Source organism: Pocillopora verrucosa, chromosome 3 (genome assembly GCF_036669915.1).
Source record: "Pocillopora verrucosa isolate sample1 chromosome 3, ASM3666991v2, whole genome shotgun sequence".
Lineage (NCBI taxonomy): Eukaryota > Metazoa > Cnidaria > Anthozoa > Scleractinia > Pocilloporidae > Pocillopora > Pocillopora verrucosa.
The window spans coordinates 23,908,607-24,185,626 of NC_089314.1; the positions used below are offsets into that span (position 1 = coordinate 23,908,607).

The window sequence follows — 277,020 nt, forward strand, 5'->3', positions numbered from 1 at the left end:
TCCAAAAAAAGTCTATCGAAACTGTTATTTCTTTTCAGAATTACTTATAAAAAGATTCAAGCGATCATGACAAACAAGATTGACACTAATGACATTTGCCGAATCAATGTCTTAAATCCTACCAGTTAAAACTTATCCTCTACTAAACGAAGAACCAAAGTTATCATGATAAATGTTATGACGTTTTTTTTACCCGTAGGGATAACCAGCTGGAAAACAGCAAGGAAAAACACAATTTAAAAGTTTAAGGATGCAAAAATGAATGTTATATAATCGCTTGTGATAATTAAAAGTTATAACGTTATGCATCATTATACCTGGCTTATATTTGAAAGCCAACAGTGACTTGTCTTGTTAAAAATTAGTGATTAAAATTATTTATCTTGCATCACATGACTTCGTTGTGTACCTGCCCCTTCTTCGTCATTGTGTATCTGTGTGTTTCAAAATGGCAAGCTCAAGTGCTGAAGAGTCCAAGCGCTATCAGTTATATCGAAAAAAGGTAGCCCTGACCCGCCTAAACGCTTATAGCCACATAATAATGGTGATTAAAAATCTAATTAGCCCAAATTAAAATGCTAAAAAAACGCTATCTAAAGAAATGAAAGAAGACCTTTACAAATAATAAGCTACTGAAACTTATCATTCCACTATTACGTCGCTTTACCATACTAGGGCATCGGAACACGCAAACTATGTCACGGAGCAACGAAAAGGCCGCACTGAACGATCCCCACTTCGGTTTTTTTTATGCTTGACCTTTTTTAATAGTAAAAAATCTGATCCACTTAAAAAGGTTTGTTGCTTTAAAAAGTTGCAAACTTTTTAAGTGGATCAGATTTTTTTGTTATGTAAAAACAGCTCAGTGTGTTAACCGTATAAGGTATATTTATCGCAAAAAATTGATATTAGGTCTAGCCAGTCATAGAAATCCGGCCGGAATAGTAGTATAAATGAAATCTTGGACAGCAATGGAATTTCAGTTACAGGTACATCTATGTGTCGTAAAACAGGTTACGTCTCTCTGCAGCACAGTCTATTTTTGATTCATTTTTTTTCGTTGATTTGCTGGTTTATATATATAATTTTTGATGGGAAAATGCTCCAAAAGTATAGTCTATTTTTTTAAATTCAGGTTTGGCGATGGAAACTCCTTCAGCGACCGTACTGATTTAAATCCACATTTTGGCATTTATACATGGCTTTATGTTAGAAAAACTGGTGTTTCTTACCTTATAAATCATCGTCAGACTGGTTATTGAATTCCCTTACGCTACCAGGGTTTTTACTCTTTTTCAGAAACAAATTTCAAGAAATTTTCTAGGACTTCAAATTTCACCTTTAACCCTGTCATTCCCAAGATTTCAAAATCAATTCAAAATCAATTCTCCTAATGGTCTACATACATTTCTTATAACCTAGGTTCTGAAAACTTTATCGCTTGGGTTAAGCAGATTTCCAGGACTTTTTAGGACTTGTAGTCTTATTTTTCCAGGACTTTCTAGTCCTGGAAATTGTCAAAATAAAATTTTTCCTAGGAGCTTCTAGGTTCTCCAGGACCCGTGCGAACCCTGCTCAAAGTAATTTTCCCTTTTGGCCTCTGTAATTTTTAATGCACATAACTTCAGGTAAGTTTAAATTCCAAAAAATATGAAGTCACCAAATTAAAATTAACCGCAGTTGACGTAAAAAAATGGCATTGTTGTTTGATTGAACGCATTGTACAGTTTTTACGTTATTGTTAAGTTGATGACGTCGTTTTAGGAGGCAGGCTTCTTAAAGGACTAGTTCTTTCAAAGAAATTAAATGGTGTACTTAAAGGAGAGGAGCTCTCCGATATGTCGAGATAGCCGATGGCTTCTATCAAAGCATGACTACTGATGGACGCGTTTCTTCCGTTCATCTTTTTTTTGGGGTAATGAGTATTAGACGAAGGCTACGACCAAGTCCAGCTACTTTAAAAAAATTTTCGTAGGACCAGGATCTCCAAAAGAGGTCGAAGTAGCAACAGGAAAGCAAAATCACTTGATGTTATATAGATTGTCTAGTATTATACTTATTATCTCTTTTATTGATTTACCTTTTTATGGCATACATTTTGGCTTTGAATTTGTGTAGTAGAACATCTTAACTTTTCTAAGTTATCTTGATCGTTTCTTTTTTTACTTTTTGTAGATAATGTCTTCTTTCCTTGCCAAGGTCTGGTCAGTTTTTCCTAGGAGGAATACAAAAGAAGAGTAATTCTGCGATATGTTATCATCATCAAACATTTTTCCAAGTGACTACTCAGATTGTTTGGCTAATGGAGGGCATCGGCTGCGCCTCGTGTGCCACTTTTTTGTTCTTACCACATTTTGACGTCATCTGTGATCTATTACGGAACAGACGTACGGCAACTTGGAATCTATTTGTAAAATAATCTTTATTGATCTGTTTTTGTTAATTGCGCTCTTTTTTACTGCTCATAATCGGTAGCGAGATGCGAATGTGAAATGTATCCATGCTAATCGCCAACTAAATTACATACTTATGAATAAAGAGAGTAATTTTCTAAAGAAACCGTGGTGCTGCGTCGGTGGGAGAGTGTAACAGGGTAAGTTAGTATTATCAACTGAGTTGATAACGTAAATTGGCCACCGTAAAGAGTTTAAAAGCTGACGTTTCAAGCGTTAACCCTTCGTCAATCGCTCTGACGAGGGGCTAACGCTCGAAACGTCAACTTTTGATAATACTAAATTACGCTGTACATACTTACTTACTAACTTACTTATTTACCCACTCGCTGACCTACTGACTTATTTACATGTTAACCCTACAACTCCAAAAATCTGATCGTCAATTGTCCCCTTTCATACATTTCCACGAGAATGTGATGTTAGATCAAGATGACAACTTCTCCTTGTTACTTATGTATGAGTATTCTCACCACCTGTTCGATGGATAATCCATGGATATTAGAGGGATGAATTAAATGTTAATCACTTGTGGGAGTTTAAGGATCAACTTGCTTGCTTACTCACCTACCAGCTTACTTACTTTCTTTTTTGCCTATTTAGGGACTGGCCACACAACGGAGGTTCCAGACCGTTGTGGGGGAAATCAGGTAAAATTTGGTGGTGATGGCACAATCAGACTCATCCGATTCCCCCCTTCTTCACCCCCCCAGGGTGATAATGAATGACCGGTCCCCCTTAATTGCTGACTTTCCTCCTAACGAACTTAGTAATCTCGTACCCAGATCCTACCGTGTAACTGTAACTGAAATCTACAACCATTTGGTCGTGAAAGGTCTGGGTAAGAGACTACAAACTTATATTCACTCGAATCCAACTCCTGACAACATGCTACGATTGCGAAAGATAACGAGAGACCAGATCGATATATACACACAACTTCGCGTGAATATATAAAAAAATAAAATATCTACTTTTCTACTACTATTTTATTTAACAAATAAGGTCAAGATAACGCACACAATATCCCATGATATTACATTGTAGAACAAGGCAAAATTACGGACAAACAAAATGGCCGCACTGAACGATCCAAACTTTGAGTTTTGGTTTTTCTTTCGTCTTTTAGGCTTGACTATTAATGAAACGAAGGATATTTATGGATATAGGATGTATTTCGCAAACAAATCAAAACACTAAAAAGTAAAATTGTAGTAGAATGATAAATCTCTTATTCTATGGTTTAAGATCCTATATTAGCGGACATTTCTCTCATTGATCGCACTACTCAAACCGCAAAATAACCCCGCGTATTACACGTTAAACCATTGAGAAGGTATATAGGCAAGTAAAATTTTGGATTAGACGTAATCGCACGAACATTCGCCATAACACTTTCTTATTAAAACTTACTTACCTTCTTTTGAACTGTGAATTAAATTCACGCTCACTTCAAACACATCCGCATGTCCAGCGACAATTTTTCAACATGAAATTGTTATTTGAACCTGAACCTACGCAGTGTGTTTTAAACCGTTTGCAGAACTTCTCACTTCTCACGTCAAAGCATCCTAGAAAAATATTATGTGGTCTTAACACAGGTTAACCCTTTAACTCTCATGAGTGACCAAGACAGAGTTTCTCCTTACTATTTCTCTATACAATATCATGCAGACAAGTTATGAGAATAAAGAAAAATATCAATTATGGGATTATTAATTGATCCGATACCAAATTCTCCAAACTAACATAATAAGAATAGTTTGGTAGACAGTAAGGAGGATTACTAATGAAATCTTGGGAGTTAAAGGGGTTAACTTAGGTAAGAAAACTTCTACCTAAAGGGACTAAGGATGGAGTTTCCAAAGGGCTAAAATTAAATGTTTTTTATTTGTGTCTTTTTTTGTTTTCTCAGAGGACTTTGAAGTAGATACCGTATTTCCTCGAATAAGCTCGAATGCTCTAACAAGCGCCCTCCCTCAAATACACACTCAACCCCTAGGCAATAATTTCAAATAAGCGCCCTCCCCCCCCCCCCCCTTGAATAAGGAAGAAGAATAAAGAAACAAGAAAAACCTGTTTCTATTGCCACTTTATCCATACATTTTTGAGCTTCAACTACAGCGAAATCGGTACAGGAGAATAATAAGCGCCCGAGTGCTTATTCAAGGAAAGTACAGTAAGCACGAAAATCATTGTGAATGAAGAAATCTAAAATATTCCTGTCGGTTGACCATTATGAGCCTTAGCAGCCGCCTGCAACGTTAAGCGAAGGATAAATGAGATTTTTGGAATACTTTTCATGCCGGCTGACCTTCTCCAAATTCAACATTACCAGCATACAGCTATAGGTGGGGATGAGAGAAAACGAGACGAAAATCAAATAATCTTAACGATAAATAAATGTTCAATCATTATTTGATGTTAAGTTTACTACCCATGAAATTGCGAGTTGTGATATCCTCAGAGGTATCCTCGTCCAATTCAGCACCTGAGGAAAATAAATTCGAAAAAAAAAAAGTGTATCGTGATTTCAAGTTGAAACCAGGTAAGAAATCAAGTAGTTTGAGTTTACTCTTTTTCAATTCTTAAAGCGATGCGAGTTAAGCAAGGGAAATGAGACCAAACTTGCTGGCTTTATGTGAAGCTTTTCGTCGTTGAGAAGATTCTAGGGCCCTGTCGGTAATTGTCATTTTGAAGTGCTGATATATCCCAATGTCAGAATTTTAGCATAAAGCTGCCAACGTTTCTGGTCGTCAAATGAGGCAAAAAAAATCAGTGAGATTGGATTATTCTCTTACTGAGTTATCTTTGAAGTGTATCTTCCACTTTTCTCCTATCGCAATCGATTACCTTCAGTGAGCTGTTTTAGTTTCATTGTGTTTGGAAGTTGAAGACTGGAAAACATTTGCTTTTCTCATTTCTGAAAATCTGGTTTGTGCAAGGGCATGTGAGAATTTAGTTCACTAAACGGAGAGTTTCGTAAGTCACTCATCCACAAATGGGTTCGATTGTTAGGGCTTAATTCCCTTGACTTGTGTAAGAGAAAAACTTTGGGAACGCTGCTTACCGCCTTAGCTGATGTTTCAGCTGAAATAAAATCGAGGTGTTCACTACTCGTTAAAGAAAATTACATCTGTATGACTCTCGAGGTGAAAAAAAAAATTTTTGGGACGCAAAACTTACTCAGCAGATCCATAAGGGACAACGAATCTTCAGTGGAAATCTTGCTGCACTGACACACCAAAGCGACTCCAAACAGCAGGATAAACAGGATGAAATTAGATGCCATTTTCAAGCTCAGATGACTTGATCAATTTAAAGTCAATACCTTGTATACCTTTCTGTTCAGTTGATACGCTTATCTGTCTGTGTTTGTCAGCGCTTTTTATAGTCAGTTATTTGTACTTAACCAACGTGGACACATCTGTTGCTCGCGATCAATCTTTTTCCAGGTTGTGGTCCGTCGTGTTTAAAGATAACTTGTTACCGCAGGGACGCTTGGGGCCTGTTTTTGTCAGTGGTTGGCCATGCTCCTCGCAGGGCACGCGTTTGAAAGAATTAGACTCATCTATTGTAAATAAATCGAAATTGAGAAAAAAAATAAACTTAAGTTGATTAAAGCTCCCCCCAGCTAGCATTGGTTTCGACAAATTTTTACACCTGATGGTATAAAGATAGATTATGGCAACTAATGAACGATTTAATCCTTTATTTATTTATGAGTAGTAAGGCCATCATCATTTTTAGAAAATTCATTAAAATGATAACCTTGGTAACCGTGATAGCCTTTCCACTTTTCCAAGAGCGGGGGATAAGTATTGTGAGAAAAAATTTTGTAGTCTTGAAATTTCCAGTGTAGATGATTAGTAACTCTTTAAATTAATATTTCACCGTCTTGGGCGATGACAAAGCTTTCCTTATATTTTGGCGCAAATTTTCAGCTTCAGTTTCATATTTACGTAAGGAAATAAAAAATGGATTGCCATGAAAAAGTATCGAACTTAGACGAGAACTCACCTGTACAAGAAATGCCTTCGGACAGATGGATGGTCAATCTTTTAATTTGGAAAACGTTCATTAAGGAGATAAAATCAAAGGCAGAACTGAGGTATTTTCTTGAAAAAACAGTATGATATTTTACTGGTATATATGTCTTCTGCTTTTTTAATGGAATGAAACGAGAGATTATAGGTTATTTGAAACTAATTATACATAAAGGCAATCAATTGGTATAATTAGGAGAGTTCCATTATTTCAACTGTCGTCAATTGATAACAACCACTGAGACAATGATTGATAAAGTACTGAGATAGTGCAAAATGGTAACAAACAATGAGGGTAAGGTGACTTTAAACAGGGTTGAAGGACAAACATCTAATTACCCCGAAATGATATTTCCCTTTCATGGATGAAACCAACGATTTATCGTACACGGAAGTATTTTGTCTTACACCTCAAATTTGACAATCCTCGAGATGAGCAAATAATCTAGCACGTTAAATTTTTGGCGCGAAGTATAAATCAACCATGGGTAAAATCAGACTTACGTTCATATCACGTTAAAATAAATCAAGCTTCATCAACAATTAATTTTATGTTAGACTGAATGACGAAGATACACAAATTAACAGCAGAATAAATTTTGTTCCTTGTTTTTCTCAGGGATATTCGCCCCGAGACAGATAATAAAACCTCTGTTACTAAAGACATTGTGTCTCTTGGCAGACGTGAAACGTAACAACGAGGGATTCAAGAAACAAGAAAGGATTTGATTGTTTTGGCTTATTTTGGAAGCTTGACCTCCTTTGGCATAGTTACAGAAATTCTAAAACAAACTTGATACTCTCTGGATGTGCTATCAAGAGTTTTACTGGATCATTCATTCTTGCAGATCAGTGACAATCAAACATTAAAAAAGCCTCAAGAGTTTTTACTGTTTTACCCTTTTGATTTAATTATTCATGGTTTTTTTTCGCCCTCAATTGAAGCTTCCTTGGGGACTCTTTTCACTGTGGGATGTCTATTACACATTTATGCTTTTAATCCATTGTTAAACTTTTTCAGTTTTGATCAAATGAGACTATTAGAAAGTATTTCGAAGACCAATCAGTTGTTGCAACTCTCATGCACAGTTCTTTTTTCCAATTTGTTCCATGAGGGAGCCCGTGAAAATGTGCAACTAAAACCAAGATTAACCGTTTCAACTTGCGATCTTCTGGGTGTCAGTGTGTTTTTTCTTCCTCTTAACTCGTAATAATTTTGTAGCGTTGTTCTGCATTATTAAAACGACCGGGATCAAATATGTGCGACACTGAATCTCCCACAGATAGAAAACGGGCCTAGGTCTGCCCACAGAGATAAGATTTCTGGATAAGATAAGTGAAAATCAGGGAATGCTGCCCTCCGACTGCCTGTGGTTACTCCCTCCTGCAAGTAGGATTTACTTGTCACTTCTTAGGAAAGTCTCCAAAATCGCTAATCTTCATCAAGCCTAGTTCCTCGCAAGTGTTCAAATATTAGGCAGGCACCTAAGTTGACAATTATCATAGTGTTGTTGAACATGCTATTCTTCACGTAATTTAAATCACAATCATTTATTTTGGGAATATAATCTTAATAATAATAATAATATTTTGGCCCTCCCTCACACAACTCGTTGTGGTGAATACGTAGGAAATTGGAATTCCACCGAAGGAAATTGCTTTTCAGCAATGGAAGTTAAGCTTAGTTTAAGTTCCAAAGTTGAACGCGTTTTCACACTCTTGTTTGGCAAAATGCTTTGAAGAAGTGTGTACATGTCATTTAGTAAGGGGTAAGTTTCTAAAGAAACTGTGGTGCTGCGTCGGTGGGAGAGTATAACAGGACAATTTAGTATTATGAACTGCATTGATAACGTAAATTGGCCACCGTAAAGAGTTTAAAAGCTGACGTTTCGAGCGTTAGCCCTTCGTCAATCGCTCTGACGAAGGGCTGATGCTCGCAACGACGAAACCCTTTACGGTGGCCAATTTAATCAACTCAGTTGATGATACTAAATTTCCCTGTTACATGTAATTTACCTATTTAGCCATCAGAGTGACATGACGGATAGAAACTCAAGGTTACTCCTTTGCAAAGGAAAAAAATCGAATGAAAAGGGGGAGCGCTGACGAGGTTCACAGTGTTCCACCAGGGGCCTGGACGAGAAAAACCTTTATCAGATAGCATAATTTATTTCACTGTTGCGTCACACCTTTTTACCTTTGAACCAAGAATCAGATATTCTTGAAATTCCACCAGCCAAGTTGTCAAGATAAACAAGTCTACCGCGGGCAATTTCATACAAGCGACAATGAGCTGCCCTGGCATACATGAACATTGTTGATAAAGAGATACTTCCACCAAGGTAGGGTTTTCATTTTAAGTTTCACAACACTCAAATCAGTACTCCGTCGATTCAAAGGCTCGAAGTTGAGAGAGATAAGACGAAAATGGTGGTGCAGAATGATTAATTAGACCAGTGACAACATGGGGAGAAATAGTAGCTTCAGGGTTTTTATTTTTCTTTCATTTTAGTTTGTTTTCTCTTCCATTCTTTGACGCTTATACTCTCTTTGATTTTAATCACTCCTAGATACTATTCACTCGTGTCAATATTATTGATGAGAGTAAAATACTAAGAGATATTAAACGAAAGTAGAAAACGACCGCAAAGAAATAAATGAATTTTAACTAACCAAATTTTGAAAAGAATAAAAACGAAAAAAATTTGCTTATAGGGCACATAATTGGCTTAAAATGGTCGCAAGAAAAATATTGTTCTATTTATACATGAAACAAAGTGTAGTTAAAAAAAGAACTGCTCTTCTATCAGTTTTAGTCAGATAAGCTGGTGGTTGATCTAAGAGCGCGATTTTGTTTGGACGTTTATTTAAGGTTGGAACTTATTACAAAGCTCCAATTCTAATAATAGCCCCCTTCGTGTTACCATGGAGGTCAATGATATCTGTTTTTACTTTTCTTATCTCTGGCCAGCAACTCTACCTCAACAAACTCGCCAGAGCCCAAATTATACCAAATTTCGAATTTCTTTTCTAAAGAAAAATGTCATAACATGTATACTTCCAACAACTTTTACACAGGACTGAACAAGAAGATCGAGACTTTGCTCGTGAAGTCAAAAAGGAGCTGACGACGGAGATGCGAGAGGATGTAAGATCTTTGAATGAAAACAACACAAATGTCAAAGGTTGGTTTCTTAGCTTAGCTTTCTTACGATACGTATAAAGTATTGTTAATGAAACAAAAATAATTACAAAAGGTGACGAATTAAGTTTATTCACCTACAGTTTCACGTACAAAGATTCTGTTACTTCTGGCGTATTCAATTTCGAACAGGATCAGTGATCATACTGACTGGGAAATTGGTAAACATCTTTTACCTTCTGTATTCATAATTAAAAAGCTTTCGAAGCTACAGAGTGTCACCAATAAGCGTTTTTTAGGTTGCTTTTTTTGTAATATCCTTGCCTTTCATCTTTAGTCTACAAGACTGAACTGTACTGCACTCTACAAAGCTGGAAAGCGAGTCAGCAGTGTTTATACAATCGATCCTGACAATGCCGGTGCATTCGATGTATTTTAGATCCAAAAAACAGGCAGTAGAGGGTGGACAGTGTTTCAAAAGAGACTGAACCGCTCTGTCGATTTCTACCGCGGATGGGACGACTACAAACGAGGCTAAGGAAATTTTGGCCCGGCCGGATTCGACAAGACACGTCGACTGGCAAAGGAACGAAGCAGACTTCACGTGGACCCTGAAGATAATGACGGAAAGAAAACATATGCCGAGTACAACTTCTTTGGTGTTGCCAGCGAAAGAAGTAAATACAGACTGAGTCTTGGAATATATACTGGTTTGTGATTTGTGCTTTTTCAGTTGGCATTAATGCTACACATGTAGTTTACATGTGGTCGAGGAAGATGAGAGAAAGAAACTCAATTCATTTTAAGCTACATACATTTTAAATCTCTTTGCTTTCTGAGCCTTAACTTTTTAATTCCTTATTTTTGCTTGACTCTGGAGGAACTGCTGGAGACTCATTTTCCTATCACAAAGGCTTCGCTTTTTCCATCAAAGATCGAGACAACGAGCAGGATGGTGGTAGCTCTTGTGCCCAACGAAGCCTGGTGGTACAGAAATGTCTTCTCTGTAATCTCGATGGTTTTTACCTACACGCACCACACTCTACTGCATGGGAGGCATGAACTGATACAAATGGAAAGGCCATAGTTACTCCGGCAAACGAGCTGAGATGAAAATCAAACCAGTCAATTTAACCCCATTGTTTACTTATTTGGTAACAGCACTGTCTCTGTTTTCTGGTTTCTAAAACGTAAGAAGGGTACGAAGTACATCACAGATTGAAGCTTAGTAATGGGTGATGGATGTATTTTATTTCAAAATTTTACGAGTGTCTGTAAATAATGATGATTTTTGCTTTTATCGGCTGTTCTGTCTGTCATTATTGTGAAACTGAACATAGAGATTGGCCTGAAGAACGTTGAAGAAAACCAAGGAAGCCAGAGACAAGAGAAGACAGAAAATTTTTAAATATTTCAAAGCCAAAAACTTTCTTGCCTCTTAAGACGTTCGTCATGAATGTTGAAAAATCATAGAAAATTGAAATATTTTATTTGTCATCATCGATCTTAATACTCGGAGAGGCCACTAATGATTTAGTTGGCTCAATTTGTTTTCTAGCAACTGTACTCAAATCTTAATTTGAACGAGGCCTAAGAGTATGATTGCCGAGCTCAGAAGTTGAATATAGTCAACAAAAACTCTCTTTCTCTTTCTCTCTCTCTCTCTCTCTCTCTCTCTCTCTCTCTCTCTCTCTCTCTCTCTCTCTCTCTCTCTCTCTCGGATTGAATGAGCCCCCAAAATTGCTTCCCAAAATTAATGGAACATCGAAAGACAGGCTGCCTTAAAAGTCCATTAAAGATTGCTAAAATCGGTTCCTATCTGAAATTATAGAAAGCATTATTGTTTCCCTTTACGTGCTTTCAGTTAAGCTTAAAATTTTGAATATTTCATTACTTCATACGATGTCTGAAACCTGTCTTTGGCAAAAATCTTCAGTCTGAAACATGCCGTCTGAATAAATTAGGTTTCTTCCAGCTTTGGTCATGTATTCCAACTTTTATTCATTGTGGTTGGGGGTTTTCTTTTTTTGGCATTTGATGGATTAAAACAGATGAAGGCCCTTTTCAGGTGGTTTTTGTTTCTTTCGTTCCTCAAGTTCTTATTTCCCTTTAATTTAGCTCGGGTTGATTTGTCATTATTTGAGGCTTTCAGTTCTGAAGGCTCTCATTCCGGTTTTTCGGTTTTGACGGAAATTTTGGTTTTCAGGTTTCCAATGGGGTTTCCGATAGGGTTTCCCGATAGGCTCCAGAGCCCTTCCTTCGTGCTTCAAGTTCTTATTTCCCTTTAATTCAGCTTGGGTTGATTTACCATTATTTGAGGCTTTCAGTTCTGAAGGCTCTCATTCCGGTTTTTCGCTTTTGACGGAAATTCTGGTTTTCGGGTTTCTGAGAGAGTTTCCCATAGGCTCCAGTGCCCTTAAGTATTTAAGAATGAAGGGTGTATCTAGTTGACAGTCAAAGTATCGCTAGAGGCTTTTGCCACGGCTAACTGAAGCTTCAACACCGGCTGATCATGGCTAGCACTGAATCTTCCTGGATTGTTCTGCTTTTTGCTTTCATTACAACCATCCCAGATGAAACAATGGCAAATGCTAACTTATCACAAGTTTCTCCTTTGAGGGAAAAATGTCAAAATGTATACAACTCCAACAATTTCTATGCAGGACCGAACAAGAAAGTCGAAACATTACTTCATGAGGTTAAGAAGGAGCTCAAAGAGATACAAAAGGATATCAGCCATCTGAAGGGAAATAGAACAAGTGTAGAAGGTAAATATCAAATTGCTGATCATGGTTGCATTTCAATATTTCAAAATTTGGGTTGATCTCTACAGTTTATTTTGGCAAAGATCTCCCATTACGAAGGTTTCACTGTTATTCTGGTATGAAAAACAGGTTTTCTCGATATGACTATATTCGGATAGCGAGGAAAAGGGGATGTAAGGTATAACGGAAATCAGTCATTTATTCCATATCTTAGTGATTATCTCTTTTTCTCTGGAATACATCAAATTTAGCTTGAGACTGGCGGTCAAATTTATCCTTTATTTCAGTCTTTAGGAACTGCGCTGAACTCTACAAAGCTGGAAAGCGAGTCAGCGGTGTTTATACAATCGATCCTGACAATTCCGGTGCCTTCGAGGTCTTTTGCGACCAATAGACAGCCGGTGGAGGATGGACAGTGTTCCAAAAGAGACTGGACGGCTCGGTTGATTTTTACCGCGCATGGAACGACTACAAACGAGGCTTTGGAAATTTAAACGGTGAGTTTTGGCTCGGACTGGACAAGATTCATAGGCTGACAAAAGAAAGATGTAGACTTCACGTAGACCTTGAAGATATCAACGGAAATACTGCGTATGCCGAGTACGACTTCTTTGGTGTTGCTAGCGAAAGAGGCAAATACAGACTGAGTCTTGGATCATACTCTGGTATGTGACCAGTACTTTCTAACATATCTCTCAGATGAGGATTCTCTCGCTACAATTTCCATCCCTCAGTACGACACCTGATTAGTGCTGCGTTTATTTGTCCAGCAGTAAAGGACGGTCGATAATTTGGCCAAATAAAACGAGATATTTGTCACTCCAAGGCACCATTACATTATTGCATAGTTACATCTGTACAATTTCATAAAAGCCGTTTGGGTATTAAGTTTTTCGCAACCAAGCTTTTTGGCGTTTACCTTTTTTGCAATTTCCCGACCAAATTGTTGTACTCCTCAATCTTACCTAACGGAGAATCAAACATCATTTTTCAAAAAAGTGCTGTTCGATGAGGTTAAGTTCCATTCCAGTAATATGTAACATTTTTTCTCTCTTATTCTGGTGAAAAAGCTTTATGTTCCATATTTTTGTGTTTCTTCAAAGGAACTGCTGGTGACTCATTTTCTTATCACAGAGGCTCAGCATTTTCCACCAAAGAGCGAGACAACGATCAGAGTGGTAGCTCCAACTGTGCCACACTTTGCCAAGGAGCCTGGTGGTACAATTCCTGTTTGCGTTCCAATCTCAATGGTCTTTACCTACACGGCCCACACTCTACTTCATGGGAAGGCGTAAACTGGTACGACTGGAAAGGCAATAGTTACTCCGCCAAACGAGCTGAGATGAAAATTAAACCAGTCAATTAAACTTGACTGTTTAATTATTTCGTAAGAGCATTGCTTCTATTTTCTGGTCCAAAACGTAAGAAAGGTACATAGTACAACACAGATTGAAGCTTTGGAATGGGTGATGAGTGTGTCTGAGAATAATCAATTTTTTTCTTTCATATTTGATTTTGTCTGTCATTACTGTGAAACTAAGCATAGATTGGCTTGGAGAACGTTGAAGATAACCGGAGACGAGAGAAGACAGAAAACGCCTAAGTTTGCCCGAAAATCAATATTTCCAAACCAGAAACTTTCTAAGTTTTTAAGACGATCGTCGATAATGTTGCGAAATCATAGAAAATTAAAAAATTATATTTGTCATCATCGGTCTTATTACTCAGAGAAGCCACTGAAGATTTGGTTGCATCCTTTTGTTTTCTAAAAACTGTACTCAAATCGTTCTTTAACCGAAGCCTAAGAGCATAGTTGCAGTGTTCAGAAGTTATGAACATATAGTCAACAAGCAGCTCTCTCTCTCGGATCTTATGAGCCCCTACCATTGTTTCCCAAAATTATCGGAATATCGAAATACAGGCTTCCCTAAACGTCCATCAAAAATCGATAAAATCTGTTCTAATCTGAAATTATGGACAAGGGTCATCCATAGGTGTCCGTTTTATTGTTTCCTTTTGTCTTTCCTTTCCTTTGCGGCTTCGCAACTTGTTGAAAAGCTCCCCATCAAAACCGCCAGTTACGCACACTAGTTAAAATATACGACCTCGCATGTAAAATCGGCTATTTATTACTCAACAAATCCCTAAGAAAGCTCGAGTTAATGCTTCAATAGCGTCTAGTTTAATTTGCGATTAAAACTTTGCTAAATGAAAAAAGCAAAATTATCGCGAAAACGGACGTCAAGTAATCAAAGAAAATGCCACGCGATCTCATTGCTTGAATTCCTTGGCAACGCGACCCATCTTGAGTGCTTCGATCGAAATATGTTCGCGAGATTAATCTCACAACCTCAAAGTTAAAAATAATTTTCTTAATTAATTACGGCAGAGCAACGTACGAAGTAAAAGAGAGAGGCTAACTAAAATTTCTGCCGTATCCAAGTAATGTTGGTGTTAAGTTTGAACAAGTGGCAACGGGGCGGGGAAAATTATCGTATAAAAAGAACTAAATTACGGACACAAGTTCAGCTGGCAATTTCCCTGAGAAGTAATTGACCAAATAGGTCGCTACCAGGAATATTTATTTTAACAATTAGAATGACCACAAAAGGACCGATGTACACGTGTACACAGCCCAAATTTCGCTCAATGAATTGCTAAATCTGGGCGCCAAATTTGAGGGAAATCGGAAGTAACTCGATTTTTTACGAGCTCTTCCTCTTTAGACCTCTGATTGGTACTTAAAACTGCTGCACTTTGTATTTTTGAATAAAAGACAGCTGTTTTTACAGGAACATGGAGGTGACAGCGTCAAAAAACGACTAAATCCAGGCCTGCTGCTGGAGTATATCGCCTGCAACTAGAACCCAGTACTCCTGTCGAATGAAGATCTTACAGAAGCCTGACAGATTTCGCTGTGTTCATTGCTTAATTTTTGCACTCGAATGCGACAGCTTTACTTGGCACGCCTATTCCAAGCACCTGTGAGGTTTTTGACGATGAATGTAGAGGGGAAGGGAATTCAAGCGAAAGTAACGTTGAATGATGGCTACCAATTGCCTTTGTTCGGCCTCGGTGTTTACAACGCGAAGGGCGACGATTGCCGTAATGCAGTGAAGTTTGCTCTGCAGAATGGATACCGCTTGATCGATACAGCAACAGAGTTAATGCTTCAATAGCGTCTAGTTTAATTTGCGATTAAAACTTTGCTAAATGAAAAAAGCAAAATTATCGCGAAAACGGACGTCAAGTAATCAAAGAAAATGCCACGCGATCTCATTGCTTGAATTCCTTGGCAACGCGACCCATCTTGAGTGCTTCGATCGAAATATGTTCGCGAGATTAATCTCACAACCTCAAAGTTAAAAATAATTTTCTTAATTAATTACGGCAGAGCAACGTACGAAGTAAAAGAGAGAGGCTAACTAAAATTTCTGCCGTATCCAAGTAATGTTGGTGTTAAGTTTGAACAAGTGGCAACGGGGCGGGGAAAATTATCGTATAAAAAGAACTAAATTACGGACACAAGTTCAGCTGGCAATTTCCCTGAGAAGTAATTGACCAAATAGGTCGCTACCAGGAATATTTATTTTAACAATTAGAATGACCACAAAAGGACCGATGTACACGTGTACACAGCCCAAATTTCGCTCAATGAATTGCTAAATCTGGGCGCCAAATTTGAGGGAAATCGGAAGTAACTCGATTTTTTACGAGCTCTTCCTCTTTAGACCTCTGATTGGTACTTAAAACTGCTGCACTTTGTATTTTTGAATAAAAGACAGCTGTTTTTACAGGAACATGGAGGTGACAGCGTCAAAAAACGACTAAATCCAGGCCTGCTGCTGGAGTATATCGCCTGCAACTAGAACCCAGTACTCCTGTCGAATGAAGATCTTACAGAAGCCTGACAGATTTCGCTGTGTTCATTGCTTAATTTTTGCACTCGAATGCGACAGCTTTACTTGGCACGCCTATTCCAAGCACCTGTGAGGTTTTTGACGATGAATGTAGAGGGGAAGGGAATTCAAGCGAAAGTAACGTTGAATGATGGCTACCAATTGCCTTTGTTCGGCCTCGGTGTTTACAACGCGAAGGGCGACGATTGCCGTAATGCAGTGAAGTTTGCTCTGCAGAATGGATACCGCTTGATCGATACAGCAACTTTTTACGAGTAAGTTTGCTTTGCTGGACCATGTAGTGATTTTTACTTATTTGCATCCTTGGTACATACGGTAAATGTATAGTGAGGTGATTTATACGAACGGGGAAGCTTCTCCACTGATCATGAAACAGACGCACAACTGGGAAAATACACTTTTCGCTTTTTACATACGGTAAATGTATGGTGAGGTGATTTATTCAGGCAGCTCTCTGTATCATGTTGCGTAAGACGCGGAGGGTATATATGTACTTCATACCCACTGCATTGTGGCTTTGGTACGCTGAAGCTTGCCATTTTTCTAATTCCGTTCCTTCCCCTGGCACTTGCGTCGATGACCTCAGCTGAGCGTAGAGCGCGTCTCACGTGTCACCGATGAATCGTTTCAACTCCAAAGTTTATTGGAACTTTCCTCATCGAACGCACACTTTCGTGATTGATGTGATTTGCGTGGTTTGACTTAAAACGATTAAATGGTAACAGCTTGTTATGTGCAAAATCGGACGATGGAAAGAATTAAAGTGACAGAAACGAATTTACATATGTTTCCAAGTGGTGATGATGGAAATTTCATGACTTGAAAAAATACTGAAAAACGTCTCTTCTTGCACAAGGTCTGTTGTGAAATTGTCATTGTGTAATGGTCTCGAAATATTACAAAGTTAGCCAGAAATCGTTAGGAAATAACTCATTTAAGCCTTTCAGTTGTATTTATATATGTACAGCCTGTTTTCATGCTTTTTAACGTATTTAATGAACAAATTATGACGTTTGAAAATATACCTCCTTTAAGGAGAGAAGTCATTGTCCATGGAAATGGAAATTATTTTTACCAAGCTGTTTCTCTCTGAAAGGATGAAATAAGTGATGAAAAACATGAGGAAATCCCCTGTTCAAGTGATAGTTTGTTTGAGAAAAATCCTAAGGTCTCTGCGCTGCAACTTTTCTTCTCGAACTCCTTGAAGGATCTTGTCAGGAAAAGCAAGATCACAGGAATTCCAGCAGAAACTGTGGACATATCATCAGTTGTGCATCACTCCTCAAGGGACCAATTTGTATCACTCATCATCACAAAAGGGAGGGTTCAGTTTTGAGCTGAGTATTAACACTGATTCATTTGCATTCATCACAACAAAGAAGCAGTGTAGGTGATTTGGCACTTTAATGTACATACTGCAATATTTAATGATCAAGCATGCCATTTCAATCTCCTGCTGCCTCAAGTTAGCTCTTCTAGCGCTCTTTTGTATTACCAAGCCATGAAAAATGCTAGAAGTAGACTTAGCACACGTTCAAAAAACTGGAATGGCTTAGTTGAGTTATTCCTTGGGGATTTGAAGTTATGTTTTCAAAATGTCAAGACCATTACATGATGTCAAATTCATAATAGACCTTGTGCAGGGAGACAAGTTAATTGGTAGATTTTACTACATATTACATGGTTTTTCAAACAAAAACTTATGCCTTCCTAGTATCAGATTTAGTCAAATCCATTTCTGATAAAAGAGCGCAGATAAAGTGAAAATCTCTCGCTAAAATCATTTTTTGGATGTTGGAACAACTGTTTGCCATACATTTCCTTCTAGTGAGTTGCATTGTTTGCCCCATGGTGATCCCAAAAATCTGTGCGTAAACACAAGGATCCGGTTACTGGCAACTCGTTCATTGCATGCACTGTGCTTCATGTGATTTTTCAGATGGGAGTGGTGCATCTTTCCAACTGCATCCCACAGAAGTTCTCAACCCAGCAGTCTTAATTCTTTTCCATGAGACTAATTCAGGGTTCATATTTTACTGGCAGTGTAGGTTAAGTGTTCTCAGTTTAAAAGAGTACTTGTAACAAAAAGAAATCTTGAAATATTCCATTAGTAATGAAGCTGAAGTTGGACAAGCAATCAAAGAGTCTGGAGTGAAGAGAGAAGATATCTTTGTGGTGACAAAACTCTGGAATGATGACCATGGATATGAAAAATGTTTAAAGGCTTTTAACACAAGCCTGAAAAAGTAAGTAAGGACAATTTATTTGGCAATGAAGAACTGCTTTAGCTGGTGACCATAATGTTTGATTCAAAGTTGATATTGTAAGGAGAAATTAGATGTTAGTCACTCGTAAGAGGAGGGTTCTTCCTCTTGTGGTAATTTTTTGTTAGTGGGAAAATTCTTTATATGAATAAAGAATAATGAAAATAGATGGAGGCTGGCAAGTTTGGTTTTGAAAAACTTTCCATGAGTCCTCCTGAGCTTTGTAAATAGTCAAGTGGTTTTACTTGCTTGAGTGGGAACTTTCACATGATTATCTGTTCATCCAGTACCAAATTCTCTGAACTGACATCATAAGAATTGTATAGCAGATGGTAAGGAGAATTACTAATAAGATCTTGGGAGTGAAAGAGTAAAAAATTGTCAGATTCAATATTGCCAAAGTGATTGTGGCTTCTGATTTATTGAACCTTTTTTTCAGGCTTGACACTGGGTACATTGATTTGTATCTTATTCATTCACCCAGTCCTGGGGGCAATGTTGACTCATATAAGGCCATGCTAAAGCTTCAGGAAGAAGGTGTTTTAAGGTGATCAGTTATATGCTATTATATGAAGAGTGAAAGGAATATTTCTATATGTAATACTTTTTTTTTTGTCTGTCAAACAAGAACTTTAGCAGGCTCTCTTATGTCACAAAGTCATGCATCAAGCTTCATCCCCCTCTCCCTTCCCCTCTCTGGGCTACCTGTGGGCATGTGAGTGTTTAAGTCCAGTGCCCTGGGGGTAGGGAATTTGAACCATGCCTGGGTGGGGTGAGAAATTTGAACCAGCAGAATGCAAATGTTTTAAATATAGAGGAGTTAAAAGGTAAAGAGTCTGTTTCTGTGCACACATGGCTAAGAAGAAATTTGAATGATGCTTACAAGCAAAAGACCCTATTCTGCACTGCTAATGCATCAATCTTCAAAAAATTAAATGCCCAGTTGGTTGCCCCAAAGGGGATGTGGAAGCTTCAATTGACAAATAACTTTGGAATTTTTGTATGAAGTCTTTTGTGTGAATTTGATAGTAAGTCATTTGTGTGTTGCAATCAAATATAATTGCAGTACATTACAGGTGACCTTTGGACACTGAGTCAGCAAGTAGTGCTGTCTCACTTACTGGACAAAAAGTAGAAAAAAACCAGAGGTTGTATAATAATGCTAGATGGTAGTGTTGCAGGATATTTGTCTTGCATGCAAAACAGAAAACCTGCCTCATCCCGCATATTTATGAGTACCCTGTTCCACAAGAGAAAGATGATTTTAGAATATATTGTATCACTGACATTCAACTAATAGTTAAATGGTAACAAATTATAATATTAACATTGATAATAATGATATCAATAGTAATATGTAGTAATTTATAGGAGCCCTACTCAAAAGCCTCATGGCTCCTCTATCTTCTGGATTCCAACAATGATTACGTATGCTTCTTTTAATTTCGCCTGTTAATTATAAAATAAGAAATTATTTATTCTATTCCAAGCATCTGTGATCCATTTCCATTTCTGAGAATTTTGTTTTATACATCAAATTCGGCGTTTAGGATATTCCGTCATTTCACGTCTTCTGATATTTCGCCATTCGCCGATCCACCATTCTGTTAAATAACTCAAGGTATCGTTTTTCGCTGCTTACTCGCTTCGCAAATTTGGCGGCTCTTTTCGGCATAAGTCGCTGATAAAATGTTCTCTCTTCATATAAAAAAGTTTCCCTGTAAGTTTCACCATGCGCCGATCACACCTATCAAGATATTTCTGCAAGGAAAAATTTTGTTGTTATAGCAAGCAATCCTGAAATGATTGCGAGATGTTTACGTCTCACTTGGTGTCACGGCAAGAACTAAAGCCATAATGCACTAGTGGCTAAAAGCCAGAAATCACAAAAGGAGAGAACTCAACTATGTGTTGAGTGCGAATGTCGAACTACTAAGATACTCCGAAACAAATGATAAGTAGCACCGGGAAACTCGGGTCAAAATTGGGTCAAGATCGGAATTCTATTGTTACACATCACTTGCTCCTCTCGACGACGTAAAAATGTTTGGTAGTTCTCTCTTCCCTTTGTTCTCTTATTGTTTCACTCGTTCTAATAATCATTTTCCTTCGCGTTGATTCATTACTTAACCTTGAATTCTTTGTCTTGTCGTTTCATTTAATTTGTCTTTTCGTTCTTTCTTTTACTTACGTATTGACTTATTCACTCGCCTTCTCATTTATCACATTATTATTTCTTCAATTTATTCCAAATAATGTTTCTTCCTTTCATCAAGGTCTGCTGGAGTGTCCAACTTTGGTGTGAATCATCTTAAAGAGATGGAAAAGGCAGGCCTTCCGATACCAGCTGTCAATCAAATCGAGCTTAATCCTTTTTGGCGATTAGATGACATTGTCAACCACTGTCTTGAAAAAGGCATTGCACCAATGGGTTACTGTCCATTGTTTCGTGGCAGGAAAAACAATGATCCAGTTTTAATCGAAATGGCAAGTAGGTGAGTATAATAGTACCTCTACATGCAGATCCATTGGATCTTTTCACTTTCCGTCACCTCCATTGCACTGGGTGCCCAATAAAAAACAGTTTTGCAAGCTGCAGTTGGTAAAAAATTAGGAATATGACCATTTGCAGAGTTTTTGTTATTTAGCATCCCTTAATCTTGTACACCCTTACATCAGTATGTGTATTCTCCAAACTGTTCTCCATACACTTCCTAGGGTGCTGACAAGGAGAATTTGTTTAACAATCGAGAGCTTCTTTAGTTGGTGATCATTTCCTTCACTCTTGTGACCTTAACGTGTGATTCAGGGGTGATATTATAAGGAGGAATTAGATGATACTTACTCTTGAGGGTCAAAGGGGTCAATAATTGGAAAAAAATATTGCTGACGTGTTAGGACGAAAGGAACTAACAACTTATCCTAAGACGCCAACAGCAGATAAAGCCAAATGTGTATAAAGGCTGGCATGGGTGTGCTCGCTACCGCTACAATCAATTCTTCAATTTTTTAAAATCTTTACCTAAAATAGGAATTTTTTGATAGGCTACTCGTGCTCAAATTTCAAGCTTTCAATATTCCTTGCGTGTCCCGCAATGCCTCCCCAGGAGTACAGCCCAAGTTAAGGCTCAAGATAGTACGATCAAATTGTTTACGACATAAATCGTGTACTGGTCTGGAAATGTATATCAGATTTCATTTTCAAATAATCTCTCTGCCTCTTTTAGGTACAATAAAACTATTCCACAAGTCCTCATCCGGTGGAGCGTGCAGAAAAATTACATCACAATTCCCAAGTCCAGTAAACAAGAGAGAATTTTAGAAAATGGAGACATATTTGACTTCACTATCAGCGAAGAAGATATGAAAACTTTGGTAAGAATAGATTGAAATGGGTTTAAAATTCTCCACTTTTGCAAGAAAGCTAAGACGGTAGACAGAAAGTTGTCACAAGTTTTGCACCCTTCGTCTACGCCAATACAAAGGAAACTTATAGTACTGAATAACAAAAGCAAATGACTTGCGTATTTTTTTTCGACCGTGCGCGCTAAAAAATCGAATATACCTGTCAGACTAGCCTGCGTCTTAGCATATGAAATTTTGGTTGCGCTGTTAACATATACGCGAGCGGTTCTGTATTTTGGCCACGTTTGCCCCACAATGTTTTTAAATGAGTGCTCTTATCTTTATATATATTATTCAGAAGGGTAGTGTTCTGAGCTCTGGGGAGATTTCCCAATTTTCTTGTTGTTAACCTCTTAGTGCTTGAATTTAACAGTTGTTTTATGTCTTTTGGATGCAAACGCATATAGCCTGCGCGACAGGCACATTATCAGGCTGAGGCAAACACAAGGTTAGCGCGTGGGGCGTGTCACGCTCCTCTCTTCGCCCTAGTCTCAATCCTTGCGCTCTTCATGCGCTCTCTTTGCGTTCGCCTGAAAACGCAAAAAAATGAGGCGCCGGTCGCGCAGGCTTAAACACATGAGGACAGTAAAGCATACAACAAGCGTTAAGTCCCAAACCTAACCCTTATTAGTCTGTAAATACAACTGAGTCTCATTGGTATTGCTGCAAACGGGACTAAGCACAAATGGCTGTATGGGGCTGTGTCTGAGGTCATACGAGGCGTATGTAACTTTGATTCTCTTTACATGAGGTACTTAATGATCATGTTACTTATACAATCGTATTTCAGGATAATATGCCCGCAGAACAGTGCACTACCATGAAGGATATCACAAACTCGCTATGGAGAGGTTAACGTCGAGTTTATCAAGCCATTCACGAACGGGGAAGCTTCTTCACTGATTATGAAACAGACGCACAATTTGGAAAATATTGTACACTTTTTTGCTGTGGTTTAATTACCCCTAGGCTTGTTTATGAGCCTTTCTAGGGACCGTGCATAATCATGCATGTTTTCTTCACGAAATTTTTTTTTTTTGATCTGCTAGCCAATGTTGATTCATTTATTTCAGAGCTTTGTGAAAATCTTGCATATCGATACTGGTAATTTTTTTAAGGCGGGTTACTAGGGCGCTCAACCCTCTTGATGCTACGCTCTTCCATTTCAATTAGGACGACATCCTCGAACTGATGAGTTTATTTTCTCTTGTTACCCGTTTGTTAAATAATGTCTTGATTTTGTCAGGAGGGTAGTAACAGCTTGATTGCTTCTCGGAATTAGAGGGGTTGATTAATTTTTTTTCCAAATCTTAGCATGATAACGTAGGTAATCTTTTGTAATAAAACGTTTACATGCTAACATTAACGATCTCATCTCGATTCATTCACACAGAATTTTTGTATATGAAATAGCTGTCCATGCAGTTCAAATTGTGGAACATTAGTTTTTCTTCCTTGGATACCCCTCAGTGTGTTGGTGGGATGTGCCGCCCGGTTCTTGCCCCTATATCAGACCGAAACATACCATTTCCATTATTCCGTTTTCAGACTCGGCGCCCTGTTTCTCAAAAGTTTCGTGAAATCAAATTTATTGCCAAAAACCTGAACTACATTTGTAAAACTTCTCTATAATACATCTTTAGTTGACAGATACCTCCATTCAAATAACGAAAACTTTGGGCCAAACTGAAAAAGTTCTTCTGCAACCTTTAATGAGAAAACATCTCTATTTAGGGGACACTTTATTTTGGACAAAGGGCTCCCCTGGTGGAGGTTCTGCTCAAGGGAAGTAAGGGAAGAAGAGGTGCGGGGGAGTTACTTAACATACTACAGTTACAAAGTTTATGGTCTTAAAATAACGATATTACGTATTATAAAATAAAGGGCAACGCTAAGATACCATAATGATCTCTTGGCAATACTGTAACTGAACGTTCAAGTTGTTGCTCAGTTTTAAGTTGAGCTCAGGTAACTATTTTTGGTAAACAAATCCTTTGTGGAGCTTCCAATATTTCCTCGGGGGCTGCAAGAAAATGAAAGTAAAATCAGCAAATATTAATATTATTTTCTTGACAATTTTAGCCTTGAGGGCGATAATTACGGTTCAAGGATATTTGTTGCAGAAAGGAAAAACCTGAAGAACAGCTTCTCCCCCCACCCTCTCCACGCCCCATCCCTACTGAAGGGATGCGGATCGGATGCATCGCACGTCTTCCCTTACAACTCGTCAAATTTCCGTGACTGTTTGTACCCATTCATACTGCTAGGAGGTTAGACGTGCTTAGAGTCTAATATCAGTATGCATATTCTCCATAATGTTCTCTATACATTTCCTATGGTATTGATACGGAGAATTTGTTTATCAATCAAGAGCTTCTGAAGTTGGCGAATATTATTGTCTTTATTCCTATGACCTTAATGTTTGAATCAGTGGTAATCATGTAAGGAGAAGTTAGATCCTAGTCACTTATGGACCCGATAACATTGTGCAATGAATAAACCAGCCTATCGATCCTGAGTCAAGCTCGGTGATCATTGTGCAATTGCGTCTCCAGTTGCACAAGCCAGGTGCTACTTACGAGGATGGACGTTTTCCTGGAACAATCCTTTGGTATTTCCAGCGGGAGAATAACGCGCTACCGCAATCAGCTTGCCGTGTCCCACAGCAGTTGCCATTCCCACCTCTCTGGTCGCTTTCCAAACGATCCGAGTGAAATGCGATATTGGAGCGGATGGTGTCTTTGTCTCCCCTGTTGCGTAATCATAATCAATTTCCTCGTCGTACCACCGCGTCACGATCTCACCGCAGCTCAGGCATTCTGGTCCGAACTCACCGTAATTGCACAGCCTCTTGGAAGGACTCTTGTAGTAGAGGTTCTCACCCTGACCCTTGGCCCTCAGAGTGGGATCGTGAACAAATTCATCACGGCTTGCAAGGTAGTCAGCCCATTCCTGTGCCGCACGCGTTAGCTCCGCTGACCACCGAAGGGGAGGGGCGTTATGAAAACCTCTATAGCAGTTGTGCACTTCTAAGCAATCTTTCTGAAAACCTGACCGTTTAATGAAAGTGGATTAGAAAGATGTGGCATACTGGTTGATATTTTAAGGCATAAAGTAATTTATCATTTCTTGGGCGACGCACTCGGCTTTTTAAGATTAAGTACAGGAAGTTCTAGAATAATTTCCCGGAAGTTATCGTTAAGATTATGGAAAAAACTGTTTAGTCATGGAATATTCTGTCCAGCAAAAAAGGGCCATTGTAGTATACCCCATGTGGAGTATCAGTCTTTGAAACAAGACTAAGGTGGAGAAAGACGTTTTTCGTTTTGTTACGAGCGTGGGACATAGAAAAAATTCTGAGTCCTCATGAGGAATCGAACCTCAGACCTTTATATTTCTGCGTTCCTATGCTCAACACTGAGCCACTTAGACTATGGTGAGTGAGGCCCATTACTAAGTTCATTTATGAGACGCCTCCTGCAAACTTCTAGGATCAGCGATGTTTATAGCGTCATTTTTTGTAAAAAAGAATAAGAAAGATGGTAAGTTTTGAGCTCAGTAAAGAAATAGAGAAATATATTTTGCGTCTTATCACGAGCGTGGGACAAAGAAAAAAGTCTGAGTCCCCATGAGAAATCGAACGTCAGACGTTCGGATTTCCGAAAGTTCATTTACTAAATACAGAGGTACACAACGAGGGGGAATTGCGAATTGAACATAATTTTATCTGGAGACTTTTTTACCTGATGGTTCAGCGGTCTCCGGTGTAGGCTGCTCTGTCTGAGGTGCCATGGTCTCTGGTTCGATGGGTGGAGAAGGGGGCTTGGAACCTAACAGGTATAAGAAAAAAGTCTGAGTCCCCATGAGAAATCGAACGTCCGACGTTCGGATTTCCGAAAGTTCATTTACAAAATACAGAGGTACACAACGAGGGGGAATTGCGAATTGAACATAATTTTATCTGGAGACTTTTTTACCTGATGGTTCAGCGGTCTCCGGTGTAGGCTGCTCTGTCTGAGGTGCCATGGTCTCTGGTTCGATGGGTGGAGAAGGGGGCTTGGAACCTAACAGGTATCAGAAACCATCAACTGACTCGAAACTAGTAGAATCCTTTTGAATGTAAAGAAACAGTCTAAAAGACCTGCCGTCTAATGTAACAAAAATGTAGTGCATACAATTGTTTTGTTATGTCTATTCTTTAAGGAGGCTATGACACGATGGTTTGGGTCGTTTTATAACACGCGGAAAATTACGTTCAACTTGAGGATGATCACAAAATATTAGTTCGGACAGGTATTTAAAACTAAAACGGAAGAAGCACCAAAAACCATCGAGAAAGGTTAGGGATGAAACTGCACACATCTTAGTGTATCTCCTTAATTTTCATTTCCGTCGTTTGTTGGCCCACCTGGTTTAAGGCTGATTAGACAAATAAATGGGGTTTAGCGGTGGACAGTTTACGAGGGGGTCTTCTTGTCCACTGTTTCCAGTTGGAATTGGAATTTAAAATGTTGGTTTTAATTGAGGGAGGAAAACCATAAGACCCGGAGAAAAACCCTCGGAGCAAGGTCGAGAACCACTGGGAATCGAACCAGGGCCACAGTGCTGGGAGGCAGGCGCTCTCACTAATGTTCTCCCTAAGAACACAACTGGTGCGGCTATCCTAAACCCAAACCGAATACTTACACAAGTTGCAGGTTCTACGACATTGCTGTATTGCATTCTCTGCCTTCCATTGATTGCAATAATTTTCAAGCGCCTGTCCGCCTCCCGTCTTGACTACAAGAGCATAACAGTCGGTGCGCTCGTCTTCGCAGACTATAGGAAACAAAAGTGAGAAAGTCTTTATCAAAAAGCCTACTCAGAATATAATTTCAACGATATCACTGATATCATATTGTATTTGTTTGTTTTTACTTAACTAACCGTTAAAGATCACTGTAATATCTCTATTGAGGGCAAAATGCCTCCAGTATATGCGAGTATTCTTTTGATCAGTAGAAGGATCAACAAAATCAAACATAGTCCAAGGTTACTAGTTGTCTATTTATCGCCAAGTCGTTTGCGATGTCTCTATCTGCCGTTTAGCTGCTCTTAAAAATTCTGCAAGTGGGGTGGAAATAAAACGGCTAGGAGGGCAAAATCCTCGCCCGTCATAAGTTAAACCTTTTTTGCAGTGAAAATCAATAAATTTAATGCTCCTTTAATTCTTACCAGCGGGTGATGGTGCTTTGCCTGTAAAGAGGAACAGAGAATCATTGATAAGTCTTTTCACACCCATTATCCAAAGGAAAAGTTTCATACCTAGTTCTACTTTTCCATGAGGGTAATTGCTCAAACTTTCATGACATATCTCAACATGTAGATATGCCGTTACTCAGTTGCTGATTTTAAGTATGTTACACGAGTACTAGATGACGGCTGTACGCTCCAAGAAGAGCCTGTATTTGTTTATATAAGAAGAGAGCGTCAATAATGGAAAACTAAGTTAACCATCGCAGTTAACCTAAAATAAACCATTTTCATGAAACGGGTTCCGTTTCTCTCGGATTGCTAGATAAAAGACAACCCTTTATTCCAGGTTTGTGGCAAACGACCTGATAAGCGGTAAAATCCTCAACGATATTATGCAGCAAGAAAAAGCTCCAGATGTTTGGGATTGAAGTGATCGCATTAATATACTTACAGAATTTACAGGTGTTACGGCACTGTTTAACTGCCGGCGTGTTCTTGTGCTTCGAGCAGTATTCGTCTAAAGTTTCTCCTGGCCGCTTTGCTAATTCGTTGGGAATCCAACTGCAATCTCTTTCGTCTTTACACTCTGGCGATGAAGAACCAATTCAGAAGTGTCAACTTACTACTGACATTATCTACACTAGCCGCTCACAAAGGTGAAATTAAGCCTAGGTGATGCAATTCTTTAGTTCAGTTTCCTAGTTCTTAAGCCTGTTAACTATGAATGAATTGTCTCCTTATTTTTGTCCGAGATTAATTTTCAATTGAATGTCGAAAGTGATCCTAGATTGCATTGGTTTGGCTTTAGATGGTAACGAGACAGATAATTGCTCTCCCGGCCAAGAAAAACTTATCGTGCTGGCTGCAATTTTATATTCTGAAGGAAAGGCGGGAATACGACGGCAGGGTGACAGAAAAGAGATGCTTTCCCACCCGAAAAATATCTAAATGCGGGCTAGAAAAAAACAAAAAAATCTTAATCAAGAAATCTCCTTTCAAATCATATTGTGCTTGTTTGTTTGTACTTTTAGAACTGTAGAGAACCTTTGTAATATCTCTATTGAGGGGACACATATCAAAGTCCCCAAATTGCCTCGATTGAAGGAGAATACCTTCAGTATGTAATTTTTTGATCGGTAGTAGGATCAACAGAATCAAACATAGTTCGTATTTTTCAATTTATCGCCAAGTCTTTTACGATTTCTCTAGCTGCTAATTAAAATTCTGCCGGTGGGTTGGAAATAGGACGAATAGGAGGGAAAAATCTACGCCCGCCCAAAATTATTGACACCTTTTCTGCAATGAAAATCAACAAATTCAATACTCCTTTGATTCTTACCAGCGGGGGATGGCTCTTCGCCTGTAGAGAGCAAAAAGAAGCATTGATAAGTATTTTCACTCCCACGTTCCAATAGAAAATTTTCATACCTGCTAATTCCAAATCTCTATGAAAGTAATTGCTAAGAATCTCGTGACACATCTTAACATGTTGGTTTTCCGTAACTCGATTGCTTATTTTACGTGTGTTACACGGGTGCAAGATGATCTATACGCTCCAATGAAGAGCCTATATCTGATTATAAATGAAGAGAGCGTCAATAAAGGAAAGCTGAGTTAACCGACACAGAGAGTGGCAGAGTAAATTAGCTAAAATAAACCAATTGAATGAAGCAGGTTCCATTTCTCTCACATTGCTAAAGAAAATTGAGAAGAACCTTCTTATACCAGGCTGGTGGTAAACACGGCTGAAGCTTATCAAAATTGCTGTGGCATTAAGCAACGCCGAGAATTGACTCCTCCAAAAGAAAGGAAGATCGGTAAACCAGAAGTCAAATTAAACGAAACATAGTCCAAGGTTAAGAGCTTTCTATTTAACTCCGAGTCTTTTGTGATGTCGTTAGCTGCTATTTAAAATTCTGCAAGTGGGGCGGAAATAGGACGGCTAGGAGGGAAAAATCCTTGCCCGCCCTGAATCACACCCTTGTGCAGTGGAAAGCGATAAATTCAATGCTCCTTTCACTCTTACCAGCGGGTGATGGTTCCTTGCCTGTGGAGAAGAAAAATAAGTATTGATAAGTATTTTCACCCTCGTCCAAAAGGAGGAGGATCCAAAGGAGAATATTTACACCTGTTAATTTCACATTTCTATGGGGGTAATTGCTCAGAATTTCGTGACACATCTTAACATGTCGGTATTGCGTGACTCAATTGCTGATTTTAAGCCTGTTACACGAGTACAAGATGATCTCTGAGCTTCAAAGAAGAGCCTATATCTGATTATACAACAAGAGAATGTCAATAATGGAAAACTGGTCAATCGGCACAGGGAATAGCAGAGTAAGTTGCCTAAAATAAACCGATTTCATCGAGTGGGTTCCGTTTCTCTCGATTGCTAAATAGAAGAACAACTTTTATCCTAGGTTTGTGGCAAACACGGCTGAAGCTTGTCACAATTACTGTATCTTTGAGGATTTTACTGCTTATCAGGCCGCTTGGGTATAAAAATGTCTATCAGCCTCACTAACTATGTTTTTTCCACGGAAATGGCGATCAAAATGAAAAATTCAGCGTAACGATTATAATAAATCTTGTATTCATTGCCTCAGAGAGAACAAAATCAAAATTTTCGGGACATATGAAGAAAATCATGCAAGAATCGACGGCATGAAATTGTTCATACCCCTGTTTGAAACACACGCCCGCTACCTAAAGCAAATACAAAGGCACCTTTTTGAAAAGAAAGGGTTATCAAATGTATTGTGCTTGTTTGCTTGTGATTTAAAGTTTCTGTGTGGAGTCCAATAATGGATTTTGATACTCAGCCATTAATTCAGAACAGTTTCTTGGGTCTACAGATTAAGAGTCATTGAAAATTACTTTTTCTTGTGGAACTAGTCTTGAACAAACACTCAGTTTGTAAGGACAAGCTAAAGAGCAGGACGGAAGTGAAGAGCAAAAACATCCCTACTTCGATTTCCCAGTGTACTCTGTCCCCCCATTCCCTGCCTTCTATTTTATTCGTCTCAATCGACCAAAGCATGCAGCAGCTAGATTGGTATGTTAAATAATGAAGAAACATTTCTTCCATAACACTCTATCCTTTCCAGTCTATCAAAATGCTGGATAATATTTATCTACAGTCTACACTGGTTTTTGAAAGGCCTTTCGTCGAACTTATATCTAAGGGAATTTTGTTTTATAAAATAGCCAGTAAATTTGTCTAATCAAATTCAATTGCGCGAGCGTGCTTTATATTCCTATTATGCACGCTCATGACCCGTCGATGAACGCACGCTGACGTATGAACCAATTGTTAATTATCAACTGTGTTAAAAATGTGAATTAGACACCGTAAAGAGTTAAAAAAGCTGACGTTTTGAGTGTTAGGTCTTTATCAGAGTGAAACATATTTATATCCAAGCGACCTGATAAGCGGTAAAATCCTCAACGATATTGTGCAGCAAGAAAAAGCCCCAGGTATTTGTGATTGAAGTGATCGCATTAGTATACTTACAGAATTTACAAGTGTCACGGCACTGTTTAATTGCCGGCGTGTTCTTGTGCATCGAGCAGTATTCGTCTAAAGTTTCTCCTGGCCGCTTTGCTAATTCTTTGGGGATCCAACTGCAATCTCTTTCGTCTTTACACTCTGGCGATGCAGAACCAATTTAGCAGTGTCAACTTATTACTGACATTATCTACACTATCCGCCCACAAAGGTGAAATTAAGCCTAGGTGATGCAATTCTTTAGTTCAGTTTCCTAGTTCTTAAGCCTGTTAACTGTGTATGAATTGTCTCCTTATTTTTGTCTCAGAGCAATTTTCAATTGAATGTCAAAAGTGATCCTAGATTGCATTGGTTTGGCTTTAGATGGTAACGAGACAGATAATTACTCTCCCCGGCTAAGAAAAACTTATCGTGCTGGCTGCAATTTTGTATTCTGAAGGAAAGGCGGGAATATGACGGCAGGGTGACAGAGAAAAATGCTTTGCCACCCACAAAATATCTAAAATGGAGGCTAGATTAATAAAATGGGGGAAAGGGGTAGGTTTTTAGAGAAACTGTGGTGCTGCGTTCGTGGTGGGTTGATACAAAATAATTTAGTTTTATCAACTGAATTGATAAAGTAAATTGACCTCCGTAAAGAGTTTTTAAGGCTGAAAGAACTAGAAACTCTATGGAACTCTATGGAACTCTTTATGTTGGCAGATTCACATAATTATAACCAACTCAGTTGATAAAACCACATTATCAGGATTAAAATAACGCTGCTACTTTATTCTTACCAACGGGGGCTGGTGCTTTACCTGTGGAGAGCGAAAAAACGAATGTAATTAGCATTTAAAATGTACACATTAATCCGAGCCTTCCTTAAAAAAACCACCTCTGGCGAAATTTTTGCACTCTTGGCGAAATTTTTGCACTCTTGGCGAAATTTTTGCACCGGGGTTAGTCCTTCCTTATATTTCATTACTCGCCAAGCTCCTGTCGCTTTATAATGACGAGAAAGGTTTTTTGAAAGACCTACCAAGGGCATAGAATTATGTCCAAGGAGCCTTATTGTTTCAAATGAGTGTCGAAAATAATCCGCGATAATATTGGTTTTGCTTCACTACGCTCTGTGATTGGTCCAGAAAACTTTTGCCACCTTCTTAACCAATGAGATGCAACAATAGAGCAATTCTAATGGAATGTCAAAAGTAAACCTTAACTTTGCTCTATGATTGGTCCATAAAACTCGCACCACTATCTGAACCGTTTTCTCGTGCTTCAAGCAGTTTACTTGTTTTTTTACTTATAATTCTCAATGACTGTTAAGGTTATCTTCCTTCCTCCCGATTGGCCGTTGTGATTAATTTGGTTTTGGTTTACAACACTTCATCTAAAAGCGCTCGAACACCAACCTCGACTTTGTCACCAGCGTTTTCCTGCGCTTTTGGTGGTTTGTTGGTTGCTGATTTGAGTATTGATGGGCCTCTTGTAATTTTCGTTGCTGTAATTTGCCTAATTACTTTGGTTATGATTAAACGAAATTTAATCGAAATGTGCCCCAGAAGATATCATAACAATACTTACAGAATTTACAAGTCTTGCGGCATTGTTTAACTGCCGGCGTGTTCTTGTGCCTCGAGCAGTATTCGTCTAAATTTTCTCCTGGCCGCTTTGCTAATTCATTGGGGATCCAACTGCAATCTCTTTCGTCTTTACACTCTGCCGATATACAGTCAAAATATAGTCAACTTATGACATCGCCTATAGTCTTCTGCAAAAATTAGTAGTTTAACTTAAAGAAATGATTTTTTTTAATGATTGTAGACCGATTTATTGCAGTAAAAAGAAAATCCTCATAGAAGTGGCATATATGCCCCACCAAATTTCCAAACCCCTGCCCACTCCCTCACCAAAATTGCGCGTCTGGCAGGGGGGAATATTTTTTTAAGTTCTATAGTAATGTCGAAACGAAAACTGTCAAGAACAATATATCAATGGGCATACAGTTGATAAAAGCGACGATCATAACTTTGTGGCATCATCTTCGCGATTTGATAGAGTGAGAGAGTCAAATTATCTTGTTTCCAGCAGAGTCCAGCAGACTGCAACGTCGAATTTTGTCTTAGAATGACCCAATTTCTCATTCCGTTCCACCTTTTTACACTCTGCGGTCCCTTTCTTCGTTAAATATGAATCAGAAAATTACCTTAATTATGCGACAGTTATATACCGTATCGTTGCCAATTATAAATAATTAATGAGGGTTAGGGAAACACCTCTAGTGCTGATAACGGTAGGATATGAGTTTTGAGTTTCAATAAAATATAGCACCGATGAAACAATAATCGGTCAGTAAATAGATACATTCGATGCCGAGGAACAAATGAAAACAGTGACTTGCCTGCACTATCAGCGAAGGAGTTGAAGTCCTCCGGGAAATCTGAGATACAGATAAAAAAACAAAAAAATCGGAACTGTTGCACAGAAATTTGATGAGCAGACTTTAATCACAATAAAAGTTGGAAACAAGCTGAATTCAACAATCATAAAATTTTACTCACTGAGATAAAAAATGAAGTTGCGACGGTTGCACAGAAGTTCAAAACACAGAAAATTATCGACACTATAAACCTGGAAACAAGCTGAATTAATTCAACTGTCAAAAAGTTTTACTAACCGTGAGCAAATTCTCCTTTGATATTGCTTAACGGCACTGCTCTATTCAATTGGAAACTCATTACCAAGATCATTGACAAAGTCATAAGCATTTTCAAGCTCGCCATTTTTCCGTTTTGAAATAAGCGCGCTTTTAGGCACAAAGGGTGTTTGATGTTGAGTACTCGACGTCACGTTCAAATTGAACACAAAAAAACCTTCCTACCTTAAAATAGCTGTTGAAATGATCGTTCATATTCTAATTGAGCTTTGAACAAAGAGTATTTACAAAATAGTTCAAATTGTTTCGAAACATGTTCTGACTCTTACTTTGACCTGTCAATCACGCTGTGTTTGTTTGAATAAACTGCACGTATCGGCAAAACAGTTCTTTATTCAATATTTTTCTTCCAATATTTTCTTTCTTAATTGTATCGCAGTGTTCGATGGTGAGAGCACAGTCCCGACACCAGTGCATATGAGCCTAACAGACCAATAACTAGCGATGGCGTCCTATTTATAAACTAACTGACTGAGCGTTCCTTTGAAAATAATTAGTAAGGCAACATCATAATTGTCCAATGGAGCTTGAAATCTCCTAGCCGTTGAAGCAAAGTTGGTCAAATGGAAAGTCATTAAGTTTCGTAGGCTATAATTAATCTTCTGTTAGTGGCCTACTATATCGATCAGCCATAGGCTATTACCGATGTAAAATTTCAAACGAATGATCGGAAGATTTGTAAAACTTCTATCTTGATTAAGAAGAGTAAATGTTGCTGGGAAGACTTTCGGAGAAAATTCAGCAGCGACATATTTTGGCGCCAAAAATTTGGTACGATTCACTTCAGAGCCGTGAGGGAATTTAATACATATTTTATAAGCGTCAGATTAACATCAACCTGACTATCGTATTGTACTTACCAAAGTTAATCTCGTCAATAGAATTATGCAGAGGTACTGCATCGCTAAGATGCACGAATTCGGAAGTCAAGAATATTAAGAAGAATGTTACAAATAGTTTGAAAATTTCCATCTCATGCTTGGACTCCAGCTTTCAAAATTATTTCTGAACAGCAACACCACAGTCAGGTCTGTTCAAATTTGAAATTTGTCGATAGCCTCTTCAACGGCAAAAAATTCTTAAGAGATGCCTATTCATATCATAATTAGCTTTAAGAACTTCTTTTGAAATCTTATTCAATTATTTTAAGGCAATGTTTATTTTCAAAAGAGACTCCATAATCTTTTCGGCCAATCACGAGCGTTTGCTATAATATTGTTTACAAAACAAGGCCGTTGGGAACGCTTTTTGAACAGACAATTTCAATTAATTTACATTATATTGCACGAACAAATAAATATTCGTTGTAGTTACGAACTCTAAATCCTAGGTTGATACGTGCAGACCGCCTCGAGTTAAAAGTTGCATGATTAAAAAACTTCGTAGGATGGGCCGAGAGGTAACCAGGCGGCAAAGCCTTTCACCTTTGAAAGCCTTAAAGGAATGAAAGAGTAAATTCTCACTACGACGTCAAAACGTCTGGTAAACTGGTGGAGAGAATTGAAAGACGTTTTAGTATTGATATAAAACCTAATTCTCTCAACTTTGTTGCGCGGAATAAATTGTCAGCTGGTATTGAGAATCTTTTATCAGATCATGGGTTAGATTTTAAAGGGTTACGTTTGCTGGATACTTACGTGGATCGTTTTTCTCCACGAAAACGCTCATGGGAACACCTGACCAACTTAATCCACGTTGAGGTGCGCCATTGAGGGCGGAAAATTGGACAGCGATGAGAAAAAAACTGATGCAATACAGGCTGTTCATCTTTGCTTTCTGCAGAAATAAGATACATTCAGGTTGGAGAGCTGAGAAATAAGCCCTTATATTCATGTATAGCGTAAATTTATTTAATTTATCATTGACAGAGGAGCTGAGCTCATTGCTAACGATCAAAGAAGTAGGTCGTACTTTTGGAGTTTGAACCATATTCTGTGTTGCCGATTTGAAAAGGTCTAAAACGTTTTGTGTCTCCTTAATAAAGATTAACAAGTCCTGGATGGCACTTTCCAATAGATTATCTCTATCGAAAATAGCAATTGAGGAACACAATTAAATAATTTGGGATTGGATTGGCTCGGATGCCCTCAACTACGCTATTTGACCTACCTAGAGATTTCAACCCACCACTTCAACAAATCAAATGCAAAACCAAACTCGATCAATCGTGACTCAACGATTCACGCTCCCCAGCGCTTGTTGTTGGCTATTTTTATATACTTAAGTCTCCGTTTGACTTCATCGATATTAGCCCTTGTTCTTTATTGTTTGGTTGGTGTTTCTGATATGTCTAATTATTACAATACTCAATCAAATAGTGCCCTGAGCAAGTTCTGTTTCACGGACACCAGCTTAATTTGTGCTCTCGAATAGTGCTGATAACTGAAAAGGAATCGTTTGCTGAAAGGTTTGAAAAACATTTTATGAAATATTTAATGACCACCCCAGACAACTTTTTTTTACGAAATATTTCAAAGGCATGGTACGAATCAATGTAAACAAAAACAACAGTTTTACAATTTCAAAATCATACAGAATATGATTTTATAGTTTGCATTTTCGAAAACGTATCATCGACTAAAATCAAACTTTATGTGATGTTGATCTTTAAAAAACAGTAAACTTACCCTCGCAAGCTCGTTACAAAGTCAGAAACATGGATGGAATGCGAAAAAAGAAAAAACACAAGTTATATATGCTGTATCGTATTAAAAAATTGGCAGCTTATATTTATCATAAATTTTTCTGACGCCTAGTCGACTCCGAAAAAGAAAATACTAACAATATAGAGCTTTCTGGCTAAATTGCGGTAACAGTATTGCGGTAACAGTATTGTCGTGGTATTACGCCTTCGGCATGTTAAAGTATGTAAACAAAATGCCGTAACGGATCTGTCAATGAATATAATGTTAAAAGAAAGAACCCGTTTTTGATACTCAGTCAGTGTCAGTCGTCTCGCCTATTAATCTTTTGTTGAAAAAACAAACACCTTGGAAAGAAAGCTGAGAGGCAAAGGTATCAATGAGAAGAAGAAGAAAAAAAAAACGGCTGAACCCCCATGGGGTTTCACAGTGTACAGAGAGAACCAGGGAGCGACAAAGTAAATAGGGGGGTTCTACGAATAAGGTTCTCGGGAAAAACTAGAAAAGATATTAATTGAATGATTGATTGTAGATAAAAATTGTGAGAAGGGAGAGGTGAATTTTCGAAGCCCTGTGTCATTAAACTTCTATTTAAAGCATCTTTGAAGCCATTTATGAAGTAGGAGTGAGGGAAGGGGAAGGGAGGGGAGGGAGGAGAAGGTTTTTTTTTTTTTGTTAGTTTTTTTTTTAGCGATAGGACAAAAAGTCAATTGGTATTTCTTTGCAGATTGTAAATTGTAGTTTTTTATAGTTCTAAATCTGCACCGATCTTGCAAAGGTTGTCACGGGTCTTAGCTTATCAAAAAAAGCATGACATGGCTTCAGTACGTTTTAACTTATTGATTTAAAAATGTTCATATATAGATTTTAGGAATATTAGCGGATACGTGACATGTTACAGTCTCGACCAGATGAACAAAAATCTACCATGAGATCATTCTCTCTTATCTTGATACTTTCTCTGATCTCAAGATGTCGGCTCGGGTAGATTCTACGATATAACGAAAAATTTTGTATTTCCATGGAATCAACGGAAATTCGATTAGAAATATTTATCAGTTTCAAACACTTCTTTCTAAAATTATAGGACTCTGGGTATTGCGGCGCAAATAGATCAAGTTACCCGCTGGGACATGAAATATGCGTGGGAACAGTTACAGGCAGAAACATCACAGAAACGGAATGACGAAGGAAAATGTCCTGGGATACAGAGCAAGATACTGAAGGAAACTTTCCACGTGGATACGAGATGCTGAAGATAAAAAAGCGAAAAATGCTATCGTAAAAACTTTAAAATTAATATATTTTAAACTGATTGATCTTAATTTACAACCTTTTATAGTTCATATCAGGGAGAGATTGAGAGCTCGATTACCATCCACTGTCTGGGAAATGAGCCCGCGCTCCTTGTCCAAACGGTGGAAATAAAGTTTTGGAGGGATGCAGGAGATTGATCATAACGAAAAAAGAAATTGGATACGTCATTCCGAGTTTGAAAGGAAGAAGGCACGGAGTTCCTCATGGGACAGAAAGGCAAATACAAAGCAAATTTTTTTAAGCTTATCATCTCTACTCTCATCTAATTGACAGACATCCATGCCCAGAGGGTGGAGAATCTGAACCTTACCTGGATGGGGTGGGGAATTTGAACCGGAATTTTCAAGTCTTTTCAGCGGAATACAAGTGGTATATCTTTAAATATGGAGGTGTTTTGTCGTTCACTTTCGTCAGCGAAGGGCTCTATCAGACGAAGTGATCTACCACGTCTATGTTTTTAAGTTTGGTCAACGTGTAGAAAATCACAGTCGCAGGCAGGATGGGAATTTGAACAAACTAATGTCCAAAAGTTCAATGTGCTGAATGTTGTTGGGATGTTGGAACTTCAAATTGATCGACGCGTATAAGTTGAAGTCTATATCGAGAAAAGTGTGATTTGATGGATTTAGTCCATGATGCACCGTAATTCATCAAGTAATCGCTATTCAATTAAGTTCGAATTTCTGCGCATGGACCAGCTGACTGACGATATCGTTGGTTACGTGACATAATTTCTGGCGGCGAAGCTTCGACAGCGAGCAACAAGCGTACCCCGACCTCACTCTCCTTACGCGGTTAGTACGTTCGAAGGCCAATTGTGCGACAGCGCACAAGCCTCTTTTGTAACTGCGCAGGGGGCAGATAAAAAAAGGAAAAAAAAAGGTAAAAGCGCAAAATAAAACTCTTCAAGCTAAGAGTAACGGTCGGTGTTTTCCCGCTTGATGAAACACAATGTTTCAGCGCAGTACCCTTATTGTAAGCCTTCAATTAAGCACGTGACCACAAGCTACGGTGCGTCATTAAATTTACACATAAGAGCTTTATTCTGCTCTAAATTTACAAATATGTAAATATATTACTTAACAAATTGTATCGATGACACAACATCTGTTTCATTTCTCTCCGTTAATACATAAATATTTTTAAAGCAATTACAAGAACAGAGTTGCCGCTAATTATTTAGGCTCTTCCGAGCTTACTCGAGTAATCTATCAATTGTTGAAGAAAGCCGTCGTTAGGTGAAATTTCTCGCTTGCTCCGCACGATTCTCACCGCCTCCTTAAGTTCCATTTCTTGATCTCTCACTAAGTAGGCCAAGACAAGGCTTGCGGATCGGCTAACGCCCTCCTTACAGTGGACATAAATCTTCCCGTTAAGCTTTTCAGAGTTCTTGGTTCCGACCGCTTTGGCGATGAAATCGCACGCTTCGTCAAAATAGCGGTCAAGTTTGAAAGTGAACATATCCATGGCAGGTATGCCATGGTAGATGATGCCAGATCCCCTATAATAATCAGGGCCTGTTTGGACGTGGTAATACTTGTTTCCATGCGCGGCATTCAGTATATGGGTGATGCCAAGGTCTTGTAGCTCCCCTTCATTCATGGCCGTTGATCTGGAAAGAAACAGGGTAGAGACACGTAATCTTACCGACCATAAAGACCGGATTCAGCCCAGCTCGAGCGAGCGAGAAGTCACGCGCGAGGTTCAGATGCCGCTCTTTTCCCGCAATTGTGATCTCACTCAGGCGCGTGATTCGCATTCTTGCCGACTTATGCACGCACACTTTTCGCGCACAAAACCACACAACAAAATTTTTCAGTTACAGCACGAATCGCGACCAGTGCGAAGCCTTTAATTTTTTCTCTCACTCGAAAATCGATGATATATTTCACAAAAAAAGAGGAGAATAGCTTTCTTTTGTTACCTCTAGATTTCTGGGAATGGTTTAAATGCAATATTTTTTTGGCAAAAAAGTATTTTTGAAGGAAAAGCAGACTCTTCACTGAGAGTGGCTTCGATACCACGAAATCTGCCTCATGAATGGAAAAAAGAAATAGAATGAAAGATATATAGCGAAAGATGAAACATACCGACATGTTACGTGTAAATGTCCTAAAACTTAGTATTCGCGACAAACAACACAGAAGCCTTCTGGAGAAAAGAGTTTTTATTTCAGGTTACCCCTGTCCTAATCCTCCGATGCAGTTTGTTTATATCTCGATTTTTAATCAAAAGAGAGTATGTGGGACCTCTAGATATATATTTAGCAAATATATTCCAAGTTGCCGAGCGTCTGTTCAGTAATAGATTACAGATGACGTCCAAACTACGGTAAGAACAAAAAAGTGACAAACGAGGCGCAGCCGTGTGTGTCACTGATGACGTCATCTATACGTCTGTCCTCCAATAGATCATAAGTGAGAACCAATCAGAATGCGTGCACAACTGAGCTTATTATATAAAAATGGATGATATTTCCCTGAAAACAGCTGCCCATCACTTGGTAGACTTTTCTGAAAACCAGCACTTTTCGCCCAAGTTGGGGCCTGAAACAACGTTTCCATGGAAAAAAAAGACACCCATCAAGACTGTAGCGACAGTCGGTGTCAGAGGATGTGATGTTGCAATGAATACTGCTAAAGCTAAAAATGGTTAAATTTTCTGGGATGACCACCTTCAACTCGGGAATTTGATGAGTGACCGAAATGGCCCACTTGGCAAGGCACAATAATTCCCTCTCATGAGTATGCAGGTGAAAGAATTATTGTGCCTTGCAACCTCGTCTAACAAATTTTCAGTGAAAACAAAAACGACAACGACAAACATAACAAAGGAAAATAAAGTGCGGAAACATGATATGGAAATTAAGCATGTTTTGCGTCTACTCGCTCAAAGATAACTTTTGCGCAGATGTTATACACCCACTCAATAATCCCCCAAAATTTGTTTTTGAGGATTACCTGAGAAGCGACAATTAAGTTTGTGAGGGAAATGCAAGCACTATGAAATATTAAATCTCTTTTTTGAAGTCAACAAGTGTGATGACTTTCCGTGAAAAAATTCCATTTTAAAATCGTTATCCAAATTTCTGTGCGTTACGGGCAGGCGTTACTTGCGTGACAAAAATGTCCCATACTACCGGACGTGGACGCCACGTTCGGTACATCTGCGGTGCTGCACATTTGTTCTCATTTTTTTTAAGAGCGAAAGAAGACTTTTTAATTTAAAAACGTCAATGCCAGGCAAACGACTTCCTTTGCTGCATGGCACCAAATATAAAGGGCAGGAACTCGGGATAGAGCGATTAGAATATTTTATCTTAAAATCTGAATTAAATTGCTATGATCTCCGAGGACAATTTCAATCCCTTCGTGAAATACAAAAAGGAATGAGAAACCACCTCTTCGCCTGAGAAAAATTACCCTGATGAGCAACGTGATGCTGTACTCGTTTAGGAAAGAATTCGCAGAAGAGCTCAGAGGAAAAGTACCCAAAATATCTAAATCCCAAGCTTTGACGAACAAAGCTATCTAAACCATGATCGATCTTTGATCTCACTTAAAATGGCTCAGAGAATCAACTCTTCGAAGAACAGCTGAAAACAACTAACAATGTTCATAGCTGACTATATAAAACAGCTGGAAAAATTAAACTGCACTTACGCTTCGCCAATGAAGATTCCGTTAAAAACTTCGTTGTAAGCATCATTAGGCATCATATAGAAACCACCAGCAGGCTCAGTTATAATAAATTGTAAGTCCTTGACGGTGGTTTTCGGAGAAAGTGAGGACGCAGCACTAGACACCTCCTGCTCTTCAGCCATTTTGTTTGTTTGGCAACGACTGGTTCCGGTTTGCAATATTGAATTGCATTATGGGCCGACTTAAGATGGCGGTCGTGGGACATGTCTTTTCCGCTTCAACAGGTGAAAGGGTTTAATTAAGTCAAACTCGTTGACATGGACACGAAAGTGCGGTTATAACGGATTATGCTACAGTCTCAACGAGAATACCATCGTATACGGTGGTCCTATAGATTTATTTTTGGTTGAAGAAAGATGGTTGAAGTCGACATCGTAGAATTAACAGTCACATGTGTAGCAGCAGCGATAATTATAGCAGCCCTCGGTGTTTTGTTATTCTACTTCTGCACAACTCGAACGCAAAGACAGAGATGCCGCAAAAGATGCATGAACTCACGTCAAAGTGTCGAACACGTGCAGAACCAAAGAGCACCAAATAGCTAAGAGCAGTGAAAAAGAGAAAAACTGTAATCCCGCCCCAACCAGCGACGTGAAGGAGACCTCGTTGAGAAATTGAAATATCGTGTCACGATACATCGACAAAATTCTGTCCTACAAAAGATTAAAGGAGAGACAAATGATAGAGTTTTACGGGATGGAAAATGATACTGAAACTGCTACTATTATTATTATCCAGTATTAACAACAGAAAGAGTAAAATAGCATTGGAGAACAACAAAGAGACTTTGAGTGAAGTGAACTATAAGATTGTCTGCAAGACTCTCGGACATATTTCAGAAATAATCTATTACAAGCTGAAAAATGTGTTTAATCCTTCAAGGAAAACTTATTTAAAATGATTCTTGAAATATTTCTAACCACAAACACGGTACACCTTATTAAAAACAAATCTTACATCATAAAGAAAAAGCTACAATTCTGTTAAGAAATTGATGACAATCCACAAATTATATCTGATGAGGTTGTACCCTTTAAGCCCTGTTTACAAATTGAATTTTAGTGTTAAAAGATTTGAGAGGACCATCCACTTTAGGCTTTGATAATATGGTATACATTTTGAAGCTTATTTCAATTGAGTGTCTGACAACGAAAACCAGATTATTCATAGTGGCCAATCAGAAGAAAGGAAAATATCACAAGGAGGCAATAATAACTTAACCCAGTAACTCCCAATGTCTGATTGTCAATTCTCTCCTCCAGCTGCTGTATATTTCCTCCTAAATTAGTTACGAGAATTCACTGTTAGATCAAGACAACAACTTCTACCTGATAAGTTTGAGTATTCTCGTCAGCCGTTTGCTGGAGAGAGTATGGATGTTAAAGGGAGAAGTTATATGTTAATCACCTCTGGGAGTTAAAGGGTTAAAGTAAAAACAAGCAAAATGTATAAGGCACAGTCAGGAAAATGTGGGGGATCAAGCAGTGATAAGATTTAGTTCTGCATCTCAATGAAAGCAAGTTCTTAAGACTGAACATAGAGTGCCATGAAGCAAAACCAAACCAATTCTGCTTTACCTTGGACACTCAATAGGAATTAAGGAGTTGAACATCATAACTGCTGATGCTTTAGCCAATTTGAGCCATAAATCAAGTGAGAATGTAGTAAGAGTCAGTTGTCCCTCTGTAACCACAGGACAGAAATAGTTTTCTCTATATTCTGTGATCAACATGCTTGTTCACTCCCAAATCATTTTCTTTTGCTCTAGTTCTTCTCTCTGCTTGTCTTGTATCTGCTCTAATTCTTCTTCAGTTGTTGCCTCAGTTAAATCCACATCCAGCTCTTCTGTTCTCTCCAGGGCTTCCTTCATGAGCGCTTTTGGACTTGGTAGTTTCATAAATGCATCAAATACAGTTGGCACACTGAGTATCTGTTGATCACCTAGGTAAAGGAATGAGCACAGCTGTCATTAAAATCTTGTCAACTTTTCATCTTGGATCCTTTATGACATTTTCATCAAAAAGTTAATTATTGACCTCTTGAAGGAACTGTTACTTCACATGGTCTATTTGAGAGTTTGTGCAGGACTTAGAAAGTAATGGACATTTCAGTCTGGGCTGGAGAAGTAGTCTGAAATGGCCAGAGATTGATTTTAAAGAACAAATTTGACATGGAAGCACAAAAAAGGACAAGAAAAGATGGAAATATAAATGATCACACAATTACATATATGAACTCTGTTGCAAACCATAATTCAAAATCCTGATGCAGGCCATGAATCAATGAAGTAATCATAGTCATGTACCTCTCTGTTTTGTGACAAGAAGTCCTAAGTTCTCCAGTTGTTTTAATGGTTCTAATGGATCATATTTCAGTGTCACTTGAAACTTGAGATTCATCCAATCCTCTACATGCTGCTTCAGCTCACCAACTGTCATTCCTTCAGAGTGCAACCCAGTTCTGTGACCACCACCTAGACAAAGTTATTTACAGTGAAGTATAAAGATAAATCAGTTCACCAGTTTCAGTCAGTGATCAATTCTGTTACTCTCATGACCTAGTAAATGATTAGGCAGTATTGATGTAAGGAGAATTAAATACTGGTCACTCTTAAGGCTTGAAAGGGTTAAAGAAAGACTGAGAGCAGGCAAGGAAAGTATACCAAAGCTTTCCCATGCCAAACGTTGAAATTAATGAAAGAGGGGCTGTCAGGAGGCAAAAGAAAGGGAACTGACTGAGCTAGCTGATTCAAAACATAAATCCAAAAGAAAAAAACTCAGTCCATAACTTGCAGTAAGGAGCTCACATTAAGACAGTAAGAGGTATTCATTATGCACAATTTGTGAATCAAATTTCAAGAACTGATATAATTAAGTTCAGAACAACCTAGCCAAGAACAATAACCATAAAACAGACATTTGAATAAAAATTAAATATTCCCTAAAGTACCTGATAAGTTTAAAGGAGCTTGAAGGAAGCTGTATGCCAAAAGGGTTCCCTTAAACACCTCATCTTCAGCTCTGTCAGCCAGCAAAGTAAATAAGGCACGATTGTTTGCAATGGCCTTAAAGTAGAGGGTCTGTGACAAGCGCACAAGATAAGAATTCCTTTTGTTTTTGTAAATCGTCCATGCTCTTGCAGCCACAACTCCTGCCACAGATATGGCAATATAAATCCATGATATCTTGTAATCAGCCAGGAAAGAAACAAGCTTTATCACTACACTTGCTGCACCAATTGTCAAAGTTGCTGCCAATACTTGTTGATCAAACTTTGTCATCCTTATTTTTCCTTCTGGAAGTAACTGCTCCAGATTGGCACATCGAATGTCCTTGAAGGACTTAAGCATTAGTTTACTCTGCTTTTTAGCACGAATGGCGATAACCACCCTCTTGTATCTCTCAGCCTTTATTGGTGGTTTAAACCTTTTAACAACTCTACTGGCAACTCTGGAGTACCATCGACCTGTGTTGTCAGGTTCAAACTCTTTTCCAACAACCCACACCCGCAGAACATCATATTTCTTTGGGTCAACACTGACAAGTACACCGTCTCCGGCATCATGTTCTTTTAAGGCACTGCGCACATCTTCAACAGGTAACTCATAAAAGTGAGCCTTTTCTAATAGTTGAGATAACTTTTCCAGTAGCCAGAATTCATTGTCAAGTCTTTCCTTCTTGGAAGTTTTATGGAGCGTTAAGGTCTCTTTGTCAGGGTTCAAAGGATCATACAAAGCCTTAAGAAGAAAAAAATTGTTTTTAGTTTGTTTTTCTTTAAACTTTCATTAGTTATGGTATGACTTAAAAAAAAAAAAAAAAAAAAAAAAACTCATGTGAAAGCATTGTTGCTTCCTCACCAACTTTAGTCTTTACACTTGTACCTTGACAATTAATTAAATTAATGGCAAAATTTTAATAGAAAAAAATAGGGTGGGTGTAATAAAGTGACAGGTGCAAATAATTATTTTAGAGGTAAAAACAGCATTAGATAACCTCCTTTTTGCTCCTACTCTTGATTCATTGTCCTGCTTCCTTGATAAGGAGCTTGCTCCAATAGTTTACCACTCTCTATCAAAAGAGGGTCAAACTATATGTGAATGTGATGTATCCTACGGGGTAATCCCACAGAGACTTTTTCCAATGTGCAGGGTTAGGTCATCATTTATTTTGGACAGGAAAAGGTTTTGGAAATCAAGGCATAAAGGTATTTTGAAGGGGTAGTTTGTAGGGTGCTAGTTGCTCAATGCAGGTCCCCAGCAGAAGGGGCTCGTCTCTGCCGATTACTCGACGTTGCTACCTTATGTGGCCTTGACGAATTGAAATTTGTCATGTTTCTTCTTCTAACTTCCTAAGTTCAACCAATCATTAATTACGACGTATCTTTGCTTCTGATTTTCTTGCGGATGGTAACAACAGCGGTGACTTACCTTCAACTCCCCAAGAACTCCGTGAAACGTCCCAGCAATGGCATTGTCCAAGTTAACTGCAAGATTTTGAAAGTAACTTCTGTCATTCGAGTTTATCAGGTTCTCGTCTTCTACTATTCGCCTTATAAGCGCTTTTCTTGTCATAGGAACGAATTTTCGAGGGACGTAGTATTCAGATGTACCAGGCGTTCCTTGTTTAAGTGCAGTCGTTTGTTCCAGTTGATCATCCTTTTTTAAGCCAAACGGGTTGGGCCATTTGAGAAAAGACGACGCAGAAGCTCGTTGAAATTTTTTAAATTTTCCAGTCCAATTAAGGATAGAAAAAATGCCTTTTCTGCCATATGGAAGCATTCTCGCCCTCGTGGTCGCGCAAAAGACGGGACGAAAGGTCTCGATGATGAACTTTGGCCTCAAAAGACTGGGCATGAGTTTATATCAGGCTCTTTGGGCTGGCACGCTCATCTGGATCACAAAATATTTACCTGCGACGAATTCAACCTCTGAATTTCCTTACAATTAGCGTAAACCTTCTTCAAACGTGCGCACCCCACTTTATTCGAGATTAAAAATAAGCACCTTAAGCTCAAAGAGTTAGATTATCGCGCTCAATTCTTGGCGGATAGATCACCTGCGTTATCCCGCACTTTTGGGAGTTTACTTTTTTCTGTCGTGATTTCTCAGTCACGGGCTTCTTGTGATAATTCCCTTACTTTTAATTGGTCTCTGTGAAGAATTTGGTTTTGATTTTACGTCAACGGATTGAAAATTTTGAAAAGAGCCCTTAACTGTAACATGGAAGCCCTAAGATAAGGAGATTTGCTCGTGAAACGGGAGACGAACAACAACAATGTAAGAGCCTTAAGACATCCGGCTTTTGGAATTAAGAGCAAACTCTTTTCCCCTTTGTGATTGAATCAATTTAGGATCTCCTAATGTCTCAGGTTAATTGAAAGAAGTATCCGGCGCATACGCTCATCCATCAAACTGAGTTACCAACCACTCTTAACCCTTTAATAAACGCGCAAGATCTCATTAGTAATTCTCCTTACTGTCTGCCGTACAATTCTTGTGATACTAGTTCTGAGAATTTGGTACTGGATCAATTAGAAAATCCTCAAACTTACATTTTTCTATATCCTCATCACCTGTCTGAGTGATATTGTACTGATTTTGTACGGAGAAATTCTGTTTAGGTCACTCATGGGAATTAGGGTTAGCTGAGTTTTTTTTCGGTAGGCATAGTAGAAGGTTGCCTTTGTGGGATGCAAACAGTCTAAAACAATGGGAAAAGGTTAAAAAATGTGAGACTTTAGCAAACTGGTCTGTAAATTAGGTTAAAAAAAGGTGAAAAAAAGTTTATGTAACAAGAGAAGTTAATTAAGAAGAACGCGCGTCACAGTTGGTGAAGCAAGAATGCCAAATAGAATAATGTAACATGGAACTTCTCACTGTCTGCAATTAATCGATTGTACGCTAAGGCCGGAAGATACTTACGATGGTTGCGAGCAAGATGATTTTTAATCTAATTTTCTCTAGTGTTAACTTAGTGATTATAGGAAAATGACCGTGAAAGCAGAGCTCATTTATACCGTTTTTTGTCGCCATAAGCCTCATTTTTCAAACTTACCGCAGTCTCACGGCACGCAAGCGAGTAAAGGGAAGATGAGAGAGTCTGGATTAATCAAATGAGAAATTTGACTTGTCCTCTTTTATACTTGGAAAATCAGGTTCCATGCAGTGACAACGGGATTTAATTTTGTTGCTAGTTGGTCGCTCCGGTGGAATTTGAATGGTACAGTGATACGTGGGCAAGGGCGGGGACGTCTACCTACTCCCACATCCCTGATGAACGATCCCTTGTAACTGAAGTAAATATTTTTACCGACCATTTGCTTAGCATGGCATCGTGACCTCATGAGACTTATACTATGGCTATAGCTTTTCCAAGTTTTATTCGAATCCTGCTCCGGGAGATTGTTGTTTTTTGTGTGGGATTTCCCACACTTAGTCAAGGCCCGCGAAATTTATTTCTTTATTTCTTTCTTTCTTTATTTATTTGTCCACGAGAGAGAAGTGCTTGTCACGTGGTTTCTATTTGCCTTCAGTGAGCCGTGAAGACTGGATTCCAGTCAGCGTTTTTTCATTGTGTATTGTACGGCGGCCATTTCTCTTCTCAGTCGTTGGGTTTTGGAGAACTTATTCGGAATTTCATATTTGTTTCTTGGGGATTTTCGTTTCCAAGGTAAGGATAAGTCATTTCATATTTTTACGGGTTCTTTGCGTGCTTTAACTTTTCAATTTTGTTGTGGGAGCTTCACGATTAAGCTCTCACGAAAGGCGATTACGTTTGTACACCTGGTTTGTGTTCTTTCTTTCATAATCTGAGGCGTTTGTTTCGTTATTTCTTCAGGTGTCTATAACAGAAGATTTTTTCACGTAAGCCAACACGCTGAAACGCGGCTTGTGTTCAGTGCAGGTTGCACAGGAGCTTTTACGTTTTCACAAGCCAACATTTATCGGCTTGGACCTTCGGTGCGGGTTGTGCCAGATTGAAAGGAGTCATTGTACTCTCGCAAGCCAACATTTGTCGGCTTGAATGTATTTGTGCGGGTTGCGCTTCAAAGAGTCTCAGGGTGTCTCAAAGTGTCTCACGAGTGTCTCAAAATGTCTCACGAGTGTCTCAAAGTGTCGCAAACTGAAAGAAACTATTGTTTGCCTTGAACTGTCAAGAGTGTTATCTATTTTAATAAACTGAGTTTCTAGTTAGTTGGATTGTTGTTGTTGCTCGCTCAAGCACACAAGTAAATATGGGGATCTCCATTGACCAATTCCGTTCAAGGATTGGATCTCATGAAGATTTACATCCTGATTTAAGTGAAAACTATGACCTCTCTGATGATCTCAACATTCCATCAACATCGTTGAATAATGAACCACTGATATTGAATGAATTACCTGATTTCGATTTTCGTCAAATGGTCCAGACACCCGATAAAGAGCAAAAAGAATTTTTTATCACATTTTACATCAGATTAAAACCTCAGAAACCCCTTTCTACTGCTTCCTCAGTGGAGGGGCTGGTGTTGGCAAATCACATTTAACAAAAGATTTGTATCAGGCAGTGCTTAAGTATTATAACACTAGAGCTGGTGATGATTTTCATCAGATCAAAGTTATACTATTAGCTCCAACTGGTAAAGCTTAAGGGTAACACTCTTCATAGCACTCTGGCCATTCCTGCCAATCAATCACTGAGACATTACAAACAGCTTGATTCAAGTAGACTAAACACTGAGAAGTCAATTGATTTTTGTTGATGAAATCTCAATGGTAGGAAATGGTAATGGTAATTTGCAATACAGCTAAACAATAGGCTTAAAGATATAAAAGGCTGTAGAGAGGATTTTGGAGGTGTGAGCATAATTGCTATTGGTGACTTATTCCAATTAGACTCTGTTATGGATGCTTATATTTTCAAAGACCTCAAAAATGTAGATTTGTACTGTTCTTTCTCCCAGTTTATGGCATAAACACTTTAAAATGTTTGAACTTAATGAAATCATGGGTCAAAAAGACAGCAAATTGTTTGTGGAATTACTTAATAGGTTACATAAAGGTAAACACACAGTAGCTGACATTGCAAAACTTAAAGAGAGCTATACAAGAAGACATCAACAACCCAATAGATGCACCTCACTTATTTATACAGAATGCTAAAGTAGATGAATTTAATCAAAGGGCCCATAATGCAGCCACAGGAAACAAATTCACAATAAATGCTCTAGATAGTGTTATTGGAGCTATCTCTCCAGAGCTAAGAAACAAAATACTAAGACAAATACCCAATGATCCAAGAAAAACAAAACAGTTAGCCTCAACCCTTTGTCTTGCTGAGGGTGAAAGAACACACCTTGTCATGAATGTATGAACTGAAGATGGCATGACAAATGGTGCTGGAAATGTTGTTAAACTAGTTCAGTTACATCAACAAACCAAACCATCTGGTATTGTATGGGTACAATTTGACCACTCAGATGTAGGTCAGAAAACAAGGCATGAAAAAAGACATTTGTATGTACAAGGAATTGAACACACATGGACCCCAGTAAACCCTGTGACTACACAGTTTGCGGTAGGTAGAAACAGAACAGCACAAGTTGTTAGAAAACAATTTCCACTGCGTCCCGCAGCAGCAAAAACAATTCACAGGTCACAAGGTGATACTGACAGTAGAATTGTCGTGGATTTTAGTACCAGAAATACTATTCCACACATACATTATGTGGGACTCAGTAGAGTGACTGCTATAGAAGGCCTATATATTTCTGATTTGTGTGAAAGCAAGATTGCTGTTAATCCAGATGGAGAGATTAAGAACAACTGCAAAACTTAAGCTTTGCATCTCCCCTCTCCATGACATAACATTTTCCCTTCTTAAACTGTGTTATCTTAATGTAAGGTCTCTTCACAAACACATAGAAGATATACGTAAAGAATTAATTTATCTAAGTGCTGATATCAATATTTTCACAGAAAAAAGATTTAATTCTCAAGATAATAATGACATGTATGACATTGCTGGTTATGTTCTCTTCCGTAATGATAACCCTAATTCCAGCAATGGATCAAGGTCTTATGGTGGTACAGCTGTGTACAGTAAAATCCCATACTTACCTGGATACCCCTATTGTCACAATATACATGGTGTTGAAATAACAGTAATTAAGTTAGCAAGTCTTTAGGATTGAATAATCATAGGGATATATCACTCCCCAAACGCGCCTGTAAGACAACTTTATGAAGCAATAACTGAGGTATTAAATAACATTTCACCAGACAACAATAACATTACTGGAGACTTTAATATAAATTGGCTTGTTGAAACAGACAGAAGACCTTTGTATAATTTACTACTGAGGGATAACCATTACAAACAGTTCATATCAACTTATACAACTGACAACAACACAGTAATTGATCATATATATACAAATATATCTAACATTGATATACAAGCAGATGTTTTAGCACAGATCATAAAGCTGTTTGGGCCTCATTTCACGGTGTCCTCTAACAAATTACTTTATCATGATATACATTGTTTTTAAGTTAAGAGAGTAACAAAAGAAAACAGTAAATAGTTATGAAAAGAGTTGTTTCCCTATTTTCAGAGGAATTTGTTATGAGAAACTCGCAAAACTATTAATAAGGAAATGCTGCTTATTCATTTGGTACCAGAACAGGCCTTTTAAAATTAAGTTTGAAGTCATCTTTCTAAGAGTTGTCCAGTTTAACAACCATTTACAAAAGACAAAAATAAACTACATAACACACAGTCTTGAAATTTCAAGGCAGCTCCTTTAGCATCTTGGCTAATTTCTAACTGCAACCTTTATTGACAACCCTGCATTAAACAATTATTCCACAGTTAAGTTTGCAACCCCTCCTGAAATACTCCAGGATACCAAAAAAAACAACAACAAGCAAACAAACATATTAGTGAAGTGAGCAAACAACCACATGCGTGACTTTCACGTAATCTAAAAATTCGTGATTGCAGCTAGCATTCCCACGTGCGTAAAGTGCTTGTAACTTATGGGAAACACACGTTTGTTACACCAAAAAAACCCGCGTGTAGCAGAAGAGGCCGATTACTCGCAATTTCTCGTAGTTTTGAATTTCCCTTTTGTTTTTCAGAACACCCATATACCTGTACTTTTTTACACCGATGCGATAGAAATTAATTGGAAAAGCATTCCTTGAAATAGGAAGTCGTCCTGTATTTTCAGCGAAAAAGATCGTCAAGTGATCAAAACAACACCGGCCAGATTATAGTCACGTGCTCGGCAACGACTTCTTGAAAGCGATCCTCTTTCATTCTTACCATCAAAACAGTTACGTTTGCATAGAAGAATAACAAAACGAAACGATTACAACGGAAAGACCCAAATTGGCGTAGAAAGAAATAATGCTGCAAATTACCATTTTTTTATGTCATGGGTACATGTTTCCGTGGGAATTTCTGTGTCAACAGCTTGCTGTCACTCACAAAGTCTTCGTGATTCTCGCTGGTCCTCCCCTTGCGAACTGAATTCCCAGTTTTCTGGGAATTCCTAGGAATTCCTAGGAATTCCTAGGAATTCTCAAAAATTCCCAATTATGCAAATGACCCTTGCAAACCAAATTCCCAGTTTTCTGGGAATTTCTGGGAATTCCTAGGAATTCCTAAAAATTCCTAGGAATTCCTAGGAATTCCTAGGAATTCTCAAAAATTCCCAACTATGCAAATTAACTCTGATTTAAAAAGCTTGGAATTACTGGGAATTTCTGGGAAAGGAAGACTCCAGTTTTGCGAGGACTTGGAATCCCTAGGAATTCTCAGCTTTACAAACTACCTATAATTTAAGAAGTATGGAACTCTTGGGAATTTCTGGGAATTGAATCTGAGGCAATTTTAATACCCTGAGGTCCACATAAATTCTAAGAAATTCTCAATACCTTGAATGTGAAGGTTTTAAGAAAAAGAGTAATTTCAGAGGCTTAAAACTTTGGCTCAATAAAAGGTATGCTATACAAAACTTACCAAGAGATATACATACATGTACATGTTTATAACTTAAAGATCATGAAATTTATTACTCAAACTAAGTTTTAGTAAATCTTTACATTAATATGGATTTTCTCATGAACCAGCTGTCAGTTATGTTAAATGGAAATTGCCAACTTCCACAATAATTAACAATAATTACATTGTCATCTTACTTCCCTAACCTACATTACTGGTTGCATTTGTTAGAAAACCTTGGAACAGTCAAGCTCAGTTGCCTCAAACGCTGTCAGAGACTTTTTGTTGACAATACTTTTAGTAGAAATTTCATGCCTTAGACAAACAAATTCAACACCTAATTAATCTTTCTTTTTTCATGATTGTTGTTGCTGCTTTTTTTTTTCAGTTTTTTGCTCTATTTTCATGACTAATTGCTGTAATTTGTTTTGCTGTTTTTATTCTTACAAAACATTTTTGTAAGAGTTCCAATACTTGTGGATCATCCACACACTTTGCAAACATTTGGCATGCAGACAAGACAGAGGTAGTCAATGTTCCCTTAGAGGAAAAACACCTTTTATATGACGTCTTCAATTTACTTTATTTGAAACTCTGATCTGAAAATATTTGTCAACAAGACTTGTTAGTAGTGAGAAGTACCAACCAAGTTTCCTTTCATAACTTAATTTCTTAAATGTCCCAATCACTGGATCTCCCAAAAAAATATTACATCTTTTTATTTTTGGTGCAAATTACAAGTCCTTCTTTATATAAAAATGAAAAGTGATAGTCACACTTCAATAATAACAGCTCTTAAGTTTACTTGTTGTTCTTCTCTGTCTGTCAGCTATCAACAAGATTGTTTTATACTTCGGGCAGTGCATAACTATTTGTGGACCAGAGTTCCAACGCACCTCTGTAATCGCATATAGCTACTCCTGTCTCTTGTACAAATGTTTCTCCTTTGTAAGACGCACTCTACTCTGTTGTCAATACTGCTTTAAGTTCAGTGGAAACGACTGACTGAGGAATCGAGATGGCGGTGTTGGAACGTGTTGCTGAACGCTTGCTACGGTCAAGCTTTGTAGATTTAGGTACTGGTACACTGGGATCATCTATGTATCTCTTATACTTCCGAATGTGGTATCCTTCTTTTATAAATATGAGGGTAAAAGACGATTTGTAGTCGCATTCAAAACTGTGATTGGCTTGTGTTATTTCTCACCTTGGCCATTAACACAACTCAAGTGAGTTTCGAGTCTTTGTTTCCTCGACAACTTTCGGCCACAAATCGTGCATTTGTAATACGATCGATTCTTTTCGATTCTTTCTACATAGAGTGAGCTCACATCTTTATTTATATCACCAAGCTATCCATCTTCTAGTAGCAGAGAACCGGTCGGAGAAGTCAGAATAAAGTTGGGCGCTTCTCTTAACACTGCAATCGGCAAGCCAGCGGATTCACTTTGCTAGCCAATTACAAGTCCTAAAAGATCCACGTGATCATGCCCGTGATCGGAAACAAAGAAGACTCCATTTGGCGCTCATCTTTGAATGTACTTTGTATCGGTTGATCGCTTTTCTCAACTGTTTTGCTTAATATAACATTTCTAAAGATAGCTTTTATTGTGGTTCAATGGGAAAACGAGAATAGCGTGAGTGTTGTGAAAGAAAAGAAAGTCGTTGGCGCCGTGGAGTGAAAAGAAGGGACAACGGTTGACATATTGACTGGTACAAACAAGGGTCGAGTGGCCATCTGTAAAGCTACGATTTTGAAAGTTTGTGGTGAGTAAAAACTGCGATATTCGTTACGTGATCAAAATCTTATAAAAGAATAGATGTAGCGGGTTGAATTAAGCTTACATAACGCTCGGCGCAACTGAAACTAGAATAATTCTGAGAATCGAATCGGTCACTTGCATGCCGCAGTTTCTTAAGCTTATGCTTTACAATGAAATAAACCTATCAGTAAGGTTTCAAGATTCCTCTAGTCACGTTTGGGAACATTCAAGATTCATAATAGGAACTGTTATTAAACAAACCTTAGTACATAAAGAAGCCCTCCTTGGTAAAAACAAAATAATGTATTCAGCCCTTTTTTAGTAAAATCCATGAGAGAGATGTACTAACTCCAATATAAAAGTCACTCAATATAACAGAGATTTCTCAATTTGAGAATCCAATGAATGCCCTTTTCCTCATAGCCATCTTAAAAGCCTGGTCTGAGCTTTAAATATACATATTTTGATATATTATTTTTTTTCAAATTCAGATGTCAAGGAATCCAGATACAAAATGGTCAAGGTTCTTGTTGACAACCTCATTCAAGGCCAACTCATTGTGAGCCCAGGAAAAAAAATACAAACAGTACAAACAGCAGCTAAGTTTGCAGTTTAGGATAACTTCATTCTAATTTATTGTTACAGTTACAACAAGATTTTAATCAAAAAATCAATTTTATTTGTCTGTAATTAGCCCCTTCACTCCCAAGAGTGCTTGGTTTTCAAATATAACTTAAGATATTGTATTTTATGGAAAAGAATCAACAGATTTTATTCACAATTTGTGTCAAACCAAATTTAATGATTGATTAGAACTATTTTATATGAATAGCTGTAATTGAGGATTAATCCATATGAAGTTTTCAAGAAAAGAAAAATAAATCAAATTCAATCCTAATATTACCACACATTGATGTTAATTAATCAAAAATATTTTACATGTAAGCCTTAATTAAGCTTCTAAATAAATTTCATTGAATACTTGAATTTTAGCTGGGTTTTTTTTAATTTAAAGTATTTATTTTATATCATTAGCCTCAAATTTTTCCTTAAAATTCCCAGTAATTCTTAAACATTCCTAAAAATTCCCAAAAATTCCCAGAAATTCCCAGAAATTCCCAGAAATTCCTAGGAATTTTTTAGATTTACAGCTTTTCAGGGAAAGTCATTGGTTCTCTGAGTTGGAATTCCTAGGAATTCCTAGGAATTCCAAGTCCTGTTGGCTATAAACTTGGAATTTCTGGGAATTTCTGGGAATTTCTGGAAATTTCTAGGAATTTCTAGGTTTTTAGAACCAGAGTTGTTATGGTTGGGAATTCCTAGGAATTCCTAGGAATTCCCAGTCCGAATTTACCGTGAAAATTCACACCTTTATTCCTAGGAATTCCTAGGAATTCCTAGGAATTCCAAAAGCCATTTCGCAAGGGTCGTTATGTTTATCGCATGGACGATTCGAAGACCCTTCAAATTTGGTTTATAAGTTGATCATAGCACTAATCTGAAACATTTGAAGTCCATTTCAATATAGTAAATGTCGAAACAGGCGTGTAAAGACAATAAATATCGCAACGATCAGTGCAATCATAAGAGCGCCAGGACTTTGGACTTACTTCTTCGGAAGGATAGATCTCGAGTTCGAAGCCGACTAATTACGACTAATTACGAAGAGTCCACGCTAATTTGCATATCGCAGAGCACCCACAAGAACTCGTTTCTACGCTATCGTGTATCCACGAGTTAAACAGTAGTAGCAGAAATTTTTTCAATTTTTTTTCAATGACTGTTACGAAAATATTTACTGCTCCAAGCATTTCCAGTATTGCCGTATAAACAAATAAATAGCCTAAGCCACCAAGAGGTAATTTATTTGTTGAAGACGATTACCAAACGTTCAAAAACACGCCAAAAAGCTTCCAGGGAGGGAGGGAAAGGCATATTGCTTGATAAAAGTATAAGTTAATACCCCAGATCTCTCCTGTGAATCTGTATTTGTTCAAATAATTCCCGCACAAAAATTACTATTCAGGCTGTTGATTCCAGGCCTAATGTCACCCCTGTAGTACAGTTGACTCACGGTGAGCGACAGGTTTGCTTCCGCTCAAAAACCCCTTGCAAACACTTTGTCAATGAAATCCCACACAAGTACGCATTGCGGACCTATTTTTTTAAGTTAGGTATTAATCTTATATGGATGCGATCAGTAACTTCTTAGTGTATTCGCCCGGTTGGAACTGGAAACCATGCAAATACTGTCGAACACCCAGGGTGCGGTATGGAGTTTTATCGATGAAATCCTCTGTTATGAAGTTTCTGAACAACAATAGGAGCCACACCTGACAACTAAATCTTTGAATGATTTATACAGTTTGTGGTAAGGCGGTATTCTACTCCTAAGGAAGACGCGGTTGTTTCCCTTTATGCCTGTTTTGTTCCTAATAGACTTCTCAAGTCTTATCTATGACGAGAATACTCCACAAAATTGTCTGGAATTGTGTTTGGTTACGAAAAAAAATGCTTTGTTCTCGGCCTCGAAGCCCTGAATAAATTTGATTTTTTGCCAGATGTGGAAACACCTGCACCTAGCCGCCTCAGAAGGGACGCGCAACAAGTGGGTGATATTTCTAGAAAAAAATTAAACTGTCTGCCTTTACCTAACAGAAGTTAAACGAGAAAACTCGACAATAATTTGCCAATATAGAAGGGATTGTTGACCATAGAATTAATCGTTGTACGTGACATTCGGAAGGAAATCCCCGGCGCAACTTTGAGCTCACTTCACTTCCGGTTCTCAACAAAGCCTGTAAGCATGCGCAAAGACGCGCGCGCGATAAATACTGAAGACGAACAGAAGAAGGCGTGTTGTGTTTTGTGTGGAGTCTGAGAGTTTATAGAGCGGAAAATTTGCCTTCCAGCGATGGGTTAGTAATATTTAGTCGTTTAAGAGGCGAATGCTTGCAATATTTTTTGCATTGTGGGCGTTCCTTTGAGTTTGGACGGGCAAACGATCGATGTTGCGGCGTATCGGTCGCAGTAGAGAGCTGGGGCTTATATTTTGCTTTGACCGCTGCTGTGGCTTGAAGCGCAGTCCTCAATAACTGGTTCACAATTTTATCATTTATTTATAACGTTCAGCTTCTTGTTATACTCATTCGTATCCGTCTTCTAACTTTTTCCCTCGGTGAACGGACTTTCTGCCAACACATGATGGCTTCGATCAAAAAATATTCATTCACGACGAAAGCGGTGAGTACAGCTTGTCAATTCCGATTTGTTTTCCGATAAATATCTTTCAGTTTGGCTCTTGCCTAAACAACAGATTTGTATGTTTTCTACTGCACAGAGCGCTAAAGGTATGGAGGGCTACGTTGGTTTTGCTAATCTTCCAAACCAAGTTTTTCGCAAGAGTGTCAAGAAAGGATTCGAATTCACCGTCATGGTGGTCGGTAGGTAACGTGCTTGGTGCTGAAATTACGGAAGAGAAATGTGTTGGAATAAATTAATTTGTGTTTGAACACATTTTACTGCTTCCTTCTGCTTTACTTTAGTAGGGATTAAGTCACACCAGAAGTGTAACTCTGTAAAATTTTGGGGAATCTCGCTTAGAGTATGAACCCGGCATGTTTGCGGCATGGCGTGAGAAGACACGAGACATTTATATTTCACTTGACGGAGAAAGTTCCAGTTTTTGAGCCATTGTTTCGGTACTATTCGATGAAGACTCGTATATTACGCTCTCAAAAGAAACTAATCACCCTTTGTCACCATCTGATTTGCTGTTAATCGTGAATCAGGAAATTTCGTGTCATTATGTTTAATATAACCCGCATGTGACTCCATCGTGGTTTCGTTGCGCCAGCTTTACTATTACCTGTCAATTTTTAAGTGAATATTATATCCAAATTCGGCGGCCGATCTCGATAGCGTTTGTATAGATACATCATAATATTTACATGCAGGTTATCTAGGAACGAAACCGAAAAAAAAACAAATAGAAATATTGCACGAACACATGCTAACCAAGTAGGTAGAAATTCAGGTAAATTTCATTTTCATGTGTTTCAACCCTTACACTTTATGTGCGTGATTCCTGAAGAAACATTCTCCATGCTCTTGAGGTTAAATTTGAGTAATTGATAAGAATCAAGAGGCGCCAATCACTCTTATCGTTGATTTCTGCATAGCGATGAAACATTCCCGATGCAATATGGAAGTTTCATTACTTTCGTGTCAGATGAATATGTTCGCTTTGATAAGACGGTACTTGAAGTTGAAAATTTAAGAGTTGTGTTAGATCGAACAATTGTTGAGCAATTAATCAATTTTTTTTTTTGATGACCATTTCTAGTATTTTCTTTTCTTCGGCGTCTGTGCTGTTTTGTTATTTTCAATTAAAGAATTTTGGCCGAATTTTTATTTCGTGAAATGTCACGTAATTCTAGATGCATTTTTAATCCTCTTTGCGGGACGTAGCTGTAGTCGAGCTGTCAAAACTTTTCCTTTCTGTCACCTATTCTCAATAAATTTTGCATATTTTGCCAATTTAATTTCCTTTGAAGACGATTGTCTGGTGAAATTCTGTTTGAATTTAACATCTGCCTGTAAATTGATTACTTTCTTCGAGTCCACATAGAATCAGGTGCGAAATCTCCACGTGTGATTCAAACTGAGACAGATGAATGAAACTTTACTGAAATGAGTGATTATTTTGTTTTTCTTTCGACCACCATGGCTATAAACATACTTTGCTAGGATATTTGTGGCAGGAAGAGATTACCACCAGTTGTCCAAATATTTTTCTTTGTGAAACATGTCATTTTCTCAAAGTACTAATTTAAATTCTTGTCAAGAAATGTTTATTGTGTAAGTAAGCAAGGTTATTCAAGGGGGCCTTTCATAAATCTCCATATTTTCCACAAACTTTTATTAAACTTAGATCCATCTTGAGAATTTTGTGAGAAGGACTTGTAACCATATGAGTTTGTTTTTATCTTTTTGTAAATTGCATCTCTGTGGGAATTCTTGGAGCTTGGATTCACCAGCAGGATTTCTCTCTATTGTTTTACCTTGAAATTACTTTGAAGTATTTCCTTTGGTACATCCACCCATCTTTAGTGGCCAGCCACTTTATTGTGACTTTGTTAATACAATCCGTTTACCACTGCCATTAATTGTAACTTTGCCAAAATTGTGAAATTGGTGTTTACTTGCTGTACTTCAAACATCTACTTAATGAAGTTCAAAATGTTTGTCAAAGTTTAGTTGTGTTCATTTTTCCACAGGTGACTGTTACTAAACTTGTATTTGTGATTGCAGAGACATTTCGTGCCCAATTATGTTTAGAGATTTGAATGTTATAATTCAAACACCACCAAAATCTTCAGATTTGGAAAATTGCATTTCCTTGTAAATTCTTTTAAACAGGGAATGTAAGTTTTACAGCAACAGATTATACACTTCTGAAAGGGTTTTGTTTTTTTATTCATTAACCGTACATGAAGGTGATGCTTATCAACAGCTGTTTTCTCTTCTTAACTTTTATATGAAAACTTCTCTAAGAAATTGTTCCCAATGATGCTATTTACAGAGTTTTTGTCTGACTTTTTTTTTCACTGGTTTTTTTTAATGTAGATACAGACTAAATTTTGTAAATTTAAAATGTCACCATGTTGTAAAATTCTGAGTTTTTTTTAATTTGTAGTGTGTTACTTCCATTGGGTTTGAGAGATAAACAAGATTGCAAAAAAAATTGGCTCAGTGATGTTATCAGTACATGTATTAATGAAGAGGCTTGGTGAAATGTGATATACATTGCATTGTATTTGAGAACCAACTTTGTTAATCTATCCTGAGCTTTTTTATTTCAATCACTGTTCTTGATCCAAAGTAAACTGAGGTTTAATTTCTATTTGTTACTTAGAATTTCTCATTCTCTCTGTAGATCCATAGGGACCTATAATTATTTGTTATTATACTACACTGAATATTACTTTAGTGGTAAGATTCATCTTTACCTGTCTGGTTGATAGCTTGCTAATAGTGTTAGCCTAAATAACAGTTGTAATTTTAATAGTAACCAACCAGATTTTTATCTTCCTTGTTCTTGGTATGAGTCAGGACATACTTGTTTGTATTTAAATGCAGTTGAAGAAACTTGTCCTGCTTTTCTTATGTGTAACTTACTGTCTGCATTTTAACCCAGCACAGTGGCAAGAATTCTTTATCACTTAATTTCTGGACCAAAAGTTCTGTACTCCTTTTCAGGTGCAACATTTTAAGTGATACTTTATAACTACACTATTAAGTTGTTTTTCACTTTTTTTAGCTTTTGAAAGATGAGTTCTGGTCAATACTGAATGTATAGATTCATTTTTTTTTTTAACGTAGTTGAAGATGCAGTTTGCCTAGTTGGTTCACAAACCAATCATTTTTTTTTCTTGTAATTGGGTGAATTAAGGATATTGAGAATACTTTTGGGGCTTTTTCCTCAGGTTACTGAATTGTTTAATCATAGAAGGGCTTTAAGCTGCTTATTAAATATTAATGCAAAGCTAGAAGCTATCATTTCCGCTCCCCAGTTAAAAGCTTTTACCATAATCTGGCTTAAGGAACAGATGTGTTTTAACTTCTTTGTCCGAATGACAACAATGTCAAGATGTTTTCATACTTAGACATTTAAAAGGGTCAAATTTCTCTCTCTCTCTATTTTTTTTTTTAAAGTTTAAGTTGCCTGGTGTAATAGAATGCGTGTCTTATGGTCTACATTTTTGTTGTAATGGCAAATTGCCATATCAATATAATCTGCATTTTTTTTAGCTTTTACCAGCCATTTTAGAGTAAGCACAGTTAAAGCTCTTACCTTGAAAGCACGTCATAAGTGTTTACGATATCTTCCTCCCTGATCCTGTGACTGAATTGGAATGTTAAGTGTTGGCATTATTGTGATTTTTAGGGAAGAACAATGTGGTTATTTTTATTTTGTACCAGATGATTGCCTTAGGGCACTTTCTGTGTTTGTTTTCTTGCTTGCTTATACTATTGTTGTGAAGTCATCCTTTTTATAGAGCCATCTTTTTTTTTTTCTCCAGGTGAAAGTGGACTGGGCAAATCAACACTTCTGAACTCACTGTTTTTAACTGATATCTACACACCTGCTGCATATCCAAGTGTAGAGGAACGACTCAACAAAACTGTTTCAGTAAGTCTTTTACTTGATGTGCTGTATAAATTTGAAGCCAGAGAAAAATAGCAAAATATTGAGCACAAAATACTCTCTACTCAGAAGATAAAATTTTGGTAATTGGATACTGCAAAGTGGTGTTAAAAATTTTTATTTAATGGCAATTTTAGTGGGTTCTTTTATATTTGCTCAGATTTTATTTATCTCTGCTTGTGAGCCACACGAGAAAATTGATTGGGAAACATGATTTTGATTTGTTTTCCCCTTGTTTCTCTCATTTTTTTGATGAATGTACAGTTTAAGCCAAAAAAAGAAAAGACAAAAATGTTTTGCTCTTTTAGACCCTTTTTGAAGCAGAAATAAAGAATCAGTTTTCTGCAGTTAAGAAATGAAAGATCAAGGAAATGGGAAGTTTTCCTTGAGCCTATTCAGAGAGAAATTTTTGTTATTTACTCTTAACCCTTAAACTCCCGTGAGGGACCAAGACATAATTTTCTCCTTACAATACCAATACTATATCAAGCAGACAAGTGATGAGAAAAGAGGAAATTCTCAATATGGGGATTAATCGTGAATCCAATACCAAATTCTTCAAACAAATTTCATAAGAATTGGATGGTGGACTGTGAGTATAGTTTGAATGAGATCGTGATAGTGCAAGGGTTGAGGAAAGAATTACTCAAATCAAATTAAACAGCCTGAAACACAATTAAAGTTAGAGAAAGATGTTTTTCATCTTGTCACAAGTGAGGGGCAAAGTAAAAAAAAAAAAATTCTGAGTCCCCATGAGGAATTGAACCTCAGACCTTCAGATTCTGTGCTCTGATGCTCTACCACTGAGCCACAGAGACTTTATGGTGAGTGAGGTCTATTATGAAGTTCATATGACATGTGTCAGTAAGCTGGTTTAGTTTTCCAATTAGCTACAGTTACTGTTAAAGGTGGGTCATGTATTTTTTTTGTTTCATGTAGATAAAACCTTCAACAATTGAGATGAAAGAGGGAGGTGTGCGACTGAGACTAACAGTTGTTGATACTCCAGGATTTGGAGATGCTGTTGACAACACTGACTGGTAAATTACAATTATAGATATTTCTACACACTTTTAAGCTTCATGGACAGCATATTTTTTATCATTATTATTAAAGGAAAAAAGGAAAAGAAAGGATTCTGAAGTTGCTAACAAGCTCATAATCTTTCTTTCTTTTTTTTTTAAGCTGGAAGCCCATTATTGAATACATAGACAACAAATTTGAAGAATATTTAAATGCAGAATCAAGAGTGGTTAGATCACCTTTCCCGGATGACAGAGTTCATTGTTGCTTGTACTTTATTGCACCTACAGGGCACTGGTTAGTTCATTTTGCAAATAGTATGTTTGTTGAACTTTGTTTTGACATTTCTTGATGTGATAGTGACTCGGTGGTGATGATAATTTGTGGTAAGATGTATTGCTACATGTATTTTCATTTTGCAGTCTAAAACCTTTGGATATAGAATTTATGAAAAGACTTCATAACAAGGTGGGCTTGTAACCTTTTGTTGTGCTGATATGCTTCTGCTTTATACTTTAACTCATGTAATCTTTAAACTATTATGATATGATTGTTAATTCTCTCCTTTAGCTGCTACACCTTTCCTTGTAATTAGACCTAATTACAATATATTCACCCCTGATGAAGGCACCAGACAGGAATGTCGAAATGTTGGGTCTATGAATTGTAACTTGTTTGGTTACATTAATTAAATCTGTAAACCAGAGTAGCATCAAACCATGTCTAGACCTAATAAGTTACAAAAATTTGGTATTAGATCAAGATGACAGCTTCTACCTGATAAGTTTGAGTATTCTCATTACCTGTTTGCTTTATCATGTATGGGTATTATATGGAGAAGTTACAAGATAATCATTCAACTATCTATTTATTTTAGGTTAATATTGTACCGGTGATTGCAAAACCTGACACTTTGACCCATGATGAGTGCACCAAGTTCAAAAAACAGGTTTGAAACTTACTTTTTTGCCTCTTTTGTATTACCTTGTATAGAAATTGCATTTTTTTTTTTTAAGAACTGCTTCTTTTCACTATCAGATACTTAAGGAAATAGAGGAAAATGACATTGGGATTTACAGATTTCCAGACCTTGGAGGAGATGATGATGATGATGTAGCAGCTGTTAGTATGAAGGTATCAATAAACTCGTAGAAAATAAAACCTTACATGATGCTGTTCATGTCTATAAAAGTGGAAATACAATGCTATGTGATCTGGGAGACATATACAGTACTTGCACCTAGATTTGCAAGTAACTTGTTTAAGTCCTAACATAGATAACTTTGATTTTGAGCCGGTTATTTACGCGAGTTCTAACCCAAACCACCGTTTTATGCAAACAATGGGCCTCAGGCTTTCCCCATAAGAGGGTTGATATAATTAGGTAAAAGTCCTTCCACTGTTGGCTTTCGGCTTTCTTGACACTGTGACATAAATAAATGCTCAGATTAAAGGTTCAGCTCAGTTGAGGAGTTTTTTGGACACGGTTTGGTTAAACAACTACTAAACTTTGTTTAAATAATCAGACCTTTGTGTTTGTACTCCCTTGTTGAGGAATAATATTATTTTGTTTCTAGGACAGAATACCTTTTGCAGTGGTTGGTAGCAACACAGTCTTAGAAGTTAATGGCAAGAGAGTAAGAGCCCGAGTGTATCCTTGGGGTGTGGCCGAAGGTATTGCCTGTGATGACATGTTTTTGAAACTTTCTTCGCAATATCTCCCGTTGAACTTTACCGCTCTGACGACGGGCTAACGCTCGAAACGTCAGCTTTTAAACTCTTTATGATGGCCAATTTATGATATCAACTCAGTTGATAATGCTAAATTACCCTGTTATACTCTGCCACCGTCGCAGCACCATAGTTCCTTGAGAAACTTACCCCTTTATTCATTTGAACTTTACAACCCTTTGGTTTCCACTCTGTTGCCTTTGTAAAGCTATTTTTAATATCTGCTGTCAAAAAGTTAAGCGTTGTACCAGTAAAGTTTGAGACTCTACCTGCAGTGTGAATGTACTGATGATAGTTTTAATTACATAATCGTGTGTTGAAAGTTCCGACCTGTCTTTGTTGATACAACTGCATGTTGGAACGTTATTGATAGTCGATGTCGCTGATATGTATATTTTGCGGGATTATGAATGATTACTTCCTCTTTCTCTCTTTTTTTTTCAGTTGAAAATGTAGACCACTGCGATTTTGTTGCTTTAAGAAACATGCTGATCAGGTAAGTATCATGGTACGTAACAAATAAATCCTAATGCCGTAGCAGTGAACGATATCTTAAGCCTGAGTTGTGCGAAACTTAGCAAGCTCAGTTTATTTTAGCTCAGGGTATAAATGTTAGATGTTAATGTTAGGTAGACCTTCTGATTATCTTTCGTTCTCTTCAGTGTATTTTAATCTGAGATGAAACCCTGCAATACGTTTATCCCAACAAACGCTTTTAAACAAAAGAAACCAAAGTCGAGATGATTATAATACCTGGATTAGCGCCGATCGCCCTTCAAACGAACAGATCACAGTGGTTGTATTACAGTTCGAATGCTGAAAAATTAGCTTAGAAGCGAACACCAGTAGTAGGCGATTTTCGTATTTACTTTATTTCGTTGAGCCTTAACCTGATGGGAACATTTTTGCATGTTCCTGTAGGCATCACGATCTTATTTACCAGAAAAATTTCAGTGGTTTTGTAAATGAGTTTTATTGCGTGAGTGCGCATTAGATAACAACCGATCGCTATGATGATCTCATAACTAACAAGCGTAAATAGAGTGATCGTCTTATCAACAACGTCCGCAAGATGTAAATAAATCTCTTAAACTTATTATTTTCTTTTTGAACGAGCCAACTATTTGATTATCTAAGATTTACTTCCGTTTTATTTCCTAAAGCTAAGCCAATCAAATCTACTGAATTGGATTATTCAATGATCCAGTTTGTTAATGATCCAGTTTTTGTTAATCTTGGATAATTCCATATCCAGGCGTAGATCCATTCTGAGACCATAACCATACGCTGTGACGAAGGGCTCATAACGCTCGAAACATCCTTAAAAACTCTTTACGGCGGCCAATTTACGTTATCAACTCATATATAAAACCATGTTATCTTGTAGTACCCACCACCGACTCAGCGCCTCAGTTTCTTTAGAAACTTTTGCCCTTTATTCACGACCAAATATACTTTCTTTTTCCTTCAGAACGCATATGCAGGATCTCAAGGATGTGACGAACGACACTCACTACGAAAATTATCGCTGCGAAAAGCTGGCGGCCATGACCGTTGGCTCACCTACTAATCAGCCAAGTTCTAAGTAAGTAACTCTGTATCACATCAGTTAAACAAGAGAATGATGCATCTCTGCCAGAGAAAGTCAGTGTCATGAATAATTCGGGATTGCTTTTGTTATTCCACCCTGTGATTGGTCTAGAAATCTCGCGCGTCATCCTCTTAACCAATCAGATGCAAAACTGCAACCAATGGGAAATTAGATACAAGCGATCCTCGCAGCTATGAACACCACCGAATGAGTAGTTGAAATAAGACATGAAGAAAATTCAGGCCCATATGGGATTTGAACCCATGACCTCTGCGATACCGGGGAATGGGGAATCAGTCATTCCCGCGCTAGAGGCTTGCTTCTGCCTCGTGTTCTCAATGTGGTTGGTTGCTTTGTTCTAAGTGGCCATTGTGATAACTTTCGTTTTGTTTTACCGTGGTACTAAATCAAGTAGTACTTTTTGACTAGCTTGGGGTTTTGTTCCCATGTCCTAGTGCTGTACAAACAACAAGTTTTCTGGCTAAAAATTAACAGTCTCTGGCTCATGCACTATGAGCTCTAACACTCGAATCGTCAGCTTAAGAAATTCTTAACGGTGGCCAATTTACATTATCAACTCAGTCGACATTAACCAGTATTACCCCCTAATGAGGCAGCACCACATTTTCTTAGAAACTTACCACCCTCATTTATGGGGGAGAAAATATTTTTGCAAAGCTTACACCGGCTTACGCCGAGATGATGGTCGATCGAAGAGGAATCTGAATCGTTTTAACGCAGGCTGTTGATACAACAATTAAACGTGAGGTGTCCGTCATGTATGTACGAAGTGTATGAAAAGTCAAAATGATCTTTACACCTGCGGTTACGACATGAAAGCGTAACAAGATTTTCAATGAGTTGTTTGTAAGGCTACCAGATTATCCTATAAACAAATCCAGAACAACAAAACAAAGAAACACCCTAACTAAACAAAAACAAAGAAACATTTTTACTTTGAACGAAAACTGTTTAATAAACCGACTCATTACTCACTGTTTGGTCGTCTTGAAGCATTTTATTTCTTTTTTTAGTAAAATTCATCATTCAACACAAAGTAGTTATTAACTTTAAACCACCATCCTTTGATCATTTTTTCTTAGCGTGTCTCTCAGTAGAAGTCCTCTGGAGCAACTGGAAGCTGAGAAAGAGGAACGAGAAATGAAACTGAAGAAAATGGAACAGGAAATGGAGCAAGTGTTCGAAATGAAAGTCAAGGAAAAGAAAAAGAAGCTCAAAGATTCTGAGGCGGAGGTGAGTTGGACAGTGAGTGAGCATTGAGGTGAACATGAACAGCTAAGGCTGACATTGATTCTTTAAATCCCAGGGGTGACTTGGACAGAATTTTTACGCGTAATGTCAATTAATTATGTAGAAGACAAGCGATAATGAACAAAATATCAACTGGGGATTATTATTTGATTCAACACCAATTTCTCAGAGTTATCTTCATGACAAGTGAACCATGGTTAGAGTTATCATTAGAGCAATTTTCAGTGGAGTGTTGAAAGCAATCAGGGATTGCTTTGGACTAGCGTCGCCATGAGCTGTGAATGGTATAGAAACGTGTGCTTTCCCCTCTATCATTATCGATCAAAGAGCGCTCTCTATTGGTTATTTTAAAACCCGGCTAAACCAAAATAATCACAACAGGCATTCAGTAGAAAGGAAAATACCTTGAAGAGCCAATGGCAACTCGAAGTTAAAATAGCAAACTGGCTAAAGCGCGGGAATACGCGGGCGACCAAGTCGTGATTAGTTTTAGTTTCGGTTCTGATTGGTTGAGAAAGTTGCGCGAATTTTTTGACCAATCACAAAGCGAAGCACAGTACCACCCCTGCTATGTTGGATTACTTTGGACACTGTTTTAAACTCTGAACTCTTTTTGGTCTCATGCGACACTTAGCTTCGTTGTAATCGCTCTTTTGTACTTAGAAAACAATTCAGTGCGAACATTTTTTTAACAGCTTGGCAAGAAAAACGAACAGATGTGGAAACAGCTCGACCAGCAGAACAAGGAGCTAGAGGAAAAACGAAAACAGTTCGAGAGGGAGAAGGGACACTACGAGGAAGAACTGAAAAGTAATGGCCTGAAGGGTCTGGAACGGTCTGACTCCTCCAGCAAATCACTCAAGTAGGTGTATTCCTTTACAAACACACGCGGCCTTGGTTTGTAATAGAACAAGAGGTGTCCTAAATACCCAGTTTACAATGGACATTGTAAAGAAAATTGCTGTCGGAAGTAGTTTGTTTGTTTGTTTTTTCGGAATTTTTTGGGAGTGATTTGTAGTAAAGTGACCCTTCTTCTAAAAGGCGGACTGAAAGTGAAATTTTTTCGGTATTAAACAACTGCACACAGGAAGTGTAGACTAGTTTCTAGAAAAACATTCTTGCAAGTTTCATTGCCTACGTGATTTTTCAGGCAGAAAATTTCCTTCTATTCTGGACCTTCAGTCCAACAATCGTCCATAAATATCGATATTATTGGAGTTTCAAACCAGTTGCATTGATTTGAAATATTTCCTCGTGCTATTTGAACCATGCGAGAGGGTGGATGGGAATTGTAGATAAAATATTTAGGTCAATTTGTCAACAATTCTTTCGCCAAATAACCTTTATGCGTGATTACGTTTTACCCTAAGCCTTTTTTGCTCCACATCCCTCTTTTGCCTGTCATCTTGTTCTTGGTTATACGTGGGTATTCTTTGGATATCATTGCTTTTGCAATACGTTCCGCACCAAGAAAGCGAGGCTTAGGTACACGTTACGTAACTTTGCATGAGGCTATGTGGGTCTTTCGCTCGTCCGTCTGTAAGGTTAGATGAGATTTTGTAGGATCTGATTAATAGTGCTGGAAGAAACTGTGGTTTGCTCATGTTTTTTTGTTTGGAGTATGTGTCGCTTGTTTTTTGTCTGTATATGCTTATTTAGCAGCTGCAAGTAATGAAGTTGGCATTAACGTTGGCGTTGGCTCACCCAATCCTCCCCTAACTTATCAATTGGTTCTTGTAAAAGCGATTTCGCTCCCGCTTAGTTATGCTTTGTTGGCCATTGTTAAAGTAAAAAGCCTTTCTTGAAGTCAGTTTTCATTTTTGTGTGTTCTCAGACATCTTATGTTAGCCTGGTGGAACTCTTGGAGCGCTTTTCGATGAAGTGCAAACTCGTAATCACATTTGCTTTGAATCCTAATTGGTCAAAGACGTTCGAGTTACCTTCTCAATTGACCAGATTGTATTGGTTCTTCTTTGAGATCGGTTTAGAAAACTCGTGCTAGTCTCTGAACCAATCACATGCAAAACTAGAACCAATCACAACTCGGAATTAGTTTCACGCGCTAGAAGTAGTTTTTGACTTTTAAGCCTGAGTTTCCATTGGCCCCTTTTGAAATTTCACTTTGTCGTCTTTAGCTCCGCTGCTATCGCCTAACAACACTTCGAAATGCGCTTTAAATCGGTACACCCTAAGGAATTTCCTATTTCTTTTTTTGTCTACAATGTTTGCTGTAAAGCAGTCTCAGATAATTTTTAGCGCTTTAGTCTGTGCAGTTCCGCCTTTTTGCCGGTAAGTGCTGTCGTGCTAACGCTTTGTAGTGTCTAAGTGTTCAACTTATTGCGCCCGAAACGTTTAATTACATAAATGGTCTCCTAAATTATGCTATGTTTAAAGCTGAGTTGCTTAATATAGTTAGCAGTAAAGGGGAAAAACGCCCAAAATAAATATGGGTTTAAAAGCTGTGCATTAAATGGTCATTTAAAGGTTGCTTAACATTCATAACGCGTGTGTTCATTAACACAGTGATTGACTGTCGCCATGTATGTAGCATACTGTCTTATATCCTAAACCATGAAATAAATAGCTATTTCACGGCTTCCAATCACAACCTCCCGTGAGCTTTCCGTCCGCGCTCACTCTGTAGCCATGAATCATGTATAGCAATAATGACGTGATCATTTGTTTACACAGAGAAAACCATCGCGCTCTTTTCCATGGAGCATTGTGTTTCCCAAAGGCATAAATCTAGAATCAACCAGGTACTGACCTTTTTTTTTATAGTCATGAGTCACAATAAAATGGTTGCTTTCTACTATAAACATACTTATTCTTGTTCAGCAATATAAAGTCCGCCGAGCTAACTACCCTTAAAGCAATAAATTTAACTTTGCCAAATAAAGCATTTAAAAACCGTAGTTAGGTGCATGAAGTAATACCTTAAAAAAAAAAAGTTGAGTTGTGAAGTGCACTAAATATCTCAAATCCAGATGGGTCGCCTCATGCTATTTTACGAATTAAATAAGCAGTTTCATGATTGACTAAACCTAAAGCAAATCTTAAACAATTCAGAGTTCATACCTCGCCAAGAACAAAAGCTAACTTAAGATGTCTGAGCAGCCCCGAAATGCATTTGGCAACTGTGCCTGTTATCACTTGATTTTCTCGTATTCGATCGGAGTTTTTAATTCTATGCAACAGAAAGTCAACGTTTTCCGTCGACACCAGAACTAAACAGTAATTTTGAAAATAAAAAGACCTAATTGTACATTGTTCTTAACCACGTGACTAGTGGCCAAATTTTTCATTTTAAGGCAAAGGTTTTTTCCCTTGAAGATTTTATCTTATGTAGGATCTTTGGTAGCTCTTGGAGATTTGCGTTTCGCCCCTCCCCTCCCAACCCTACCATTTATTATTTCACGTGCATGTTTGCTAGTCCCACCTCAACCAGCGGTCATTCTGCTAGGGAACATTTGTTATCGTGGGGGTGAAACTGCCTCCTATCCTGCAACACGATCTTGTTGAGTAAAATTGCTTCTCCGAACCCAGTTAGTCGGAGCACGTTCGAATCCTTACCGGAAGGCAACTGAAACACTTCGTATGAAGTTCTCGTCTAATTTCGAAGAAACCGGTTTTGAATTTTGTCTTGAACCCTGGCTAGGGGATTGAAAAAATTGTGTTCATCTTTTATTTCAGAGTATCGGGAATACCTCACCGTTTCTCTCGCATCTGTTAGTAACTAATATTCATGCTTTCTACGTTTATGGTGCACAAGCACGCTCGAGTTTTGCGCTAAACACTATCACCCATTTCGAAATAATATTGTCGCTAAAAAGCATTTCACTTTACTCTGGCACGCATTACACGCAATACTAAAAAAGAGAGAGGTAACTGCGTTTCTGAATCTTCTAGTTAGCGTCGAAAACAACTTATGAAAAAGTTCTCAAAGAGAAAAATTGTTAGTTGATATTCAAAGTCCATAGAAGTATAAACAAGTTAGTATGGAAATTTGATGTAATTTTTTACGATCGAGTACATAGTATCGAGATTGATAACATACGACTGATCAAATCAAGCCACGAGGTTGCAAATGTTTATATATGGTTTAAAAAAATTCGTTTTGCTCCGCAAATGAATAGCAGAACGATGGCGTGAACCTGTTGAAATAATTAGTTATGGAAGACAATGGATACAGCTAATGCTTATGTGCTTATTTTCACACTAACAGGTCAGTAGATGGTCTAGTGAAAGAAAAAGATGGCAAGAAAAAAGAGAAGAGAAAGGGTTTCTTTTAAATGAGTTTTTACCCCAGAGAAGACTGCAACACGATAGGATTAGATTGTTATGAACACTTCATCGACATATTTGGTGTGACCTTGGAATCGACGAACTACGCAGACAAAAAGAACACAGCGTGTGACACAAGATGTTCAGTTGTTTTGCGTGACAGCGCGAGCGCGCATCAGGACACTTTTAACATTGAATGAAGAAAGCGTGACTTGAAAACCATTACTCCTAAAAGATAGGAATTTTGGTATAACATCGTTTTAAATTGTTTTTCTGCCAAGCGTATATCGTTTAAAGATTATTTAATGTAAATTTGAAAATGTTTTGTGGTTATTTAGTGTACTAACTTCACTAAGGACAGATTTCCAACATTCATTATATGAGAGAAGTTAAGTTTGTAGGCGAAAGATACGTTTTCTTTTAAGCAGTTTTGAGAATCATTAGCTTGTAACTTTTAAAATATATATTACATGCAAAGTATCTTCCTGTAATCAGGGTTAACATTCCCCGTCTGATTTCATTACAACCTGCTTGCTTAACGGGGAGAATTAGATTTTGCCATCGTGTCTTTTCCTCTGAAGAGCTTTGGTTTTAAGTGTGTGAACCTTGCTTGAAGGGGAATAGTAAAGAAGGAAATTTTAAACTGGACACATCTAAGAATGGCTTCTTCAGTTAAGAATCTTGAAGTAATTGTCGAGTTATCTGCATCTCAAAAGAAAAAAAATTTATTCAGGTTATAAACATATTACCTACATCATGTTATGTTTTACAGAGACTATGGGTGAATCAACGAAACAGTTCTTACTGTTCAAACGCTAAGTTGCCATAGAAAAATCGTTAATTGAAGAAAATTTGTCATTGCCTCCATTAAAGATGGCGTATAAAACAACACTAAAAAGATAATGAAGACGATTCTTGTGTGTTAGCTCTTTTGACATATAAACGAATTTTACAAATATATAGGTTAGGGTTAAGGAGGCGTCATAGTTAAGAGGGCTCAGACTCCTACAAAAAAAAATATCCCTTAAGTTATTGATATCAAATGGTTGATTGTAGTTTGGGTATGACCTCAGGAACTGGCCGTGGCGACGAATTAGGATTTGGTCTCTAGTTAATGGTATTGACGTTGTCGTTCGACCTAACAGGGGGCAATGCCTTGTAAGACTAAGTGTACGTACGGTGTAATAAGAGATGACCAGAATGCCATTTACCGATAACAGTGATTAGCATGTAATATCTCCGTACAACATCGCCCTAGAGTCTAAAATTACATTCATGAGAATAAAAGAAATAATCACCTACTAAAGAAGCCCTTGATTGTTAAACAAATTCTCCCGTCGCCACCCTTGGAAATGTATAGAGAACAGTAGGAAGAATATGTATACTGTTGTTAAGGTGTAAAGGGTTAACTGAGGAAAAAGACGGAGGACCCACTGGATGGGTTCAGTCCTTGGTTCCAGTCCTTGGGTCCAATCCCTGGTTACATCATTCGATAAAATGTGAGTCAGTTTGCCTCAGCCGGCTATAAACAAAATTCTGTCTATTGTCGACGTAGTGATGTTAGTTGTTTGTTGTCCTCCACCATGACGCTGCAATTCGATATAAAAAGGCTGTTATGATGTACACATGAAATTTGCGCTTCAGTTGAACTTTGTTTGAGTCAGAGTGTAAATGATATTTTTAGAAGACAGGGCAGACGACGGACAAACGAAGCGCTCTGAAAAGTCAATCACATTTGTGGGGGTCTCTAAAGCCTAAGTTCTATATTATAGATATATTAAACTGGATTACAGTTGTACAATTTCGAAGAACAAAACAGGTTTTCTTTTTTTGTGTTCAAAGACTTCATAAAACAAAGAAAAAGCTGATATGAATAGTATCTATCCCCTACGCTTCACCCCGTTGATTTCCGCAGTCTTCTCCTTATCATGAAAAATTAGCAATAAGGAAAGGTAGCATTGATTGAGGTGTGTGTTTACGTGGTTGGGGAGGGGGGGAGCTTGCTTTTCCTCCGCGATTGCACACCTACGTTCCCATATTGCAGTTTTACTACCCATGATTTTTCGAGTGGTTCATTTCGCCTGTGCTGCAATCTAAGAATATCTGATAACATACCAGGCACTGCCATCTTCTGATATTCCTCGGGTTGTTCCATGCAGTCAATGTTTCCATGCATGAATGTCTTTGACGTATCAGACGAGAAGTGTCTGCATGAAGATAAGAATGATCATTAGAATCCTTAGCATCTTTGCATCCCAAGCAGGCCGAGAAGAGCACATGGAATTCCGACGCACGTGCATATGGAAAAAAAACCACTGACTACTAAAGAACGCTGATGCTCTTTACTGTTGACTCCGTTAAATTGCATTTAACTGCATTGAAAGAAGGAAACATATGGCGAGTAACTTTATGCCAAAAAAATCGGGAACACATTACAGAAGCTTTGCGACTTAGATGCGACTGCGATTTACACATTCTGAAGTCGCTGATTAGGAAAAGTGAACTAGGCAACGTCTGTTAACGCACCTATTCAAATCCTCGCTGCTCGCCCAAATCTCGTACACCACAAACGTGTTTGTTCCACTGATAGTGCGTATCCCAAGACTGCAAGAGAAATACATTGAGGAGGTTAGGATGAAGTTCACGGGGAACATCAAAAATCGAACTTCTTAAGTTTGCTCTCAGCCGTTTGCACTTGCATTTCTGTGTTCAGATATTTTTCTGCTCTTTTTGGAAGACCACGTCACCCTAACAAGTAACCAACGCTGAGTAAATCTATTGACTTACTGCAAACAGCCATCTGCTAAAGACGAGGACGCTACATAACTCTTCAAGTTTGAACGGAATTCTTTTTCAGCCTTTACTTGAAATTTTCTTGAAACTAAAACCACCTAATAAAGAAAAAAGAAAAAGTAAAAAAACTTGCTAATAAGTCTTAAGTGTCTCAATAAAGCGCGTTTCAACTGAACCAAACCCAAAGTAATCTGAATGGCTGTTAAGAAGAGGGGAAAATCCAACTCGCGTGAACCAATAAGGACTTCAGGCAAAACCGCCTAAAGCGGAGGAAAACAGGAGGTACCAGGGCGCGATCGGTCTTAGTCTTGGATGTGAAAGTTTGAGATGATAGTCCGAGTTTTCTTAGCCGATCATAGAGCGTGTTGAGGGAACATCAAAGAATACAGGATTACTTGGACCTTAAATTGTATTTTGTACTCAGAGACAGGTATACATCGACAGGAACACGCCTCCGACGTACTGAACTTTTTAAGAGATATACTATAACTCTTGATCTCAAATCCTTTTCTCTGTATTTACAAACAGGATTTTTACAATACCGATTGTTCTTTTCCAACTTCAACTTCCTCTTCATCAATGACATCAAATTTGACCTGTTAAGATTCCATGTAGTTGAAACCTTGTATTTCATTTTAAAAAAACTGTCTGAGATATTACAAGCGCCCTGATCTATCTATCTTTAACTATAGAAAACTGAAGCTTATTTTATAAAAGCAATCCACTGTACTTTCTATCGGTTTACCTGCGTAATGAACCCTGGGGGATGTTGGGAGAACACGAGAAAAGTTTGTAAATCACTCGTCTCCAACTCTTAAAAGTAAACTCAAAGAAACAGTAATGGAAAAGAGCACTGATAATATAATTCATACCGTGTAGCTGTCACTTTTCATAAAATAACTGAGACAGTGGGTGGGCTCTCAGCGATGGATAGCCATGTTTTTACAACAGTGTTGACCCTTAAGCCCTAAGAGTATCTAGCATCTAATTCCTCCGTACAATATCACCCCTGAATCAATCATTAAGGACATGTAGAATAAAAGAAATGATAACCAACTAAAGAAGCTCTTGATTGTTACACAAATTCTCCTTGCCAGCACCTTCTAAATGTGCAGAGAACAGTATGAAGAACATGTATACTGATGTCAGGGGGTAAAGGCTTAAAAAAAAAGTTGTACCATAAGACTCCCTTGTTTTTTTTGAGATTTTTTTTTAATAAAGGCATGCAGCAGAGGACATCTTTCATGTTTATGAAGCCTCATGTGAACACTAAGATGGTTTGGAAAATTCTCAAAATTTATACAAACTCTCACCCCTGTTTTTGTTTTGTTTAAATATCTCATATTCTCCCCATCCCCTTTGTGTTTAGATGTAGCCATACAATGATGGAAGAAGTCCTCTACTGCCTAAATATCATTTAAGAAAAAAAAGGAAGGCACACCTTATTTTCCAATTTGTCAATGAGCTCTGAAAGACGATCTACTTCCAAGGACAAACCATGTCTCATTGCTTGCTGGTTAGCTGTTCAGATATCAATGTTTTGTGAGAAACTTAAACTCTAACATTGTTGTATGTCAGCTCATGACTTTGTCCTGTCTGTCTTACAACACTACAATAACCATGATCAGATGTAAGACATTTAACCCTCTAACTCCCATGAGTGACCAAGAAGAATTTCTCTTTACAATATCAATACAATATTAACCACATAAGTGATGAGAATAGAGAAAAAAATCAATTTGGGGAAAATTAGTTAATCCAATACTAACTTCTCTGAACTAACATTATACGAAAGTAAGGAGAATTACAAATTTTATCTGGGAGTTAAAGGGTTAACCACCCCACTTAGGGTGGGGAAGTTTTCCCAAACTAAAAAAATAACAACATTGTGGATCAATGTCAATATCTGAGCAATGGTGTACCTACCCCTCCCCTGACCAAACAAGTAATCCTAAATTGTCATCATTTGACTGTTTTTGGGTTAGGGGAGGTTAGGGGAGGTTAGGTACTTCTGCAGAAACTGACATTGATTCAATTTTCCATTAGCCAGGTACAGAAAAACATAGTAGCCCCCAACAGTTAAAATATATTTGAGACTGACAAAGGTATCTTCCTTATTTATGTAATCTAATAAGTAGCAAGTGGGCAGTGAAGCCCAGAGCTACAATGAGGCTATTAATTGTGGGATGAATTCTGTTTCAGTTCAACTGATTTGGATAGAGCCTGGTCCAAAGTCTATTGTGCATTAGTGCTGGTAGTATTTACAGACCTCCTTCCTAATAGAGAAATTGTACAGGGAAGGGGATCAAACACTTCATAATGATGATGTATTGATATTTGTGTCTACTTATAAAAATACCTCTCCCAACTTTTACCTTTAATTGTAAATAGTCAGGAAGAAGTTGAAGAGGTGCAGGAAGGTTGAATATTTGACTTCTTGATGGCTAGTGCCACCTGAAATTATTCCTTCAGCAATCCCCCTAAGAGGGATCAAAGACTGGACCTTAGAAAGAAGACAGTAAAAAATAAAGTAGTTTATAAGTTACCATCAAGGCTTGTTTGTTGTTCAAATGAATGCATTTTTCTCTTCATCCTTCCTCCTCTTACATTTGTATTGGTGACCGCAGCTTGACAAACATCAGGTCTAGTGAAAGACAGACACACATCAACTTCATAAATGAAACTGAATTTTTTTTCCTTCCTCTCATATTTGAGACAAATACACTGATAATTTATGTTATTTTATTAAGCATTAATACTGAAGAAATTGATTGCTCATAAAATGAAAGACTTTGAACGTCAGCTCTTACATTTGTAATTCTAATGTTTCGGAAATTTATTTTAATCAAAGAAACTAACCAACCAGAGTTGCACCCTGACAGGCCCTCTGATGTCACTCATAACAAATTGATGTCTTTGGGCAACTTCCATGACTTTTCTTACATTAAAGCTTTTTAACACTAGGTTCCCCATATTTCTGAAACAAGAGCCTTCAGGGACTCTGTGATTTTTCTAAGTGCACAGCATTGCCAACAAGGTTGACCAAGAAATTTCACGAGGTGAAACTGAATGACAGATCAGGAAAGTTATTAAGAGCCTGTGATTTAATTATCAAAGAAATGTTACGAAGAAACAATCACCTTTGCTGTGTTTCTTCCTCATCAATCTTATCTACTGCAGCATTGATGTGATGTGCTAGACAACCCATCTGTCCCTGAATCTATACAGTTGTGAAGCAGAGACATGTGAACTTACATCAGTCACAATTCATTGTGAAGATAATAGTCATTGTCACTATGTCTTTCAGGGAGGTTTTCCATCCTAAAAATTATTACAGACTGATACATTTATGTACCTCAGTGTTGAAACCTAAAACTGGGGCAGTTTTAAATAAGGTTGAGAGAATGATCATGATATGTCCTAATTACTTACCTCTTTCAACAGGAAGCGAGTGGTAAACTTTCCAATAAAGGACTTGTCGGGATAAGCCTATAGCAAGAAATATCATTTACTTAACATATTATTTCTCTATGCAATCTCACCCCAGATTCACATATAAGGTCACGAGAATAAAGAAAATGATTGCAAACCAAGGAAGCTTTGATTGTTAAATGAATTCTCCTTGTCAGTATCAAAATGAATGTACAGAGATGATTGTAGGGAATATAGATACTGATATTAGGGTGTAAAGGGTTAAGAAAAGGCAAAGTTCAACTTCATGACCATCAATGACAACTGTATCCAATAAAAATTAGATATTTTTTCAAAATATATGAATGACTGATATGCTCTGAAAGGCTGCTAATATTTCTAAAGAGAGAGAAAAATAAAAGTTTATCAGGATATTGTATTTACTCTATTGCCTTGTTTTCCTTTATAAAATTACATATTGAAGTACTGTATTTTATTTTATATAGGCTCAGTTATGCATGCATTCTGATTGGTTCTCATTTATGATCTATTGGAGGACAGACGCATAGATGACATCATCATTAAAACTTTTTTTAATTCTTTATTATATAAAACAAATAGATTCCAAGTTGCCGTGCATCTGTTTAGTAATAGATCGCAGAGGATGTCAAAATGTGGTAAGAACATCATTGACACACTTGGCTGTGCCTTGTGTGCCACTTTTTTGTTCTTACCACATTTTGATGTCATCTGTGATCTATTACTGAACAGACGCATGGCAACTTGGAATCTATTTGTTAAATAGAGAACAGGTGAGTATTTGGGAAATATTTAATACCCTGTAGTGATGGTACAAACCTTTGCAGACTCCACCAATGCATTACTGACAGCTTTGTTCATGCTCTCTAGATTGGCAAAGATCTCAGTGAAAGGGCCCATTTCTTTCATGAAGTAATCTAGATAGAGTAAGCAGGGACATCTCTCATAAATAGCAGGTCTAATGGTTATTCTGTGCTATACATGTAAATAAGTGACTCTTGGCTCCCTTCTTGAGTAGAAAAAAAATTGAAATAAATGCAATGATCACCTAAACAGACAGTTACTCTTTACACACTAAGAATGATATGCATCTTTCCCACACTATTCTTTATATACTTCTGATGGCACTGAAAAGGAAAATTGTTCAACAATCAAGGAGTTCTTGAGTTTGTGATCATTTCCTTTGCTCTTGTGACCTTAGTATTTTATTCAGGGGTAATGTTGTTTTGAGAAGTTGGATGTTAGTCACTCATGAGGGTTAGGAGGCCTATTTTTATGTTACAGTACAAAGCTAATCTTTGAACGAGGGCAAGCATAACATCCATATCCATACAATGGAATAGCCAAATGTTTTTGGATTAAAAAAAATACAATTATCCAACAAAATTGCCACTTTAATCCTAATTTAGCTGTTATTATGCGACATTTGGTGGAATACTTACCACAAAGCTCAGAAGTATCCAAATTACTAAAATGATAACAAAAAATGCTTTATTTTAAAATAGAATTGTAACAGAATTGAGCAATTTGGACACTTCTCAGTTTACATTATGGGAAGAGTGGGGTTCAGTATAAAGGATTGAGTCGAATTTCTAAAGAAACTATGAAGCACAAGTAGAATTTCCAGAGAGCAGATGATGTTTACTTACAGAAGAGAACAACAAAAAGAAAAAGAAAATATAGCAGTTTACTTAGTACTTCTTATGTAAGCATTTGGGTTTCAGAGACCCTGCAATTTCTACAACTTTTATGCTTATATGTAATGATTGGCTTTGGTGTAATTCTTAAATGAACAGTGGTTTGCAATGAAAGAAGGTAATTGTTCCAGCCCTCATTTGCATATTTTTGGACATTGATATATTGCACAGGGCGTGATGTGTATTTATCATAGTGAATCCTTAATCAGATCGTGTCCTGAACTTAATCACGCGCTGCAAGGAGCCTTTAAAGTTCTATAAACACCTATTTAATTTCTCATCTACAATCATGTCCTTACGTACTTTGTGTTGTGTGTATCGATGTCGTGGAATAATTTTTCCAAATCTTCGTTCGACAAGATTCCATCGCTGAAGAATGCCTTGAATTCCTCCAGAGACAGAGCACCATCATCTGTTTTTTAAACGAATCGGTAACAGATTAATTGTCTGTAAATGTGTATAACTAGATCAGCTAGCTCCCGAAATTGTTAAATCGACCGGAAGTGACCTCCAACATCATATTTATCGACAATAATTTCGCAAATTTTCGCACAAATATTAGTATGAAAAATAGGACCCCTCACCAGTTTTATCTGCTCTTCGAAACACCTGCAGGAGAAAATACAAAGCTCTGATTTAATATCAATAGACATGTGGAACGAGAAAATTGTAAACTGAACACATACGTCCAAAAAGATCGACCTTCCCGGGGGCTGTTCCTCCAACATTCCCGCCATGATCAACGTTACTGGGCTTACCGATATCCACGATCTAGTCCGAAGATTTCCGGAAAAGTTTTCGGAACGAGTTCGAACAAAATGGCGGCCATATCATCATCTCCAGTTGTCCAAGCGATCGATCAGAAATCTATTCACCAAATTTGCTCTGGTCAGGTTGTTTTAAGTATTGCAACTGCAATGAAAGAGCTTGTTGAAAATAGCTTGGATGCTGGAGCCACCAACATCGAAATCAAACTACGAAATCATGGCGCTGACGTTTTAGAGGTTATCGATAATGGCTCTGGGGTAGAACCCCACAATTTCGAAGCGTTGACTTTAAAGCATCATACCTCGAAGCTAAAAGATTTCTCCGATCTCGCAAGCGTGGAAACATTTGGTTTCAGAGGGGAGGCACTAAGCTCCCTTTGTGCGCTGAGGTATTTGTGAAGGGGACGCTGTTTGGTGTTGGCGGGAAACTAAATTGGTTATTTAACGTCCCTTACGACTGAATGTTGTCGATAGCTTGCAATATATCTGTAAATTCGTCACTAGAACCATTTGACAGGTCAATAACCAAATCTTTAGCTAAGAGAGTGAGGGTGATTGTGCTAACAATGGAAGGTCGGGGTGTAGTCAAGAGGAATAGGGGAAGGGGTGGGGAATGGGGTGGGGGGGGGGAGTATGGATTGGTGGGATCTTTTGATCTCATAGTTTTATTTTGACTAGTGCCTCAACCAACTTGGTATGGGGCTTCTTGTATTGTAGTGCTCAATTAAAAGAACAGCAAAAAGGTCACAGAAACAAGTCATTTTACATGCCATTGGGGTTCAAGAACTGGGTAATGAGAAAACGATACCACATTTTTAAGGAACCACAAGCCATTCAATTTGCCTGATGTATTCTTCTCTCTCTCCACAGCAAACTTATAATAGTGACACATCACTCGTCCCAGACTGTGGCAACAAGACTAGAATATGATCACAATGGAAAACTGCTTTCCAAGAACCCTTGTGCCAGGGCTGTTGGCACCACAGTGTCATTAGAAAACCTTTTTTCAACTTTACCTGTGCGCCATAGAGAGTTTCTGAGAAACATCAAAAGGGAGTTCTCAAAACTAGCACATGTCCTTCAAGGATACTGTCTTGTAAGTACAGGTGTGAGGATAATGTGCAGTAATCAAGTGGAAAAGGGAAAGAAGACAACAATTGTGTCAACAAATGGAAGTGATCAGGTGAAGGATAACATAACCTGTGTCTTTGGACCAAAGCAGGTATGTGTAGTGTGTATTTCCCTGACTGGTATAGTACAAGGTTGTTAAAAAAGCTAGTAGGTACCCTGTGGTATCTCCTCAAATAAAACTCCTAACTTAGAGTTTGACACTGAGATACTATGGTACCATCACAAAATTTTTTCTGCCTTTGGGTACTGCACCCCTGACTTGACTTTGAACATCAATGCAGTAATTGGACTTCACATTCACTTTTCTCACATGCGATTGCAAACCAGGGTGAATTTCACTCTTGGAGCCCATTGTTTTAATTTTCTTATGACCATGATGCACCCTCCTGAAATACATCATGACAGTGTACTGCAGGAGGCCTTTGCCAACCTCTGACTGACTATTAACCAACTTGCTATCTTGTTATTACAGTGACATCATGAATGATAAACAGTTATTAGTGAGCCTATACACTAGCTGTTTCAGCATGAAATATCTGGTTGAGTACAGTTCAGTTTTACCCAGTTTAACTCTATGTGGTGTTTATTTGTGACACTCTTCTCTCTATGATAACATAAAATGACGTTTGAAAGATAACTCTGTATTGACAGACAATTATTGACTGTCTTGCTATCTGATACATTGACTAAGGCTTCCTTGAGTACTCTTGATGCCTCAAGAGGAGTTCCCTAAATGTACAGCCAGGTGCTCTTACATACTCTTAAGTGGCTAACTGTCCTGCTTTGATACCTTCACACCCAGGGGTGGTTTTATTTCACCTTGGTGCCACAAGATTTTGATTTATTAAAACCAGCAAGTTCCTGTAGGCTCCACTCTCAGAAGCCCTTAAACTACTTATTCAGGTGCTCTCACGCTCCCTCCAGTTGCCAACCCTTTTGCTCTGATACCTTCACACCCAGTCATGATTTTATTTTTCCTTGAAACCATGACATTTTGGTTTATTCAAACTAGCGAGTTCTTGTAGATCTGTAATTCTATAAGTTCTCACACCTACTCAGGCAGTTATCATGTAATTATATCTTATTTCTTTTTTGTGGATTGATAACACTCTGCGACCCCATGTTGTTGCCTTCTCAAAGTGCTTTTTGATTTAATTTTGTTAAACCGAAATCCCAAATACGAAATCACGGCAGCTGATCAGAACAGAGGAACACCTCGGGACTTAGTGCTAAATCAAATGACACAAAGAAAACCAGCCTCGCATTCCAGAAAAATTGAGTGTTCAAGTTCTGGTTGATTCCAGTTTTGCTTCCGATTGGTTGAGGAGAAGGTGCGAGGTTTTGTTTTGGGCACCAATCAAAAACTTTAGGGAAGCAAAAACACCACAGTCCTGTATTGCCGTCCTTCGCGTTAACTTGAAGATGTAATGTTTATTTCTTTAGGTACAAACTATAATGGCTTTTGAACAATCAGCGCCAAACGAAGAGGATTGCAATGAAATCGGCCTTGATGCAGCGAAAACTGACATACAGAACAATCCCTTCCATATCACGGGCTATATTTCAAAACCAGATCACGGCATGGGACGTAGTAGTGCTGATCGTCAGTTTTTGTACATTAACAAAAGACCTTGTGAACTATCCAAAGTGCTCAGAGTCATAAATGAAGTTTATCACACTTACAACAGACATCAATATCCTTTTGTGATGCTAGATATTACCTTAGCAAGAGGTGAGTTCTGATTACAAAGATTATTGTTATGTACCAAGCACATACAATACAGTGAAACTTATTTTTACCTGACACCCCAAGAGACCCTCGCTTCGCATCCGTTCAATACAGAACCTGTGCAGTGTTGAGGTCGTAAAAAATCAATGGTGGCAGTGCCCAACTAGAATATGGGAGGCACTGGTTCGAATCCCGTCGACACCTGATTTTTTTAGGCCTCTTTTCTGTAATTGCTGAAATGGTAGTTCGCCTGCGGGGATCATTTCATCCGCAGGTCAAATTAAAGCTATTTCTTTTCGAATTGTTACGTAATAAAATCTTAAAACTGACCTTTTTGTTTGTTTGTTTTGTTAGTCAATTAACCCTTTAACTTCCGTGGGTGACAAAGACAGAATTTTTCCTCACTATATTTCTACCATATCATGTAGACAAGTGATGAGAATTAAGAAAAATATCAATTATGGGATTACTAACTGATCCGATACCAAATTCTCCAAACTAACATAATGAGATCGTTTGGCAGACAATAAGGAGAATCATTGATGAGATCTTGGGAGCTAAAGGGTTGATCACATAATAACGTTCATTGAAATTATATTAACTGTGAGCAGGCTCACTTTGTTGCCACGGCACGAGCAGCGAAGCTCGCGTGTCATATTTCTCGTGCCGGGCTCTTCACAGACCTCTCGCGCGCTTGTTCCGTTCGTTGGCTCGAAATTCGTGGGCTTTGCCGCGCATGCCGCTGCGTTAATATATAATGAAAGCCTGCTCGCAAGCTGAAATATATGTTTTTATGGATTCTTCTGACAGATGGAGTGGACGTGAATGTGACTCCGGACAAACGACAGGTTTTTGTTCAGGAGGAGAAGGTGCTCCTGGCCACAATGAAATCATCCTTGAAGAGAATGTTTGACCCTTGTACAGCTTCATTTGATGTCAATCAAAAACCTCTGATGCAAATAACACTGGCCGAATCTTTCTCAGCAAAAGAGGCTAACAATGTGACTTTCCCCGAGAACGAGCAACTTCGTAATCAGAAAGGTACGGGCTCTACAGTCAATAAAGATGCTAAAGTATCACAGTCTGTGGAGCCTATGTTGATATCCAGACCTGGTGTGTCTGAAGAGAGAATGAGGTTCCCTTCCCTCAGTAGTTTTAAGAGGAAATTCTCAGCTGTTGATGGACATGTTAAGAACAAACCAAAAGAACCCTGCAGTAAGCAAGCAAGGCTTACTTCTATGTTTTCTCGGGTTGGTGGTTTGTCAAATCGAAGCCACAACGTGGGACTACGATCTGACAGGAAACATACAACCGTAATTAACGGCCACGGAGATGATGAAGAACTCAGGGAAGATGGCAGAAGTAACGAACTTGTTATTGAAGTTCAGGACGAATTAGACACGAAGAACTTTGTGAAAGAGAAGTATGTCCTTGATCATAATAATGAGGACTGCACAGTACAGCGTGAAAGCGACAGTATATTAAGAGTGAGTGAGGTAAGGGACACACCTTGCGGAGCGACTGTTTCAGATGATAATTCTGTTGAGGAGAGTAGTTCAGGATGTCCTGCTTCTTCCCAAAGTTTTAGTTTTATAAACGAATCCGGAGAAAACAGCCAAAATGATCCAGAGCCTGTGAATGAAAATCAATGCTCTTATAAAAATGTGGATGGCAGAGATGACGTCATGAAGTCGTTACTTGTAACTCCTAAACGTCCGAATGCTTCAAGTACAAAACAAGTTGCTTCCGGTTCATTTAGAGACCGGAAGGAAAGCACAGTTAACTTTAGTATGGATAATCTGATAACTGACGTCAAGAAACCGCAGCGAGAAAAAACAAGGGCTGTTGAAGCTCGCTTGTTCAGAGCCAAGATTGCTCCCGAGAGTAATTCTAGTGCAGAGTCAGAGCTGAGAAAGAATATTAGCAAAGACATGTTTAAACGGATGGAAATTCTAGGTCAGTTCAATTTGGGTTTCATCATCGCTAAACTGGACAATGATTTGTTTATAATCGATCAGCATGCATCGGATGAGAAGTATAACTTTGAAGATCAGCAGCGCAATACCACAATCAGGTCACAACGGCTCATTGTTCCACAGAAACTTGAACTAACTGCTGCTAACGAAGCCATCCTCATGGACAATGTGGATATATTTCGAAAGAATGGGTTCGAATTTGAAATTGACGCAAATGCTGAAGCGATGAGGAAGGTCAAACTAGTTTCGCTTCCAATGAGCAAGAACTGGACCTTCGGCGTGGAGGATATCGAAGAACTGATTTTCATGTTGAGTGATTCTCCCGGCATTATGTGCAGACCTTCCAGAGTTAGGAAGATGTTTGCGAGCCGTGCATGCCGTATGTCTATCATGGTTGGAACAGCATTGGATCAAGCCCAGATGAAGAAGATTGTCTGTCATATGGGTGAGATTCAACATCCGTGGAATTGTCCTCATGGCCGGCCCACCATGAGACATTTGGTGAACCTTGGCATGCTGCCATCATCAGATTGCCATTGAAAATTGACGAATTAAGGTCAAATTTTTCCTCATTTTAAAGGAAACGGAGGAAATTATTGTCCGCATTAGTGAGATAGAGAATCCACGCTTGTTCCCGATCAAGATGTCAAGATGGTAGCTTCTGTACGAGACGCTTTGTACTTTAGAAAGGTGCATCATCATTAGAATCTGTTAGAATATGTTATGTTAAATCACAGTTTGAATTCATGATTATTCTTCACGGAAGAAGGAGTATGATTTATGTTGGTGACATTAACCCTTTAACCCCTACGAGTGACTCGCAGCCTCTTTCTTTCTATAATGTCACCTTTGAGTTACACATTAAGGTCACGAGAGTGAAGGAAAATGATCACCAACCAAAGAAGCTGTTAATTTTAAACAAGTTCTCCTTGTCAGCAACTTAGGAAACGTCTGAGATTAGTATGGAGAATATGCTTATTGATGTTAGGGTATAAAGGGTTAAACATCCCTGCAAAGTTGCACATAGTCAGGGCACCGTGAAACTAGTGAAACCAAGCGGTGCTACCATTTTCATATCCAGATAGAAAATTTAGTTAAATTCAGTGTAGAGTTATTTCACGAGCTAGATTGTTAACTATGAGACGTTAAGTGAACCTCACAATGCTGCCATCATATATGTTAGGCTGGAAATGGTCTCCATAATTCGTTTATTTCCTCATCTCTAATGCGTTGAGTTTGCTCGACTTCCATCAAAGTAAGGTTTGTTTAGTTATTATCATAGAAAATGTAAAATAAAGTACACTAAATCATGCATCGATTTGTCGTATTCGTCTCGAAATACGTAGACTCTGTTAGGGAAATAAAAGCCGTTTACCTCTCGCTAAAATGTGCGTGGTTCTAAGTTTCTGTAATAAGATGAGAGTGACGGAAAAGATAAGATATCAGAGTGAAATCAACCTCCAATCAAAACAAGTTAAAAACCAAATTTATTTATCGCATCTCAAACAAGACTACACAAAGTTTAATTTCTATTTTACAAGGTTCAATAACAGTATTATCAGTGAGCAAACGGTTTAAAGGTCAGATCGCACACCAAAGCCTGGCCCTTTGGGAGGCTCTGTTAATGACGTCAGTCCTCCAGCGGGCTCACAACAAAATCGACCACTCCTGGAAGAGAAAGCAAGCCCACATGAGAGAAAATGAAAAGAAAATAGTGAAGAACATCACCTGCACAATCGCCTGCGGGGGCGCTCTCTTAGCGGTGAGGCCCACGCTTTTCCAACCGATGTGAGCGTGCGGAAGGTTCGTGAGGGTCCAAGCCCAGACCCCTCGTCAACCTTTCGCTCGTACCTCTCGCTCGCTCGTCTCGCTCATCGGTTCGAATCTCGCCGTTTCGCCGCTCGTACTGCACTGAAAATGAGGGCATGCTAGCCAGCTAATGAATAAAAGGTGTAAATGTAAGAGGCATACCTGGGTCCCGCTTTTGGTGTTTTTCCAGCAATCAGATCGTCAATGATTTCTTCTACGTCGTTGGCTGCGAGGTCCTCCTGGAAAGATTTGATACACAATAAGAAAAAGTGGGTTAAGTCACAGTCGTTAGGACTAGCCTTTTACTACATTAATGACAGAGTAACGTGCTTTCCTAAACAAATTGTCGGAATCGTACCTATGAATCAATAAGGCAGAATTCTTTTCCTACTTTATACTTAACGCCCGGGACGCTTCCGTTTTATGAAGGAATGATGTTATTAGTCGACGCATTTTCCCTTTGTTTCCAATAGCCTAGTACCCACCAAGTGTCCCGCAAATAATTACCACCAGTTAATTTATCGTTAACTACGACATTCTGCTCATTTTTGTCAAAAAGTAATTCCCTGTTTTAGTACTTTTGATGAGTACTAACATTTTAAACATCTTCCTTCCCGTTCCCCTGTGCGTAACCAGGTCAGTGTTCTTATGACTCTTGGTGAGCTTATCAGTGCAACAAATAAACGGTATGTTATTACTGCATGGTAAGGTGAAAAAAAGGAAACTGTTCTCACATAGTAGTTGTCGTTAATCTGCATCATTGGGGCATTCACACATGCTCCAAGGCATTCTACTGAACTCATGGTAAACAAGCCATCTTTTGTTGATTCGCCAATCTTGATACCTTAAAACATCAAATTATGGACATTTCACCTTTACAATTTATGAAGATTTATAAAAAAGCTAAGTTTTGACATGCAACCTGATTGGTCAAAAACCTTTTGATTAAATAACTCAAGAGCTCGTGAAAAGAAACAACCACTTTTGGAATATGTTGCAGTTTCAGGAGTGAAAATGTCATGTAAAAAGAAGGTTCCTTGGTATTAATTTAAACAAGGGGAACCAATAAAAGTTCTAGTTGTTTATACTACTTGGCATGTGGGGTGAGTTAACCAACCTAATTTCTTGGAAATAACTTCTACTACCATGTCTGAGTCTCTCAGTTGACAAGGTGTTGTGGTGCAGACTTGAATGTGATATTTTCCAACAGGTTCCCTTGGAGAGAAAAATTCATTTCTTATCAGGTTATCAGCTCCATAAAGAGATATGAGGATAAGAACCAGGTGTGAGAGTCTTTTAAAAAAGATTGTAAGCTTAAAATGGTAAGAGAGAGGACATTTTGTCACTTTTGCACCTTTATTTTTTCTTAAGATGGCAAGCTGCTAAACAAACCTGTTATACATGGTGTAGAATGTTGCCACTTCATAAACTCTCATTCTTGGCATTTCCAACAAATCAGCAACATAATTCATTGCAGAAATTGGTAGCCAACCTAAAAGAGAAATAAAAACTTTCATGCTATAATAGGCACGATACTATCAAGAATAACTTACCAGTAAGTTACTTGCCTATGACATAGCTCAAGGCTGTCACTACTTTAATTGTCATGGCCAATAGGGAACTTTTTAAAACTTGCTGCTTATGGCCATCAGTTGAAGTGAGATACACATTAGCTTGAAAGCTGGCATTTTATTTTGGGGACCACTTTGTGACTTTAAGTCACCATATGACAACTTTGAAAAGAGTTGAGCATGAAGCTTTGCACTGAGTAAGTCTTTTCATCCTTGATAAGTGGATGGAGAGGTTTCTTTCAATTAAGATCTGACTTCTACCAAACCTGTATGCAAATTTTTTTTTTCTGTGAAAACAGCATGTTATAATTCCACTGCATACCATGTTGTCTTTGTGCCAGATCCAGTACAGGTATGACAGCAGCTGCTTTGTGTCCATCAGGGTAGTTGTTTATGATTGTTTTCGCTCTCTAAGAAAACAACAAATTGTCAACTCTTAGAACAATTATGATGAGTGTGTAGCTTAAATGCTCATCACTGCTTTCAGTATGGCATACTTAATCTCTTTAACTCCCACAAGGATTAACAAGTAACTTCTCCCTTAATATCTGTACATTATCCAGCAAACAGGTAATGAGAATACTCAATCTTAACAAATTCTCCTAACTAGTCTACAGAGAAAAGCAAGAGAGGAGAATTAACAAACAGATCAGGGGAGTTAAGAGTTAATTAAATCATAAAAAATTGAATTTTAGCCCATTTTGAGCATGTATTGGATAGTTAAAGAGTGAGAATCTTAAATTACACATTAAGTTTCATGAACACCCAACTGAACTAGAGGCTTTAAATGTTTGAATAGACTTTTTAGCAATAGATATGTTTCACAAGTTTTGTTAAAGTTTTAATAAATTTGAAACAGGACTTGGTCAATTTGTGTCTTCTGTTTCCATCTGTAACTATACTCCTCATTTTTTTTTTTGTAAATTACCCTTATGTCTACAGACTGAATTGGACTTCACTCATCCCCATTACCATGATGAATTGAGAAATGAAAAAGGCTGCGATAAATAAGTGGGATTGTACCAAATTCTCATGTTAGAGCTTCACAGAGTCAGTAATTAAAACACTAATGTCATGAAGGAAAACCCCATGAAGCCAGCATTGATGTTAGTATCATATCCTCATTTTAAAAAACAAGATCATTTTTCCTTCATGGCTTAAGCTGTCAGGCCATAAAAAAATCATTAAATTTTTTTAAACCCTTAAACTCCCAAGATCTGACTGTTCATTCTCCCCTCCAGCTGCTACACATTTCCTTATAAATTAATTATGAGAATTTGGTGTAAGATCTATACAACAAATTCCACCTGATAAGCTTGAACATTCTTGTAATGTGTTTGCTGAAAAAATGTACATATATTTTAGGGAGAAGTTGCATGTTAATCACTATTGGGAGTTAAAGGGTGAAGAGAGTGATATTGGCTTGATTCCCTATTTTGTTGCTCACCTCCAGGTTTTTAGCAGTCAGTTCAAATGGAATGTCTGGATTATTTTCTGGAGTATCCCTGTGCTGTGAACAAATTCAAAGTCATGTATCAGTTTGGTTCAGTTTCCCTTCAAATTAAATACAGCCTGATCACAATTTTGGTATTCAAGATCATCTACTTGTAAATAATATTGGAAGTGAGGTATATGTATCATCATCTCACAGCCAAATTATACAGGTAGGAGACTACTTTTGTAAGTAGATTGCATACTTTTCAAGAGCTGTTCAACGTATCTTCTTCTTTTTTAAGAAATGAATCCAATGCAACTCTAAAGTTTAAGTTGGGTCGTTATGTAACAGCAAAGCAAAGTAAGCAAACGCACCACATAGCTTCGCTGGGTATTGGAAACGTGGAAAATCTTTCTTCTGATGATTTCTCTTATGAGTCACGGCTGCAAATTGAAGTTGATGTTAATCTTATTGTGCACACTTACCACGAAAAGCTTATCTGACAAGACGGGTATTGCCCGATGAAAACATCTTGAGGGATGGATGGATACTGCTTGTTGACTGGCCTACGATTAGAATCATTTCTTTGCATGAATTTATGAACTTCTCTCCAAAAAAGTGGAAGAAAGATAGTTGAGTGGTTATTCTACACCTTGATTATCTCCTCACCTTGCCAACAGCACGAATAAGCGAGAATGATCTTGACAAAGTTCTCAGACTCGACAACATGGCGGTCGAAAACAGAAAACTTTAATTGGTCAGCGGTAATTACCCAAAACCAAATATTTTTAGGGGAGGTCTGGGAAAAAGTGACGATCCAGCCCTTCAAGTTTAGCGGACTTATCCTGCGAAGAAATTTGTTTTAGGACTCGTATTGTCATCATATTTCATGGATTATTTTCGATCTACTGAATAAGGTTGTGAAGAAGAAGAAAAAAATAAGCAGAACAACAACAACGACGAAATAGGCGCCGTCACAATGTGTAAAAAGTGCAGTCTTATTACAAAGTAAACTCTTTATTTTCTTTTCTTTTCCGCAATGGTCTGCTCTGATTACTGCTGACCGTCTCCAAAAATGCTCGACGTATTGATTATACTGCATACCATTTCTTACATGTAATATCCAGTCTTGATTGAAATTTACAACGTTGTTTGATTGTAACCAGGACTGTTGTATTCCATTTCAACTGACGACACGAATTCACTGATGTAAAACCTGAGTTTTTGTGTGAGAAATGTCTTTGGAGAATCAAAAGCTGGGATGTTAGCTGAGAAACGGACTAGCCGCGGAGAATTAGTCAGACACAAGAGAATACAAACTGTTTATAGCCTATTGTCAGTCATCCGTCGTAATTACGGTGTTATTTTGTTACTGTAACGATTGCTCCATCTGAGGCACTCAAAAAAGACGAGGCGTCAAGAAAACGGAAATAATTATAATAAAAAAAAAAAGGAAAACAAAAAACTCACGCCAATGACAGGGAAAATTGATTCTGTTTTTATTTCAATTGATTTTACCTTTCACACTCAACGTCCTTCTCTGACAAGGAAAATCATCAAGTACCACATGTGCAGAGGAAAAATAAAATTTAATTTTTGACGGCATGAGTGTTCAAACGGTATGAGTTGTATTCAGTAGATTGGAGAAGGGTAAATTAAAAGGGAGAACTTTGGAATGTGCATCAGAATCTCTACGTGGTCAAAATTCAAAACCGTAAGTCTAAGTTCAAATTTCAGTCAAAACATTTCTTCCCTATTCAAGTCTTCAAGTCTTCCCTATTCAATCAGCCATTTTGTTCGGCCCGACGACACCATAATCATCTTCAATAGCCAAACCCAGAGTCCTTTGCCGGCAGTTCTGGTGCGATACTCTGAAGGAGTTTCGACGAGGACGCTTTTCCAAATAAGGTGACCAAGAGAGCCACTCCGTAACCTGTTGCCCTTTCACCCTGCAATAGCAAAGACGCACGTCAATTCTGCAGAGACCTTGAGAGTCTGGGACGAGCTGCTCTACAAGCTCGAGATTTGAATTCAAGTTTTACGCGAAATATTAGAGTAGTTTAGCATGGCTAGAGGCAAAATTTGACTAGTTTTTGTTACACGCTCATGAGTTTGCTCACCATATGAGCTGGAGCAGCCATATCAATATGTAACCAGCTTCCAGGGAAATCAAATCCTAAGTGGGAACCTATAAATAGAAATAATTCAAGTTCAAGTGTAAGGTCAAGTTATCTTCTGCAAAAAGTTCGCTTAATAAACGAAAAAAAAGGAAAAAAAGCATCCCATATCACAAAGGTGAGGCTTTCTTTATAAGTCAAACTATACAGGCTGCAAAAGTGCAATATGAAAAAAATCTTCTTAGAAACAGAGTGACATAAACAATTCTTTTTACGTTATACGTGATTGAATCTGCTGAGCGATGTTTCGCCTATTGTCGTCGGTTAATGCACAAAGTTTCTACAGTAATCCCAAAAATCCTCCATAAATTACATACCAATGAAAAGGCCAGCACAGGACACTTGAGCATTATCACGATTCTGCGTAAAACAAAAGGTTTAATGATGTATCCCTTAAACTGACATGTATTTACGTCATATGGAAGTGAGTTTCGTAGCTATTAGTCCCTCATAGCTAAGTTTGTATTCTCTTGCTTTCCACTCAAACGCTAGACGTTTGAAAGTAAAATATAATAAGGAGTGAACTAAAACAAGAAGCTACGGTAGCTCACTTCAAGCGAGGGCAAACTTGGGTGACGTAATCACGACTGGCTTTAATTTTTGCCTCTGATTGGTTGAGAACGTTGCGTAAGTTTTCTCGACCAATCGCTAGGCGTAGTTATGCAAACTTGAGCAGTCACGGATTAATTTCGACTCTCAGTAAGCAACGTGCCTAAAAATAAAAGGAATTATTTTCCATGCTTTGCTCTGCTTATTCCTATGATAAATTGTGATTACTAAATGCTATGGCAAGACAAATTATACATCAAATAACTTACTTGTACTGAATTTTTCATATCTGCTAATGCACTTGAAAATTCTGAGAAATGAAGTTCTGGGCAATATGGAATGGGAAACTGAAAGAATAGAAAAAAGTGCAACGAACAATTAAGAGAGTGGAAATAGGTTTAAAACTGAGCAGATTTTTAAGTCGATATCGTAGAAGAGAAACAGATGAACAATGTGGAAAAATGTTAAACAATATCATAAGAATAAAATGAGAAATTTCACGCCAAAGATGAGCCTGAAAGGAGAGAGAAAAAATGTGCGACCTCCACAAAGATTGGAACCTTGGACCTGCCAATATCATGATCGATTGTAAACGGTTGTAAACATCGGTTATTTCACCTATTGCGCTACAGAAATGTGCTAGGCGAGCTTTTTTTACGAAATTACATGCAATTCAAAAGTGGCCAGCGATCTGGTTACTGCCAAGATAAGAGCTGTAGAAAGCGTAGTGTGTGTAAACAGACTAAAAAAGAAGATAAATTTCAAAATCTTTAGCGCGGTCGTCGATTGAAAAAGTCCTTTTAACCTTCATCACAAGCGGAGACTTTTTGTTTAACAGTGTTCTCTATAATGAAGTCAGGGATGTCAAAACTGATTCACTGAAAGTTGACATATCACAATTAACTACTCACAACCAAGTCCCCACTTGCTCTTCCCGCCGCAGCACAAGCTGGTTCCCACACCTCTTTGTTGGTCAAAAGTGACGCGTGGTAGCGTCCCGTTGCAATACCCTGGGCACCAGTCAAGGTGGCCATGTCAAGGACAACGTCGGCATGGAGATCCTTCTTGGCATACGCCACCTGAGAATAAAAGAGAAAGGTAAACTCCATCATACAAGTAGCAGTTTGGTTACTGAAAAGTGAACAGATCCACGGCATACCACAATGACCCTGCAATCATGGAACGCTATTAACAATATACATAACAAAATTACGCGCGTCTGATTGGCTGAAAACGGGAACATTTCTCCTGTAACATGGGTGCAGAGTTGTAACGAGTGCAAATTACAAATAGCGCGCGCGCTGCAATAAATTTCGTCCGTCTTGACTTTCTGTGATGCGTTTTTGATGTAAGGTATTCACAAGTAACATCATGATTTCTCATGCACATCCCCCATCGTCTCTGAACGGCGGTTGGTCATAGAGCCATGGTCAACCACTAAAATGAAAATGTTCTGCATGTAAACAGGTCTTACCCCATCTCCAAGAACTAGGCGGCCTTCAGCATCTGTATTGTTCACCTCGACAGTTCTACACCAGATTGAATAAAAAGACAAATTTAACATTGTAAGGTGACCCGAAAGTTTTCCTTTCTTTCTGACTCCTTTTTGTGTTTCACAATGTTGCTTTGGGTTTCAAAGGACAGAGAAAAACCTCAAAGAACAGCGTCACGATTGTCATGCTTTAACTTAATTATCTATTTGTGACGGCAAGCACATGTATGTGATACACAGATGGTGATGTTACAGTCTCCCTTTTTTCAAGCCTACACGTACACGTACACGTTGATTACAGCCAGTAATCAAATCCGGAAAGGTCGATTGCGAAATCAATTATTAAGTGAAATCTGTAAATCCAATTCAAAAAAGAACAAACTGGTGACTGCATCTAGTAAACGGCTTTTTACTCCCATTTGCCTCGGCCGTCGGTACTTTTGACTGAAAAAACTGTATAAAGAAGTCTAAATGCTCGTTGAACAGGTGTAGTTTTTATCATTCTCAGTGAAAAGCTACCAAACTACGTTGGGGTCTGATGCAAGGTTCTTTACGCTTAAAGCGCATTTCGATTGAGTATTGTAAAACTAAACCGACATAGTAAAAACAGCCAATCACAGGAAAAATATCACAGTGAGCCGATGAGAAGTAAAAAAAGATACAAGAAAAATGCTTGGAGCACGGAAAAAAGCAAGTAGCCTGGTCAGAAATGAGTTAAGTTTGGCATCTTGACATCTTATTGGTTGAGAGGATGGCGAGAAATTTCTCGACCAATCACGGAGTGAAGAAAGGTGAGACCCACATTACTTTCGACCTTACAGTGGAATTGCTCTACAGTCGACACGACGTGACTCTATACACAACTTACTACCTTACTGCAATGTAATCAGTTTACGATAATCAGATGAAACTTACTTTCCTGAGTATAACGTCAAAATGTCATCAGGTCTAGTAGCGTCAGGACCAACAGCATTTTCTGCCATGCAGAACACAGCATGAAGATTCTCAGTAAAGCCCTGTGTAAGGATCATAAACTGAATCATTATTTTCATGAATTTTCAAACTTTATACATAGCCGTTGGTAAATTGTGGCATTTGGGCATTTGATATAGCACAGGAGCATCGAGAAGGAAGTTGACCGATGGCTAGAGCCACAGAGCGGGACAACGGAGGAGGGAGGGGGGTGGTGGACCAAGGTGTGCACCTCCTGTACCTCTTCCCTAGATCCGCCCATGCGAAGGGGATGTTAGAGAAGCCATGGTGGTACGACTCTCCGTTAAAGGCAGTGAGGGGTGATTCGAAAACCTGAGCGGCAACCATCAAGAGAGTCATTACTATGAAGGGCAAATGTGAAGGGAAGAAGTTTGAAGTATATAAGTTTTGGACAAAAGTTGTGGGAGACAGGAAAGTTTTTAATTACAGCAACTTACTGACCTGTTTTACTGCTGCTCTAAAAGCCCCTAGAATACCAGCTGCCCCTCCACAGTCTCTTTTCATCCCAAGCATAGAGGTCTGCAAAATGAATTAGTTTTAACTCTTTACCTCCACATATTTGATTGAATAATTCTCTTTGTGGCTACTATAAGAGGGCGATTGCACAATAGTGGTTTCCCCGCATCACTAAATGCACTCTGTGTTGGTGAAAAAGTGAAATGAACAGTCAGGTCACAAAATTAACCTTCGTAGGTTTTTTTTTTGGCGCAGAACGCGAGAAACGTGCGAAGGTTTTACGTGTGCGTTGGCCATCTACCTGGTGTCTTTGATGTTTCTTTTTTTTTTTTTTTCGTACCTTAGCCTTGATACACAGTCCTCCGGTGTCATACACTATGCCTTTTCCACACCAGGCTATGGTCCGTGTAGCTGACATAGGTGTATGACTCAATACTACTAAGGCTGGAGGGTTCACTGCTGCTTTTCCTACTCCATACAACCCTAAAGGGAACATTAATCAGGAAAAACGAGTCTGAATCAATTGCCAACAGGAGCTTATTACAATCAGTTATTGTAGCATGAAGTGAGTAGGTGTTTTGCTGCTTCAGTTGAAATGCTCATGGGATGGGATGCTAGTGTTTGCTCTTGTACCCAGCCCTCCAATATTTTCTGAGGTTCCCTGACAATTTATGAGCACCCAATTATACTCCTGGTCAGGCAAGAAGAATTGCCCTCTAGGTAATAGGAAAACACCCAGGGTCAGGCTTAAACCTAGACTTTTCAATCCAGAATGCAGTGCACTGATTCTTAGGCTACCTAAAATCCTATGGTTACAAGTAATGTAAGGATAAATATTTGATATCTAATTTAGTGTGATCCCTTGGCTCGCTGGTGGACCATAGGCCATTGATGATTTCTGTTCCCCATCTGCTTCTGTCAGAGGTTACCATTTCTAGCTTGTGCCATTTGTAGTTTGATCTTTTCTGACTCCATGTGTCTTCTCTATGTATTCTTGGGGGGAACTCTTTTCCTCTTTCTTTGCAGGCTCCATTTTAGTGCTTGCCCTGTGATGATTTTTTGCTGGCTTCCCCCGATATCTACCATTTACATAATTGTAACATGGAGATGGCTGTTAAAAGATCCTTTGACCCCCAGCTCCATGTCCACTATTATTACGGCCTATGATATGATGGCATTCCTTAAAAGGACATCAGGCTCAATACAGTACTACTTGCATTCATAGTAAAGGATTATCCCTTTACAAATATTGCAGCTCATCTTACCTCCAAAACCTTTTTGATCAAGTTCTTCTCCTTTGATCACAACAGGAACAATACCTAATTCTTCACCAACTTTAGTAATTTCCTGGACAAAAAAGGACACGAAGAAACAAAGAAGGCAGAAAAACACATTTAGAACAAGACCTCTACAGGGTGCAGAGATGCTGGGCCATGTAACCTGATCAAATTATATTATCCTGTACAGTTCAAAAATTCAAGAAAAACTACAATTATTTCTAAAATAAATGGTAGAAACTTTCCTGGGCTTTTCTTTTCTGAAAATAACCTATTTTTCCTCCTACATTAAACACCCTAGTTGTGATAAAGAATGATAACAAGACTCTATATCTGTAACTTTGTGAGGTACTAGCACTAAAACCAGTACAGAGCATTCTAGTCATTTTCCAATGGATCATTGGTTTTTAGATGTGGTGAAGATACACATATTAAGTATCAGCTCACACCTGAACAAATGCAGTGGTGTGCAAATCTCCACATGGCATATCTACCAGGCGAGCACTCAGACGGATGCTGTCTGCAACTACATTCATACAAGCTGCATCTTCACTTGAGATTGGAGAATCATTGTTGCCAACAAGAATGAACTCTACAGTTACAGTTCTTGATAACAATTTTGCAGCTTTAGAGGTCTTTCTTGAATAAGTTGGGAAAGCCCTTGAAATAGCACAAGCTGAAGCAAAAGCATCATGTCTTTCACAGACAACCTGGGAGGCAAAAAAAAAAACAAAACAAAAACAGAGGGAATATAATTAATAAAGTCTTTTACTTGTTATGCTAGTCATCAGAATAGTCTGAAATTTCCATGATAAATTATGGAGAAGTCTTCCTTAAAATGACTGTTAGTTTGGAATTTCATGACTGATCACCAGATCAGCTGCATTGTGTTTCATTTTAGGGCCCAGGTTATGAACTCTGTCAAATCTCTAAAGCCCTGAAAGGTGAGAAAAGCTATATCATGATGAAAAGAAAGTAGCAAAGTTAGGTTTACAATTAAAAGAAGTCTAAAATGTTGTAAAATGCAATCGTTATGACTCAATTTTAACCTTGGTTTAAATTTTATTTTCCTTTGTTTCAAACTCATTATTATACATTACAATACTCAGGAGTAAAAGAAAAGAAAATTTGAACTAAGGATAAAATTAAACGACAATATAACCATCTGCATACCACAATACAAGCATCCCCTCCAGGAAGATGGCTGCAGACAAGCTTGTTAAGGAAGTGAGGACTGGCTGAGGAGTTATGACGACTTGCTGTATTAGGAAGAGCACCAATAACCACTTGATTTAACCAAACTGGACAAGCATCTGAACCAGCCATGGTGTGAAGCACAAGGTTAAATGTCTAAAAGATAGTCCAAAAACCATGTCTTTAACCTTTAAACTACCATAACCTGATTAGCAAGTCTCTCTTAAAGCTCATTTCAGTCTTTTTATATCAATTAAGTGAGCAGGAAGTTAAAAAATGAAACAAGAGTTTCATTGACCAAGAAATGAAAGAGCAAGAAAATTTTGCAAAGTTACAGAAGATTAACCTGAAAGAGTGATCATAAAAAATTGCTCAGTTCCACATTGTTTTGAGTTAAGCCAGTGTTAGCAAACAATTTCTGACCTAGCTTTGTTGCTTTATAAAAAGTTTCAATAAATAAAAATATTTTTTCCTGCAGTTTTATCTTATGCTAAGGTAACCCCCCCAAAAAAATCTAAGCCCTAATGTACACTTTATTTCAAGAGAAATAAAGGAAAAGCTCATTTTTAATCTGAGATTATCATTAAACATACAAATTTTGCCTAGCTGGTAAATTCTGTACACTCAAATGACTTGTGAACTCTGCCAAAACACCCTTTGGGCTGATAGGTTTTTGACTTCTCGTTACTTGCTGCATGATAATTTATATATGAAGGGATATTTGAGGGGAAGGAACAGAGTATTCTCTTTAAACAGAGAGAATGACATTTGCAAGGACACAATTACTACAATCATCTTGGATAGATGTAATGGTTGAGAAAGTCCATGAAATCAAAGGGATGTATGTGAGATGGATGATTTAACAGTTATAAATCTGTTCAGCACAAGTGAAGGTTCCAAGTCATCTCTTTAGACATTTGATAGCATCTTTTCTCTGCTCAGTGTTTTTTGAACAGAATTGGTCAGTAATGCTAATGTATCAGATTTTCAGATTTGATTCATGTCTCAATTCAAAACCAAAAAGTTTGAACCTCTGAAACTGAAAATATTAGCTGTGTGAACCTCTTAGTCAAATGTTCATGGTCCAAGGAATTATTAATAATGAAAAAAAATATATATATATACATATACCATTGCAAAATCGCAACATACAATAACTAAATGAAGTCCTCATAAGTCACCCTGAACCTCTATAAATTTAACCAGCTGGAGATCAACAGACGACCTAAAGAGTTAACTGAAAATGAAATTTCTGAATACTTGGAAGACAAGTTAATCGAGTACTGCAATCGGTTTGGTATGAAACTAAAAGATTCTTCTAAAAGAGCATGTGAATCACCAAATTTTAGTATCATATGTATATCATCAATAAATCCAACTGAAGGATAAATCAAAATAATATGAAAACTATCTTAGCATGTTTTTTTTAACCATTTGGTGCTCTTCGTCATTTTCCTTCGCTCTTTTTTTTAATGGTTTTAGGTTCTAGTAACAAAAGTTGTGTGATAGCGCTGCCTCAAAATTTCGCTTCCTGAATGTGGCGTTGACGACAGTTAATAAAATAATTGTATTGGATAAATGTAACCATAGAATAAACGGAGGATATTGCTCCAAGGGCATTTATTTTCCGCAATCCAGTCCAGTCGAATATTACACGAGTTATCATATTTTGTTCCGTGAAACGTTTATTTTTCGATCATCAGGAATGACCATTTGCTACATCACGATGTAACACTGATATAAACCATACGACACAATTTGAGATAAGCTGTTTGAATAAAAGCTATTCAAATTGAAAATAGAATCAATTATTGTAAACATAAATTTTAATTGAATAAAATAAAAAAAAGTGCCGTACCGCAGCGTCAACTCGTGGCGAAAGTTTTTCCGCTAAATTGTCATATGTAACAGTCTGAAGGTTTCGCGGTTTCCCGATGATCAAACATCCTTGCACTTGAGGATCAAATGAAGTTTTAGCAGCGGAGAAGATAAGTGTTGTTTCCACCATCTTTACGGTAAAATGACAAAATATTTGTAGGCCACACGAAAGGGACGCAAATCGTACCCAGCTCACACTCGGTCATTTCGCTCGGAAATTCTGGGTATATCTGGTCAAGGGCGTTTTGGAATTCTGAGTAGAATGTTTTAATACATGTACGCAATTCAAAAGCAGAAGGGAGAAGCAGTGAAAAAGACTTCCTCAAAATATCAGAATTTCATTTCGATGCAGAAAGCTACTTTTGGAAAAAGACACTCGATCTAAGAATCTTTTCTTTGTAATGCTTACCTTTGATCGTCATGCATGTTTGGCCGTTGCGTTATTTACCGGTCAGTGGTTTGTGTAAAGCCCGCGAACTCTTGGATCGATACATCCTCTTCGCTACGCAAGATTCTGGAATGATTACCGATGTAAACATGGATAGATTTTTGGTATTTCTTATAGTGCATGATGATTCCTCAGCAGATCATGAGGGTGAGATATATTTAGATTTCATTCACTGGCAACGAGCTAATATGCCAAATTTTATGCCCCAATATATCGGAAATCGTGCACATGTAATAATATGCGATCTTCTGAGCTTTTGCCAGAGCTAATTATCTACCCATCTACATATAAGCTTTTGTTGTTCACAGCTGTGCATTTATCTCTAGTTATAACAGACTAGTAATATCGAAGGTAAGGTCAGATTCCTTTAAGAAGAACGAAAAACCCATTGAAATTGGCCTCACTCCTAAAATGTGGTATCATATGGTTCCGTCAGTAGAGGTGTCTAATTAGTGTCTGGGAAACATACCTTTAATCTTAGAGGCCACAATGTTTTCAGCCTTCCTTTCTGGAATGAAATCAACCACAATTAACTTATGAAGATGAATTGATCGCTTGTAATTGTTCTTCATCAACCTGTCTGTCATCAGTTGTTAGTGGACTAGATGATGTGATAATCTGCAGCTATCTTTCATGAGATATCAGTAAAATACATAATCATATCTTTCACAATACATGGGCTGACTATTGGTTACCTTCTGGTTGACTGTCACCAGATCTGTCTTCCATCTTCCAGCTACTAATTGTTTTATAGGTTATTTGATGGGCAAAACATCAGTCCATAAATTGACCAGGGTAATTTAGCAATATCAACTGAGTTGTTAACGTAAATTTCTCTACTGTAGAGAGTTTTAAAGGTGAAATTTCAAGTGTTAGCCCTTCATCAGAGAAAACTCTTGTTAGTGGCCAATTTACATTATCAACTCAGTTGATAGTACTAAGTTACCTTGTTATACACTTCTAAAGATGCAGCACCACAGTTTCTTTGGAAACTTACCCCTTTCATTCATTGACAAGTCATGCCTGAAGGCTACCTATGATGTACGTAATACCCTCATTGTCCTATTTCTGCATGAATGCAAAAGAACTCCATAAAAGGTTTCCCAAGGTTTCCCCAGTTCATACACAACCTTGAAGAAATAATGTTGTACCTCTCATTCTTTTGTATTAGCATGTGCCCATTGTAATGAGGATGTGGCCCCCGCTGTTCAGGGTGTGGTCGAAGATCTTATTGTGATTTGTGATAAGAATAAAAAATCTCTGAAAGATATTGAAAGTAACCAATGGACATTGATTGGTGAGTGTTATTAATGATATGGAAAAAGATTATATGATAATATGATGATTGTGTGTTGTAAAACTAAAATAGAAACAATCACAGCAACTAATGAGAGGAGAGAAAAATGTTGTAGGGTGCTGATGAGAATGTGAAATAAAAAAAAGCAATCCACCTGAAGCCTGAAAAAGGCTGAAGGCTGAGTCAGGATTGGTTAAGAGTTTTACTTTTGATTGTTTGAGAGACTAGCAAGAATTTTGTATGTGGATCAGATGCATAGAGTATACTGAAGCAAAACTAATGCAATTCTTCATTTTTTTTTCTTACTCTAATTTAAAAATTTCTCAAGGCATGACAATTACTTGTGAGTTAATTTTAGGAATTTTAATGAATGAGGCCATGATGACAGCTGGAGTCTCTCTCTTTACTTTAGATCCTCTTTTAGCTCTCAAGAACTTCAACCCCACAGTTCATTTCAGCATCATTGAGGACAGGCCATTCATAGACCAAATGGAGGTTAAGTTGATGAAAAAACAGCTTACAGACTAAAATTGCAATTGTGATCTTAAGGGTTTGGGGAAACCTTTGACATAAGGCCCAGCATTCATTTTTAAAGTGACCAGCATGGTTGGTTTGTTCTGATTAAAGGCAAGCACCCTTAGTTTAATCCAGTAACTCATTGCATCCATCGTATCCTACATACTGTTCTCTATACATTTCTTAAGTTGCTGACAGGTAGAATTTTTTCAACACTGAAGAATTTCTTTGGTTGGTTTGTTTGAAATTGTAAGATGATTTGCTTAATCAGATCTATTTCTAATCTGATGTATGTGATCTTATTGTATGGTTTTCTATGGTAGATCTGATTTATGGCTGATCTGATATGACTTACCTTATTGTCTCTTTATTTTAGGCTTATTCAAAGTGGCATGGAGAGGAAAATCTTAGGGAAGTTTTGCTGTGGCTTGGAAAGTCTGATATGCTCAAAATTTCAGCCATAATTAGGTATCTGCCGGAGATTTTAACTTTAATTGTGCTGTATTTTCTTTGACCTTGTGACCTTGTGACCTTTATATATGGTCTAGTCTAAGAAAGGACTTACCCTATGTCTGTGGTTTGTATATTTTGTTAAACCTAACTTTCTCTGCCCTCATTCATTATCATTGTTGGATTTAGCTTTGTTACAATTGTAGTTACTGTTGCTTTTTTTTGTAAAGGAGTTCTCTAGATAAGGATGTTGAAATTTCAGAACGACTTCACAGTCTTGCTGATGGCTTACCACAAGGTACATTGACTGTTTTGGCTAGGAATAGATATGAGTTACACAAAGGCAACAAAGGAATGATAGAGTCAGTCATTCAGACAGAGAGACAGACAGAGAGGCAGACAGACAGACAGACAGACTGATATACAGGCACTGATAGACAGGTAGATAGACAGATAGATAGACAGTGAGCAAAATTAAAGAATGAATGGGACAAGAACAAGGAGAACATTGGTTGTGTTGTGAATAAAAAGCTAAATTATGTGGAAAAGTGGTGCTAATTTTTTAGTTAACATGATTGATGTGTACTCAGTAGACACAAAAGGACTCGTGGAGTTTTACACTATACAACGGTTTTGTTTTTAAAATGGTTTCTTTTGTGGTATTTTAGCTGGGGTCCCTGTTGATGTCTTCTGGTTTATTTGTGGGAGAGATGCCCTCCCTGTCAGGTAATGTATATTGTCTACTATAACTACATTTGTGTACTACTGCAACTCTTATTAATGATGTGAATTGCATCATTCCCAGTGCTAGCTAAAAAGTTGTGAAGCAGCTTTGTTATTGTAGTGGGTCACTGACTTTGCAGCAAGCCAAATAATTCTTAGCTGCCTGAGATCATAAGGTAAATGGTTACTTTACAGATAGATAGCAACATTTACTTCTCACAACTCTCCTTAGTAATTATTTAATGATAAGATTAACTTGTAATCAGATACTGGATTTCATAGTAAAACTTAGTGCTGTATGCTGAATGTGTTCTTTTTGTCAAAATCTCAGAAATGTATATTAAACTTATTATTTTATGCTTCAGATCCCATATGCATCTGTTTGGAGCTTTAAAGCGACTTCAACTGTGGCACAATGCCAACATTACTGTTCTTCATAGCAACAAGTTTGACATGTAAGTTTCTCTTTCTGTTTTGCTCATATCTGTGGATATGATTCAGTTTCATTTTGGCATCTAATTAATTAAGAGGGTGACACTAGTTTTATAGACCAATGAATGGAAAAAAAGCAATCTAAGGAAAACCAATGTATTCTGGAATTACACTTGCCATTCAATTGAAAACTGTTTGCAGGAACTGAGACTGTGCAGGGTTCTCTTTTTAAAGGAACTCAGCAAAGGTTGTTACTTCATACTCTATGTGTAGTAATGAAATTAATGTAAAATGATGAATTTGTTTATTTTTGAAGGAGTTCATTTTTGACGTCGTGGCAAAAGGGTCTGAAGTTGTCCGTCACACCTTTCAACAAAATTGATGCATTGTCCAAAATATTTAGTGGTTCTGTTGTTTGGCAAGGTTCTTTGGTCTTCAATGAGGTACATTGTTTTGTAATTAGTTTTCTGCGTGGACTGGTTTTTTTTTAACATGCCATACTCTTTTCATCTCAGTTTTTATTTAACAGTTTTCTTTTCCATGTTCATGTTTTTAGTTCTTATCTTTCATGATTACGCTAGAATCAATCAAGAACCATCATACCAGGATTCAGTTTGCGTTGTGATAGGAGCGAGACCGAAATTAGTTTTGGTTCTTCCCGAATTCAGCCAAAAAGGTTTGAGTACTCTCCTTTTATTGCCTAGTGATTAAATTTCAAGGCCAGTTGTTTGGATTTCTTTGTGCTAGTCATTTTTAGACCCATAAATTTGCCTGTCAGCCGGTACTCCGTGATTAGTAGTATTTTTCGGTTTGTGCGTCCATGCTCTTATGCGTTCGTGCGTTCTTGTGGTCGTACGTGCTTTCGTTTGTTAGTACGTGTGTTCGTTCGCTCGTACGTTTGTGCGGGCGTTCTTGCGTTCGTGCGTTTGTGCATCCTGAAGTTCGTACACTCGTAGGTTCGTGCGTTCGTTTTTCTTACGTTCATGTTTTCGTTCGCTCGCTCGTTCTTTCGTTTAATTATTTCTGTTATATTTTGTCTCCTTGTTCATAGGAAGAAGAAAAATCCCATGAATATTGGGAAACGTCTCTGCATTGCACCAGATATAACTATTCTCTGTAGAGTTCAGAAGCATACAGTTCCATTTCACATGTTTCTGCCAGTAAGACTGGGATTGTATCCTTTATTTCATCAAATTGCAGTCAAATGTAGTGCAAATTTTAACTTTGCCATTTTTCTCCCTTCACATCCAAGCCTTAGATAGGGAGTAACTTTTGATTTGTCACTGCTTAAATAACCTGTATTTGATCTCCATCTCCAAAGGCCGTGGAAATACTAAAACTAAAAACTGACTTAAAATTCCCTTATTGTTCGGTGATCATGATCTCATTCGGAAAATGGAATGAGTTCTGATGAAAATTTGACAAAAATGTTGACTTCACCTCATGTTATGTGATTTTGAGAACTTCCAGGCTTTTCCTTTACTGGTTTGTTTTGTTGGTTGCGCATGCAGAAGCGTCAACCAATCTTCTACTAAGCTATCAGTAAGACTTGTGGAATGGCTATCATTTGAAGAAAATAAGGTTTGTATCATTGTTTGGCAATAATCGTACCGATATAACGTCGTCACGATGCGCTCACTGTGCGCTATGTACTGATGAAAAGAGCAAAGAGTTGTCGTTGACTTCCTTTCTGCAATCACAGGCCATCTTGCCAACCTGATTAGCTCTCAGCAATGCGATTTATTGACGAATCGCACTATTTTTTGCTCTTACGGCCAAAAATCTGTATTAAAACGACAAATTGTGCGATTTCAAATTAGATATAATTAAGTGGCAATTTATCTTTGCGTCGTACAATTTTGGTCCAAAGTTATAGCTGTAATTTCAAATCGGACTCGCACTTACTTGCATTCTTTTTAGAAACACGACTCCAAGCAATACATACAGATAAAAACTTTCCTTTTTTTCAGAATATTGCCTTAGTTGGATCATTACAGCTTGTTACGTCGTACAAACACTGCACACAAAGAAAGAATAGAGAAGCTTGGTTTAACTATGTCAAATCTCAGAACCCTACAGGTATGTCTTTAAGCATAGAAAACGTACCACCAAAAGTAGACACACCGGTTGATTTTCACCTGGAAGTTTATCTCAGCCAGCCAATGGGAGTTCAGTATGTATCAATTTAATATACCTTAAGCGTGGGAAAACGCGTTTGACCGAGCAAAACACATGCAGCATTTTAAGGCAACATCTTGCAACATTGTTAGATCGTGTTGTCAAGAGCTAGCCACACGTGCGCAACATCATGCAACTCCCAAAACTATTGCAACAAAAAATTGACCATTTTCAAACTAGATTCCACACCATCTGATATCTGGTAACATGTGTGCCATTTACATATACGCCAAACGCGTATAAAACGTTGTGCGCAATATGTAAGATGTTGGGTTGAAATAATGCGTGTGTTTGACCAGGCCTTCCGTCTTCTATTTGACTGGTCTCAAGTTTGGCCCATGTTTTATCGACCTGTAACTGAGCACAGTGAAGCAAACTAATGCAATCCTCGATTACTTTCGACTCTTTATCTCAAATACCCTTGAAGGAACTGTGCGCCACTCAGAAAGACACCAACCACCAGTCTGAATCCACTGCTTTTTCTGTATTAGCTTCAGTTACCAACAGACTTGATGGTAATACTGGAGATGAAGATCTGACAGAGTCTTGCAGGCGGTTGTGTCTCGTATGCGGTTCTGCTGAAAAAGAATTGAGCTTATATGTTCTGAGAAGACCAGAAGATCTAAATGGCTGGATCCATAAGGAGCTGTCCTCAATCCAATCTTCATTCCTCATCTCTAATGATCAAAAGGGTAAGATATGTGGAAACATGTCCTTCAAGTACCTAAGAATAATTTGAAGTAACAGTTGTTCTTTGTTTGTTGGTTTTTGTGGCTTAACTTTTGTTGGAAACATCGCAAAACAGAATCAACGTGTTTTGCCTCTCTTTCATTTTGTGTAGCTTAGGAACCATATTGTGTTCTTTTTTTGTGCCGTGCAGAACGAAATTCAGAATATTATTTTTGAAACAGAGGAAATAAACCGAGAAGGATCTAGGATGGTTCACCTGAGTGTTGATGGACCCTGAGTGTTGGTCTGGTCTGGTAGTCCTGTGCTCTTAGAACGAGCTAACGTACTAACTTGCTCTACTCGCGTTTTCTTTTACTTCCAATTAATTAGAAGAGAGACTCTTTCCCAGAGTGAATACTAATTTAAGTGGCTTTTGTTGTATCAATTTCATCTTTTTTGTAGTTGGCGGGCCCTTAAAATTTCCAGAACTGTCAGAGAGTTTCATTGAAACGGAACAAAACTTGACTGAAGTTCTCTTGCAAGAGCTGCAAAAGGAGTTGCGTAAGTGTCTGAAGGGTCAGGCCTCGCAAAGCAGAATAGAGCGAAGAATGTGCTGCCTCAAATCTTCTTCATGAGAGCGCCTAAAAGTTAGAGCTTACTCTCACTTTAGCCTTTATAAAAAGGGTCACGTAGGACTGTGATAAATTGAAGTCCTTTATCTCCGACGGTCTTTTTAGGGAGCTATCATCAAGTAATCCGCTGATAAGATCATCCCTCGACCAGTGAGTGGAAGTTTATGTTTCAGGTTTAAAGTGATCGCAAACTTCCTTGATTTGTAATTTTCGTTATGTCGGTACCCCTGTTATTTTCTTGGAACAACGGAATAACCAAATCAAACTGGTGTGAAATAATTTTGACGTGAAATTCATTTTAAACGAAAACATATAATAACATTTATTCTTTTTTTTGGCAGAAAATTCAGATGATCTGTTTTCGACTCACTCAGGGTGTAACATCGTTGATAAAACAACTTCGACTAAGCGGCAGTTCTTAAAGGAGAAAAGGTAACCGATGTATTAGTGTAGATAACATTATGTTTAAAAGGTGACTATACCATGCGATACTCTCACCTGCGCAGCTGAGATATTCGAGTCTCGTCTTGTCTTCCTACACTGGCTACACATGCAGCTGTAATTTGAAGCTGTCATGCCACATTCCTTCATCAAGGGCTTCGTGTAGTCCTTTTCCAAACAAGTTGCCTTAAAACTCTAGTTCTGTCTTATCTCTGTTTGACAGTTTTCCTTAATTGGATTCCAATTCGAAATGCTAATTTGAGCCCAAAGTCTATCTAAAGTATTTGGATTTGCATCCTTTGCCCCTCAATTTATGTGATACATGATCACTGCAAAGCAAGAAGAAGTAAGCCATAATTTATTTCGACCAGTTATCTAGTTAGGTCAACAAGGTTATTATGTTGTGGTATTGCAGACTGGGTTGGAAAGAACATGAACTGGAACCTGTCGATAGAAATGTTTTGCCTCTAGACGTCTCAGGTGAAAAGTGACTTCATTTGTTTCCGTCGCTCAAAATGTGGTGTTTAGTTCTGACAAGAGAGGATGAAGCTATGAGACTGAACTCCTCGCGTAAGCGTTATTCGCAGGGTTACCCTCTCAAGTTATTTTAGACCAATGTTTTTTTTGCGAGTTTCGTGAAGGTTTCTGACGCAAAAACGCCACATGTGATATCCGCGTAAGCGGGATTTATAACAAGGGATTGGGGACTAAAAGGACTAAATTCTTATTGGGTCTCCTAAAAAAGAGGTAATCTGTACTGAATTAAACAATATTCCTTGAGGAGTAAGGCCTTTTATGGAGGATTTAGTCTTAGCTTGATCGTTTCTCGGTTATTGCTTGAGCGTGCACTTTCCAAGGGCATAGCTAACATTTTTCAAACGACGGGAGGGACCACACTATGAAACACTCAGACTACTCATACCTTACTGTCATGTCAACATCCACCCTGTGTTTCACTAAACCAGCTTAAAGCTTTGTTTGCTGATTTGTATGAATCTGAATGTTTTGTTTTATTCTTGTCGTGGGAAATTGGCTTGCTCTCAATAGTTGTCATCATATTTTTGTGTCACTTTCATAGAATTATCGTTGTCTCCAAGCAAATGGCCTGAGAGAGCTTGGCTTGTCAAAAATGATCCGAATGCAAGGTAACTTTAATGAAAATTATATCATACAATGTACATCTTACTGGCAACTCATCCTTGCCGTTCTTACCGTTCTTACCGATTTTGGACTTTTTTTTTAAATTTAAAGATGTATATGGTGTCTGGAGCGTATTTCTCTTTCAACAGCTTTTCACAATAATTTTGATGTACCCTCGTCAAGAGACTTTATCCTATGTTTGTGTCATTGTATAGGGGAAACGATTCCGTCGCGGACGAGTCAACTAAAAATTATCCGTTGTTAGCATCAGGTAGGTCATTATTGTGGCCTTGTCTCTCTTACCCTTAACTAAAATTGTGTGAGTGCGATCACCGTAGAGTCTCTGTGGCTCAGTGGTAGAGCATCGGAGCGCGGAAACCGAAGGTCTGAGGTTCGATTCCTCATAGAGATTGTTTTCTTTGTCCCACGCTCGTGAAAAGACGAAGACGAAAAACATCTTTCTCTATCTATAAGAGCTTTTAAGAATATCAGGGAACAATAATAACTTTAATTTGAACGTAATGCTAAGAAAAGTTGCAAGATTAATCAAAAATCATTTCAATCGTTAGACTGTTTAAAGCTGCTTTCACCCGATTGCATGAAGAAGTGCGTGCAAACGATATATTTCATTTTTTTGTGTTTTTAACTTATTTTTACCAGTTGAATTTTCCTAACACGCTCGTCCACCTTGACACTTCTTTTACACATTTTTCTATTACATTTCTCATGTGGTTTTTAGTGTCATCGCTGAGCATTTCAGACATTTTGGAGAAGTTTCGTAGGGATGGAACCCCCGCGAGAAGTGATCTTGTTCGTCTTGAGCCCAGGGTAAGATTATAAGATAACATAGGGAGTGTTAAAAATACCTCGACGCGAATGGAAAATAGAAATATATGTGCTGTCTGCCCCTTAGCCGTTTGTGCAGTGATATGGAAAAATGAGCATTTTTTGTAAATTAGAGATATTTGTGACTTTTTTTCGTGTGTGCGATGCTAAAGAATTAAAGCAAAAACAATGGCAACCTAATACCTCTAGCGCTTCATCCTTCAACTGCAGAGGGAAAAGCCCTGAAATCAAGGTTAACGTGCTAAGTTAATGAAATGGCATCTCAACGTAAATTGGAAAGGCAACGTTCAGGCATGCGGCATAACTTACCGTCATGGAAGGGCTGTGTTGCCCCATTGTTAACAATTCTCTCTTCTGCACGCAATTAATCTAATTAATGTAAACTTTAATAACAATTATTACAACTCTGTGTATTAGGAGCAGAGCTCAAGTGGTAGGCACGTCCAAATAGAAAGAGGAAGTAAGTCTTTGCAACGTGTTTAGTTCGATTGTTATTTTGTTTTTTCGTGTATTCGTTTTGCCTTATTGGGCTGTCTTTGACTAAGAAGTATCTATTTAATGCATATTTCGATTGAGTGACGTTAAAACTAAAACCAAAGTGATCACAACAGCCAATCAGAACGAAGGAAATTATTACAAGTAGCCAATGAAACTCAAAGTTTGAACATGCAAATTTCCTAAAGCACGGGATTAAGACGCGATTAGTGTTAGTTTTGAATCTGATTGGTGGAAAATGTGACAGGAGTTTCGATGACCAATCACAAAGCAAAGTAAAGCCAAAGCAAAACCAAAACAATCCCGGATTACGTTCGACGCTTAATCGAAACCACCGCTCCACAGTTGAAGTAGTAATTCCGCTTTATGGATTATCAAGTCCATCGCTCATGATCGTCAGTTCTTTGAAGGGATAAACGCCTTAATGGTGTTGTGCGCGAACAGAACAGGATACAGTCGTATTGTGTCACCCGCAGTTCCCGCATATGTGATGGGAAACTGATTACATGTGAACAGCGGTAGAGTTTCTTTCCCTTTGTAAGAAAGCGTCAAATGAAAAGGGTCCGCCTGAAGAGGGAAAGATGGATTTCTACACAATGAACGAGAAGGTAGCATGGTGGTAATTGATTAAATTTTCACATGTGTTCCACAGGTATTGAAGAAGTAAGGGGAAAATGTTACCCAGAAGCCCTTGAGGCATCATACCACGGCATTGAGTAGGTTTCCTTAACCTTATTTACCTCTAAGAGTGACAAGCATCTAATTTCTCCTTACAATATCACCTCTGAATCAAACATTAAGGTCATGAGAATAAAGAGAATGATCACCAACTAGAGGAGTTCTTGATCGTTGGACGAATTCTCCTTATCAGCACCATGAGAAATGTATGGAGAACAGTATGGAGAATATGTAAACTGATGGTTAAACAAATTCTCCTTGTCAGTGACTTAGGAAATGTATGGAGAACAGTAGGGAGAATATGTAAACTGATGGTTAAACAAATTCTCCTCGTCAGCACCATGAGAAATGTATAGAGAACAGTATGGAGAATATGTATACTGATGTTAGGGGGTAAAAAGGTTAGACACAGCATTGAAGGAAAAATTCAATTGAACGGAGAAGGCCATTGCAACGACCAGGTTGCAGTTTTTGTAAATGTCTTGAGCATTTGTCCGTTTCAACATATTTTGAAGCTTAGAGATAAAATAACTTTCTTTGTTATTGTAATTGTTGTTAACGTTTGATTTCCGGATGCAGTATTTCGATCGATCTTCTCTCGAAGGCATCCCTGTTTTTTTTATATGAAATTATTCCAGTGAAGAGAATCCAGCTGATCTTGCTTTTATTTTTGTAACATGTTCATGCCAGATATTGCCTGGATGTCCGTGAAGCCATTTCTAAAGACCTGCAGCTTTCACGTCTTCAGTCCTCGCTCGTGAAAAACGAGACTTTATCATCGTGTGTGCTAACAGAACACAAGACACGGGAAACCCGCTGCACTCGTGCTGTTACCAATGCAGCGAAGAAGGGCAGCAAAGCTAGTTTGGCGAAGCTCGCTGTACCTCTGAGTCGAACAGCGACTATAAGAAATGGAAAGAAACCTGCTGCTTTGATTGGAAGGTTAGATCATGGTCTTTAAGAGGTGCTATGATCTATTGGGTGACAGACGCGTAGATGACGTAACCACTAACACTTTTTATGCTTTTTTGTCATATGAAACGAATAGATTCCGTGTTGCCGTGGGTTTGTTCAGTGACATCACAGAATACGTCAAAATGTGGTAATAACATTCAGTGACACACTCGCCTGTTCTTCGTGTGCCTCTTGTTTTTACTACATTTTTGACGTCATCTGTGATCTACTACTGGATAGACGTGCGAGAACATGGAATATATTTGATAAATAAAGTGCGTGCTGAACTAATCGTTGTGGTTTTGAATCAGCTTTGTTTGTTCCCGCTTCATTCTAGTTCCTCGAGGTCACTGAAGAAGAAGTCACCAGTCATTGTAAAAGCGCCAACAGTTGCAAAGAAAAGAAAAAGGGAGGATGCAAATGTGGAGGGTATTTTGTTAAGTCTTCAATTCATCCAGCCATAAGTCTCTCTACTATCTTATTGTCTGGTCATCAAAGGTTCAATGAATCTCCCTCCAACGGCTCCGTTTAGGTATCAAAGCTGCAATAATTTCAACATTACGTTGGAGGAAAGGAGAGACAATAAAAAATTTCCGAAGAATCATGAATTTTAAATATAGATGTTTCTTTCCGTCCAAGGACTTTTGGTCATGATTGGGGTTAACATGATTTTTTTTGTCACTTGAGGCGCAAAGGGTTAATAAAAATGTGAAAAAACAGCGGAAACAACAGCCGGGGGGAGGGGGAAGGGGAGGGGAGGGGGGCAAGTAGTATTATTGTTTCTCACATTGCGTTGCTTCGTATGTATTTTATTGTTAATTTCTTCCTCTCCGTTTTTGTTCTGTAGAGGGTAAAGCCAGTGATGAAAATGATGTCAAGAAGAAAGAAACTCGTTCAGAGAGACATAAGAGAGTAAGTAAAAAAATAGAATAAGGTTCACGTGGGGAATTTGAAGTCAGCATTGATAAACTGAATAATATTCCTGTCTCCGTTGTGACGCATCATCCTCTGGTATACTGAGAGACTCGGAACGGACGCCAGTTTTGAATAAGGAGCGGTTCAAATTTCATCTAAATTTCCCTCCTAGTTTTATTTTTTCTCTTCTCTTTTTTCTTTATCTCGCGATTTTTTTGCGTCTAGCCTTAGGAACTACTGAGTCGAAATCCGCTACATACTCAAAAAATTGTCATCCTCAGTAGAACCCCGCTCCCAAGAAAAATGAAATGTTATAAAAGTAACCATAGAAAAAAAAAAAAAAGATGTTTTGACCTTTTGGTTTTGCTTCTTTTGTAGCGCCTCCGGCAAGTGGTCCAAAATACGCTTGAAGGCAACGGAATCGATTCTAGTCACCCATTCTACGAATCATGTACAGGAAGATTATATTCCCTGTGTAAAAGTTTCCTCAAGGTAAGGCATACCGATGGTAAGGAAAAAAGGTTTGCTAAAGGTACACACCGATTTATCCTTTATTACACATGTGGACAGTAATAAGGCTTCAACTTGCTGTTAACAACAGAATTGTAACCTGCCAATAAAGCCATGCAAGTCAATTGTTAGAGAAGTTACTTTGGTTTTGGTTGTACGACACTACTTCGAATAGTGCTCTAAGCGAAGATTGGAACGGGGAAGGGGGGTGTTTCTCATAGGCTGTTGTGTTGCTATGATAACCTTCATGCACCCCCTCTCCAAAAAAAAAAAGCAAAACAAAACAAAAAAAAACTCAATACTAGTTGAGTCATAATTGAACATTTGCACGTTACAATTTATAGATAAGGAGCGAAGAAGTATAGAGGGTCGACTTTTCAAATGATTAATTTTCAAAGAAAAGAAACTGCGTTGATCCTCATCAAAGGATTTTTTATTCGTACAGGATCTCCGTTCGTCTCATGGTCTAAACGACGAAATGAAAAGACTAGCCAAGAGTAACGTCCAACAGGTATTAACATAGAAGGGAACATTCATTTATTTAAATGCCCGCAATGTGAGCTTAGTCTTCACAGTCGGGCGCAGACAGTTACCAGTTTTGTATGAGCTTCAGTGTAGCTTTACTTAAGTTCTAGCGCAATCCTTAAAACATTGATTTCTTTCGAGCAAGCAATTCTGAATCACTTGTTAGGAACGCCCTGATGAGGAAATTGAGCACCTTTGGGAAATAAATTTCTGGAGGTAATTTTATATCGCATTGGCGAAACCAGTTTGGACGCGCAATCTGGGACACACCTTAGATTCCTTGTTCGGAATTTATTCTAAGATGGCACCTCGTGTTCCTCTTTGGGATCGTCTTTCGGGAGGACGCTCTGAGAACGACATTCGAAACACTTCAGTAAAGTATTTCGGGCAGAAATTGGGGAGTCTCTTTCGGAAAGGATATGAGGATAATCTTCATTCAAGCATTCTCTTTGTTAAAATTTAATTTTTTTTCTGTTGTCAGGTAATAGAGTTTGAAACGAAAAGGAAATCAGCAGCGCAAACGACTTGATAAAGAAACAGCTGTTAAATTATTGCTTTATTTTGCTACTGTTCAGTTTATACCATTGATCAGAAAAAAATTAATATAAAATGTTTGTTCCTATGTATTAATTCTGTGTCAATAAAATAAGCCTATTGTTTCGTAACTTTTTTTAAAGTTAATGATGAGATGTCTTGATCTTCTATAAATACAAAACAGTGGCACTTCCTACCAAATCCTTATATTTGCTGATGTATGTAACGAAGACAACAAAAACATTTTCCTTCTTAAGTTTCCATTCGTAAGTTCCTTTTCGTATAAAGGGAACTTACATTAAAACACGAAGTAATTTCCATCCCAATTGGTCACTTCCTTTCTGAAAAACGTATACATAGTAACAAGAGGGAGTTATATTAAAAATACAACTCTCCAGCTCCCAACTCACACCTGCAGACCCAAAGGCCGCACCCTAACAGGAATCACTTTGAAGCTATTTTCGATCTCTTCCGTATTGGGAGATCCAAAAAAAGAGTTAGACTGATCTAACTTACAGTGAATTCCAATTTTCCCATGCGGCGTTCCATGCGAAAACTCTTATTTTTCACCTTTTATTAGGCAAAACACGACGAGACCCTTGACATTTGGAAAAAAGTTGACATAAAGGAATCAGTATTTCGATGTGCCCCTTTGTTTATTCCCCAACACGAAGTTGATTTTTCGTCAGCAATTATCAACACCTTGAGAATGATACACTTTCGCTCTGTTGGTATATTAGAAAGAATTCGACCTTCCGCGTGTCGGAAGGTTACCATGTCATGTAAGGCGAAAGTTGCCTTATCTGCCTTGGGCCCCAATTGGTCCAACCAAACCTTTGTTACAGGACACTTGTGGGGCCTTCATCCATTAGCTCACATAGCAGTTCGATGATACACACGCGTTCCCTTTCAGGAGTTTGTTGACGACGGCCCTTGTCAGGTAAGTCGTGGTGCCTCCTTGTCCGTCACGTGGTGTGTTGTAAAATTGGTCTCTGGTTTTCTTCGCATTTCGCAGTAAGAGGGCGAATAAAATTGTGTGAAATACAATTCAAATTCTAAAATTTCATTGAATTCGAAGGATACAGTAAGAAGTAGTTCAAAAACAGATTAATTTGTATTAAATCCAACTTACCTGATCATTTTCTGAACCCAATTCACTCGCAAAAAGTTCAAGAGCTTCGTTCACAAGCTGTGTGATAGAATAAGATAGGTCACATGGGAATATGTAAATATATCCAAACAAGAGATTGTAGGGGATTCTTAAACTTACATATATATCGTCAAGTCCGGACTGGAATATTCAATACATCAAACAAGAGAGACTGAATTATTTGATTTCAAGACACTTTCAAGCTCGTGAAAATAATCTACTACTGTTGGTATTTACTAGTATTAAGCAATTGGATCGCTAAATGTATTTTTTCGTTCGTTTGAATGGTTCTTTCATCTCATTTCTCTTTCATTTATGTTCGTTCTCTTCGGTTCAAATCGCGACTCTAACTAAGACAGGTTACCTCGTCTAAATTGATGCACTGACTCAGCTCCACCTCAGGGTTTCGTTCAAGAATTGTAGCAAGCACGACAAGTAGCTGAAGAGAGAAATGGCTGCAAATGAGCTCAATACAAAAACGTGTCACTTTTAATTTCATTTACCATTAACAACTCCCGATGTAATAGGGCTTAGTCTTACGGACCTCGTGGCCTATTGCTGCCTGAGTTTATCCCGGTTTTTTAGCAGAATGCGGCTGAAAGAATTATTCCCCTTCTCGAACAAGTTGTTGAGACCACCGCACAGTACCACCCCACCCTAACAGTTCATTAAGTTTCCCTGGCAGGGTTCTGGTGCCCATCTATACTTCTTGGTGGGAAGGGTTACTCTGTGAGTTACGAGAGATACAAAGAGCATGCACGAAATAATTATCCGGCTAGGACTCGAACCCAGACCTATCAACCTGGAGTCCAACTTATTCACTAATAGAAGTTACCGTATATCCCTCAATTGAAGTATGAATATAAAAAATGATACCTCCACGACTGTCTGTCTGTATTCCGGGTTTGATATGTCGCTCAAAAGTTCTTCCACCTTCAGCTGAAAATTCCTTTCACGTTTAGTCATATCTGATATTGTGGGAAGCTGCAAGACAAATTTATACAGGAAAAGGTCAGCGGTATCCTGTACTTTCCTTAATGAACCAATGGGTAAACACCCTCAACCTCATTTGATTTGAAAAAAAAACGTTGTCACCTTGAATATTTGACCCGAAAACAGTTTCGCACATCAACCATGACTGCGATTTACTTTTCTCACTTTTACTGCCAAAAGGATAATTTTTCTAATTGACATTATTTTCTTAAAGGGATCGAAAGCTTGCCAGGAAAGTTTCCATCATTCACCGTAAGAAACAAGCTGTTGCCAACGTCCATCGCAAGAGAGCAGAACATTTTGAAGAGAAAGTTAGTACACTAACATCAATACCAATAAAGCCCCTGGTTTACGGCCGTTTTGTTAAGATTGTTTCGCAATAGAATGAATACATGGTAAATGTCAAATTCCTTTAGGACGCGTGCCAATACTTTCATTTTTGGTTTTCGGTGAGTTTCTGTATGTTTCTTGTGCCAAACTCTCCTTAGGTGGAAAAACGAAAGAAGAGAGTCACTCACTTGTAATAAGGTATGGTTAGACACTTTGATTCCCTCGGGAGCCTTGAACAGTATACTCCATACTAGATAGCGAAAAATATCTTCATTAGTCATTTTATATTTTTCCAGATACAATAATAAACATATATAATTTTTTTATCAACCTTACTAAAAGATGTCGAAAAGCGGAAGTCGAAGCGAACAAAAATTTACACTTCTATTGAGTTCTTACCTTTGTCATAAAACCCAGGTGGTACTCGATGCACGGCACCATCCAGCTGACGATTCTGTAAGGGAGTCCTATAACAAATAAGAGAAGTAAAGTCACCACATTCACCTGATGGCTCGCGCCGGATCTTAACTCAAATTACATGGCACACTGAGAAAAGCTCCGTTCTCGGGAACACAACACAATGACATCGGCGAAAGCTCAAATCCGAATCTTTAGTTCCGAAGCGAAAACCGCTCGATCGGTTTCTTTTTCATTAATAAAAGATAGAGAAGCGGCCCAGATTATATAATAATTGAGAGATGTTGAAAGTTATGAGGAGACATACCTCGGTGCAATGTCTTGTCCGTGGAGTTTTCCTTTAGAAGTAAGGACAATCTTGAGCAGTTCCTTCACATCGCTTGGAGATTTAGCGTACAGAGACTGAAAACCAAAGAGAACATATTTGAACCATTACAACTGGAAAAAAGCTTTTCTGAACAATAAGTGTAACAAGTTTAAGGTGAAGGAAGCTATTAAGCCAAGAGACATCCTGCAACGGATACATCGCTATCCAACAGATGCGTTGATAAAACCTACGGCAATATCCATCCATCGGATAGATATTCATCCAGCGAATGTCCACCCTTTGAAAAGGAAGTTACCCTGGTATCAGTAGCAAGAAGCGACTGAGAGAAGTACTTTTCCCCTTCCCCCGCCCTCTCACAACCCCCAGGACGATGCCAGTCCATACAAGGTTTCGGTAACCATGAGTACCTCAGGCTGAAAAGAAGTACTGTGAGAGTAAAGACTTTGTCCACAAAGAAAACACAATAATTTGGGAAGGGCTTGAATCAAAACCCTTTCGAGCAGGAGTCCAAAGTAATAACCTCCAAGCAAAGGAAAAACGTTTCTTCACAATGGACCCAAAGCTAATTCAATCAACAGTAATCATTCTTACCCCAAGTCCTCTGCTGGCTAACCTTTGTTTCATTGCTTCGATAATCCAACTGAGGATGACAAGGAAAGTTATTTAAAAAACAGGTTGATGTTGCTAAATTTGTACTCTATTAACTCACCAAATAGTTGAAAGAATCGCTGAAGACTTATGTGTAGACAAAGGAAAGTCGAGTCGAAAGATTAGGTATCTTTTACATCAAAACAGAGATGACACAAGAACACGCCGTGAATACACAGGTCACAGATACGGCAAGGACACAACCACAACGTGATATACTAAGTTTACACGATGTCTCAAACCCTATGTTTACAGAAGTGAATTCCACAAAACCAACACCTTGAAATGCTGATATCTTATCCACTAAAAGGTATAACAGATGAAAAGGAGAATTTTGATATAGATCCTAGGCGTTATGGAGTTAACAAAGTTACTGGCAAATCAGGTTGTCTTCTGTAATACATGCTACTTAGCGTTTGAATTACTTTTTCTGCAGCACAGGGAAAATAAAGTTACCTACCCTATTCTTATCTTTAACATGCCTTCAAAAACATTCGGCATAGTGGCTACAAATGCAGCCAAATAGAGAACCATCTGAAGGAAGAACAAACTATATGAATAAAGAAAAAATTTCACATCCCCCAGGTACAAAAGTCGAACCGACATCATTCCCATCCCCTTTCGTTAGCTCAACGAACCAAAGAAAGACATTGCTCTGTTCTGAAAACGTAATTCGTAGGTGGTGAAAGGAAGGGATCTAAACACAACCATGACGAGGTTGTTTCAATAATTTATCAATGATTGTAGTTCCATGGCACACTCTCAACTTTGCAAGAGATGTGAACCCTGGAAACGAAACAACTTGCTTCCCGCTGACCTCTTGCTGTAGTACTGCCTCTCTGACATCATGAGGAGAACAGAAGGAATACAAGATTTTCTGTTGAAAAGAGAAGAGAGAGAACTCCTTACATCAACTAATAAGGCATTTTGTTGTAAGAAGTGGAAATTTAACCTCTACTGTTGAGAATCCCCACAAACTATCTTAGTGTTGTTACGCAGGCACCCCCAAGGTAGTTGCTTCTCTAGGCCGGAATTACGCTGAATTAGCAATTTTTTCTCGCTATCGATAGCCTACTTTCAGTAAAAATGGAGGATGGAGGATGGTCTACTAAATTCTGAGCCAATTGTTTACCTGAATAGCTGCAGGTGTGAGTGGTTCGTATATGACTTTCTCCTCGTGTCCGAACACACCGATGGTCACCTGGCGTGAACGAGATAAAAAGAAAATTAGCACAAAATGAAGACAACCATATCATTTTCCTTCGGGAGCAAGCAACCTTATTTTACATGCACTCCACACGAGTCAAATGAGACCATACATTTCTGGTTCGAGCGAGCATTCCTTTCAAACTCAGTATATGTGCCTAGTGGCGTATTTCCTGATAGATAGATATTTAAATTCTCACAATCGTTTTGGCCGCAAAGCTCGATTCCAAGACGTCGAGAAATGCGAAAACAACCCACAGCAAACTTCAAAAGGAGGTTATCCTTTGGACCTCGTTGTGCTCGATTGTATCATCTGACCCTTCTCATTCTCTACCAGCATGATGATGTAATCTTACCACTTTACCGCTGACAAGTATTGTGGTGATCCCGGGCGCAAGACTGTCCACTAATTTCTTGAGCACTCCAGCTCCCCGTCTCACTGCTGACCATTTACGATCGTAAGCAGCCTTCTGATAGAGAAGGTCGACCATGTCTTTGAGTGAACCATCAGGGGTTTGGAAATCCTCCCCTTCTCGTTTCACCAGCTCTTGTAATATCATCATCTGCCTGTCGACGCTTGGCTTGTCTTGCAGCTCGGCCAGCAGCGATTCCCGTGATTTCGTCACCAGATCTCTGGAGCTACAAAAAGGGCGGAACTAATTAGAGGGCGAAGTGCAATTCTTTCTTCTCTTTCGACCCCCCACATGAAAACACTTCCTCATAATGTTCCAGATGAGAGCATGAGCAGGAGAGACTTACTTTCCGTCCGCCTCATCAACTTGATGATCTTCATCCTCGACACTCACTGTCATGGAGCGACTCATCCGCACGGTATGACTTAGTCTATGCCCCTCGGACGAACCGGGTGTAGGGGGATTGGAATCTACGCTTTCCTTCTCCTTGACACGCGCTTGGTCCAAACCTCCATCGGTATCGTCCAGTTCACTGAAAATAAGCGAAAAAATAATTGTAGAAAGAATAAAAAAACAAGAGCTAAATATTTGTGTAGAGCCATATAAAAGGCACATTTTTCAGTTGAAAAACCTAAATGGTCTGAAAGGCTCTGAACTAACCCAAAAAAAACCCGCCCATACAATTTTACTTTTCCAGAATATAGACACATAAACGACTTCTCCATTGTAATCTAAACCATTTAACCGCATTTCAAAAGCATTCACTATAGCCGAGTGAAAAATAGAAAGAGCAGGGTTTCAGTGACGTGAAAGACTGTTTGCAAACTTCTTTGAGCCCGATAAAGCTGTAGAGGATAGGCCGAGGTGATTTTACTGGATGACTCGCAGTACAATCACGTGATAAATGGCGTGATTCTTTTTTTTCCCCTCTGTTTCAACCGAACTAATTGTCTATAGAAAATAACATAAATACCTGTTGACATCGCTTTCAGCTTGAAGAAAGTCCAGATGATCAATAGCAGCTGTAGACACCATAGTCTGTATAAAGCACAAGACCACATTTGAATCAACCGTTTTTGAAAATAACTTTGAAACAATTGAACTTAAACAAAATGCCGCACCTGAAGTCTGCCAAGTTTGATTTTCACTCCTCCACAATATCCTCTTTTAAATGAAGCTAACAGCTCAAGAGTCTCCTGAAATTGCTTGCCCCTGAATAAAATTACAAAAGAAAAACAATGACTCACAAATCAAACATTTTTCGGACAGTTTTAGGCCGGAGAAGTTTTTCTCTAGTGTAAACTTCCTCCAAGCAGTGTATAAATTATTCGTGAGATTTAAACTTTTTTGCCTTTTATGTTGAACATCTACTGACTATGTTAATATGAAGAGAAAGAGAAAAGATGAAGCACCCCAAGCGCGCTCGATTAGGGACAAGAAAGTTCCTCCCTTTCATTCTCTTTTGCCTTTCATTGGGAGTTACAACTCATTGTTGTTGTTGTTGATGTTCCTTTCCTTACCGTAAGTTTTTTTCTCGCAGTAAAAGGCACAGCGTTGGTCTTCCTTTCATGTTCCAATTGTTCCGCACTAAGGCTAAATTCGTCTGAAAGATAGGGCGACGGAAACCGTCATGTCCGTGAAAACAATAAAAAAGACTCTAACATGAACATAGAAATGAGTTAGAGCGCGGAATCAGCATGTCTGAGTTGCATTCCTTATGGAGGCACAGGCGCTTTTAACTATGTCCCACGCTCGAGATAAGAGGAAGTCATCTTCCTCAATCAAACTATTCGATAAATCTACCATAAAAAAGATCACCATTTCTCTAAGAGTAGTTTTGCCGCGATACCGACTACAAAGCATACTAGTATGGTAAGAAGTACTTTTAATAAGCTCTATGCACTTGAAGTTCTTTCCTCTGGTTACCTTTATTTCGTCGATGAGAAGAGACATGTCCAGAGCCATGTAGAAATCAGTTTCGTCCAGAAGCTTAGGATATGTTACCACTGTTTTACCCATGATACGGTAGATCTGTGGCAATAAGATACAGTGTTACATCATCAATTCCTTCTTGGTGTATCATCGTCCCAGTTGTTATTTTAAGACGTTTCGAAAAGTCACTTCTTTTTTCCGGCCATTTCAAGGCATTTTTATGGAGACATACTCACGGGCCTTTAACGTGACACTTGGTTTAAGGTATAAATTCAAAGGATGCAAGTTGAGGTGTACTCATACCTTACTAGTTCCCAGACTTCCTATGGGTCTCGTCGGTCGACCAGTCAACCCAAGTTTACGATTGACACCAAGGCGTTTGTACGCCTACAGGAGAAAAAACAAATTCACAACTGACACGAGACATCACTTGTTTTCACTGGCTGCTACACGTTACATACACAGCTACAAGTTCGCTGCGGTCAGCTGTCTTCTAAATTTCTCCATAAATTGTGCTTTACCTGGGTATTATTTCGCCCTGAATTTCTTTAAAAAAAGAGGAGCCAATGTAACCTAGGCTAGTATTGATTGAACACGTCTTTTTACCTTCACCAGTTCTGATGGCGGCCAGATCTGTATTGGCTCAATCAGCCAATGTAACCTAGGGCTAGTATTAATTAAACACGTCTTTTTACCTTCACTAGTTCTGATGGCGGCCATATCTGTATTGGCTCAATCAGCCAATGTAACCTAGGGCTAGTATTAATTAAACACGTCTTTTTACCTTCACTAGTTCTGATGGCGGCCATATCTGTATTGGCTCAATCTGTTGTGGTGTCTGCGTCTCAATACCAAATGTTGCCAAAGAAGCTTGTAAGCTGAAATGTCAGGAAAAAGAAATATTAAACATCACCGAATTTTACGCAAACTCTCTTTTCTTGCTTAGACCGTTTAGATGCTCGATTTTGCAACAGAAACACAAACCCCTAGCAACGATTTGAAACCAGAGCTTATTAACTTTGCATCGCACCGTAAGGAAGTTGATACAAAGATTAGACTGAGTATTACTGAACTACACGGTGTCCATTTAACAAACCCCAAAGCCAGTCGGCTGTTTCTGATCTGATGCCAGGTAAAATTTATCAAGGTTAAAAACCATCAAGAAAGTGAACGATAATGTTTTTCAGTGATTTCCGAAGGCATACTCGGAAAAAAGAATTCCAAGTGCTCCCAACAGAAGTCGTACCAACGACCTTCCAATGAGTACTTCGGATGCTTTACCACTGAGCTGAACGCTACCCGTGGTAGGCTAGATCGTTTAACTAGGTCAGTGATGGCAAACTTCCTTCATACTACCATGATAAGAATGTCGATATGTGATGCTGTTGCGCGCTGATGATGTAGAAGGAGATGGTAAATCTTAGAGAATCAAGAAAGTTTGAAAAATTCTTACTTTCTGCTTTCCGCAATCAGGGAGACTTGAACAACCAGATCTGAGTCAGCAACCTTGAAAAGACACATAAGAGTTAGAAGAAGGAAAGTAGCCAAAAAAAAATACGCGAAACTTTTTTTTTTTCTGAATGCACCAGAAAAAATACACTATTTTCCTAATGTTCAGTTTGTCATGCTTGCCAAAATTGGAAAATTGTTTAAGCAAAAGTTTAACTCATACACGTAGTTGCACGCACATTTTCATAGCTATAACCATTGATATTTTCCTCAGCATTGTACGATTAGATAGGTCAGGTTTAACGACATTTTTAATATCAAACATTGTACGAAAACATACCTTAAATGATGAATACCTATAACTGCTGTGACCGTAGCGATTTTTAGCCGAGTGAGACAAATGCCTCCCTATGGGATCGATCTCGTTCACATCCAGGAGGCCATCATCTACAGGAAAAACACAAATGATAATGATAATAATAATGATGATGATGATGATAATAATGATGATGATGATAATAAAAATAATAATAACAATAACGAAACAAATAACATCAATAGTAAGGATAATAATCGCATAATAACGAAAAGCACATCAAGAGTGTTCTCTTCATGCTTGCTCCATTTTTCCTTTCTTTGAACGACATTCATTCTCTTTGCTTAAAAAAAAAAATGAATCATATCTAGAGGGTCATCTTATGATTCACCGATACTGTTTCGCTTGGCTTGGCCTGGCCTTTATGTGAGTAATATGAGTCATACACCACGTATAAACCGGGAATCAGTTGTATTGATGTGCTTCATCTCAAATAAAGCCTCCTAAAGTCATTATTCCGAACTGAAAATTATCATTTTTGAACGCTTTGAGGTTCTAGGTGTGTCTCGTACCTCCCCTTTTTTATCTATTATTGCGATGGTTTCGTTTCTTTTTTTAACCTCACGATCTTGTTGACGCATAGCAATTATGACGGCGAGGAACTAAAAATTGAATCACATTTAGCAAATTTTTCTGATATTTTCTGACCGATCGTTTGATTCCTTCCCGTTAGATGATTGAATTTCTTGTCAGAAATTTCATGGCAAAAGCACACTCGTGGAATAACCTTTAGTTATTTGATTTTGATACAACACTTCCAGTCTTACTTAACAGATTCAATATGATCAGAAGCGACTGTCCCCAGAGAAAGAGATCTCCATCGTTGTGACTTGGCAGTCGAACTTTAGAATGTGGTTTTTTCCGTTCCTCTTCAAGGTACATTTTCGGCACATAGTAACAATGTGGGATAAATTCGTCTACGGAGACAAAAAATATAAAAGAAAGAGAAAAGTTTACAACCTCGTAGGTCAATTGTGGAATTTATAAGTCAATTCTTGCATTTCCACCACACTAGACGAATAAACAGGCCGGTGAACAAGCAGATTTGATTAAAAACGACTGGGTGAGTTATTTGCATATCGGTGTCCCTATAAAAACTTGTTTGTACCCTTCGCGTACCACAAGCTAAAAACGACTGAAAAAGGAGCGTAGGTAAGCTAGTTTACAAAATACGCAGAAGTAAATGCAAGCGCTTGAACGGTCTAAAACTGTTACAAGGTGTAACCGTGAACAGTTTTGGTGGTTTATTTGCTGCGTGTTTGTCGCTCTAGTAGAAAAACCTTGAAATAAAAAGAAAGTTCATACCAGTGTACTATGGAGTTCATTTTGGGATAAATAGCCACACAAAAAGCTGGAAAAATATTGCTTACCAGTGTCGGTGGTTATCAGTAACTCATCTTGCAGTTTCCTGATATACTTCTCTGCAGTTTCCTTCTCATTCTTAAACAGGGCTGTGACATGGGAGATATGGAGCATTAGAAACGGGACAACATGGAGAGAAGGTCAACGGATAGGGCTGGAAATCAATGTTACAATGTACAAAAAGTATAAACACAATCGGAATTACTCGTTTAAAAGCAGGCTCAAGATAAATTTAACTCTGTACTTTAGATCAAGGTCTTGAGCAAAATATCTAAAATAGTATTTAACGTAACCCATACAACAAAAATTTTAGGAATACAGTACCGTCCAGAGCGAGGTAGATGAAGAAGATTGGCCATTCACTTTCAATACCATCAAATATCTGTCAAATATCAGAAGAGAGGAAAACGTTTCAGTTTAATACACAGGCGTTGGATTCAATATAATGTAATAGAATATGATAACTGGGCAGAGTTGAACCTCCATTACACGAGCTCAAAACTCTATCTAACAAAATAAGTATAAAGGGCAGCCACCTCATAAATTTATACCAAAATGCATCAAATTAATATGTGACACATAAGAATCGGTAAATCACTATCTTGAGGGCAGGAAACTTTATTCCTCGTGCTGTAAATATTTCAATAACCTGACTAAAATTGTTACAATGACATAATACGGCTAACATTGGCAAAATAAATAGATAAATCAATTAATTCATAACACTGTTCCAAACAGATCATTCGTTTTCACTTAAAGCACGCATGTTGTACCTGTAATTCTCTCTGCTCGTAATATCTGCGATTCTTGTCTTCCATAACAGTTTTGTAACCATCACGCAAGAACCGCTTTAATCCATAGTTTCCCTGCAAAAGAAGAAAAAAAAAGTGGAGAATTGCGTGAACTAGTTTTTCTTCGATGCCTGCAAAACGTTAACAGAGCAAGAAGTTGCTCAGAACGTGAATAACAAAGAAAGCAGTATCTTCAGTTATTTTCAATTTTTCAGTTACAAGGTAGAAAAAGGAAAGTTATGAGCAGAAATAGTATCATATTTACGTTCTTTTCCCCAACTTCATTGCATCCACAGGGACCACGCAGAGGGAGGGGCTGGAGGGGCTTTAGCCCCCCCCTACTTTTTTTGCAGAAATAAAAATAAACTAAACAAAAAATAATTTTACAAAAATAACGGAGCCAAAAATAACCCCCCTAATCCAACTGAGGCTGACAGGCTATCTTCCTCCATCACGAAAATAAAAACTTCATCTTATTTCAATAACATGAAATGTCATTTTCAGTTGACCCTTAAATGAAGTCTGGTGTTGCTAAACGATAAAGAAACAAGACTGGAAAAGTATTTGATGATTACCTCCAAAGATTCCAAAACCATTTCTTTTGTTAGATTGCGCAAGGAATCATCGCCGACAGCAAATGCAGGAAAACCAGTGATTGTTAACATGGATGCATCTGTCACCTGATCACACAGAAACATTTCACGAAAACAATTCGAACACTGTCTACGTACACGAATTTAATAATATTATCAGTAAGATATATGATTGTCCAGAGGTTGTTACTCTAGATTCCAGGACAGACAGTTGCAGGTCGAAGTATTAAGACGTCTAACTGTCGACGTGACTAAAAGTTTTCAGCTGCAAGCAACAACGGTTTCGGTCGACTCGACGTTAAGAGTACTAGTGAGTTAATTTTTATGTTCTAAAGTAACACTGGATTTTTATAAGTTATATATTGTCAAGTCATTTTTTGGTCATAAAAATTTGCCTATTTATTCTTGTTTAGAAGTCCCTTGAACATCCAAAAACGATTGACAGCATCATTTTTCTTTCTTTTATTTATTTTTGTTGGAAACAAGGAGGGGGGGAGATAACTGGCAACCCCTTCATAAATTTAAGTATTTGGCCAAAATTTTCATGGAAACTGGCCTATGAGGAGATTGGTTAAAGTTGGTGGGCTCACCTCCATAATAGTTAATCTCATAGAATTTTAGAATTTAATACAGACTCAAGCAACCACAATCCATACACCTTTAATGTGGAAAAAAGAAAAAACTGTGTCTCTAACCTTAGATGAGGATGCTACTGGCAGCATAGAATTCATGATGGTATAGTTTCTGTTATGAGCATCTGGATCAACATAGATCACTGATGATGAGGTTCCCTAAGATTGTAAATAATCTGGTGTTACTGTTTCACAACCTGATTTGTATTGAGGTACGTACTGATTGAGTGTTGAAAATGATCTGCATTTACAACTGGCGTTGCCTTATCATGCCTGCAATTGGTCCAGAAATCCCATGCCACTCTCACAACCAATCAGATGAAAATGTAAAACCCATTACTGGTACTCCCTCACATTACCTAAGTTTTGACTTCTTTCTTATTTGCTCTTATTGGCCAATATGATTAATTGAAGGGCTGCTTTTCATGGAGGAAAGAGAACAAAAAAGCCTTGGAATGGGAAGGAGAAGCACCAATAAACTAAAAATTATTTCATCCATAGCATACAATTCATTAATCAATCAACTAATCATCAATTAATCATCAATCAACGAGCCATCCAAGCATTATAATTTCCAAAAGAAAGCGTTTTGCCAATGAAATTAACCTCAATTATTGAAAAGTCATTGACTGATAAGTCACCATTGAAAAGTCATGAAAGTTTTACCATTGGTCAGCATCAACTAATACCTATTGTCATCTATAAATTAATCTAATGGTCATTACAAAGTCTGTGTTATTGCACAGCATTATCTCCAAGATTATTCGAACCTGCATTCCATAAATATTAAATCCATTTATAGCCTCTAGGGCTGCCTTTGCCATCCCAATAGAACTGTAAAAACAAACAGAGGAAAATCCAATAATCAATGTCATATTAGCCTCAGACTTATTAACAAAAATTAAAATCATACTCTTAAACAAATTCATTAAAAATAAGAAGCCATATTTGCCAACACACTAGATTATTTCTTTAAAAATGTAGCTACATTGCACCACTGGTTTCTCATTTCAAAGTTGAATCAATAAGCTGTTTATTGATGCAAATAAGGATTTCCAATTGATTAGTTTAATTACGAAAAGCTTTTTTGAAGAAGAATTGCACATTCTACAAATCAGAGAATTCTTTCCTAGAAAACATTGCAAGAAATTAAAAAACTTTATTCCATGGCACCCATCTTTAGTTGATTATCTACCAGCAGAAAACATCACCAAAGATAGTAAGACAAACTACCTTCCTGCACTCTTACTAATAGAGGGCTTATTCTTCAAACATGACCTTTTTATGTCATGTACCTAGTTGTATTTATTTGCACCCTAGTTTAATTGAGCTTTAACACCTTAACATCAGTATCCATATTCTCTACACTCTTCTCTATACATTTCCTTTAGCACTGAGAAGGAGAATTTGTTTAACAATCAAAGCTTCTTAGGTTAGGGATCATATCCTTTATACTCATTATCTTGATGAATGATTCAGCAGTACTGCTGCGAGGAGACATTACATGCTCGTCGCTCTAAAGGCTTAAAGGGTTAATGAGGGTAGGCCACTGTTATTGCATTAGACATCACTGTTCTCTAGGTTTTCTGACACTTCCCCCTGAACAGTTATTGATTTACAATGATTACAGGAGAATGTCGTCAAAGGGTGATCACTCACCTGGCATTTAGCTCCTTGTGCCCTATGTTTTCTTTACTCCCTCTCTCCCACATACCATAATCTGGAGTTCTGTAAGCTCGCTCAATGTAATACACAAGATTCTGAACAAAGTTAACCTCATCACTTGTGTAAATAATCTAAAATAATCATAAAGCATTTGATTAATCATATTTACCAGCTAGGTGAGGTTAGAGTTTCACTTTGAACAATATACTTTTTCTCTTGACCTCAAACCATTGCATGAATGACACTTAAGTTCCACTATTTACCTGTAGTCCTGATGCAGTCATTTGGACCAGGGTTAAAAGGTACAGAGATACAGCATCCATCTGAAACATGGCAAAAAAAAAGAGATGGAGAACTTATCAAAACACAAAATTGTAATAACAGCATTATCTCGATATAATAAAACCACCACGCTTAAATTGCCTTCCTACAGATTTCATGACCTGTATTTACTCTTAGATTTTAGGCCCCTTGTAAATAAAGAGAGATAAAGCAAACTTAATTAAGCTAGAATATAAAATGGAAGAAAAAGACTGAATGCAGATACAATCAAAGTTAGCTTCAAACCTGCAAATGAGCCCATTCAGAATCTGATGCAATTGTGTCCCCAGTGTTCACGTTAAATTTGACATGAAGGGAATTCTGTGCTGACTGGTTCTTTTTGAATTGTTCCACCTAGCAGCAAAACACAAATATAAATGCATTTATTCAGTTAATGAAACATTCTCAAAATAGAGAAGACACATTCTAAGGTTGAAATGCTTTAACGCTCCCATGAGGGACCAAGATATAATAATTTTTCCTTATAGTATCTATACAATATCAAGAAGACAAGTGTTAAAGAACAAAGAAAAATATTGATTAGGGATTATTAGTAAATCCAATATCCAATTTTCTGCACTAACATCATAAGCATTGTATTACAAACAATAAGGAGAATAGCTAAATGAGATCTTGAAAGTGAAAGGGCCAACTATGCCACTGATTTAGAGAGTGAGTGAAGAACAGAATGATAATGGTTAAACAACTGACTGACTGACTGACTACTTGTTTGGTTGAAAATGCAAGAGTGATATGTAATTGTACAATAAATCATTTTTTTCATCATTTTCAGAATTCCTAATGATCCAATGTTTCACACCACAGTCATTGACTATAGACCGATAATACTTTGAAAAAATTCATATTGAACCAAGTCAGGATACTTAAAACAAATTCCAAGTGCGTTTCAGTAACCTTGTCAGCCTGCCTCATGTAACAGAAAAGGATTCCTCTCATGCATTTCACAGCAGCCTGCTGAAGTTCATATGCACGTCCTTTGCTGTCATCCATATGTCTGAGAGAGAAATTTTACAGCAAAAATCATGGCTTTCATTTGTAATCCATACCTGCTTGATGGAATTCAATAGCTCAATCAGAGTTACAGAGTAGTCTTAAGACTATGAAAAAAATATGGCAAATAGTTCAATGCTTTAACCCTTTAACTCCCATGAGTGACCAAGACAGAATTTCTCCTCACAAAATCAATACAATATCAACCAGATAAGTGATGAGAGTAAAGAAAAATATCAATTTGGGGATAATTAGTTGATCCAATACTAAATTCTCTGAAGGAAAATTATGAGAATTGTGTGGTTGACAGTAAAGAGAATTACAAATTTGATCTAGGATTTAAAGGGTTAACTTTGTTCCAAACACATTGCAAGTAGTCAGTTGTACAGACTGAATTGCAGGCTTTGTATTCAACATTACACACCTGTAGGCAAGTGCCAGAGCCCACACACCCATGGCACAGTAAATATTATCTCGCACATGACTCTCTTCATTATGAACATTAGCTGTATGCATAGGAAGCAGTCCAATGCTTGGACTTTGATACTGAAGGATTTGTCTTGTTACTGAAAGAAATTGACACAACTAATGAGTGGAAGTAACACAGACATGTATGTGTACATCTACAATGTATAATTTTGAAATAACATCTGTGTTCCTTGTTATTATAAAACTTTGAATTAGATGGCATGTCAGGAGCTACATATATATGTAAGTTGATGCAAGTACACTTTAGAATTTTAGCCTAAGCTCATCTATTATTAACTACTTAGTATGGTAAAAAAACCACAAACAAACAAAAAAAAATAGGAATGAGTTACGAGTAAGGCTGACTATAAACGGATATTTGAAATATCATTACGCAACCGATAGTCATAATTTTTTCAAAGGAGAACAATTTACCTCGCTGATAATAAATATCAAGTTTTTCCCTCCTTTCTTCTTCATCCATCACTGCATCACTGGTGGAATCTCACATTTCAACTATTATAAATTTAGATTGTGGTCTCGATCCTCTTGATCGCGCTTTAGTATATCCGCCATATTTATTTTCTGAACCTCGCGCGGTAGTCTGGGTAGCTTATTCTTATGGAAAATTAAAATCTGGATAGGACTTTCCTTCGATACCACATGGGATGTGATCACTCGCGTTTTCCCGCGTTTCAAGCAGTTTGCCTGTTTTCCTGAGGAATTTCCGTTGGTTTTTCTTATTTTATTCATGAAATAAGCCATAAATAAGTATAAACAAAGATTCCAGATATATACCTCTTACTAAACGAGTTCGAAATCCGAGCGGGAAAAGCGTGGTTCTGTAACTTACAGCGCGGAACGTGAAAAAGAAGATTAATGAAATAATATGCTAGCAACATAATATGCAACTTTTGCTGGCACAATCTATGAGGGCTTACAAGGGAGGGATTCTATGGCTATGTGGTGGATAACCTTGCAATAGCTTACTTAAAAGGAGTCCTTCTACTCAGTAGGCGTACCAGTTATGTTCAACCTGCTTTGAGTAAAAGGTTTTGGTAAACTTCTTAACCCAGTTCAGTCTTGCTGGTCAGATTTAACTTGACCTCTTTAGCCTGACAATATTGTGTATGAAATTTGAACGGTTAAGATACCTTTGCAGAGAGAGAAACTCTCGATTCGTGTGGCTCCACAACGCTATTCTCCTTTTTGTCGGAGCATTGGCTTTGGGTTACCTTCCTTTGATATGATTAAAAGCATACGACTGTGCTATTCTTTTTCAACAAATTTTATTTGCTTCTCCAAAACTTCTTCTCTTTACTTATTCTTTTAAATTCTGCCATCAATTTCAGTGTAAACACTCATGATACCAAACCTCCAACAGGTAGTCAAAGAAATGTTTGATAATTTTACGCTGCGTTGCCTGCAGATCTTTTAAATGTCTAACAGTTCGTGCAATGCACAAACGCCTGCAGAAGTGAGCACTACGCATAATAAGCACAAATGATTTATCTTATAGACAGGCTTTAGAAGTTTTTAACATACCTACCTTGTATGACAGGAGAGAGGCGATTGGTAACTCAACGTTTCAAGAGATAAGTAATAACAACAATCACAAGCTTTATTCACTACTTCCGCCACCTTACCTTGGCACGTTGCGAACACGGAAAAACCGCAAGTTCCGAGTCCCGCGTTTTAAAACCAATCGTCTTAGAGACAGTTTTATTGTAAGCCATTGCCGATAGCACGTCCTTGTACAACTCATATATATTAATTGATCTGATTTCGAATAATTTTTAATTGTATCTTAATTAATTTATTGTTTACATAATGATAAGCTTTATTATTGTTGAATTCTTATGAATTAACTTTCTTAATTTATCATTATATAATTTATGGTTATAATTAATTTACGTTTTATATTTGTAAAAATATCGTAATTCAGCCCTCGGGCTGCAAGGGTAATTTTAATAAAACCATCTATCTATCTATCGAATGCCACCTTATGCCATCCTATGTTCAGCCCTGAGGTTTTGTGCTCACTAGTAAAGAAATCAATATTTAATGTCTCCTGACGAGTACTACTTTATTTTTTCTTTTAATTTAATCTTCCTTGGTGAAAGAAACATACCTATCCCCTTCGTCTCAGCCTCCTTTCATAAAAACCCAGGTTGGGTTCTCCACAAAGCACCCTCCGCCGCCTCCCGCCTATCGACCTACGCTAAAATCGACTCTACCACCGGAATATCCACCCCCTCCTGCAGGAGGTCAGTCTTCTCGTCATAATTACTGGTGAGACAATGGTTTTAATTGTGTTCTAAAAGAAATATCAGTAAGATTAACAATAATAAAACTTTTAAATTATTTCAGTCTTCTCTGTTGCGTCGGTAGCAGCTGTAAGGAGATGCGGAAGTGATCTGGTTGCCGAGAGAGTGAATAAACTAAAGCCAATATCAGAAAAAAGTAGCTTAAAATTGCTAAATTCTTTGAGAAGTGCTATTTCAGTCTAAGAAACACTGGTATGGATAAAAATACATCTGAAATTTTTAACTGAATGACTGGATTTTGCATGAACTTTATTTACGTGTCAAAATATCCCAACACAGAAACATCTACTGGTGACATATCTAAACGCTATATTCAAATTCTTTGATGCTTGTGAATGCGAGTAAGAAGCTTGTCAGTTTAAACAACGACTGCTGCTCAAATTTTAAAAAAATATATTTTCGTTTTTAACTAGTTATTTACAAAGCTCCCGTGAAGTCGTTATCTAATCATATTTCTGAGCTCCAGATAAAGATAGTGCGGCTGAATGAATTGTCTCTTAGCCCACATATTCATTAAAATGTAATTTCAGGTAACTGACCTTTGTTAATCTGTGCTCTAGAAATGACAACCCTTGTTTGGCGGAAAAACGAAAAGTATTTCAAATAACTGTGTCGAAGAACACTTGCTTCGCTTTAAAACAAACCAGTTACAACAGCTAATACTTTTGCAGTTTGACAAAATGCAAAATGCATGCATATTGTTCAGTGAAGTTGACACAAATTAATGTTCTCTAAGGTAAATTCTTCAAACGACGACGCTTTCATTTCCCTCCATGACCCTAAATATTCTCTTACGGAAAACTAAAACCCTCAGTACTGTCAACAACATCTAACTCAAGAAAAGCAATAATCCTCGCAGGTGAACAGAAATTAGGAAATCGCAGAAAAGAAGCCGGGAAAAAATTCAGGCTTAGACCGGATTCGAACCCAGGCCTTCCAGATAACAGCTGGGCGCCTCTAGCAACTGAGCGACGATGCCACGCGTTGATGTTTGGAAGTAGAGTACTTTTCAGAAGGTTCACTGTGTCACTGTGGGTAACTTCTCAGCTGGCATACTTTAGATCTAAATACAAAAATTAATGGAAATTCTAAGATCAAATTCTTAATTTTTGAAAACTGGAAATAAATTTTTACTTTTTTCAATTTCTTTTACAGGTTTACCCCTTTAAGGGAAGTTGATTTACCACGTTTTTTTGGCCTGCATGGGAATAAGCTCTCTGAGAAAAAGCAATGCGCAAGTGCGGCAAAGAGCAGACTCACAATACCCCCAAAACTGACTCTAACTACCGACTCGTGCGTAGTCGTCTAGCTCGCGCGTATTGATTTAAGACTCTCGCGCCTTGTTTAGTTGCCACGCAGATCGATCTGTATTAAATATATACCTCCATTGTTATAGGACGTTTGCAATCACGTGCTGAGTAGCTACGTAAATTAAATGGAACAGAAAAGCTCTAACCTTACATCTAAAAAAAGAGAGTCGATCCAACAGGAATGACCCACACCCCAACACGGCCGCCGTGACGTCATGTAAAAACTATCTATGGAGTTAGAGAAAGATGTTTATCGTCTTTTCACGAGCGTGGGACAGGAAAAGTTCTGAGTTCCCATGAGTACTCGAACCTCAGACCTTCGGTCCACAGGGGGGAGGTTCGATTCCTCACGGGGGATCAGAATTTCTTCTTTGTCTCACGCTCGTGACAAGACGAAAAACATCTTTGTCTGTTTCTTTAATGAACTTAAAACTTACCACCTTTCTTACTCTCTCTAGAGGGTTGTTTGACCAACCCATCAAGATTGGAAAGAATGATTTTTATCTTTAGGCTGACTGAGTAAACCTACTCAATGTTAAATTTACAACAATAAACCGTTAAATGTTACTAAAATGCAGTGTACAAGATATACAAAATGTGACTAAGATACGAGTTGACCACTAAACCAACCTTATCCACAAATTTTTTGTATTTTGTTCCATCTGTAACACATATGACTAAGACCTCGCCAATTTTTGAGTCATCTTCAATCAATTCTACAACCCCCCTTGCCACATCCACAACTCTGTTGGAAAATAGGAAATATTGGTATGAGTCAGTCCAAGACAGTGTGTCTGGATGTCTGTCTGTCTGTCTGTCTGCCTGTCTATCTGTTTATCTTTCTGACTGTCCAACTGTATCTCTATCTGTTTTGGTGTCTGTCAGACTCTTAGTCCGTATCTGTCTATCGGCATTTCTGTCCATTCCACCGTCTGTGACTATCTCTCTGCACTTGTCTGCTTAACTGTCTGTCTGTTTGTATGACTGACTGCCATAGGTCAAGGGAATATACTACAAAATGAGGTAAAAAGAAATAAACCACAGCCAGTAGGACTGCATAATGACAGGGAAGGTGTTTACTTATTACATGTAGGTGGATGTGGGTCACTAGAAGGCCATGTAAACAGCACATGATCACCATCCCATGTAAGTTAATTTCTTACGGTTGCTTGGGCAGGCTATCCTGAGCTTCAATTTCCTGCTTTGTCAATCTGTGTCTAGGAAAGTCCATTTCTGTGTCTGTTCTTCCAGGACATATACAGTTAACACGGATTCCTGTATCTCTGATGGCTGCCTTCAGTTCAAAAGTAGCAACAAAGAAAGAAATATTTGAGGGTTGAACAGCACAAATGGATAATGGTTTCTCAAAACAGATGACAGCTTGAAACAAAATGATAATATGTTAACTTGAAATTGTTGCAAGACAAGCTGGTATCAATCAGGATTATTTATTCGCTGAAATATATACTTATTGCAGTTTTTGTTTGTGCAATTTCATTTCTATTTCTTTCACCAACTCTTGGTTTGTGAATATATCCCAATCACATTTTTGTTCTCATTCGGTCACTTACACGTTAAGTACCAATAAAATATAAATATTTGAAAGCCTGAGAGGAAAAATCTTAAACCTCATGCAAAGTGTAATACCATGTTTCAAAGCTGTCAGATAATATGTGACCCAGTCCATGAGAAAATGGACGATAATGCTTTTCCGTTTAAATTGTGAAACCTTTCACTATCCGTTTAAATCTGTTTAAATGGTTCATGAAAGTGTTTAAATGGTTTGCTCATCTGTTTAAAAAAATTTTAGCTAAAATGTTTAAGAAGTTCACTTATCTGTTTAAAAAAATTTGCATCTGTTTAACGCTTTTGGTAAAATGTTTAAGCAGTTCCCTTATCTGTTTAAAAAAATTTGCATCTGTTTAACGCTTTTGGTAAAATGTTTAAGCAGTTTGCTCATCTGTTTAAAAAAATTTGTATCTGTTTAAAGAAATTTGCATTCCTTTAATGCTGTAGCAAAAACATTTAAATGGTTTGCTTATCCATTTTAAAAAAAATTATGTTTCATTACATTTCATAAAATTTGAAGAAGTCAGACAAAAATTCCTATCATTATAATTGTAATGGCTGCCCCCCTTTCTAAATTGAACAATGATCTACCCCGTATCCCCAAACTGTATTGTTTATTTGGGCTCCCACATTACTCACATTTGCAATACTTCGAGTGAAAGCTATGACTCCATGTTTTGTGGCACAATAGATAGGAGCAAGTTTCCATGGCACCAAGCCTTAGACATGAGGGAAAAACAAACAAATAAAAATTAACTAAAGACAACAAAATCTACCAAATTCCAGTAAACTTTTAAACTATAGTATAAGTGACCCTATTCAAGAGGCAATTGATATGATAATCATAGCAGCAACAACAGTATGGGGTCAGTTGCAGCTTCTGAATAATCAACTTTTAACTCCCATGCGAGATCAAGACAGAATTTCTCCTTACAATATTGAAACAATATCAAGCAGACGAGTGACAGAGTAAGACAAAATATAAATTAGGGAATTATTAGTTGATCCAACACCAAATTCTCCAAACCAACATTATAGCAGACAATATAGAAAATCACCTAAAAAGAGATCTAGGGAGTTGAAGTGTCAATCACCTACCAGCAGTGGATGATGTGTTTATAATAACTGAACCACTTTTCATATTATCAAGAGCAAGAAGAGTTCCATGGATGACTCCTCCCTGAAAAATATTATGTTTCATAAAATTTGATATTCAATCAAAATGAATTTCTCAAATCCCCTGATAAAATTTTCAATTGGTATGCTCAGGAACTGAGACCAGTATGTCAAAAGGGTGCATTGAGCTGCTCTAGTCCATTACCAAATGCAGAAATAATTATATAAATGTCCAACTGGACTGACAGAAAAGGATTTACACGTATGTGTTTGTGGGAGAGGGGCTAATAAGAGGGATATCCAACTCCTAGAAATAAGATGTTTTGTTTGTTTATAGACTCATCAATTTTTTAATGTTTATTTATTCGTTGTTTCAATTTTCTATGATAATCATATTAACCCTTTTATTCTCAAGATCTCAATAGCATTTCTCCTTACTGTCTATGCCATACAGTTCTTGTGATGTTGGTTCTGAGACTTCTGTATTGCATTAACTAATAATCCCCTAATTAAGATTTTTCTTTATTCTCTTCCCTTGTCTGCTTGATATTGGATCGTAAGGAGAAATTCTGTCTTGGGCACTCATGGGAGTTAGGGGTTAACCAAAGACAAGTAAAACATTGATAAGATTTTTATCTCAGTAATTCCAAAAGCCTACCAGGTTAGTATTGAGAGTTTTGTTCCAATTGTCTTCATCCAGAACAGCAGCATTGTTGCAAACAATGTCAATGCAACCCCACAAAGAAAGAACACTTGAAAATGCCTCTAAAACAAAAACAATAATGTAATTGCCTCTATTCAAGACATTTTTGTTTTACAATTGGTGTGAAGCCAAAGTGTAATACCAGAGAGGACCCTCTAAACTGTAGTACTGAAAACTACAGGTACTGTAGCAAACATTTTGAGAATATCACATTATCATAAACAGAAATATCAACCTTTCAAACTGCTCTCAACAGAAACATCACATCTGATGAAAGTTATTGATCCAGTTCCATACTTCTCTCCCAATGTTTTCTCCACCTCTCTCCCTCTTTTGTCATTTATGTCAATTACAGCAACCTGACATGGTGTTCAACAAAATCAATGAATGTTGTTTAATTCTCTCATGAAACTTTATTACCCCACTTATCAGTTAAAGGAATGATAGATAAATGAGTGAGAGAAAAAACAAATGAATGAAAAAATATTATGATTAAAATTATTATAAGCTGAATTACACAGGCAGTTTGATTGGTTCTTACTTATGATCTACTGAAGGACAGATGCATAGATGGTGTCACCACTTGAAATTTTTTCCTTCTTTATTATGTATTACAAATAGATTCCAAGTTGCTGTGGGTCAGTTCAGTAATAGATCACAGAAGATATCAATATGTAGTAAGAACATCAGTGACTCACTCGGCTGCCCCTGACGTGCCACTTTTTGTCCTTGAACAGATGCACAGCAACGTGGAATCTAATTGTTAAATTAAATAGAAAGAAAGAAAGAGTAAATGAATAAATGAATGAATCCAGGAATGAAGAAAAGACGACAGGAAGGAAGGAAAGGAGAAAGGAAGGAAGAAAGGGAGGACAGAAGGAATATTATAGATGAATAACAACCAGTCAATGTATGAATGAAGAGTGATTTTATGGTTGGATGGAGGCAGGCAGAAGAGTGGATGGAAAGATACATAGACTGGAGATTTGGAGGAATATGAAGGTTCAATGCATCAGAGTGGACTATCTTAGTATTTCTAAAATATTGGAAGTCTAATAGGGGTGAAGTTAGTGCATTTGGTATGAATAAAACTTGTCAAGTCTATTTAATCTTGATGGCTGAGCTAGTACTTAGGGATGAATGGAGATAGCCTAAAGCGGAAAAGACTATGCAAAATCTTATCGAGGAATTTCTCCGTAAACTTCGGGTGAGATTTATGTAAAAAAAACAACAACAACAAACTTAAACATAACTATCCTCTCGCCGAATAATTAAATTTATATTACAATTAATCAACCTATATGGCCTCAAAGGTCACCAAAGCGGGAAGCATTTAGAAACAATATGCAGGAAGGACTAACCTTGGCATCGAATTGCAGCAAAGTCTCGCAAATTCCTCGCCCTATTCCGGAAGCTCCACCAGTAACAAAAGCAACACGGCCCGAAATCTTCATTGTTTTAAAATTGTTTCGCCTTAGTAGTTACAACTGTTGCTCTTTTGAACTGCCATATTTGTTTTTCTCTCTCCTACCTCACAGTAGACTGGGCTCTAACTTAGGGCCCAGCCGAGCAAGTCACGAACAGATAGTCAAGAAAGAGTACTTCAGGGAGGGGAGCCTGAAGTCCTCTACTGCACTGTCCATCCTATGTGCACAACGTTATTCGTGTGATCAGGGGGCCGCGCTCGCGAGAAAGGTACTTTTTTCAAAAAACTTAAACGGTCATGGCAGCAAAATTCTTGTTGGGAAGCCAACTTGTAGCGATTTCCGATTCGGAAAAGAAGAAAATGATGATAAAACGATATTTGGAAACGTGAACCATGTTTAATACTCACCAGAGGACAAGTGGAGACATTAGGCATTAATGATAAAAAGGTTGGATTTATCTCTCGATAATAGATAATTTATTTCGCTAATCTGACCTTTCAAACCATTGTACTCTATCAATAAACTTATGATGACATTTTTTCCTCAGTCCTCCATGGGGTGTTGAATCTACTGACTCTCATCTATATCTATTATCTATATCAACAGCAGCCCATTATAGATAATGGGCTCCTGATATCAATTAATTGTTTAAAGATGATAGATGCATATCTTCTGATGAGGTGCAGAATGCTCCAGGCTCGCTGGTTGGTTTGTCAGATGATGTCATATAACGATCTAAGAGAAACAAAGAAACAATGTTTCCATCAAATCATTCATTATTTTTCCTTTTATACATCCATCTATCCACACATTGATTGATTGATCCATTCATATATCCAACCATATAATCATTCATTCATCTATTCCCTTATCAATTAATTTCATCTATTTAGTCTTTCATTCTATCACTTAATTACTTTTTCACTCTTTCATTCTTTCATTTATTCCCCCATTTATTCATTCATTCTTCCATTCTGTCATTCTTTCATTCCTTCATTCTCTCATTTATTCAGTCAGTAAGTCAGTCATTTATCCATAAATACATTAATCTGTTCATGTATTCATTCATGTATTCATTCATTCATTCCTTTCCTCATCCATCCATCCATTCATCCATCTTTGCATTCATTCATTATCACTCCTTTATTTTCGAGAGCCAATAAAGGCTGATGTCTGGCGACATTATACGTACGTCATTAAAGTTAAGATATTCCACACCATCTTCGTAAGTTACTTTCACCACTTGCCCAGCTTCCGTCGATTCGTCTTTGATCAAATCAACTACGCATTCCGCTACGGCCTCTGGTCTGCGACAATAAAAGGTTAACACAGATATCAGTGACCTGTGAGTTGAAGAAACTGCTGTAAATAACCACGCATGAAGGAGATGACCAAGATCGGTTGGTGACTCGATGTTCAAAGTTGTAACCACTGATTCATATAAAAGTAAAAAGCTCACTTCTGTTTATGCGTGCTAACTAAGAGTTCTTGTTGCTCCTTAGTAAGCTCCAAGTTTCCCACTGTCTTGTAGATATCCGTGTCTGTACTTCCTGGACATACACAGTTCACGCGTATGCCTTTTTTTCTAAAGGCTGCCTGTCATTGAAAGGAAAAAGCATTAGAGGGGTGGGCAATTGGACGAACCTGACGTAATTGCACGACATCCTGAGAGGAACATTATCTAGGCGACCGAGAGTGGTCATAAATAAGCAACAGAATCTACCAAGGAAAGTTAAATTGAAACATTCCCAACCTACTTTCATTCCCCGACGCTTCAAGTTATGGAAAATCAATTTATGGACTGCTGTACAGTAACTAGTTTATCTGTATGGTATTTTGCTATAAATTATGAGTCGCGCACGTACCGGAGCGACACTTCTTGAGAATCCTACGATACCAAACTTTGAAGCACAGTAAGCAGGTAAAAACGAAACTGGATGGATACCTGTAAAAGATAAAGATCGCAAGCAGATAAATGGTTAAGCGATAAGGAAAATTTTTATTCTCCAGTATTTAATATCTTCCGCAATATCATATACATCTTAAACGAATCAGCTCGTATTTTTTGCCTTGTCATTTGTATTCCATTTTGTTCTTCTTAATTAACCCAGACAACGAGCAGTCTCTGCTTTTGACGGAGTCCATCGCTCAAGTTTTCAAAAATCAGCGAAAAAAAACGATGCAAGCGCGCCAGGCGGAACTCTAATTTCCGTATGCCTTACTTCCAGATATTACCGCAGTGCGCTAATATTATTATTTTTTTTGCTTATTCTTTTATAATAGTTTAAAGCTTACCTCCAGTAGACGACATATTTATGATAACGCCATTCTTCATGAGCTCAATTCCAAGAAAAGTACTGCGAATGACAGCATGCTGTGGGAAGAGGTCGCATGGATCCAAAAAAGTAAATCATTTCATTCATTGCTGATCACAGCCAAAAAAGGTTTTCTCACAAAAAAAAGAAATGTGTTTTACCAGATTCACGTTGAGGGTTTTCTCCCAATCCTGTTCGTCCATTATTGCTGCATTATTGACTAATATGTCAAGTCTGCCATGTTCTTTCACTGTGGCTCTAAATGCAGCTGAGGAAAAAAAAAGGGGGAAGATTTCCAATCCCAGAAATCCGTGACAGTTAGGGTAGCGCAATTCAGGTTCGCAAGTCGTCTCTTTTTTCGTTCGGAGTTTTTAAGAGAGCCAGAAAGACTGTTTCCATTCTTCTGTTGGTCTGTCTGTTTGCTTTTTGATTTTTTTGTCTGACTCTTTAACATACATCACTCTGACATTCGACTATGTATTTATATGAAATTTCTGAGGAGGCGTCTAAAGTGCCAATTGCATAGCAAAGGAGAGCTTTGTTTACAACTGTTTGTTTTACCCAGTCAGGCGTTATTTCCTTGTTCAGTTTGCATTAATTAACGTCGCATAAACTGACATACACTAACCGTCTAATTGATCATGAGAAGTGACGTCACAGCATATAAATTTGGCATGCCTGTTAGCGTGTTGGCTGGTGTAACTCTTCAGTGTTGCTTCACCGGTTTTTTTGTTGATGTCAAGGAACTGAACCTTTGTGGAAATCATACATTAAATACAGAAAACAAAGCATTTGTAAATAATTATTTTTCATCGGCTTTATTAATAAATTAGCATTTAATGGAGGAATACAATTAAATATAATTATTTGTTCGCTGACTGAAACAGAAATGAGAATATTACGACGAGCTCATGTGAAAATCCTCGTTGTCATTGTGAGAGATTATTCAGCGTTAATTGATTTCCGGTTGATTTTTTGCGATAAGTGACAGATGATTTAACAATAGGATCATATTATATATTTAAAATGAGAGAGACCAGAGCGTGAGACAAAGAACAGTGTGAGAGAGAGGGAGATCAAGTTGATTTTATAAAATAAAACGTGAAGTTTCGGAACATAGCAGACTCATTAGTCTTATTTCCGACATAACGACTATACTTTGCAAAAAAAGTCATGTCAATAAATTGAAAGACTGAAAGACTGGGTAAGACCGTTCGAGAAATAAAGAAAGTGGAAAAGGCTTTCGATCTGGCCGAAAACAAAGATATTAAAGGAAACGTAAGGCTCTTCTGCCATGGCGTGCCAGTTAAGTGAAAACATAAGTGAGATTGTTGAGATTTTTTAATAACGACCTCAGTCGTATTCGGCGACGCGATACGGCAAAAATGTATTATGATTTTACCTCCTTTTCGTGTTATCCTTATACCGCAACGCTTTCAAAATATTGAAAAAAGGCAAACGAAAAAAGACAAAAACATAACAAAGCAGAATGAAATACTTCAAATTTGGCCGAAAGTAGACAGGAAGAAGTCCAATTCATGCTGTTTGCCATCAATTTCAGGTTAGTCGTCACTACTAACAAACTTCCCCGTGGAATATTGATTAAAAAAAAACAACAACAACGAATAAAAGCCTCTCTGGCTGTAAGTCTTTCACACACTGCCAGAGTTTTCTATGCTGAGTTATGAATTTTAAAATAAACAAATCCAGTGGATTTAAATGATCGCGAGACAATAAATTCCTTGGTAACTACGGTAAACTGCATCTGGGACCTGATGCGAAATAATATTTAGAGAAATATTTTTAGGGAATTTTTTTTGCTACTAAATCGGGTCAAGTAGCGACTATAAATCTCTTCAGAGTGTAGCTTTAAAATCGGAATATGTAAAAGCTATAGATCTTATTAAAAGGTGGCATCTTTCAAAACTTGAGGTTTTTCTATTGCATTGTACTCTAAACAATAGTGTTGAACTGATAAATCTGTTGCAAACGACCACAAAAAACGTGAAATCTGATAGCTTTTTGATTTGTAGTTTTCGCGAGTCAAGGCTTCTTCAACTTCTACAAAATCGATTCGTTTTTTACTTTTCACTTCTTTACTGGCAAGTATATGATAAACAATTTTTACCGAGCCAATATATTATGTTTGCAGTCATTGTCACACCTTGTCAGTGTACAATAAACCTTCGATGGTAAACAAACAATTCTCAAGAATTTCCTTCTCTGAAAAGATTTATAATAATAGTTTCAAGGGGATGAAAACCCATCTAAGCTCTCCTGAAAATGGCTCAAATACATATGTAGTCTTACTCTTTACAAAAAAAATTGTCTTCCTAATATCGTCAATAAGGCTTTGTGCTTAGGCTGTATGTGAAATCGAGGGAACCGCTGTTTGGCAAGCAGCTCTCGAATTAACTAACCTTCGCTCCATCTTGTAAAAGTTTCTCGCAGATTGCTTTGCCGATTCCTGAAGCCCCACCGGTAATTAAGGCCACAGCACCTTCTATCTTCATGATCAATTCACCTCTAAAAGCGCAGAAAGAACCAAACCGGAATATTAAATGTCAGTAATTCTAATTACAAGTAAAACGCTCTTGTTGACATTCATTTGCATGTTAGGTGCAAACCATTGTCTACTATTGAGCGCTTAATTTCCTTCACGTCACGAATTATGACAACAATTTGATCTACTCCTGTCAATCACAGAATTTCGAAAGGAATACAGTTCTAGAGAACCTTTAGAGGCTGACATTTCGGTCCAAACGTTAAATCATCTTCGAGCTAATTTTGCTATCCAACATATCATTTACACAAAAGTACAAAATTAAATTCTTAGGCAATCGAAATTTGTGAAAATTTATTGTCACCAGACTCTGATGGCTTAAATGTGCTTATCATTTTAACCAAAATGGACAAATTGGGATTAACATAATTTTTTGAGATTAACTTTTCGGAAAAGCTCGCAAATGAAGTTGATTTTGACTTACACGATGTAAATTTGCAGTCTTATTTTTTCTTTGAAGGCGGTTAATTAAACACGACCAGACACAACAGAGCTTTGGTAATTGGTCTGTTCTCTTTGCCTGGAGAACGCCAGTCCGTTTGAGCTAACTGGGATACCTTGCGAAACCTTTCAGTCTTTGCCCTTTACACCCTAACATCAATATGCGTATTCTCCATACTGTTCTCTATATATTTTCCACGGTGCTGACAAGGAGAACTTGTTTTAAAATAATCAAGAACTTCTATATTTGGTGCAGGTCGTTTCATTCGTTCTCGTGACCTCAATGTTTGATTCGGGGGTGATATTGTTAGGAGAAACTAGATGTTAGTCACTCTTAAAGATAAATGGGTCAGCAAGGCTAGAAATTCTAATGCTGCGTTGCGCAGTTGATTAGCTATAGGCGAGTGAGAAAATTTGTTTTCCAACTCCTCTGGATCTCTTCCTAAATAATAATTAAAAAAATAATATATATATATATATATATATATATTTAACACCTTGGGTTTTCACCATTTCGTTTGATGCATTTTTCTAGTCTATAAATTCAGGATTTGATTGACGCGTTTTTTTGTTGTTGTTGTTATTGAATTACTAGACGGAGTCTGGCTGAGAAGCCAATATATATAGAACCTACTAGTGCCAGGCTTACTGTTGAGCCATATTCCCTGCTGCGTGAAAGATGCTACTCTATACTCTACCGTATTTATATTAATAGATTTGTGCAAGCAGAGTACTGGAAATGAGGCACAATGAGTATAAGTCTTGAGTAACAGAAATACTGTAAATAATTACGCCGTTATATATATTTCCTTGTAAATACTTCTGCATTCGCTGTCTCCTACTTTCTGTATGAACTATTTTACAACACATTTCTTCGCCTCTTAATTCGATATTTGTAAGGGTATATGATTTGAGAGATAAGTCTGCGCGACTAATCAAATTAGCTAAGAATATACAATCTTTGACCAAAACAGGGAAAATCATGAAACGAACTTGTCCGTCTCGTGACGAAGGCGTGAACTGAAGGAGGAACACTATGTCGTAATGAAAGCATAGTGATAACACAGACAGGCACGTAACCTTCAATCACCTCTCGCAGTTTTGAGACACTGAAAACTGAAGCGAGGCAAAGTGAGAGGTCTTCCGACGAATGACTGATGATAGATCTGAGAACAAAGAAGAGCCACTGTAATTTGTAATTTAGGAGCCACGCGTCGTGCAAGCTAGTGACCCCAACAAATCAATACGACCCCCTCTTGATTCAATTTCAATTCTTCCGTGAAGATATTGCGCAACGGTGATGCGAAAAACGCAGATGACTCAAATACGTGTGCTTTGATATTTGTTTAAAGTGAGGACAAAATGATTCGGTAGACCATAAAAGGACAATTTACAGACACGGAAATAAACAGAATAAAATAGACTAGTCGAGGGTTATTCATGCAAGCATACTCAGCTGTAAAGTTCTTTTGTGTCGACAGGGAGGATCAAATTTAGTTAATGCGTTATTTCCGTCAGACATTAGGGCGCATTTCCTATATGTAATGTTATCTGGTCTTCATATGCGTCAAACGTGGGACGTTACGAGCTATCCATGTAAATAAATTCGAGTTTTCAGAGCAGTTTCTTCTTAACACAGGACTGAGAAGAAGAAGAGGGGATAATCAAATAACGTTAGCTGCAGTCTACGATGCTCAACAAGCTCCTTCTCAGTGCATATTTCATCCTTTTGGCTGGAAAATGGTCCCACGGGAAAGGTGAGTCAGCTACGCAACACTGGCCAAATTTAGGAACAGTTCTAATTCGTTAGTGCTTTCGATTTATTAGAGTCAATTAAGAACATTTCGAGTACCAGCTATTTGTTTATTCATAAAAGTCGGCGCTGAAAGATCGGGAATGATCGAACGTTTTCAGTATTACGAAACCAAGACAGCATTCAGGTTTAAAAATTTCTCCTGCTCATATCTTATGATCAGATCGTGAAATATTTATCCAGTATCGTACATTTTTTGCATTAGTTTATTTTAAAATCATAAATGGGGCAAATAACCAGGGCGTTCCCTCTAAACATCCTTGCAAGCCTTGTTTGCCAGTCAAGATGCAGACCGTGGGATATTATTGCTAGTAAGGATTTCTTCAAACCGAAGTAATTAGTGTCAACTTTTGAGCGCTGACAATTTGAGATTAACCATTTACAAAGTTTTGATGATCTATAAATATTTTTCTAAAGCGTCATTCGCCACGCCTTTTGTGATTTTCACAAACTTATTCGTTTCTCAATTCCTTCGATTTTACCCACATGACCTCAATGTCTCACCTTTAAGAGTTACGATATTTGCTTTCGGCATGGGATGGGAAATTGATTTTCCCTTTTCAACACTTGATAGATTACACTCCAGCAAACTTTACCGCGTACATGAAGTTGTCTGCTGAAATCGATGAAGATAATTCTAGACTAGGTATGTATAGAAGTTTATTCTATAACTTTATGTCGATCTTTGAATTAAAAAAAAAAAAACAGCACTACTATAGGTTTGAAATTCTGCTTTTCGCGAAGGGTTTTACTCCTGCGTCATACCAGGTTCATTTAAAATGATCCTGCGGTCCCGCGAGGTGACGTGCCGCCTCGCCGTTATTTTGGCGAGGGAGTGCTCAGTATTTTCTTAAGGAAAATTATGGCCGCCACTTTTTATTTTAGTGGCAGCAGAAGGCTGGGGAGAGAAACAAATTTATACCAAGGGGGCGGTCGACAGTCAAAATTAAGGAGAGGGGTGGGGGTGGGGGAGTGAAGATTAGTCATGGGGTGTTTTGCTTTTCAACAGCTTCTTCGAGCTGGCGTCTTCTCGCCTTCCCCCTCCCCCTACCTCCACCGTTCATTCTAACTCCAAAGCGAGCTTATAACATTAGCTTGCTCTAATAAGACGCTCGCACTGTAGGCTACCTCGCCGTGGCTTTATGCGCATTTAATAGCGCTTGCCCGTTCCCCTCAATGGCAAGAGGTCTGAATCGACCTTTGAAACGGTGAAAAGGGAAGATTGTTGACAAGAACGTTGCGTGACGTGACCATTTCATCAAAGAAGACCTGTCTGATGGTTAGGTTCAGTGTTAGAGTGGACATCTTGCGTGAGGTAACTTATTTTTTACGAGGGGAAACATGAAAAAACCTGACTTATTCAAGGAACATGAAATTCTCTAACTTTCCTGAATTGTGTAGGTGACGCTGTGGATCAAACATGTTTGATAAACATTTCATTTTACTATCTAGGCTCCCGAGCAAGGCTAGGGCGGCCATCGGTCACTTGGGAATGTGAACGAGTAACGCGAGTCCCTTCGCATGTTCAACGTGGATATCGTTTAAGCACCTTCTATCAGAAGTACTTGCACGCATTCGGTATACCTGTCATAAGTTCCAATAGAGTTCAGAATGATGCACTAAAGAGAGCATGCTACGTTGTTGTATTTCTATTCGCCGACCGCCAAGATATTCGCTCGTGGTTTTACAAGCGTTATGGACGTGCAGGTGTGATTGCCTACAGTGAAGGTGTCACGAGTATTCCTGAGCACTCGTGGCTTGGAAGCTGGTGGAACCAACGTGCAAGGGGATTGGGGGCGACCATTAGACATCCAATATCTACAGGTAAGAACATGCTCTCTTAAGAAACTTGTTAAGAATTTGTGACATAAAATTTAGTCTAGATTGTCAGAAAGGCACTCTATAGCCCTGTTCTATCGTATTATGTACAATCGAGCAAAGAGACCATTTTTCAACCCATGCTATGTAGAGAAAGCGCAGTTACCTTTCGGCAGCTGGTGGGAAATATTCCTTTAACCCTTTAAATCCTATGAGTGACTAAGACAGAATTTCTCCTTACAGTATCAAGACAATATAAGGCAGGAAAGTGATGAGAAAAAAGAAAAATATCATTTAGGGGATTATAAGTTGATCCAATACCAGGGGTTAAATTTCTGATCGTAGCTACTCCATGTAATTATATATCACAGAATCGTCTTTGTTTTTTTCTTTTGGTTTTATACGGGAATACTGCCCTAAGGCTTAAGCTGATTAGCTCCGCGTGAAAATTTTATTACTTCTTTGCTGGATGATGTATTGAAAATGTGAAGCCAACGAACTCTGCAATGAGGTTGGAGGGTTTTTCTTTTAATCGAAAGAAATATCCTGTTAGAATCATTCCGACATTGTAGTATTAATGTGAGGCTTTGGTTTCATTTTAGGTGGAGAAGAAAACCTTCTTTGCGACAGAAGGAGAGACCGCTATCCCAGAGAGGACATTTTCCTTCACGAGTTTATTCACGGACTACATAACTTAGGAATAGCCTCAAACGGTGCAATTCCAAACTTCGATGGCAGGCTGAGCCAGCGATATAACTACCTGAGACAGACAGGCGCGAGATGGAGAAATACCTACGCTATGTCTACTGACCGGGAGTATCTCGCCGAAGGTGCCCAGAGTTTTTTTGATTGCAACGATGAACAGATTCCAACAAACGGAATCCACAACCACGTCAACACCAGGATAGAGTTGGCGAGTTACGACCCAGTACTTTATGGATTTCTCCTGGAGATTTTCCCTTGTCGGAACAAATATGTAAAGCGATGCGATTGGCGAAGGGGTGAGTTACAATTTCTCATAAATTATAAATTGTAACAGCTTTCTTTTAAATATACCTTTTGTGAAATAACGAGAATGGGCCTCGAATAAGCCACAAGACCGTGCAAAAAACAGAAAACTGTGCTGCTGAACTGTTCATAGAACTTTCAAACCTGATAATCCTTAGGCAACTGATCACTGATTTTAGTGTTCAATTTTGTTTCTTTGCGAATGAAATTTTCCTCTATAGACCGAGGTGTTAGTCTAGTCTAGCAGACAGACTAGTATTCCGTCATAACCATACTCTATTCGCCGCATGTAGATGAAATTGCGATGAGCTTCTGCAGAAAAGCGGTAGTAGGTGTGTAAGACCTACGTGCTTCTTGCTTCCAGTATTGCGTTTTATCTGTTGGTTTATGCTGTAAATTGCGTTAAATAGGATTGAGTTTCATACGTTGCTTGGTGTTGATTGACAACACTGATGTACGTTTCTATGGGCCACGTCGATACCAGGGATGAGGTGTGTTTGTGTATGTTTAGTGCATGTGTTGCCAAAGAGTCTTCCATGAAGGTAACTGTAGTTTGCCAACGGAAAAGTGTTTCAGGGTGGTCAATCGACACCTTGATTTTTCTTTCTTGCCTGGGTGGCTTTGTATCATTTTCGATAATGACAGAGAGGCATCAGAAATTTACTTGCATCTAAGTGGCTTATTGTGTTAAAACTACCTCTGAAAAGAAACTTGCGATACCTGTGATATATATACTTTCTCCAAACGTGTCCGTTTTCTAACATAGACTTTGATGGATTTGTTCTTAGGAAATAGGCAAGTTCGCTTCAAAATGAACTGTGACAGAAGTAAGTTTCTTTAACTTATTCATTTATGGAGCTAGGAATTAGGTATCTCTTCATTTGCTTGTTTGTTTGTTTTTTAAATTTTTTTTTTTAAATTTATTTAATTATTTATTTGCAGTGAGGCACAGCATCTGTCCATTAAAGATCGCTTGCGCTAAAGAAATCTGCTTCGAATATTTTACAGCCCTTATTTTGTATATTCTCGATACCTTCCCCTTTTGAATCTTCCTGCCACATCCTACATCAGTCCCCTTTAATTTTCAAACATGTGTCAAATATTGTTTTTTTGCTTTTGTCAAATATCACGATCATCATCCCCACATCAATTCATTATATATCATCTTCATTTCTTAGGTGGCAGAGGAACCCTGATGGATTTTCATACGAAGCGACCTGTAGGATCGAAACCGCCAACGGCATCCCCGCCCAACACCACTCCTCCTCCGGCTCCCAATACTCCCCCAGCTCCTAACACCCCTCCACCCCCTAAAACATCTCCCCACCCGAACACCCCACCTGCCCCAAATACCCCTCCCCCACCAAAACCTCAAACTCCTCGACCACCAGGTGAGCAAGGTCATGTGTTTTTTTGTCGCTCCGTGTGCAAATTATGATTTGAGATATAGATGCTTCATTTGCGAACAAATACTACTAAAAGGACCTGACCGCCAAATTGCACCGTCATGTGGTGTCAATCGGTGTTAGGGCTGAAATCAATTGAAAACCCACAAGGGTGCATTGTGTGTGAGAGCAGTTTCGTCTGTTCGTTCTATATTTTTGGCCTTTGATCGTGTTGGCATCACTATACCGAGCTGTAAAACATCTTTAAGAGATAAATAAAGACTTAAATGTTTCGTTTTTACAGTGAATTGCAAAGATCTCCATTTTAGCTGCCCTTCTTGGGCAAGGAGAGGCGAATGCACACGCAACCCAGGATACATGTTAAAGAACTGTATGAAAAGTTGCAACAAGTGCAGTGGAGGTGGAGGAGGTAAGTATTGTCTTTTACCAACCATAAACCATAATGATAATCGTCTTGGTCTCGGGATCGATTGTGCTACTCATGCGTGTGAAATGTGTATCGAGCGCGTAGTCTGATCGAGAGAGTAGTCCTGGGAAGGACTGTCGTCGGTATTGGTGACTGACCTTTCGACAACCTGAGAGTCAATTGCTACTACCTACAACAGTCCTTTTCAGGGCTACCCTCACCCGGACGATCGGACTTCACGACCACATGTTACCCCTGAGTTCAAACCATTTACAGTTAATGAGTATCGACAGACTTTAAGGAAAAGCTGGCGAAATCAAATGAGGAAACATAGGATAGACTTGCATCACATCTTGACAAAGTAACAGTTTTCCTTAGTAATAACTTGACTTTTTTGTAAGACGTACCTGGTGCTCTAAGAATTCCAAGACAGGCCCAATTAAAAGCTGAGGTTGTATGGGACCGGGTGAATTAGCTCTAAACTTTTAAGGTAAGGTCAATTAAGTACTCGAGTCACCTGGCCCTCCCAGCCACAGCTTATCCCTATTTCCACAGCATGAAGAGACTAGGAGTATGGCTACTATCCCTTAATTGGGATGCTGGTCCATTGCAGGGTTACCCCTCAGCATTTATACTCCTGAGTTGAGAGAAACACTGGGAGAGTAAAGTGTTTTGTCCTTGAACACGACACATGGACCCGGCAAGGTCTCGAACCCAGACCTCTTTAGCCGAAGTCCAGTGCACTGACCGTTAGGCAACCCTCGAGGGAATATATCTACATGTATATTTTTAAAAACATCAAGACTTAGACATTGCATGCGAAACGATCTCCCTGAGTTGAAATGAAAGAGATTATACAATATCCCTTTCTCGAACGAAAAGAAAAACAAACTTCTTTTTTGGTTTTTGCAGGAAACTGCGTTGATAAAAACCGAAACTGCAGATGGTGGGCCCGATATGGTGAATGTCGGAAGAATCCAGGCTTTATGTTGGCTTCGTGCAAGAAAAGCTGCCGTCAGTGTTGAAGGAGGAAAAAAAATATCCATGTACGTGATGTGGGAAACAGACTTAGAATTCTGGATCGAGTCTTTTTTGTACACGGATTCTCTAAGAGATCGATGTTGACATGAAGAAAGATACTGAAAAATCATTATTTGAAATCGGGTCCGAAAGGGTGTCTTAATAAAATGCACAATGTCTCTGTCATAATAGATTTCATGAATAATCCTACGGAAAGCTTTAATTTACAGAAATGACAGGTGCATAGGGTTCCTTTACGATAATATTTAATATATTGTAATTAATGCTACGAGGAAGAATTAAATTAGGGAAAAAAAACCAACAAAAGAAAACGCAATACCATTCTCCCGCTCACTTTACGTTATTGTCATGGTATGGTGTTCTCTATACATTTGCTGTGCTACTGTCAAGGAGAAGTTGTTTAAAAATCAATAGCTATTATAGTAAGCGATGATCCATTTTCCTCTCATGACCTTAACGTTTGAATCCGTGGTGATGCTGTAAGCAAATATTAGATGCTGTAAGCAAAAATTAGATGCTAGTCACTCCACGAGGTTGAGGGATCAACCCTTTAAACTCCCACAGGTGATTAACATGTAACTTCCCCCTACACTATTCGTACATTATCCAGTAAACAGGTAATGAGAATACTCAAACTTATCAGGGAGTAGTTGTTATCTTGATCTAACACCAAATTCTTGTTACTTATTTACTGGGAATGTTTAGCAGCTAGAGAGGAGAGTTAACGACCAGATCTTGGAGTTAAAGGGTTTAACAACTCTCCATCGAAAACTCGGATGAAAAGCGTTATGCGTTTATAAAATTAAAATTTAATTTTTTTCTCCTGATGATTTCCAAACACAGATAATGAAACACACTTGCCAGTAGAATAAAGTGTGTAGAAAATTCTGCAAGGTCAGAGGAAATTTGTTTTTCAGAGAGTTTTTAAGAACTAAATTTCCATAGTCTCGAACTGTGTTTATGAACAATAATGTTTATTATTTATTCATGTGACTTCGCAAAAATTTTTTTCCATATTTCTCAGCGTTAATAACTTTTGGTAGAAGATCAAATTTCCGCTTTTCAATTTGGATCAAACACAAGGCATATTATAATCTGCAAACGCCAAATGTCACCTTTGAAAACTCTTACGACTTTTCAATTTCTTATAACCGCGGAGATTGTTTTCGCGCATAAGTGAATGACACATAAAAAAGAAAATTGTTTGTTTTTAGGAAAGCCACCTGTATTTTTCAAGGTTTCGTTTTGTAAGTTAAGATTTCAATTGCAAATGGCTGAGGAAGATTTCCCGACATCTGTAAACAGAACATGAATTTGCATTTTGAGACGATATTTTTTTAACTGAATCGGATCTCGGTTTCGATAACACTGCTTGTGACTGTGTTTCAATCTTTTCTCATTTTTCTAATTCATCTACAACGGAAAAAAAATATTAAAGTTTGAGTTTTGCTTCAGTTACATTTATTGTTGAATGCGCATATTCTGCAAGGACGGCGAAAGACAAATATATCTACGAGTTAATCCTTATGTTTATGATTGTGACTCCACAAGAAGTTTCAGGGATGTTGTATTTATAATTAGGATATCTTCATTATAAGATATTTGAATTCGTCGTTAATGTTTATCTATGTAGCTGTATACGAGCATGACATATATATCATTCGCAGAAGCTTTTGCTATTTTTAGTCGCGCTAATAAGCTATATACACATATTCATAACCGGACGAGGCAAGACGTTATATCGGTAATGTACTGAATGCTCGTGTCTAACAAACCTTCCAGATGACTTTTTACTACGAAGTACACCTCTAGAATCGCTTGTTTAAGACCCGCAAAAACTGCCTTTGATAATGTGAATTATCTGTAGTATCGCAGACACCTTTTTTTCTGAGCTTGTGACTCATGATGGAAGTGTTTGTTGTTTCGCCGAGCCCTATTTTACGCGCGTGAGTTTCGCGTGAGAGCACCCGAGAATCGTTCTTTATCGTTTCGGGATTTTCCGTGATCGTTGCCTCCAAAACGCGTGATGAGGAATCCTCTTCGCCAACGCCTGGCGTCGCTCCATCGCTAGGGAATCGTTCCTTAACTTTATATCGTTCTGAAACTTTCTCTGCCTCGATGCCATAAGTGCGTCGACCCGTTATTGGGTTACTGATACTGCGGAAGACTTTCTTCTTCTCTGGGAGTTTCTTTCCTTCGTTGCTTGGCGAGTTTGGTATCGTTCGTTCTGATCGAAACATCGAACTATTTCTTTTCAATTTCCCGCAACTGTAATCGTCGAACGACCTCGAAAATTCACCTTTTTCCGTGTCGCTCACCAGATTGTAGCTGTACTGCAGAATGCGTTTGTCGTCTCCACTAACCTGATTAGTTAAAACCAATGCATTGTAGGCGCTTTCTCCGAGTTTCGACACAGTGGAATTACTTTTTATTTTCTTCATCGTTCTTAGAGCTGCAGCTATATGTTAATCCTCTCCGTCACGGAAGGTTTTTGTACAACGACGAAAGGATCAATAATGATCGAGTATTTGTGCGGATTATGAACTTGATGGAGTCTTTACAACTTACAAATACAACTCGCTGTCGGTGAATTCATCTTTTACCCAGCAAGGGTCGTGTTATTGAAAAACAAATAGAAAGTGTTGTTTTAATAAGTCATTTCCTATGCACGCCTATGACTTACACCTGGTTTATTCATTCTATTCTAATTACCCGTTTGCTTTGACGCGATGATGCCGTAGATCAAATTTAAAATTCTGTCCAATTCAAGAGGACAGCTTGATTACAGTCATGCTGTTTGCATTCACTGATAACCTGGTACAAACATTCGAATTCGCTAGCAAAGCGAATAAGCTTACAAAGGAGAAATGAATAAGGAAAAAATAATTCATGAGAAAGGAGAAAGAGGGAAGAAAGAAAAAAGGGAGAAAAGAAAAACGTAAACAAAAACACGTTGCGATCAGAATGCGCAACTGAAAGTGAACTTCATCAACACTGAACTTAGTAAAAAGTTTAAAATTCTAAGGATTCTTCACAGGAACACTTACAAAAGAAAAGGGATCGGCAAGTTAAGTTTTTTGTTTGGTTTAGTTTCATTTTGAATTTTTCGCGGAAATATTCGATGTTTTTTTTTTGCGCCAACACTCTAATAAAAATCTTTTTTTTTTATGAATCAGTTGACGTGTTTGACTTTTACACTTCAGTTTTTTTCTTTCTTCACCAAAGTTCCTTTTCGTTTACTTTATTCTGATGGTCTGCTCGTAATTCCATTTACAAACAAAGTCCTGCTTGATTACAGATATATAGAAATACAAAAAAAAAAAAAAAAAAAGATAAATGATCTCAGAATTAAACGAAATAAATAGTGAACAAACTTGATCAGAAAGTACCTAAGAAATAATAGTCTCGCAGATTTTTAGCAAAGGGCTTAATTTCAGGATCTTTATGTAATGAGGCCAAAATTTTAAGATTTTAATCCTGCCATTTTCGAAATTCAGCTTTATATCTTTATGTTTTTGTTGTAATCGAATAACACATCCGCTCTCTCTGTTCCGCTCAGCTGCAATCAGTCAGTTCTAGGCTTGCTTATTTACTTTAACTAAAAGCATTTTACTTACCTTCCTCAACATTCTGACTGTATGCTGCTTGAAAAAATGTATTTCTCCGGAATGGAAAAAAGCCAGCTCATGAGCAACAAAGCCCATTTTGAGAAAGTTTTTCCAAGAAAGCATCTTGGCTACCTTCCGATGTGGAATCCTCGCACGTTGTACTGCAAGATTACCGCGTGTCTTACACTTCTAGTATGTTCCGATGGAAATGACGTAAAAATGTGGAATAGTTGCCTTTCACGATAATCTATTGGCTGGCGGTTTTGTTTTTGCGAACGGTGAGTCGCGAGAGGCTTGGGAGAAAAAATGGTTGACCCCTCCCGACTGGACCACTCGACTGCTCATCGCACAAAACCGCCAGCTACGCAGACGAGGGCGTAAACCCTGTTTACAACGCTTTTTTAAAACCCCGGCTTACATTCTGCTATCGGAGTGCATATTCTCCATACTGTACTTGTAATTAAGAGCTTTCTTCGTTGGTAATTATTTGTGATCTGTGATTCAGAGGTGATATTGTAAGGAGAAATTAGATGCTGGTCACTCTTAGAGGGTCAAAGGGTTTACTGAAGTGCGCCAAATGCGAAGATGAACGGAAACATTCCTATGTTTTCAAACGAAATGTTGGTTTCATAGCTTGAGATAAATTGTACTAGGAAATTTTTTTGCTCAATCAATAAAAAAGAATATGAGGTCGTCAACAACCTAAAGGCAACTTTGGGACTTTCTGCTATGTGAGTGAATGCGATTGAATCCTTCGAAATGATAGCCTGAATAAATTCTCTCAAAAACCTAACAGCCTCTTCCTTCAATGGGTTTATTTCTGTTTAAATTAAATTTACGTATAAGTGACAGGAGTGTATCATAAGCTCCTGACAGTGATGAGTTTAGGGAATTATGTTAATCACAAATCTCGTTGTTGTTTCGGTCTATATATGTAAAATTTGAACAGCCTCCAGCTAAGTCGGAAGAATTTTAACCTATATATTACGAAAATGTAGCCGTTAAGTCATTGTGTCACTGGCTATCTTAGAATTTCCTATTATACTGACGCAAATGTTGTAGCCAGTACGTAATTACGTTACCGACTCTTTTATGGTCGATAATGATATAAACCATCCGAGAAACTTAGAGGCTTCATGAAATGGTGGTATGTGTAGACGAACGAAATTACGAATTTCACCGTTATCTTAACGCCGAACGTCTTATAACAGGAATAAGAGTGATGACAAAGCAAGCAATACAACCCTGGTTTTTCAATGCCATAAAAAATTGCGCTATATCAGTAGCCATTTGCAGTCTTTACTGCCTATTTTCTAGAGACGTGAGCTTGGGATGCCTGTGGATACACAGTGTAATTGCTAAGTGTCACGCGTGAGTCAGGATTATCTACATTTGCGTGACTATCGAAATTCAAAGTGAACACATCACGTAAATGACTCAATAAATGCCCAACTTTGCATAAGGAGAATAGGAACGTTGTCGTAAGATCGCGATGAAGTCCGCATAATTTTAAATAACGAATTATCAGAGAGCTGATGCTCATTTCGGCTTTCGATTTTTTTATTCATACGCGTGAAGCAGAAATTCATGATCGAGGCAGGACCCTGCTCTCTCAGGCAACCTAATTAGTGATTAAGATTAATAACAATGCCCAACACTGAGTCGTGCATAGACTTGCAGTCTCTCATCTCATGTTACGCCCCAAGGAATCCATGTCACAAAGCGCTGACTGAAAACTTATGCAAGTGAACGGATTGAAATAGGCCTAATTTGGCAGTGGGTTCCTTTCCGAATAACAAACAAATGAAAACATAGCAATACACGGACAAAAGACTGAGAAAGACAGAAAGTTAGCTGAATGTTCCTTGAACTGACCCAGCGAAACAAAAGCTATTGTAGTGAGCCTAATATCATCGTAAAGACGTTTGCTTCCTGTTCCGTTTTTTCCCAGAAGCGATTACAGTGAAGATCACGTGATGATCAGGGGGCTAGGAAAGTTGCAGAGTTCAAACCTCAATCGTCGACATTTCGGTGTGCATTTGTAGGAAAAGTTGGACCGAAGATCTTTCATTTGGCAATGGAAAATTCAGGTAAGATCGTTAGGGTCTATTTACCTTTGTTCAGCTTCGTTGAGTTTCGTCGTCGACGTGTCAAAGCAGGGTAAGAAATCGAGGGATCAGTTGGCGCCATCATGGAAACCTGATTCGTTCAGGTTCATCTAAAATGAAGTGAAGCTTGGCTGTTTTTCCGGCATAGTAAGATCTCAGTCCAGGTGGAAACAGTGTCTATTAATTCCGAATTTAGTCACTGTAAAGTGCTGCTCTTTCTCTTCTCGAAGCTATGCGTGCTTCAGCGGGTTAAATCGATTTAAGGATATCGTGAGGCCTGTCGAGAGGCAGTGTTGATGTACACGCCACTGATGTGCAGTAAATAAGCTCTTCCAGGGTGAGCAATATCAGTGCTTCTGGGCTTTCATTTGGATCAATCCGTTTGGCTTTGAGCCTCAAAGTAGGAGCTCAGCTCCTGGCTGTTAAAAGATTATTATAGGGGTTGCGTAAATGATATGTTCGATACTGTTCTTTAAGCAGATCGATTGATTAACCACCCTTGTTACCAGCTTTGATTACATGCTTTTCATCGTAACATTTTCTTTTGCGTAGCAATTAAAACTTCGAATTTCATTTGCAATCTCTCTTTCTCGATTCATTGAAGTAATCCATTTTAGAAAACCGCCGGGCTTTTCATGAAACACTGGATAGTTTCACATTGTAATATACAGTGAAGGAATGTGGATCGTAACCGGCTTGGCACGTTTGTTTTAGATATTTGGTAAATGATTCAGCCACGCTCGACTGTCTTTCTTTTAGCAACAAAGATCAAAACCAGACAAATTAACATACAAGCCTTAAAGGAAACCTAACTAATTCATTTTTAAGCTGTCTTTTGTTTCAACTTCAAGGTCAAAATGCAGAAGCGTGACAGCTTATTAAGAGCCATAGTTTGCATAACAAATTTTACCTTATGGCTTGTAACACAACCCTTCCCTGATAACTTGCGGGTGGGGTGGGGGGGGGGTGGGAGGTTGCGTGACAATTTCAAGGAACGGTGAAGTAGAAGAAAAAGGAAAAGGAAAAAACACCAAGAAACAAAAACAAAACAAAAGTTTACTGGTTTTCTTTAGTGAATCCTAAGTATCGACACATTTTAGTAGCCCTCGTGTACAATTATGCACCCTCAAGCCTCACTTACACGGGATATTCTGACACTTTCTTGTTCTTTTCGAACGCGTACTCTTTTGATATTAGTGCTTTGTAAATTTTCTTTCATGAAAAATTCACTGGTTCGGACATTTAAAACAAGCTGATGATTATTTTGGCTATTCTAACTAAGATGAAAATTATACATTTGAACTAATGTAATGAAATACGCTTGTCTCGTTTGTTCATATAAACAAGGGAAACTAAAATAAGTAGACTGAGGTTTTAGAGACAGTTTTCATTACACGAAGAAACATTTGGGAATTTATTCCTGTTTTTTCTCTTTTTTTCCAGGCTTCTGGGAAGACGAAATGAGTAATTGCCCCAACTTAACCAATAGCTCTACTGCTTCCGACATGAGTCTTCATGAGGCCTATACAGCCTTTACAATGTCCTTCTTAACCGTACTGGGAAACGGTTTAGTGGTTGTCGCAATAGCAAAGGATCCATTCAGAGAATTGAGAACCATCCCAAACTACTTAATCCTGAATCTAGCGGTATGTGACCTTATCGTGGGCATTCCGTGTGAGTTGTTGCTAGGCCTTCTTCATTACTTTGCTTTGCAGGAATACAAACACTTCCATCTGGCTGTGTATACTCTGGTGTATTTCTCCATGGTGGCGTCTGCCCTGACTATTTTGACCCTGGCGTTTGAACGTTACATAGTGGTAGCAGCGCCACTTCATAGCAAAGATTACCTCATATACTCTCATCTAAAACTGGCTATAGCCTATATTTGGCTCATTGCTGCGACTGTCGCGCTGCTTTCACTGCTTAACAAAAGAAACACGACAGAATTTCGATTAATCGTTACAGATGCAATTGGTATTCCAACCATGATTTTCATGATTCTTTTATACCAGCGAATATTTTACTTGGTCCGAAGATGCATTCGTCAAGATTTCGAAGAAAGTACCGGTAGTCGCGTGAGCCTAGTGCGAAATGTGCCGCAATTGTTTGTGGGCATTGACAGGCGAGAAAGAGAGGTGGCTGTATCCGTGTTCCTCTTTGTCGGTGTCTTTTTCTTGTGCTGGGCTCCCTGTTTTGTCATGGAAAATATTCTTTTCTTCGGTTACGTCAACAAAGGCAATGGCATAGGAGATGAGCTCAAAAGAGTCATAGACTGGGCCAGGTTTTTAGGACTACTGAATTCCATGCTGAACCCCGTAATTTATGCATTGAGATACGATAAGTTTCGGAACGCAGTGAAAGCTATACTCTGTTCATCATGTCATCCCACATACGTGAGCCCACGGTGGTAATGCATAGGTCAGTTAGAACAGGAGTACGTCTCCTTTGGGACACCTGCGTTTAAAAAACAAGGACACAAATATTGGCTTCAAATGAGAAAAAAAAATGTTCCTGTAACTTTTTCGCTGAAGGAACCTCTGCTTTGGAGCACCTTTGTTCAAAACAACGGGATGCAAATTTTGACTCCGAATGAAAAAAAAATATGTTCCTGTAACTTTGATATTGTTGTCCTTTCGCTGAAGAAACCTCTGTTTTGGAGCACCTTTCTTCAAAACAACAGGATGCAAATTTTGACTCCAAGTGAAAAAAAAAAAAAAAAAAAAAAAAATTTCCCGTAACCGTTGTATTGGTGTCCTTCACTAAGGTGAAGCCTTCATTCAGGGAAACACATTTCCATATCTTGAAAGTGTCCAATGGATAAAGGCTCCACCATTACTCGATTTTCTTTGTCCAGGACCTTCATTTTAGGTCTTGATATACAAACCGAACGTTTACGACTTAATGACCTTCGTAAGTCTTCGTTGGGTTTGATAATAATTAATTTTCGAACATTCGGTGCGAATTTAAAACTCAGATAAATTGGTAAATGAATTAAATGGATAAGATTGAAAGGATAGTGATTAAGAACACACTTGTGAAAAATATTTAGTGTCCTTTGAATCTTTTGCTTTAATTTGGACTAATAAATAATAGTGTTTTATGTCACTTAAGAGTCATACCACAGGAGTGAAACTTACTTTTTTGTCTATTGGCAGTTTTTCTCCAGAATATTGAGATGCAAGAATCGAACTTATGTTTTTTTAGCAGGTTGCAGAAAATGCAATTTGGAAAAAAATTTCAGAGTTGATATGTTGAGGGGGAGGGGGATGGGACTAGAGTACCTGACTCGCTCCAGACTCACTCCACTCACCTCTTCGCGTGTTTTTAGCCCTTTGACCCCTTAAGAGTGACCAGCATCTAATTTCTCCTTACATTAACACCCTTGGATCAAATATTCAGGTCACAAGAAAAGAGAAAATGATCACCAACTAAAGAAGCTCTTGATTGTTAAACAAATTCTCCTCATTAGCACCTAAGGAAATGTATAGAGAACAGTATGGAGAATATGCATTCTGATATTGGGGTATAAAGGGTTGAAGCATGAAGATACTTAAGGAGCCGGCCATTTTTAACACCTCCGGGGGAGGGGGGGATTGGGTTGCAGGATTCTTATTGTGTCACAATAAAATTTAACTGATCCCATCTGAGGCTGTGCCATTCTTTGATTCCTTTCCCCCCCTCCCCCTCATCGGCAGCCAATTTTCTATAGACCCCCTCTCCCCCCCCCTTTGTCGGCAACGACTGATACTCTTTCCGTTCCACCCCTGAAAACCATGTTATATAGTAAGAGTAGTCAGCGATAAAATGCTTAAGGTGCAAAAGGATAGACGTGGCTAATAATATGTGGGCCCTGCCGTTTGTTAATTTTTTAATTGTTCAATGTTAGCCTTAGATTTATCCGAGTTTATGCCGACAACACATCTGAGACTTGTTAACTCTTATACGTTTTTATAGTTTCAATATGCTTTGGCGGTAGTTTTTGACATTCTTTGTAGAGGACGATCTTTTAATGAGCCTAACTTTATCCTTACGATAACCTTAACAGAGAAATATCTTAGTAAAGTCTAGAACATATTACAAGTAAAAAAAAATTGATAGAAACTTCGCCAGAATAAATGTGATCGACTAAGTGGCTTAATTATCTCATATTTTCATGTGAATTCGATACTACAACTTACGGCACTTTAACCAGCCGTCAGTCTTCATGAATTTTTTATAAGCATTTATTCGTCGAGGGCGAAGTTAATATCGTTGAATAATCCCCGAGATGAAGTCGAGGGCATCATTAAACAATATTTACTGAACCTGTGGCGAATGATTGTTTTAGTATAAGTATAACTTCCATGCTGTAATCACCTCGCGCGAGATGATTATCAGAGCGCGTGCAACTTTAAAGTCACCAGAGCCATGACTGTATTGAGTGGCTTAGTGAGTATCATGAACTCAGTCTACATTGTGAAATGAAACATAACCATCCCCCTCATTGCAACCTCCCTTTGTGATACTCCAAGTTGCGTTTTCGACATAGGACCCTCCCCCTCCTCCCCTCTTCACAACACAATCTACTTCACCTCCTGAGTATCCCCCCCCTCCCCCCCCGTAGAAATTACAGGCACCACCACCAACAAAGCCACCATCACAATCTGCCTTCTCACCCCCTTACCTCCTGTAAAAAGGATTTTTCCTCCTTCGTTACAGTCTTTTCCTTGAGCACACCTCTCCAGCAGGCGCATCTGGTCTTTTAAAACATCCTCCACTTCCGTTAATCCCAGCTCCCGATCCAGAGTCGGGTGTATCTCCCTTGCTACTATCTGCACAAATTAGGCCACCTTCTCCGTTACTGCCGGAAGCGTTGCCACTCCCATTGACTTGATTATTACCAGGAAGACCATCTTGAGAATGACCACCCCCTCCCCCACCAGCTACGAGAAGAGGCCTCATCTGAGGAGAATAAACAACAAAAGGATCCCCCACCACCACTCCCTGGGTATTCTCATTTAAAGACAAGCCTTTTTGTCCAACAAGTATGACAAGTTTGACTCCTTTTTCTAACAGACAGTACCATTAATTTTAGCCCCTCTACCTCCATTTACAACCGTTGAGTGAGCATACCCTTCCCCACCGGACGCCCCACATGCCTCCACTTGAAATCTGCCAGTAAATGGTACAATCCATTCTTGTTTTCCATTGTTCACGTTGCACGTCCCTGAGTCCAGTTCCTTTATAACCGGCGTTGCTGTCAGGGCCATTTCTTCCGTTCGCACCCAGCGATGTAAAATTGTACCAGACTAACAGAAATATAATCAATTTATTTGATAACAATCTACCATATAAGTGCTTCATACACTAAGAAAATTTTATTTATTCTGACGATTAGAAATAAAATCATCAAAAGCCTGTTCAGTTGTCAAAGGTTAGAAAAGGAGAGGCCCCCCGTAAGAACAAGTCACCGTGGATGAAGCGCTAACGTATAGTTTCTCTTTGAATTGGTATGTGAAGCGTTTTCAGGTCTCGTACCCTTTCACTTCCAAGCAGCTACAGTTAAAACAGTAGGATCTGGGCACGAGATGAGAGCGTTGTCACATGACATCGCAGCGACCAAATTGGTGTAATTAAACAATAAACTGAACCCATTTTTCAATCAAGCAACTTGTGAGATTTTTCACATATATAGTTATTTCTTTTGCTTCCACAAATTTGCACGGCTGAAGGTGAGTGGAAAACTATTCAGATCTTTGGAAGAAACAAAACATTGAAAAAACTTACCAATCTTTGTTTCACAAAAGCTCCCCGTCCATGGTACATCACAAGAGCATGCATAATGTTGCTTAATGAATACACAGACGCCATTATTTTGACAACTTCGCCATTGACAATCATCCTGAAAGGCAAGTAGGAAATAACGATGACGTACAAGGCCGTTAGGCGTAGAAACACAAATATCAATCATTAGTTGTAACTAAGGTGAACAGTAAAAATTTTTCTTTTAATCACAAAAGAGTGAATTTAATCGTTAGCCGTAAAACCCATCTCCCCATCAAGACCCTCTTGTAAGTGACTTTGCTGAGGATAATGTTAAGATGAGCAAAAATAATTTCTACGAATTCATGCGAGCTCTTGATATTTCGATAGGGTTACAAATTGCTTTAATTTCGCTGTTGGTTCGTGCAGTGACGAAAACTTTCAAAACATCACCCATATCTATAAATCATTGGATGCTCTCGCGTTCATGTGAATATCCTACACTCATACATATAGAGTAACCCTAGGGTATGCTGATCCAATCAGCACACCCCAGGAGGCTTATGTCAATACAGTTATCAAGTTGATTGACTCGGCTTCTAACTGATAGTTTAGTAGGACATGGCAACCGGAAAAGAAAAAATAATCCTCTGTCAATCGAACACATACGGCCATTAAGATGACTGAAGCAATTCAAAAGAACCATTTCAAGGTTTTTACCGGTGGCTCAGAATTTTCTTACATGTACAGAATGTAATTGATGTTGGCGTCAACCATGTAAAATGCAGAATTTTTCTGAAATTTAAATGTGTAGACACAGGACCAGGCTGATGTGATTGGTCTGAAGAATAGTTATACAGACTGTTGGAGATACTTCCGCTTAGTGTGACTTTTCAACCCACACGGTGCCAGCAGTGGTACAATAATCAGCGAGGTTTTCTCTTCCTTAATTTATCGTTTTATCTATTTTTTCGCTCGTATCATGAATGAGAGGAAAACAAAGAGACGAGGAAAGGTTTCACTTTTAATTTTTATTGGCTGAAAAGGTGGTGTGAGTTTTGTAGATAAATTTTAAGAGCGTAGAGAAATAAAACCATGTCAATTTCCACAGCGACTATTTTTTAGATTCGTTTTGAAATTGTCTTATTGTATCACAAAATATTTACTTTCCCAAGAAAAGCAAAGGCTCACGTTTACCATACGTGGGAATCTCTATTGTCAATCATTTCCTCGATAGGGTAGCGTAATTATTTGAGTCAACTTTGGTAGTGTTGTCCAAATATTATGAGACTCCAGCATTCATTTTAAAATAACTTGTACTCAGCTCCACTAGTTTATTAGAAATGACGAGAGTTATCAAACAAAGCTCTTGTTATTCAATCATTTCCTTTTTTTCTCTTTTTTAATTCGAACTTTTTGACAGCCACATATTTTTTCATTATTTTATTACAACAGCTTACCCGCTTAGTTCAAACGGCGATTGGACTTAAATTCATTGAAAGCCGGCAACTTATTGACCATTATAAAAACTGTGTGAGCCGCTTTTTCAAGAAACTCATCAATCTGATGCCTTATCGTCAAGTGATTCAGACAATTATACTTCAATTAAGGCCCCGTGAAAAGACGGTGGTAACTAATTTGCGTCTGAGAGGGTAGGGTGCCGGATATTCAAATATGGAGGTTTTTAAAGGTAATTTTAGCTTGTCAGGCAGACAAGCTATTGCAATTTTGTTTTCATCCTTGGACTATATTAAATTGCGGAGTACAAAAGACATTTCCGTAAAAAATTTAGGCCCCTTGTCAGCCAAATGAAACATATATGCAAATGTCTTGTCCACCCTAAATTAAAAATAAAGAAAGATAGAAAAAAGAAATGCAAATTACTGTGCGAGGTGCTGCTCGCGCTAAAAACAACGGAGTACAATTTTTAATAAACTGAATAACTAAATGTAGTGTTCATCGGAAAGCTCCAAATTTTTTTTTTTAGCTGGATTGCATTCATTCTTGAAGTTTAAACCACTGATGTTACAACTTCAGTGTTCTGTATCACGTTCTTTTTCCACCGCATTGTTCTCTTCAGGAAGCTCTAATGCGGAGTTTCTTGTGTTATCAGTTTTAGTTATTAAATCCTGCAGTATTCTCCACTCAGGGGTTTCTATTAAATACAATGAGGCCTAGGTTCTGTTATTCCGAAACATATACTTATGAAATACTTTCATTCGGAGAAGTGAATTTCCAACCTTATTTGAAAAACATGGTAACTGTGAGTCTTTCGCTATTGCTATAAAACGAAAAAACGGCTAAAAAAATCGAAACATATCTTGTAAGAGCTCTTGGTTCAGTAAATAAGCCCAAAATTTGTTACTCAACAATTCTGGATTTTCCATCTAAAATCAGTATACTAGACTGAATTTGGAACAAATCTCAGCGCGATTTTCATCTTCATTCGTTCACCTTACCGGTAGCCATTTTCATCTTCATTTTCATGTGTGTCGGGTTTTCTTCAAATTACTATTAGTGCTAAATAGGTACAGAGGGGAATTGGCTTTCCATTCGATATCAAACCTGGCAATAAGGGAGAAACGAAGAGAAACTTGGCTGTTATATTCTGTTATGGCGTTTAGTTGGTGTTGCTTACCTTATTATCTTTGGGAAAACGGGAAAAGACAAATCCCTCCTCGTGTATAAGATTGTTCTCTATAACCACAGAATCCATCAAATGCTCATCGTTCAGCTCGCATAAGCCACGGCGTTGAAGTGATGATATTTCTTTAAAGTTTATCGAATGACATCTTGAACTTGAGAGGCAAGATTGACTGCAGAAAATCTGACTGGGAGTTTCCCAGGACTTAAAGGTAAATCCTTTTAATCTAGAGTTAAACTTTGTCAAAATTGCCCCTGGAAAGGTCCGATTTTCCTCTGCAGACAATACAGGCACAGTTAGCAAATATAATGCAAGTGAAAGAGAGAATAACTCCTTCTTCGAAACTATAGACATCTTTAGGTTCACTTATACATTTGCATTTTTTCCTTTGAGAATTATTCAGCTGCAACTATAATATTTAATCAAAATAATAAAAACAACTTTGCAACGATGATAAAGTCTGAAGAATCCATCAATGTCAAAACTTAGAAGATTAATTATATATTTTTTTCAAGTGAACCTGTCATAATCAAATAAAAGGATTCTTCCCCATTGACAAAATGAATTTCGATATTAAATTAATTTCATAGTTTATAATAACATATTTGAAGAAGGTTTCTACGCCCGATAATATTCGTAACTTTGTAATCAATTTAGTTTCATAGCATTAAATGTCATTAAGGTATTGAGTAGAATGTTGCTACAACTGAAATATATATTTTCTTTCATTTGAAAAATAATTGCAGAATCTCGTAGTTGTTGATGGAAGACATTTTTCCTTTGTCTGTTGGGCAGATCATTTCGGGGTATCGCCATTGATTTATGATGGTAATTAAACTGATTGGAGTGCAATTTGGGCTGAAATCATGCGCGTGATTTCAAAATCGAACTCACGCTGCGTGCTCGTTCGATTTGAAATCACAAGTATGATTTCAGACCAAAATTGCACGACACGAGGTTCAATTACAACTTTATTACATCCCTTTTGAAATACAGGACTTGGTCAGTTCAAATATTTTACTGATGCAGCACTGAGCCGGTTTAAAACTCGCACCAATTACAGCCAATCAGATTACAGGGACCAGTAGTGATTTCAAAATGGGTGAAATAAATTATTCAATGTACAAACAAACGAGATAATGATAATAATCTTAGTTGAACGTTAGCTTAGAGCATTCGCTCTGAATTTTCGATCGTTAACTTTGTTTCACTCTGCTCTGGAGTATAGTTATTTAGTAAATGAACTCCTTTAGGCGGTTGGCTGATAGTGTCCGCTGCTGAAAAATTGATATTTGCCCAAGAAGCGATACTTTGAGGGCAAATGTGAAATTTTGCGGGCAATCTATCAGCCAAGGACATCATCAGCCAACATACCAGATAGCCAGAAGTGGGTTTATTTACTTCATAACCCTCCCATTAATTATCATATCGCGTGTTGACAGCAAACTTTTGGTACCATTTCTTGTACTTTCTGGAGAAGCATTTGAGATAATTTTTTTAATGTTACTACCAGTGAACCCTAAAAATAACGAGTTTGTTTTACGTCCATGTAAAAATAATAAACATGAAAAAGCGAGACCATTAAGTTGGCTTTGTTTCTTTTCGACGAAAATAATCAGAGGACAAATATCGAAGTGGGGTATCTTGCGAGATAACTGTTCGGTTGTTTTGTACCACGTGACGTAAAGTAGCCAATAGAGTTGTGCGAAAAGCAATGTGTGGGTTATAATCACATTTAATTGCACGACGTAAAGCAAGACAACGAGCGTATCTGAGTTGTTGCTTTTAATTCGGCTGTCTCTGACTTTAGTATTTTTTTTAGCAAAGTGACGATTTTATATAGGCGAGGCCCTTCAAAAGTGGCAAGCCCGAATATACAGAGCAATCGAGACAGTTGAGGATCCAGAAAGCTACTTCACGGGCTCAAGCAGTCAGATGCAAAAACGGAAATCGCGCTCACAGTTTCTTCAAGCTCTAATTCGGCTTCTTTCGGTATTCATATTCATGTGTTCTGATTGACCATCGCGACTTTGACAGTAAACAAAGATAACACCTTGTTAGGTAAGTACAGTGTCCAATTTTTAAATGATCATTTGCAATTATACAATATATTCTTTATTTAACAATATAACCACCGCTGTAGTGAGTCAATGCAATCGTATACTACGTCATAGTGGAACTAATTCGTTTACTGGACGTTTACCGCGCCATTGCTGGTAAATAGTATCTCTGCAAACGCCTTGGTAACTTTATAAAATAACCTCTTAACTTGCCATCGATAACTACGAATAATGAATGTGTATAATACGGGATCTATGGCACATTTTGATACGTAAATGATTTTTAAGAGTTCTGCAGTGTTGAATGTAATTTTCACCCTTTCACTAGCGAAACATTCAACAGAACGAGTGATGGATAAAGGCAGGAAACACAGTACATAGGCTCCAACTAGAAAAAACATATCTTTGGCGAGTGAACACTCCCGTTTTCGAGCTAATCTATAGGCATGTCCAGTTTGAATAAGTGGTTCTCGAACTCTATTGGCGAGTTGAGCCTCGTTGAATTTTCGGATGATTATAAACATGCGCATATACAAAACGAAGATGACAACCAGTTCAAACTGAGCAAGGGGATACAATACCAGTCGAAATGCCTCTATGTCATGAAAGGAAGTAAGCAGGGTCGTAACTAATGCATATAGCCAAATGAGCAAAATATAGAACTTTAAAGCTATCCCACTAAACAGCTTCTCTCTTCGCAGAGGCATCTCTAAGGCCACGTATCTTTCCAATGTAATAAAGAGCAGAGTACATCTTGAGGCGGTAACTGCTATGACCAACACTGATCTAGATGTAATATTAAACGCACTTGGTGGGTTACTCATGACAAGGCTTACTCCATCATCATCGTCTACCCAATAAAGGCTTATCCAAAGAGGTTCACCTACAAGGCCAACCATCAGGTCAGCGGTAGCAAGGTTCAGAACAAGGTAGTTGTAAACAATCCGTAGTTCACTGCGCGGTTTCTTACACAAAGTCACAATCACCAGAAGGTTTCCTATTATAGTTATGATGGAGATTATAGCTATCACAGGTGGAAAAGGTCCTTCCTTAGGTGCGGAGGGAAGGGTTTCATTGTTCTCTGCCATCCTGTTCAGTTAAAAGTAGAATTCCTTGAGCAAATAAACTAGTAGAACTGCATGTTATAACAACACAAAAATGTCATAAACGTCAAGCAACCAATGGTTCAATCTTACGTAATCATTGTTCCTCGGGATCGGGCGTGAAAAGCACGAGAATTTTAGAACCTTTTTGATGCAACACGAGAAATCAAAAATGTAGATCGCGTTCTCGGGTGCTTAAGAATCCAAACTCAAAAATGGTAACTTGCCTTCTCAGCAGACGTCAAACTTTTTTCAGTTTCGTTTGCACGTGCCTGATTCAGCAAACGTTCGCTTTTTCACGGCAGATCGATCAGAAAAAATATATTTATTACGTTATCCGTCAGAGTGCAAGATGCCTCCAGCTTGTCACGAGACACATCAACTGTCTAGAGTTATATAATAATCTGGATTATACAATATTTATTTTGGTTCTTTCTCAGGATCTATCAAAGTAAAGGTGTATCGAAGGACTTTTTCACTTTTATCGTACGTTTGATCTATTACTGAACAGAACCACGGCAACATGATATCCATTGGTTAAATATAACTTTTAGATAATGTTAGACATGTTAACAATTGAAACTGATAAGTAAAATCGGTTCCAGTTACTGTGTAAAGGAATTCGAAGTTTCAATTCGAAAATTTTGTTTTGGCCAAAAAAGGACTCCACTTCACGCATACTTCACTTAGTTCTCCTTGGGACACTGTTCAAGCCCAAATTCAACTGAGTGTCATGGCGCAACAATATTTTGACAACACATGTAGGCAAAGAATCTGATCCCTTAACAGAGATTGAGCTATAATATTTTAAATTGTTTATTGGCTAAATGTTCAATGTGAGACATTTCGTTCGGCAGACAACCGCTCAGTGATATCGTAGTGTTTGGGTTATTGCAACCATGTAGGTTTGCAAAACTAAATGAATTAACTAAGTTGTGATATTTTTTTCGTTAAATTATTGATTAGAACCAATTTCCGCACTGGTCTTTAGTGGCAGATGGCAGACACCACAAATTATTACACGAGCATTAATTCAAAATTCACATCACACTTACTTGAGCTGTAAAATATAGGAGACTCCTGGTGACACAAGAAATTGAAGTCGAATTTGTGATCGATGAGCACAGTACTAGAACATGACTGGTATATGGGACAGATAAACATGAGACTCAAATTGGTTTTGACGCTCACGAGGAATGTCTTGTCAGTGTGTTGAACTCAACAAACATATTCTTATCGATTTATTGTATTGTAATCATTCTGAGACACGAATTTTAAATGTTGGCTCTCGAAGAAACAAACAAACAAACAATGACGGTATCAAAATTGTTAACAGAACAAATTATTGAGGAAATTTTCATAAAAGTATATAACTATGGCTGCAGTTAAATTTTGTAGGGCCTTTCTTTTTGCATCTGTTTATAGGGACAGAGGTGTCGTCTGCGTGTCAAAATGTATGACTTCGAATAAATTAGAAAAATGGAGAATGAGATCGAGAAAGAGAGAGAAACAGAAGATGCAAACTTAAGAAAGGAGCAGGCAGAAATATTGTCCTGTCATGATAAAATTTCATGTTCCTTTTACTAGCTAAAAGTTCTGCTTTCATTACCAAGCCAGTGTTTAAATTATAATCCGTAACTCCAAAAAATAATTTTGAAACTGCGAAGCAAAGCAGTGGAAAGAAGGGGATAATTTGTTCTTGAATCGGTGATAAGAATACCTTCTTGAGACGAAAAAAAAAAAGGGGGGGGGGAGGAGAAGAGGCCGATAGACATTTTTTTTCCGAGCCGTTTTACATCACTGAGTCGCACTGAGAATTTGCGCACAAGGTTAATTCATTTTACACTTACTGTTATGCATAGCATCTTATATCAATCAATCAAATACAAGCTTTCTTGTCACGTTTGGTTGTGTACGATTTAAGGTGGAATTTAGTATGAAGACGGTTAGTTGCCAAATATTCATTACCGGAGAGCTTAACATCAAAATCGAACTAAGAAATTAAAAAAATTATCTCGTGACAATATCGAATCGTTCCATTATTCAAGAGTTGTCGACTCTTGACAAGAGAACTCTGTCTCGTGACAACCCTCAGTCTTCTTGGACTCTGATCTTCAAGTTGAACTATTCAGTTCGACTCGTCAAAGCACGTGAAATGACCAGTTATTCTAAGCGTGGCTTCGTGTTATGTAAGGTTTTACTCCCAGGCCAGTTGAAAAATCAGGATTGCATAGTGGACTGGACTGGCGATTAGACTGAACCGGATCTGATTGTTTTGGGCTTGGAAAAAATATCTAAACCACGTGGTTTAAATGAATGTTGCTCCGGTTTTTAACATTATTTCTTAGAAAAGATCAAACGTACTGTGACTTTGCATTGAAATTTAATAGATAAATCAAACAAATATGGGACACAGACGTAACAAACTGAGAAATTAAGGCCAGTTTAAAAATGTGGACTGACTGTGAACTGGACTGAACTTGACTGTTTTATAATTAAATTTTAAATTTTTGTTTTTTCTTTGTAGGGGTTTTGAGGAGGAGGGGGGGGGGGTGGAGTCTTGAGAAAGTATTGACGACAACGAAGGGGGTGGGTGGGTAATGTTTGGGAAGTTGCCGTTTGGTCGCTCAAACCCAGACCTTTGACTCTCAGTCGTCAAGGGTCCCTTGAAAGTTTTCGGAAAATAGCAGGCTTATTAACAATTATAATTTTATCGATCGGCGTGGCAGAAGGTTCGTTTTTTTTCTTCGCAATTTCTTTGACCCAAATTAGATCGGCCAAATATAGTTTTGTCATTAACACCCTATAAGATAATTATCAGGGCTTACTCTCTTAAATTAATCAATGTTTCAAAATATGTGAATTCTAATTTTGGGATCGTCGCACCCCTTTTCACAAAATATAGGTCAGAGCAAAGGTTTCGGTATCGAGTAAAGTCTCTGCACCAGAAAAAAAAGACTTCTCTAAAAAGCAGAGTTTTTGGCTAGCTAGGTATCAACCAAATGCACTAACAGCCCCACGTGGCTTTTCTGGTCACTTGCCAGGATTCGAAACATTCGAGTTTCTTGGTAGAACGGCGTGAAAACTGAAAGATAAGATAAGGCGTGTTCATTGTTTGAAGAGAGATCCACTCAACGATTACTGACCAGAGGCAGTTGGTTCAATCGAAGCCGCTAGAGCCGAATTATAATTTCCCAAGACAGTGATCCAGATGAAGTGTGAAGCAACCTGATATCTCCTATCGATCGAACAATGGGATATTTTTGATCAGCTGTCGATACGATTCATGACACCCAATGGAAAGAGAGCTCAGTGACAGATCAACTTTCATTATTCCATGATGCAATTAAAGCTGCCATTCTAGAGACCAACAAAATAGCAACTTTTAAGAGCTTCAAAGTTCTCGCAAAACATCGTCTATCCACTGGAAAACTCGGAGATGGCACACATCAGTGTAATTATACAAAACAGTAGATAGCGTTGAAGGTGCTCTCTGATTGGTTCCTCAAACTCCGAATACCTTTGCTTCCTTTGCTTCCTTTGCTTTTTCATCTCCAATTTGAAACGCACTCCACTTTTCTTTTGGTTTGTTTTTAACGTTCCTTTCCGGTGAGCTTCTGGTTTTCCATAACTGGTTATCTGAAAAGTCGGTCTGGATTTGCATTAATTCAATTGTAATGCGTTGTGCAACTGATCCAGAAAACCCGCACCACCTTTCAACCAATCAGATGCAACTGAAACTAGAGCCAATTGAAATTTTGCTCACTCGTGTTGTCTGGGTTACGGCTGCATTGTTGTTTTTTCTTGGAGCTCTTACTGACTTCTTTAGATATTTCTGTTTATTCTTATCAGCTGTTGGGAATCTGACTTTTATTTTGGCTTTACGACATTCGATCGGATTGTATCTTGCTTCTACATTGAAGACATTAGTAGTATAGGAAATCGCATCGCTTCTGCTGGGTATTTGGGATGAAACCCCATCGTAAAACACTGAGGAGTTTTTTATTTTTTTGCTGTATAGAATTTGATCGACTTCAGGGTCCATAAATTAAAATTACCCGAAAATAGAAGTTCGTTTGTTCAAGATATAGTGAGAGGGAACTTGGTCGATCACTAAACAGGGTTGTTCTAGTCAGTTTTGATTTGCATGAAGTTCGCAATCTAAGATGGCAGACGATTCAAATAATTCTTAAATTTGATTTGTTTCTATACACATGCCCAAACGTGACACCGGTCCTTTAATAATTAGTCTTACAAAAACTTAGAAACGACGGAAAAATAGAACATTTAATATATCGATAAAAAAAATAGCATGCTTGTTGAGTGCAACACAAGACATTCCTCGTGAGCCGCGGCGTCAATTAACCAATTGGGCTCATGTTTACTTTTAAGTCATAAGTACCAGTCACGTTCTTAAAGTGTGCCTATGGACGAGACATGGCAACTTCAATTTCTTTAAATTAGTTAAAAAGGAAGTTGAAATTACCGTTTATGCGTTGCCCTTTTCTATTACGTGTAGTTTCTGATGTTTTACAGCTCAAGTAAGTGTGGTGTGAATTTTGAATTGATGCTTGTGAGATAATCTGTGATGTCTGCCATAAGGAGCCTTGGGTAGAATCTCTTTCAAACCAACTCTTCGGCGGAAAAACGTTTATTTCATTATTCATTCATTTGTTTTTTATTCATACTAGTGTTATAATCAAAACATCGTAGTATCTGTAAGCGTTTGTCTGCTAAACAAAGGTCTGCTCTCTAAACGTTTTCGCCGATATAAGCAAGTCAAAATGTTATGCCCGAATCTTAGATACTTTGTTTACATGTGTCGTCAAAAATTTTTGGAATGCGAAATACTGTTGAAATCAGTGTTATAAGCTTTTGGCTCATACAGCGTCCTAAGGAGGAGTGAGTTGATTTTTAAAGAGAATTATGCGTGGAGTGGAGACTAATCACAAAGAGTCCTTTTTTTTTAAACCAAAACGGCTCAGAGCTACAAATCGTAACTTCCGTTGCGCGGTAACGGGAACCAGTCTGACTTAACAGTTTCAAATGATTACTAATAGTATCAAATCGATATTCGATGCTGCCGTGATTCTGTTCAGTAATGAATCAAAATACGGTAAAGTAAAAAAGTTCTTTGTTTTATCTGTCCTCCTAGAAATCGTGAGTAAAAACAAAAAAAATGTTGTACAATTCCGCTCGTTACATAACTGTCGACAGTTGACGTGTCTCGTGACAATCAGAAGGCGTCTTAAAATCTGATGGATAACATTGTTTGTTTGTTTCTAATCTCCCGTAACAAACCGAACGTTGTGTCAATCAGGCACGTGCAAACATAGGCCTTCAGTGGAGAAAGTCGTTTAAGGGTCTGAATGCTTAAATAACCGGGAAAGCGATCGACATTTCAATGTTTATTCAAAACTTATAACAAAATTCTCGAAAGTGATTGGTTATCACCAGCTCGATTTGAGCATTAGTAGGACATGCGTCATGCTTGCAATTGGACAGTGTTATAGGACAGTTAAAGGGACAGTTCACACGTCATGCCTGTGTAAGTGAACAGAACGCGTCATGTGCGTGCGCTGTTGTCTCGCATTTAGCCGAGTTAACTGTTGTTTTTGTTTTTATGAAAACGTATAACCGACGTTCAGTTTCTTATTTAAATTTTGTCATAGTTTTGATTAATTGGTGACAGGACTTCGTGTCTTCCAATTCTGTCTGTAATCATACTATTGATTATCAAATCGGACTCACGCTTCGCGGTCATCCGATTTTGTTAATCACTCATATGATTACAGACCGAATTGGATTTCACTCGGTCCTATATCCATTACAAATAAAAAAAAGTTAATTCCCTTGCTTTCCTCGCCTGATACCGGAATTACGATTGCATTAGATTGAACCGTCAGTTGCTTGACGATATTCCTAGAATATTCTTCTAGAGGGTGTGAGGATTTTTGCGGGATCCCATGGTAATTAACTCTTTACACCCTAACATCCAAATACATATTCTCCAAACTGTTCTGTATACATTTCCTAAGGAACTGATAAGAGAATTTGTTTAACAATCAAGAACTTCTTTGATCGTTGATCATTTTCTTTATTCTCATGACCTTAATGTTTGATCCAGAAGTGACAATGTGAGGAGAAATTAGATGTGAGGTCACTCTCAGGGGTTAAAGGGTCGAAGGGGGGCTTTGAGGGAGAGACCAAAGAAAATTGCGCTTTTCTTTTATCCCAATTATTCCCTTTCCCTTCCCCTCTTCCTTATTTTTGGAATCTGGGAACGCAGGCTCTGATAAGGTAAAGTATTCATATTGCATTGATAAGATGTAGAACATATGTATTTTAAGCTTAAGTTTCATCTAAAAAGGCTCAGTTTTCGTATACCTTTTCGTTCTGCTCAATTTAAACTCTCTAAATTCGTGTTGGAGCGAGGTTAAGATTGATTTTTTTTCCATGATCACCTAAAATGGGGGGGGGGGGAGGGGGGTTAGACGAAATTATCGGAATACTGCAGAGCCTTGTGGGTTGGATCGGGCAAATTTCTTTGTGACACGACCAAATCCTCCCCCCACCGGCGATAAATGATGACTGCCTATTCATTAAGTTTTTTTTAATTATCTTCATCGATGACAGTTCTACTTGGTTGATTTTTCTCATCAAGCAAATCCAACATCAACAAAGTAGGATGGCAGAGGACAATGAAACCCTTCCCCCGACGAATCAGGAAGAAAAATTCAATGGACTTTTTCCACTTGTGATAACTATAATTTCCATTATAACTATAGTGGGGAACCTTCTGGTGATTGTGACTTTGTATAAGAAACCGCGCACTGAATTACGGATCGTTTCCAACAGCCTTGTGTTGAACCTTGCTATCGCTGACCTGATGATGGGCCTTGTAGGTGAACCTCTTTGGATAAGCCTTCATTGGGTAGATGGTGGAGTAAGCATGATGTTAATGAGCGACTCACCAAGTACGTTGTATGTCACAACTAGATCAGTGTTGGTCATAACAGCTACCGCTTCAAGATGCACTTTGTTCTTTCTTACAGTGGAGAGATATGTGGCCTTAGAGATGCCTCTACGAAGAGAAAAGCTGTTTGGTGGAATGGCTTTGAAATTATACATTTTTCTTATTTGGCTTGATGGATCAGTTACCGCCCTACTCATTTCCTTTCATGACACAAATGCAATACGGCTAATTTTCTATATCCTTCCTCAGTTTGAACTGGTTGTCATCTTCGTTTTGTATATGCGCATGTTCATAATCATCCGAAAATTCAACAAGATTCTACTCGCCAATGAAGTCCGACAACCGCTTGTTCAATCAGGAGATGCGTTTAAATTGGCTCGAAAACGGGAGTTTTCCTTTGCAAAGAACATTTTTCTTCTAGTTGGAACATTTTTATTGTGCTATCTACCATTTTCTGTCACTCGCGTCGTTGAATACTTCAGCGACGGAGTGCGAACTTCACTTTTTTTTCAAGAATTGTTACTAATCCTATACGTATCAAAATGCGCTCTAGATCCCATATTATACACATTTATTATTCCAGGTTATCGATGGCGAGTTAAAGAGATGGTCTATAACTTTGCGAAGACCTGCGCCGACCGATTACCATCAGCTAGTAATGGCGCAGGAAACCCCTAAAAAACGCTTTATCATCACTAAACGTCTGGTTTTAAGTTATTAACGTTCTGACATACCATAGCCTTAGTTGTTGAATGAAATATGTTATGGATAACGACTGTAAAAATAAGTTTCTGGAAATTTCTAGAAAGCCTATGCATGTTGACATGTTACACGACTGCCCATTGTCATACTGTGGAAACATATTGTATTCGGTTATATGTAGTTATGATGCAACACCACAAAAATAGTTGAGTTGTATGCTTCCGGATTGTTCGAGAACACTTTGTAAATGTATATAATTTATGAACTCAGTCGTGTAGTAGTTGTTGCTGTTTTAATCGAAAGTGACGTACCGACTATCTGTGAAGCTATGCTGAGAGAGAGCTACTGTGGAAGATTGCTCATTTCAAGGCGATTGGATACAACTGGGATATATTGTCAGTGGTGAGCTAAGTTAAAATCTCTTGGGGGCTTTAGAGTGTATTTCTGAGGATATCGAGAGTCAATGGGCACTCACAAAAAATCGATTTTTTTTGTATTTTGCCATAAAATTCCCTTGTACTTAAGGAAATATAGTGAAAGGTTCCATCGACCTATTTTACGGGAGAAATTTTCAAGAGTTTGAAAATTCAGTTTTAATGCAATTAAATACGTAAATGTTTGTGTTTCTTACGGTGGTCTCCGGAAACATAAAACTATCTTACGAAACCGTGGAAGCATCAGTGTGAAAAGTTTTGGTAAGCTGAATATCGATATTGACGTCGGCAAACCTTCAGCAGTTGGAAGACACACAACAGAATTTTCCGCGTTGAAGGCTTTGGAAATATAGTGAGTCCGACAAAAGACAAACGATGAAGGTAACCCGATAATAATTAGTCGTTCAGGCTAAACGATTAATTGTTACCACTACGTCTGAAAATTCTTTTGAGTGCGCGTCGAAACTTCGCCGTACGCAGAGCGTAAGCGATAGGATTGGCCAGCGGATGCACAAATATCAAGCTTTGGAATATTAAGTCAAGTTTTTTAGGAATACAATCGTCGTGATCACAACACTGTCTGATGTTTTCCACAATGAAAAGCGGACTCCAACATACGGTAACCAAGCCAGTAAGGATGAATACAGAGAGAGCTACGCCTCTTTCCCTCCTTTTAAGTCTTTCCATTCTTTGACTTTTTGGTGTTAAGGGTTGGAGCTCTCTTCTTTGATCGCCTGTTGCAAAATATCGATGCAGCTGTTTTCTGATCAGCAGAAAGATCCGTGTGTAGCAAGCAAATAACAGGATCAATACAGGAACTCCGATAGCATCAGCGATAAAAAGCCTATAACTGTCAAATGAGTCCCATCCGAGCATAGGAAGAGAGGCTGTTAGCGCAGCAAAAAGCCAGATGGACATAATGCCTACAGTGCAATAACTCGTCGTTGTCGAGTTATCGTCACTCTTAGCGGATGATATGACAATAAGTCTTTCAACAGCGAGGCCCAGGATTGTAAGAAATGAGGCACAAATAGCAAAATACATCGTGATGTACCCTGCTTTGATGACACTCTTATTACCAGGAAACCAGTGAAGAATAGCAAAGAGTAACTCGGTTGGAAAACCCATAAGTAGATCACAAACAGCCAGATTTAATATGAGATAGTTTGCTGTTCCTTTAAGCTGCTTGAATGGATCTTTCCAGATTGTCATTATCACTAGAGAATTCAAAGCCACGGTCAACACCGAGACGGAAACGAGGAATGCTGTCTGAGCCAGAGTCACTGGGTCTATTGAGGAAAAATATATTATTCATTAGCTTGAAAACAGAGTAGAAAAAACAGTCAGCGCTGTCGACTGTGGTCAGAGACGTTCCTGTCTTACCAACCCTTCTCGTTCCGTTATTGTGCAGTTTGACACATGACTGCCCCAGTGCATCTTTACACTTTGAAAGTGGGCACGGATTAACTATCAGTGAGATCAAGGGGAGAGACTTAGGGGTTACACAGCAGCATCTTTTTTTTTTTTATGGAAACTGGGATGAGTTGTAAATGATGCCCTCCCTCCCCCCCCGAATGTGATGGGCCACTTAGACTCGTGCGAAAGATTATTTCTAATTACGTTTGAAAATGAAGACTAGTCAGCCGTAAGATTAGTGCTTCCATGTATATTTAACAGTTGTTCGGCAAGGTCTTGCATAAAAACAGAAACAATCAAACAAAACAAAGATGCATTGTACTGGTTGATTATTCAGGAAGCAATATTTAGTGCACTAGGGAATTGGTCACTTGTCTCTACTCGGAACTCTCGTCGGCTCGGTGATATTTTTGATCGGTTGTCGATGCTATTTACAATACCCAAGGAAACAGAGTTCAGTAACAGAGTATTGCATAGAAAAATGACTGCCAATTAGCGGCCAATGAAGGTGGGGGGAGGGGATCTGGTAAATTTTGTAATGACAAAATTAAAATCCTCCGACCTCGCCCCCCCCTCCCCAGGCAATAAATAATGAACGGTACCTGGCTAACGAATTTATAAACTGGTAAGTGATACCAGTCTGTTGAAGCCAAATAATTTAAGCTTTAAAAACCAAGAAGAACTAAATATATAAATGAGAGAATTAAGCGGGAACAAATATAGTGATCTGCGTTGTAAACGCTCAACGACATCGCCTGTTCAAAACGAGAAAGGAGACTTAAATTAGCCTATCTGAGTCTCCCATGCGTGATTCCTCCTTTGCGTGCGACGGCCCCCATCGCTCTCACTTCCTTAAATCACTAAACGCGCGAGTCTTAATCGCGCACGTTCGGTCATATTAAGCTGTGTAGCTTCGAAAAAAAGATAGATTTAAGAACAGAAATTCATGAAGCAGATTTTTGTTTGCTCTACACAGACGGATAGTGTTTTGATGGTAGTCTAAATTTATTTGCGAACATGGTCTTTTAAGACTAAAGGAAATACTCAAGTTGGATTTGTTCCTTGTGTGACATTGCGCACGTGTTTAGCTGACCAGAAGTGATGATATTAAGCAAAAAAACAAGTTTCGGTTTCATCAGAAGCGCCATCGCTTTGACATGTCGGTGTGTCTCGCGACGATAAGCATCCTTCTTAGATTGCACTCTAAATAAATCATTTTTATTGAGAGAAAAAATTAAGGGAGAAAATTGATTGTTTGGTTAAATTTTGTATCACTGAGGTCAACTTGAGAATCTGGCTTCCGCTCTTTATATCAGCACTCTTTGCTTCTAAATTCATGATTTCGACACTTCCTAAGCTTAGGCTATGATTTCTTTGTTATCTAAGGGATTGGCTCTAAGTTTGGATCGATTCACAAGAACAACAACATTAACCATTGCCAAAACGAAATCAGCTACACAGCATACACTTCAATTACAAAAGTATTATAGAAGAATTTCTAAATTTAACGTCCAGCCATAGAAAGATATTACCGTAAAGACCGTGGCCTGGAGCCCGTTTCTCGAAGGTCCAAGTAAATTAACGGACCCGTAAAGCTCTCCTGTTTCTACTTAAGAAGGGGATTTAGAACGTTTTGACAATTATAACATAAATATAAGCAAATATGCAATTTCCGAGGTAGATTTCTCATATTCTACAGGAATACGGCATTCAAGTTAACCGAATATGAATGATTCATTCAATATTTACCTCCAAAATCCATCACGACCTTAGGTGTCTTATCTCCTGAAACTCTTTCGTGTCAAGAAATGATTTTCATAATTTGGAAGAAGGTGACGATGCTGAATACTTTGTCTTTTCCATTGGCTGTCAGGTTAAGCCTTCATCTATCGTTCGAGTTGCTCTGTTTAACTGGAACCTGCGCGTTCGAATCACCTCACGCCTCTTAGAATGTCACGCGCTCCGCATGCGAGCGGAAGTGCCTTGGTTTGAATTCGGTAACGCAGAAAAATCAAAATATTTTTGTTTGGTTAACGAAGCTATTTAACAAATTGTCCACTCTGGAACAGGGAAAAAGCAGAAGAGAAACAAATCAGCCGATAGAAAATACGAAACAATAGTAGACAAGTATAGATATTGATGACACTTAAACCATATTCCGCATAGAATTTGTGACTGCACCTATAATCTCTTGCAAGTCACATGAATGCTAACCTAAGCGGAAAGCGATTTAATTTTAGAAACAAAAATTATAGGAACTGTTTTCATCTTTATATTGCACCAGCTTCGATGTCATCATACGGCTTGAATGAATCCTCGTGGAAACTGAAGGTAAATTTCGTCAATGACTGATACTTATTAATTTCGATTGAATCATTTTATGTTATTTCGATACCAAAATTATAAGAATCTTCTATTCCAGAATGAATTTTGACCGATATTGTCTATGAGCTGATTTACCGGATTGACTGGGTACAATATCATCATCTGGTCGAATCGGTATTGCCGGTCTCTTCCATATTTTCTTGTTTACAGACTGGTATGAGCTAGTAATGACAAGAGTAGCAAGGTTGCACCGGTCATACAAGACCCCAGAATCTTGAGAAAACGTTACTAGGTCTTTGATTCAAAGGCCACGTTCATTTAATCATAAGGTATATCTCGAAAATGTTGGGGTTTATAAAAGTAAAATGCCTATTTGCATAAAGGGAAACAGCTTAATCTAAAGGTCATCAAAGTTTGAAAAAAGCTGGGCCAGTTCGAGGCGTCGTAGCCTGCAGTGCAGGCGTCCTATAGGGGTGAATTAACTTTAACCGGGTGGGGGAAGGGGGGATAAGGGAAAAGGGAATCTACTCCCCAACCCCAACCCCTCTCCTTATTTTTGACCATCGCTCACCCCCTTGGAACAAATTTCTTTCTCTCTCCAGCCTGCATCTGCCATTAAAATCAGAGATGGCGGCCGTTATTGTCGCTGAGAAAATACTGAGCACTCGCTCGCCAAAGTTTCACCTGCTCTACGGGCTAGAAGCATCGCAATTGAAATAAATCAAGTTAGATGGTTAAGTAACGTATATGGTCCACAAAGCGAAGTGCGGTTCCCTTTTGAACAAAAAAAATTTACATGGGCTCTGGATACATTCCTTTGAGTAGCTCGTGTAGTAACAATTTTGACAGCAGGGACGTCAGATCGAGGGTACTCACCAGATAGTCATGTCGACCTCGACGCACTGTTTTACGTACTATGACCAAAAGAGGCTTACAAAGGATCCCTAGGATCCCCCCCTCCCCAGCTACGCCCTTGAGTAGTAATAGTATTTCAGTGGCAGCAGTAGTAGCAGTATTAGCACCAGGCTGGCAGGGGGGAGTAGTAATACTCCTAGTCGCTTCATGCTACAAAAATAGGGAAAAGCTTCGGCTGCGCGAGCCACTTGGCTCCAGTGCAGCCACTTAAACTGCTTTTTAACATCACTGGAAACTGAAATTAAAAGTATATGTTGTAAAATAGATAAACATTTTTTTTTATTAAGCCCCTAACAGTTTTTCCTTACGTATTTAAGGATTGAGTAGTCATAATGAAAATAATAAAAATGTTAAGGAACATTTAAAAACAGGCACACAAGTGGTTTATAGTGGGGCCTTGCGATTGAAAATTTTTTTGAGAGCCCGTCGAAATTTCGGTGTACGCAATGAGTAAGCAATAGGATTGGCCAGCGGATGTGCCAATATGAAAAGATGGAATATCAAATGAAATTTATCTGGAATGCAGTCTCTACAGATTTCAATGATATTTGCCAGCACTAATTCTGGAAGCCAACAGAAGCAAAATATTCCAACAATGATGAATACAGAACAAGCCACCTGTCTTTCTCTCCTTTTAAGTCTTTCTCTCCATTGGCCATTTATTGTGAGGGGTTGTAGTTCTCCTCTCTGGTCGATTGTCCTCAAATCTCGATTAATCTCTTTTCTGACCAGTAAGAAGATTCGTGTGTAACAGGCAAATAACAGGATCAATACAGGAAGTCCGACTGCATCAGTAATAAACATTCTGTATTTGTGACACGAATCTGCACCGAACACAGGAAGGAAGGCTAGCAGTCCAGCAAATATCCAAATAGAAAGGAATCCAACGGTGCGATAAGTGGTGGTTTGATAATCCGCACTCCACGATGGTGATGATATGACGAGGAGTCTCTCGACTGCCAAGCACAGTATTGTAAGAAACGAAGCATAAAAATCAAGATATACTGCAACGTATGCGGAAAAGACAATAATAACACGGTCGGGAAACCAGAGCAGAAGAGCGAAAAGCAACTCGGCTGGAAAGCCCACAAGAAGATCACAAACAGCCAGGTTTAATATGAGATAGTTAGCTGTTCCTTTGAGTTCCTTGAATGGATCCTTCCAGATTGTTATTATTACCAAGGAGTTTAACACCACTGTTACCACCGAGAGAGACACGAGGCCTACTGCCTTAAGTGGGGTGATTTCGTCCGGTAAATAACATACACTTCTATTCAGAGCTGTGAATGACATAGATGACATAGGTTAGTAAGCAGCATGAGCTCAGTTCAAAGTGGAACAAGGGAATGTATACAGGTCAGCGGTGAATCGAAAACAGTGTAAGAAATTGACGCCTGTAACGGACAGATGTTGAAGTGAAGTTATTATTTTTTCAGTTAATAGGGTATCATAGCCACATAATGTGCTGACCTTCGCAGACCAAGGTAAAAAATAACCATCCTCTCATATATTTCCATTTTTTTTGCTTCAAGGAATGGTGAGTATATTAGTTTTCGGTTTGTTCCACTATGATCACCCAGTCCATTCTTGTTTATGATTTAAATGCAGATACGCATTTTAGTCTCACAGTGGCTAGCTAGGTGACATATATAATTATCTCAGTAAAGACAATCATGTGGAAAGACGGATTGAACAAAGTGACCACTATCTTTGTAATCTATGCTTTTATCAATCTAGCAATTGAAGTTCAAAAGAAGTCCATCAAGGTTGAAATCTGGAAATATATATAATGTTTAAGAGAAGCATGGTTCATCCTTCCTCCTCTTCCTAAAGTACTGTCCATTCTACTTCTGTTCGACAAATTCCTAATTAAAAAGCTAAGTTCAGAAATAAGATTTCCTTCGATTGCAAATCAGAACGGTTTCTTTGATAATTGGCCTAAAAATGACAAGCGAAATAATTTTTATTAGGAAGAAAAATTAAGGGAGAGAGTTGATTGTTTGGTTAAATTTTTTATCACTGAGGTCAACTTGAGAATCTAGCTTCTGCTCTTTATATCAGCACTCTTAGCTTCTAATTCATGATTCCGACACTTCCTAAGCCTAGGCTATGATTTCTTTGTTATTTAAGGGATTGGCTCTACGTTTGGATCGATTCACAAGAACAACAATATTAACGAAAGCGAAATGAGCAACACAGCATACACCTCAATTACAAAAGTATTATAGAAGAATTTCTAAATTTAACGTCCAGCCATAGAAAGATATTATCGTAATGACCGTGGCCTGGAGCCCGTTTCTCGAAGGTCCAAGTAACTTAACGGACTCATAAAGCTCACCTGTTTCTACTTAAGAAGGGGATTTAAAACGTTTTGACAATTATAACATAAATATAAGCAAATATGCAGTTTCTGAGGTAGATTTCTCATATTCTACAGGAATAAGGCATTCAAGTTAACCGAATATGAATGATTAATTCAATATTTACCTCCGAAATACATCACGACTTCACGTGCCTTGTCTCCTGAAACTTTTTTATATCAAATTAGCGTTTAGAAATGATTTTCATAATTTGGAAGAAGGTGACGATGCTGAATGCTTTGCCTTTTCCAATAGCTGTCAGGTCAAGCTTTTATCCATCGTTCGAGTTTCCCTGTCTAACTGGAATCACTTCTTAGCTCCTATAATTAGGATGTCACGCGCTCTGCAGGCGAACGGAAGTACCTTGGTTTTAATTCAGTAGCGCAGAAAAATCAAGATATTTTTGTTTGGTTAACGAAGCTATTTAACAAATTGTCCACTCTGGAACAGGGAAAAGCAAAAGATAAACAAATCAGCTGATAGAAAATAAGAAACAATGGTAGACAAGTATAGACAATGATGACACTTAAACCATGTTCCTCATAGAATTTGTGACTGCACCTATAACCTCTTGCAAGTCACATGAATGCTAACCTAAGCGGAAAGTGATTTAATTTTAGAAACAAAAATTATAGGAATTGTTTTCATCTTAATATTGCACCAGCTTCGATGTCGTCAGCTTGAATGAATCCTCGTGATACAGTATGGAAACTGAAGGTAAATTTCGTCAATATACTATCTGATACTTATTAATTTCGATTGAATCATTTTATGTTATTTCGATACCAAAATTATTAGAATCTTCTATTCCAGAATGAATTTTGACCGATATTGTCAATGAGCTGATTTACCGGATTGACTGGGTATAATATCATCATCTGGTCGAATCGGTATTGCCGGTCTCTTCCATATTTTCTTGTTTACAGACTGGCATGAGCTAGTAATGACAAGAGTAGCAAGGTTGCACCGGTCATACAAGACCCCAGAATCTTGAGAAAACGTTACTAGGTCTTTGATTCAAAGGCCACGTTCATTTAATCATAAGGTATATCTCGGAAATGTTGGGGTTTATCAAAGTAAAATGCCTATTTGGATAAAGGCAATCAGCTTATCTAAACGTCATCAAAGTGTGATGATCACCCAGTCCACTCTTGTTTATGATTTGAATGCAGATACGCATTTTAGCCTCACAGCGGTTAGTTACTGGGGGACATAAATAACTATCTCAGGAAAGAAAATTATGTGGAAAGACGGATTGAACAAAGTGACCACTATCTTTGTAATCGATGCTTTTGTCAATTAATCTAGCAATTGAAGTTCAAAAGAAGTCCATTAAGGTTGAAATCATGAAATATATATTATGTTTCACCCTTTAACTCCCAAGATCTCATTAGTAGTTCTCTTAACTGTCTGATATACAATTGTTATGATGTCAATTCGGAGAATTTGGTATTGGATCAACTAATAATCTCCGAATTGATATTTTACTTTATTCTCGTCACTTCTATGCTTGGTATTGTATTGATATTGTAAGGAGAAATTCTCTCTTGATCACTCATGGGAGGTAAAGGGTTAAGAGAAGAATGGTTCATCCCTCCTCCTCTTCCTAAAGTACTTTCGATTCCACTTCTGTTCGACAAATTCCTTATTGAAAAGCTAAGTTCAGAAACAAGATTTCCTTCGATTGCAAATCAGAAAGGTTTCTTTGATAACTGGTCTAAAAATGAAAAGCGATTTAGCCTCGTTGGCTCAGAATCTTCCGTCAGCTTGTTCATTAAATCCGAACCGTGTTATGGAGTATTTTTACTTTCATTTGCTTCGCCTTTAAAAATGTTGGGAGTCTTGTGGAGTTCTTGCCAATATTGCCGAGAGATTAATGCCTGAATTTACACAACTTATATACAATGAGAGCAATTCAAGCCGCTCCACAAATACGTTAATAGATAGCGTTCTGAGCACGCGAGAACGGTAAAAAAATCTCAGTATTTGCCAAATTGAATTACCTTCAGACATCGCAAATGCCAGGAGCTGTTCAGCAGATCAACACAACACTGCTATTCACCTTCAAACGGATGGTTCTAGTGATCAGCGATTCACGTTATCCTTGGCCCCGATAATCCGTCGCAAAGCTGATAGATCTCACTGTGGTAAATATTTTTTTTACTTACCCCGTTCTGTTTGAGCCGACAGAATCGTCTCGAAGTTCTTGAGATGTCACGCGCACTGAGAACGAATGGGAAATATGGAAATAGCCCTAGTTTCTTCCTAGTTTGGCAAAAGCAAACATTTATAGTCAACTGAGAAATCCACCGGAACATGTCAATTCTTGATAGCTCAATTTCCTGTAAATTTAAATTGATCACGTTGTATCCGGGTCTTTCCCTTTCCATCACATGAGTGGTGACGCTTGCGGAAGTCCCGTATAATCATAGCCAAACATCCTTGGGATTTAGAGCCACTGAATTTCATTGAATTTTATTACGAAACAATAAAGCTTTTTTGCTTGAGATTTTTACTACTTCAAAGTTATTTTCTAAATACGTCCCAATCAATGTAAGTGTAGAAACCTTAGACTATGATAGGCAACTTGGACTTTGCTTGCTTATAAGAGTCAGTTGACCTTGAATGTTTGTTTTACTTTTCCGCCTTTCCTCGGAATGCGGTAATAGTTGATCAACAGATTTGTAATGTCACGCAACTCTGATGAGAAATTCAACTTTTTCAGCCGATCTCGGGGTCTCATCAGATTGTTCAATGTGTCTCGAAGTCTCCCTATTCTATATAAGTAGTGCCACACATAATCTCTTGGTGCCAAATGATTTCTTGATGGTACACTTCATATCGGCATTTCTCACAAAGATGTGAAAGTCTGGGATTTTTCCCCATTGCCAAGCTTCTCGGTCAGATGAGAGCTAGAGGGGTTCGGAGTAATCGCTGGCGACGATGAAAGTCTGCGTGTAATTGCTCCCGTTTGAAGATATTCTAATGCCAGGGTTGATGCATCACTAAAAGAAAACGCTTGATTAAGGGTGTATCTCCACTCGGACGTGGGATGTTCTTGTTAATAATAACCTTTCAATAATATGAGTAAAGTACTATTAGAGAGATGGAGCTGTACAGATGAAAATGATTGTCTAGCCTCGGTCTCGGATTTTCAAACAAGGATCTCAACGTCTTGCGAGGATAAGAATATACCACTCTCCGCCTGTTGTACGAAACATTCTGCATTGTCTGTCGATCCATCACGGTCTCCAACAACGCATTGATGTGCGCGCAATATCTCGATATCAAGGCTTAAGATGACAAGGGTTGTTGATAGCGCCTGACAATATGAGTCATAAGCTGAAAATACCTTGAAATTAAACAGCTCGTGTTTTCCTTTCTGATTGCGAACGGGAGAGAGGGGGAGAGAGGGGAAGAGAGAGAGATTGCGCTAAGTGGCCAAGTACTAACTAGTTTGAGTTAAGACCCACTGGTTTTAAAAATAATTTGGAAACTGTCCTTCAAACGGCACGATTCCTTTCCTGAACCGCTACGTTTAGGGACAATTTTATGATAATTGTTTGTACTGCGGACTCGGTCTACACTTGGTGGTGATACCATTCTAATAGGAATGAGTGAAAGTTTTATTTGTAGCTCTCCCAGCTAAGGAGCCGTGCATTACAACTACGATGAAAAAATAGCACTGGAACTTTCATTAGTTAAAGAGTTCATTTGCCTATTTTAGTAACAACTTTACAATAAAATTTCTTATGATAAATCCTATTTGATTCATAATTGCATTAAAATTGTTTCAACTAGTGACCTGCTCAACCTCGTTTGACAGAATGTTCTAAAAATGGGCCTCTTGTTGCAGCGATTAGATCACCCCTTATGAAAGTACCAGACAAGAGTGTTAAAACGTTGGGTCTATGAACTGTAACTTCTTGGTTACATTCATTAAATCTTTAAGCCAGAGTAGCATTAAACTTTGTTTGATTTCTTCAAAAGCTTATTCAGTAGATATGGCAAAATGTTGAGGCTATCAACTGTTAGATATATATCAAAAGGCAACTATGTTTAATTTAATCAAGTTTTCATTCAGGGCTATTAAAATAGTAGAACATCATAACGGTGTACTTTTAAGGGCAAAAAATAGGCTTTCGTGTGAGAGATGAAAACTGACTCAAAAAATCGTCATCTTGATTAAAAGACTTTAGCGGTGAATGTCAACTATTATTTTCAGTTGTTTGTAGACTAGACCAACGTAATTGGTTAATAGCAAAAACAGTTGTTTAAAAGCATATTTTCATCAATAGATAGCCTATTTGAACAAGAGCCGGCTATCATGCCGTTGGGTTAAGCTCCATAAAGCTCACTTTTCTACCTACAAAAAGACAAACGGAGCGCTCTAATTAAACCATCAAGAATCTTCTTTACTTTGCGTCGGTGACGTGGCATTGTAAATGTGTAGAGAACTGGATTGAGAGCGGAGTTCAAGAACGCAAGTAAGATCAAACCAGTTTTTTCTGCTACTATTGATATAGAAGAATAACTATTAAAACTAGCGATGCAAAAAGGAAGGTAACACACTAAGTATACTCCAACAAAGAGAAACATGTCTTTGACATATGAATGCTCTCGTCTTTTCGCTGCAGTATACGCATGCCCAGGTTGAACAAGTGGCTGATTAATTCTTTGTGTGAGAGGCGTCTTGTTGAATTTTCGGATGATTATGAACATGCGCATGTACAAACCGATTACAACAATTGCAACAAAGACAAAAAAGCCGGAATGAAACAGTTTAATCATATCCACTTTTCCAATAAGAGTTGGAAGAAAGGCTATAAGTAATGCAAAACTCCAAATACAACAAATGCTGAGCTTCCCAGGCAAACCAGTAAACAGCTTCTCTCGCCACGGAGGCATCTCCAAAGAAAGGTACCTCTCTAATGTAAGGTTGTAAATTGTACAACTTGAAGCGGCCATCGTTAAGATGAGCACCACTCCAGCTGCGGTCGTAAAATTATTCGCTAACTCATTATGACTGTTTTTCAGCACTAAATGACTGATTATCAAAAGTGGTTCACCCAAGAGGCCAACCATCAAATCTGCCACAGCGAGGTTCACTACAAGCAATTTGGAAATGGTCCGTTGTTCCCAGCGCGGATTCCTATAGAAAGTCCAGATTACTAGGAGGTTTCCTGTCGTGGTTACTACGGAAATAATGGCGAGGACAACTGTAAGTAGTATGCTGTTGATGCGTATCCTTTCTATCAGTATCTTGGGAGGGCTTTCATCGCTTTGTGCCATCTTGGAAGTTGATACTTGACCGGCTTCCTGCAAGAGAGATCCAAAAAGTTAACGATTTTCCAGGCAGTTAAAGGACATTTGAAGATGATATCAAGTAAAGAGTTAAAAATCAAAGATGGCAGCCATTACTGTCGCTAAGAAAATTCTGAGCACTCGCTCGCCAAAGTTACATCTGCTCTACAGGCCAGAGGCATCGCAATTGAAATAAATCAATTTAGATGGTTGAGTAATGGTCCACAAAGCGAAGTGCGGTTCCTTTTTTAACTAAAAACTTTTTACGTGGGCACTGGATACATGAATAACTTCACTGCGTCAGACACAATCCCTTGACCTGTCTTTAATTCTTTCGCTTCCTTCCAACTCAGAAAGTTCGTGTTTCAAAGTCATTATTGAACATACCTAGCGTAAAATTTGCTCTCCTTTTTTATAACTGAGTGAGCTTCTGAATGAATCAGAAAGAACTGCTTGAATGAAACAGCATATGCCCAATTTGAGTTCTCCTTTTTTATAACTGAGTGAGCTTCTGAATGAATCAGAAAGAACTGCTTGAATGAAACAGCATATGCCCAATTTGAGTTCTCCTTTTTTATAACTGAGTGAGCTTCTGAATGAATCAGAAAGAACTGCTTGAATGAAACAGCATATGCCCAATTTGAGTTCTCCTTTTTTATAACTGAGTGAGCTTCTGAATGAATCAGAAAGAACTGCTTGAATGAAACAGCATATGCCCAATTTGAGCTCTCCTTTTTTATAACTGAGTGAGCTTCTGAATGAATCAGAAAGAACTGCTTGAATGAAACAGCATATGCCCAATTTGAGCTCTCCTTTTTTATAACTGAGTGAGCTTCTGAATGAATCAGAAAGAACTGCTTGAATGAAACAGCATATGCCCAATTTGAGTTATTTCATTCTCTACACAGATAATGGCTTTGTTATTTCAATAGTTGACAATAATGCGACAAAACTGAGCAGAATTTTATACAATTTATTAATCAACTCACCTTAAAAAACATCTAAGAATGCCAGGACTGATTACACTGTAGGTATTTAATTTGATTGTGACGTTTGATGATGTCTACTTCTTCTATCTGCCGGCTGCTAAGTCACGAGCACATTACATATCCGCTAGTTTGTTCCTTTTTATATGAATCCCATGAATCCCTTGGCACGTGATGTTCATAAATACATGTGACTGAGGTATCGAATGGTTTCCACCCTGTAAAGATTGAACCGAAGACGACGCGAAGGTTACCAGTAGATGTCAGTGTGCGTTAGAGGTGGATTTCCCCTATGACACATCTTTTGAATAGTTCCGGTTGCTAATATTCCCTTTCGACAAGTTTACTCCTTGCAGCATGATGTAAAGAATGTAGTTTAGATTCCTTATTTTATGTTTTTTTTGTTCAAATGGCAAGAATCCGATAAATACTTTGAGAAAGACTTGTAACGGCAGAGGTTTAGTCGTTTACTTTCTGAATTCGAGGATAACGCCACTTCACACGGGTTTATCTTGCAACAAAACATGCAGCGATGCACTTGCGACGTATTTGTAAACCATCTTGGATTTTGAAATTAGGTGAAGGTTAAGATGAGAAAAACTCTCTACTGCAGTGTTACTCTAATTTTCAGGAAATTATTTTTATCGACCTCTGACCCGTGATATTTCCTAAGTCAACATCGTCAAACGCCGCACAGGCAGTAACGATGCACATCTGTCATGAAGATTACAATTTTAGATCGATCGGTATTACGGCAATTATGATAAAAAACAAAAAAACATGTAAAGACAGGTTTCCCTCTTAATACGGGTTCACAGGTTCCTCGGTAAAGAGGAACCTGTATATAGAAAACGATAAAAAAAACGCTATTTTATCTCATAATTGATCACTACATGTACTCAACTTGAAAAAATTACTACTAGTATTGATTGCGGGAGATAAACATAGATTAAATATACAAATTTTTGCTTAGTTTTATTTAATAAGCAGTTTCGCTTTAAGTGACCTTTCTAACTGGTAGAAGATATTGCAAACATGTCTTTGGGGCTAAATAAATAAAGTGTGACCACAGACGCTTGATAGAAGTGAAAATTGTAGTGTTTAAGTGGAAAAGAATTTCGAGACTTTGAAAACTGGTCGCTTAATTAAAATACAGGATGACCGCTTAATACAGGTTTGATTGTAGATAAATATAACACCGCTGTTTGCCAAAAGATTTGAGCTAACCAACGAAATACAGGCGTTTATAGATTTATGAATTTTTCCCTTCTAAGATTACGTATGTCAACTTAGATTTCACTCTCCATGTGACGTTCAGGTGCGCTGAACTCTACACGAACTTACCCATTAATTATCATAACTATTATATGTAGCACTATTTTTAATACCATCATATGACAATCATCAGTGTAATCTTTAGTATCAGAAAAAGCATGGTTTCTGCGGGTTATTTATGATAAACACCACGAATCATATTTCAAAATCCACCAAAATATCACGAGCCGCGAATTAGCGAGTGTACATTTGTGCTCAAGAAGGATGCAAGCTATTCATCCGGGGACTTTGCGGCTGTTAGTAACCTTTCTTTGCTTGGCAATAGCAACACTGCTGCCTGCTTCCTTACAGGGACGCTGATATTACCCGCAAACTGTCGGGTTCATAATCCGAACCGTCCTTCTTTCTCACCTGGACCAAAAACTTCTCACTTCATTTAGTTGTCCGACCTATAAGCCAGCAGGCTTTCAAAATGGCGACCACAGTGTCTTCGGTCAAAGTAACGTCATGAATAGGTAAATAAATCACGGTCCGAGGAAGCAATGCAGTTGAACCTCAACAATACAAAAACGCCTGAGGAGAAAACAGACGTCAAAACCAACGGTAATTTTTTTTCCTACTCCTACAGGTCTAACCATACTCCTGAGCTTAGATTCTTCTCTACCTTGATGCAGTTTTCGCATGTGGCAAGTTTCTTCATTCTACAAAGCTGTGTTTCGTCAAACGCAAATTTAAAAATAAAGCACACGAGAATCGGTGACACAACTGTGGGTGCTATGTTGTCTAAATAATGCTCATGTTCGTTTATACATAATCATCCTTTCCTATAAAAAACACCCTTGCTTAGCAGATATCTGGCAAGCCGGTTAAAAAAGCTCGCCGTAAACTATCCTTGCTTGGCCATAACCAAAAATTACCTTTGATGATATCAATTATCGCTTAAACGTATTTTCTGTTGTGCTTGAATGGGATTTGAGTTGTCTATTCCTGTTATACTCGTTTTTTTTCCGTGTAACCGATAATTGTGCTCAGCTCAGGTCCGTTAGTTGTGAGAAAACAGTTCGAGACGAATTTGTTTATTTGCATCAGTGCGCAAATCAGGGCAATATTCGTGTTCAGACACATCGTACAACTCACTTTCTCTGACATCTGATTTGTTGTGATGCATTTTGTTGCCAAGCAAAACTTCACCCTCCATTAGATTTACTGGCTATACATTTTAAGCCCCGCAGATCGACGAGTCAGTTCGAGGCGGTGTCTGAGTGCTTCAAAACTGACTGTTTAAACAAAAATGGCGAATATTCGATTCGTTTGTTTGCTTTTGCTCACTATCCATTACGCATTTTCAGGTAAGCAAGCTTTTTTTCGATGTGTCTTGTCTGAAATCTACGCCGTTGCATCAGTGCTGTTTTGATAAAGGTTGAAAACGTTCTGATTCAACCTTCAACATTTGCAGCTGCTTCAATTTGTGGGGGATAGTTTCTGTGGCGGAAGTGAATTTCTTTTTAAGTTGTATCACTTTTAAACAGGTGATTATTTTCGCGCAATTTTATGCAACTTTTGTCCAAATTTTAGTTTAAACTTTGAAAGCACACATGCAGCCAAACGCGCTGCTTCTTCAAACCGATGTTGGTGCGATGCATTCCTGCAAATCAGCGTAATTTAAATAAAATTGATACGCAATTTCAGAGAGACAGAAAATTTCGTGTTTATTTCACCAGTTTAGAGGAAAGCCTTCAAAAAAGAAGGGGGGCATAGGTTTTATTTTTGAGATGGATGTGCATATAGCCGTTTAAAAGAACGTTTTCTAATATTTAACTCTCTTTCGTCGCAGTCGAACCTCGAGCAATCGACCTTCTGCCATCCAGATTCTGTTTATTGTGAAGCATGACAATGAACCCTGAGATTTTGACTCGTGGAAATTTTATAGATTGTCTTTGGTACACAAAAGCGAGTTTCCTGATAGAAAAGATTTAGAATTTTATATATACCTCAAAATTATAAATTAATGTGGGGGTAGAGTCTACCTTGGCATAAAGTTCTCAATGCTGTGTTAGCAGAGCTAAGTATACATAAGTTAAAGAATTAAAGAGGACGCATCGATTCTCTGTGACTCTGAGTTTCGCGCCTAAGCGCTTGAAACTCGAAACTCTAGTAAATATCGAAACTGTAAGGTTTAGGTATTTTCTCTAGAAGCTGCTGATAGGGCCTTCCTTTAGAGTAGAAATCAAGTGATACTCTCTGCGATCTCATTCATTTCAGAAAGATTTATAGAATGTGCTGTCACTCAATATTGATAGAATTTGAAATTATGTGCTTTCTTCCATGTTAATGTTCTACCGCTTAAAACGAAACTAGCGAGATATTTTAAACATCACGAACCACAAACGAAAAAAAAGTATTCGCATTATAGACAAGATTAATGAATGAACCTTTGGAATGATCCAGATAAGGATTTTTGATTCGAGGTCACTCAGATCGTGGTGCACCTCACGCATATTTTTTGACGAAACTTTACTCTCTCAACAACCATCAAAGACTACGTCTAGTTACGAAACATAAATCAAAACGCGTTTCGTGCCCATACTCGTCTAACCTAAATATAGTGCACTTTGCTTGTACTGATTTCTGATTGGCTCAAGTGTAATTAGTCAGTAAGAGAGTTTTCACGCTCATTCCACACCATAAGGTCATTATGCAAAACATGAGCTACTCTCATAAAATCCCACACCATAAAGAATGTATTTTCAAGTTCATCACGACGAAGAAGGGTATTCGGTGATTCCGGTCTTCTCTTTAGATGCAAGATAGACTGCTTGTACCGGCCCCAGTTCAGTTTGTGCTCCTCTTCTTCGGGTGCAACTTGACTTGCAGAGAAACTCAAAAGCGTTCAAAACTTATACACATTGAAGAAACTGCTTAACCGCAGGGCGAATCTATAGCATCATGTTTGAAAAAGAACAATAGAAGAGTCGTTTAACGACAGAACTTTCGCTTCGGAAGTGAAAAACTGCGTCTAACTTTTGGAGAAAAGATTGTTACAGGAAAACAAAACTTACGCTAGTTGAGATTGAGATCTTCGCGAAGGCAGAATGTAAACACGAATGTGCTATACTCTATTTGAAATAGTCGACGAAACGCCTCGATAAACTTTGAGACTCTTGCCCAAGGGCTCTTAAAGTGTTTTGCCACACTCGTGTAAAGGTGTTGTTCGCCTAAAGCTCACTGTGTTACTAAACCACAATTGTACTTTACTTTCCGAGGATCTTTAGAACCGTAATGGCCTATTATCTGTGTATGATTTTCCATTCCGGCAGAACTTCGTTACTGAATTGAACTTATGTATTCAGACGACCAGTTAGCAGCAATGAACCATTACAAGAGCAAACTCCCTCAAAAATCGTTAGACTGCAATAAGTGCTAAGTCGGAGAATACCGTATTTACCCGTGTATAAGTCGAACCCGTGTATAAGTCGACCCCCCATTTTGGAGTCCAAAAATAAGTTTTTCTTATTTCTGGGCAAGAATTTCCTTGAAAAACTAATCTCATATTTCCTAGAATTTTCTTTCAGGTACTATGGTTATATGAAAAAAATCACAGCAAGTTTGGACGAGAAGTTTATTATTGCGTGTACGCGAGCGTTTTAGCGTGTTTTAGCGACACGTGTAAGCAGCATTTTCTTCACAATTTTTGAAATTAGCTTACAAAATCAAACATACTACTTTCTAACGAACCTTTATCGTTGTGTAAAGGCGCGTAACAACCAAAACAAAAACCCTGCCAACCAGCATTTTATTGGAAGACGTGCTAAACAACGTCCTCGCGCTCGCACGATACAAAGCCAGGTTACTAAGCAGCAAAACTTCGAAGCGAGAAATGTGGCTTTCGTCGAGCGGACTTACCACTTTATTGGCTGCAACTATCAGTTCTTTATTTAATCTTAAGCTTTTAAACTTAGACTGCTCGAGTTGTGCGGGGAAAAGACATCGGAACTTGTACCGTGTAAAAGTGGATTGTTTGTTTACATATCAGACAATTATTATGCTAATTTGTCCTGAAAGTTTTTTTATCTCAGATTTTGACCCATGTATAAGTCGAGGGCGATTTTTTGGACCGATTTTTAGGCAGTAAAAGGTCGACTTATACACGGGTAAATACGGTATGTTAAATAGCAGTAAAATACAGTTTGATATGTGTCCCCAAAATGTCATTGAAGTCGATTTTCTAATCAGTTTCTCGCGTTCCTGGCCTCTACGTTTTTATCGTTTTGACTACTTTTTAAACCTATTCCGATTCTCTGAATCCTGTTAAACGATTCGCCACATTTTCTAATTTTACGATTCTTACACAATTCCACAAATTCTACTCTTTTTTTTATTCAAGCGTTTGCGAGATATTTTGGACGCTAAATGGTAAAATTGTAAGTTATGGTCGATAAACCAACGCAAGGCCACCGCCATGGAGATCGAAAAGTGATCTTTACGAAACTGTCCGTGAAAGATGCGCAGTCGAAAAGAGGGAAGCAACGATTCGATACTCATATCGTTTAAGAAATTACTATTTGTTTTCTGATGCTATGGAACGCTGAAAAGATTCTGAACGAAATCAGAAAAACGTCTTCATTACTTGAAATCAGGATGGAAACAGTGAACTGAGGCAAGAAGTTCGGCCCATTTAGGATTAAAATGATAATAGCCTTTTAGACCTTAGAGTTTGCAGTATGTTCCTAAGAAATCGATAATTCTCTCAGTGATGATTAAATAAAGAAAAAGGCAAAGGCTAATCATCAGACACGGCCATTGGTTACAGGAGTGGCACAAGTTGTCCAAACCAATCAAATATTAGCATGTAATTTTCTCTCAATAATATTGATACATTGTCCAGCAAACAGGTAATTGCTAGAGAGGATAATTAACAATGAGATCTTGGTAGTTAAAGGGTGAAGAATAGGTTTTCCTAGTGCTGAATTCACCTGATTGAAGAATGAACGATAACTTTGGAGGATTAAGATTTTAAAGAATATATTTTTTAGTTTTCTCTGCAGAAATTTATTTTCGATGGTGCGCATTGCCTGGGGAAAAAACCAAGTGTGATGACTTTATGAAACACGTAAACATGACTGCTCAAAACATGAGCTTAGCTGTTAAAACAAGTTGTGTCGATGGAACTGACCCTGACGATTGCATGGAAAAGATAAAAAACAGCGAGGCTGATCTGGTGACATTGAGTGGTGGAGACACTTACTCAGCGGGTAAGTTGAAGCTGGATTTACCCGGCTGGTAAATATCTTTCATCTTCCGTGGATTTTCAGTAAGAAAAATGGACTGAAGATTTTCAATAAATCGTCATTTGACCTTAGATGTATAGATTTCCATAAAAACAAATGAGTAAAAAGCTAATTTGTTTCAGTGAAAATTTTTCTGTTTCGTTTTTTGTTTGTATTTTTATTTCATTTTAATCCCTTTTTTCCATTTTTGAATACCAAGTTCAAAAATGACGACCACGCGCGAAACGGCCTGATTTCGAACGCATGAATCCCTGGCCTGAAACTTGTTTTAGTATAAACTAAAATGATGAGTTAATATGGCACCAAAAGATAATTTTAACACATTTATTCTTGTAACGATTACATTATTTTCGGGTGCAAATCCCGCGCACATTGCTGGGAGAAGAATAGCTAGGATATTCGGAGTTTGAGAAGCCAATCAGAGCGCGCCTTCAACGCTATCCACTGTTGTAGTATATACTAATATTCAATATTTGATAGGGCAATTAAGAAATTTGCAGCTTATGCGTGAGTTGTTTCACATTCTTCCGACATCTTACGATACAGGTGAAAGATATAACTTCAAAGTCATTGTTTCTGAGCAATATGGCGAGTATGACGTGAAATACTACAGTGTTGCCATTGTGAAAAAGAGTAACACAGGCTTCGACTTAAAGAGTCTTAAAGGGAAGAAGTCTTGCCACACTCAGGCTGAAAAGAATGCAGGTTGGAAAATTTCCGTGGGATATCTTCTGCGCTCAAAGATCATGGATCCCGTGGATTGTAAGAGCCCATACAAGGCCTACTTTTCAGCTTCAAAGTTCTTCAGTGAGAGCTGTGTCCCAGGTTCGTTCGTGAACATGCGTAATCGAATTCGCTCTGTTCTATTGCTATAGTAATAATTCAGAAGAAGGAAAGTGGATAGTTTATAAATTTCCTGCCTCACGATGTCTGCTTAGTATTTTTGTACTGCCTCAAGCCGCCGCTATACGTCAATTTTAAATTTTCTTCACAAAGCAAGACCTCAAAATCGAGAACTCCGCAAACTTCCTTTCGCGTATAGTGAGTGGGTCCCTTAAGACAATATTAAGGAGGTAGATGGCAGCTATTCGTTTTTTTTCCTTAATCAAAAAATATAACAATGTCTAAGCATATATCAGTATGATCAATAAGGCAACACAGCTTTTTCAGTCTTTGAAATGTCTTCGATTACAGTTCAACCGTAAGATTCCATTTTTTTATATGTCCCTTCAATTTTGTTTGGTTTGCTAGGTACCAAAGATAAAGTTAGTGCAGCTGCATACGAGAAGGTCAAAAACCTGTGCAGTCTGTGCGCCGGTACTGGAAATGACAAGTGCTCTACAAACTCTTCAGTTAATGAATACGTCAGCCATAAAGGTGCCTTCAAATGTATGAAGGATGGGAAGGGCGACGTGGCTTTTGTAAAGCTCCAGGTGGACTCACCAGCCGATTTTTATGATAAGGATAATCAAAACGACTACCAGTTCTTGTGCCAGAATGGAGGGAGAAAGGGTAATGTATACATTAATGAAGATTAAGGTTATACACAACTGGCTTGTATCACTGCTGCTTGAGCGTGCCACGAAGTACGTGAAAAATTGCTATTGACCCTGGACGGGATGCTGTCTTTCACACTTTATCCACTGCATTTCTGCTAATTGTCCTGATAATTTGTTAGTACCCATTTGTATTCCTTTCATATACAAACAATGATAGCGTAAAATAAATATAAAAAATTAAAAAGATAAAAAAAATTCAAGCCCTTTAGCTTTCTCAGTGTAAGTTCAAACAGCGGCTGTCTGTTCTAATTATATCTCCCCTGATACGCGTGCAAATAACTTCGTCCTGAATTGTTACACATCAATGAAGTTGTCTCATCATGGGGCAATTCCGCTACACGGACAACCAGTTGTGAATGATTTTAATGCATGATTACTCCAAAATTCAGTGTAATTCGTTCAGTTGCTAAGGTATGATACACTGCAACCCCGAAGTAACGATTACCATGGAAACGACGAACCTCGGGCATTTGTACTCCATTCTCTCTCCTCCTTCTATCGCCGCACTCATTTTCTAGTCTTCTAAAATTTGGTTCAAAGCTTGTTTTTACGTTGGTCGACAGATCTCTATGAGATTCAATTTTTCCTTGGGTCAAATTCTCGCCCCTTACAACAGCAATGAATCCGCGTATCTGGTAGGAAAGAAATGTGGGAAATCCCCCATCTTCTGTGACTATTTAGGGTCTAAGCCTTGAGTAAGGGGTACGGATTTTGCTTGGCAGAGTTTTTGGCAGTATATATCATACAAGATCTTTTCAATCATTTTCAGGGATTGAAGGATACAAGGAATGCAATCTCGGCGCAAGTCCTGCGCATGCAGTGGTTACAAGGAAGGACAACTCTGACATCGAAGACATCATTAAAATCTTAAAGGCCATGAGTTACAAGTACGGCAAGACTCAGACTGACTGGAGTAAGTTCCAGCTCTTCAACTCCTCCAAATATAACAACGGGGAAGATTTGATCTTTAAAGATGCAACTACAGCACTCAAAGGTATAGCGGTGGATAAACAGAACTATATGGGTTACCTTGGAGACATTTATGGCAAAAATGTGAAGGCGCTGACATCTTGCGATACAATCGTTTCTACTTCTTCCGCGACTTCGCCCGTCACTACACTCATGCTGTTTACAGCTGCGCTGAACGCTCTGCTCATGTAGGAGCTGAAGAGGAAACAAACTTAGTAACCGCCATAGTTAGCCTCGAGGTTAGATTTGGAAAGCACGTTTCACGTGAGCCATTAGAAGTGAGAATGTCTGTACACATGTTGTTAACTGCTGACTACGTAATGCTCTACATTATGGATACTTAAGAATGGTCAATGTGAAGATGAAACCCCTTCGATCTCATTTAACTTGACTGTTTATTAGCCATTGAGGAGTTGCAGATTGCAATTCTTTGTCTAGTTCGAATTCCTAGTCTACAAATAAAAATTTCATGAAACGACTTAATTTCGTAACGGAAGATGTTGAGACTTCCTTGCAAGCTTAGCCGAACCTTCATGGATTCGAGCCTCCGACCTTCAAATCTCACGATCGAACGCTCCGGCTATCGCTGAACCTCTGACAGAGCCTTCGATCAGCAAAGTCGGAAGATCAAAAGATCTAAGCTTCAAATCCTCACGGAGTAGTCGGATTTTCTTCTGTGTCGTAAACTTGTGGAAAAAGTTTTTCTTTCTTGGTCATGAGACGACTTAGCTAAAATTTACAGGTTTCATTTCATCCAACTTCGATCCAAACGCAGAAAGGGAAAACACGAGGGGCTGATGTTGTTGATATGATAGTACCAGCAGTGGGAGTATTGAACCTTCCCCCTCCCCCTCCCCCTCCCCCTCCCCCTCCCTCCTCTTCGGCCCGGGCTCTCTTGTGACTGATCTCTTTAAGGCAGTTTCATAAAGACTCTTGTTTCTCAACGTCTTGCGAAATGTTGCAGAAAATCCCTTTTGTTGCCCAGTGCCAGACGCGATGTAAGCAAGATATGCAAATTGAGATACCGGACGAAAGCCCTAGGAAAACGTCAACACTCTGTTGGAAGCCTCTCTGATTTCCGTATCTCGCGTTCTGTTTAAGATTTTGTAATGTTTTTGGCGCAGAATTAAACTTAATTGCTTTCTCTAACTAAACACAGGTCGTACCAGAGCTTTTTTTGTTTTTTTGATCGAAAAATCTGTCAACAAGAAGTGAGAAATAATTGCGACCCCCAATTTGAAAAACTTGCCAAGTTTTTGTGAGTCGCTTATCTTCAAAAGAGCAGATGTCCCGTCCTGCAGGCTTCCAAATTTTGGCAAAACAAACATTAATTTTCCTTTTTTTTTTAACCATTTAGCTGTCATGATATGCAAGATATGTCTGGATAAGACTTCATCGGGGAAAAAGAAAATACAAGTCCGCTTGTTTAGGAAAACGAATTTGAGCGCCGTTTTTATTTAAATGTCTGTGACTCGCACCCTGGGTACGGTTATACTGGCAGCAACATGGAGTAAATATGGCTTTAACTAGAAATTATCCTTCCGTTGCAAGTATTGAAGTCAGCATATGTAGCGCAAGTGTCAACCAAAACCCAAAAAATCAGCAGGAAAAAAGGATCACTTCGCGCAAAATTTTTTTCTCTCTCTTCTTAGAGAGAGATCAGTTTATGTTTGACGCATTAATTAGTCGGTGAAATTTTGGTCAAAGGATAGTAGTTTAATGCGACAGTAACAAAAGTGGGTCGAGTTCAAGATGACCTATCGAGTTTCAGCAATCAATATGTGAGATTGAGGAATGAAAATCTGTCAGCTCTAACAAACACTTCCGTGACGCTTCAGTGCATTACTGATTAGCATCGTTTTCACTTCGAGAAAATTCAAGGCGTTGTCTTGGTGTTTCAACGGTTTCATCAAACATGGAGAGGATTCTGATCGTTCTGATGCTCTTTATCACCGTTCACTATGCATATTCAGGTGTGCCAACCTTTCATTGTTACGATTATCACAAAGATTCTTATAGCTGGGTATCATCATTGAGTTTTCTTCCTAATTGCCTTCTTTCCTTTTCGGTAATCTTCCGTTTTTCATTTCTTTCGTAAGTGTTTCACTTGCAGGATTTAGTAACACAAAATAAGACTGAATGTCGAAGGAGATTTCGCTTTCTCAGTGTTGTTGCTCGTTTCATCGGCTCAGCTTATTTGTTGGAAGCATGTACTAAAGCTAAGGTGCTTCTCCTCCTTTCAATTATAATTAAGTCCAAGCTCGGTTTCGATTGTTCGTTGGTTTTGTGCGTGTTATCATATCCTCGCGACAGACATCGCTTGGAATGGCTGCAAGCCCTAACTTGGTTCGAAAACTTTGCAATATCGCAGCGACATACTGTAGTAATATCGTGCTGAAAACGTTGTTCGTGTACACACGCAATAACGAAGTTGCAACGGCAACTTTCAAGCTTGAAAATTGTCTGCTCTAGCTGAGGAGCTTAAGGAGTTACAAGAAATTTATTTTAAGATCCTTTGATGTGAAGTAAATGTCACCTTCTTGATGAGCATGGTCAGTTTTTTTTTTAGATACTTTGGCATTATTCGTAGTTTGTGGAAACGATAATTCAAACTCGTTCTTGTTTGAGGGTCGTGCCAAATGATTTGCCTTTTCTTAAAAGATATAACTTAAACACATATAAAATTCTGGCAGCTTTTCCTGTCTACTAGTCTACGCCGATTGAATTATTAAGAACAACAACAACGAATTAATTCAGTTAGATCTGAAGCTCAAGTCCTGTATGGGCACAGTATGTGATGACTAATCCAGAGATCGAGCTATTTGTGTATTTAGTAAAGATTTTATTTTTCTCGGGCTCAATAGAAAGAGAAGGAATCTTTCCTCATTTATGTCTTTATTCCATAGAGAGTTTAAGAGTGCAAAGTGAAAGTAAATATCTTTTGTAACTGGATTTTAATGAAACTAACCATCACGTACGCGCAAAAATAGTTGAAAAGTTAGAGTGATTCTCGAGTGGCTAGGCAAAATGTCTGCTCTTGCACATCGGGTAATGATGGAAAAAACGGGGTTGCCTGGATTTGCTGAGAAAGCAGATGGAGAATAAGATTTTTTCGCCAAGAAATCACTCTTCTTTCCCGGGGCTTCCTAATCATAGATCCAAGAGACGAGGTCAGCTAATTACTTTTCCTCAGAGCATGATACTGATAGCTAGTTTGACGCTCCTTGTCATATGGAACAATAGTCTGTTCACGATACGTTTTAAGTTTTTGTCTGATTGGTCAACTGGGTGGCACGACTTTTTCTAGACCAATCACGAAGCGAAGTTAAGGGTAACTTATACATTCCTGTTGTATCGTCACCACCAAAAATATAAGGATGTCAAATAGATCAGCAAACACAAAGCTGGTTTAAATATCAGCTGCAGGATAGAATAGCTAATAAAGGAATGGCATGGCCAAATTATACACGATTTAGTTTTCCTTCATGAAACAGAACACCCTAAACATGAATAGTCTAGCCAAATGATAAACGGTCCACTTGCCTAGGTCGAGTTGATGAAATTGTGAAATGGACTAGCTCAACTACGAATAGCTTAGCGCTCATTTGCAATACAGTACACAAACGGTGTAGCGTTGCGTCAAATGGCACAGGGTGATGTCGAGTAGCACAGCGTACGCACAAACGGTGTAGCGTTACGTGAAATAGCTCAGCGTAATGTAGAACGGTACAGCGTACAAGCGAACAGTGTAGCGTTGCGTGAAATGGCTCAGCGTAATGTCGAATGGTACAGCGTACACCCAAATGGTGTAGCGCTGCGTGAAATGGGTCAGCGTAATGTCGAATGGTACAGCGTACACACAAATGGTGTAGAGTTGCGTGAAATGACTGAGCGTAATGTAGAAAGGTACATCGTACACACAAACAGTGTAGCGTTGCGTGAAATGGCTCAGCGTAATGTCGAATGGTACAGCGTACACACAAATGGTGTAGCGTTGCGTGAAATGGGTCAGCGTTATGTCGAATGGTACAGCGTACATACAAATGGTCAAGCGTCATGTCGAATAGCTTTGCAGAACATCAGAAGCTGTATCTGAACATTAAATTGCTTAGCATTGCACATTGTGGTGAATCGTCGAGCTTGCTTGTGGCGTAACGTGAAGGCTATCTCGCCGAAACCACCAAAAATACAAACCGCAAATGGAACAGCGACCTGCTGGGGGGCATGACGTCATCGAATGTGAAGACTGTCGCAAAACCATCACATGGTGTAGTCGCTGTGTTTAAGATTCTTCACTTCGCCTTCCCGTAAAGCAGAGCCATTCAGTAAGTTTCTCCTTTTTTCCCCCTCCGATATTGCATTTATTCGTTTTCGTTCATGAAAGCGTTAATTAAAATAGCAACGAGACCGGATTCTACCCCGGTTTGCCGGCCTCCCGGTTTACCACGGTTTGCACGCGTTGGTGAGCCTGAATGTTTATAGGTAAGTAAAACTGATATCCTTGATCTGTTTTGACATTTTTCAATCAAACATGTAGTGTTTGCAAAAGCGACTTTTTTTCCGAGTTGGTTTTATCGTCCGGCTCACCAATTAAAGCATTTCGAATCACTTTAATTGAAAAATGTCAAAACAGATCACGGATATCAGTTTTCTTACCATGGCGTCCAGGGCACACACAAAATCCAACTTCTCACGTACTCCTCTAATGTTCAAAGAGCCGTTGAAGTTGAACTCTTATTGAAAAGTAAACGTGAGTCAGTAAAAGAAAAGAGAGCTCGACAATCGACATTTAATGCACGTCATAACACTACTTAATACTATAAACATGTTCAGGCCCACCAACGCGTGCGAACTGTGGTAAACCGGGAGGCCGGCAAACCGTGGTAGAATTCAGTCTGGTTACTATTTTAATTGACACTTTCATGAACGACAACGAATAAATGCAATATCGGCAGGGAAAAAAGAGGAGAATGTAATTTTGGTGGTTTTGGTGAGATAGCCTTGGCGGCCGTAACCACCAAAAATACAAAGATGTCAAATAGATCAGCAAATACAAAGATGGTTTAAGGATCAGCTGCAGGATCAGCATAGCTAATAAAGGAATGACATGGCCTTCACGTCACGCCACAAGCAAGCTCGACGATTCGCCGCAACTTCGAAATATTTCAAGTAATACTAAGCAATTTAATGTTCAGATAGAGCGTCTGATGTTCTGCAAAGCTATTCGACATAACGCTACACTATTTGTGTCTACGCTGTGACATTCTACATTACGCTGAGCCATTTCACGCAACGCTAGACCATTTGTGTGTACGCTGTACCATTCGACATTACGCTGAGCCATTTCACGCAACGCTACACTGTTATTAGCTATTCTATCCTGGAGCTGACCTTTAGACCAGCTTTGTATTTGCTGATCTATTTGACATCCTTGTATTTTTGGTGGTGACGGCCGCCCATAGTCGATGCTAAGTCTCTTTCCACTGATGCCAAATTAATTTTAGAAAAGTGCGGAAGTCAGTCTTTAATAGAAGTAAACCATGTACATACCTACCTACCTACCTACCTACATACTTTGTTGCATAGCTCCCCCTTGGGGGCTCCTCCGCCACATATGAAAATCAAAACATCAAGTTACAAAGAAAAAAGGAAAAAGAAAAAAAAACTAGTTACAGATAAAAATATAAATTATAAAAACAGCTTACATTTCGATAATAAAAAATATCATCTTATGATCTATGAATTAAAATATTTATAAAAAATACTTCTCTCCAAAAAGGTTAAGGCTTTTTGTGTTTCTGATCTCCTCTGGTAACGAGTTAAACATTTTTACCCCACGGTAGGCAAAAGCCCTTTGGCCAGTCGAGATCCTGCCTTTGGGCAACGTCTGGTCGTTCTTTTGCCTGGTGTCTCTTTGGTAAATTTCAGAACGGTGGTGAAATCGCTCACGAAGATAGTCAGGAGTCAAGTTGTTCATGTATTTGTAAACCATACCTAAGTCGATGAAGAGCAGTTTTCCCTTCACGTTAAGCCATTTAAGGGACTTCAGGGCTTCTGAAATTTGATCATACTTTTTTAAGCCAGTTACGATCCTGCAGGCGTAATTCTGGACAAACTGAAGTTTTCTAATATTCTCTTTGCTGGGGTTGTTCCAAACTGTCGAACAGTAAAATAATTTGCAAAAGACGAAAGCATTTATGAGATACGTCAGGGTTCTTTGATCCAAAAGGTGCTTTATCCTGATGACCCTCGTTAGTTTAAACATACAGTCAGAGGCAGTTTTAGTAATATGCTCATTATAGTTAAGATAACAATCGATGTGCACTCCTAGGTCCTTTGTTACGGCCACAGGGTTAATTTCAGTTGCCAATATTGTAATTTCAGTCGCCAATATTGTAATTTCAGTTGCCAATATTGTAATTTCAGTTGCCAACATTGTAATTTCAGTTCCCAATATTGTAGTGGAACAGATTTCTTTTGTTACAATTTTCCGAAGAGTGAAGGGAAGCAGAAGGAAAGCGCGTGGGAACACGAAGAGCGAGATGCATGCTCTTGCTCTCGCGTGTATCCCAAGTTCGGTTTGTTCTCATCTTCCTTTGCTAGACCCACAGGCACTGATACTTTTTGCTTGATCAGAAAACTATCCAGGGATGCAACTGTCAAAGGTTTTTCTTTTTCAGGCCCTATCAGTTTTAGATGGTGCGCCTTGTCACACGAGAGAGCCAAGTGTTCTAACTTTACAGATCATGTTAAGATGATGGCTCAAACTATGAATTTGAGTGTGGCTGCGAGTTGCGTCGACGGAAATAGCACTGATGATTGCATAAAAAAAATTATCAAAAAGGAGGCCGACCTGGTGACGCTGGATGGTGGAAACATTCACGAAGCTGGTAAGTTTTAGATTCCCTTTACCATGAGTAACCAGGCTTGAGGGATTCTGACATACACTCGTGAGCAAAGACCGTGATTACTAGTAAACAAGAAATGAGCAGCTCGCACTTCGTTGTTCTTTTTCCCGCACACATGACAAATATTTTGATACTTGACGATTGAATTCTAAGGCTAGTTGACAGAGGGGGACTAACATGGCGTCTTGTCAATTTTCTAAAGCTGCATTAATTGCGGAAATAAGTCATATAACCCAAATAGAAAAATTTCACTTATGGTTTCGAGGAAGATCCTTTCAAATATCGAAACTGCAAGGCATTTGGTAGAAACACCAAAAAAACACATCAGTCAATACTTCGAAAATTAACCGATTAGTGTAACAAGATCGTCTGGCTGGCTTGAAAAGAATCAAATAGACTTCGGGCATTCCCTGTCTAAAAGAAAAGCTAGGGAAAAATCAAATAGTGGCTAGCGTTCCGCGCTGAACTCTGGGATTACGGGGATGAGGCATTTTTCATAGAGTGCGCGCGGTGTGCCACATTTTGTTTGTATTTTTTTTTGCTGATTTTTTTGCTGAAGTCCACGTGACGGAATTCGCTGAAAAAGAGGGACGGCTCGTAGTCGTATAATTAAAGATCACGCTAAGCTAACGTAAAAGTACATTTTCAAGAAGTCGTCATCCTTACAAGACTACTATTCTTCCCTGATATTCACAGCTGTTTATTCTCACCATAAAAATCAGGCTAAAACTAGTTCGTTTACTAAAGATTATTGGGAGGAATACCGCTGGAAAACTCAATTCCATCAGGGAACCCGAGATTATCAACAAGAGTTGTTTTTTTATTGCTACGTGATCTTCTCTCGATACAGGGAAATCGCACGATTTCAAAGTCATTGTTGCTGAACAGTATGGCGAATACGGGGTCAAATATTATGCAGTTGCTGTGGTAAGAAAGAATAACACAGGCTTCGACTTAAACAGCCTCAAAGGGAAGAAGTCTTGCCACACTGGAGCTGGGAGAACCGCAGGTTGGAAAGTGGCTGTAGGATTTCTGCTTCGATCAAAGATTATGCCAGCTGTGGCCTGTGGAAACGAGTCGAACGCTTACTTGTCGGCTGCAAAGTTCTTCGAAGAAAGTTGTGTCCCAGGTACGGCCATCACGTTATAGTTGGAGTGCAGTTTGAAAATAAATGATCCTCGTAAATATTCTGCAATTGAATAAAATGCAGAAAAGAAGCTTAAACAAATTCATGCACCACGGAAACTCACCTTGCTCCCAAAATGTTTTTTCGTAGATCAGCTGGTGGTGGCGCCAGACAAGTATCACTTTGAGATTCGGTTCGGATTCCATAGAAGCCTGAATTTTTTCAGGCGTCTTTCCCGCTAATTCTTTCACTGCCACTCATCTGCGAGGATCATTTCTTTGTTTGAATCACATCTACCGGTGAAAAGAATTTTTAGTCGATCGTAAGTGTCATGTAGTTACCAAAACGGTTTATTTGGTCACTGTAAAAGACACAAGGAGTCGATGAAGACTCTCTATAAAACCGCATATTAACCGCGTTTCGAATGCGAGGAAAAAGCTAAAGCAAAACCAAGGAACTCTCCTGTTTTGCCTCAGACAATCAACTGAAAATAACCTTTCTAATTAGTCATATGAATGATGAAATTACATATTAAGCTTAGGGAATATGCGATGAACAATCCGGGCCATAGACAGTTTTGCCTTTAAAAACTTAGGCTAACCCCACATTTTAGGGCCGCGTTTTAGTCTTTGATATTTATGGCCCTTGGCACCCAGTTCACTTGATTTAGCACAGAAAGAGCTTTGCGTCAATAGCAGTTTGAATGATGTCGGTCTAAATTTGTGGGAGTAATCACAACTTAAAGTCAGGCTGCGACGACTTATTTGGGACAGTTGAGGACACGCATGCTATCACAGACAATAGATGTACAGCGCAGCAAAAGAATCGGACTACGTAAACATGATTATCGCAGGAAATTAATCCTTTACTGCACCTCGTGACAATCTAGAATCTTGTAGCCGGCATGATGCCTATCATGCACTCCTCAATGCATCCCGAGGTTCTTTTGTAGAAGTAAACAAAGAGTTTCCGCTTAATACGTACACTGAAATGGTAAAATTTCACTTTCAATGCGTTTTGCTTTTTAGGTACCCCATCTAAAGTGTCGTCAGGCGTCTATCAAATGGTAAGTAACCTCTGTAACCTATGTGCTGGCCCTGAGAATGACAAGTGCACCATAGACATCTTAAAAAATAGATACGTCGGTTATCACGGAGCCTTCATGTGCATGGCGGAGGGAAAAGGTGACGTTGCTTTTGTGAAATACACGACCACAGAGGAGGTGACTGCAGGAGGAAAATATGGGAAACCGGAAGATTACGAATACCTTTGCCCTACGGGAGGAAGAATGGGTAATGTATCCAGCTATGATTATCCTATTTACGGCGCATGCGATACGAATTTTTTCCATTTTGATTTGTTTTCAAACTGCTGTTCAATCATAATCTCTGAATAGTTTTAGAGTGGAAGCTAATTGTAGTATCCGCAGGCAGTGCGAACCTATTGTGTCACGTGGTATTGAATAAAGACGGTTCTACCCAACATGGTGTTTGTGTGTGTGACGATCCTACACTAAATAGCATTATCAAATACTTGGCAGAGTGACGTTTGACATCTTGCAACTACCCCTGCGGGTCCTGCCTTACTGGTTCAATCACAGTAGAGGAGAACTGTTGAGAACGCTGGCTGAATTTTATAATGGAAACATAGGTGCTGCATGCGTCTTAGAATTGCCACTTCATTAACTATGAAAATTTTGAAGCAAGGTGAGCGCTGATGTAATGCTCTTGTTACCTTCTTTAGCTGTTGGAAAGCACACGGAATGCCATCTCGGCGCAAATCCTGCCCATGCTGTGGTCACCAGAGGAAACAACTCTGACATCGGAGACATCATCAAAATTTTAACGAAGATGAGCGAAACGTATGGAGTGAAACAGAAGGACTGGAAAAAGTTCCAACTATTCAACTCCTCGCAGTACAGCAGCAAAAATTTGCTCTTTAAAGATTCAACAACCGCACTGAATGCTCAACCTGCAGGTAAACAGAGCGTCATGGATTACCTCGGAAAAAGTTATGGCGAAAATGTGGATTCCCTGACTTCATGCGACACCACAACCTCCACGACCCTACCGCCACCGCCTGCCTCCTCTTCTACTGCGATTCTGCCCGTCTCCTTGCTCGTGCTTTTCACAGCCTTGCTGGACATGTTCATATAAAACGAACTTTGAACGTGCTTCGGGTAGTGATGAAGCTGATGATTAATAAGTGGTTAGGTCATCAGGGTACTTCCTTTTTTAGTTCATGATCATTAATTGCAAAGTTAGTAGAGGGATAATATGGTAATTGTAAGCTCTAGGCACGCTTTTATCGTCGCTGGTCAAAAGGTAGCGGCGAAGGCAAGGGAAATGCTTTTGAGCCCAGATTATCCTTATGACTGTTTGAGCTTTATCGTTCAAAACTCATTCAGTTTTGATTGTCAAGGGTAGATTTTTTTGTTACTTATCGAGAGATAGACAAGTTGAAAACATTGAAGATCGAGAAGATAGAGATCAAAATCAAATAATGGCTTACCATCAATATTTTTCTTAACACCAAGAAACGCCTCCACTTTTCAGATTAAACTTTGTTTCCTTGTAAAATTTGCTTTTAGCCTTTACAAGCCGTTCAGTGTAGTTCTATGATTATATAATCCAGCCAGTTTCAAAGACATCACCGCGCATGACATGTGATAGTGTCGAATTGACAGCGTTCAGATCTTTTATTCGGCTTGGTAAGCCCTTGTCTGATTTTATCTTATTGCGTGTGAAAGAACCTCGCGCGATGACAGACAAGCAACTCTTTCTCCAGTCTCTCTCCTCAACTTACCACACGCGTTTCCATTAGCTTTTGTTTTCACCGAGATACGTTCCGCGTAGGGTACTCAAGTGATCCAGCTTCTGTGCGTGTTTTAGAGCAACAAAATCAACAGCCATATCGCATGATCTCTTAATAGCGTTACGTTTCCAGTTTCCGTAGCATGACCAAGTCGATTTAGACTTTGCACAGAAATAAAGTTACATAGAAGGTAGACAGAGAAAAAAGTCCCCGTTTTCAAATGCAAGCCATGATGACATACGTAGAACAAAAACATAGACCCGTGATGTTAAACAGTATTAGCTTTTAAGCACATGGAACACTAGTGAAGATTAGTGAAATAAAATTTTGTTCCTAGTTACTCGGTATAATTGTGTGTTGTTTGAACTTAATGGTTTATAGCCAGAGCTCTGTATCAACGGGTGTAGAATAAGTAAGTAAGTAAGTAAGACAACCTTTAGCAAGACCTTACGAACCGCGCCGGTCATTATTGTAAACTTCGCATGCCAGAGTTGGTTCGGAAGATGAGGGTCGTTGGTTGGCATGGCTGGATTTTTTTTCCTCGAATATATGCTTTTCTTCTTTTCTTACCATCGAATTCTAAACTATACAAGGCGATTTCGCATAATTGACCTCAAATCGCGTCAGATAACGAAAGTACCGTGAAGTCGTCGAAAATCGGACGGTCATAGTCAAATGGTCGCATAATTAGAGCAAAGAAAACTCTGATTTCAAAATACTATTTTTCAGAAAAATATTTTTCTCATTAAATGACAAATTGCTAGCATTTTGTTAAATAACGATTTCGTATAAAATACCTGAAACAACATTTCATGAATTACACGGACAATTGCGGAGACAATGTTACTCGGTGTACTCTTTATTCAGTAGTAAGCTAATGTTGTAAGCCATTACAATTTTTTAATTGTTCTCTGGTGTAGGCTTTTGGTGTAATTGAATAGTTAAGTCGTACGTTCATTTGCTCATGAAATCTTTCGTTAGTTCGTCAACTCTTTCACTCTTTCATTCCTTCGTTTTCTCGTTTGTTCATGTACATATTTACTCATTCATTCTTTGTTATACCTTTCATTCTTGTTTTTCCACTTTTCCTTCAGTTGCATTTTCCGTTATTTTAACCAGTTTGTAGTTAATTACGTTTAGTCTCAGAAGACATCTTGTTACTAGGAAGTATTTCAGTGTAATCTGAAGATAATCAGGATTGCTTCTCCCCTCCTCAATTTTGTTCAGTGCCCCGATTCATCTGTGCGTTTTTGAACAAATATAGATTATTCAAAACCGATTTAATTCAAAGAACTGTAAAATTAAAGGAGTTAGTCGGCGTTTAAAGAGCCGAACGATTCTCTGTTACAAGTGCGAGAAAAATGTCTCCGACAGTAAGGTTGATCTAATAATTGACCGATCCCGTTTAATGTACGGTATGCTGGATGAACCATCTTTTGCTAGAGCTTAGAGATGCACTTACACGTCAACACCAGCTGTGACTAGATTCCGCTGTCGATATTTACACCAGGACCCCTTTAAACCATGCCACCGGGTGTTAGCATTTCCGCTTGGTCCTATGTCAGGCAGCAATAAAGAGTAAGGACTACAATGATGAACTCAATTGATATAAACTTCCCAGTCCCTCTTGGTTTGAGTCTGACCGTAAGTGATCTAGATACCGCAAGTACCTCTGGGCAGGAGCTGAGTGACTGAAGCGCAAAATAGTACTTCTCACCAAGCCAAGCTTGGGTTGTGTTCTTTTCTTTCACATCTATGAGCTTGACCGTGGAGTCGGCAAATAATAAGTCTTTACCACCATACGTGGAAGAATTAAACATTTGGAAAAAGTGGGGGTTTGTCCGACAATATTCATCTAAGCGAAGAAGCCACTGTTTTAAAACTCTTTACCATACTCCCGGGCCTTGTCATGACGACCCGAGAAGGAATCCTGGCCAGGTTACATTGTTGAAAGGCTCCAACATCTGTTGTAAAAATGTAGAAAGACAGTAGAGGAGTCTAAAGGAGAACTGCTTATTTTAAATCGCTTTACTACGGCGAATTAACTGTTGGGTGGGCAATGGCATAAAAGGCATTAAAGGCATAAAGGCACAAAGGCATAAAAGGCATAAAAAAGAAAGTATGCACACGAGCCGTGCATACGGTGCATGCCATCAGAACCTATTACGAGTTCCGCCACCGGAAAATTATTTGATCTTTTGCTACTTATTCGGAAAGGGATGCTAACGAATGACAGGGTGAGCCACAGTCTCCTTAGCAGTTTTCCGGGTTCCATTTTTAAATCGCTCCATTTCCAACTTAAAAGCTTGGAAACGGAGGGAGGTGAAGAAAGTAGCCCTGTCAGTGATCTTGGTGGCGGTTCGAACCCAAACTTCTTAAATCGAAATCAAGAGTCAATTACGGAACCACTTAAACTACCTTTTAAAAGTAATTAATTTGGCCGTTCATATCTATAATTCCGATAAACACCTTTTTTCGCCTTACCTGTTCGAGTTCCGTCTAGGCAAATCAATTTAAAATCTCTCCCTGGATTAAAATCATTTTCCACTCCAGTGAGTTCGAATACTGTAAGATGGCTGACAAAAGCTACATCCCCAGGGCCTTCTGTCAGGCAGCGGTATGCCCCATGATAACCAAAGTACCTTTCGGAAACATTTCGTGGACAAGTCTTCTGATTGGTACAAATTGCACACAGACTCGTGGGATTGCTGTTTTGTGGGTTGTATTCAGTCGAGAGAGCTCCTGAAGATGAACACAGAAGATTTAATCTCGAACGGTGATGGATCCCTACCTTAGTGTTACTTATAAGCGCTGTGGTGCGCTTTCAATGTTTTCCTAGTGCACTACATATCAGCCCGTGATACTAAAATCCCGGGATTAGATCCGGTACAGTATTTATTTTTCTTTGCGAGCGCAACATGCATAGATTGTTATCGATCAAGCAAGGAGTAAACATTTTATTCATCTTTACAAACTAGGCCCTAAGCCTGAGATGTTTTTCAATGATACAACAATAGTTTTGTTTTTTGATTCTTTGCCATCAATTTAAATCAGTAACAGTATCGATCTATATATAATCAATATGAGTTTATCTCTAAATTAATTTTTTTTCAATACATAAAGAATTTACTAGATCCTCGAAAAGAAACACATTTCACTTACAAGTGGAACAAGAACTTATGTCTTCACAACTCGAATAAACCACAAACCTGGCACGCAACTTTGATCAAAATACTCCCCAGAGGACTGGTACGGATTACAACCATCCCACTGAATCACTCCTCTTCCAATCAGTAGTCCAACAGGTGCTGTCCACCCGACCGCGTCCCCCGCCGCTGGGTGGCAAGATTTCCTGTCCTTTAGCGAATTTATTGTTGAACCATCCGACAGATTGCTTTGAATAAGAGCAACAGAATAGCTTTCCAGACCTTCTTCCTGTTTGCCGTAGTCCTCTGCTACCACTGGTACAAGACATGTTTAGAACCTAGTTAAATGGGAATTGACCTGGATCGATCGCTTTTGCCAAGCATTTAGTAATAAAGGAGGTAGGTGGCGGTATTTTGAGTGCTTTTTAGGTCGTCTAACATTGTCACCGACGGAGACCTTTAGTTAATGATTTGCTACGGTAGCATAGTCTCCTTCGCCTCGTCACGAAACGGAGAACGCGTTACACGATGAGACCAGACAACGGCTGCGTAGGAGACTAAGGGTAGCCAAGAACAGTGAATAATGAAAAAAGATGAGAAAGGAATATGTTTGTTTAATAATGGACTTCGGATTAACACTTAATGCAAACGACAAATTTTGCATTGATGCAATTCCTTTAAGATAGACTCCATTTCAAAACTTTCTTTATTTGTTTTCGTGGTTACTGTATTTGAGTGGGCTTGAGCCCTTTCACACTGTGAAGTCATCGATACATAAATTCTCCTAACAATTTTTAACTGATATCAAACAGACGAACGATGGGAATTATGGTGATTGTTAATCGCAGATGATGTTTGCTGTTTGCATTAAGCTCAAAACTCTTAGGGCTTAACATAAATAAATGTGTGATTATACGTGAGGGGAATTAGCTTTCAGATCTTAGGAGTAGAAGGGTTTAAAAAAATAGATTACATTGAGAGGTAAAGCCAGTTCCATGTTATCGGTCGGTGCGGAAAAAAATCGGAAAAGTGGTCGAGCAAAATTTGGTAGGAGTGCAAAAAAAAAAAAAGAAAAGAAAAAAAAAAAAGAAAAGAAAAGAAAAAGAAAAACTAGAAGAAAAAAAAAAAAGAGTGGGAGGGGAAAGCATTTTTGCCCCGAAGTCCATTGCCCCCTCCATAAACTTACGCGCTCGCTTTTTCAAGATCTTCATTGAGACCCCCATAGTTCATCGCCATCGTCTACACAGCCTTGTAAATGTTACAATAACCTACCAGCCTGATAAATATTCTTCTCTCCAAGGGTGATGAAATCGGCATTTCCAGAGCCAACCATGTTAATACAATTGTCACGCTGCTTCCATGGATACATGTCACCCTTGCGAACCGGGCGATCTGATGTGATGTCACATTCGCTAAGTGTAAACATTTAGAAACTTCCGCTTCTGAAATACAACACCAGCGAAATCCTGAGAAGAGATGAACGGGAAGGAAAAAAGTTAACGATGGTGACCAAACAAGTTTGGGCGAGCATTCCCATGAGGATGACGTCTTCTTTTTGATTCAGCGCGTGTAGTATTTTAACAGACGCCGCTAATTATCCTAATAATGTTCACTCCACGCTTGATCGATCAAAATTTTATGCAAGTTGAGCTCACAAAGAAAATGAAAATTTGCGATTCTGCTCTCCCTTTGGTAGGGAACATTTTCGTTCATGAGAGGACTGAGAAAAGGAAAAATTGTGTTGGAAAAAATGAGACAAGCACCCCCTATCAAATTTTTTCCCTCGAGAAAAAAAAGACCGCAGATAATTTATCTTCACATAATCTCACCAGAACTAATTTTAAGACTTCCCACAAGGAATCGGACTATAATTTATCCAACGGTTTTTGAAAATCCTCTGTTAATGTTAGATCCCGTATTACCAAAAATCACTGGGCAAAACACTTATGGGTTTGAGGTTTCATCGCTCAAACAAAGAGATACCAAAAAAGCTACAAACAGCCTGAGAGAAAATGGAGCAGACATACAGAGGGTGGAGAACACAAATGGCGTTGTCTTTAACTATCAAAGCGATGTACAGCGCCACTTAGTGACTTTATTGTTTCGAGACCATTTACTTTTCAAACTACACCGTGTAGTAATGCCAGCGACATGTTCAGTTTATCAACGAAATAAGAAATAACAGCGTGGTGCTCAGTCAAACGTACCACAGATAATCGCCAAGAAAGCGCGGCTGGAGACAGCCGCTTACAACAATCATCGTTGGTTTGTAAATAATCCACTAGATCAAACTGATCGATTAAATAGAATCAAATATTCATCTCACCTGCCGGCGTCGCCAACAAACTTAATATGTGGCCAAACGATAGAACAGTCACAAGCGATGTAAACAAGAAGTATCCGCGACACTTCATTGCAAGCTGCCTCTCTCCTGTGTGTGTATGTTTATGTGTCACCCGACTACCCAGGTTTCGAATGGATATGGCACAATCAAGAGTAAGGTTTGCTGATATTTCAGCGGTGACACTGCTACAAGCCGCTCTACTAAATACAAATACAATGACATTTCCTTGGCCTTTTGTCTGTGACGTGGGTGAAGTAACTAATAAACTGATTGTGGTTGGTGAAAAAAGCTTAGCAATCGTGTGAGAAATCGCGCATATAACGCTCGTGACGCAAATGTAGGTGCCGTCATGTTCGAAATTTTAACGAATTCCGAAATTGTCACGATCCGCTTCAGCGACTTTCGGCGGCGACGGAACACCTGCCGTATGGTCATTTTGTATTTATTTTCATCGTTTTATTTGATGTCTCCGACGAACAGCTTCGTCGAAAGTCGGAAACGTATCATACACATTTTGGAACACCATGTTAAATTTTCTTTGGTGAGGGTTACATAAAACTGGTAAAACCCCATGTTATGGTGCCAGGAAGATTAGAGGTTGGCGTGACATAGAGAAAAGAAAGAAAGAAGATAAGGGTTGATAAGGAGTTGGCGTTGACATGACCAAAACACGACCGACTCAAATTAAATTGACAGCTGGTTGCTGAGGTAACAAGCAAAGCCAACTCTAAAAGCCAAACATGACTGCGAAAAGTCGACCGAGGAGTTATTAATTTTTCAAATTATAATTTTGAAAGTTTCTTTACGGTAGAAAGTATGGCTGCGGTCAAAAGGAAGAAGAAGGGATTGAAGACAGCTCCTTTTGACATCTATATTTACATTGCTTGTACGGGAGAGAAGTTCTTGCTAAAAAATGTTCACGCCGAGATGAAGATTCGGGAACTAAAATGTTACGCAGAACTTGTTGTGGGAATACCTTACAACTTGCAACGTTTACAGTATCTTGATGAAGGAGATATGCTAGATGATTCAGATTTAAGACACAACGATGTCGTAGCAGGAGCCACGATTAATTTGAAACTATGGAGAATGTGGGATACACTGGTTGCTGCCGTGTGTAGAGGTTCAATAGATCAAGTTCTAAACGAAGGAGTTGTGGTCGAGAAGGGGTGGGAATCTTTAGATCCCCTGACTTACAGAAACAAGGTTGCTCTTGCCAAGGATAGAGCTTCAGTTGCACTTTTTATTGCTGCCATCGTGGCAGAATTAACTTGATAAAAAGTTTGATAGATAATGGAGAAGCTGATGTAAATATGAAGACACCGTTTGGACGCACGCCGCTGCATGCTGCATCCTCTCAAGGACATTCGAACACGATCGATCTGATGCTCGAAAAAGGAGCATCTATGGACGAAATTGATGTTCAAGGCAAATCTGCCCTGATGATAGCGAGTCAGTGGGGCTTCAAGGATAGCGAGAGACATTTATTTTTATTTCAATGGCAGACAAGAGCGGCCAAAACCAAGCATAGGAGAGCGAGTAAATCTCTTATGATGCATCAACAATTCGACTCCTCTTTTCCAACGTGGTTGAAAGGGAAATATTCACAAGTGTACTTTTGTCAAACTCTGCCTCCAGGAGAGTTTGCCGGGACCGGGATCAGTGCTCCAAGGAGAAGACCAGTGGGAGAAGCTAACCAACTACGAGATTCCTTCTTTGAACAATCTTCCTCTGATCTTCTCGAACACCAGTTGCCTCCGATTGAAGGAGGGATGGGAATCGATGGTAAGATTGCTTAGATAGGCTGTCCGTCACTTCAAGGAAGGGTAACAATACTGTTGATAACATAGCATTGCGGGAAGGTGGTTTTTTATAAATCTTTTGGACACTACCCCAGAAGTTCCTCCTTAGAAGAGGGTCGGTTTTACAAGCTAAGTGTATAAAATTCTGTAGAGAATTAGCTACACAGACCTGTTCCATGGAATCAGTTTCTCTGTTTATGTAATTAGGGATTACAAAAATGATTGTTTTAAATGACTTTGTCAGGACAAAAAAATTATTTATCATACACTGAAATTGTTCCATTGCTCTGGTATGCCCTTCAGGTGCAAGATACAGCTTGGGAGGGAAGCCAGTGCTTCCACACATAAGGTCCAAGGAGAGACTTGCAAGCAGGTTTGTTGTAACATTTAAAACCTATTGTATGTTACTGTTGATGTATCTCAGCCTTTGGTCAAGGTTGAAAGGTAGTGTTAACTGCGTTCTATTATATTTTCCTCTCTTCATGAGATGCAAACTTTTATCCTCCTACTTGGAAAACAGACTGCTCCTATAATTTTTTCAAGGGGTCCAGGGGACACTTCTCACAGTCCTCTAATTTTCCCCTGAATGGAGGTTCTGACAGCTCTGTGCTAAAATGTAGGGATTCTTGTCAGTTAAGTGTTCACCTTTATTGTTTTTGTTTATTCGTATTTACCACAAATAAATGTATACTGTAAAACAAGTGAGCACATTGATTTCAGCATTGATAATGGACATTGTAAAATGGTGCAGTTCTGATTGGCTGAAAATGAGTGCATTCTTGCCACACTGAACTCGGAATTTTTTCCATTCTTTACTTTAGTAAATCACGAGACAGTTCCAAGTCTGCAACATTTGATGAGTGGCTAGAGGACAAAAAGTCCAAGAAACAGCAACAACAAAAGAAGGAAAAAGAGGCAAGACAAAGGAAAGAGATGGAATTAGAAAGCAAAAGACAATCAAGGATGGCAGGCAAAAGCTTTGAAGACTGGAAAAACTCAAAATCACAACAAAAGCAAGAGCTACCAGGCATTGAAAAAAGAAGAGATGATATAGTACGAGAAGAACCAGGGCGCCAATACAGTCTGACTTTTGAACGTTGGTTAAGCAAAACAGGAACCTTAGATCTTCACAGTCTCAGCAGCTGAACATAAATTGAAACCAACTGTTACACATTGATGCACATCAAGCATCAAGGGGGATCTACTGATGAATTTGTAATTGATTCATTAACCCTTTAACTCCCACGAGTGACCAAGACATAATTTCTCCTTACAATATCAATACAATATTAACCAGATAATTAATGAGAATAAAGAAAATATCAATTTGGAGATAATTAGTTGATTCAATACTAAATTCTCTGAACTAACATGATAAGAATTGTATGATTGATGGTAAGAACAACAAATTTGATCTGGGAGTTAAAGGGTTAACAGCAAATTCTAACATTGAATCCATCAATGAAAATGTTATGCCACTAACAATTAAAAATGCATCCTCGTAAGATCACTATTATTTTTATAAAATAGCAATAATAAAATGTTATTTTTCATCCTTGCAACATAATTGTTTCATTTATTTTTGATTACAGTACTTAGTTACACATCCATGGATAAAAGATGTCAAGCCACTTTTTTCAATCAATTTGATGTAAAAATGAAAATCAAAGGGTAGAGACAAGGTAACTATTGAGATGACTAATTGTTCAAGTTTGTTGACTTGAAGAAAATTCTTACCATTACTGGATGGCAAATTTGGTATGCTGGTTTGCTTGCATGCTGCATAAAAGAGCCTACAAGATCCCAGGGTAGGCAGAGGGAACAGCAGTACTCTTGGGATAAGTTGTGTTGTTTCTAAATTACAAGTAGACATAACATCAACAAGAATGATAGACTTTACTGTAAGCCCATTTTAGATCTTTATTTTCAAATTGCAAAACTAATGTCAGTATGTTCTAAATGCAATCAGTTTGGAAAAATGTTTTAACCACATATAATAATTCCATACCCTCAATCCCAAATTATTTGGAGACACTATCTATTTAACTTTTTGTTTTTCCTCAACTGATCACTTCACTCTGATATAAAATGACCTGCACTTTGTTGGAGTGAGCTGGGTTACCCAGTGTTTTTCTGGCCTAAAAGCTGGAAGCTGGCAAACTATGTCACTTCTTGTGTAGCATTATACCTGCTACCTAAGCCATTTAGACAAAATACCATTGTAAAAGAAAAAAAAACCAATGTAAAATGAGTGAATGACTTCATACCTTATGCCACCTACTCTTCCAGCTAAAATTTACCAACAGTACCTCCAAACTTATGATATCAGTAAGATACTATGTCCAAACAATTAAAGATCTAGTGTCCAAAAGGTAATCAAACAACGATACAAAAATATTGAGAACTAGTGCAAAAAGTTGAGGTCATGAAATAGATATCACGTACAGTTCCAGATCAAAGTACATCAACTAAGAAACATACCACTGACAAACATTATATATTACATTGAAGACATTGTACCTAAGTGTGCAATGGTGCTTACCTAAATTGTCCACTTTTTCAAACTGCCTTCTGAACATATCTAACACCCCAATGCTGACTAAAATGCATTCCTATGTAAAGTGGTTGCAATTGCCTTCTCTTAACAGCTTAGCTCCCCCCTGCCAAGATTTATTACTGTGTAGATTCTTCCCTCAATATCAATATATAATCTTATAAATAGGGGATGAGAACAGAGATTTATCAGCTTCTGCATGTTACCTTGATATAGCACCAAATTCTCTTGACTCAAGTCATTTAAAAGGAAATGTAAAGCATATAATTGGGAAGGTTAATAATAAGATTTTGGGAGCTAAAGTGTTAAAAAAAGGCATGTTTTAGGAATGCAAAAACATAATATTAATGTATAGTGCAACTTTTAATTTTAACATAAATGACCAAGGAATGCTTTGGTTTCATTTCACTTAATGCTATGATTGGCTTAGAACACTTGTGCCATCCTCTTAACAAATCAGATTCAAAAATTAAAATTAATTGTAACTGACTGTTTCTCATTTTCCCCCTCATAAAGCAGTTTGCTTGTTTCTATTTGGTGTTATCATTATCACCTTGCAATATTTTCCTTCACCCAGACTGGTTTTTTTGATTACTCTGGCACTAGTTTAACAACACTTAAAAATGTAGTCTATAAATTACAACATTAGATGGGTGGAAAGACTCTGAGTAATTTTATTAAAAACTCAAAGGATACTAGTCAAAAAGTTAGCAAAAAATTGTTGTAAGTATTGATCAAATGAGTAAACTATAGATAATTTTTTAAATCAAAGTTTGATTTATGACAAGTGGTTCATTTCATTTTGTATCAAGAAAAAGGATTTTGATATCTAAATTTAAAACATAGAAATTCCTCTCACCTAGAAAATTGCTCTTGAGTTTAAACTATACATTCACGTATATTCATGTAACAATATTTCTACATTGATTTGTCACCATAATGAGTTTGGAATGATACATGATTATATAGACACAATGCCATCTTCATCAACTGTTGGGTGATCTTCTTCATCACTGTCTGGGATTTCTTCTGCCAATTCATTGTGGTAAGCGTGATGCATTGTTGGTGATCCTGTAGTAAGTACTGGATTATGAATAGAATGTGTTGCTAAATTTGTAAGGCTCTGTGATTTCATGCGATCTGGCTCAGCCCGATTCAGTCTTCCAAGCACTGGATTGTTAAACTGATTTGAAGGTTTCACAGTTATAATAAGGTTGTGGCTATTTGCGATCATCATGTCTGTTACCTGATCCAAAGTTTTCCCTGCCACTTCAATACCATTAACTTCAAGAACCTCATCATTTACAGCCAACAAACCAGTGCTCTCTGCAAGCCCACCAGGGACAAGCCTTGAAATAAAAATTCCTGGAACCTGTTCTAGTCCACTAGGCGTTACACGAACACTGGTTCCATCTCGTATGTAAAACCCTAGTGGTTTATCTGTGTTGTGCTTCAATAATTTAACCCTGCGCTGGGTTTCAGGGATAATGTCCACGTCAACAATTGCAGAAACTCGCCGGAAATCCTGAGGGCCACTGATTGATATCCTACTGAGATGGGATTTGGCTGGGTTTGTAAGATTTGATAACAAGTTCCGACGCCTTGGTACTTCAGGGGGTACGGCATTCTCTTCAGGGACGCCACCTCCTGAAAAAAAAACATCACCTTATATTTGTAAGGATAGGAAAGTGTTTACTATTCATTAAAAGCTTAAGACCCAAGCAGCAACTAGTTTCCACTGTAGTGTCTCAGAACATCCAATAGGGAAACTAGAACTCCAAAATCAGAACTGGCTGAGGTATGATTCAATGCTCACAGCAGACCCAATTATGTTTCCCCTATACTAAATTACTCATCACAAATACTTCATATCCTTCTCTATTTAAAGGCCAAGTGTAAAATTTCCTGTCTTCCCAAATCTACATGCATTTGACTTGAAGTAAAATACCATTTTCTTTAGTTTCAAGGCACATAAGAATGAAGATTAGAAACAGATACATTGGTATCATGCATTTGTGTACTAGCATTCATTTCAGGAGAATGTCATGGAACAGTACATCCAAGAATATTAAGTAATAATACACGTTCATAAAACAGCTTTATTTCTGTACATTCTAAAGGGGGTAAGTTTTTAAAGACACTGTGGCAATGGATCAGTGAGATAGTATAACAGAGTAATTTACTATTATCAACTGAATTGATAACATAAATTGGCCACCATAACAGGGCGTGAAATTGTGCCTAATACAGGCACCAATGTGACTAAATTTTTCACTTTGGCGACCAAATCCTGAAAATTAGTCGCCAAATTGGCTACTAGAATGTTTCATCATAACCTTACCAAAAGATATAGTGAATTAAAAAGATTTGCAAAGATAAATCCACGGAAACTTCCTCGTTAAGTTTGTTTCCAAAACACAGCACATGCATCTCAATCAATAACTAGAAGCCATCTTGGATTAAGATGAGCTTGAATGTTGTATATCATCCATCCTAGTGTCCACTTTGTAGCACATTAAAGACCTTTTCCTTAACTTAATTTTGGAGGGTCTATCTAGTATGCTGATAGAATAAAGAAAGGTCTTGTCTGTCTTTAAAAATAGCGACCAACTTTCTTTGAATTGGCTACTACTTTGAAGAATTTAGGAGCCAAGTGGCTATCAGAAAAAAAAATGAATTTCATGCCCTGCATAAAGGGTTTAAAAGCTGATGTTTCAAGCATTAGCCCTTTGTCAGATGCTCACAGCAAAAGTTGGTTAATTGCCAGACAAAATATTTAACTACCAGAAGCTGCCCATAGTGGAATTATATCAATTTGTGATTAAAAATCTTTCAACCCCCAAAAAGACACACAGCTCTTTTAAACTTGTCCCATGGCATGAAATTTATACAAGAAAAAGCATTAATGGATTCCTGAGACAACACAAATACTTCTTGAAAATGGCACTTATTAATCACTTGGAATTTTCAAATGCTACAATCAAAATCCAGTAGTGAACAGATTCACTGCCTGAAGATAAGTATAGATAGACCAACTATGAACACTCTCATCATGAAGGAGATGAGTAAATTTATATGTTCTCAAAACATGTTTGAGACAAATGTAAATAATCTATATACCCACAATAAATTTCCGTCTGAAAGCTTAGAATCTGAAAATAGAAACCTTATTGGTTTCGCAATCAGAAACTAAGGGTGACTTCTACTGAAGTGTTTGCAAAGGAGTTGCTTTTCACTACTATCCTAATAAGGGTGCACGTCACAAATGTGAGATGTCTCAAAGAACAACATATAAACAATATGTATAAGTAATTCCCATTAATCTCCACAATTATGGTACAAAGGAAGCTCTTGTTATCAAATTTAGGGTTGAGTAATACATGGGAACATTTTTTTGGTTGATGAAAGTTTGACTAATTCACAGCAAAAAAACATGAAAGGCAAAAATATGGAAATTTTAGTGAAAACTTCCCTGTCACATGAAGAGTATCTAGACAAAAATACATAATTTCAATGTCAAGACGAAAGCAAAAACAGCTAATGAAATTATGGTTCAATAGTCCTTTGAGTAAACAAACTACAACATCAGACTTTGTCTTAATTGAATTTAACTTGGTAAATTCCCAAATGGGTTTAATTTATCTAAGACATGTCTGGTCTGCAAAAGAGCAAGTCCTTTAAGACAAAAAATTAAAACTGAGTTTAACTGCTCACTGAATTTTAAAAGAACGATAAGAATTTCAAGCTAAGCCGATAAAAGTTGAACTGTAAACCGATGATTTTAGGAACTAGTCAAAATTGAAATGAATCGTTTTAGGCCAGAATTGAGAAACTTAAATCACCCAATACGACTGAACTCGACTAGAAACTAATTTAAGTCATATTTTTCGTACCTTTGCGTTGGACGAAAACCCGCAAAAGCGGCCTAGCCGTTGTCACAGCCCGTAAGAAGTTATCATCGTTGTTAATTGGGAGTAGGTCTCCATACATGTCCGTGTACCATGTTGAGAACGGAATGGATTGTAACTTGTGAATCGCCTGTACATGCTTGTAGAAATCTTCATACGACGTCAGTCGCGTTTTATCTAAGGGAAACCTGCGAAATTCTGCATCAAACTGCGGAGAGAAGATAGAGATTTCTTATCGACTCGGAATGACAGTTCCTATGCTTTACTATGCACGATTCGGTTTATGATGAAAGATTCCTCGCAAGCGACTGTTTACCTTCGATTTTACTTCGATGATACTTAGGTCTAATTGTGTAGGTACTTTCTTAGATCCTTTGAGTAGCTTGGACATGAGGAATTATGCTTCAAACTGTTCCACTGGTGGCGCAAAATAACCTGCATTCCACAAATTGAATCAAACCAACGTAACTGCGCACAATTACTGCGCATACACAAGGTCATGCCCGCGGGGGTGGGGTCGCGTTTACTTAGTAAGGGTTATTTTTAGCTCGTAGTGGTAATACTGGAAGCAATTTCTTTAAGAAGAAGGAAACATTGATCATTCGAGGCACATTTACTTCTTTCTCGAAACTCTTCGTATTTGAAAATAACGCCTGAACTCGTTGAAGATATAGCTCGAATTATGTCTTACATAATTCATCAACTGAGATCGACGAAAATTATCAAAGGACTGACGGTTTCCTGAATACTCTCACGTATTAAGTTTTATTAGAAAACATTATTTAGCTGCGCGGGGAAAATGCAGTTGAAAAATAACAAAACAAAAAGATTATCTCCAAATAATAAACAATTAGTTCATTGCCCTGGCATCATACACGTTAGGACAGTATTCATGTTTCAAAATCCAAAAATACGGAACAACATCCACAAAACCACCAACGATTAAAAAATTCAGTTGTCTCCTATAAAACGAAAGTATCTAACAAAAAAAAAGTTGTTTTAACTCTTTGACTCGCACGATCTGATCGTTAATTCCCCCTCTAGCTGCTGCGCATTTCCTTGTAAATAAGTTAAGAGAATTTGGAGCGAAATCAAGACAACAAATTCTACCTGATAAGTTGGAGTATTCTCATTACCTGCTGGCTGGATAATGTATGGATATTGTAGAGAGTAGTTACATGTTAATCATTTTCGGGAGTTTAAGGGTAGGGGCTGAATTGTTACTGCTATGGCAAAGTGTGAGTCTTTAATGAGCAAAATTTTCACACTCTACGGAGTATCTATCATCGATATTATTAAACGTCCAACTGCAAAACAAGTATTTAACGTTAAGTTATAGCATAACCAATACAAGAAGGTCTATTACTCCAAGCATGACCCACATCCTCCTCCGCAATTAATTGTCTTTTCTTTATCTGCGCTAAAGCATTTAACATACCTGTAGATAACAGTTAAAAATGCAATGACGGAGGGAAGAATCAACGTATTTCTGGAATTCAGGTTGAGGGTCACGTCTAGCAGACGACACCGCAGAATATGAAAAATTTTAACCCTTAGGGAAGAGATTAAATTTATTGTCAATACTAGTATGTTTATCCTCGATTACCGTTCGATTTCGCATCATTGTAATGTTTTATGATCCTACCCAACGACTTACATTCTTACTCCCTTACCACCTTTTCCCTAAAAATCTAGGTTGGCTTCCTTTCCCATTGCGAAGCTATGAAATAAAAAGCATTTATATGCTAAAATTATGCTTATTAGCACCACGATCTACATCCTTGAAGATCCAGGAGCTGAAAATATGAAGATAAACTCGGCCGTGCGGGAAAAACGACGCAATTCAGATAAAATGAGCAGCTCATTTTGTCTGACTCAGCTCGAGTATGCAGCATCTAAGAATATCATTCTCAGACATAATTGCTGGAGACTAGGATTGCTCTACATGCAGTGTGCTGAAGTGGAAAGGCTTTTGTTTGTCGTTGGTGTAATGTGTCTGCTTGCTATGTTCGCTTATTGTGTTGCCAAAAGGAGAAAAAGAAAAAAAAACATATCTTCCTGTAATACGTTAATAAATAAATAATCAAATATATGTACAAATAAATTAGACAGTTCAAGAATAAACCATAAGGAAATGAATGAATACATATAAGTATACAAAATATGTAACTACATTGGCCGATGCATGTATAATAAAAAACAGTGCACATAGATAGTACTACGTTATCGTACTCAACAGAGAGAACCTCTGGCTTAACCTTTTACGACGCAATGAGAGTCTACCATAAATAAATGGTCTAAGTTCGAATATCAACGTGTTCATCGCTTAAACTTACAAAGTACAAGAAACTTTGGATGTGTCATACACAGTAGAAACAAAGCCCCGAGGAAGCAATTAAAATTCCTGTACCTTTATTGGTGCGAATCGAAACTTTTAAATAAAATTGGCGATCAATTATAACGATTTCAGTCTTGAAAATATTTTGACTTTCGAAAAAAATTATTAGTTCTCGTTCCATGGCGTCTTCAGCCTGGAAAACGCCTCCACTCACTTGAGCTGGTATGCTGCTATCGGCCGGTATTTCAAATATGCATTTACTTTGACCAGTGACAGGGTAAGGTCTCGCCTCTACTCTGTCTTTTTGCTTTGTTCTCTCTTTTGCATCCCTTTAAACACAATACGATCATAATAATACAGATAGAATGCCAGCACAAATCTGAGTGGTCCCATCAGAATAACCTGCGAGGAGAAAGAAGATCAAAATCAACATACTTAATCAAATCCCACCGCTCAATATCGTGCGCATCGAGAATATGAAGTACGCTCGCGCTGTTGAATGAGATTACACCAATTGACTAACCATGTTATAAAACGGCTTTTAGTTACAAACATACATTTTCTTTTCCTACTCTAATATCCCAAAGGAGTTGATCATCCTGAACGTAATTATTTGTAAGAGGTGTTTTAAAGGATGCAGATGACATCGCCTCCTTGAACGGTCGCTTCCAGTTCCGTCGCCCTCAAGTGAAGTTCCGTCGCAACATTGAGATGGTTGGTTGAAGGTTTTGATACTAGGGCCGTCGTTAAAAGAACCATTAAACCTTTAAATAAACTGAGGCCAGTAGTTGGGGGCGACACAGCTTCAAGTTTGGGTCGACCCAACCGTATTTCGAGACATCGGAGCTTTCCATGAGGGCTACGGAACAAGGGGCGACCGTGCAATGGGGCGACGTCACCTATCACCTTTAAAGAGAAGCAACGTACTTGTGTTAGTAGCTCCATTAACGATGAGATCGGAGCCAAACCTGCTGTCAACGTGCTCACTACGTATCCATCAAAGCCACATGATATCATGAATCGTCTGTCCTGAATGACAAAAAAAAATGAATATCACAACCTGTTTGAGATTTGCCACTCGATGTGACAATAAACCGACAAAACATCTTGACAGACTTTAAAGCAATTCCATGGAATAATTTATCGCCTACCCCAGGTTTTTGGCAATTTTAACCATTTTCGTCTTAAAGCACCGAGAATTAATAGTGGACCAAAGAACAGCAAGGATACTAACAATAAAGCGTTAGGCGACCCCGCTCTTCAGAGCGGCAAAGACTAAGTTAACCGTCCCACGGGATAATTAATGACCTTGAATGCAATTACGATTGTATTAGAGGGAAAATAAATAAGCAAGAATTCAAGACGATATAGCTAAGGTGGTACCGTCTTGCAACTCACTAAACAGCAAGGAAACGATCATTACTCATCGCCTGAGGGGTTCGGAGTATTTTGATTGAGTCACAATAAAAGTTACATTCTAAACCTCTGTAATATTCGTATGATCCCCCTCATTGACATTCAATTGTCCACCGTCCCCTCCCTTTATACTCTGTCGACGACGACTGATCCCCCTTCCGGTGCCCCTGACAACCCTGTGATCCCCCCAAAATCCTCCATTCCCCAGATGTCTGGTCTTTAAAGGAAACGACCTGTAGCGAATTACCCTCCACAATCATGTAACATGTTTATATACCTTGATCCCTACAACTATGTTACTTGCAACTTGTTCTGGAGTAAAAAGACCTCCTGAGCTACTTATTAGATGGGTTTCTTCAGGCTGAAATGCAATAGGAAGGTTATGTTGTTAAGTTATTCATAGCCTTTAGTTTCCTTAATATGAAAAAAAAATTCATTTCAATCAATGATAAAATTGACAGAAAACATATTCAAAAATATTCAGTAAAGCTCCCAGACATATTGGCTATAGCACCCAAGTATGCTGAATCAACACTCTTTGGTCAGTTTCTGCTTTTTTACCTTGTTTTTATTCTCATTTTCAAATCCTGGTGTGTCTGTATCTGGTGGAAAAGCCACAGAGACAGCAATATCATAAGGCTTCACCTACCAAAATATATAAGAGTTTGAAGGGAGGTTAAATTTCTCCAAGATTTACCTAGTGCCAATCTGCTGCAATTACAAAATCTATGTTCTGCCCTTTAGCTTGGGAAAAAAAAAACAAAAAAAAAAAGCAAAAAATAACAGAGAGGAAGTAACTTTTTTGAGTCATAAGCTGAGGGCATCATCAAACCAGCACAAAGGAAAACAGATTGCTAAAATCAGAAGATTTACACAAAATCTTCAATAAACTCCCACACATCAGCTCAAACATGTTTTACATACTAAGCCAACATGACCTATAAGCGCTGCAGGAAATTTTTCAGCTCTGTTGCTTCAGCAGCACTAGCTGAGAGACTTAGAGTAATGTATAAATAAGTAATGGTATTTCGTCAAGTTTAACTGCCATTACCCATCTAGTATACTCTAGGAAAGAAAAATTATCCCTGTGAGAGTACACTGTCTTGCTCATGATCACAGTAAAACTATAGTAGAGTCTGGAACTCAACCCTTGTATGATCCAGAGTTCCATGACCTGGAGGCAAATGCATTTACCTCTAACAGTTATATGCCTGTAGTTATACCCATTTCATAAGCAATTAATCATAGAATAATTAATTCATATTGACAGTTATTAACAAGAGGCATGCCTTGGTGAAAAGAACCAAGGATTTAGATACCTCCATGAACAATGTTTCTGCAAAACCCCTAACTGCAAACTTTGAAGGTGAATAAGCTGTAAATCCCAATATACCAAACTGAAAAACACCAAGACAAAATCAAATCAAATAATCATGCACACAAAGAAGCAAATTTCCTGATTCAAATTTTCCCTTCCTTTTAAAGTAAGACATAGGCTCGATTACCAGCCATTGTTCAGGAACATGAGCCCACGCTCCTTCCCCCCAAAACCACATGGAGAAGAGGAGACCAGACACAAGAGAGTGGTGGAAGTCAAGCCCAAGTAAGACATTGATCAGGTGTGAACACAAATCTCTGTGAGTAAAATTACTTAATGAAAGACAGTAATTTATTTTAGACTAGAAGCTTTTAAATTTTAATATAAAGTTAGCTCAGTCTATAATTGTAGCCAGTGGCTAGTATCAAGTTATGGTGTTACTTTAATTAGAAATGTCTCAATCGCACCAGACAGCTTTCAACAAAGAGGGAGCTGTGAAGTATTTGACCATCATGAAATCGCCACAACTCACAATTAGAACCCTACCCTACTTACCTGCCCTCCTATTGACGATACAAACACAAGGTGACCTTTTCTCCGCTGCTTCATCCTTTTTATGACAGCATGACTTGTGAACACACTAGCCAAATAGTTAGTGTTTATCATTGCCTGTAAGATTTTACAGAATTTTACACATTTTTAAGTTTTGTTTTTTTTTCTTTAATAAACTGTCATAACCCTTGTAGAAAATGTGCAAAAGAATAAGAAGTTCCTGCCTCTGTAACTGAGACACCAATTATATAAGGGGAAAGTTAGGTTACTTTTACTACCTTGTGTACAAAGGTATTCATTACTAAAAGTAGAAAAAATAAATATACTTTTTTTCAAACTACTAGATATATGCTGAAATTCAGCAAACCTTAGCTGGTTTTAACATCTTTAAGTCTTCAAATTGAAAGAAGGAAATGTTGTGGGAAACCATCAAGCACCATATTAATCTCAATTTGGAATTTCATAAAGACATTCAATGGTGGTGCAAATTTTTGTGTGCATATAATGGTGTGTCCGAAAGTAAGATATGGTTTCGTAATAAAAGCTGTCAAACAATGCTTTTCTTCTGTTTTTGATAATCACATCTCAGACAACAATTTGATGATAAACTTTAGTCTCAAATTCAACCTTAAAATCCTCAATTGAAGTTTCTTCAAACAAGCCACAGACTGCAAAGCCAGCGCAGTTGATAAGAATGTCTATAGGGCCTAAGGCTTCAGATGCCTGCAAAACAAAAACAAACCAACAAACAAGAAAATTCATTATGTCTACCTTGCACTCTGATCACAACTATTTAAAATATATATAACACTATGTCTGAAAAAAAAAGTTATACTTCTGACAACTTATTACAGGCATTAGAAAATTATTGCAATAGATTTTTTTGCCAATGAAGGAGAGGAGCTGTTATATTTGATGCAGTTACTTTAAAACCAGATTATTCAAAAACACTATGTAACCCATTATATATTACTAAGATAAAAATAAATTCGTGAGATTCAATATATTTCACAGATGAAATTTTGACCAGTATGTCATAATTTTCAAAAAAAGTATTCGATCAATGTTGGTGCAATGTTAATGTCACATTTCACCCTATGACCCCTAAGAGTGTCTAGCATCTAATTTCTCCTTACAATATCACCCTTGAATCAAACATTAAGGTCATGAGAATAGAAGAAATGATCACCAACTAAAGCAGCTCCTGATTATTATAAGAATTCTCTTTGTTAGCACCCTTAGGAATGTATAGTGAATAGTATGGAGAATATGGATACTAATATGAGGGGGTAAAGGGTTAAGATGAACATGATTATTGGGCAGCCACAGTTGAATCACTTCAACTTTTCAAGCAAATCATCATTATTTTGAAGTAATAACAGCAACATCTTTTTAATAGAAATATTTCAATTGTTGAATTGTTTCAATATTAAATAGAGATTAAGGGAAGTGTCTGTTCTGTGTTTATTAATAGACACAAATAATATCAGAATGCAAATGTATCCCATGTCTCTAAGAGTCAAGGTAACCTACCAGTAGTTTAAAAAAAGAAAAGTAGTCTATGAAAAAAGTCATTTATTTTAGTGTTATATTTTTTTCTTTTATCTGAAAGAGGATGCACCTACCTGATCTAAAGTATTCTCTACATCTTCTGCATTAGTAGTAAGATCTACAGACAAAGCTAAGACCTGAATTGGAGTACAGACTTTCATGAATAAAGCAGTTAAAAAAAGTTCAAGTGATATGTTCATCAGCATCTGACACACGAAGCAAGTCTTCCAAATTAGAGATTAATTCAAGCAAGTGGAAAGATTATTGTACCTTCCTCTCTGGAGCTAGATGTTTCTTCACTTCTTTCAATGTTTCCTCTAGTCTACTCTGGAATGGGAAGTAATTCAAAATAAATAGTTACACTCTCATCAATCAGTAACAGAGAAATCAAGATTTTAGAGTAGAGAAACAAGTTCACAAAACATTCACATTAATTTTGGAGAAAGTACAGGATATAGCCAAGAGAGGTAGTTTATCTAAGAAACTGGGTAGCTCTGAGGGCCTCATAAGTTCTTTTAGATCCAAGGAAGATCAAGGCTTCCTCCCCCACCTCCCACTGGGAAATTCTTAATTTCTTCCTGTCATCCAGTTGCAACTGATGGAGCACCACCAGGATATTAATCATTGACATGCATCATAACTCCTGGAATATAATTTAGCCTGAAACAAGGGATGATTTCCAAAATAGTTACCCTCAACTAGCATTTTAGAGGTATTAGGGGATATAGCAAGTTGGTAACCTTGACCCTTTCCACCCTAACATCAGTATGCATATTCTCTATACTGCTCTCCATACATTTCCTGGGGTGCTGACAGGGAGAATTTGTTTAACAATCAAGAGCTTCTTTTGTTAGTGGTCATTTTCTTTATTCTTAATTGACCTTAATGAGGGATTCAGTGGTGATATTGTAAGGAGAAATTAGATGCTAGTCACCCTTAGGGGTTAAAGGGTCAATAAATTTGTTTTCACTCTTTCATGTTAGAGAGAGATAATATACACACCCTTCACCCACCCTACCCCCCCCTCTACAGTAAGCAACAAAAGAGGATAAATACTTCCTTGAAAAAAAGACAGTTGTAAAAACAATCATCTATCCATCCTTTTTTCACAACAACTGCCTCTTATATACGTTAGCCCTTGCTCTATTCAATGTTTAGAAAGAAAAAAAACACTCTTGGTGATAGATAGACAGCACATCATTTGTGAATTAGGGTGACTGGGGTAGAATCTAAAGGGTGAGAGGTACAAATAACCCAAAATTCAGAAAAATTGGTGTCTCAATCGTTTTGTCACTAATGCAGCTAAGCCTGTAATGAAAAGTTGTTCTTGAGACGGATGGGGTGTGGTCCTCAGGAGGGGTGCAGTGTCTGGGCTGAGCTAAATTTCCTGTAGCATTTGGTATCGTGATAGGAACGTAACCAATTATTTATTTTCCGATGTCACTCTCTATAATATATACTTATGAGAAACCCCACGTTACTGACGCGAACTGAGAGTACACTAGTCATATGATGATCAGCATGGATTGACCACGTGAACGCAAGTTATGATCGAAGACGAAAAATACATAAACCTTACCATATTTCGAGCGATAATTGTCACGTTGGCTCCACATTTGGCCAGTTTTATCGCTAAAGCCTTTCCAATTCCACTTGACCCACCAGTAACCTGAAACAAACAGAAGACAAAACACTCACCACAATTCACCACAATAAATTCAACTTTTGCGATCTGTTCATTCTCGTTTCCAGAGTTTCCGTCGAAATTTGCAGAAACAGTTTCAAATCTTACCACAGCATGAGCTCCGTTAATTTCAGTTTTCTTCGTATTCAAAATGTCAATGAGAAAAAGGCTCGATACACAGGCGAGAGCTGCAATAATGACCCACTCCAACATCTCTGTTGTCTTTTCATCCAAATGCCTTCTGACGAAAACTAAACAACATACAAAACAACTAAGAGAAATACCGCTGGCCAAATCTCATTCTAGCAAAGTAACGAGGGCGATTGACAGTCCAAGCAGGGCTCCCTCTGTCGTTGAGAAATGATTACCGAGAAGAGAAAGGGCAAGAAAGAAAACGAAAAAGGGACGAGACTGGGCTAATTTCTGACAGCTCGGGTTTCACTAGATAATAACTGCCCTTGATTTAGGGCTCAAGGTGACTCAATTCCAGAATGTGTTAACCTCTCATCCCTCGCTTTTTTAAACAGGAGACTGTGCTCACACATAATTGGGGTCACAGCTTTGACAAGTTGAACTCTAAAGCAACTATCTTTATTTCAATCTCTCTGTATGTTGACATATATTTTTTTCTAGCATGACCTTCAACACAAAATGTATATATACATTTGTAAATATCCAAGTTTATTTGCCAGCAACATAACATGAGTAATTGAAGGTGCCATTGTGGGGCATACTCCCCCAGGAAATTGTGAAAAAAAAGAAATTATTGCAGCAAAGATGTGCATCCCACATTCCAAAGTTAGTACGCCGGAAAGAGGTAGTAAATTATAATACAACGTTAATTAATTTTAATGCTACTTGATTAATTTAAGCAGCAGTTTGCTATCTTAAAATCAACATTTTAAATCACAAACTTTAAATGCCTTTATCAAATCACCAATATTTAAATTAATTTCTAATTTGTACTTCAGCAGAGCATGTTATTTAAAAATTTTAACTTCTGCATCAACAGCTTTGGTAATAAATATTACCTTTACTGAATAATAATGATAATAAATGAGTACATTGACAAAAACTACCAGCATTTATCAACAGCTTCAAATTGTGCTATGGTCCACAACTTCTGTCATTATTTTATTATCATTAATGTCTTTGTTTATATATTTTTTCTTGTTAACACTCTAGCAACAGTCTACAGTCACACCCCACATTGGTGTTTGTCTTTTTTCCTAATATTTAGTTTCCATCTTACATTATACATTGATGCTCAGATTTATCTGCCCTCCAGAGTATTGTTCTTCAATATCTTTTCTCTGATTGATAAGCTTAATAGGAAGTTCAGTGCTGTTTTCTAAAAGTCCATGTGTCCTAGAATCCCTTAGAGCAAACAGAGTAATCCCTGATTTGTATGCAGCAGGAATAGTGATGTGTGTTGTTAACAGCTCTCTGTGTTTAATTTCACTTCCATGAAGTAGAAGAAGTGTTTCTTCTTTTACCATGCGATTAATCTGCTCTTGGACTTTCAATTCAATCCACCTTTGATTTATTCCATCAGAGTTCCAAGAAGAATAGTCAATATTGTTACTCCATCGCCGTATGATGTCATGCCGGCGAATGAGAAGAACGGATTCACTGCAAAGCTGTTTAGATATTTCATTAAAGGGGCACACTGCCTCTGGATTAGTAAGATGAACCCCATTGCTGCTCACACCACAAATAACTTGATGATGCCAAGCATCTGGTATTGTTCCATCAGTCAAAGGAACCTTTTGACAATTTAAGGTTGCTACAGGTATGGCACCATGTACGAGCCAATATTTCAGCCAATTTTCTAAGTCAAAGTCACGTTCAGGGTACGTGTGAAAGAACTGCCCAACAATTTCTCCACAGGTTAGTTTTCCTAGGCCCTCGATGAGATCTATATGTGTTGTTCCCGCAACACTACGAGATGAAAGATATTGTGGTAAAGGAGCTTCAAGATCTCTTAGCTTGGTTTTTACTGCATTATTTGCCTCATCCACTGATGCAGATCTTCCAAGCAATTTCTAGAAGCAAGGTGTAAGGCGTTAGGAGTGGCATCATTCAGTTATTACCCTATTTTTACAGTTTTTTAGCCCAGCTAATTTCCCGTGCAGCAGGTGATTTTGTACTTTACATTTTGAAAAGTTAACCTGAAGTATAGGGCACCATTTTTTTCTCTCGATCGCTTCTCCGATGCAACTCGGCTGAAACACGATCTCCTATGAAATGGCAGACGATTTGATTGAGAAATAACAGATACATATTGTTGCCATTTATTGTAACATATATTTGTACAATTTTTCAACTGAAGTGCAATGATTGGCATTGTCCTTTCTGGCCGAAAACAATCTGAAGAGAGCGACAAGGCGTTTTTTTCGTTTCATCGTTAAGGTCACGCACGCAGGTGCCCTTATTTTGATTGAGGGTAAAAAGGGTACTATTATTTTCAAAGGCTCAGTTTTAGCAAATGCCAACTTTGAAATCCAACAAAATGACTTTACTAGCGAGGCATGTCTGGTCTACATGCTAGGCAACTAGGTGCTCTCACATACACTGGTATTCGCATATTAAACATACTCTACAGATGCACAATTAAACTACTTTACCAGAACATTTAAAACTGCTGTAGCTCCACAAGCAGATGCACCGACTTGTTCTATCTGCTTTTTAGCCACCTCAGTCTCGTCCCAGAGGACAACTCTCTCAGGTAGCTTAACGTCACTTAGCGCGTAAAATGTCGAAGGATGTGTCGCCATGTTTTGATCCCATCGAGGAGCATCAACAAATCACAATAGATCTGTGTAGGGGAGGAGCGCAGCTTGCAAATATTATCATTCCTCTAGGGAGGGAGGTTCAGTGGTTTCCTTTGACCTACCTTGCCACCATTTTTCACCCCTCAATTATAGACATTTTGAAGACATCTTCACCAGTTTTACTTAATTAAATAGGAAGTACTGTTTTAAACAAGATTTAGTGGGGGAATTTGAGGAACCGGCTCAGTTCAGTATTAACAGGCCCTAAAAGAAACTTCTCCGCAACCCTGTCCTTACCTGTGTCCAATTAGTGTTCCTGCTCAGGAAGAAACCGCTGACAATGAGGAGAGGAAAAGTTCGTTGACTTTGTCTCCAAAATATGGCCCTCTCTCCCTTAAAATTACCTAAGTTATGTGGTTCTCGTGCATATATTCTTCCCAAAGCTCGCCAAGTTTCAAAGTGGATTCCTAGCTCGATCAGAACACTCCTAAATATTGACAGCCTGCAAGCGCGACAAATAGGCGATCCAATATTACGCGAGGAAGCAGAGACAGTGGACATCACAACTATACATTCTCCCGAATTCAAACAAATGATTGAGCGAATGTTCAGGGTCATGAGAAAGGCAGAAGGTTTTGGCATCGCTGCGCCACAGATTGGAGTTGGACTTCGCGTAATCGTGGTCGAGTTTACTGGAAAACACATCAAAATGTTAAAAGACAAAGGAGCAACGGACAAAGAACTAAAACGTCTTGGGATTGCTTTAGTCCCACCGAAAGTTTTTATCAACCCTGAGTACAAAACAATCGACCAAACTCTGCTTGCGTTCCGTGAGGGGTGTTTAAGTGTTGAAGGTTATTCAGCGGTTGTTCCTCGGGCCAAAGAGATCGAAGTTTCTGCGCTTGATACAGAAGCTCGACCAGTCACGTGGAGAACTAGGGGATGGCCAGCGAGAATCATACAGCACGAGGTTGATCACTTAAATGGAAATCTCTTTATTGACTCCATGCTTTATAAATCGTTTCAAAAGAACGATTGGAGAAATTACACCAAGAAATAATACAGATATCAGGACATAAGTATGTAAAAGTATGTAAAGAGCAATGTGAGTATGCCCTCCCCCCCCTTACTAGACCAGGGTTCAGCAGAATATCACCTGATGGAGTTGTGCTTATACACAACATAGTAGATTCAATCCCCTTCTGATTTGTTTTCCTCTGACATTGTGTCACACAGACTATGAATTAAAGGAAGCATGTTCATGTGTTGCATTTGAGTGGTTATGTGCTGTAGTCTTCTCTCATCAGCAGGGAGCTATTCCATGTGATTCTCTCTGTGCTCAGTTTCCAATGACAAGCAAAAAAATATCGCAGTTGCAGTTAGCATGCCCTCATGGGCACTGCAGTACTAGGGGCAAAATCATTAGAAACAGGGAGGGATATGTGTGTTGGGGCTCTTGCTGGTTTTGCAGTTCATACCAGAGCATATTTTAGAGCTCATTTACAGCTGTTTGATTTATGACTGTGGGTTGTGTAAGACCCATGGGAGTAGGAACCAGCACCTGTGAAGGGTAGAGTTTTCATCTTTATGCAGAACTCAATGGTAACTCATAGGTTTATACAAAACAACTTGGCAAAACTTCTGAGAACTTATACGTCAATTATGCTTCAGCACATCCATCAACAACTGTAAATTATGAAACTGTACTTTTTCTTGTATTCCTGTTTGTGAAGGCAGTAGTTTACAAGGTACAAAAGGTGCCTGAAATCAACACCAGATGTATCATGGGTGTAACAACAAAACCATCCAAGATGCATTACCCATATGTGCAACATGGAAGACTGTCCCCATTTGAGCATATTTTTCAGTTCTTCCCCAACCCTTTTTTAAAAGTTTTAGGAGATATCCAACTAAATACATTTTAAAAACAAATTAGGGGTTTCACTGTCATGTAGCCATTTCTTAACACAGTTTTTGTTTTCTGTCATTCATTGTCCATGATTTATCATTCAAGTATCTGTTTTCCAGCTTTTCTTTCTCACATGTTTTGAAGCCCCTCTGCTTAGGAGAAGGAGCAACCTGGTGGATTTTATCGCTTCAGTACTAGTTAACTGGAGGTGGTCTCCTGAGGGAGAAGACCTTGTTGAATTATTGTTATGCAATTGTTCAGTGCTTTTGCAACAAATGAAAAATCCCCCTCCTTTTTGCAAAGAATTATTGTTCACTTCACTGGAGAGAAACTGGTGTCCTTCACACCAAACTAAAATGTATCATTGATCACACCCTCCTCTGCAAATGGGTGGAAAAAAGATGTTTTGGTGGTTCTGTCAATCAAAAGGTTGTCCACCCCCCAAATGGCTTCCATGGAGTTTCCAAGATAGGTAGCAACTCTCAAGTTCAAAGTAACTTCATTTAATTTGCTCATATTTTTCATTCATAACAGTTGAAGTGTAAGGCTGTTTATCTCTTACTCATAAAAGGTGTTGGAATCACTCAATTATGATTGCTCACCTTGATATGTACTGTTCCCCGGTCCCTTAAAATAGTTATTCCCAAATCACGCTTCAACCAGACCACCCACACCATAGTTCCATTTTGAAAAAAATTAAGGAGAAAAAAAGAGAGTTATAGGCCCACTTAGATCATAGGAGTACATTGTATATACTCATACATAACATACATTACGAGGGCAAAGTAAAACCGCTGACTTAAAGAAAGCCCTTGCAACTTTCATTGATGCATTTATCACGAAGTTATGGTTCTTTCTCCCACAAAACTTTCTCTGGTAGGATCTTTTTACGTTCAACATCTCATCAAAGCTCGAAAAGTTTCAAAATGGGTTCCTAACTCGATCAGAAAATTCCTCAAACTAGACAGCCTACAAGCTCGACAAATCGGCGATCCTACCCTTCGACAACAGGCAGAGAACGTGGACATCACAACTATTCGTTCTCCCGAGTTCAAGCAGATGATAGAGCGAATGTTCAAAGTTATGAGAAAAGCTAACGTTTCTTCTATCTCTGCACCACAGATTGGAGTAAGACTTCGAGTGATTGCTCTTGAGAAAACCGCTAAGCAAATCAAAGAGTTAAAGGAAGCAGAAGTAACCGATCAAGACATCAAAACTTTTGGAATTGTGAAGATTCCTCCCACAGTTCTAATCAACCCTAAGTACAAAATAATTGATTCTACTTCAGTAACATTACGCGAGAACTGTGTTAGCTTCAAAGGCTATTCAGCTCTCGTTCCTCGAGCAAAAGAAATCGAAGTTTCTGCACTTGATAGAGAAGCTCGGCCGGTCATGTGGAGGATTAATGGATGGCCTGCGAGATTGATTCAACACGAGGTTGATCACCTTAATGGAAAGCTATTTGTGGACTCCATGCTTCCTGAAACATTGATGGATGATAACTGGAGATCTTTTACAAGGAAATAATTAGGAGGAAGAGTGTTACTGTTAATAATGACGGCTGACTCTACTCCATGGTAGCACTTTTGTTAGTCTTCGCTGTCAGTGTGTTTCACTCCCAAGATCTAAATATTAATTTTCCATACTGTCACGCTATACATATCTTACAATTTTAGCTATGAGAATTTGGTGTTAAATAAAAAAAATCTGCTAGTTGATATCCTTCTTTCATCTTGTCACCTTTCTGATTGAAAATGTATTGATTATAAGGGGAAATTACCCTTCAGTCGGTTATTCCTGAGAATGGATTCGTTAACACCTGAGATCTGAGAATTAATTCTCCCCTCTAAAAGCTACAGATTTCTTTGTAACAGTGGTAGAGAATTTGGTGTTACATCAACTAAAGACATTCCAGCCGACACAGTCAACTATCATTATTTGTAATGTATTGATTTTAACTGTGAAGAGAAGTTGTAAAATGTAAACACTGTGAAAGGCCATAATAGCTCATCCCTCTGACTTCATTGTCAGGGCCACTCAAGTAATGCCGTTTACCCCTTGGTTGTATCCTCTAAAGCTGTTCCTTGGGGTGATGGGCAATGCTTTCTTCTCGGAAAGGAGACTGTAGAGAAAAAATGAATAGCAGTTTTTCTTATTTTTGAAATCCAGGCCCTGGGAATGATTCAGTTAATTTTTCTTTTCCTGCGTGTTTGTAGCAGCTTTATAATTTTTCTTTGTGCAGCGGCAGTACTTGTCAGTCTCTCCACAACAGCTCCATATGCTGCCATCCCTACAACAAGGCCAGCCAGCCATTCCACACATGCAGTCATCAAAGTGATATGCAAAAACACCTGTATGACCATTCACAGGTTTTTTCCGCTGGGGAGTCTTTACAGCTTCCCATGTATCTTCTTCCACCTTATCAAAACCAGGAGGTGGAGAAGCAGATCCCTTTTTAGCCATCTATTAACAATAAATAATAGCATGAATTTAGATATTAAAACCTATTGCCTCCCCCGAGAACATACTGGTAGACCCAAATTTGCTGCCACTTAGGTCCAGTAGGTTGGTTGCAAAGGAATGAGGTCCATGATCAAGAGATTTGAAACTGAAAGATGGCGGCCATTGCTAAGAGGGTATGTGGGGTTTGTTAAATAACTGATTCGAACATTCCAACTTCCCAAGTTCATTTGGGAGTTCCAGGTCAGTTAGAGTTTTAATCTCTGAGGTTCCCTATGAAATTTCTCAATCTCCCAAATATTAGTATAACTGGATCACCATGTTCTAAAACAAAAAGACAACATCTAGGAAATTTGTCTCCATTGACAGCTTTTGGAAACGATCTAGTATTTACATCCATGTATTTCTGGTGTGTTAAGCAAGTGGGTGCGAGATATTTCCCATGCGTGAACCACTACGGTAAGTTTACAAACTCCTTTGGTTATTTGGCCATGTTTAGCTCTCAAACATACCTGTTCCCGGTGACCCCCGGAAGTTTAACATAATTTTTCGCCGATTTTCAAGTAACTTGATGTCAAGCAACTGTCTCTTCTGTTTCCGTGTTACACCTCCTTCATTTCTTTGATCGGGAGCTCGTAAAAATGTGTAGAAATCGGGCAACTCGTCAAACTATGATCACACCGATAATTGACGAAATGCCTTGGGCGAGAAGTCACGCGAACCAACCGAACCGACTTTGGAAATACCTCGAAATGTCGTTCTATACCTACCTCAAAGACGATGTCCTTTAGTTTTCACCCTCGCGAGATTGAAGTCTGTCGGGATCAAATATTGTTCTCCAAAGACGATGCAGAATTCCACAGATAAACAAAAACATGAACCTTCGCGTCACACATAGGTCACGGTCGAATTGAATCAAGGGAAGTCGACGTCCATTAGCTCCAGACTTCTTGTAAGTTGTTCTCGGCGGAGGACTACTAGACCTAGTCTGTTTCGCAGGCGTCACGCAACGTTTCTTCAAGAGAAAACTACCTATACATCACGAGCGACGACAACAACGAATGCCTGAAAGATACGATAGCGAACTAGCCTTTATAGACGCCACAAATAAATCTACCAAGCATGCAATTCTACTCTTTTTCGTTTGTATCCACACAAACGTTGGATATAAGGCCGTGGCTGAATTCGTTTGCCGGTCGGAAGATCAACCATCTATATCCTTTAAGAGAAGCGCTTTCTATCATCAGTAGGAAGGAATGGAACTCAGCGTGGGATCTAAGCTACTTCATGATGGATTCAGTATTCCAATGCAGAAATCGCTGCACTTGAAGAGCAATCCCCAACAGTTTGGTTTACATTTGCGACTTCTTCAGATTGCGAGCAATTCGACGCTGGTCAAAGTCCAAGAGGAATGGCCTTTTGTCTGCTGAGCAGGAGTTAAGTCATACGATCAACCAAGTTACTCACCAATTATCTGTTCTACTGGTTTCTGGCTTCTAAAATGTTTGAACCTTTTACTGAAGCATTGAATATGTTTCATTCGCATTTTATGGCACATCACAGATGTTCTTTTTGATGATAAAAGAGATAATACCACATAAGGCCTGAGATCCAGTAAGCTCAATAAAGCTTTTAGGGGGATATTAGCAGGGATATTTCTATTCTAAGGTTGTCACAAAAGGTGTATGCAATGATACCTCTTACCGAGAGAGAAATTATGGGACACAATTTTCTCTTGCTCTTACTCAGATCATACTAAGGGGATTTATTCCATAAACGTAATAAACATCTCAATTGATAACAATTACCTAACAGCACCTTTACTTAGATGATGTGATAAATAATGAACAATTTTTGTTAACAGCTCCATTCATTGATGGCGTCCAATATCGTAAGGGAGATTGTGCGTCATGACTGCTCCCTTGTGGATTAAAGAAAATTTCCCTATTTCAGTGGTTTTTAAGCACTATGTACAATATTACCTTTTCTGGACGGGCGTGACGATGAGCGATCGAATTCATTCCATCGCCTGGTATACTTGTGACCTGTTTTGTCAAAAAATTGAATCACCTCAACAGATATGTATGTTGGTGACTTTCAAGGTTCCGTGTAACTAGACCTCCGAAGAGCGCCTCAGTTATCTGGTTTACTCGTAGAGATGAAGATCCTTGCGTTTGTCAACGTTACAAGCTTCCTCGATGTTCCTTCCTCAAAAACGTAGGCTCAATAATATGAGCAAGTGCTCCTTCATCGCCTCTTCAACCAACATTCATGATGATATAAATGCTGACTGAAATTGTCCTTTGAAACGGGAACTATTTTTTGCCTCAGCGGAGTCAATGAAGGGCCACAACAATTCTGTGAAAGAAAATTAAACAGAAAATGGTGGATATGCGTTTAGTAATTTAAAGGGCTAACCTTACTGACGCCATAGATTTTTTCCGGAAGTATTTTCGACGGACTCACACACATTTTGTTATTCACTGCTGTAGCAGCCGAAACTGAGCTTTTCGGGCGTCACATTTCCAAACGCTTTGACCGTTTATCTCATTAAAAACATTTAAATAATAATCAGAGTGCGGGCGAAGGATAACACCGAAGTCCGTCTTAAAATGATAACTTATTCCAAATCCTAAAGGCTATTTCATTTCTTCATTAACATTTTTTATCGTGTTGTATGCATTTTCTTCTAATTGAACATATCTGTGACGTAATACTATTCCTAGAAAAGGAGGAAGTCTTGTCACTTTGACGTCAATGACATTGTCAAGAGCTAAAGGTATTGAGCTGCATGACTCAGTGACTTTAGAAAAGAAAATCTCTAACATACACAACAACGACTTAACCAGGGAAAACAATTGCAAAACCAGGATTTTTCACTTTCTAGCTTAACAATGAATCATCTCAAGGAAAAAGAAAAAAACAAAATTTTGTCATTAATTTGTCGAGAGATATTTCTAGAAATAAATTTATGCAGATTTCTTCCTCGAACCCGTTCGCTGTAGCGTCACACAAGGCGAGCAATAGGTTTATCACAGTTGTCGGTCGCTGTGTTCCTATGAAAGGCCATCATTTGTTAAATCTCGCTCAAGTCAACATGGATTTCGATCTTGGGAACGGAAACCCACAGTCCGGCGAATGGAATGCCGAATTTAACACGAATGATACCTCAAGTGATGTAAACAAAACAGTAACTGCGTCTCAATTCATCGCTGGATTTTATGCACTGCTCTTCTACCTCGTCCTTCTCATCTTTAGTATACTTGGCGTTTGTTTCAGAGCATGTGTCAAGATGTTTTCATCTCGAGCCACCTCTCTCCTCTTTTTAATAGGGACGATGCTAGCCTGTGTAAACGTGCTCTGCAATTCGGACAACTTAGAGGTGAGAGTATACTTTCGCCTGCCCACGGCTTTTCTCGTTGGAATCGTCTTTGTTTTGGCTGGAGCGGTGTTCTTCTTCTCCAAACCTGAAGAAGTGGCCAATCAAACTACCTTAGCGAGACAGCAACCCTCAATGGGACTTGTTGTCGGAGTAATATCCATCCCTTTGATCATCGTCGAGATATTTCTCCTTGCTGCAGCTAGTGCTTCAAAGAACAAAAGCGATCCGGAACCACTTCCTCCAAAGTCTTGGGCTCTTGTTGTCGCAGACAAGACAACGTTTCTTGTCCAGAAGGTTGTCCAAGCAATTGTATATATTTTGTTGTTAAGATATAGGACAATCTGTCCAAGGTACAAAGAAAATGCTAAGTTTTATTTGAAGACCCTGGCGTTCTTTAATTTCATCGAATGGGTAGACTCCCAAGTAAACGAAGACACCGATATCAAGTTAAGTCACACTAACCTGTCTTACAATGCTTGGTTCGATATCCTTACAGTATTTTACAAGGCCTTGATAATAGATTACCGCCTTCTATGCTCACTTCTGTTCCTTGAGCATTCATTAGAGGACGAAATGGCGGACAATTACGACGAAGTAAACGACACACCTAATAGAAACATGACCTTGAAAAAAGAACAATATAGAGCTGCAGGATTTATTTTTGGCTTCTTGAGTCTGTCTGCACCAATCTGCACAGCACTGTATTATGTTAAGAACCTTAATATCCCTCCATGGGTCCATGTGTTTGCCATTATAATCAATTTTACCATTGTTGGTTGTGGAGCAGTCTTTTTATCAAGCAATGATTTAACTGGTGATAGGGAAAGGCATCCGGAATCATCTGGAGTCCAAAACATGGTAGGTTCCCATTTATGTTGGCTGTGCAGCTTAACGTCATTTAATCACTGTGCTAACTTAGACCTCAGAGTATAAACTGTGAGTCTAGTTGTTTAGTATAAGTTTCCTATCTTAAAAGGTGTATAGAGAGGCCGGATCATCACAGTGCTATCGAGAAATCTCTCGAACAAAGTGACGCTGTATACGCTATGATCTGCTATAAATTGAGGTGAGAATTATTGCGTGACTGTCTTTCCCAAAGGGTAAAAATGAAAAGAAGGAAACAACTCAAAGATTCTGTTCTCGAATTCTTCTTCTCCTATCTGTTGCAGGTATGTTTTTTGGGTGCTGTGGGACTCACCTGTTGGATAGCCAAAGCACCAATCTCTGCTTATTGGGCAGCTACCGAAAATGGCGACGTCTCCCAATACTTTGCCTGGGTCGCAACGAAGTATATTGCTCGCAGCATTTCCACAATGTTTCTGATGGGTCTTTTTCTGAAAGTTAAAGTGCAATCCTTGGCACGTAGAAATTCGGAAATGATTAGAAATCATTTTTTAGTGCCTGCTATGATATTAGCAATATTTGGAGCTTTTGCAGAGAGTTTAATCGATCAGTTTGTAGGACCGGTGGACAGGAGACTCAGGTTTGTAACTTAGTATTTATTTAGTATGATTCCCTATGTATGAGTAGGCAGATACATATTGTCGCAAAATCATTTTAATAAGTAGTACCATTTTGAACATCGGTTGTAATTGTTTGCGTTACTTTATCCTGTTCAGCAATTTTCAAGTCGATGACATATGAGGCCTTTTTCTTTTTATCGATACTTTCCTCCATTCTTCTTCTCCTTTCCATCCAATTAATTGCTCAGTGTATCTCCATCACTTCCCTCCTGATTCCACGCCCGACAACTGTATTTCCATCAGTTATACACACGCTTTTCTCCACTTGCACTCAGAATTCCAATCCGGAATGTCCATTAATAAATCACCATCACTTATACCATTCCGTTGACCAGTTACCATTCTTATACCCATCATCAATACCGCCACACAGTATCTCCTCCACTGCTGTCAGCACAACAGTAATTATCAGGAACACAATAATTATCAGGAACACAAGTAAAATTATTACCATTAGCACTTGCAGCACCATTGACACCAATACCACTATGCCACTATCAACTTTCCGAGCATCTTTACCGTCAGCACCATCATTGCTATTATTGTCACCATTCCCATCGGTACCATGACTGTTACAAACGACATCACCGTTACCACCAACTTAATCAATGTTATCATCATTCCTAAACTGTTGCCACCAGCAATACATTATACCCCTACTTATACAGTTGCAGTTGCCTCCAACTCCGCAGTCATGGTTATCACCTTGGAATTCAACATTGCCAAAACCTTAACCATCCCAAATATCTCTGGCATCACCATTGAGTCCATCCCAGCCTCTCTATCATCTCTGTCGCCATTATCACTTTTTTCGCCACTTCGTCGTAATTATAACATTCATAAATATTCGATTTGTACATAATATAACATAGAGCAGGTTACTGCTCATGTGCTCGTTAGTCTTCCAGGTTTCTCAAGGATGAATTAAAAAGTGCGTAAAAGCTTTAATGAGGTGTAAACAAAATTCGTCTTTCTTTATAGAGAGGAAATCCATGATACAAGTCTGGATCTCCTGTTTACAGCTGGTCCACCGATGTACCTTGGATTTCTGATTCATATGGTTTTGCATTTTGTTATTATACAAGCAGAGATTGTCAAACGTGGTTGAGCTCGCACACATTTTGGTTACATGGGTGCATTGTTCATGAATATATAATGAAAAAGCTGACAAACACTCTAACTACTATGTATATTAATGTATAAGTAAATGCGTAAGTAAATAATTGTAAACTCCGTTTAACAACATTACAAAATAAAGGTAAAAAAATAGCATAGCTGCTTTGCAAATGGTTTCTCCAAATCCGTTTTCCACGATTTATGCAATGGCGGTAAGGATTTAGATTTGGCGTGTCACGGTTATAAGAAGAGTACTAAGTATGGCAAATGCATGCAGTGCTGGAATATAACTGTAGAGAAGAAAGTCTCTAACCTGCATAACAGCGACTTAAACAAGGAAAACAGCTGCAAAACCAGGATTTTCATTAGTCACTTTCTAGCTTAATGCTGAATCATCTCAAGGAAAAAGAAGAAAAAACATTTCGATACTGATTTGTTGAGAGATATTTCTAGATTCCTAGAAATTAATTTATGCAGATTTCTTCCACGAACCCGTTAGCTGTAGCGTCACACAAGGTGAGCAATGGGTTTACCACAGTTACCGCTCGCTGTGTTCCTAAGAAAGGCCTTCATTCGTTAAATCTAGTTCAAGTCAACAATTTCACAAGCTGAATATTACCCCAAATGATGTAAACAAAACAATTAATGCGTCTCAATTTATCGCTGGATTTTATGCACTGCTCTTCTACCTCGTCCTTCTTATCTTGAGTATACTTGACGTTTGTTTCAGAGCATATGTCCAGATGTTTTATATAATTAATATTAATACGACACGAATGTTTGACTTCGACGCTTCAATAGTCCGGCCATAGTTGATCTAGAATGTCTGCCACCAAATTAAGCGTAGGTGTCGATTAAAATATTTTGATTTAAGTTGGATGACAGTTATTGACTTCCCACTCTGACGGATTTCGCTAGACGGATTTCTTGCGAACATGGCGGAAACGTCGATGAGCAGCTTACTTTCAACTATATGGTTGTAATGATTAAAAGTTGGAAACGTTTGAGGAAGAACCATTCGCCAGCTCTACTTTACCCTCCTCCCTTTTCCCTCGTATGCCAACGTTCGATGGTAAATCAGACCATCAGAAAACAAGGTTAGCCACGATGCTATTGCGAATCCAAAATACCACGTTAAAATTGTTCTGATCAATGTGAGAAAGCTTTGAACGAATATGACTGTGTAATGCTGGTTGGTTGGTGCTCGAACAGATAAACTCCTGCTTCGGCCAATACCTCATTGATCATTGCTTTTTATCCTATCTTCCTCCTTCACACCCTCTCATGCGTGACAGAGACGTTACTTCACTGTAATCCAAAATAGTGCATGAGACAAGTGATCCATGCGTGTATCCCACTGGCGAGAGGTTGCTGTGTAATAATATTTGAACAGGCTTTTCATTAAGGCAAACAGTTAGGTCGGTATACGCGACAACCTCTTCATTCAAACTTTAATCGGTTGGTATTCTCTTTGGGCTTATATTCGGGCTAACGGCTAGAGATAATCAACAACAGGATAATGAATTTAATTATATGACTAGAAGCGTGACTTAAGGTAACAAATTCCTAGACAGAAATTTGACCAACTTCCCCGGAAGTATCATTTAAGAGAGTACCACGAACGAACAATAGCTAACTTCCTTCGATTCTTGAGCATCTTGGTATCACTTTCCAAGAAACTGGAAACTTTCATAGCTAAGATGACTCTGACACTCACCTGCAGTGCGCATGAAGGCCTTGGTGAAGACGAACTTTCTGTTATTACAAACCTTAGTATGGTAAACAAGACAACAATTGCATCCCAAATTATTGCTGCGAGTTTCTCTGCACTCTTCTACTGGCTGATATTTTTCCTTGGAATTCTTGGCGTTTTCTACAAGCCATGTGCCAAACTATCTTCGTCTAGAGGTACTTTATTCGTATTTTTTGTAGGAGCACTTGTAATCGTTGTTAATATACTTCAAAGTGCAACTAATACTGAAAATGACCTGCAGCACAGACAATACTACCGGCTTTCTACGATCCCTCTGATTGGAATAATATTCATTCTCATCGGTGTTCAAATGTTTTTTCGTGTACCAGACGATGAAATTGTCCGTCAAGCGACTCTGGGTCGACACCAGCCTTCCATGGGTTTGGTAGTTTCTTTATTAACAGTTCCTCTGATGGTTATCGAGATCGTGCTGCTATGTGCATCACTGAGTAACAGGAAAATAGACAAGGATATGAGGAGCTTGACAAAAATACCATGGGTCTTTACCATCATAGATAAGATTATTTTCCTTCTTCAGAAGGTTACTCAAGCAGGTGCGTATCTCTATCTGCGGAACACTATCGTACGCCAGGGACGCGAAGAAAATGTTGAGTTTTATTTTAGGTTGCTGTCCTTCTTCAACTTCATCCAATGGATAGATACTCAGGTAAACACAGAGAATGACATACACCTAAGCGGAATCAAGGGAGACCTGGGCAGTTTGTCTGATGTATTTACGAGTTTATACGAAGCACTAATAATAGACTATCGTCTAATGTGTGCGTTGCTATTTCTTGAACATTCGTTCGAGGTTCAAAATGAAGGCAGCGCGAACAATTCCACGTATCAACAACAGGATAACTTGAGCCATTCCGGGGCTCAATATCAAGTGGACCCAAACGATTCCATCGAAGTTGCCAGTCACGGAAGCGCGAGTAATTCCGCTGATCAAGAACAAGATGATTTGAACCATTCCATAGTTCAGGGTCAAGGCGACCGGAGTAATTCAGAAGATGCTCGAGTTCAAGCTGTAGAGCCTCGCAACCAAATAAGAAGAGGCTTTGGATATGCGCTTGGTTCTTTATGTTTGATCCCCCCTGTACTCTGTGGTCTTCAAGTTGTGAAGACATTTAAGATTGGATCGTGGGTAGCTATATTTGCCATTATCGTCAACTTCTTTATTGTTTTCTGCGGTGCCAGTCTCCTTCACCACAACTATTTGGATGACGATGGACAAGCGAAATCAAATGGAGTAAAAATAATGGTAGGAATAAAATTTGTATTGGTGATCTAATAGGGTAAATTAATTCATCAAACTGATGACCCGTAAGGCCCCGCTCGGCCGAACGGGTTGACGTGAGCTTGTCTGGGAAAAGCCGTCCGGCCCTATATACGGCTTTTTTTTTTTGCAAAAACTGAAAAGAAAAAATAATAAAAAATAATAAAAAAACAAAAACAAAAAAAAGAGCGCGTTTCGATGAATTCTGAGTTTCTTCTGACTCTAAAAAAGGCAAAGTGTAAGTTTTCACTGTAGAATCTATTTTTGTGGTTGTCCCGCGTGCGCCCGTCTATAGCGTCCAGGTCGAAACAAAATTTTCGAAGTGGTCATATGATAACATCCTTATTGATTGGGTCTGGCCGGGCCGGACGGGAAAATATTTGGCTCGAGGTCTAGGCGCGTCTATCAATAAGTACATAGCATTATTATGCGGCCGTTCCCCAAAAAGACTGGAAACAACCAAATTGAAGGATTTGATTGGCTGAAATCGAGATTGGCCACGGTCTAGATTTTCCCGTCCAGCCCGAAATCTAGACAGGTACAGACTAACTGTATCATTTTTCAACAATTTAAGCAAACGTTCGCAAACTTAAATCCAGCGAAAGAAGTTATGAGCATAGAAAGAAGTCAAAATTGCAAAGTTTCTAAAGCGCGGTTTCAAGCGAGGTTTCCAGGTGTAAGTACGTTCAATTCGAAAACAAAATCAAGTCAGTACTTCCGCATCACCATCAGTCATCAGCAGACACAGTTTTATGCTTCGTAATTAACATTTCTTCTTTTTTCCATAGGTTTGTCTTTTAGGCGCAGTTGGTTTTGTTTGCTGGATGTTGGAGGCCGCTATCTTTTCCTTTTGGGCTTCTCCTGAATCAGAAGTCCCGCTCCACCGATCATGCATTCTTTGGGAAGCCTTAAAATATTTCGTGCGCAGTTTAACGACAGCATTTCTCATTTTCTTATTCATAAATATAGACGCCCGCACTTTTTCATACCAGACGAGCAGCAAAAATCACTTTCTTGTACCTGCTGTGATGTTGGGAGTTTTCTCTATGTTCGGCGAGGGCTTGATTGATCAGAAAGTTGGACCACTGGATCAACTCCTAAGGTTCGTAACGGCCTCCCTTTCTACCATTAAGAAGATTATAGTAGCAAAGATAACAACAGATCTTTAAAAAATCAAGAGGCCGCCTTATGGTCGTGTGGGGTTCAAATGAACGAAAAATAGCGTCCAATTAATTGAATGTTAAATTTAGCGTTTTACTCTTCATGATAATCTCACTCCACTGTCGTTGTCACCGCAAAGTCTCCCTCTTGAAACAGAATTGACGCGCTTACACATTGGCCATGTTACAATGTTATTAACGAATCTTTTGAAATACTCCTTAAATTTCGAGACAGAGCAGCACAGAAACTCCTTATGACATTCTGTAACCTGTTTCGAGAGTGATTAACCAGGCGGAGGACTCGAGTGAAAGTGTAAAGTGTTTAACACAGTAATACTTATCAGCGATGTTTTTTTGATAATTTAACCCTGAACGTATTTCCTTCTTAGGAGTACAATCAAGAATGACAGCCTGAGAATTCTGATTGAGGCAGGTCCGCCACTGTACCTTGGGTTCCTTATTCACGTGTTTCTCTATTTCATAATTATAGCAGGTCCAGATAACAGGGATAACGTAGCGATACATCGGGAAACAAGAGAGCATCAGCCTCTCTTGACCAGCTCATCCAGCCTTCCCGTTGACGATAATCCTGATGGCGCTCACTAATATGGCTTTAAATGCTTCCGTATTACGACCATCCTGGTAGCACATCAAATAAGCGGTCATCTTGGTTTATGGGGCATTAGCAACATGAAGTTCGTCTTGTTATCAAAAGCAATGGTTATGTTCATGTTACCTTTCTTGGGAGGTCGTGGAAATGATTTTAAATGGACAGCAGAATAGGTAATACTAGATGAGGCAGGAGATCGAACAAGTAATTCTATTGAGTTTTTGCAGTAGCGAGAGAGTCTGGCAGTGACATTTCTTTTTAGTCGTTACAAAAGCTTATGTAAAGGTATACTTATCATACAACACAGACTGGTAAAATAAGCTCATTAAGTACATATTTCAACTATTACATATTGCAAGTATTATCTCTTTGGAGATAACAAGCAATTGAGGAACGACATTCCAAAAAAAAGCAAAAAAAAAGGAGTGAACGTAGATATTAGGTTTTCGTTATAAGGTACATTAGGAACTACTTAGAAAAGAGATTTCCAAATCTTGCTATATTGAGCATTCCACTAGTAATACGCAGCGACAACATCGACATGCAAACCGATTTTAATGGAAATTACTTTTAAAACCTAGGATTGAAAACAGAATTCAAGAAATACATATAGTGAGAAACGAGAGACAGGAACCGAGGACAGTGGCTTGTGGTTCCACAAGTAGTTACAATTTCCAGATATGAGCAAACATAGTCATATTAATGCAAGTTGACCAATATTTCTTGACTTAACTTCCTCTTCAAAAAGATAGAAAATTTTAATTAATTCTATAACTGGCCATGGACTCCTTGCTATTCTGTATTATCGATATAAGGGACCGGTCATTATTTATCGCCTGGGGGGGGGGGGTCGGAGTATTTTTGTTGTCACATCGGAGCATTTACCTGATCCCCCCGTAGAGTATCTAGTTTTTTAGAGATCCCCCCTTATCGGTAGTGGAAAGTTTCATGATCCCCCCCCCCTTTTCTCCCAGCCACCGCCAAATAACTTTTTGAATATGCAAGTGATATTTTAATAGTGGTACTTACGTCTCATGGACCTTGAACCACAACGGTAAATATTTGCTCGTCAGATACGAACTGAATTGTCGAGGAAGTGCCAATCTCAGGCTGTTCATCCAAATCCACGAAAACATAGTCATCGTTGCTCTCTGCCTCTCCACTTTCGGATTCTTCATCCTCGGATTCCACGTCATCTTCATCACTCGACAGTTCTTCTGTTATCACAGTCTCTTTATTCTGTCGGTAATAGTGACATCGAATGGCCTTCACTTTGTCAAGTTTCCGACCCACAGTCGTCAAACCATGCTTGTTGAGATACAGGTCTAGTTCTCTTACTCGCAACTTTTCAACTTTGCCACCCTCGATGAGGTTATCCCATTGAAAGTCCTTGTACGTTCGTTCGGCCTCTTGCCTTCTTCGCTCCTGAGCTGCTCTTGTTCTGATGTCCTTTCGGATCTCAATATCCTTCAAATGATTAACATATGCAATGACGTGCTTCTCTTCCACATTATATTTTGAGCAGAAGCTCTTCATGGTATCCTGATCGTTTCTGATACTGTCAGAATGTTCCTCGTACAGATCTTTAATACATTTTCTTGGAAGGTAATCATCTGGTGTCTTGCCCGTCGATTCCGTCTGATAGATATCCATGAAATGTCCAGGATTGTTTGAATCTGGTACAGGTTGCGGAATTCTTTCCGTTTCTGGACCGACCCATCTATTGTTAGAACACCAGGAACAGAGATTGGAACTTTCTTCTCTTGACTCTTTACAGGCATCACGACAGAATTCCATAAAAAGTTCTCCATGAATATAGTGGTCTTCCATAAACGATTCGATCTTTCGGAAGTATGCTGCACCGGGCGCTTACTCTTTGTTTCGTTCTGATGCACCCCGATAGTTGTCGAGGTAAACAGAATTGAAAAAGAATAATTCATCAGGGGACTCGCTTACTTTGCTCTTGATGTAATCTTTAAGGACAGGGGCATCATCAATTCTCTCGGCTACCTGACTACAGACATACCAGGCATTTTTCTCCATCCGTTTCTTTTCGCACTCTTCGTATGACTGGAGAGACAGTTGTTTGATTTCCTCTTCTGAAAGATCCTCAAATCTCCTATATTTTCCCACTCTAGAGTTGCGCCATCCACAAGAGCATCAGAAATTGCCGAGTTTGTCCTTTCGGCTTCACCTTGCCCGCTGTCGCCCCTCGAACGATGACATCGCACTCTATAATCGGAATTGTGAACCCTTGCTAACTCGGCGTCTCGAAATCTAACTTCGTAGTTGGAAACTCCCACGCCCGGACCAGCATCTGTAAGGTCAGCCCATCGTGGCTTTACAGGTGGAAGGCAGAGATCTCCGAGAACTTCAAGACCATGTTTACATGAACTGGTTACCCTTAAAATCCTGTCCTTTCTCGCATCTTTTTCCATGGAATCGACTTCTTCATTCGTGAGTAAACAAGCCGGTTTCAAACAGTATCTCCTCGAGCAACAGCAAATGCGTTGGCAGTTAAACACAAAGATAAAAGCCCTTTCCGATAAAGAAAACAACTTGCTTAGAAACGAGAATTGGGGAGTGTGCCAAAACATCACGAAGTTCATGTCAGGCGTGGATGGATGTAAGGGCAGTGGTGATGTCGCGAAGTGTGAGTCCTCCTTGACCACTGTCAATGAGGCCTTTAATTCAGCATCCGATTTGCTCTCATTTATCGACAACAGACGAAAGAACCTTTATACAGAAGAGCATACCTTAAGGTCGTTTGCAAGTGATGAGCTCAAATATTTCCAGGAAGCTCAAGAGCGAGTGAAGGCCATACACCAAGAGCTGCAGAAAGCCTACAATGCGCTCACGACCACCCTCATGAGCTTGAAGAGAAAGTTCCCATCTCCCATGGGGAACAACGGCCAATCCCGAAGAAAAAAAGAAAACAAGAGAAAAGTGAAAAAAATCAAGGAGAAAAGGTTGCATCAGCGAGCAGCAATTCTCCTAGAAAAACTTACCTCAAAAGAGGTAGCTAAAGAGGTTTTCGATTCACTCGAAAAGAATACTTACAAATGTGTCTCAAGTATTAATGCAGGATTCACTGCGAGATTTGTCAAGCGTCTCCACCTGGATCCTCTGCTATGGCTTTTGGAAAGAGGCGTGTTTGAAACAGAGCTGGCACGCAATTTGAAAGTGGTAGTGGCCAGAATGAACGAAGAGAATAGCAGTAATGGTGCTGAAAAAGGGTCAAGTTCGGGCGAGGATTCAGATGAATCTGACGAGGAGACTGTGCAAGAGCCAGTGGAGAGGGCTGCCGAAGATTCTGACACGGAAGCGGAACAAGATACAGCCTCACCAAAATAAACACTTTTTTATTTGTTGTTTTCATTCGGCCGCGTATTAAAATAATGAAAGTTTATGATTTTAGATTACGATTCTCTATAAAACAAACTGAAACGTTATGAAACAATTTTGAGCAATTGTAAGTATTCCATTCTCAAAATCTTGATTACCTTTCTAATTTAGATCGTGCCTGAATAAAAACGTGTATGTTAGACTACGATAGTGATTCTTTTTTACAAAATGGAGGGTCTGTAAAAGGGTTTGGGTTTTGTGTCTGGGCTAGAATAGAGTTTATATAATACAAAATACAACTGAACGTGGTCTTGAATATATGGTTGGGGGTTTAGAGTCCCAGCGGCAAATCCTACCAAAGTATTTACAAATGCAATCACCCGGGGTCCCGGCGCGACCTAAAATTCCTTTTTTTTGGTCTGATCCCCCCCATTATGCTTGTCAATTACGGCTGATCCCCCCTAAAGGTCTTCAAAAAACCATGTGATCCCCCCCTAAATACTCCGACCCCCCCCCAGGCGATAAATAATGACCGGTCCCTAACGGCTGATAATCATGAAGCTCAGGAATTTGCGCTTTTCCGACGATAACTAATAGATTTATTCAAATATCGACTCACAGACATAACATGACCCCACGCGTCATCTTCATTATTTGGTTGGTGTGTTCCGTTGACTAATACTAATTCTTTGTGGACGTGACCGGAAGTACGGAGTATTTGCATTTTGAAGTGAAGTCGATTCCGTGACGGACTGCCGAATGCCCAAGGACAAATTGAGAAGATGACTTTGTACATCGTCTTCCTCGGTGTTCTCCTCGGGTTAGTGCAGAATTCAAACACAAAAGTTTTCACGGCAGACCTCGACAAACGCTTGAATCGAGAACGTAGGGATATACACAATGCAGAGTTGATTCCTTTAAGTTTGCTTATAACATCGAAAATATCTTCACGCTTTGCGAACACGCTTGTAACAAGTAAGTTGCAAAACAAATCTCCCAACAATCGTGAGGCTAAGTTTGTCGTCCACCTCCCAGAAACAGCTTTTATCTCCAACTTCTCGATGGTAGTGAATGGAAAACATTTCATTGCGCGTGTGAAGGAAAAGAACGTAGCGAAAACGGAATACGAGAAAGCCAAGAACAACAGCCTAAACACAGGCCTTGTGAGTTCCACTAAATCTCAACAGGCTTTGCGAGGAATGGACGTGTTTGAAATTGCAATTAATGTAGCGCCAAACAGTACTGCTGTGTTTCATCTTAACTATCAACAGTTGCTTATAAGGCGAAAAGGATTCTACGAAGAAACAATCAGCATTCGTCCAAAACAGATTGTTCCCGTTTTAAATGTTAATGTCGACATCGAAGAACCGCAAGACTTATCTCTCGTAGAGGTCATGAAAATTCGCAAAGATCCAAGCGATGTACTGGAGAAGGGAAATCCATCAGCAGTGGTGACTCAAACATCGCCGACGTCGGCGCGTATAACATACAGTCCAAGTGAAACCGAACAGAGACAACATGGAAATGCGGGGGTTGATGGCGATTTCATTATACGGTAAGAAATTTCGTTGTAATTCGATTTTATCGAATTCTGTAGACTTATTACTCGTAATCTATTTTTAGGACCTTCCTAATGTCAGTTTTTCCCGTTTTCTCTGAATTCCTTCAGAAACCAAAGATTTGACAGTTGCAGACCTATTCAGCAATTGAAATCTTGTATTGGTTTTTTTAAAACAGAAGATGGAACTTTCATTGAAACTGCTTCTTTAGACGACACACTTTGCATTGTTTCATTCGGAAGGTTTACGAAAAAATGATTCAAGGAGGCGAGCAGCGCAACAAGATCGAACAAAATTATGCTTTTGTACCCAATGAAAACGATTCGGGGCAATTTTTTGCGGTTGCTTCATAGAGCACAAGCATCGTCATTCTCTCCTCAAACCCTTTAACTTCAAAGAGTGACAAGCATCTAATTTCTCCATACAATATAACCAATTAATCAAACATAAAGGTAGCAAGAATAAAGGAAATGATCACCAGCTAAAGGAACTCGTGATGTTAAACAAATTCTCCGGCTTGTCAGCACCTTAGAAAATGTGTACGGAACAGTATGGAAAATATGCATACTGCATTATAGTTATCATAATAATTGTTACAGTTGTTTGTCAGCGACCTTTGTTTTCTTTCCTCATGGCAGGTACAACGTTCATCACAAAAATGACGCCGGAGTAATCCAAGTGCTTGACTCCTTTTTCGTTCAGTATTTCTCTCCCAGTGGTTTAAATCCATTGCCAAAAAACGTGGTCTTCGTCATCGACATCAGTGGTTCAATGGAAGGTCAAAAGATTGAGCAAACGCGCCAAGCCATGTTAGCTATCCTCGACCAGCTTCGCGCAGACGATTCATTTAACATCGTCCTATTTAATGGTGATACGGTAAAGTGGAGACCTTCAACCTCGCTCGCAACTAGTGACAATATTCAAGCTGGTAAAAACTTTGTCGAACAAAACGTGAACGCAGGAGGCAGTACCAACATCAACGAAGCTCTTCTTTTGGCTCTAAACCTCCTTGGAGATATAGCTCGTCAGGGGGATTCGTTCGCTGCAGGCAATTTTTCGATTGTACTGTTTCTGACAGATGGTGAGCCAACCGAGGGGGTTGTCGACGGTCAGCAGATCCGTGCTAACATTCTTAAGGCGAATACGTTAAAAGCTTCCATATTTTCTCTAGGATTTGGCTTTAACCTAAATATGAATTTGCTTACTGCGTTATCAGCTGAAAATGGAGGTAAAGCTCGTCGAATCTATCTAGCTAAGGACGCTGCGAGTCAACTAGAAGGATTTTTTGACGAGATCAGCACGCCTCTGTTGGTGCGAGTTCGATTCGAGTATCCTCAGGACATGGTAGATAACACACAAGTCACAGCTACAGAATTTTCTCAGTATAACGATGGATCGGAGCTTGTTGTGTCTGGAAAGCTTAAGGAAGGACTCAGTGATTCAAGGCTGATGCCTGTTAATATTCGGGGTACCTCTAGCATCAAACCTGTCTTTTATACTCTGACGCACACTCTCCAAAACCTAACCGTCTCACCAGATGAGGTGTTAGTCAAAGACTTTCCTGAGAGGCTGTGGGCTTACATGAAAATTAAGGAGCTGTTACTCGATCTCCTGATAACGGAAAATTTAGAGGAAAAGGCTCGGCTGAAATCAGAAGCGCTGAATATTTCATTGAAGTACAACTTCGTTACGCCGCTCACATCCTTCGTAGTTGTTGAGTCAGATTCTTTTTTAAAAGATAAGAACTCTCATGTACAAGGTGGATCGGTTTTCAACGGTAAAGGAGTCAACTCGTACGACTCACGCGCATCAGCTGCATGCAAACCTCCGTCCGTTGAGTTGTTAATTTTTGTTATGACCTTGTTTTTAGCGCGATATTCGTTCGTAAGTCTTGCATAGCATAACAAGGAGATTATTTTATTTAAAGCATAACAAGGAGATTACTTATTTTCAATGCTGCTTGCGTAGTGTTCGTTACTGCGAAGATCACTTTCATGTTCATTTCTTCATCTGCAGTTCATACTTTCGATTTTCACATATTCACAATCATTTATGACTTCTGGTGTTGTTACAGCTTTTATTGTGCAGCTTTGAGCGTATGCTCTTTATTTTAATAATAGGACTGATGAAACTGCATTACGCAAGTTGAGCGTAAGCGTCGAAAACGTTAACCATTGATAATAATGAACACATACTTTTAGTATCCTTATATAAAATGCGACGAACTCACTGACTGTTATCCCTTCACTGATTTGTGCTTCCTAATGATCGATAGAAAGAAGGAGTAGATGAAAGCTTTATTTACTGCCATCCCTAAGTGTATTTAAACTATTAACACTTAAAAAAAAAAAAACTATTAACACTCCGTGGCTACCACATGCGGCAATTTTTCAATTTTTAATTAGGCCAGCCTCTAAACCAGGCCTTAACAGCAAAGTCTTTCCTCTACGCATAACGATCCATAATTGCCACTTTCAGGCTCAGGATGCATCAAGGCTCCAAAACTAGAACAAGCAATGAATCAAACAATATTTGGCCTCGCAACCAATACAGATGCAGCTTTCATCTCACATCTTGTTAGCTTCGGAAACAAAGGTGATATGATTTCTAACTCAGTAGTTGATCGCATAAGTTCAGCCTCTACTGTTAATCTAATGGAATATGTAAAATTGGCCCTGGTGCGCAGTACCGAAGTCCTTTTGCAAGTACCATAAAGTAGAGAGCAACATGAATAAGAAATCCCAGGTACATTGGCGGACCTGCCTCAAAGAGGAATACCAGGGTTTGATCTTGTATTTCACACCTATGGAAATAAAATTTTAAGAAAAAACAAAGCTTAGAAGTAAATTTCCATGACTAACTACCACTACAAGGCAAACCTACAAAGGGGGTGCTTTTCCTAACCACATCTGGAGAGTTATTTCCTAAAGGACTCCTATAAGGAGACAAATGCAGGCTAACCTATTTTAAATGGAAATGCTTGAGACCTAAAACCAAGGCTGATAAACTTTGCATCATTCATCAGCTCACCTCATCATGTGTTCCAAAAGCATTTCAGTGTTCAAGAACTTAGAACTTGCCATTCAATTTCAAACAGTGAAGAAAGTTTACAACATCACGCAGAGTGCCGCGAAATATCCGGGACTTATTTAGACTTACCGGCGGTAAATTTGAAAATGAATTGGCGGAGCGCGCGCCAAAGAATAGAGAAAATGGCCTGAGGACGGCAGGATGTATAACTTGCATTGCATGCGTAATATTGAAAATAAATGTATATTTATCTTTAGCGAGAAACCAAATGCTTTCAGGTACACTTTTGAATGAAAACGAACTCCCATGCTAAGAATATAATTGTTCGGCTTACCCAAGATATTGGTGTACCCATCCAGCCTTCTGGTCAATTAAGCCTTCGATAAACATGGATATTACCCCAAACATTACAATAGGTACTAAAGTAAAGTTTCCACTTTTGGTCGGGTTATTCGAGGGAAAAGCTCGAACGTTTATTTTCATGAACAAGAAAATGATAAATGCTGTTGTTACACTGCGTACAGCAAACTTTGCAGCAGTCCAAGGAATGTACTGGGGTTTCACATCCTGAATGCCGCTTCTGTTTTTTACTGCCCAAAAACAAGCAATGGCCGCCTCCATAAGCCAGCATGTAAATCCCACAGCACCCAAGCAACAAACCTATGGATGAAAAAAGTAATAATTTATATTAATTAAAAGTTATGATACCGACAGCGATAATGACGATGATTGTGACTACTATGACAACTTGTAAGCGGTAAACGAATTATTAGTCTACCTTCTGGTATTTTCGAAGAGTCCATTAGACAGTTCAAGTTGTCCGCTTCCAGAAAAATAGCACAAGTCTCGTTCTTCAATTTACTCGGGAGCCGCAGCACCGAGGGGAATTAAAGAACCGTACTGAAAGATTATTTCGCGCACCTTGACACGAACATTACTAGTAGATATCATGAATGGATATCGACCTTAACGGTCGAACGTGTGGAAACGTGAAGAGTCTGAATGTAGATGGTGAATATGATACAAAGCTCTGTAAATAATCCCATGCAGGACTAAACTGGTCTTGCGTGCTCTATAAAGCTTCAAGCAGCAGAGCCGAAAAATTGAGGGCCTGGGGCTGCAAGAGGGTTAAGACGGGAAATATTGGGAAAACCTACGCGACTTCATATCTATCGAGTGCAGATGCGTTAATTATCCTTGGGCTGCAAATGATTAAAAAAAGTGAAATGGCTAGGGAAATCTGGTCGTTTTCTAGAGCTCTCCTGGAAGCATCAATCGTATCCTGAGTGGGCTGTGTGGGTAGGAAAAGGTTGTTAAGTCAGATGGGCTCAGGATCGGGGTCATTTACAGAAGTTCCTTTGAAATCTTCCTCTTTTAAATTTTTTAGGAAACTGGCTTCGTGTACTGCATCCAAATAGAGGTTTAAAGGAGGCTAAAATAATTACTTGAGATAAAGCTTACATTGCCAAGACTTACCATGATTTTGACTCCTTGTGATTCTCTGTGTTGAATGGGATCAGCATCCAAGTTGTTATTGAACAGGAGACACCCTCCACAAATGACAATTACCAAGTTGACGGTAATAACAAGTGTATTGACCCTTGCATCCAGATGGAAAGCACGAGCATCATATAATGCACAGAATATGGGAGCAATGAGGCATACACAGCCAACACTATATCCAAAACATGTTCTTAGTCCAACATCTTGGTTATTTCCTCCATAATTATTCTCTTCAGCTAGGCCGTCTTGATTTTGAACTTCCGCCGAATGTTCAAGGAATAGTAATGAACACAATAAGCGATAATCTATGATCAATGCTTGGTACAAAACTGTCACAAAATTGAACCAGCCATCGAGTTCTTTCGTGATTCCACTCAAACGAACGTCTCTTTCTACGTTTACTTGTGAGTCTATCCACTCGATGAAGTTAAAAAAAGACAATAATCTAAAATAAAATCGGGCTTTCTCTTCGGAGTCTCGGCGTATTCTTGTTTTGCGCAGACATAGATAGAAAAGAGCTTGGAAAATCTTTTGAGCAAGGAATAGAGACTTTTCAGTCTTGAGCAAGAGCCATTCAAGATGTGTCAAGGATTCATTTATTTCGTCTGTTGATATAGAATTAAAAGTCGCGATAAGAAGTACGATCTCAATGCCAACCAGAGGAACTGTTATTATGGAAACCACCAAGCCCATCGAGGGCTGTTGTCTTCCCAAAGTTGGTCGATTTTCCCCCGGAGGAAGTTCTCTGGAGAACAGAGTGACGCCAAAGAACAAAAATATAATTCCAATGAGAGGTACCGTGAAAAGCCGGAAGTTCAATGCTACATAGAGATTGTTTCTAGTTGTGATTACATTTATACAGGCAAATAAACCCCCCACAAAAAATACGAAAAGTGTTCCATGTGAAGAAGAAATTCTGACAAAGCGCTCGATACAAATGACGAGAATGCCCTGGAAGAACATCACCAAATAGAAAACCGCAGCAAAACTTGCGGAGATGACTTGAGATGCCATTGCTACCGAGTTCTTGTCGCTTTCGGTGACATAACCACACACATTGAGCTTCCTCGATGTTAATTCTGTTCCTTGAGCAATACTGACAAGCGGGAAAGACATTTTGACTTGACAAGTTTTTCAGATCGCTAGACTTCACTAGTATATACAAGATTCAAAGAATCCTTCACTTCTCTCTTTGCTAGTTGGTTCGGAGAATTGGATGTGGTGAGTCTTTCCCTCGTTACTCCTGGTCCAAGAATCAAATTAAGTATTCTGAAATTGCTTCTCTCCAGTCGTTAGCCCCTAAAAGAAAGGCTAAAGATATAAGAAGCCAATCAGAGATTAAATGACGTGTTTGTGGAAGGAGCGTTTCCTCAAATTATTATACGGACGATGTTGTTTTACCAAGAATTAAAACATTCGTAGAATTAATGCGACTACTTCATGCGGGAATCGAGTGGCTAATTTTTGGTATGTAACACAACGATGTCACGATTTCCGCCTTTTCAAACTTTGCTGAATTCGACTGAATGAACTTGGTGTGTTCGTTGTTTAGAATAATAGACGCCGCAAGACTTATTGCGGTGAGCGACGAAGATGAAAATGCATTTTCCGAACACCATGAGAACAAAAACACCATAAAGAAAACGCTGTATGATCTAAAAATTTTCAAGGAATTCTTTGTGTGTTAACCTTTTTAACTCATGCAAACGAGTTTTGGATCCATATCAGTATCTGGGAAACGGACCACCTACCCCTTCCCTAACCCAAAATTAACCCTAACTTGTCATCAATTGACTGTTGTTGGGTTAGGGGAGGGGTAAGTGGGCAGTTGCCCAGATACTGATATTGATCCCGGGTTTTTATGGCGACTCCTATATGCAAATGAGTCACACACTCACTCACTGAGATGTAGACACTGTGGCAAGTAGTCGTTCTCCCGAGCATAAAACCACATTGCAGTAGAAATTAACCGCCCCCAAAACGTTGGTGACCCTTCTTTACATAGTAACGCTTCGATTGGTTATGATCTGATGCAAATCAAGAAGCGTGATTAAATTCGATCATCTTCTGTAAATATATTGGCGGGTGAATCGATCAGAAGTGGACGAAGATAATCTTGTGCTTTTCTGACTAAAAACCTGTGAAATTCACTGCTACATATATTTATTTTTAAAAATGAAGACTTGAGGAATAAAATATAGGATGGGTTTTGTCTTCTCAGGGCGGTGTACTCGTTTTGTTACGGTTTCCATTGCAGCATCATCGTTTTTACGATATCAGTGGCCATTTCCACCGCTAGTGCGCGCTTCCAACTTTCAATTTCTCAAGGGGATTAAGCCAAAACCCATCTTCGTGCAGCTTCACTCCGCGTTGTCGGGCAAATTTTATTGAACGAATCGTCCACGGTTGATTGATATCGTCGCTTTAAACCATCAAAGCTTTCACGGTGTCGATTTGAGCATCTTCGTGTTTACCAGCGTTTAGGATTTTGATGTCCATTTTTGCCGTTAGCGTGCCAGTTATTAAAATTCAAACTATCTTCGTACCGCTTATACATTTCATGTTATCGAGCAAAAAATCACGCCTTTCTTGTCCCCTCCAAAACTTTATGCACGAGTTGGCCATGGGTATTCTATGATTATAATTTGGGCAACGGGTGCTTTGTATGAATTTATACCCAGTATTTGTATTAAAGCCGGCTTTTCAATCTCTATCAGTCAATGTTTATTGTCCTCAGAAGAAAATTTCAATTGATCTCCCTTCTGTTTCCCTTAGGTGGGACGGAGGTAAAGTGGGGGGGGGGGGGGGAAGGGTAGGCGGAAACGCGTATGCTAATCTATATGCAGAAAAATGGGGCTGCGGTGGTTTTCTCCTCGGGGAAGGGGAGGGTAGGGCTACACGTAGGCTACATATAGACACACATAACCCACAATTCCTCTACTGGCTATGATGAAGGGCCGCCAAAGCTTGAAAAGTCAGCTTTAGAAACTCTTTACCAAGGCCCATTTTAATTCTTCTTGATGTTACCTTTGCGGAAAGAGACACCCACCCTGCTTCATCTCCCCACCCCCCCCCTTTCTTGTAAGAACTTTCGTGTGTCAATTAGATAGTCAGAGAACAAAGGTAAAGCTGTAGTCCTAATTCTGTGGGTAGAAATATATTCCGTAAAAGTAATGATATTTTGGAGTCAGGACGGTGGTTACGGTGGGAGGCGAGTTCGATAACATGAAACAAAAGTGATAAATCAGTTGAATTAAAAGCTTTCGTTGATACCATAGGGATTAAGAGTGCCGATTTGAAATTATTTAACGTGTCCGACATGTTCGTTCGAAATGTGGGCTGAAAGATTGTGAGTGCATATAAGGAGAGTGACGAAACGGTTTTTCTATAACTGGGATCGAAGTCAATTAACTGTATCCGCATGAAATAGATAAATGGACAGTCAAGAATTACTAAGCGTCAAATAGCATTTACCCTTGACATCCGAGGCAACAAATTCAATTAAAAAAAATTTAATTTTGTTTATTTCGGCTCTTGCAAATATGAAATTTTACAGAGGTCAAAAATAACAATGATAACTTAATTGCATACGCATACGCAGTATTTTAATGAAAATTATGTAAGAAAATAGGAATTAGCAATAACATAGACGTCAATCATGAAGTATTTTAAAGTTTCACCAAACCAACAGGACCAAGGAAGCGGGGTAGTTTGCTTTATTTCAATTGCCAATGAATGAATTTCAGATGTTGGTACTAGTACAATTACAACGACTCGACTTAACTAATACTATTTTGAGTAGTTTGAACTGAGTTCGCAAACAGATTTCCATTTAGTGATTGACATGAAAAATACGATTTAACAGAAGATATTGGCTTGAAAAATCATGGAGGACTCGATCACTTTATGGAAACAGTGATAAACAAAATAAAAGATTTCTGAGTGAATCACATTATACAATTTTGAAAAATTAAGAGATTTAAGCGGTGGTCCTGAATGTGATACAGGTCCCAAGAGGGTCATTATAACTCAGGTAATTCCTTTTACGCGAAGTAGCGACTGGTTCTCAACAGGTTGAGTATGGTCTCGCCCGACACTAAAACACCACCCAGTCAAACTTTGGTGTTGACTGATATTATTTTCTTCGGATCGTTCAAAATTTCAGTAATTACAACTACGAACAGATGAAGAAGGCACCTCTGAACCTGGGAAAATTCTGGGAAACTTTACTCTATCAACTAATTCCAGGAAAAGCAACGTATTTTCCCCTTGTTTAACCATGAATGATCAAGAGATTATTTAGTGCCGCAGTTTTTCTCGTTTTTGCATTGAGCTAAGGAATCAATTCATTTAAGCAAAGAAATCAATGTATTTAAAACAGTAACAAGGCAGGAGGAGAGATCATTTGTCCCAAAAGCCTAACATAGCATAGGTAAATCACTCGAGATAACAACGGTTAGTGAACTTTACATACCTGTCTATTAGAAAACCGAAAAAAATTTAAGCTCAAGGAAAAAAATAATGCAAACCAGCCCCTGCCCTAGGTGTTTCTCCAGCCACGCCCGCGGTCCCTACCGTGACCCCGTCCCTGAAACTGTTCTGGCTCCAGCTGCGGACCCCGGCCACGTTCCCATCCCCGGCCACGGCCCCGAATCGGGCTGTCCCTTTGCCCCGGATTCACTGGCTCTTGCTCTTGCTGTGGCGGGCAGTTTCGTAAACGTGTTTGTATGATGATAAAGTAAAGAAACACGTGAAGAAGGAAACCAAGGTGCATTGGTGGGCCTACGTTAAACAGAATTTCCAGGCCTTGGTCTTTGATAGCACACCTGTGAAGGCAAATGAGTCAAAAATTAAAGTTTAAATGACAAATTGCCGAGACAACCAAGAAAAATTCGCCCGAACCAAACAGAGCCACACCTCGATACGGTTTCAGTTTGGGTTAAACAGTGAATCAAAGAGCGAGTTAGGGAGGTTTTAAATCGAATTCCCAATACATTTATTTCAAAACTGGCATGTAAGTCAACCTAGTGAAGGACAGAATAGAGGGAAGAGGGCTTTTGTTAGGATTAAAATGCCGAATAATGTTTGACAAATATATAACCTTTACATCCGAAAATCATTAACTTGAATCCTTGGTTACGCGAACTTTTCCCTTTGTTGAACAAAACTTAAATTTCAGCTACATTAAAAATTAAGTGCAATCGAGTAAAGTTGCCTATTCAGCAGGAGGTTAACCTATTTTCTATAGCATGCAGCGATTAGAGGGGTTTTTTACTCCCCCTGTATAGGATGCCAGTCCATTGTAAGTTTTCCCCCACCAAACATTTGGTTAGGTTTCCCTGGCTGTCTCCAGAAGTCATTTGTACTGCGGGTGGAAAGGGGCAATATGGGAGTTAAATTTCTTGTACTACATCAAAACACAATGATCCAAGTCTCGAAAGAAATCCCTTGAAAGAAAAGCAGGAGATCTGGGTACGAGGTTGATTTTGAAAGCTGACTGATAAAGCATCGTTCAGTGGCGCGCCTTATTTTACACGTGCAAATATTTTAGCATGCCTGACTGGCTGAGAGTACGTCAATCAATCACAAACAGAGCAGGAAATTGGTAGCAAAATGTTGAAGTTAAATATAAATCACTAACAAGTAATCAAATAACTAAAGTGCAAATTTAGAAATAAATTATCACCCGTAAACGATCCGATTGTTTATTGGCAACAACTATTGACCGAAGAGGATGTGGTTAGCGGTGGATATTTACCGATCGAGCCGCGACGCAACAAGGTAAATATCCAGCACTACCCACCGACATTCCTGCAACGATTACATTAATTTTCGGGAACAAATCCCACGTAAGTTACTCGGTGGTGAATAGCAAAGGATATCTGGAGTTTGAGTAGCCAATCAGAGCGCGCCTTCAATGCTATCCACTGTTTTAGAATACATTAAACTTTGTGATGCTCAACGCTTACAAACCTGAGAAGATCATCCACTGGTCCAAAGTTTTGGTCAACCAAACCCTCTCCAAACATGGAGAGCACCCCTAACATCACAGCAGGTACAAGAACATAGTTTTTAGTGCTCTGATTTAGTACGGGCAAAGCTCGGGCGTTGATGTTGGTGAACAAGAAAATGAGGAATGCTGTTGTTATACTTCGTATAATAAACTTAGCGGCAGTCCAAGGGATGTATGGCGGGGGGAGATTCCCGATATCGCCTCTGTGGCTCTCTTTAGCAGCCCAAAAACAAGCTATGACTGCCTTCACGAACCAGCATGTAAATCCTACAGCACCCAGACAACAAACCTATCAGAGGAAAGAAGAAAAGGTTGGAGTATTGCCTGCTATTGAGCTTGTTCACTTCGACATGCACAGTGTCTCATATTCGATATACCAAAATTAAACATTTCCCGAAGCGATCTTAGCTAGAGCCGATGAAGCCGAGTAATCATAACAATTTAATTTGTAAAATCTCGGTTTCACCTCACTGAGGTATATTATAAAAAATAAGTTGTCATAATTACTCGGCTTCATGGCTCTAGTTGGCATTCAAACTGGTCTTTTACTGGATTTTACCCTGAAGTTGCGTGGGTGCATCGACCATAAACGTGAACTGACCGCAGTGGAGAATGATAGGTTAGTTGTTCACATAGACTCAGGACAATGTCGATGACAAAACGTCGCTGACATCTTTAACAGACAAATTTTCTCGGAAAAAGGTTCCGGTGTGATGGGTCGAGGCATCGAAGCAGACTGTAAGAGGCTCATAGAAGGCCAAAATATTCACTTCAATCAATCATTTTTTTTAAGTTGTCAAAGAAATTTACAGAGACTTACCATTATTTTAACACCTTGCGATTCTCTAAGGTGATTGGGAACTTCCGCCAATTCGTTTAAGCAGAGCAGACAAATTCCACCAACAACGACTACTATGTTGACAATAATGGCAAACATATTGACCCCTCCGTTTAGATTGGATGCAGACACAAAATATAAAGCACTGAAGACAGGGGCTACGAGGCAGAAGCTGCCAAGAGCAAATCCGAATGCACTTTTGACTTCATCAAAAGGCGACATTTCTTGATTACCACCGCCATTGTCATTCTCATCGGCCGGGTCCGCGTGATTTTGAACTTCAACAGAATGTTCAAGAAACAGTAGTGCACACAATAAGCGATAATCTATGATCAATGCTTTGTATAGCACTGTCAATAAATTGAACCAGCTGTCAAATTCTGCCCTGATTCCAGTTAAAGCTACGTCGTTGTCTATATTTTTTTGCGGGTCTATCCACTCGATGAAGTTGAAAAAAGATAATAATCTAAAATAAAACCGAACGTTCTCTTCGTATCCCTGGGAAATTGTAGTGTTCCGCAGATACAGATAGGTAACAACTTGGAAAATCTTCTGAATAAGGAAAACAGTCTTGTCCGCGTTAACTAAGCGCCTCTTTTTATCCATTAAGCTTTCTTTTGTCTCGTCCGTTATCTTGGGGCTAAACGATGCGCAAATCAGCACAATCTCGATAATGACCAAAGGAAAGGTTAACAAGGAAACTACCAGACCCATGGAAGGCTGTTGTTTACCGAGGGGCGGTCTATCATTCCCCTGTGGGTTGGCTTCTCCTCGAGCTCTGTTTGGCATTTCAAAGAAACGCCAGGCACCAAAGATTATGAAAATTATTCCAATAAGTATTGTTGTGAAAAGTCGGAAGCTCAACTTCACCAAGAGGTTGTGCGCATTTGTAAATACATTTATACAGGTAATTAGTGCCCCCACGAAAAATGCGAAGAGTGCTCCTTGCGAAGAAGAAACTCTAAGACAGGGCTGGAACCAGACACCGAGAATGCCCAAGAAGAACATGACCAAATAGAATGTCGCAGCACAACTTGCGGTGATGAGTTGAGATGCGAATACTGTCGAGTTAATGTCGTTATTGGTCACATTACAAGTATTATTCAAAGTAACGTCTGTGAATTCTTGACCACTGCTTACAAAGTGGAAACCCATTTGACTTTTATGTTTTCCAACTGATCGCAATGCCGAATCGCTGCAATAATCTTAAGTTCCGAAGAGCCTCTTCTTACTCTTGCAGTTGGGACCTTTGGACGGTGACACTTACACGTCATGAATCGTATCTGATTTCCTTAATTTCTCGGAATTGGTTGCGGCATGTCCGATCTCCGATGTTACTACTTTCAGGATCAGTTTTCTCCTGTCACTATTCCCAAAATAGAAAGACTTGGAGAATATAAAAGCTAGTCAAAGTCTGCCTAACTTACAGTAATGCAAATTAAATATATAAAATTGGAGGGGATAGGGTTTATTAATTTCATCATTTTTGAGCTGTTTGTGGTAGATGGTGTGTAACGGCATCGCAGCGCATGTGCTTGCGTCCACTTGCGTTTCCACAACTAAGGAAGTCCTTATTTTGGTTGTTCAGTAGCTTTTGAAAATTTCCGAAGAACTATAAATAGATAAAAAAAATTTCTAGGCATGTCCCTGCTTAAGGGAAAAGCAGGGCTTCGGGCACACGAAAGCTGATGAAGATTGGGGTCTGCGGGTCTGTGGGCTCCCTCCTCCACCCCACCCTCCCGCTCCTCTCATCGCCTTTCTGGTAATTCTGGGGTATATGTTATGAACTAGAACTGTGGAACGGGGTACAAAGATAATATCTACAAATCTATTCTCCTTCTTTGGCTCGTTATGCATCACGCACTCTCTCACGTAATGAGCGTGTTGCGTGATGAATCCGGATGACAGCCGTAAAAGAAACAGAGAAAAATACTAGGCCGTATGGTTTGAATGATCATGAACATCTTTTCTTTTTAAGTTTGTTTGTTTGTTTGTATACTTTTGTCGGTTTGATTGTTTTTATTTTGCTTTCTTGAAATTGATTTCAGATTCAGTTGGATTACGCTCTGCCCTTGACTTTTCTGTTGGAAACCGCTGACCACTACTCCGCGTTTGTTGCCATATGGAGTCTTCTATCAAATATTGGTTTTTTTTCCATTTACCATAACACGTGGAAGTCTTCCATCCCAGCTTTGAGCACTTTCTCACCCAAATTTCCTCATCCTCTGTGATTTACAGTTTATCGTACCAATCCTTTAATACGTTTGAAAAATCTATTTATTATTCCTTTCATTTTTTCCCTTTTTCTTTCTTTCTTTTTCCTTTTTTTTTTTTTAATTCTCTCTTAAGTACGACTAGTAAATAATATTAAAACCTATTCGCACTTTGTTTGTGTGTGTAGCTCAGCCGATTTCTTTTTGTCTTCCTAACATGAAAATAGTGAGTTACCCATGGCAATAACTTCTTCGCAAAGCTATTGATGGTCAACTACATTCCTCACAAGGTCAGTTTGTTTCCGTGCGCCGGGAGATTCAGCCAATCACGGCTAGATGTCACCGTCACATGATTACCTTCCAAAACCATTTCATGTTTTAATGGTGTGAAGAGCATTTCAAGTGAAGATAGTAGTTTCCTATAACATCGAGTTCTCTATCCGCTTTTCTCGACTGAGATGGACTGGCTTTAGCAGACGATTGATGAACGTTACTTTAGGCCCATGCCTGCCACGGGAAAGAAGCATGGCTGTCGGTGGCGACGCGGTTGGGTGATGTTTTGTCTTTCATGCCTTCTTGTTAACTCGTCTCATGAAACACCGTTCGAAAACTGTTCTCGTAATTCTTCATCGCCTTCCGTCGCAAAGGAATCCTTCTTCGATTACAAGACCTCCGTTGTCGAAAACGGTGAGAACATCATTTGAGTCGCCTCGATTGAGAGTTTCTTTTTGTAAACAGGATGCGTGTGTGTGTGTAGACTCGTCTTTCTTACATGTGAATGGTCTTTACTATTTGGATTTAAAAGGCACGTTTTCTGCGTTTATCATCAAATGTTATTTTATATCTACGATGAGAATACTTCAAGTTAAGATGGAGATATTTGAAGATTTAGGTTTAGTGTAGAACTTTTAGTGGTGTGGAAATTGAGATGAAGTGGTCGTTACAGTGATTTTGCATCAAAGTCAATGTGAAGCCCCTTAGTGAGTTCAGTGATTGCCCTTACGAAACAGCGCAAACCAATCGGGCTTTTACAAGTGTGATTTCAGAACCTCGTGATTTATTAGAAACACCGTTCTCTTGCAAAGTAGCGATTGAGAATCTTGCAGAACGATAATTCTTATAATTACACCATCTTGAAGATGTAAATTTGTTACTGTCTGAAATATGAATTTAAAATTGCAAAAATTATTGTAAAGGTTTTCACTTACATGTACAGATTAAATCACAAAACCAGGTATAAGGTTAATTTCACTATTCTTACCTCTAAATTTCCATGTGGTTGAGTTAATCGCATGAGCATTTGCCTTTTGATAGAAATGGTGTATTTAACTGGAGTGGAAGTCAAAGTACATTTAGAAGTAAAAGACAGTCGTAGCTCTTCATATGGAGTAATTAACATATTAGGGACTTAATCAAATCCAATGTTGCTAATCTCTCTTCTTTATTAGAAAGCAGAGTAAAATGCCAATCATTTTATTGTTTCCAAACAATTTACCAAAAACTAATGATTGGATGATGATGATTTTATTATTGAAGTGATTGATTTTGCACAACCTGAGTGTTCATATGGCCATGCTTGTTTTAACCATTTCACGGTGAAGATAGGAAATCAATTCTCCTAATTTTTTTTCATACATCCTCTCTAATTCTAGTGTAGATAATTTTCTGTTAACTCTCGTCAATATATAAATATTTCTTCTCATTAGCTGAACACATGTATTTCTGACACTCAGTTTTTAATCTTATGATAACAGTTTTGTAATTTTTTGTAGAATACATTGTTGTCTTCAATGGATACTATACCACTTCAACTAGGGATGGATATGTCATGTCAGCCCTTGATTTGTCCTCTGTTAAATCCTGGAAAATTATCCCTCGGCATAATCCTGCCAGTGACTACCCAAGTGACTTCTCTCTTGTAAAGGTATGTGAAGTTGACAAATAATTCTTTGAGCGGTTCCCATTTTACCACGAAGCAGTTGAGAGATTTGATGTTTTTTTTTTCTTTTCCAATATAAAACCAGTCACTATTTCTAATGAAGCCAGTGCCTCTTAACCTTTTCACTCTGAGGATCTCATGATTAATTCCCCTTACTAATTAATAATTGCATACAGGACATTTCGCACTTAAGACTTTTCGCACAAGTCTTTTAGCACAAGTTTTGGAACGTTCGCACAATTCTTAGTGGTCATTTTGCACAACAATTATAAGTGAGAAACATCAATATAAAAGGTATACTAATTGATACTGATAAGACATCTCACCTTCACATGTCACTTTCAATAAGATCCAACTGTGAGAACGTAGACATTTATTTACGTAATAACTTCAACTAGATCGAAACGATTGTGAACACGATCACTATTCTTACTTGAAGAAAGGAACAAATCTTTCTCTCTATGAAAATGTAAAGAACTCCCTATTCGAATGATTACTTCTTTTACCTTTCCTTACATATTCATGGAGAGAGAGATTTGTACCTTTCCTTTCTTCAAGAAAGAATAGTGATCATGTTCACGAGCATTTTGATCTAGTTGAAGTTATTACGTAAATAAATGTCTACGTTCTCGCCGTTGGATCATGTGAAGGTGAAATGTCTTATCAGTATCAATCAGTATACCTTTTATATTGATGTTTCTCACTTATGATTATTGTGCGAAATGATCACTAAGAATTGTGCGAATGGTCCAAAATTTGTGCTAAAAGACTTGTGCGAAAAGTCTTTCGTGCAAAATGACCGGTTACCTTAATAATCCCCTTATTGATATATTTCTTTATTTTTGTTACTTGTCTGCTTGATGTTGTACTGATATTGTAAGGAGAAATTCTGTGTTGGTCACTCATGGGAGTGAAAGGGTTATGAACATATTTATGTCAGAGGGCAAGGCTAAAACAACAGATACTTATAAGGCTTTAGAATTCCAGGAATTCAAAGTTTGGTTGCAAAATGAAATCTCAACTTGTTCATTGACTCAATATTTAAGTTGTAGGTTAAATTGTCTTTCAGTTCATTAACCCTTTAACCTCTAAGAGTGACTGACATCTAATTTCTCCTTACAAGATCACCCTGAATGAAACATGAAGGTCATGAGAATAAAGGAAATGATCACCAACTAAAGAAGCTCTTGATTGTTAAACAAATTCTCCTTTTCAGAACCTTAAGACATGTATAGAGAAAGTATAGAGAATATGCATACTGATGTTAGAGTGTAAAGGGTTAATTTTGAACTTTCTCACTTGCACATGAACTTGTTATCAACAGTTGAAAGGAGACACAAGAAGTGGTGTTGATGCACTAAAGAGACATCCTAAGGTCCGAAGTGTTACACCGCAAAAGAGAGTTGAAAGATTTCTCAAGAGCATAGAAGGTACATGTACCAGCATTACAATTTGCTGAATTTTAACTCGGTGTCATATAAGATGTGCATAAATATTCAAGTGCTGCATTGTGCTTGTGTGTTTGTAAAAAGGAAGCCATTAAATCTTGCCAGTGAATCAGTTCCCTTGAATTCAGCTTTAAAAAAGCTTTTGCTTAAGATTCTCAAATAGACATGTACAATGTATTTACTCATGAGAATCTCTCACTTGCAGTGAAAGAGGATGAACTGAAGAAGGAAACTGAACGGAGTGCAGATGCAGACTGTGCAGAACAGGATGTAGGTTGTTGGTCACAGGTGTGGAGCGCAAGGTACATGTACATGTTTACATTAACCCTTCAACTCCTAAGATATGATTGTTAATTCTCCTCTCTACCTGTGACATATTTTCATGTAAATTAGTTACGAGAACTTGGTGTTAGATCAAGAATGACATCTTCTTTGCGATAAGTTTGAGTATTCTCATCACCTGTTTGCTACATAATGTATGGATATTATTGGGAGAAGTGGCATGTTGATCAGGTCTGGGAGTTAAAGGGTTATAAATAATACAGCATTTTTTCCAAATTGATGTTCATTTCTTCTCTCTTTTAAAGTGAGCCTTACAAATTTGTATGCATCTTAAACTACTTGTATCTATGTGATTTATTTTGGACAGGAGGACAACACGCTCCAGTCTAGCATTGGTGAGTTTTGGTCTCTAGCGTTTTATCTTCACAGTTTGCTAAGGAATGCAGTGTTTAGAGACAGACCAAAAAAAAAATGAATACCCAAAGTATGAATTTAATTGTCAACCAATTGTGTGCATCAATCTTTTCAGAGTCACAGCCTTATTCAGTCTCAGCTTCGTCACAACCCTGGTAGAAGAATCCTCAGATCTGTCCCAAGACAGGTAAAAATGATGAAGACCCAGATACACATATAAAACATTACTAGTATTGGTGCATGTACATATTCATTCTCACTGAGGATGTTATGGCCTAGTGGTAAATCTCAGGGGCTCAAATTCTGTCTTACTTTGACATTTTTCACACTGGTTAGATTTATGATTTTCTCTGTTTTGTATTTAAGATTTTAAGTCGAACTTGTTGAGAGAATTCCAATTAAGGAAATAAAATAAACCACAATGTAGACTTCAAATTCAAGTCAAATGTGCTATAAGATACCAACTGGTACATTTAAATGATGCAAATACATATTTGCACGTTCTGTTATCATTGTAATAATTTCTTTTTTTTTCATGGTTCATTGTGTTTCCCTAAGCTACTTTGTTTGCCTTCTGTTCACTCATTAGCTGGCTTTCTTTTTTTTATATTTTATTCCAGATTGTTCATGTGTTACAAGCTGATGTGCTCTGGAGTATGGGCCACACAGGTACTCAAAAGTGTTTGAATAATTTGTTCTGCAACAAAACTGTTTATGAGCATTGTTTTTAACCCTTTACACCCAAACATCAGTATGCATATTCTCCTTACTGTCCTCTATATATTTCTTAAAGTACTGAAAAGGAGAATTTGGTTCATAGTCAAGAGGTTCTCTAGTTGGTGATCATTTCCTCTATTCTCTTGACATTAACCTGTAATTTCAGAGAGATATTGTAAGGAGAAGTGAGATGCTTGTCACTCTTAGGTATTAAAGGGTTAAAACTCTCAAAATTTTCTTAAAGTTTAACCAGTAGACTGTGATTAAAAAATTTAAAAAAAAAACATATACACATGTAAATTTATGCTTAATGTTTACATGGATTCTTTTTAAGGTGATGGTGTTAAAGTAGCCATTTTTGACACTGGTTTGCCAAAGAATCATCCACACTTCAGAAAGGTCATGGACAGGACAAACTGGACAGAAGAAAAGACCCTTGATGATGGTAAGATCACAAATTGCCTTTTGTTTTGTTTCTTGTTTGCTGTTATAAAGCAAGATAAAATTGTATTATACAATCATGTACATGTAGACCAATAGGAAGTGTGCATCTTTTGACCATGGGACTTTAAGGTTCTACTGAAGAAATCCCAACCAAGTTTATTTGACACACACTACCACAGAAAATGCAACTAAACAAAATACAGGAGGCTGTTAAATGTTTGATATTGGTGACCCATGGAGAAATCTTCACCTAAATGCCTTTCTTATTTTGTAGGTCTTGGCCATGGAACCTTTGTTGCAGGTGTTGTGGCAAGTTCACGGGAATGTTTAGGGTTTGCTCCTGATGCAGAGCTTCACATTTTCAGAGTTTTTACCAATAGTCAGGTAGTGCACTGGTTTGTGGCATGCATTGATGTTTTTCTCGCTATTGTTACTGTAAACATACAGCATGGCTCGCTCATACATTAACTGAAAAATGCAAATAAAGTACACCAAAAATTGCATAAAATTGCAAATAAAAAAATCTGTGTCAAAAAATCACATGTGCGTGCATAAGCTTGATACATCTGCCTCATTGGTATGTATGAGGTAGATGTTTTGTTTTTTCTGTTATTGGCAGTTTATCGTTTTAAAGAATAGGCTTTATTGTAATTGAACTTTCATTTCAATCACTCTTCAAACTGTTACATATTAATGCGACTTCATAATCAGAATATAGAATTGATCTATCATTTTCCAGTGGAATTCTTTTATTAAAATAGCTATTTCTCACTTCATGTAACACCACCTTTTTACATGTGTATTATCTGTACATTTAGGTGTCTTACACGTCTTGGTTTCTGGATGCTTTTAACTATGCAATCCTGAAAAAAGTGAATGTTCTGAACCTGAGCATTGGAGGACCTGATTTCATGGATCAGCCTTTTGTTGACAAGGTTTGTTCAGAAGCTGTGTCTGTACTGGCATTCAATGTTCAGAAATGCATGCATTAACAAAAATGGCAAAAATTTGTCAAAATGGTCAAATCCGTAAATATTTGCTCATTTTGATGAAATTCTGTCAAATCAGCCTTTTTTTTTTTTCTTTTTTTTACGGCATTCATTTCTGGACATAAGTAGGTTTTCATGTACACATTCATTGTACTTGTACACATGTGAAAGCAACAGTTCCTCTTTTGTTTCTGAACTATCTTCAGATGTTCATGAAAGTTCGTCTGTAAAGAAAAGTTGCACAGAGATATCTTTACATGTTGTAACTGCTCTGAGTTGTTGGAAAACATTTGACAAGTTTTGTAATTTGAATGAGGAAGAGATAATTATCAAAAAAAAATTGAAGACATAATAATTCGAAAGGCACAATGTAGTGGCTTGGATGTTATTTCACTCTTTATTTAGTGCCTGTGTTTTGGTGGCGAAAAATCCCTAGTTTTTACAGTGTGTATTTAAAGGTCGTGCACACGTTCACGTGTATTCAAGGTCATCAGGAGTTTATGGAAAATAATTTCTCTTAAATTTTTTTTTTGCTTTGTAACTTTTGTCTTAGGTCTGGGAGCTCACTGCAAATGGTGTTGTAATGGTTTCTGCCATCGGTAATGATGGCCCATTGTATGGGTAAGAAACAAAACTGTGTAATTCTAAACACAAAATGACTTGAAGGGAGACAAAAATTGGTTCTTAAAGATAAAGGTGGAATTAGGGTGAATTTATGACAGAAATCCAGGGGGTGAAGAGCTTAGTTTGAGTTTGATGCCTGATGTTTAAGTAAGTGAAGGTTTAAGTTACAGTGTGTATCTGAGGTCAACTGTACCTTTCATCAAATGAATATCGTGCAATGCAAGATCGATTTTACATTGTTGCGTTATATCCACTACTTTGACGATCCCATATCACTTTCAACTCCATTAAGATGCTACTCATTTCTCTGTTAAATCACTGTTATGGGCGCTGCTTGTTTGCAGAATTTGAGTGTTGCTAGACGTGCTCTTATTAATCAACCTATATTTTTTGTGTTTATGTTTGGATGATAGAACTTTAAACAATCCCGCTGATCAGATGGATGTCATCGGAGTCGGTGGTATCAACTTTGAAGACCATATTGCACGTTTTTCTTCCAGGGGAATGACGACATGGGTAAGGAAAAGTTCATTTTCACCTACGTGTACAATAGGAGGATTTTCAATGTCAGAGTATCACCAACCTATCTTTTTTCGTTTTGATCCTCAGGAACTACCAGGAGGATATGGGCGAGTCAAACCAGATGTTGTTACGTACGGTTCAGGGGTGCGAGGCTCAAGCCTCAAGTAAGTGGTTTCCTTCACTACATACATTCAACTTTTAGGATGTTTTCTTTGCATTTCGTTTACTTGTTGTCGTTGGTGTGCGTACTAGTGAATTTTTAATAAGGTTTTTTTTTCATCCTGCCAAAAAAAAAAGAAAAGAAAAGTGTCATACTGCCTCGCATGCATGAGAATGTGTAAAATACTGTAGCATTTGATCAAAGCCTCTAATTTTGCAAATATTTTCTGGCGGAACAAACATGTACTCCGATACCTCGTTATTGGCTTTTGACATTGTTCCTTGAATTGTAAGCTATCTAGCTCATTCACTTCTTACACCCAGGCATCTACTTCGTACATTACCAAGAACCTTGATAAACATGAAACACGTTATTGTTTTCTTTTGGTGCCATTACAGAGGTGGATGCCGCTCATTATCTGGGACAAGTGTTGCGTCGCCAGTTGTGGCAGGAGCAGTCTCTCTTTTACTCAGGTAAATCCAGCAAATTCACAGTACACCCCCCCCCCCCCCCCCCAGAAGTCATCTTAACAGTCTTACCCAGGGCTTCTCTCACCTGGACGATCAGACTTTACGATCAACTCTGCTTATATTGTTCGTAACTGATCACTAGTGAGGACTAAGGACTGACAGTACATTTACAAGTGACGTTTTGTTTTCTTCGTTTTCAGTGCTGTTAAACATCGTGGAAACAATGTAAACCCAGCGAGT

The 277,020-nt window shown here is 38.4% G+C and overlaps 35 protein-coding genes, 2 long non-coding RNA genes, 1 other non-coding gene and 3 pseudogenes across 44 annotated transcripts in view; 18 read left to right on the forward strand and 23 right to left on the reverse strand.

The window, feature by feature from the left end:
- Positions 1-2,048: 2,048 nt before the first annotated feature.
- LOC136279964 (uncharacterized) lies at positions 2,049-5,830 on the reverse strand. The gene is made up of 4 exons (XR_010717084.1): positions 5,640-5,830; positions 4,891-4,944; positions 3,871-4,024; positions 2,049-2,215 (listed from the first exon to the last, which is right to left on the reverse strand). It is a non-coding gene; the product is annotated as an uncharacterized lncRNA (long non-coding RNA).
- Positions 5,831-8,750: 2,920 nt separating this feature from the next.
- Positions 8,751-10,956, forward strand: LOC131782024 (uncharacterized). Its single transcript, XR_010717070.1, has 3 exons — positions 8,751-8,841; positions 9,578-9,684; positions 9,979-10,956. It is a non-coding gene; the product is annotated as an uncharacterized lncRNA (long non-coding RNA).
- Positions 10,957-12,002: 1,046 nt separating this feature from the next.
- On the forward strand, positions 12,003-14,032 carry LOC131782003 (microfibril-associated glycoprotein 4). Its single transcript, XM_059098713.2, is given in 3 exon segments — positions 12,003-12,409; positions 12,694-13,071; positions 13,510-14,032. Coding segments are annotated over 3 exon segments (897 nt in total). The 5' UTR covers positions 12,003-12,153; the 3' UTR covers positions 13,773-14,032.
- Positions 14,033-16,304: 2,272 nt separating this feature from the next.
- On the forward strand, positions 16,305-23,357 carry LOC131781997 (glyoxal reductase-like). The gene is made up of 6 exons (XM_059098708.2): positions 16,305-16,580; positions 18,438-18,572; positions 19,030-19,137; positions 20,867-21,085; positions 21,818-21,965; positions 22,786-23,357. Exons 1-6 carry the CDS (start codon positions 16,357-16,359, stop codon positions 22,849-22,851), a joined length of 900 nt encoding a protein of 299 aa, XP_058954691.2. The 5' UTR covers positions 16,305-16,356; the 3' UTR covers positions 22,852-23,357.
- A 210-nt stretch (positions 23,358-23,567) lies between these two features.
- Positions 23,568-36,140, reverse strand: LOC131781996 (ectin). Of its 4 annotated transcripts, none has more exons than XM_059098704.2 (15): positions 36,067-36,140; positions 35,077-35,215; positions 33,125-33,163; positions 32,308-32,442; positions 31,518-31,538; positions 30,745-30,879; positions 29,257-29,277; positions 28,570-28,590; positions 27,682-27,816; positions 27,210-27,230; positions 26,682-26,813; positions 25,973-26,059; positions 25,739-25,825; positions 24,575-25,045; positions 23,568-24,018 (listed from the first exon to the last, which is right to left on the reverse strand). In XM_059098704.2, exons 2-15 carry the CDS (start codon positions 35,204-35,206, stop codon positions 23,960-23,962), a joined length of 1,494 nt encoding a protein of 497 aa, XP_058954687.2. In that variant the 5' UTR covers positions 35,207-35,215; positions 36,067-36,140; the 3' UTR covers positions 23,568-23,959. The 4 variants fall into 4 exon arrangements, with proteins under 4 accessions (XP_058954687.2, XP_058954686.2, XP_058954688.2 ...); XM_059098703.2 differs by lacking the exon at positions 36,067-36,140 and adding an exon at positions 35,549-35,652; XM_059098705.2 differs by lacking the exons at positions 35,077-35,215; positions 36,067-36,140 and adding an exon at positions 34,300-34,512.
- Positions 36,141-38,438: 2,298 nt separating this feature from the next.
- LOC131782016 (dual specificity protein phosphatase 3-like) lies at positions 38,439-41,251 on the reverse strand. Its single transcript, XM_059098727.2, has 2 exons — positions 41,061-41,251; positions 38,439-39,010 (listed from the first exon to the last, which is right to left on the reverse strand). The coding sequence occupies exons 1-2, from the start codon at positions 41,219-41,221 to the stop codon at positions 38,578-38,580; spliced, it is 594 nt and encodes a 197-aa protein (XP_058954710.1). The 5' UTR covers positions 41,222-41,251; the 3' UTR covers positions 38,439-38,577.
- A 67-nt stretch (positions 41,252-41,318) lies between these two features.
- Positions 41,319-45,913, reverse strand: LOC131782015 (transmembrane protein 143). Its single transcript, XM_059098726.2, has 4 exons — positions 45,526-45,913; positions 44,049-44,835; positions 43,405-43,572; positions 41,319-43,040 (listed from the first exon to the last, which is right to left on the reverse strand). The coding sequence occupies exons 1-4, from the start codon at positions 45,874-45,876 to the stop codon at positions 42,838-42,840; spliced, it is 1,509 nt and encodes a 502-aa protein (XP_058954709.2). The 5' UTR covers positions 45,877-45,913; the 3' UTR covers positions 41,319-42,837.
- A 10,958-nt stretch (positions 45,914-56,871) lies between these two features.
- Positions 56,872-72,369, forward strand: LOC131782042 (septin-7). 2 transcript variants are annotated; one of them, XM_059098752.2, is made up of 15 exons: positions 56,872-57,096; positions 57,194-57,296; positions 60,939-61,048; positions 62,003-62,103; positions 62,249-62,383; positions 62,509-62,554; positions 62,964-63,035; positions 63,125-63,220; positions 63,664-63,760; positions 64,262-64,313; positions 65,289-65,402; positions 66,512-66,662; positions 67,376-67,542; positions 69,372-69,439; positions 70,906-70,935. In XM_059098752.2, exons 1-14 carry the CDS (start codon positions 57,055-57,057, stop codon positions 69,421-69,423), a joined length of 1,338 nt encoding a protein of 445 aa, XP_058954735.2. In that variant the 5' UTR covers positions 56,872-57,054; the 3' UTR covers positions 69,424-69,439; positions 70,906-70,935. The 2 variants fall into 2 exon arrangements, with proteins under 2 accessions (XP_058954735.2, XP_058954733.2); XM_059098750.2 differs by lacking the exon at positions 69,372-69,439 and having other exon boundaries at positions 56,874-57,096; positions 70,906-72,369.
- On the reverse strand, positions 61,809-61,881 carry Trnac-aca (transfer RNA cysteine (anticodon ACA)). Its single transcript has one exon. It is a non-coding gene; the product is annotated as a tRNA-Cys (tRNA).
- Positions 71,248-79,647, reverse strand: LOC131782043 (N-terminal EF-hand calcium-binding protein 1-like). Its single transcript, XM_059098753.2, has 14 exons — positions 79,591-79,647; positions 79,489-79,513; positions 79,208-79,316; positions 78,650-78,675; positions 78,027-78,124; positions 77,190-77,246; positions 76,898-76,977; positions 76,304-76,401; positions 75,199-75,278; positions 74,300-74,353; positions 73,752-73,855; positions 73,491-73,568; positions 73,080-73,171; positions 71,248-72,553 (listed from the first exon to the last, which is right to left on the reverse strand). Exons 1-14 carry the CDS (start codon positions 79,639-79,641, stop codon positions 72,525-72,527), a joined length of 981 nt encoding a protein of 326 aa, XP_058954736.2. The 5' UTR covers positions 79,642-79,647; the 3' UTR covers positions 71,248-72,524.
- Positions 79,648-79,717: 70 nt separating this feature from the next.
- Positions 79,718-85,971, forward strand: LOC131781995 (mismatch repair endonuclease PMS2). Its single transcript, XM_059098702.2, has 4 exons — positions 79,718-80,060; positions 80,542-80,893; positions 82,246-82,534; positions 83,342-85,971. The coding sequence occupies exons 1-4, from the start codon at positions 79,723-79,725 to the stop codon at positions 85,045-85,047; spliced, it is 2,685 nt and encodes an 894-aa protein (XP_058954685.2). The 5' UTR covers positions 79,718-79,722; the 3' UTR covers positions 85,048-85,971.
- Positions 85,972-85,977: 6 nt separating this feature from the next.
- LOC131782008 (NADH dehydrogenase [ubiquinone] flavoprotein 2, mitochondrial) lies at positions 85,978-90,086 on the reverse strand. The gene is made up of 9 exons (XM_059098718.2): positions 89,992-90,086; positions 89,808-89,888; positions 89,335-89,397; positions 88,210-88,297; positions 87,709-87,808; positions 87,434-87,531; positions 87,051-87,160; positions 86,479-86,555; positions 85,978-86,175 (listed from the first exon to the last, which is right to left on the reverse strand). Exons 1-9 carry the CDS (start codon positions 90,049-90,051, stop codon positions 86,082-86,084), a joined length of 771 nt encoding a protein of 256 aa, XP_058954701.1. The 5' UTR covers positions 90,052-90,086; the 3' UTR covers positions 85,978-86,081.
- A 711-nt stretch (positions 90,087-90,797) lies between these two features.
- On the reverse strand, positions 90,798-99,517 carry LOC131781987 (probable aminopeptidase NPEPL1). The gene is made up of 13 exons (XM_059098695.2): positions 99,319-99,517; positions 97,440-97,616; positions 96,716-96,976; positions 96,255-96,336; positions 95,330-95,472; positions 94,975-95,052; positions 94,456-94,556; positions 93,523-93,577; positions 92,960-93,127; positions 92,318-92,395; positions 91,817-91,859; positions 91,443-91,510; positions 90,798-91,271 (listed from the first exon to the last, which is right to left on the reverse strand). The coding sequence occupies exons 1-13, from the start codon at positions 99,466-99,468 to the stop codon at positions 91,146-91,148; spliced, it is 1,530 nt and encodes a 509-aa protein (XP_058954678.1). The 5' UTR covers positions 99,469-99,517; the 3' UTR covers positions 90,798-91,145.
- A 69-nt stretch (positions 99,518-99,586) lies between these two features.
- Positions 99,587-113,869, forward strand: LOC131782023 (mdm2-binding protein). The gene is made up of 27 exons (XM_066163859.1): positions 99,587-99,933; positions 100,958-101,083; positions 101,496-101,578; positions 101,976-102,067; positions 102,280-102,347; positions 102,718-102,775; positions 103,138-103,227; positions 103,521-103,647; positions 103,786-103,880; positions 104,256-104,378; positions 104,716-104,785; positions 105,175-105,283; positions 105,874-106,074; positions 106,514-106,612; positions 107,025-107,115; positions 107,540-107,604; positions 108,203-108,269; positions 108,480-108,535; positions 109,004-109,092; positions 109,528-109,570; positions 110,258-110,321; positions 110,974-111,225; positions 111,575-111,666; positions 112,085-112,149; positions 112,531-112,644; positions 113,108-113,173; positions 113,669-113,869. Exons 1-27 carry the CDS (start codon positions 99,759-99,761, stop codon positions 113,714-113,716), a joined length of 2,628 nt encoding a protein of 875 aa, XP_066019956.1. The 5' UTR covers positions 99,587-99,758; the 3' UTR covers positions 113,717-113,869.
- LOC131781999 (phosphorylase b kinase regulatory subunit beta) lies at positions 113,758-130,389 on the reverse strand. Its single transcript, XM_066163858.1, has 34 exons — positions 130,242-130,389; positions 129,763-129,904; positions 129,243-129,342; positions 128,574-128,681; positions 128,270-128,329; positions 128,001-128,137; positions 127,112-127,175; positions 126,405-126,500; positions 125,692-125,796; positions 125,099-125,191; positions 124,650-124,707; positions 124,334-124,414; positions 123,731-123,880; positions 122,928-123,034; positions 122,592-122,644; positions 121,923-122,016; positions 121,442-121,525; positions 121,133-121,237; positions 120,727-120,809; positions 120,328-120,418; positions 120,180-120,244; positions 119,553-119,738; positions 119,150-119,432; positions 118,720-118,788; positions 118,405-118,464; positions 118,048-118,121; positions 117,531-117,579; positions 116,919-117,013; positions 116,594-116,661; positions 116,383-116,444; positions 115,748-115,855; positions 115,236-115,310; positions 114,854-114,910; positions 113,758-114,721 (listed from the first exon to the last, which is right to left on the reverse strand). Exons 1-34 carry the CDS (start codon positions 130,288-130,290, stop codon positions 114,590-114,592), a joined length of 3,243 nt encoding a protein of 1,080 aa, XP_066019955.1. The 5' UTR covers positions 130,291-130,389; the 3' UTR covers positions 113,758-114,589.
- Positions 130,390-131,740: 1,351 nt separating this feature from the next.
- Positions 131,741-165,524, reverse strand: LOC131782022 (uncharacterized PE-PGRS family protein PE_PGRS24-like; annotated as a pseudogene).
- Positions 132,521-143,135, reverse strand: LOC131782048 (uncharacterized). The gene is made up of 15 exons (XM_066164620.1): positions 142,994-143,135; positions 141,202-141,325; positions 140,735-140,841; positions 140,554-140,632; positions 140,124-140,203; positions 139,718-139,854; positions 139,398-139,565; positions 138,193-138,304; positions 137,067-137,190; positions 136,787-136,893; positions 136,111-136,192; positions 135,652-135,731; positions 134,607-134,737; positions 134,077-134,188; positions 132,521-133,194 (listed from the first exon to the last, which is right to left on the reverse strand). Exons 1-15 carry the CDS (start codon positions 143,084-143,086, stop codon positions 133,177-133,179), a joined length of 1,554 nt encoding a protein of 517 aa, XP_066020717.1. The 5' UTR covers positions 143,087-143,135; the 3' UTR covers positions 132,521-133,176.
- LOC131782044 (uncharacterized) lies at positions 145,105-152,523 on the forward strand. The gene is made up of 8 exons (XM_059098754.2): positions 145,105-145,334; positions 145,965-146,036; positions 146,843-147,214; positions 147,811-148,209; positions 149,005-149,043; positions 149,395-149,607; positions 149,906-150,031; positions 150,941-152,523. Exons 1-8 carry the CDS (start codon positions 145,268-145,270, stop codon positions 151,051-151,053), a joined length of 1,401 nt encoding a protein of 466 aa, XP_058954737.2. The 5' UTR covers positions 145,105-145,267; the 3' UTR covers positions 151,054-152,523.
- LOC131782050 (uncharacterized) lies at positions 152,536-153,771 on the reverse strand. Its single transcript, XM_059098759.2, has one exon. It carries the CDS (start codon positions 153,508-153,510, stop codon positions 152,878-152,880), a length of 633 nt encoding a protein of 210 aa, XP_058954742.2. The 5' UTR covers positions 153,511-153,771; the 3' UTR covers positions 152,536-152,877.
- LOC131782045 (adenosine receptor A3) lies at positions 156,117-160,758 on the forward strand. The gene is made up of 2 exons (XM_059098755.2): positions 156,117-156,767; positions 158,229-160,758. The coding sequence occupies exons 1-2, from the start codon at positions 156,755-156,757 to the stop codon at positions 159,194-159,196; spliced, it is 981 nt and encodes a 326-aa protein (XP_058954738.2). The 5' UTR covers positions 156,117-156,754; the 3' UTR covers positions 159,197-160,758.
- A 1,835-nt stretch (positions 165,525-167,359) lies between the features above and the next one.
- On the reverse strand, positions 167,360-168,410 carry LOC131782021 (adenosine receptor A2a-like). Its single transcript, XM_059098730.2, has one exon. The coding sequence runs from the start codon at positions 168,317-168,319 to the stop codon at positions 167,360-167,362; it is 960 nt and encodes a 319-aa protein (XP_058954713.2). The 5' UTR covers positions 168,320-168,410.
- Positions 168,411-172,764: 4,354 nt separating this feature from the next.
- LOC131782005 (beta-4C adrenergic receptor) lies at positions 172,765-175,988 on the forward strand. Of its 2 annotated transcripts, none has more exons than XM_059098715.2 (2): positions 172,765-172,875; positions 174,971-175,988. In XM_059098715.2, the coding sequence occupies exons 1-2, from the start codon at positions 172,826-172,828 to the stop codon at positions 175,986-175,988; spliced, it is 1,068 nt and encodes a 355-aa protein (XP_058954698.1). In that variant the 5' UTR covers positions 172,765-172,825. The 2 variants fall into 2 exon arrangements, with proteins under 2 accessions (XP_058954698.1, XP_066020584.1); XM_066164487.1 differs by having other exon boundaries at positions 172,779-172,875; positions 174,999-175,988.
- Positions 175,989-176,557: 569 nt separating this feature from the next.
- Positions 176,558-179,969, reverse strand: LOC131782006 (sphingosine 1-phosphate receptor 1-like). The gene is made up of 2 exons (XM_059098716.2): positions 179,612-179,969; positions 176,558-177,735 (listed from the first exon to the last, which is right to left on the reverse strand). The coding sequence occupies exons 1-2, from the start codon at positions 179,622-179,624 to the stop codon at positions 176,864-176,866; spliced, it is 885 nt and encodes a 294-aa protein (XP_058954699.1). The 5' UTR covers positions 179,625-179,969; the 3' UTR covers positions 176,558-176,863.
- Positions 179,970-181,395: 1,426 nt separating this feature from the next.
- On the reverse strand, positions 181,396-186,739 carry LOC131782031 (adenosine receptor A3-like). Of its 2 annotated transcripts, none has more exons than XM_059098739.2 (2): positions 185,466-186,739; positions 181,396-182,382 (listed from the first exon to the last, which is right to left on the reverse strand). In XM_059098739.2, exons 1-2 carry the CDS (start codon positions 185,473-185,475, stop codon positions 181,487-181,489), a joined length of 906 nt encoding a protein of 301 aa, XP_058954722.2. In that variant the 5' UTR covers positions 185,476-186,739; the 3' UTR covers positions 181,396-181,486. The 2 variants fall into 2 exon arrangements, with proteins under 2 accessions (XP_058954722.2, XP_058954721.2); XM_059098738.2 differs by lacking the exon at positions 185,466-186,739 and adding an exon at positions 183,590-184,739.
- Positions 186,740-187,080: 341 nt separating this feature from the next.
- On the reverse strand, positions 187,081-188,825 carry LOC131782040 (adenosine receptor A2a-like). Its single transcript, XM_059098748.2, has one exon. It carries the CDS (start codon positions 188,752-188,754, stop codon positions 187,825-187,827), a length of 930 nt encoding a protein of 309 aa, XP_058954731.2. The 5' UTR covers positions 188,755-188,825; the 3' UTR covers positions 187,081-187,824.
- Positions 188,826-192,221: 3,396 nt separating this feature from the next.
- LOC131782020 (serotransferrin) lies at positions 192,222-199,321 on the forward strand. The gene is made up of 5 exons (XM_066164360.1): positions 192,222-192,376; positions 196,061-196,279; positions 196,862-197,140; positions 197,567-197,827; positions 198,644-199,321. The coding sequence occupies exons 1-5, from the start codon at positions 192,319-192,321 to the stop codon at positions 199,033-199,035; spliced, it is 1,209 nt and encodes a 402-aa protein (XP_066020457.1). The 5' UTR covers positions 192,222-192,318; the 3' UTR covers positions 199,036-199,321.
- Positions 199,322-200,655: 1,334 nt separating this feature from the next.
- Positions 200,656-210,031, forward strand: LOC136279741 (melanotransferrin-like). The gene is made up of 5 exons (XM_066163787.1): positions 200,656-200,816; positions 205,524-205,733; positions 206,602-206,880; positions 207,906-208,169; positions 208,621-210,031. The coding sequence occupies exons 1-5, from the start codon at positions 200,759-200,761 to the stop codon at positions 209,031-209,033; spliced, it is 1,224 nt and encodes a 407-aa protein (XP_066019884.1). The 5' UTR covers positions 200,656-200,758; the 3' UTR covers positions 209,034-210,031.
- A 498-nt stretch (positions 210,032-210,529) lies between these two features.
- On the reverse strand, positions 210,530-215,707 carry LOC131782011 (otolith matrix protein 1-like; annotated as a pseudogene).
- Positions 215,708-215,921: 214 nt separating this feature from the next.
- Positions 215,922-218,530, forward strand: LOC131782013 (ankyrin repeat domain-containing protein 60). The gene is given in 4 exon segments (XM_059098723.2): positions 215,922-216,430; positions 216,433-216,966; positions 217,287-217,356; positions 217,805-218,530. Coding segments are annotated over 4 exon segments (1,362 nt in total). The 5' UTR covers positions 215,922-215,997; the 3' UTR covers positions 218,130-218,530.
- A 566-nt stretch (positions 218,531-219,096) lies between these two features.
- Positions 219,097-223,919, reverse strand: LOC131782037 (partitioning defective 6 homolog gamma-like). Its single transcript, XM_059098746.2, has 3 exons — positions 223,762-223,919; positions 223,431-223,653; positions 219,097-221,184 (listed from the first exon to the last, which is right to left on the reverse strand). Exons 1-3 carry the CDS (start codon positions 223,834-223,836, stop codon positions 220,499-220,501), a joined length of 984 nt encoding a protein of 327 aa, XP_058954729.1. The 5' UTR covers positions 223,837-223,919; the 3' UTR covers positions 219,097-220,498.
- Positions 223,920-224,447: 528 nt separating this feature from the next.
- On the reverse strand, positions 224,448-232,538 carry LOC131782009 (3-ketodihydrosphingosine reductase). The gene is made up of 11 exons (XM_059098719.2): positions 232,413-232,538; positions 232,200-232,289; positions 230,891-230,947; positions 230,695-230,757; positions 229,697-229,792; positions 229,073-229,186; positions 228,519-228,596; positions 227,761-227,844; positions 227,477-227,560; positions 226,711-226,812; positions 224,448-226,185 (listed from the first exon to the last, which is right to left on the reverse strand). The coding sequence occupies exons 1-11, from the start codon at positions 232,515-232,517 to the stop codon at positions 226,075-226,077; spliced, it is 984 nt and encodes a 327-aa protein (XP_058954702.2). The 5' UTR covers positions 232,518-232,538; the 3' UTR covers positions 224,448-226,074.
- A 300-nt stretch (positions 232,539-232,838) lies between these two features.
- On the reverse strand, positions 232,839-235,166 carry LOC131781992 (uncharacterized). Its single transcript, XM_059098698.2, has 2 exons — positions 234,932-235,166; positions 232,839-234,349 (listed from the first exon to the last, which is right to left on the reverse strand). Exons 1-2 carry the CDS (start codon positions 235,079-235,081, stop codon positions 233,558-233,560), a joined length of 942 nt encoding a protein of 313 aa, XP_058954681.1. The 5' UTR covers positions 235,082-235,166; the 3' UTR covers positions 232,839-233,557.
- Positions 235,167-235,395: 229 nt separating this feature from the next.
- Positions 235,396-236,346, forward strand: LOC131781993 (peptide deformylase). Its single transcript, XM_059098699.2, has one exon. The coding sequence runs from the start codon at positions 235,458-235,460 to the stop codon at positions 236,136-236,138; it is 681 nt and encodes a 226-aa protein (XP_058954682.2). The 5' UTR covers positions 235,396-235,457; the 3' UTR covers positions 236,139-236,346.
- A 1,455-nt stretch (positions 236,347-237,801) lies between these two features.
- On the forward strand, positions 237,802-239,449 carry LOC131781994 (peptide deformylase, mitochondrial-like). The gene has a single exon (XM_059098701.2). The coding sequence runs from the start codon at positions 237,834-237,836 to the stop codon at positions 238,512-238,514; it is 681 nt and encodes a 226-aa protein (XP_058954684.1). The 5' UTR covers positions 237,802-237,833; the 3' UTR covers positions 238,515-239,449.
- Positions 239,450-240,218: 769 nt separating this feature from the next.
- Positions 240,219-246,309, forward strand: LOC131782019 (uncharacterized). Its single transcript, XM_059098728.2, has 3 exons — positions 240,219-243,687; positions 243,999-244,312; positions 245,334-246,309. The coding sequence occupies exons 1-3, from the start codon at positions 242,419-242,421 to the stop codon at positions 245,458-245,460; spliced, it is 1,710 nt and encodes a 569-aa protein (XP_058954711.2). The 5' UTR covers positions 240,219-242,418; the 3' UTR covers positions 245,461-246,309.
- Positions 246,310-247,168: 859 nt separating this feature from the next.
- On the forward strand, positions 247,169-250,405 carry LOC136279666 (uncharacterized). The gene is made up of 3 exons (XM_066163604.1): positions 247,169-248,485; positions 249,289-249,602; positions 250,050-250,405. Exons 1-3 carry the CDS (start codon positions 247,169-247,171, stop codon positions 250,264-250,266), a joined length of 1,848 nt encoding a protein of 615 aa, XP_066019701.1. The 3' UTR covers positions 250,267-250,405.
- Positions 250,406-251,302: 897 nt separating this feature from the next.
- LOC131782017 (uncharacterized) lies at positions 251,303-254,149 on the reverse strand (annotated as a pseudogene).
- Positions 254,150-254,325: 176 nt separating this feature from the next.
- Positions 254,326-258,008, forward strand: LOC131781989 (inter-alpha-trypsin inhibitor heavy chain H4-like). Its single transcript, XM_059098697.2, has 2 exons — positions 254,326-255,170; positions 255,813-258,008. The coding sequence occupies exons 1-2, from the start codon at positions 254,398-254,400 to the stop codon at positions 257,071-257,073; spliced, it is 2,034 nt and encodes a 677-aa protein (XP_058954680.2). The 5' UTR covers positions 254,326-254,397; the 3' UTR covers positions 257,074-258,008.
- On the reverse strand, positions 257,821-261,113 carry LOC131773797 (uncharacterized). Its single transcript, XM_059089753.2, has 3 exons — positions 259,681-261,113; positions 258,539-258,864; positions 257,821-257,977 (listed from the first exon to the last, which is right to left on the reverse strand). The coding sequence occupies exons 1-3, from the start codon at positions 260,821-260,823 to the stop codon at positions 257,821-257,823; spliced, it is 1,626 nt and encodes a 541-aa protein (XP_058945736.2). The 5' UTR covers positions 260,824-261,113.
- A 2,126-nt stretch (positions 261,114-263,239) lies between these two features.
- On the reverse strand, positions 263,240-267,944 carry LOC131773599 (uncharacterized). The gene is made up of 3 exons (XM_059089544.2): positions 266,541-267,944; positions 265,681-266,009; positions 263,240-264,533 (listed from the first exon to the last, which is right to left on the reverse strand). The coding sequence occupies exons 1-3, from the start codon at positions 267,711-267,713 to the stop codon at positions 264,248-264,250; spliced, it is 1,788 nt and encodes a 595-aa protein (XP_058945527.2). The 5' UTR covers positions 267,714-267,944; the 3' UTR covers positions 263,240-264,247.
- A 1,208-nt stretch (positions 267,945-269,152) lies between these two features.
- LOC131773589 (membrane-bound transcription factor site-1 protease) overlaps positions 269,153-277,020 on the forward strand; it is a 16,328-nt gene continuing 8,460 nt past the window's right edge. Inside the window, exons 1-15 of the mRNA XM_059089534.2 lie at positions 269,153-269,458; positions 270,544-270,695; positions 272,035-272,140; positions 272,364-272,460; positions 272,808-272,835; positions 272,970-273,041; positions 273,475-273,523; positions 273,906-274,016; positions 274,290-274,399; positions 274,834-274,950; positions 275,558-275,625; positions 276,042-276,144; positions 276,238-276,314; positions 276,709-276,783; positions 276,981-277,020. The exon at positions 276,981-277,020 is cut by the window's right edge and continues 61 nt beyond it. Of these exons, the coding sequence (XP_058945517.2) occupies positions 269,275-269,458; positions 270,544-270,695; positions 272,035-272,140; positions 272,364-272,460; positions 272,808-272,835; positions 272,970-273,041; positions 273,475-273,523; positions 273,906-274,016; positions 274,290-274,399; positions 274,834-274,950; positions 275,558-275,625; positions 276,042-276,144; positions 276,238-276,314; positions 276,709-276,783; positions 276,981-277,020 (1,389 nt within the window). The 5' untranslated portion in view covers positions 269,153-269,274. The remainder of the gene's footprint in view (positions 269,459-270,543; positions 270,696-272,034; positions 272,141-272,363; positions 272,461-272,807; positions 272,836-272,969; positions 273,042-273,474; positions 273,524-273,905; positions 274,017-274,289; positions 274,400-274,833; positions 274,951-275,557; positions 275,626-276,041; positions 276,145-276,237; positions 276,315-276,708; positions 276,784-276,980) is intronic.

Bases quoted from the DNA above. Each gene is read 5' to 3' on its own strand.
- LOC131781997 (XM_059098708.2), top strand. From the start codon at position 16,357: ATGCGACAGCTTTACTTGGCACGCCTATTCCAAGCACCTGTGAGGTTT. The intron at 16,581-18,437 runs GTAAGTTTGCTT...ATATTCCATTAG, and splicing joins GATACAGCAACTTTTTACGA to TAATGAAGCTGAAGTTGGAC. The intron at 19,138-20,866 runs GTGATCAGTTAT...CCTTTCATCAAG, and splicing joins CAGGAAGAAGGTGTTTTAAG to GTCTGCTGGAGTGTCCAACT.
- LOC131781996 (XM_059098704.2), bottom strand. From the start codon at position 35,206: ATGAACAGCCTGTATTGCATCAGTTTTTTTCTCATCGCTGTCCAATTT. The intron at 29,278-30,744 runs GTAAGTATACTA...TCTTCTCCACAG, and splicing joins CCGTGACACTTGTAAATTCT to GCAAGGAACCATCACCCGCT. The intron at 25,826-25,972 runs GTAAAAAAGTCT...TATACCTGTTAG, and splicing joins GGAGACCGCTGAACCATCAG to GTTCCAAGCCCCCTTCTCCA.
- LOC131782016 (XM_059098727.2), bottom strand. From the start codon at position 41,221: ATGGCTGAAGAGCAGGAGGTGTCTAGTGCTGCGTCCTCACTTTCTCCG. The intron at 39,011-41,060 runs GTAAGTGCAGTT...GTTTCTTTCCAG, and splicing joins GGAATCTTCATTGGCGAAGC to ATCAACGGCCATGAATGAAG.
- LOC131782015 (XM_059098726.2), bottom strand. From the start codon at position 45,876: ATGCTTCCATATGGCAGAAAAGGCATTTTTTCTATCCTTAATTGGACT. The intron at 44,836-45,525 runs GTAAGTCACCGC...TTTCTTCTTAAG, and splicing joins GAGTTCTTGGGGAGTTGAAG to GCTTTGTATGATCCTTTGAA. The intron at 43,573-44,048 runs GTACTTTAGGGA...AACTTTGTCTAG, and splicing joins AGCTCCTTTAAACTTATCAG to GTGGTGGTCACAGAACTGGG.
- LOC131782042 (XM_059098750.2), top strand. From the start codon at position 57,055: ATGATGGCTTCGATCAAAAAATATTCATTCACGACGAAAGCG. The intron at 57,097-57,193 runs GTGAGTACAGCT...TCTACTGCACAG, and splicing joins ATTCATTCACGACGAAAGCG to AGCGCTAAAGGTATGGAGGG. The intron at 66,663-67,375 runs GTGAGTTGGACA...TTTTTTTAACAG, and splicing joins TCAAAGATTCTGAGGCGGAG to CTTGGCAAGAAAAACGAACA.
- LOC131782043 (XM_059098753.2), bottom strand. From the start codon at position 79,641: ATGGCGGGAATGTTGGAGGAACAGCCCCCGGGAAGGTCGATCTTTTTG. The intron at 78,676-79,207 runs GTACGTAAGGAC...TTATCATTTTAG, and splicing joins ATCGATACACACAACACAAA to TAATTTGGATACTTCTGAGC. The intron at 73,172-73,490 runs GTGCGTTAACAG...ATCTTCATGCAG, and splicing joins AGCAGCGAGGATTTGAATAG to ACACTTCTCGTCTGATACGT.
- LOC131781995 (XM_059098702.2), top strand. From the start codon at position 79,723: ATGGCGGCCATATCATCATCTCCAGTTGTCCAAGCGATCGATCAGAAA. The intron at 80,894-82,245 runs GTATGTGTAGTG...TTATTTCTTTAG, and splicing joins GTGTCTTTGGACCAAAGCAG to GTACAAACTATAATGGCTTT. The intron at 82,535-83,341 runs GTGAGTTCTGAT...TTCTTCTGACAG, and splicing joins AGATATTACCTTAGCAAGAG to ATGGAGTGGACGTGAATGTG.
- LOC131782008 (XM_059098718.2), bottom strand. From the start codon at position 90,051: ATGTTGTCGAGTCTGAGAACTTTGTCAAGATCATTCTCGCTTATTCGT. The intron at 89,889-89,991 runs GTGAGGAGATAA...TTCTAATCGTAG, and splicing joins TTATTCGTGCTGTTGGCAAG to GCCAGTCAACAAGCAGTATC. The intron at 86,176-86,478 runs GTATGCCTCTTA...TTTCTCTTCCAG, and splicing joins ACACCAAAAGCGGGACCCAG to GAGTGGTCGATTTTGTTGTG.
- LOC131781987 (XM_059098695.2), bottom strand. From the start codon at position 99,468: ATGGTGGAAACAACACTTATCTTCTCCGCTGCTAAAACTTCATTTGAT. The intron at 97,617-99,318 runs GTACGGCACTTT...ACTATCTTTTAG, and splicing joins CGCCACGAGTTGACGCTGCG to ACATTTAACCTTGTGCTTCA. The intron at 91,511-91,816 runs GTATGTAATTTA...TTCTATTTATAG, and splicing joins CTGTGCTGGCCTTTTCATTG to GTTCCCACTTAGGATTTGAT.
- LOC131782023 (XM_066163859.1), top strand. From the start codon at position 99,759: ATGCATGTTTGGCCGTTGCGTTATTTACCGGTCAGTGGTTTGTGTAAA. The intron at 109,093-109,527 runs GTAAGATTATAA...TCTGTGTATTAG, and splicing joins TTGTTCGTCTTGAGCCCAGG to GAGCAGAGCTCAAGTGGTAG. The intron at 113,174-113,668 runs GTATTAACATAG...TTCTGTTGTCAG, and splicing joins CCAAGAGTAACGTCCAACAG to GTAATAGAGTTTGAAACGAA.
- LOC131781999 (XM_066163858.1), bottom strand. From the start codon at position 130,290: ATGGATGAAGAAGAAAGGAGGGAAAAACTTGATATTTATTATCAGCGA. The intron at 127,176-128,000 runs GTGAGTGATCAC...TTGTTTTTACAG, and splicing joins CACAAGGAGCTAAATGCCAG to TTCTATTGGGATGGCAAAGG. The intron at 114,722-114,853 runs GTAAGTTGGATT...CGAAATGCGAAG, and splicing joins TGGGTTCAGAAAATGATCAG to AAAACCAGAGACCAATTTTA.
- LOC131782048 (XM_066164620.1), bottom strand. From the start codon at position 143,086: ATGAAGATAGAAGGTGCTGTGGCCTTAATTACCGGTGGGGCTTCAGGA. The intron at 138,305-139,397 runs GTGATAATGAAT...GTAACTACTAAG, and splicing joins TGGCTCTCGAAAATAAAGGA to GCGAAACAATTTTAAAACAA. The intron at 136,894-137,066 runs GTTGATATTTCT...TTTTTGTTTTAG, and splicing joins TGTTGAGAGCAGTTTGAAAG to AGGCATTTTCAAGTGTTCTT.
- LOC131782044 (XM_059098754.2), top strand. From the start codon at position 145,268: ATGCTCAACAAGCTCCTTCTCAGTGCATATTTCATCCTTTTGGCTGGA. The intron at 147,215-147,810 runs GTAAGAACATGC...GTTTCATTTTAG, and splicing joins TAGACATCCAATATCTACAG to GTGGAGAAGAAAACCTTCTT. The intron at 148,210-149,004 runs GTGAGTTACAAT...ATTTGTTCTTAG, and splicing joins GCGATGCGATTGGCGAAGGG to GAAATAGGCAAGTTCGCTTC.
- LOC131782050 (XM_059098759.2), bottom strand. From the start codon at position 153,510: ATGAAGAAAATAAAAAGTAATTCCACTGTGTCGAAACTCGGAGAAAGC.
- LOC131782021 (XM_059098730.2), bottom strand. From the start codon at position 168,319: ATGGCAGAGAACAATGAAACCCTTCCCTCCGCACCTAAGGAAGGACCT.
- LOC131782005 (XM_059098715.2), top strand. From the start codon at position 172,826: ATGCGTTGCCCTTTTCTATTACGTGTAGTTTCTGATGTTTTACAGCTC. The intron at 172,876-174,970 runs GTAAGTGTGGTG...CATCGATGACAG, and splicing joins TCTGATGTTTTACAGCTCAA to TTCTACTTGGTTGATTTTTC.
- LOC131782040 (XM_059098748.2), bottom strand. From the start codon at position 188,754: ATGGCACAAAGCGATGAAAGCCCTCCCAAGATACTGATAGAAAGGATA.
- LOC131782020 (XM_066164360.1), top strand. From the start codon at position 192,319: ATGGCGAATATTCGATTCGTTTGTTTGCTTTTGCTCACTATCCATTAC. The intron at 197,141-197,566 runs GTTCGTTCGTGA...TTGGTTTGCTAG, and splicing joins CAGTGAGAGCTGTGTCCCAG to GTACCAAAGATAAAGTTAGT. The intron at 197,828-198,643 runs GTAATGTATACA...AATCATTTTCAG, and splicing joins CCAGAATGGAGGGAGAAAGG to GGATTGAAGGATACAAGGAA.
- LOC136279741 (XM_066163787.1), top strand. From the start codon at position 200,759: ATGGAGAGGATTCTGATCGTTCTGATGCTCTTTATCACCGTTCACTAT. The intron at 200,817-205,523 runs GTGTGCCAACCT...TTTCTTTTTCAG, and splicing joins CGTTCACTATGCATATTCAG to GCCCTATCAGTTTTAGATGG. The intron at 205,734-206,601 runs GTAAGTTTTAGA...CTCTCGATACAG, and splicing joins TGGAAACATTCACGAAGCTG to GGAAATCGCACGATTTCAAA.
- LOC131782037 (XM_059098746.2), bottom strand. From the start codon at position 223,836: ATGTCCAAGCTACTCAAAGGATCTAAGAAAGTACCTACACAATTAGAC. The intron at 223,654-223,761 runs GTAAACAGTCGC...TTCTCTCCGCAG, and splicing joins TCATCGAAGTAAAATCGAAG to TTTGATGCAGAATTTCGCAG. The intron at 221,185-223,430 runs GTACGAAAAATA...TTTTTTTTTCAG, and splicing joins GGTTTTCGTCCAACGCAAAG to GAGGTGGCGTCCCTGAAGAG.
- LOC131782009 (XM_059098719.2), bottom strand. From the start codon at position 232,517: ATGTTGGAGTGGGTCATTATTGCAGCTCTCGCCTGTGTATCGAGCCTT. The intron at 232,290-232,412 runs GTAAGATTTGAA...TGTTTGTTTCAG, and splicing joins TTAACGGAGCTCATGCTGTG to GTTACTGGTGGGTCAAGTGG. The intron at 228,597-229,072 runs GTAAGTAGGGTA...GGTGTTTTTCAG, and splicing joins TATCGTCAATAGGAGGGCAG to TTTGGTATATTGGGATTTAC.
- LOC131781992 (XM_059098698.2), bottom strand. From the start codon at position 235,081: ATGGCGACACATCCTTCGACATTTTACGCGCTAAGTGACGTTAAGCTA. The intron at 234,350-234,931 runs GTAAAGTAGTTT...CCTTGCTTCTAG, and splicing joins CAGCAGTTTTAAATGTTCTG to AAATTGCTTGGAAGATCTGC.
- LOC131781993 (XM_059098699.2), top strand. From the start codon at position 235,458: ATGGCCCTCTCTCCCTTAAAATTACCTAAGTTATGTGGTTCTCGTGCA.
- LOC131781994 (XM_059098701.2), top strand. From the start codon at position 237,834: ATGGTTCTTTCTCCCACAAAACTTTCTCTGGTAGGATCTTTTTACGTT.
- LOC131782019 (XM_059098728.2), top strand. From the start codon at position 242,419: ATGCAGATTTCTTCCTCGAACCCGTTCGCTGTAGCGTCACACAAGGCG. The intron at 243,688-243,998 runs GTAGGTTCCCAT...TATCTGTTGCAG, and splicing joins CATCTGGAGTCCAAAACATG to GTATGTTTTTTGGGTGCTGT. The intron at 244,313-245,333 runs GTTTGTAACTTA...CTTTCTTTATAG, and splicing joins CCGGTGGACAGGAGACTCAG to AGAGGAAATCCATGATACAA.
- LOC136279666 (XM_066163604.1), top strand. From the start codon at position 247,169: ATGACTCTGACACTCACCTGCAGTGCGCATGAAGGCCTTGGTGAAGAC. The intron at 248,486-249,288 runs GTAGGAATAAAA...TTTTTTCCATAG, and splicing joins CAAATGGAGTAAAAATAATG to GTTTGTCTTTTAGGCGCAGT. The intron at 249,603-250,049 runs GTTCGTAACGGC...TTTCCTTCTTAG, and splicing joins CCACTGGATCAACTCCTAAG to GAGTACAATCAAGAATGACA.
- LOC131781989 (XM_059098697.2), top strand. From the start codon at position 254,398: ATGACTTTGTACATCGTCTTCCTCGGTGTTCTCCTCGGGTTAGTGCAG. The intron at 255,171-255,812 runs GTAAGAAATTTC...TCCTCATGGCAG, and splicing joins GATGGCGATTTCATTATACG to GTACAACGTTCATCACAAAA.
- LOC131773797 (XM_059089753.2), bottom strand. From the start codon at position 260,823: ATGTCTTTCCCGCTTGTCAGTATTGCTCAAGGAACAGAATTAACATCG. The intron at 258,865-259,680 runs GTAAGTCTTGGC...TTTCATCCATAG, and splicing joins CACAAGGAGTCAAAATCATG to GTTTGTTGCTTGGGTGCTGT. The intron at 257,978-258,538 runs GTAAGCCGAACA...TTATTTCCATAG, and splicing joins TGGGTACACCAATATCTTGG to GTGTGAAATACAAGATCAAA.
- LOC131773599 (XM_059089544.2), bottom strand. From the start codon at position 267,713: ATGGGTTTCCACTTTGTAAGCAGTGGTCAAGAATTCACAGACGTTACT. The intron at 266,010-266,540 runs GTAAGTCTCTGT...TTCCTCTGATAG, and splicing joins CGCAAGGTGTTAAAATAATG to GTTTGTTGTCTGGGTGCTGT. The intron at 264,534-265,680 runs GTTTGTAAGCGT...TTGCCTTCACAG, and splicing joins CCAGTGGATGATCTTCTCAG to GTGTGCTATCAAAGACCAAG.